General features: G+C 43.1%; 9 protein-coding genes and 3 pseudogenes across 21 annotated transcripts; 6 read left to right on the forward strand and 6 right to left on the reverse strand.

Annotated features, from left to right (window-relative positions):
- Window positions 1–574: 574 nt before the first annotated feature.
- On the reverse strand, window positions 575–19,876 carry LOC115102147 (glutaminase kidney isoform, mitochondrial-like). 4 transcript variants are annotated; one of them, XM_065005339.1, is made up of 18 exons: window positions 19,511–19,876; window positions 17,984–18,068; window positions 13,301–13,422; window positions 10,731–10,860; window positions 9,451–9,530; window positions 9,041–9,204; window positions 8,191–8,249; window positions 6,396–6,428; window positions 6,245–6,303; window positions 4,952–5,018; window positions 4,784–4,834; window positions 3,989–4,165; window positions 3,581–3,712; window positions 3,245–3,337; window positions 1,586–1,647; window positions 1,186–1,310; window positions 971–1,035; window positions 575–680 (listed from the first exon to the last, which is right to left on the reverse strand). In XM_065005339.1, exons 1-18 carry the CDS (start codon window positions 19,717–19,719, stop codon window positions 657–659), a joined length of 1,737 nt encoding a protein of 578 aa, XP_064861411.1. In that variant the 5' UTR covers window positions 19,720–19,876; the 3' UTR covers window positions 575–656. The 4 variants fall into 4 exon arrangements, 3 of the variants coding, with proteins under 3 accessions (XP_064861411.1, XP_064861413.1, XP_064861412.1); XM_065005340.1 differs by lacking the exons at window positions 575–680; window positions 971–1,035 and having other exon boundaries at window positions 1,222–1,310; window positions 1,568–1,647; XR_010460147.1 differs by lacking the exons at window positions 575–680; window positions 971–1,035 and having other exon boundaries at window positions 1,285–1,310; window positions 1,867–3,337; window positions 19,511–19,875.
- Window positions 19,877–37,956: 18,080 nt separating this feature from the next.
- LOC115102149 (collagen alpha-1(II) chain-like) lies at window positions 37,957–66,665 on the forward strand. The gene is made up of 53 exons (XM_029621767.2): window positions 37,957–38,244; window positions 42,673–42,692; window positions 42,953–42,985; window positions 43,823–43,855; window positions 44,057–44,110; window positions 44,586–44,687; window positions 45,531–45,608; window positions 46,056–46,100; window positions 46,432–46,485; window positions 47,218–47,271; window positions 48,281–48,334; window positions 48,567–48,620; window positions 48,805–48,858; window positions 48,985–49,029; window positions 49,149–49,202; window positions 49,980–50,024; window positions 50,481–50,534; window positions 50,871–50,969; window positions 51,089–51,133; window positions 51,281–51,379; window positions 51,565–51,618; window positions 51,741–51,848; window positions 51,979–52,032; window positions 52,328–52,426; window positions 52,554–52,607; window positions 53,250–53,348; window positions 53,519–53,572; window positions 53,765–53,818; window positions 54,125–54,178; window positions 54,299–54,352; window positions 54,585–54,629; window positions 54,793–54,891; window positions 55,069–55,176; window positions 55,303–55,356; window positions 55,507–55,560; window positions 55,684–55,737; window positions 56,223–56,276; window positions 56,377–56,484; window positions 56,680–56,733; window positions 56,853–56,906; window positions 57,025–57,186; window positions 58,565–58,672; window positions 60,856–60,963; window positions 61,500–61,553; window positions 62,239–62,346; window positions 62,461–62,514; window positions 62,636–62,743; window positions 62,868–62,921; window positions 63,546–63,653; window positions 63,753–64,041; window positions 64,227–64,414; window positions 64,697–64,933; window positions 65,180–66,665. Exons 1-53 carry the CDS (start codon window positions 38,151–38,153, stop codon window positions 65,324–65,326), a joined length of 4,263 nt encoding a protein of 1,420 aa, XP_029477627.2. The 5' UTR covers window positions 37,957–38,150; the 3' UTR covers window positions 65,327–66,665.
- Window positions 66,666–67,552: 887 nt separating this feature from the next.
- On the reverse strand, window positions 67,553–84,218 carry LOC115102151 (aladin-like; annotated as a pseudogene).
- A 481-nt stretch (window positions 84,219–84,699) lies between these two features.
- LOC115102152 (mitogen-activated protein kinase kinase kinase 12-like) lies at window positions 84,700–95,932 on the forward strand. Its single transcript, XM_029621768.2, has 14 exons — window positions 84,700–84,917; window positions 86,361–86,923; window positions 87,802–87,985; window positions 88,212–88,403; window positions 88,550–88,708; window positions 88,809–88,967; window positions 89,182–89,290; window positions 89,477–89,586; window positions 89,931–90,047; window positions 90,325–90,459; window positions 90,635–91,346; window positions 91,452–91,519; window positions 91,800–92,097; window positions 94,807–95,932. The coding sequence occupies exons 2-14, from the start codon at window positions 86,422–86,424 to the stop codon at window positions 94,972–94,974; spliced, it is 2,913 nt and encodes a 970-aa protein (XP_029477628.1). The 5' UTR covers window positions 84,700–84,917; window positions 86,361–86,421; the 3' UTR covers window positions 94,975–95,932.
- A 236-nt stretch (window positions 95,933–96,168) lies between these two features.
- LOC115102153 (poly(rC)-binding protein 2-like) lies at window positions 96,169–121,186 on the reverse strand. 4 transcript variants are annotated; one of them, XM_029621773.2, is made up of 13 exons: window positions 121,015–121,186; window positions 119,956–120,089; window positions 119,654–119,677; window positions 119,010–119,042; window positions 118,628–118,744; window positions 118,040–118,171; window positions 117,542–117,673; window positions 117,294–117,368; window positions 114,063–114,104; window positions 99,441–99,513; window positions 99,269–99,324; window positions 97,438–97,607; window positions 96,169–97,297 (listed from the first exon to the last, which is right to left on the reverse strand). In XM_029621773.2, the coding sequence occupies exons 2-13, from the start codon at window positions 120,022–120,024 to the stop codon at window positions 97,261–97,263; spliced, it is 960 nt and encodes a 319-aa protein (XP_029477633.1). In that variant the 5' UTR covers window positions 120,025–120,089; window positions 121,015–121,186; the 3' UTR covers window positions 96,169–97,260. The 4 variants fall into 4 exon arrangements, with proteins under 4 accessions (XP_029477633.1, XP_029477631.1, XP_029477634.1 ...); XM_029621771.2 differs by having other exon boundaries at window positions 114,045–114,104; XM_029621774.2 differs by having other exon boundaries at window positions 117,545–117,673; window positions 121,015–121,184.
- Window positions 121,187–124,871: 3,685 nt separating this feature from the next.
- On the forward strand, window positions 124,872–131,098 carry LOC115101872 (uncharacterized). The gene is made up of 5 exons (XM_065006044.1): window positions 124,872–125,097; window positions 125,318–127,340; window positions 127,476–127,668; window positions 128,182–128,378; window positions 129,194–131,098. Exons 1-5 carry the CDS (start codon window positions 124,872–124,874, stop codon window positions 129,369–129,371), a joined length of 2,817 nt encoding a protein of 938 aa, XP_064862116.1. The 3' UTR covers window positions 129,372–131,098.
- A 7,907-nt stretch (window positions 131,099–139,005) lies between these two features.
- LOC135563153 (5S ribosomal RNA) lies at window positions 139,006–139,114 on the reverse strand (annotated as a pseudogene).
- Window positions 139,115–140,333: 1,219 nt separating this feature from the next.
- On the reverse strand, window positions 140,334–167,729 carry LOC115102154 (kinesin heavy chain-like). 3 transcript variants are annotated; one of them, XM_029621777.2, is made up of 29 exons: window positions 167,151–167,729; window positions 165,432–165,519; window positions 165,099–165,172; window positions 164,712–164,816; window positions 164,520–164,568; window positions 164,351–164,406; window positions 164,100–164,187; window positions 163,375–163,499; window positions 162,520–162,624; window positions 162,073–162,221; window positions 161,490–161,638; window positions 160,554–160,738; window positions 160,268–160,336; window positions 157,585–157,791; window positions 157,176–157,322; window positions 156,542–156,730; window positions 156,113–156,230; window positions 154,857–154,918; window positions 154,646–154,755; window positions 154,379–154,480; window positions 154,166–154,226; window positions 153,915–153,986; window positions 153,697–153,801; window positions 150,695–150,911; window positions 148,635–148,800; window positions 148,421–148,506; window positions 142,578–142,605; window positions 142,335–142,420; window positions 140,334–142,167 (listed from the first exon to the last, which is right to left on the reverse strand). In XM_029621777.2, exons 1-28 carry the CDS (start codon window positions 167,277–167,279, stop codon window positions 142,342–142,344), a joined length of 3,120 nt encoding a protein of 1,039 aa, XP_029477637.2. In that variant the 5' UTR covers window positions 167,280–167,729; the 3' UTR covers window positions 140,334–142,167; window positions 142,335–142,341. The 3 variants fall into 3 exon arrangements, with proteins under 3 accessions (XP_029477637.2, XP_029477636.2, XP_029477635.2); XM_029621776.2 differs by having other exon boundaries at window positions 148,421–148,503; window positions 154,646–154,758; XM_029621775.2 differs by having other exon boundaries at window positions 154,646–154,758.
- Window positions 167,730–168,174: 445 nt separating this feature from the next.
- On the reverse strand, window positions 168,175–180,207 carry LOC115102155 (methyl-CpG-binding domain protein 5-like). Its single transcript, XM_029621778.2, is given in 16 exon segments — window positions 168,175–169,330; window positions 169,448–169,514; window positions 169,688–169,740; window positions 169,953–170,633; window positions 170,917–171,062; window positions 171,294–171,411; window positions 171,525–171,922; window positions 171,925–172,428; window positions 172,778–173,773; window positions 173,776–174,912; window positions 177,443–177,611; window positions 177,695–177,797; window positions 177,983–178,122; window positions 178,475–178,583; window positions 178,923–179,129; window positions 179,998–180,207. Coding segments are annotated over 14 exon segments (4,623 nt in total). The 5' UTR covers window positions 178,514–178,583; window positions 178,923–179,129; window positions 179,998–180,207; the 3' UTR covers window positions 168,175–169,258.
- Window positions 180,208–180,890: 683 nt separating this feature from the next.
- LOC115102156 (SH3 and cysteine-rich domain-containing protein 3-like) lies at window positions 180,891–195,483 on the forward strand. 5 transcript variants are annotated; one of them, XM_029621784.1, is made up of 14 exons: window positions 180,891–181,133; window positions 181,595–181,656; window positions 181,911–181,989; window positions 185,726–185,879; window positions 185,988–186,085; window positions 186,212–186,272; window positions 186,352–186,449; window positions 186,581–186,644; window positions 188,308–188,360; window positions 188,484–188,578; window positions 188,705–188,756; window positions 192,244–192,381; window positions 194,447–194,568; window positions 194,680–195,483. In XM_029621784.1, exons 2-13 carry the CDS (start codon window positions 181,640–181,642, stop codon window positions 194,543–194,545), a joined length of 1,008 nt encoding a protein of 335 aa, XP_029477644.1. In that variant the 5' UTR covers window positions 180,891–181,133; window positions 181,595–181,639; the 3' UTR covers window positions 194,546–194,568; window positions 194,680–195,483. The 5 variants fall into 5 exon arrangements, with proteins under 5 accessions (XP_029477644.1, XP_029477642.1, XP_029477643.1 ...); XM_029621782.1 differs by having other exon boundaries at window positions 194,447–195,483; XM_029621783.1 differs by having other exon boundaries at window positions 180,891–181,123; window positions 194,447–195,483.
- A 20,237-nt stretch (window positions 195,484–215,720) lies between these two features.
- On the forward strand, window positions 215,721–217,053 carry LOC115101633 (neurexophilin-4-like). The gene has a single exon (XM_029621092.2). It carries the CDS (start codon window positions 215,775–215,777, stop codon window positions 216,420–216,422), a length of 648 nt encoding a protein of 215 aa, XP_029476952.2. The 5' UTR covers window positions 215,721–215,774; the 3' UTR covers window positions 216,423–217,053.
- Window positions 217,054–263,048: 45,995 nt separating this feature from the next.
- On the forward strand, window positions 263,049–266,046 carry LOC135562883 (NADH dehydrogenase [ubiquinone] 1 alpha subcomplex subunit 4-like 2; annotated as a pseudogene).
- The last annotated feature ends 10,616 nt before the right edge of the window (window positions 266,047–276,662 follow it).

Genomic DNA, 276,662 nt, shown 5'->3' on the forward strand with positions numbered 1-276,662 from the left:
TAAGTTTAGGTTTCTTAATGAACCAGAAAACCAATAGTTATTTCTGGTTGTTAATCAAAGTTAGCTGGCTAATGCATTGATCCTGCTTTTCAGTATACCCCTCTGACTAGCAACTGATCACTTGTTGGTGTCATATCAGCTTTATACAGTGCTACAGTGATTCTGTCCACTCCTGAAGACTCCTAAAGCTTTTATGTGCAGCAACCTGGACAAAGAAAGTGTGCATGGGACCTTTATACGTAGTGTCGTGTGACCATATCAACTATACTCAATTAGCTACAACTCTTCATGACTCTTGGCACAAAATGGCTGCATTTTATTACGAAACGTTGTCACCTATCTACCTGAGAAGAGGTAAGTTCATCTGCTTTCCGCCATATTGCTTTAACCAACCCAGTCTTATCAGATCTGTTATGGGGAGTGCTAGTGAACAAGGATATTGGGGAAGGGCACAACTATCTGGAATGAAACTGCCAGTGCCTCTTGTATTAAATACAATATGGTTAGACATCTCTCCTGTCTAGCTCAAACCACAACCTTCACTGTCTAATTTTCTCTGGTCTTCGGTTTTTGACTGGGACCCATTACTGCATAGGTACATCTGGTGGTACTCCGTCAAGACCGACACCACCCCGTCCCGACCAAACTGCCTGGCGTCATCCAGGGGTGTGTTTCCCCACCTGATAGAGAGCGCGATATAAGCAGTAATGAAAACACTTTGAAATACTGCTGCAGAGGCAAAGGAAACAAGGGATAGTGTGCTAAGTAATGTTCTGACTGAGTCTCAGAACAAATCAGGTCATAATAGCCCTCGACTAGTCTGGTGTAGTTGGGTGATTTTAAAGGCCTGGACACTTTTAAAACCACCAGTCTCCATTATGCATGCCTGAAGGACCTTTACAATGGAACATCTCTCAAAGATGTGTTAATTATTAAAAGTGACATGCAGATGATGAGGTGGTGTCCCTACCTGTCCTTTATATGGGGGGTTCACTTTACACATCTCTGTTAGGAAGATCACCGCTTCCACATGACCTGAACAAACAGGAAGGAAGAATTCAATCTCAATATGCGGCAACCAACTATGCATTCACATATCTATAGTTATCCCAGCGAAGCCATCCACTCCAATTAAACCAAAGCAGACACACTTGAATTACAACTCTGAACAATAAGGTGAAGTACATGCTATGTGAGAGAACAGTTTTATCCCTGAAAAATATGTAGGTGCATCTTCGGCTGATGCCACGTGGAGACCTGTACGAGAATCATAGTCTTTCTCTTCCATGTCCACAGCCGAGAGAGCAAACCTAAAGGAGAGGACATGAGCGAGAGAAGGAAGAAAAAAAAGAGCATAGCGAAAGGTTAATTGAAATGACAGATGGTGTAATTATGAAGTTAACTGAAATTGATTTGATACCAGGGGTGGTCTGTTCCATGCTGCACATAAATTAATTATTGAAGCCATATTCTTCTTGCCTATCTGGCGCCAGCGCTTGCTTATGAAAAGGCAAACTACATTTCTGGTAAACCAGAAAGACCAACTATAATGGTTTATATAACTAACCCAAGGTTCTGGCTTTACCTCCTCAGGGCAGAGACATCACCACTGTAAGCTGCAAACATCAGGTTAACCACTGACTTGTTCTGAAGGGTCAGAAGAAAACAGCACAATTATGGGTTATCAACATAGAAGGATATTGAAGCACAGCGATGTTTCAGATATTGTGGCGGAAGCATAAACACTAAACATGAATGTTCCCAAGAGGTATATTTGAGAAACATTTAGTATACTTAGGGCCCGATTCTGAATTAGGAAATTATGCCTTTATTATGCACTTCTCAGTAGTTGGTATTCAGACTTACCGTATGAAGGTGTGTAATGGGCATTGCAGGCGTGGCTCCCTTGCGCGCTCTGAATAAATGTAATTCAACCGCTGAAAACCCTTCCACTTGCTGGCCAACAGATTTTCTATTAAATACGGTTTTCAGTAGATTTATCTTAAGCCATCCATTTCAATACGATGTACCCACAATTAGAATTTGTCGAGAGACTAGAATACATCAAGAGAAAAAAAAACATAAAATTCAGAAATAAGGAAAATAAGGATTAATGACATAATACCATCTATGCATCTTGGTCTTAGTTTCAGCACCAACTGGTAGATTAAAAAATACTCAGACCTTGTAGATTATTTAGGCAAATTTCAGGGTTAGGAAAGTATGTATGAAACTTAAAATAAAAACTGGTTTGGAGAGCCTTTATGCACACAATGTATAGTTGAATAAAAAATACAGTGGTTTGATTCATCCTGAAAGCTGTTATACTCAAGTTCAATCCATGAAATCTTGTAAAATGAAAAAACCAAGTTAACAATGGGAGCTGAACAAGTCCTATAAATAAATCTAAGCCAAGGTTCAGGCCTACCGAAGCCAAGGTTCAGGCCTACAGAAGCCAAGGTTCAGGCCTACAGAAGCCAAGGTTCAGGCCTACAGAAACCAAGGTTCAGCCCTAAAGAAGCCAAGGTTCAGCCCTACAGAAGCCAAGGTTCAGCCCTACAGAAGCCAAGGTTCAGCCCTACAGAAGCCAAGGTTCAGCCCTACAGAAGCCAAGGTTCAGCCCTACAGAAGCCAAAGTTCAGGCCTACAGAAGCCAAAGTTCAGGCCTACAGAAGCCAAGGTTCAGCCCTACAGAAGCCAAGGTTCAGCCCTACAGAAGCCCATCGTTTGAGTGTCCAAATTATTTAATATAAATTCCGGCTGCAACATTGATAATCAATTAAAAAGGGATTTAATATTCCCTGCTATTTTGTTTTAATTATCATTTTGGAGGGTGAGGGTTACATGCTTGTTTTTTTTACGCTTGGGGAGGGCCAAGTAAAAATATATTTTCCTCAGGGGGAGGTATAACTTTCACTCCCCTAGCTCTTATCCGTGTATAAATGACAGTGCATGGACAATGCTGTTATTTCTATCAGAAAAAAAGAAAGAAGATGCTTTTTCCACTTGGAACCAGCAGGTTCGTGCAACCTTACTCATGGTTTCCTCGCACGTAAAGGCTTATCTGTAGACACACCTTTGCCACACCTTCATTTCTTAGCTCTCCAACCCGAACGAATAGTGGTTGACTTCAAGGTCAGAATACGCATTGAGAGAAAGGTGCATAAAAAGGGAATTAACGTTCAATTTTCACACTCTTAACCCGGGTCGGATGCAGGACCTTAGTGCCTGTTCTATCCCTTACCCTATCATCAAGTGAGAGTCTGCGAGGGTCCAGCTTCCTTGCAAAGTGTCTCAGGTTGTCATAATTGTGGAAGTTGAAGAGAGAAACCAGCTCCTGATCAATCAGCAGACAGAATGGGAAAATGAGACAGATTAATCTATTATTCAATGTTCTATTCTTTTTTAATCTTCCAAATTTACAATGTATAATACAGAAAAAAAGATATACACTCAGGTATGACATTGACATTACTTTTGATATATCAAAAAACAAGGTAATCAACAAGAATAAATATCTACTGCTGGGTATGGTAAAAACTTATGTCATAGGGGATTGAAATTCTTCTTGTCTGCATACCTGACAGAAGTGAATGCCTCGGACACTATTTCCGACACGGTCTAAGGGAGGAGACCAACACATTATTCCCATGATATTAGGGACCACCAGCAGCACGGCACCCGACACGCCAGATTTAGCAGGCAAGCCCACCTGGGAAAAAAGAAGGGACAAAAAGCAAGAATGAAGTTAAGTGTGACACTTACCTTGTCTCATCTCTTTTAACTGCATTGATCTGACAACACAGGATAGGTGAGAGCAACATGGCACCTCTGAGATAAAGGGGAACGTTCTATTTTACCACATACAGTATGATAAACAAAGATATTAGATAAATGATGATGAGATGGGGATGTCTCACTTTCTCTTCCGTCGCTGTGATAAGGCCACCTCAGGTCATTGACCTCTGTCTGTTTCTCAGTGACTCACATGGAAGGCGAACTGGCCAGAGAAGTCGTACATTCCGCAGGAGTGCATGAGGCTTAGGGTGTTCCGCACAGCCTCCGCACTTAGCACCCGCTCGCCTGTGATTGGACAGATGCCCCCGTTGGCCAGTGTGGCGGCCATGACACAGCCTGATTCACAGGTCACCTCAATGGAGCACAGCTGAGAGGAAAACAGAACAGTTGAGACCTCTGGTTTATTGTACAGTCAGGTTTGAGAAGTAACTGATTACATGTAATCTGTTATTGCAACATGAAAAAAACAGTAAATGTAATCTGTTACCAGCAAAATGATTGTAATCAGATTACAGATACTTTTGAAAAACTAGATGATTACTTACATCAGAAAGAATGTTTGTAAAAAAAAAAACATTATTACACCTTTTTGTTTTCTCAATGACATTCAATTCAGCATTGAATGTCATGGGAAAGGGTTACGTTTATTCCATCTGAGTGAGTCTGACCATAAGTCAGAGACCACTATAATGATGCACCAAATGCATTTGATGGATCCTTTAAGTATTTTTCTAATGCCTCTTAAGGGGAAAGTAATCCAATAGTAACTGAAAGTAATCAGAATATGTTACAGAGTTTGGACAATCCATAAATTATGTTTCTGATTCCATTTTGGACAGGTAGCTAGTAACTGTAATGGAATACATTTAGAAAGTAACCTTCCCAACCCTGTGTACAGGTTAGTACTTTACTCACATACAGAGTGTTTCCACCAGAGACATCAACTATGAATACAACAGCAAATCTCTTTAAACATGAGTCTCACCTGGAAGTAGAAATCAAGGGCTGCAATCATATCTGCATTCTCAGGAAAGCACTACCAGGCAAAATGAGAGAGAGGCCACAGTTTCAGGACAGGTAGTATAACTTATAGTTTTAGAGTTTAGAAATTGGTTTAACTATTGGGAAGACTCTGTGAAGCTCAAACACTCACTTTTTTCTCCTTCAGGTAGTAACCAATAGCAACATTCCTATCCCCGGTCTCCTTCTCTGATTGAAAACTTTGAAGGCAAATACATAGTGGGCTTCAAAATTACTGGCACCCCTGACTGGCAATGCACAAACAATAGTTAAAATACATTTTGCCCTCCAGGATAGGGAGGAGGATGGTGAGAGAAGCAACAAAATCGCCAACAATCACTGTGAAAGAATTGCAGGCCTTGGTGGCATCTCAGGGTCACCAGGTTTCAAAAAGCACCGTCAGACACCACCTCCACATCCACAGGCTCTTTGGAAGGGTTGCCTGAAGAAAGCCCTTTCTTACCCCAAGACACAGACGCAAGCGCTTGGAGTTTGCCAAACGTCATTTAAATTATGACTAGAAGACGGTGCTCTGGTCAGATGAGACCAAAATTAAATGTTTTGGTCAGATACAGCATCGGCATGTTTGGCATCGAGATGCATGCAAGGAGAGGCACCTCATACCCACGGTGAAATATGGTGGCGGGTCAATGATTTTTTGGGGCTGTTTTAATTCCAGAGTTCCAGAGGCACTGGTTAAGATTGATGGCATAATGAATTCCACCAAGTATCAGGCAATTTTGTCTGACAATCTGGTTGCCTCTGCCAGAATGCTGGGACTTGGCCGTATGTGGACTTTCCAACAAGACAATGACCCAAAAGATACCTCAAGATCCACACAGCAATGGTTCTGTGACAACAAAATCAATGATCTGCCATGGCCATCTCAGTCGCCGGACCTCAATCCAATCGTACACCTGTGGCTGAGTGGAAGAGGGCAGTTGATAAGCGCAAACCCAAGAATGTGAAGGATCTTGAAAGGATCTGCATAGAGGAATGGTCCAAAATCCCTCCAAATGTGTTCCTTAACCTTGTCAAACATTACAGGAAAAGACCATGCTGTTATCCTTGCCAGAGGTGGTTGCACTAAGTACTAAATGAGGAGTGCCAATAATTATGAATCCTTGATTTTGGTGAAATGTATTTTGTATTAAATTATTGTATGATTTTGGTGAAATGTATTTTGTATTAAATTATTGTATGATTTTGGTTGGTTCCATTGATGTTGGTAATTTGAGTTTCTCTCTATAATTATATTGTTTATATTTTTAAAAGTATTGTTTGTGCATTTCCAGTCAGGGATGCCAGTAATTTTGGAGCCCACTGAATTAAAAGCTGTTTATCACACCACAAATTACACTTACTGTATGGTCTGAAATCTTTAATAATTTTATTTTCATACTATAATGTTCAATTTGACACTCACGTAGCGTTGCTGAAGCCCACATACTCTGTGCCTGCCATCTTCTTCAAGTATTCCATTACCTACGATAAAAGATGTCAGTTTTTCCATTACATTTGACTAATAAGAAGCAATTGTAGACACGTCAGAAGTGTGAAACTTAAAGGATACTCACATAATCAAACCTCTCGGCCTTATTCGAGTGAGGCTGTAAAGAAGAAGAAGGAAATCCCTTTAGTAACAGTGTTCTTGTGCTGAAGTCATTTTGTATTGACACTATGCAGAGAGCTGTTCTGTCCCTAGGTGGCAGTGTTTGTGTATTTTGGCATCAATGGTACAGTGTACTGGTGAGTCAGACAGATTCTGGGTGGGTGTGCAGGGTAGGATTAGTTACGGTATCCGTCTGTCCGTCCGTCTGTCTGTCTGTCTGTTGTGAAGACCATGGTGCTTGCCTACGGAGCTGTGAGGGGAACGGCACCTCAGTACCTCCAGGCTCTGATCAGGCCCTACACCCAAACAAGGGCACTGCGTTCATCCACCTCTGGCCTGCTCGCCTCCCTACCACTGAGGAAGTACAGTTCCCGCTCAGCCCAGTCAAAACTGTTCGCTGCTCTGGCCCCCAATGGTGGAACAAACTCCCTCACGGCCAGGTCAGCGGAGTCAATCACCACCTTCCGGAGACACCTGAAACCCCACCTCTTTAAGGAATACCTAGGATAGGATAAAGTTATCCCTCTCACCCCCTCCCCTGAAAAGATTTAGATGCACTACTGTTCCACTGGAGGTCATTGAATGCACCAATTTGTAAGTCGCTCTGGATAAGAGCGTCTGCTAAATGACTTAAATGTAAATGTAAATGTGATGTGTATAACATGGGCTAGCAGCTCGGGGGTAGATTATTGCCCTGCTTAAGTTTCAGGGTCCAGTGAAAGATCACCAGCAAGTCGTTAAGTCACCAAAACGGGCAGGGACTGGTACTTCCCCGTTGAGTGGTCCTCAAGGAATAGGTTTCTTCAAATGTGGTGCGACCCTGGGCTTATTGGTCAGTGATACTCTGATGAAGTGCTCCTGAGTGATGACACATCTTTCCACTCATAACTTCAGAGAGTTCTGTGCTCTCTGAAAGATCAAGTGAACTTTGCGCAATATTTATGAATGAATTGCATAAACTCCAAATAAAACGTGCTAGGAGTGCTACACTTAATTGGAAGAGTACAAGTCCTTCCCTCAACTTGCCCAGTGCAGTATGGGCTATCGACTATTAGCCAATGAAATGACTCATCCATCTCGATCTGTTCTCTCTTCCTGTACTTAAAGTTGTCAAAGACATAAATTATAATACTTATGATTGTCAGACATAAACACCCACCCACCCACACAATCACACATACAGTCTCTCACCCACAGACGAACACGCCTTTTCTTCCCAGCTGTCTCATTGGCCTGTCTAACACATACACACATCCTGTCAGTCCCACCCTCACCCACTAATGTATGTGACCTGAATGGCCTAAGAGGCAGCTGGTGAAGACAGGCAGCTAGGCAGGGAGAGGAAAACACAGCAGAATAGAGGTCCATGTCTATATAGAGGACTGCATTCTTTCCCCACTCCTGTATCTGTTAGAATGAGGGCAGTGCTGACTGATAGGGAGGGTTGGCGAGTCAGCTGGAGATAGTTTGCTGACCTCTGTCCACACTGTATTGGGCCATAGGGTGAATTGGTCAATGATTGAGGGTGGTCTGACTGTGACACTTGGCTGTACTAGTTACGACAGATTTCCTGATTTCCTGTATATTTGATATTATTTGGTGTACAACAGTTTGCACTCATTGGCAATGCTTAATCTGTGTGCATGTAATATACTCCTGATACTATTTAAGTTAGCTAGCAAAGATTTGATCTATCCTCTCATTCTAAAACCTCATGAAAGGTTATGGGAGATTATAACATCACCCAGGAATCCCCTTACCTTGAGCAGAGAACTGATGACGATAGCCCCCGCGTTCACCATAGGGTTGTGTGGTTTATCTGTCCAAAGAGAGAGAGGACAATGTTATCACTGTAGTGCACTCCACCACCATATAACCTAAAGATATGGGCGCTTTACAAAGTGAACACGTATGTGCGTGCCAGAGGTGAACATGTGTAAAGACACCTAGTCAGCCGTAGCCAGCTTAGAGGGAACCTGCAGATAAGCTGTCTTGACTGGTTAATGATCAGATGTCCTGTTCTTGCTTGTTCCTGCTCTATCGACTGTATCTCACCAGTCAAGACCTACAGCATATTGTAATCATTGATCAAGTCGATTGGTAATTTCCCTGTTTCTCAATCACCTCCCACTGGGCAAAGACTAGTTGAATCAATGTGGTATCCACGTCATTGCAGCCAAAAATAATAATTGTGATGATGCTGAATGAGTTTTTTTTTGTTGATTTCATGTTGAATTCACGTTAGTTGACAGAAAACTAATTTCAATCAAAACTAGACGTTGAACTGACATCTGTGCCCAGTGGGCTGTAGTTGCAGAGAGGTTGGTTGTCTTCTCTTTACACAATTGTTCACTGAAATGTGTAATTGTTTGCTTCCAGTGTAATGAACTATTCACTACCCTACGATTGAGTTATCTTAGATCAGGAGATAGGGTCAGAGATATCATTGAGTGTTCAATGTAAGACAGTTTTTTCCTCAGTACTCAGAGTGTGGGTGAGTGTGCATTCAAGTGTGGGGCATCTATACAGAAGTCCACACAGAGACATGTAGTAGGTATGTGAGCCCAGCCATAGGCAGACAGGGATAGGGTTAGGGTTAATCTCTCTCACCCTCATCATTCAGTGACAGCTGGTTGAACTTGAGTCCGCTAGGCTCTTTGCCCACGTAACGGTGCACATGCTCAGTGCCGATCTCGTGCACAGCGATGGCGTACTCCAGAGGCTTCACACATGATTGAAGACAGAATGGAACCTTGGTGTCACCTGCAGAATGTCTGCATCACACCAGCAGGGGAGAGATCATGGGACAGTGAGGGCTGAGGTGACAACAGACACAGTGGAGGATTCTGCATAAACAAGGTGGGCAGAGACTGACAGGGCAAGATGAGGGGATGACATGTGGACTGCCTGTTCAAAGCTCTTAATTTCAGTAACATGGGTTATGTGTCATGATGGAGGGCAGTGGTGATATACTGTAAAAAGAGACTATGTACATAGATCAGATGATGCTGTAATCTTACCTCTGCCCATCCACTGTGCATAGAGACACTCCCCACAGATTAGGGCTGAATTTAGCCAGTTGAGGAATGTAATCTGCTACCTAAGGAAAGACACACAAAGGAATGGATTGGATGAGTGTAATGTGTGTCAAAGGCAGGTACAGTGCATTTGAAAAGTATTCAGACCCCTTCACTTTTTCCACATTTTGTTACGTTACAGCCTTATTCTAGAATGAATTAAATTAATAGTTTTACTCATCAATCTACACACAATACCCCATAATGACAAAGCGAAAACAGGTTTTTAGATATTTTTTGCAAATGTATTGAAAATAAAAAACAGAAATACCTTATTCACATAAGTATTCAGACTTCCACCAATCAGGACTTTATGGTAGAGTGGGCAGGCGGAAGCTACTCCTCATGCAAAGGCACATGACAGCCCGCTTGGATTTTGCCAAAAGGCCCCTCAAGGACTCTCAGACCATGAGAAACAAGATTCTCTGGTCTGTTGAATCCAAGATTGAACTATTTGGCCTGAATGCCAAGTGGCACATCTGGAGGAAACCAGGCACCGCTCATCACTTGGCCAATACCACCGCTATGGTGAAGCATGGTGGTGGCAGCATCATGCTGTGGGGGTGTTTTTCAGTGGCAGGGACTGGGAGACTAATCAGGATCGAGGGAAAGATGAAAGGAGCAAAGTACAGAGAGATCCTTGATGAGAACCAGCTCCAGAGCGCTCAGGACCTGAGACTGAGGCGAAGGTTCACCTTCCAACAGGACAGCGACCCTAAGCACACAGCCAAGACAATGCAGGAATGGCTCTGGACAAGTCTCTGAATGTCCTTGAGTGGCCGAGCCACTCATACCCAAGAAGACTCAATGCTGTAATCACTGCCAACGGTGCTTCAACAGGGTCTGAATATTTATGTAAATGTAATATTTCCATTTTCCAAAAAAACAAAACTGTTTTTTGCTTTGTCATTATGGGGTATTGTGTGTAGATTGATGATGATTTTAATGTTTTTTTTTTTTTTAATAAAGCTGTCATGTAACAAAATGTGGAAAGAGTGAAGAGTCTGAATACTTTCCGAATGCACTGTATGTATAGTACATGTGTATGTACATGTATGTACAAATGTAGTGTGTGCATGGCTTCATTCAGTACGCGCGTGTGAGTGAGATTATTTTAGCATATCCTCATGTGGATGTGTAGGTGTGTAAGTGTACAGTATGTGAGAATGCTTTTAGCGGGTGAATTCCAATGTACATAGTGCAGGCATCCTAACAGGACTCACGTGTCCCCCCTCCTGCCTTTGGGTACTGTAGTACAGCTGGTCCATGTTGGATGCAAACACCTCAAAGTCTGGGATGATGAACTTCCTCCTGAACGCCTGTGTCAGCAACAGGATGTTAGCACCCACACACCTGAAACACATCACAAATACAGAAATATCACATGTATACTTTGTTTATTACATAGGTAATGGCTCAGTGTGGCTCAGTTGGTAGAGTGTGGCACTTGGAACAATAGAGTTGTTGGTTCCATTCCTGTTGGGGCCAACCGTGGGAAGATGTTTTGCATTGGGGGTGTTGGACAAAGAGGGGATGGGGGGTTGCTGAGGAGAATTTTTGTCCGCGCATACAGGAGTAATAAAGGCCTAGTTCACACAGGATTAATATAATTGCGTATAATTGTATTTTTATTATAATTTAATTTCTTTATTATATATATATATTATATATTATTTCCATTTATCATGGGGTGCACCCCTACTTCCCGTTGCTGTGTCTAGCGATAACCACTGCTGAGTCCGCAACAACCAGCTGTTCTGGTTTTTAGGGGAAATGGAAAGAGAGCCTGTGATGCGACTTCCACTTTTGGACGTTAACAAGGTGACTCTCCATCTTAACTCCTCCTCCACATTTACTGGGTTGTTTGAACAGCGCAGAAGAAAACCTCCCCCAACAGTTGATTTTCTTCTTGTCAAAACCAGTATGTAGGGGATCTAGTTTCAGGTGTTTCTTTTACGCCTGCTACGTTAGATTAGCCTAGCGGTTTGAGTGTTGAGCCAGTAACTGAAAGGTCTCTAGTTCGTAATCCCCGAGCCGACAAGTTGAAAAACCTGTCTAAGTGCCATTGAGAAAGTCACTTAACTCTTACAACCCTAATCTCCAAAGGTGTCTCAGGGAGTGTTATGGATATGTAAAAAACATGGTTTTCCAATTCACACGTGTTTTAATATACACTTGTACAAATATAAGCACCCACCAAATTATTATAAATTACCATACAAAAAATATAGTTAGTTTAGATTATTTACAGTATATAGTATTACTACTGTATTAATACACACAGTGACCTTTAGCCCTGATACACGGCTGCTGACTCCTATGCGGCGTCTAGGAGTCAGCCATGTATCAGGGCTAAGTGACTTATAACAATGGAACAGACACACTACTGATTCTATGATGAAATCCTTAATGACATCAACAACATAAAACTGGACCTCAACTGGGACAAAATGAAATGCTGACAAGAGACAGCCTTTCATACTGTAGATACGCACCTGTACCATTATATATTAACAAAGCACTAAGTTTAGTAAGCACTGAGGTGATCTCAGCTGGGTTGAGCTGAAAGATCCGCCCCCCGTTGCTTGTTAGAGTTTGGGGCACTGGGGAGGCTAATATAGGGATTGCAGAATTTATACATTCACCAGAAATGGGAGATTTTTATTTCTAGTGGTCTTTTTCCAGTGACCACCTCAGAATGTTCCTCATAATGGGAAGACAATATCTAATCACAACACAATATTGTCTCTTCTCCATGACTTTATTTGTGTATTTGGGCCTAGTTTCTAAATAATACCAAGTACAACATCAAGTCTCAATCTAAGTTGAGCAAAAGGACAGTAGATATGCAGTGTTCAATCACTGAAACATAGTTATTAAATGTAAGAAGTCCACCACACAGGACTCAGTGACCCACTACAGTAGCATGCCAGAGTCCGAATCATCACTGCATTCATTAAGTTAGGTTTGCCAGTTAGGAATGAATACTGTTTGGACAGCAGTCTAGACTCCCTCGGAGCTTGCTGATAAACTGAGCTCCTAATACAACTGGCACCGTCTGCAGTTCACCCACTATGATGGACTTTCATTAGCTCCCGTCCAGACTTAAGCCCTGCACAGATGTCATACTCCAGAGCTCTCTCTCTCTCTGCATGTCACAGAGTGTGTGTGTGTGTGTGTGTGTGTGTGTGTGTGTATGTGTGTGTGTGTGTGTGTGTGTGTGTGTGTGTGTGTGTGTGTGTGTGTGTGTGTGTGTGTGTGTGTGTGTGTGCATGCATGTGTATGCGTGCATGAGTAAGGTTCAGAGGCAGCTGTCGGCCATAAAACGACAGATGCTGTCACTCTGTCTTTCTCTTACATTAACCCCAACCCAAACACTACAATACAACCACAATCAAACATCCTTGATGCTTAATCTTTCCCAACAAATATCCACCTGTCCACTGTAGAGGCATGCAGAGCGGACACAAATACACTCAGAGATAGTGAAAAACAAAGTCTTGGAAGCTTCTAGTAAACACTGGGGGCAAAGATAGTTCCTTCGCACAGTGAAATACCATAGAAATGTCACTTTCATAACATTGCCATGTAAAAATGGGATAGTGTGTGTGGTGTTTTGCCAATCAGCCAGAAGAATGAGAATATGGTATGTGTGATAGAGAAAGTCATAATACATTATGTTAACTGTCTGAATTAAAGAATCATAGTGTTTGTCAATATTCTCTCTATACCATCCTACTAACGTTAGAGGATGTATATGGTAAGATGAAAGTGAAAATGGAGCATAGCTCACTTCCTGAAGAGTTTCTGGTCCACCATGACTGTTCCGGCAGATTCCCGCATGGCCAGGCGCAGATGACGCATACAGTCCCTCAGCCTGGGATCAGATGTCCACAAACCTGTGCTCTTCAACGCCTGGAGGAAGGAGAGAGGAACATTTAGAAAACAAGAGTGAGAGATTTGTTTTAGAGGAAATGAAAAAGAAGGGAGAGGAAGGGAAGAGGGAAAATGGGCATGGAGTCATGGAGAGCTGATCCAGAACTGGGATAGCATCTCTAGGGAAGGGTGATAGATATTTGAGCTCTAAGAAAGTTGGTCCCGATGCTGGTCCTAATAGAGTACTAAGGGCTGTCAAATGATTAAAGCATTTAAATCGAGTTAATCGCAGGATTGAGCTGTAATTTAAGATTTTTTTTAATAAGCATAACAAGAACGTCTTGATTTTGTCCAAAGCAAAAAAACAAGTAATTTGATCAAATACACTTTCTTTAACCTTAATGTGAACTTGTTTTGAAATTGCATTGTTGTTTTTAGCACTATAGATTATGTACAGTATTTTGATCACTTTGGGTGACTTTTCTTTAGCTATAGAAGAACTGAAAATATACAGGACTACAATAATTGTTTAAGTGTGTCATATTCAATACCTGAATTGGAACAAATTATGATTTTATCTGACTACAGGCACAAACCCTGTTTTGCCATTATGTGAGCAGCAACAAGGGTTCTAGCAGTCCTGTAAACAGCCCTGAAGGAGGAAGGTACATGTCTAGTGTTTGAAATCCCTCCCCTAAGCCAACTTCAAGTCATGCCGACAGCTATGTGCAACGTGTGTCTATTTCTGGGGTATCATGTACATTGACAGCAGACTTGCCTCATAGGAGGGTTCAGACAGTTATTTTCAAGCCTGTGTGTCTGAGCACTGCTTTAATGAGCAACACACATTGCTTGACTGGACTGTTGTGTTCAGTTATTTTATGTCCTTGGTCACATAGGATAGTGGCTTTCATGAGAGCCTGAAGTGATATTCAGACATACTGTATTGGACAGCAGCATTCAAAGCTATGTTTGCTGGGGGCAGTACTGGGTGTTTTTCCATTCCTGACAGAAACAAAGATGACAGAATTTTAGAGCTTTTGAGAAATTGAGTTATCAGATGAGAGAAGTACTTCAATAACACTAGTTAAGTAACAGAATTGCTCTATGAGAACTAAATATAACCTCGATACACAAAGAATGGATCCTGTTTCCACGTAGGTCAGGGAAAGGTGTAAGCCCTAATTAGCCTAATCTCTAATCTATTGTGACAGTATTCTGTAGCCACAGCTACTGTTCAGTCAGTCCTTCCAATGTGTTTTAGTCAAACTCCTTTGTGTCACTGTACCCTGTCATGCCAAACACATACAGCATAACATGACAATAAATGACAGATCTCCCTCCTCAAAATGAGATCAATCAAAGGTCAAAGCAGATGGCATCCGTGTAGTCACTAGCCACTTAATATAATGTTTACATACCCTACATTACTCATCTCATATGTATATACTGTACTCTATATCATCTACTGCATCTTGCCATCTTTATGTAATACATGTATCACTAGCCACTTTAAACTATGCCACTTTATGTTTATATACCCTACATTACTCATCTCATATGTATATACTGTACTCTATACCATGTACTGCATCTTGCCTATGCCGTTCTGTACCATCACTCATTCATATATCTTTATGTACATAATCTTTATCCCTTTACACTTGCGTGTATAAGGTAGTAGTTGTGGAATTGTTAAGTTAGATGACTCGTTGGTTATTACTGCATTGTCGGAACTAGAAGCACAAGCATTTCGCAACACTCACATTAACATCTGCTAACCATGTGTATGTGACAAATACAATTTGATTAGATTTTTAGTAGCACCTGTACAGTTCTTTAAAAGGTACAAATGATGTAAGAATATCAAGCATTGCATCCTTCTGAAATAAAACTGGGCATAAACGCTGTACTCTGAATGCTCTGGTTGAGGTACAACTTTGTGTTGTTCAACTGCTTGAGAACGCAGTGCCCAGATACAGTAGTTCTTTTTCATATCATATGCTCCCTTACCTCTGACTAACCACTAGAAATGCCAGTGCATCTACCCAACCCCAGTCTATCCTCAGTGGTGGAGCGATTGGCAGACCTGGGGTTTGAACCCCCGTTTCCAGGGGCAAGGTGTAGTCCACTGGACAAAACTCCATCACCCCAATTATGGTGAATTATGGTGTAAAAGCACGGGGAGTGGTCGTGGACACTGGACACAGAGTTTCTTCACACATCATAAAATGCTATGTTCAGCGTGTGTGGGCCTATGGACAAATGTGCTTGTATGATATTTTCACCAACTGAGCTGAGACTTCTGTACATGTTCTAAATGATGGTGTAAAAAGCACGGAGAGGGAACACAAAGTCTCTTCACGCATCGTAAAATGACTGGAGGTCATGTGCTTCTATGACATTCTCACCAACTGAGCTACAACTTCTGTGATGTTCTTCTCGACTCATGTACCCAACATTCCAGAGGCGACTGTTGCTTGGGAATGGCTGGTGGTCATTGGTGAGGTAAATACGTTTGTTAACACCTAGCTTGAACTTGGTTTCATTGGTGAGGTGATGTCAGAGCAGTTCAACCACCGCCTATTATACTGAGTTATCATTGATTAAGACGCCAATCTTTTGGGGTTTAAGAGGATTCACGTCTAGCCTCAACGACGAGGCCACACCTGTCTATTAGTCATAAAGTTACACAAGGCGTTTCCTCAACACTTTTAAACCTGAGCCTGAACTGGGCTGGTGACATGGTGTGATGGTGTGATGGATTCCTGCCTGGCTCGTCTTACACTCTCTGGGGTTCGATCGGTATGCATTTAGCTCAAGTGAAAACAGCAAGCCCAAAGGTCTCTTCAGGAACGAGAATGTGTTGTTGTACAGGCAGTACTGTGTCAACTTTAAAAGGATGTCGAGGAATGTCAAGGCAACTGTCAATACAATCAGAAAAAAGGGCATTCCAGATTTATTTTAAATAGGTTAAATAACCTGTACTGTATATGCAGTTGAAGTAAGATGTTTACATACACCTTAGCCAAATACCTTTAAACTCAGTTTTTCACAATTACTGACATTTAATCAGAGTATATAAATCCCTGTTTTAGGTCAGTTAGGATCACCACTTTATTTTAAGTATGTGAAATGTCAGAATAATAGTAGAGAGAATGATTTATTTCAGCTTTTCTTTCTTCCATCACATTCCCAGTGGGTCAGAAGTTTACATACATCAATTAGTATTTGGTAAGTAAGTTGGGTGAATTTTGGCCCATTCCTCCTGACAGAGCTGGTGTAACTGAGTCAGGTTTGCAGGCCTCCTTGCTCGCACACGATTTTTCAGTTCTGCCCACACATTTTCTATGGGATTGAGGTCAGGGCTTTGTGATGGCCGCTCCAATACCTTCACTTTGTTGTCCTTAATCCATTTTGCCACAACTTTGGAGGTATGCTTGGGGTCTTTGTCCATTTGGAAGACCCATTTGCAACCAAGCTTTAACTGATGACTTGAGATGTTGCTTCAATATATCCACATAATTTTCCTTCCTCATGATGCCAACTATTTTGTGAAGTGCACCAGTCCCTTCTGCAGCAAAGAACCCCCACAACATGATGCTGCCAGCCCTGTGCTTCACGGTTGGGATGGTGTTCTTCGGCTTGCAAGCCTCCCCCTTTTTCCTCCAAACATAACGATGATCATTATGGCCAAACAGTTCTATTTTTGTTTCATGAGACCAGAGGACATTTCTCCAAAAAGAACAATCTTTGGCCCCATGTGCAGTTGCAAACCATAGACTGGCTTTTTATGGAGGTTTTGGAGCAGTTGCTTCTTCCTTGATGAGTTATGTCGATATGGGATTCATTTTACTGTGGATATAAATACTTTTGTACCCATTTCCTCCAGCATCTTCACACGGTCCTTTGCTGTTGTTCTGGGATGGATTTGCACTTTTCGCACCAAAGCATGTTCATCTCTAGGAGACCAAACGTGTCTCCTTCCTGAGCGGTATGACAGCTGCGTGGTCCCATGACGTTTATACTTGCGTACTATTGTTTGTACAGATGAACATGGTACCTTCAGGCATTTGGAAATTGCTCCCAAGGATGAACCAGACTTGTGGAGGTCTACAATTTTTTTCTGGGGTCTTGGCTGATGTCTTTTGATTTTCATATAATGTCAAGCAAAGAGGCACTGAGTTTGAAGGTAGGCCTTGAAATACATCCACAGGTACACATCCAATTGACTCAAATGATGTCAATTAGCCTATCAGAAGATTCTAAAGCCAGGACATCATTTTCTGGAATTTTCCAAGCTGTTTAAAGGCAGTCAACTTAGTGTATGTAAACGTCTGACCCACTGGAATTGTGATACAGTGAATTATAAGTTAAATAATCTGTCTGTAAACAATTGTTGGAAAAATTACCTGTGTCGTGCACAAAGTAGATGTCCTAACCGACTTGCCAAAACTATAGTTTGTTAACAAGAAATTTGTGGAGTGGTTGAAAAACGAGTTAATGACTCCAAGTGTATGTAAACTTCCGACTTCAACTGTAGGTTAGGTTCTACATGGTGTTACACAGTGAGAGAGGATGTGATGAGATGGAGACTCACAGAGACGAACTGAGAGACTGAGATCATCTCTTTACCCTCTGTGATGGTGTAGAAAAGAAGGTCCATCCCAGAGATCAAGCTGTTCCTGTGAAGCCCAGACAACACAGTGCACCATGTCACAACACTAGTGTAGGTCTTACAGGGAGGGACATTGTTGAAGATCACCACTGCATACACGTTTTACACTGTGTTTTGATTGTGTTGACTCATCCGTAGAACTTTCCTTAAGACATACTGTACATGTGCAAAGGATCATTTAATCATTGACAGCTGTGTATAAACAAATGTTCTGTTTTTCTTTTCACCCCAGCACCAAAAGGAGAGTGTAGTAGGGTATGTAGGGTAGTGTAGTGTAGGCCTAGTGTAGTGTAGCGTGCTGTAGTGTAGGCCTAGTATAGTGTCGGCCTAGTGTAGTGTAGCGTGCTGTAGTGTAGTGTCGGCCTAGTGTAGTGTAGCAGGCTGTAGTGTAGTGTAGTGTCGGCCTAGTGTAGTGTAGCGTGCTGTAGTGTAGTGTAGTGTCGGCCTAGTGTAGTGTAGCAGGCTGTAGTGTAGTGTAGTGTCGGCCTAGTGTGGTGTAGCAGGCTGTAGTGTAGTGTAGTGTCGGCCTAGTGTAGTGTAGCGTGCTGTAGTGTAGTGTAGTGTCGGCCTAGTGTAGTGTAGCAGGCTGTAGTGTAGTGTAGTGTCGGCCTAGTGTGGTGTAGCAGGCTGTAGTGTAGTGTAGTGTCGGCCTAGTGTAGTGTAGCAGGCTGTAGTGTAGTGTAGTGTTGGCCTAGTGTAGTGTAGAAGGCTGTAGTGTAGTGTAGTGTCGGCCTAGTGTAGTGTAGCGTGCTGTAGTGTAGTGTAGTGTCGGCCTAGTGTAGTGTAGCGTGCTGTAGTGTAGTGTAGTGTCGGCCTAGTGTAGTGTAGCGTGCTGTAGTGTAGTGTAATGTCGGCCTAGTGTAGTGTAGCGTGCTGTAGTGTAGTGTAGTGTCGGCCTAGTGTAGTGTAGCCTATAGTAATGCAGTTCATGTTAATATCAGCTTTCAAACCAATTCCACTGACTACTCAGCTCCAAGTTCTTAAATGGTGTCGTAGACTACCATTCTTCCACGACAAATTCCATAATTCTGTTTTTTGTTGAGGGTGGTGGAAAATGCTGTCTCAGGCGCCACTCCAGAATCTCCCATAAGTGTTCATTTGGGTTGAGATCTGGTGACTGAGATGGCCATGGCATATGGTTTAAATCATTTTCATGCTCCTCAAACCATTTAGTGACCACTCTGCCCTGTGGATAGGGGAATTGTCATTATATGTGGGCATAGCCATCGTAGCCAAAATAATGGCCTGCCCAGCCTTTTTATACATGACCCTGAGGACTATGGGATGTTAATTGCTTATTTAACTCAGGAACCACATCTTTGTGTAAGCACTAGCTTTCAATACTTTGTATCCCTCATTTACTCAAGTATTTCCATTATTTTGGCAGTTACCTGTATATACTGTACATATTCCCTTATTGGTAGATAATGTGACTGAGTAAGTATGTACCTGCACTCTGTTTGGTCCAAATCATTGACAGCTTGATGATGTTGCTGCCTGTTGTGGTGCAGTGCTGCGCTCGTGCAGAACAGCTGAAAGGGTTGCTGGCTCCTGGAAAATACATTGCTGTCACTCCCAACTAGTGCGGAGTTGACAGCATGTTTGAGCAGTTGTAAAACTCCCGCATTAGTAATCCGCAGACGTTTCAGACAATGCATTATTAAAGGGTGGATCGCAACCAAAATAAATATAGCGCTGGGTTAGGTTAACAAAGTTCAAATAGGATAAAAACTGTAGAGACATCAGATCTGTGTCCAGTGCGTCGTTCCTCGGAGGCTTTATATCATTTGTTATGCATGCTAGCACAAGGACATGATACTGTCGCGTGGGGGGTAGCGTAGTGTTGGTTGACAGATGAAAGAGGCCAGTGACCAATGACAGCTGAGGCCAGACCGGGAAGAGAGTGAGACATTTACTATCCATGGCACAGGTATGATTTCAATGACGTGATTGAGTGGTACATTACAAATCTAATTTTAGGCTACATTTCTGAGATGCATCTATGGAAACAAAACCTTTAAAAGTCTTGCCGTGTAGGATGTATTATGTCATCTTGTTTGTTGTTCACAACTGTTGAACAAGGTAATATCTGTGAACCTGTAAATAAATGTGAATATATAAATAATACTATTATCCAAAATTATTTGAATTTAACTGCTTACAATTTGATAGCCACATTGGCTTTAGGGAAATGAAGGCTACCAATAAGGCGCAGAGATGGCATTGGGAATTTTCTATTTTCTGGTACCGTGCCCGCCGCTCCCACAAAATGTCATACAGTAACCTGCCGCATTCCTGATTTTTTGCCGGTATCCCACATGCTCCTGCCAGATCTCATCCAGCTCCTTTCCCAGTCCCGCAACGTTAAAATTACACATTTTCAAAACCACCATTTTATGCATTATAATATGCAATGAATGCATGGTTTCGTAAGATATTTGCTGGTTGGAATAAAGTAATTGTATTAAAATAAACTGTGTAAAACAACTAATTTGAAGCAGACAAAAAAGCCCCTGCAAGACATAATATATATATGTTTAATTGGAACGAGTTCACATTGTAAACTTTCCGATTCCAAAATCAACTGTCAGTAAGATAAAGGAAAAGCAACAAGTATGCTATTGATAGGCTGACTAGTGACCAATCATAATAGCCATTATTTCATTACCTTTAGTGAATGATTAACAACATACTTTCCAATGAGAACTGCAAGCTGACAATTGCTTTTATAATTCATCACAAGTGACCACATGAACTCAATCACATCAGATAATTGTTTTTGCCACCAGTACTGTTTGAAGCAGGCCCACGAGCCGGCTCTGTAACGTGAGTCCCATTAGAGGAGGGGAGAGACACAAGCAGACATAATGACAGAGAGTGCTTCATGTGATATACAGTACCAGTCAAAAGTTTGGACACACCTACTCATTCAAGGGGTTTTCTTTATTTTGTACTATTTTCTACATTGTATTATAATAGTGAAGACATCAAAACAATGAAATAACACATATGGAATCATGTAGTAACCAAAAAAGTGTTAAACAAATCCAAATATATTTGAGATTCTACATTAGCTTGTAGCCTACTATGCCATAGTATATGCCCTATGAACCTATCATCTGTGTAGTGATGAAGGCCTGATTCACACAGTTTCCTCTGAACAGTTGATGTTGAGATGTGTCTGTTACTTGAACTCTGTAAAGCATTTATTTGGGCTGCGACTTGAGGCTGGTAACTCTAATGAACTTATCCTCTGCATCAGAGATAACTCTGGGTCTTCCTTTCCTGTGGCGGTCCTCACGAGAGCCAGTTTCATCATAGCTCTTGATGTTTTTTTGCGATTGCACTTGAAGGAACTTTTAAAGTTCTTGAAATTTTCCAGATTGACTGACCTTAATTTCTTAAAGTAATGATGGACTGTCGTTTGTCTTTGCTTATTGGAGCTGATCTTGCCATAATTTGGACTTGGTATTTTACCAAATAGGGCTATCTTCTGTATACCACTCCTACCTTGTCACAACACAACTGATTGGGTCAAATGAATTAAGAAGGAAAGAAATTCCACAAATTAACAAGGCACACCTGTTAATTGAAATGCATTCCAGTTGACTACCTCATGAAGCTGGTTGAGAGAATGCCAAGAGTGTGCAAAGCTGTCATCAAGGTAAAGGGTGGCTACTTCCGCTACAAGACCATGGTGCTTGCCTACGGAGCTGTGAGGGGAACGGCACCTCAGTACCTCCAGGCTCTGATCAGGCCCTACACCCAAACAAGGGCACTGCGTTCATCCACCTCTGGCCTGCTCGCCTCCCTACCACTGAGGAAGTACAGTTCCCGCGCAGCCCAGTCAAAACTGTTCGCTGCTCTGGCCCCCCAATGGTGGAACAAACTCCCTCACGACGCCAGGACAGCGGAGTCAATCACCACCTTCCGGAGACACCTGAAACCCCACCTCTTTCAGGAATACCTAGGATAGGATAAAGTAATCCTTCTCACCCCCCTTAAAAGATTTAGATGCACTATTGTAAAGTGGCTGTTCCACTGGATGTCTTAAGGTGAACGCACCAATTTGTAAGTCGCTCTGGATAAGAGCGTCTGCTAAATGACTTAAATGTAAATGTAAATGTACTTCGAAGAATCTCAAATATAGAATATATTTTGATTTGTTTAACAATTGTTTGGTTACTACATGATTCCATGTGTTATTTCATGTCTTCACTATTACTACAATGTAGAAAATAGTCCAAATAAAGGAATGAGTAGGCATGTCCAAAGTTGTGACTGGTACTGTATAAGTGATTTTCTAACAACACATGGCAATACGACCAGTATGAAATCATTTGCGAGACTAAAATAATATTTGAATACCGAATTTGTGGTTCTGGTCGCCCGCTGCAGCATGAACCATTCCGTCCGCACCGCACACTTCTCTGTTGGGGTCCTGCGGTAATGCAGGGCTCTTCACTGAAACTACCGCTGTAGCTACCATGTAAATATGGGTTTCGGTACACGTGATGAAGTGGGACCAAATTATCAAATGATTCCCTTATATTTCCTGTTCAATTAAATCTAGGCCTACATCAACCTTGTAGTCCCCAGTTTGTCAAATTTGTGTTTGTTTACTATTCTTGTGGACACACAACAGGATGTGGACACACAACAGGACTGAGTAGTCAGTCAGTTCTACCAGACTTCCACTAGAGGGAGTTTCTTGACCAAGACATCTTCACACCAGAGCTGTGCACTGACATCCAAGTATTCCAGAGTTTCTCCTCAGCAGAAGTTAGAGTTCCTCCAGTTGAACGCAGTGCAATTGACTGGGTAAGACATTACAGGCTACTACAGCAAACATAAGATAATAGGAACCTACACAGGTGCATTTATACACTTTTTCTCTAAACATTTAGTGTTCACCTTATTGGATATCTATGTCTATTGCAATATGAAAACCCTAGTTAAGGAGAGGATCATCATAAATTGGTGGATTACATTTACCAAGATTCTAACAAGAGGAGCTCATTTCCAGGCAATTTGCATCATTTTAGGAGACATGATTGTTGTCATGCAGACAGTCAAGGCCCCCAATGGTCCCTAGACTCTCCACCAACCGTCCTCGTAGTTGAAAAGTTTCTGCATACATCCATATTATATTACATGGGTTTTAAACTGTATAGGCTGTACTGCCATTAACCATTCAGACTCTGCCACTCTCCTCCTAGTGGTTAGAATGCTATGGTATCCACTTCCAGTCCAGATTGACTCTAAGAGTCTTTAACCTTTATTGAAGACTCGTCTCTTCAGTAGGTCCTATGATTAAGTGTAGTCTGGCCCAGGAGTGTGAAGGTGAACGGAAAGGCACTGGAGCAACGAACCGCCCTTGCTGTCTCTGCCTGGCCGGTTCCCCTCTCTCCACTGTGATTCTCTGCCTCTAACCCTATTACAAGGGCTGAGTCACTGGCTTACTGGTGCTCTTCCATGCCGTCCCTAGGAGGGGTGCGTCACTTGAGTGGGTTGAGGCTAGAGGTCGACCGATTATAATTTTCCAATGCTGATACCGATTATTGGAGGACCAAAAAAAAAGGCAGATACCGTTTAAATCGGCCGATTATTAAAATGTGTGTATATATACACACATATACACATATTTTTGTAATAATGACAATTGCAACAATACTGAATGAACACTTATTTTAACTTAATATAATACATATTATGGGCTTTTGGATGGGTGTTCTTAAGGTGATTCCACAGGTTGGTGGTATTTTTTGAATTAGCCGTTGCTGACCACATGCTTACATCTTTATCACAAATAAGACACCTTGCTTTCCCTGGTGCCAATTCCATGTAATAGTCCCACACTGGTGCTCTGCTTTTCATTGCCATCTGTAAAACACACACACACACACACAGCTCTGAAGTGACAATGATACTGAAGAGTATGCTTAGGAGACAAATAATCTCAACTGTTTGAATAAAAATTGAGTTTAAGTTACCTGTGATGAATGTTGAAAACAAAAACTGTCATTTCTATATGCAAGAAAATCTATTTTAATAATGGACATGATAAGAATTGACTACCAAAGTGCGAGTCATAATCAAACTTGAAATCGGCCATTCCGATTAATCTGTCGACCTCTAGTTGAGTCACTGACGTGATCTTCTTGTCCGGGTTGGTACCGCCCCCTTGGGTTGTGCCGTGGCGGAGATCTTCGCAGGCTATACTCGACCTTGTCTCAGGATGGTAAATTGGTGGTTGAAGATATCACTCTAGTGGTGTGGGGGCTGTGCTTTGGCAAAGCGGGTGGGGTTATATCCTGCCTGTTTGGCCCTGTCCGGGGTTATCGTCGGACGGGGCCACAGTGTCTCTCGACTCCTCCTGTCTCAGCCTCCAGTATTTATGCTGCAGTAGTTTATGTGTCAGGGGGCTAGGGTCAGTCTGTTATATCTGGAATATTTATCCTGTGTCAATTTAAGTTCTCTCTCTCTCTCTCTCTCTCCCCCCAGTCCACCTGGCCGTACTGCCGCTCCAGTTTCAACTATTCTGCCTGCGGCTATGGAACCCTGACCTGTTCACTGGACGTGCTACCTGTCACAGACATGCTGTTTTCAACTATCTAGAGACAGCAGGAGTGGTAGAGATACTCTGAATGATCGACTATGATCTGTTATAATCTCCACCCGGCACAGCCAGAAGAGGATTGGACACCCCTCAGAGCCTGGTTCCTCTAAGTTTCTTCCTAGGTTCTGGCCTTTCTAGGGAGTTTTTCCTAGCCACTGTGCTTCTACACCTACATTGCTCGCTGTTTGGGGTTTTAGACTGGGTTTCTGTACAGCACTTTGTGACATCAGCTGATGTGAGAAGGGCTTTATAAATACATTTGATTTGATTATGGGTCAAAAAGTATTCAGGTGAGATATAGTAGTTAAAAGATTCACCTCAAACGTCACCATGTTTTTTCTTTATCAGAAAGTGTTATACACAACATGCAGTGGGCCTAAGGCTACAGTGGCCAGCGAAACAGGGTCCTTGATTGAGATGACGAGGAAACAATGTGAAGACCCATACTCATGATATCCTGGATTTAGGAGAAACTGCTATAGATTTCTGTTGGGTCCAAAGCTTGTCTGGGATTCATTTAGCAGTTCAGGGTGTCTCAAATTGTGATATCTACTTGGCTAATAGCATTGGACGATTTCACACAAGCACATTTCAGAGACACGACCCTAAAACACAACTACTTCATGAAGTGCTAAAGAAGAGATCAAAGAGGAGTGTTTTGCCCACAGTCAGTCATACTTCTCCAATTACACTGTCATTCTCTGAGGAAGAGGGGATGTTGTTTGTTTTTCTGACCCTCCCTAAATCCTCTTGGGCAAGAGAGGTATGCTCTTCTTGCTTTGCACTGCAGAAGGTTGGAATGATGTTGAAAAAAAGCCAGTGAAGGAAAAAAAGTGTCTGTGACACCTTTATTTTATGCTTTTCCTTTCTGAAGGGAATTGTTCCTTTCCAATCTCAACATATCCACCGCTTTCAACTTTAGAGTACTTGTAAGGCGTTCATTTGATATTGATCATAGCAAGAGCAAAATTAGAATTGTGAATTGTGAATTGTGAGTGGTAAAACAAAACTCTAATTAGAGAATGTTAAATACTTGTAGAGATTTAATGAATCGTTTAATTCGTAGATCAAATGAAAGAACACGGCCCATTAATCCATCTACCACCCAGCTTGAATGGAATACCCACTCTTTGCCAAATTGACTCTCTCCCACATAGCGAAACACACACACAGACATACAGGCCTAGCAGTGCACACACACACACACTTACATTTTAGTCCTCTAGCAGATGCTCTTATCCAGAGCGACTTACACACGCACACACAAGCCTAGCAGACACCAACAGGATGGCAACTATGTAAATACTGAAGCTTTGTTGTGCCATGCCAGACCATGATGAGTGATTAAATGCCTCATCATAAAACATTCATGCAATATATTCCCAGTAGTGGAACTCAAACTGATACAAATACATGCCAAACCAGCACAGAGTGCTCTTCTAAATGGTGACAGGACCATGGAAGGCAGGAGCTAGAGTAGTCAGTCAGTTCTACCAGACTTCCACTAGAGGGAGTTTCTTGACCAAGACATCTTCACACCAGAGCTGTGCACTGACATCCAAGTATTCCAGAGTTTCTCCTCAGCAGAAGTTAGAGTTCCTCCAGTTGAACGCAGTGCAATTGTACAGCATTGACAAAATATATAGTTTATGCATCTGTATTTGATTATATCGGATCAACTTTCTGGTCCCATGGTCTCTGGTAATCTTATTTGGGTAACCTATCCAACTTTCAAAATGTTACTTCCTAATGATCATAGAAAAGGATACAATAACTAAGATATTTTATAGACAGGGAATGTACTTGCATACAGGCCCTGTCCAGACATCCCTCCCATGCGCTCTGTGTATTCAGTAAACCACAGCCACCCCTCCACCGCGGTCACTGTGCCGTAACCTAGACACCCTCTAGACCCCTGGAGCCTCTGTGCAGCTTGTACAGTCCTGAAAGATCATCCCCCCTCCCTCTCCTTCCGTCACCACCTCCCCTTCCCATACCTCCCCAACCCCAACCCCACCCCCTCCATCCTCCTACCTTCCCCACCCATCCTCACCAGGCAGCTATCCCCACTAGCCTGCATTGCAGCATTCCGTGGGCCCTACACACAGAGGCCTATTGTGTGCTCAGGGAGATGGAGGCAGCGTACAGTTAGAGAAACAGAGAAATAGAATGTCTAGAATGGACAGGCTTTTCGATCACAGGTTTAGTTCTATGGATGGACCTAGGCTACCAGTGTGGTGGCACAGTTGAATTGACCCGTTGTTGTAATCTAAAGGTATAGTATAGTTGACCTACATTGAGAAATGCAGCGGTGTGCATCAGTAAAACTGAACATTCCAAGTAAGTCCACAAAATGGTCGTCTAGTAGGCAAGCAGTTCAATGATGCTTTCAGTGCAGATTGCAGTTCTACATATTCCAGTTCTATGTTAGGTACTTCTGATTCCCCATCACCAGGATCACCTTTAAGATGCAGTGGACAGAAGCAGGAATTCCATATTCCCTTCGATCCCCTCTTCTCTTTCATTCCCCATCTCTCATTTTCTCCTACGATGTTTCTCTTGGAAATCTGCCACAGTCAACTGAGTTCCCACATTTGTAGTCTTTATCAACCTCCTGCTATGGTAATTGTAATCTGAGGATGTGGGTTGGAATCTGAGAGGAAGAAAAATCTATGAATAGCGTTGATGGGATATTAAGTGATCGAGGGATCCCGGAGTAGGTGGACCACCACATACAGTTGAAGTCGGAAGTTTACATTCATTTAGGTTAGTGTCATTAAAACTGGTTTTCAACCACTCCACAAATTTGTTGTTAACAAACTATGGATTTGGCAAGTCAGTTAGGACATCTACTTTGTGCATGACACAAATAATTGTTTACAGACAGTGACTTATAAGTGAAATAATCACAATTCCAGTGGGTCAGAAGTTGACATACACTAAGTTGACTGTGCCTTTAAACAGCTTGGAAAATTCCAGAAAATCATGGCTTTATAAGCTTCTGATAGGCTAATTGACATCATTTGAGTCAATTGGAGGTGTACTTGTAGATGTATTTCAAGGCCTACCTTCAAACTCAGTGCCTCTTTGCTTGACATCATGGGACAATCAAAAGAAATCAGCCAAGACCTCAGAAAAACAATTGTCGACCTCTACAATTCTGGTTCATCCTTGGGAGCAATTTCTAAACGCCTGAAGGTACCACGTTCATCTGTACAAACAATAGAAGCAAGTATACACACCATGAAACTACGTAGCTGTCATACCGCTCAGGAAGGAGGCGCATTCTGTCTCCTAGAGATGAACATGCTTTGGTGCGAAAAGTACAAACCAATCCCAGAACAACAGCAAAGCACCTTGTGAAGATGCTGGAGGAAACAGGTACAAAAGTATCTATATCCACAGTAAAACGAGTCCTATAGCGACATAATCTGAAAGGCCGCTCAGCAAGGAAGAAGCCACTGCTCCAAAACCGCCAAAATAAAACCAGACTACGGTTTGCAACTAGACATGGGAACAAAGATTGTACTTTTTGGAGAAATTTCCTCTGGTCTGATGAAACAAAAATAGAACCGTTTGGCCATAATGACCCTCGTTATGTTTGGTGGGAAAAGGGTGAGGCTTGCAAGCTGAAGACCACCATCCCAACTGTGAAGCACAGGGGTGGCAGCATCATGTTGTGGGGGTGCTTTGCTGTAGGAGGGACTGGTGCACTTCACAAAATAATAGCATCATGAGGCAGGAAAATGATGTGGATATATTGAAGCAACATCAAGTCATCAGCCAGGAAGTTAAAGCTTGGTCGCAAATGGGTCTTCCAAATGGACAAAGACCCCAAGCATATTTCCAAAGTTGTGGCAAAATGGCTTAAGGACAACAAAGTGAAGGTATTGGAGTGGCAGAACTGAAAAGTGTGTGCGAGCAAGGAGGCCTACAAACTTGTGTAACGATCTTCTTCATCTGAGGAACAGGAAGGATCGGACCAAAACGCAGCGTGGTAAGTGTCCATTTTAATTTAATAAACTGAACACCAAATACAAAATAACCAAGTGAAACAACGAAAATCGAAACAGTCCTGAAAGGTGACACAACCCACAAACACCAGGTGGGAACAGGCTACCTAAGTATGGTTCTTAATCAGAGACAACGAAAGACAGCTGCCTCTGATTGGGAACCATACTAGGCCAAACACATAGAAAAACAACAGAATGCCCACCCCAACTCATGCCCGACCAAACCAAAAAGAGACATAAAAAGGAAGTAAGGTCAGGGCGTGACAACCTGATTCAGTTACACCAGCTCTGTTAGGTGGAATGGGCCAAAATTCACCCAACTTATTGTGGGAAGCTTGTGGAAGACTACCCGAAACGTGTGACCCAAGTTAAACAATTTAAAGGCAATGATACCAAATACTAATAGAGTGTATGTAAACTTCTGAGCAACTGGGAATGTGATGAAAGAAATCAAATCTGGCATAAATAATTCTCTCTACTGTTATTCTGACATTTCACATTCTTAAAATAAAGTGGTGATCCTAACTGACCTAAGATAGGGAATTTTTACTAGGATTAAATGTCAGGAATTGTGAAAAACCGAGTTAAAATGTATTTGGCTAAGGTGTATGTAAACGTCCGACTTCAACTGTATGTATGATTGAAAACAGCTGCATTTATCATAAAACCCTGCTATGAAGTAAGAAATGATCACTACCTACCTTATCAGTTTTCCTAACAATTTACTATAATTCATTTACAATTACCAGAGTAATTACTGAATTACAACAAAGGTATAAGAGCAATTGTAATGTATAATTTTGTATACTGAGATATATTGCAAGTTAAGTAGAATAAATTGATTTCCGATCAGCTCTCCGTTCCCTATTCCTAACCTTAACCAATATTCACTAAACAGTAAAGCTGTCCCTGGATCAGTTGTTACAGTAAGAGCAGAAAGTGACCAAGGTGAGATGGGTAGAGGGTTCAGTCTCTTTCTTCCCTGTATGATTAATGAGGGCTATCTCTAATAGGTCATGACCCTGGAAGGACTGCCTTTCCACTCAACAAAGACCCGCATTCAGGCTTTCTCACCTGGCCCGCCCTATCTGCCACAGAGAGGTACATGAAAAAGATCATACATAGACATTTTATCCCCTTTTATCCCCATCCACCACTGCAGGGCTTCACAATGAAGAGAGTCTGACATGTGTTGTCTTGTCTCTATCAGGAATGTTAAGGTTCTGGAGAAGAAGCAAACACTGCCATGGCCCATTCTGTTTGCTTGGAGGGGGCTGTTGGGCATCTGACCACATTGTAGCAGGTTAGCACTACAATATCAGCAACAGTCTCCACATATTAGTGGACATTACTGTCATCAAGGGCAATGTGGTCTCAGGGAAATTCTTATTATTACTCCATTTAGTATGATATATTACGTTACGTTAGGTTACATGATGAATGGAATTGCGGTTGTACAATATCATATGAATTATAGGACGTATAGTCATACATCTTACCCGGTCGTACAATAGCATATGAATTGGATGATGTAATTTAGCAGGCATATTGGAGAACGTATAGTACTACACGTCCTTATCTGAGAACAGGTTGCTTGTTGCACTGTAACAACAAAGGAGAATTACGGGGAGAATTTATGTTGGCGGTTAGGGGAACTTAGGACAAGGTTAGGATAATTTACATAAAAGTTTAGGAGAACTAAAATAGCAAAGGTTAGGGGAATTTATGCAGGTTGTATTTTGTTGTCATGAATATTGCCCTGGAGGAAAAACTGAGCCATTTCTGCCAGCTGAAAAGTACAATTGTACAATTTCATGAAAACTTAAATTTGCTTTTTGGCTTTAATTTAAGGTTAGGGATAGGCATTATGGTTAGTAGTGTGGTTAAGTTTAGGGTTCAAATCTGATTTTATGACTTTGTGGCTGTGCCAGCTATTGACCACTCTGCAGAGCTGCCTCCAGAACAAGATTCATGATAAACAATGCTAATCTGCAGAATTTACGCAGCAGGTTAAGGGATTTGGATTAAGTTTAGAATAAGGTTTAGGGGAAGGGTTAGCTACAATGCTACAGTTGCCCCAACGCAACTCAAACATAGCAATCCAGAGGTTGCATACGGTCACGGATTAACAACCTCCCTACTTTTGTTTCTGTCTAAAGCAGCTAGACCGTTAGTAGCTATCATACAACTTGGGGGTGTTCAGAAATATGTTTCGTATGGCTCTGAGGCCAGGCTGTGAAGGGATACTTTTTTTGGTTTACAATAGACAGTATTTATGGTACTTGGTGAGTAGTGTTGGGGAGTAGTGAACTACATGTAATTCAACTAGAAATGTAAGTACATTTTGCAGTAGCTTGGTGGTCGTTGAAATACATTTAAATCTACATACTACTTTTTTTTGCTAAATTAAAATATGGGTGAAGTAGGCAATCATTTCCTTTTCTCGGCATCAGACCTGCCTAATTATCCCTTGAAACATTGTTTTTTTGTGTTTAATAGGCTACATTACACATTCTGTTTTACATAAGACCCCAAAGTGATATATTCTTGCAATTTATAGTCTATGACATTTCAAATGTACGTATAATAATTTTTCACAAAGTAGTTTGGATGTAGTGAACTATTTTTTCAAAGTAACTTTAGTTAAGTAAACTATTTTTCATTGGGTAGCTTTAGTGTATCTTACCTTCTTCCAATGTGAAGTAATTGGTAGCTTGGTAAACTGTATTTTCAGAGTAGATTCCCCAACACTGTTGATGAGTAGCTCATTACAGTTGGTTTGTATATTTTGTTCACCATTTCATTTTATTCAAGCCAACAATATCACTGGATATTCACAACATTTACTGGAAATGCCGGCAACACGCCTACAGTTTCCAGCCCTTAATATCCATTGCAAACAGTGGTGGCAGACATCTTCTTCTAACTGGTTCTCACAGCCTCATGTTAACTGGTCTTTGCCCAAAGAGGCCTGTTGTCGAAACTCTGACTGACCCTTAGTACACAGTCATTGACTGGAGTGCTCTTCACACCCAGAGGTTGCTTCAGGTCCTGCAATAATTGGATACCCATAAAGCCATAATCCAAGAATCTTTCTAGAATCTGACAGGTTAGATGTAGTTAATCCTCAGAGACACACTGGCCGGTTCTCATGCCCTCAGCGCTCCCTAGTAGTTCACACGGTCCACTTATTCTACACCCAACTCCTATTGTTAGCAAAGCAGATATGCCTCATATATATACACACACACAACCATTCAAACATTTGGGGTCACTTAGAAATGTCCTTGTTTTTTAAAAAGCTCATTTTTTGTCCATTAAAATAGCATCAAATGTATCAAAAATACAGTGTAGACATTGTTAATGTTGTAAATGACCATTGTAGCTGGAAACGGGATATTTTTTATGGAATATCTACGTAGGCATACAGAGGCCCATTATCAGCAACCATCACTCCTGTGTTTCAATGGCACGTTGTTAATCTAAGTTTATCATTTTAAAAGGCTAATTGATCATTAGAAAACTCTTTTGAAATTATGTTAGCACAGTTAAACTGTTCTGATTAAATAAGCAATAAAATTCATTCTTTAGACTAGTTGAGTATCTGGAGCATCAGCATTTGTGGGTTCGATTACAGGCTCAAAATGGCCAGAATTGTATTTCTTCTGAAACTCGTCTCCTCTTCTGAGAAATGAAGGCTATTCCATGCGAGAAATTGCCAAGAAACTGAAGATCTCATACAATGCTGTGTACCATTTCAGATTCTTCAAAGTAGCCACCCTTTGCCTTGACAGCTTTGCACACTCTTGGCATTCTCTCAACCAGCTTCATGAGGTAGTGTGCCTTGTCAAAAGTAAATTTGTGGAATTTCTTTCCTTAATGCGCTTGACCCAATCAGTTGTGTTGTGACATGGTAGGGGAAGATAGCCCTATTTGGTAAAATACCAAGTCCATGTTATGGCAAGAACAGCTCAAATAAGCAAAGAGAAACGACAGTCCTTTGCTGGAAAGCTGTCATCAAGGCAAAGGGTGGCTACTTTGAGGAACCTAAAATATATTTGGATTTGTTTAACACTTTGATTATTACATGATTCCACATGTGTTACTTCATAGTTTTGATGTCTTCACTATTAATTCTACAGTGTAGAAAATAGTAAAAATGTCACGTGGTGCAGAGCAGGTGAACCCAAGAGCAGACTCAGACGAGGAGACTGGGATGACGTAACCAAGGTATTTATTGAAACACAGGGGGAAGATGGGGTGCAGGCCAGGGGAAGCTCGGGCGGGTTGCAGGAAGCCAGGTGCGGAGGCTGAGGCTGGAGTTGGTATTGGGTAAGCAGGTCCAGAGAGGAATCCAAGGACGCTGTGGAGTGGGGGGGTGCATGGGACTGTGGAGTGGGGGGGTACATGGGACTGGAGACAGGGGCCAAAGACAGAGTGGGCAGAACTGCAGCGGAGAGGAAAACAGCGTCAGGCAAGGGAAAACAGGCATAACACGAAAACAGGATCTAAGCAGGAACAAAGGGCTAAAAACACTGACTGAGAAGAGGCTACAATCTGGCAGCGTGGAAGTGGCTTGGTTGAGTATTTGTAGAGGTCTTGATTATGGAACAGGTTGCAGCTGGTGGGGATCTGCTCTGCCTCCAGCACACCTGTCTCAACCCACACACAAACACAGAAAGGAAGGGGGAGTGGCAGCAGGTTAGGGAGAGACAGGATGAGATGTAGAGGGTGTGGCAGGAGCAGATGTAACAGTACCCCCCCCCCCCTAAGGGCACCAAGACAAGGCTTATCTGAGTGTGAGGTATAACATGCACGTAAGAGGGAGGTGTCAAGAATATTACAGCGGGGAACCCAGGAGTGCTCCTCAGGCCCGTATCCCTCCCAGTCCACCAGGTACTACCAGCCGCGGCCCCAACGGCGAATGTCCAGAAGCTGCCGGACGGTGTAGGCAGGATGGTCATTGATGAGCCGAGGGGGTGGAGGAGCTGCGGCAGGAGGAGACAGGGGACTGGAACTGACAGGTTTGATCAGGGATACGTGGAAGGAAGGGTGGGAGTTTCAGGCCACAGCAGAGGGGTTATTAATGATACTAACAATTTCAAATGGACCAATCAATTGGGGGGAAAGTTTCTTAGAAGCCACCTTCAATGGCAGGTCCTTCGATGAGAGCCATACCTTTTGCCCTGGAGTAGAGACTGGATTATGGCAGAGGCACGTAGAAGGGCAGCCTGGGCCTTCCTCCAGGTGCGAAGACAAAGGCGCATATGGTCATGGACTGAGGGTACCGCCACCTCGACCTCTCGGGCGGGGAATAAGGGGGGGTTGATAACCAGAGCACACTCGAAGGGTGACATACCTGACAAGGCGTTGTTGAGGGTGTTGTGGGCATATTCAACCCAGGGTAGCTGAGCACTCCAGGAGGAAGGGTTAGCAGAAGTCACGCAGCGTAGGGCAGTCTCCATCTCCTGGTTGGCCTGTTCGGTCTGGCCGTTGGTCAGGGGGTGATATCCAAATGAAAGACTGACATTGATACCCAGTGCTGAACAGAAGGATCTCCATACCTGGGATGTGAACTGGGGTCCCCTGTCAGAAACGATGTCAGTAGGAATGTCATGTAGACGAAACACATGGGACACCAGCAGGTCAGCAGTCTCCCTGGAGGACGGAAGCTTGGAGGGGACTGAAGTGAGTTTTGGAAAATCTGTCAATTATGGTGAGGATGACAGTTACTGTTGGTTAAGGGAAGGCCAGTGATGAAGTCCAGAGCTATGTGTGACCAGGGGCGACTGGGTATGGGAAGAGGCCGAAGCAGGTCGGACGTGGGTTTAGTGGAGGTCTTATTCCAGGCACAGACCGAGCAGGCTGAGACACTCCCAGACGTATCTCTCCATGGTGGGCCACCAAAAGCGCTGACGGAGGAAGGCGAGGGTCTGGTTCATACCCGGGTGACAAGCGACGTGAGTAGAATGGAACCACTGAAGAACATCAGAGCGGGGTCAGGCTGGCTCTACTGAGCCTGGCGAATGCAGGACTCGATCTCCCAGGAGACGGCGGAACCAATGCAGGTAGATGGCACAATGGCTTCTGGCACGGAACCAGTGTTGTCGATAGTGAACTGGCGGGAGAGCGCGTCAGGCTTGGTATTCCTAGAACCGGGGAGATAAGTGAGTATGAAGTTAAATCTCCCGAAGAAGGGGCCTCCCGGGTGGCGCAGTGGTTAAGGGCGCTGTACTGCAGCGCCAGCTGTGCCATCAGAGTCCCTGGGTTCGCGCCCAGGCGCCCAGGAGGTCCGTGGGGCGACGCACAATTGGCCTAGCGTCGCCCGGGTTAGGGAGGGCTTGGTCGGTAGGGGTGTCCTTGTCTCATCGCGCACTAGCGACTCCTGTGGCGGGCTGGGCGCAGTGTGCCTTCGTCTCTCCCGAGCCCGTACGGGAGTAGCGATGAGACAAGATAGTAGCTACTACAACAATTGGATACCACGAAATTGGGGAAAAAAAGGGGTAAAAATAAATAAAAATATATTTAAAAAAATATATTTAAAAAAATCTCCCGAAGAACAATGCCCACCTGGCTTGCCGAGAATGCAGACGCTTGGCGGTCTGGATGTAGGACAGGTTTTTGTGGTCCGTCCACACTATGAAGGGGAGAATAGAACCCTCCAGCCAGTGACGCCATTTCTCAAGAGCTAGCTTCACTGCCAGGAGTTCCTGGTTACCCATGTCAAAATTTATCTCGGCAGGTGAGAGATTACGGGAAAAGAATGCACATGGATGGAGCTTCTGATCAGAGGGGGAATGTTGGGACAGAACAGCATCTACCCCGGTGTCGGAGGCATCCACATCCACGCTGAACTGGAGTTCTGGCTCTGGCTGAGTAAGGACAGGAGCGGAAGTGAAGCAACGCTTGAGTTCCAGGAATGCTGCCTCTGCCTCAGGGGTCCAGTGGAATGAGGAGGTGGTGAGAGGTGCTTCCGGACAGCTGTGGTTGCGGATGAATCATCTGTAAAAATGTGCAAACCCCAGGAAACGCTGTAGCTGCTTCAGGTTTGAGGGCGCAGGCCAGCCTGTGACTGCCCTGACCTTGGAAGGATCCATGCCTAACCATCCCTGTGCAATAATGTAACCCAGGAAAGATACAGCATGGAAGCATGGAACTCACATTTTTCAGTTTTAACAAAAAGCTTATTCTCCAACAGCCGTTGGAGAACTTGGTGAACGTGTTCCTGGTGAGCCTCAGCGTCCTAAAAAAAAAAAATCTGAACGTCATCCACATAGACAAAAAACGAAGCGTCCAATCACATCCCTCAGTACATCATTGACTAGGCTCTGGAAAACAGCAGGGGTGTTAGTGAGACCAAAAGGCATGACCAAATATTCAAAGTGTCCAAGTGGTGTGTTGAACGCCTTTGTGGGAGATATACTCAACAGTATATCCCCCGCAACTACCGAGCCACCTCCCTTAGCTGGCCGCAGGGAACAAGTGGAGACGAAGTGACCAACCTGGCCACAGTATAGGCAGCTCCTAGTGCTGATTCGCTGCTGCCTCTTCTCAGGTGAGAGACGGGCCGAGCTGCATGGGTTCATGTTCTGGAAGAGACTTAAGGAAGGGAGGCAGTCGGAGGAGGAGGACCAAGCAAAGAAGCAGATGTAGTGATGGGGCATGCAACCCTACCTGCCCTCTCCCTCCGACGCTCACGGAGACGGTAGTCAATGTGGTGGCGAGGGAGATGAGCTCCTCCAGTCCATCCGGCTCATCCCTTGACACCAACTCATCAAATCCAAGGACACTGTGGAGTGGGGGGATCCAGGACAGAGTAGCAGGACCGAGACGTGGGACTGGAGACGGGCCTAAGTCAGAGCGGGCAGAACTGTAGCGGAGAGGAAAACCGTGCCAGGCAAGGGAAATCAGGCATAACACGAAAACAGGATCTAAGCAGGAACAAATGGCTAAAAATTGCAGACTGACTGAGCAGAGGTTATGATCTGGCAGCATGGAAGTGGCAGGGCTGAGTATTTGTAGAGGTCTTGATTATGGAACTGATGCAGCTGCTGGGGATCTGCTCTGCCTCCAGAACACCTGTCTCCACCCACACAATCACACACACACACACAGAGAGGAAGAGGGAGAGAGCACTGGAGGAGTGGCGGCCGGTTAGGGAGAGACAGGATGAGAAGTAGAGGGTGTTGCAGGAGCAGATGTAACAAAAAATAAAGGAAAAAACCCTTGAATGAGTAGGTGTGTCCAAACTTTTGACTGGTACTGTATATCTTTTTTTTTTTTTACAGATTAGGTTAGTTTCAGGGCCAGTGAGAGAATGAACACCATGTTTAGTAAAAAAGGTGTGGAACAAAGAATGAGGTAGTGAGAGCGAGAGAGAGTTCTCTGTTCAAATGTTGACATTTTAGGCCTACAACATTTGCCATGCACAATCAATGCTGAGTGTGAGGGCCTGTATAAGCAGACAGCTCAACAGTTTAATTCACTTTCAGGTGTGATTGACATGATTGACAGTCGACTAGGCAAACCAAGTGAGGAGATCTGATTTGAAGCTTCCCCTTAGGAGAATCCATGGACTTTCAAGCACTATTTCAGAGATGTGTGGGATTTAACCAGGTAACTTCAGTACAGGAGCTGATCTGTATAAACCCTTGTTTCTTACCTGTATGAGTCCTAGGGTGTTGACATAAATTGCAACTGTATGTGACATAATCAGAGCTGCACTACCATTACCACATCAACAGTAAGTTATTCAGATCACATATTATGTTATTGAGTTACAAATGTGTATTAATACACCCATAAGAGAGTTGGCTATTTTGCATGCCAATACAATGAAACCAATGAATGAGTGTAGGCCTACTCCTATTCAGTGAAGGCCTCAATACACCTCGCCACCTGCAAATGGTAAAATCATAATTCTGTTGTTGATGACTTTCTTAATAGGTCTAGGCCTACCTCAAATATTCTAATCTCCATATTGTGAAGTTGTCTATCTATATGAGTTTGGCAGGTGAGTGGCCATACACTATTGTAATGGGGGGGTTGAAAGAGAACCAAAAAGTGTGATTTATAGGTAGCCTAACTCATCTCCACATGTCACGAGAGGAAAGGGAGAGAGAGGTCCCTTCGGAGAATAGACGCTGAAGAAGTGGAGGGGAGGGAGATGTGGGTCGAGTTTCAGCTCCACTGGGGGTCGGGGGTCGGACTTGTATTTTGGAATATACGAAGATTCGTAGAAGGCACAGTGGACATAACCACGGTTCTTGCTCTGACGCGGTGGGTGTAAAGTGCCGGCTGGGGCCCCGCGTTGGATTCCACTTCGATTTTGGAAGGTTGACTGCATGGTTCCCTTGTAGTCTCTGGGAACACACATTACACACCACTGAAAGAGAGCTGCGTCTGCTCTGTCCCATCTTTCTCCTCACCCAAGGTCCTGCATGTCTAATATTTAGACATGTTCAGCTTTGTGGATTCACGGACTGTTCTGCTACTTGTAGCATCCCAAGTTGTTTTACTATCCATTGTCAGATGCCAGGAAGAGGATGACCGTAAGTTGCATCTTTCTGTTGAATTTTCTTTTGGATTCTTCTTATGATAACATTTGATCAACTAATCTTTTTCTTTCTGTATGACTGTGGCACTACTTGGTATTTAGAGTGTGCAGTTTCTGCGCAATTCTCGCCTGCAAAATGAATAGGCTGAGTGTTGAATGTAAAACTGCTGCGAACATGATATGATATACAAGATATATCAACATTGGCATTGATGGAAGGGCACATACTCAGGAAAGTATCGGTCAGTCATTGGAGGAATTGCACAATTATGAATTACAATTCTTGCAGATACAATTCAGAGATTAAATGTGATTTATCTGGACTGTTATATTGTCCATGATGTCAAATTAAGAAATGACTATTTAAATAATGGTATTGAATTGAACAGTATATTAATTGCAACATGTTAATTACATTGTAAGTGTTTGCAGATATACAGGGCCTATGCATTGAAATAGTTTTTTGTTTTGGGGGGGAACATAGGTGAGGCTATCAAGGCACATCTGTGTGGGATGGAGGACCAGGTGAACAAGTGTGTGTTTGTTTCACTACTGGATATTCACTGTGGATTCCGTCGCTACACAAGCACTCTCTCTAGTGCCAGTATTTAACAGCACTAATCTATTTGCATCAGACAGACACAGTGGCTCTCTTGAGATGCTTTGTCAGTTCCGTAGCTTTTTAGGCAATTTAGAGAACTTTTACTGTTGTTCAGAGTGGCATTTTACCCTCCTGAGAAAACAACATTATCAGCTCTGATTTCAAATGAATAGTTATATTGTTTTAGGTGACTCTTTGTTAGAATTGAGCGAATGAAATAGCTTGAGTTTCTGGGTGGTGGCTGAAATACTGTAGATTAAATAGTTCATCATTTAAAGAGACAGGGTCAGACACATCTTGACCCCAGACGAGCAGGCTCAAAGGGTATCAGGAAGTGAATGGCAGTTGGTCACTTGATGAGGGAGGAGTAGGTGTTTTATGAACAAACTTTGGAACAGGATACTCTCTGTATGTCGCTAGAGAGATGGGCTATGCTACATCACTCAACGTGTAATATCATGTGCTGCTTTATAATCAACATATTCATGGACCTGTGCTACATAGGCTTTAATTTTTCATCCATTTAGTACCCGGAATAAGAGAATGTAGGGGCCACATTTTTTTTAAATATTTTTTTTTACCTTTATTTAACCAGGCAAGTCAGTTAAGAACAAATTCTTATTTTCAATGACGGCCTGGGAACAGTGGGTTAACTGCCTGTTCAGGGGCAGAACGACAGATTTGTACCTTGTTAGCTCGGGGGTTTGAACTTGCAACCTTCCGGTTACTAGTCCAACGCTCTAACCACGCTCTAACCCTGCCACACATGCTCAGTGTAGTGGTAGTTTAAGCCTTTAGTAATGAATTAGGGATCGTGTGTCCATATATATCTCACCACAACTCAAAGAAAAGTTGTGGAACAACACGTCACCAACCAACCCCACCTTATGTGGGGAAAGCTTAAATGGACTACTCATGTTAAATAGTATAGTTTGGTAGCAGGTATGTGATAAGAACCACTTTTACACTAATGCAAGAAAAACAAATAGTTCTATTTCGTTATATTTAGCAGGCCAAACCTGAGACCCTATGCATGAAAGCTCCCCATTCTTAATTCTCCAATGTGTCTGAACTGGTGCTTGACACCGCTATGTGATCCAGATGGAGAATTTATGAAGGATTCCCTGTTTACTTAGGGCAGCAGCTTGTCATTGGGCACAGTCTCCCAATGTGAGGGACTCATTCATGCAGGTCCATTCGTCACCAGAGAGTGCAGCAGGCCTACAGGTTAAATATACTCACTCCACTGGGAGAAATACCTACTACTGCCTTTAAATGGCACTGCTAAATGTACAATTTGTTGGTTGCATTGAAGCTGCTTTCTGCATATGATTACTGTAATCTGAATGGATGTTTCTGGTGCTTTGGCTTCCTTCTAAATGAATAGATCTTGCAGTTTGCGTGCAGGATAAATAAACCTGGGTGAGGCTTCCTGAGCTGTGCTGTTTTATGAAAATAAACCACAGGCTGGTGGTTAGAGCTTGTGAGACTGAGGCCCCCAGGTAAAATCAATGTCCCGAATCAGCACCCACCCAGACCAATGCCTTGACAGATCCTGTCTGCTCATGCTGCTAGAGTTTTGAGATGAGTCTATTAGGTCTAATACCTGGATATGATGGATATATTGATGTCATATGTTTTTGATGAATTATGCTGATATGCTTCTGTCTTTAATGTGGTTGATAACTCTCCCAAGCTGTGTGTGCAGTCATGTGAGTGAGAGTTTTGTGATGCTGTGTGTTGTGATGCTGTGGTGTTGTGATGCTGTGTGCTGTGCATGGGGTGTAAATGAGGCCTCATGCTAAGCTTGTCTCTCTTCCTCCCAACTGCCACCACTCACCTCCGCCCCTGTCTCTCTGTGACCTCCACCATCTTGCATGCAATGCCCATCCTGCTTGCCCTCTAACCTATCCTGCCATTTTCTTTTACCCATGCCACCCCCTCATGCTCCCTCCCCTCACCTATCTACTATGATCACTGTCGTGCCCTCTTTGCCAAACCACCACCCTCCACCCCATCTCTGCCCCATGCCCTCTGTATCACCCCCCGGTGGTGGCCACAGAGAAGGCAGGCTCCTGCATCCAGGATGACCATCGTTATAATGATAAGGATGTGTGGAAGCCGGAGCCGTGTCGTATCTGTGTGTGTGACAGCGGGTCAGTGTTGTGTGATGAGATCATCTGCGAGGAGATAAAAGAGTGTGCCAACTCCATCATCCAACCTGGAGATCATCATCCAACCCCATCTGCCCTGCGGACGCCAGCACCCCACTGGTTGTCATTTATTTATTCACACATTCATGAATAAAATACTGCGCCCTTAACATGCCAACATTTTTGAATGGGGAAGTAAATTGCAGTTAAGATGTTAACTGGGGTTAACAGGTCCCCAGTAGCTTATTGTACTGTACATGACTTTGGTGTGCAGATGTGAGTCAGGACAGAGTTTGTGGCTCATAAATTGATACTAAAGGTATTTACAAGTAGTTAGCTGTGATGTTCCCTATTCAAAAGTGTTACCTTTTTCCCTGCTTGTTTTGGGTTGGAGACTAAACCTGGAGATATCCCGCTCTATGGATGTTCACTTTATGAGGAGTTTAATCCCTTAGTCGTGGAATCTGCTTTCCACCAGAAACAACAAGGGTCAATAATGAAAAGGGTCAATAATGAAAATGAGACACTTCTAAGTTTGCTTTCATTTTAGTGTCAGGTGGCTAAGAAGCCTCAGAACCTATGGGAGGCTGTTATCCTGAGCTGCCAATCACCGTCTCATTTTGTCCAATGGAAGCTCCGTTCCCACCACATCAAAGCGATCCTATTGGGTGAAGTAAGACAATGATTGACAACACATGATAGTCCCACCAACTTTGGGGTTCTGAAGTATAATTTATTCCATCACTAGTGTGTATACATATCATTTTGACTGCTTTGCCCTTTTTCTGAAGAAACATTTTCTATAGCATCATCTTTTTACACACCTGTCACATATTACTCCTGTTATGTATGGATATGATCCTATTTCCAGTGACACACATGGGAGGGTCATTACTGTACTTCACTTTACCAGACTTGACCCAACCTCCTCCCAGGCTCAACACACAATATATAGCATTAGCAAAGAGAAGAGATGCAAAGATAGTAAAATATTATAATACTCAATATTATCCTATCAAGATTCTAAGATATGTTCACTTTCAACATAGAAAATACATATTTGCTCATCTAAACCAAAGCTGCTTTCACACCTCAGTCATTTTCTGTGTGTTATGTCTTTCTTTTCTGAAACAATCATTTTCCTGGATTTTGAAAGATTTAGAATTGTCTTTAAAAACTCAATTGTAATTACTTTAAGTACTTGAGGATATTTATCATCAATCTATCATAATAACCATGTTGTGTGCCATTTCATAACAGGATGCTTTCCTCCCTAAGGCCATTTATGCTTTGAACTCCATAGGATGTGTCAATGTTCTCAGTTGTAGGCTCCAAAATACGCTATAGAGACAAATATTTTTGGTATCCACTACACACTGAGGATTTGATCCAAACACCTGTCCCATCCCCTGGTTTTGCTTGCTTCTGCACCATCTCCCTCAACATGGAACTGCAGCTTACCCTCCAACACACTCTGGATGGTTCTCCAGAGTCTAGGGTTTGGACTACTGTCTTTGGTTTCCATTGGTTTCCACAGGTGTGGCTTTTAATCAGGGGTTTTCAACCCCTGGAGGTTTGGCCTCTACACACAGCAATCCGTCAGTCTCAGGTTCACCCTTTTTAATGTTGTTTTCTCTCTCTTCCTCATCCCACCCATCTGCAACATCAGACGTGGCTATTGGTGCTAAGGTGAGACCATGGGCAACGATGATATGATAGCTATACTGAAAGCTGTTCTGGACAAATCACAATTGAAGGATATTTTCTGTTGTTGGATCAGCAATGTGTTATTTTAGACAATGTATCACATTTCACACTATCATATTAAGTGATCATCTAAACACTGCATCCACACACTAAACAACACTTAGACTTACATGATGTGAGTATGTCCTTAATACAGAGTTTAAATTATGACCACTGACTTTCTTGTTAATGTACTCTATTAGGGCCAGAAGGGGGAACCCGGCGAGATTGCAGATGTAAGTATGCACCCTAAGCTTTACCGTTTAGTCTAATTATTTAGCTGCTATTCTTGACACAGGGGATCTCTTGATTTGTATCATCTCACGCTCTGATTTCTTCTCAGTATCGTTCATTCATACGATAGCTTATTGGGCTGCACGATAGCTCATGCTTACTCAGAAAGACATCAGGAGGTTATTTTGACCATCAAATCTAAGTGAAGGCACTGAGGGTTCTGTTTAAGTACCCATGCATCCCATCGCCAAGCATTCGCGAACAACTGCATATAAAGATTTTCAAGACTATGTGACAATGTTACAATAGCCTCACTTAAAACTCACATACATGCAGTAAAGCTATCCAAGTCAGTATCTGGGTTGACTCTCCTCAGCATCTTGGATGAACTGTGGATGGACAGGCAACATTCCATTGAGTGTTACGGATGACCGATTTGCATATTGTTCTTCTTCTTTTGGGGAATAATATGATTCCAAGAAAGCCAAAGCCTCCAGTTGACAAGTGATTAGTTACCCTGCCTACATTCCTCGGAAATAACGGATCCAAACCACCATACATCCATTTAGTAACGTTTTTATTCACTGGTATGCAAGGATTCTTAGAAAACGAACCCTGACAAGCAGAAGATGTTTTCAGCTAAACTAACTTGTCTGTCAACAGACTTCCTGGTGAAGTCTATTTTGTGCTGTTTGTCCATGGCCACAGTGTCCTGGAATGTTCTTTCCCAGCAGCTTAGCTATTCAAATCAGTGTAGCCCAACACCGTATCAAAGACATCAAGCCTTTCACAAGACTACTTTTATCTGAGCAAGCTATCCTTTATGTTCCATTGTCCAGGTTGTAGGAGCAAATGGACCAGCAGGCCCTATGGTAAACATACTCTCATATATTTATTTGCTCATTTGTTTTATGAATTATAATGACGATTGTTTAAATATATTCCATGAAAAATGATTTGTGTTGTATTTTGCCTTGCAGAATATCTTTCATGAGTTGTAAATTTGCATCTTGCCCCAGCACAATATTCTTGATGAAGTACTATTGGTCATCCTAATATGTTTGTTTGCGCAGGGCCCCTCAGGTGAGCAGGGACCTCGTGGATCAGCCGGAGCTAAGGGTGATAAGGTAAGACACAGAATCCCTGTAACTTTTAGGAATCCGTCTGGGGTGTGGACTGAAATCAATGCTAACCATTCAACATCGGTAATTGCTGTGAGAGATCACTGCATAGTTTATTATGTATGAGACTTTGAATTTAGCTCCACGATAGTAAGATATATATGCTGCATTATTTTGGAAAACCTCCCCAATATGGAGAAGATTCTCCTCTATAACGACTAAAATAATACAATAAGATTCAAGCAACATAGTGGCATGTATCCCTAAAGCACTTAAATATGTTCTCTGCAACTATTCACCATTGGCCAGGCTAGTAATGCAGCAAATTGAAAGGTTAATTGATGCATTACAGTTGATTGGTTGATTGATTGACTGATTTGTTGATTGATTCCAAACAGAATAACATCCAGTCATAATACTGAACATGTTTAGGTATTGAACCCGTTGTTGAATGCGTTTGTCCCTCTGTCATTTTCCCTAGGGAAATGTTGGCCCCAGAGGCAGAGATGGCGAGCCTGGCACCCCAGGGAACCCCGGACCCCCTGGCCCACCCGGACCTAACGGACCTGCAGGCCTTGGCGGGGTAAGTGGCATGAGACAAATGACAGGACAGTAGATCAGTGGGGCAGGACGTCACCACCACAAAACTCTGTGTCTTTGTGTGTGTGTGTGTGTGTGTGTGTGTGTGTGTGTGTGTGTGTGTGTGTGTGTGTGATAAGCTATAAGCCTATGTGTTAGTAGAATAAGGATCGAGAAAGAAAGATGGATGGATGATACATTGCTAAGCTACTGTACCACAGTCAATCTCACAGTGTGTGTGTGTGAAAGAGACTAAACTATAAACCTATGTGTTGCTCTATGTGTTGCTCTATGGATGACACATTGCTAAGCTACTGTACCACCGGCAATCTCACAGTGTGTGTGTGTGTAAGAGACTAAGCTATAAGCCTATGTGTTGCTCTATGTGTTGCTCTATGGATGACACATTGCTAAGCTACTGTACCACAGTCAATCTCACAGTGTGTGTGTGTGTAAGAGACTAAGCTATAAGCCTATGTGTTGCTCTATGTGTTAGTAGAATAAGGATCGAGAAACAAAGATGGATGGATGATACATTGCTAAGCTACTGTACCACAGTCAATCTCACAGTGTGTGTGTGTGAAAGAGACTAAACTATAAACCTATGTGTTGCTCTATGTGTTGCTCTATGGATGACACATTGCTAAGCTACTGTACCACCGGCAATCTCACCATTATTATACCTCCTGACAACTACTAAGTAAATGTGCCACCATATTTTTTTGTTGCGCCAGAGCAGTGGCGAGGCAGAAATACAGCCTGTGAAAGCTTTGGTAGACACCAGGGGGCAGTGAATCTACTGTAGACCCTGTCAATTCAGTAACAATGTCCCCTTACCTTTCTGCAGAACTTTGCTGCTCAGATGGCTGGTGGATTCGACGAGAAAGCTGGAGGTGCACAGATGGGAGTGATGCAAGGACCTATGGTAAGGGGACAGGAGACTTTACTGTAAATGAACTTAACAGAATCCAGAGGGGTTAAAAATACTTCAAAATGAATTAATGAAACACCTAAAATCATAGTTTTAAGCTAAATAGATAGGTAGGTATATGGTGAATGTAGGGTGGTAGTAGCATGCTGTATTACAGACTTGAAGCCACACTGCCACCTGGTGGTGAAAATGAACCACTGTATGCTATCCGTCAACCCATTGACATGTACTGTATTTATTTTCCTTCTTTGTTCTCATACCACCATACAACCACAGGCTGAGAACTAACTAATTGTGCAACATCATAAGACACATAGACCATGCTATTTGGCTACAATGGCTTGCCTGACAATTCAAAGGGTTTTGACTAATTATCAAATATCCCAACAGTTTTGAGCTATAAATTGTCGTAAATATGATGTATTTCCTCTCCGTCTGTAGGGCCCTATGGGTCCCCGTGGTCCCCCTGGCCCTTCTGGAGCCCCTGTAAGTATACACACCTTCATTACTGCGGGCCGGACACCTCTCTAAGCCTTAGTAATAACCACAACAGAAGGAGAATGTTGTGTAATTGCTACTGTAATTTAATAGCTAATAGCTACTGACATTGTGTTAGATGTCTATGTACATACGACTCAGTGCTGTAGAATAGTACTTGACCCTTTAGCCTTCAGTATTGGATGGTTAAGATATTATTTTATGGCTTATCTGTATCTTAATATGCGGTATGGATCCGTATTGTGGACACCCTAAGCCAATAGCAATATGCAGACTATCAGGATGTCTTTGACTAAATGTTCCTTCTAATCAATTCCAGGGCCCACAAGGTTTCCAAGGTAACCCTGGAGAGACTGGAGAGCCAGGCCCAGCTGTGAGTATCCAAAACTATCCCAGGGTGCACTGCAAATCTCGGTGTCACGATAACAACATAGAATTAGAATGCATAGCCCTTGGCAGCAACACCGGCACATTCTAGTATTAGCTATCTAGGGAGTAGTTTTCCATTTTACACTATTTGATTGCATACTTACCACATGAAACAGAGAAATTAGGGTTTATAGTGAAAGTGTCTAATAAACCCACTCAGACGGGCAATATAATTAATACATTGTCATCCTCAGCACTGATAGTTGTTTTATGCATTTTGTTTCTATAAAAAGACCTTATGCAACCCAGTTTGACCTATAATCCCTGACCTGTAGAAGTGGATGGAATGTCTGCCTATGTGAGGATCACATGGACCTCCATCCCCCACAGAGTTCAAGTGAAAGTCACCAACATCCTTACCCTTCATTAAAATAAAACCACTAGCAACAGGAAAATGCCACCGTCCTCTACATGCTGTGAATGTTAGATAAACATAGACAGGGTTTCCTTTTTAACAGAACTGCCTGCTACATAACAGTTTCATTAGAGTTGGCAATGAGACTTCGAAGACAAGGTTGAAGGCACTAAAGTTATTATGTAAATGTGGAATGGCGTTGTTTCATTTGAGTTAACTATGGGAAGGTAGCTTCTTATACTAGTTTGTTCTTAGTCACAACAATTAAGCGTACAACCTCCAGCCTAAACAATAACAACCACCTCTCTCTCCTTATAACAGGGCCCACTGGGACCACACGGACCACCCGGACCTTCTGGCAAACCAGGAAGTGATGTAAGTATTGTCATCTTCATCAACAAAACCAGATCCATGGCTCAGGTCTGAGTTCTGCTGTCAAAGCCATGCTCAAGTAGAGCACAAGCACACACCATGTTATTTTCACACTGAGGACAACGAGGACAAAAGGCTTCACTATCACATATAGAGCTCTAAATATGCTGCGTTACTTCAATTGTGTTATGTACATAGAGCGCATTAACAGAGTTCTTACCACCTGCCCAAACTATCATTCACCTATTGACTTGCCAATCTCCAGTAGCCTGAGTGGCAGTCTGTTTCTGCTCTCTTGCCAACTTCTTATGATATTGTCATACTTGACAATGAGAATGGAGTCGGCAAAAGGACCAACAGATCTGGGACCAGGCCATACTCCAACAGATCTGGGACCAGGCCATACTCCAACAGATCTGGGACTAGGCCATACTCCAACAGATCTGGGACCAGGCCATACTCCAACAGATCTGGGACCAGGCCATACTCCAACAGATCTGGGACCAGGCCATACTCCAACAGATCTGGGACCAGGCCATACTCCAACAGATCTGGGACCAGGCCATACTCCAACAGATCTGGGACCAGGCCATACTCCAACAGATCTGGGACCAGGCCATACTCCAGTGCCCCATCATTGTTCCATCATGAAGAGTGGACCTTGTTTTCCCCCCACTGTTTAAAACCACAGGCATGACTCTCTTTGACACAGTATCACGAAGCAGTCCACAAAGCACCACACTTGCCTACCATTGTCCCTCATTGAATATCTATAGTTTAAATAATCTTCAGCTCTATGTCCACAATCTGCAGTCCCATATTTACCCCCCCCCCCACACACACACACACACATCATGTACACAAATATGTCCACTCTCTTCCTGAGCTGAATTCATCTGCTTGAAATATAAAATGTGAAAAGTTCTCTTGGACATATATGATTCAGTTGATACACTCCTGATAATCATACCTATAATCATAATCAGTCATTACTCCCTCTCTTTATTTCTAGGGTGAGGCTGGCAAACCTGGAAAGGCTGGTGAGCGTGGACCTGCAGGACCTCAGGTAAACAGAGAGACATAGTCCCAAAAAGTATACAAAACCATGTCCAAAACATTAGAGCACATTGCCATGGATCATCGCTCTCTAGTTTTATTCATCAATTGCCTTTGTTACATCTTAATATTTCCTGATCAATTAAATTCAATTAAACATTCAATATCTTAAGACAGAAGTTCCTTTAACAGATGAATCCCACACAGAATCCTTTATTATCTAATGTATCTCTTTATTTCAGGGAGCTCGTGGATTCCCCGGAACTCCTGGTCTTCCTGGAATCAAAGGACACAGGGTGGGGTGTTTCAACATGCTTCATTTATAATCACAACTCCATCAGAAAGGATGTTATGATGTTACACGTTCAACATGATTAACAAGACAATAGATGAGCTAATTAGTGTTAATTGTTCAGTCCAATGAGACGGATGTAGATTAAGTGTCTCTCTATGTCTGTCTGTCTGCCTGTCTGTGTGTAGGGTCACCCTGGTCTGGATGGAGCTAAGGGAGAAGGCGGTGCTGCTGGAGCCAAGGTAAGACTGCCAACTAGATCTTCAACTCATCAAATCTTTCCATTTCTATTCCTGTGTCTGCCTATCTGACCGACTGTCTGATTAGCAGTCTGATTGGCTGACAGACTGACTGTGTCGTCTCTATAGGGTGAGGGTGGTGCTCCCGGAGAGAACGGCGCGTCTGGACCAATGGTAAGAGAGCAGTACACCTGTGCATTACCAGAATATTATGAGTAAAAAGCCCTTATCACCTACTGTTTTGCTTAACGTGACCAAGTTAAGTGTTCATCTTGTGTCTCTGTCTCCTGTAGGGACCACGTGGTCTGTCTGGCGAGAGAGGCCGTCCCGGACCTTCTGGATCTGCTGTGAGTTAACACAGACATGTGCCTTTACCTCTCTCTGATATAAATGCACTCTTGAATAATACATGAACTCAACAATTCAGGTAATTACACACCAAATGATCCAAAGCCCGGAATAATATGCCTAATATTTTTGAGGATTCATGTCCCCAATCCCAATCAATCCTAACCAGACCCAGTGATATTCTGTACACTAGCCTACCAGACAATCCTAACCAGACCCAGTGATATTCTGTACACTAGCCTACCAGACAATCCTAACCAGACCCAGTGATATTCTGTACACTAGCCTACCAGACAATCCTAACCAGACCCAGTGATATTCTGTACACTAGCCTACCAGACAATCCTAACCAGACCCAGTGATATTCTGTACACTAGCCTACCAGACAATCCTAACCAGACCCAATGATATTCTGTACACTAGCCTACCAGACAATCCTAACCAGACCCAGTGATATTCTGTACATTAGCCTACCAGACAATCCTAACCAGACCCAGTGATATTCTGTACACTAGCCTACCAGACAATCCTAACCAGACCCAGTGATTTTCTGTACACTAGCCTACCAGACAATCCCAGCCCAGTATTTAGGACTTTCTCTTTGGTTAATGTGGACACCTGGTGAAGACCTACTCAATATGTGCTGTGTAGCAAATCAATTAGTCAAAATTACAATTATGTTTAGGTAAACCTGCTCAATGGTGTAAATGTGTCCATCGATAAACACCCAGAGTACTGTACCATCATAATGTCTCCCATGTCTGCTCTCTCCTCAGGGTGCCCGAGGTAATGATGGCTTGCCTGGCCCTGCTGGTCCTCCCGTACGTATTGCACTCTTCGTGTTGCTTCCTCACTGTCTCAAAGACACATAGCTTTCATTATTATTGTACAAAAGTGGTTTCAAACCAGGGGGACTAGGGCCCCTGGGGGTAGTTGACCTATCCACAGGGGGTACTTAAGAAGACTCATGAGAACGTAGGCCTACTGGTAAAATGCATGAGGAGGTACTTCAGGGGTACTCCGGGCAAAGCTAAATTCAGTTGGTGGTACAGTAGCCGAAAAAGGTTGGGAACCACTGCTGTACAATATACCATCAATGCAATGCAGAAATCAATTATGCACTTTATGTATTACAACACAATCACAATTGTACACATTTTCAAAAACTTTTGAATAGATTTAGAATTGCTTGACTGTTTCTTCAATGTTGTATTTTTGTGCAATAATAGCAAAATCAGGAATTAGTATGTTAGTTAACTGACCTCTGATCCCTACAGGGGCCTGTTGGGCCTGCTGGAGCACCCGGTTTCCCTGGATCCCCAGGAGCCAAGGTTTGTACTAATTGCCATTATGTTTGTATCATGCATCATGTCAGTCATAACCTTATTGAACCCAATGGAAGCCTATTGATGTGACAAACGATGTGTCTGATGAATTCCCAATCATCAGGTGAAACACTTAATTTCACTACAACATTAGTGAACAGCTCTAATAAGATGATCAATAATGATAAGCTGCAATGAGATGAGATTCTCAGTCACTCTACCTCAAGGACACATTGAACAGTCACTGTAGATCTGTCGATCACATCTCTTGGAGACAAAGAGCTCCAATCACCATACCATTTGACTTCATCAATGGTCCTCTGAATCTCCTCCATCCTACAGGGAGAAGCTGGCCCCACTGGTGCACGTGGAACTGAGGGCGCACAGGGACCCCGTGGAGAGGCTGGTACACCCGGATCTCCTGGACCCGCTGGTGCCTCTGTACGTAACATCCAGGCAATCTTTGATAGAGTCTGAAGTGCATTATCTCACACTGATCATCTCTCATCAATTAACTGATGCATTATTTTCATCTCTTCACCTTGTCTCTGCTCCTTTAGGGCAACCCTGGTACTGATGGTATCCCTGGAGCTAAAGGATCTGCTGTAAGCATATTCTTACACTATATGGGTGTAGAATGTACCCTCTACACTCTTTATATACTCAGCATGAAATAAACACTGCTCTTAGTTCATTTTCAGTCTACTGCTCAGTCAGTAATATTAAATTACTTTATCTCTCTCTTTCTGTAGGGCGCTTCTGGAATTGCTGGTGCACCTGGTTTCCCCGGACCCCGTGGCCCCCCCGGACCTCAGGGAGCAACAGGACCTCTTGGACCCAAGGGACAGTCTGTAAGTCCCCTATATTCACCCCAAAACCTGGACACACCAATTATATGTTGGTGGTGCTGTAGGTTGGTTTACATTGGTTAGTCTTGGAGGGTGTACAGGGAGGTGGGGTCATGACAGATAATGTGCTGTGAATAACATTGCTCCTATTTCAGATGTTTTTGACTTTGCACCTGTTTATGTTGTAGGGAGACCCCGGTATTCCTGGCTTCAAAGGAGAGGCTGGTCCCAAGGGAGAGCTTGTGAGTTCTGTTTTGATGTAACACATATCATTCATATCAAATCTGCACTTTTTCATTCTACTGAGATGGACCTGGAAGTATGTTTGAAATGAATCTGCTATCTTCTTGGTCACACCCTGTAGGGCCCTATAGGTCCCCATGGCGCCCCTGGCCCCGCTGGCGAGGAGGGCAAGAGAGGAGCAAGAGGAGAGCCCGGTGCTGCTGGACCACTTGGACCTCCTGGCGAGAGAGTAAGGATTTGAACCATCACAGATCTCACCACAGATTTTTTTCTTCTGAGTCATTGGGTCATATCAGTTCTTCCCATATCCTATTCCTCATCAATTAAATATTCCCTCTTCTCTCTGTCCTTGTTTCTAGGGAGCTCCCGGTAACCGTGGTTTCCCAGGTCAGGATGGTCTTGCAGGTTCTAAGGTTGGTCTTGACACTTTTACAGTTCTCAATGCCCCATCTCAACTGATATCCAGGAATGGACAGAAGTAGTTGCAAAATCACAAGTCTACTTAATGAGTCCCTAACTGTAAGATGTTGTAGACGGCTGAGTAGTTTCAAAACAACCAAACCTGTAATATTGTACTGCTGGTATCCTGTTGTAGCAGCTGTGATTAATACAATGGCCAGTCACAGTTTATAAACAATGTTGTTTAAGCTTGAGTGATACATGCATAAAACACTAATACCTCTCTTTCTCTCCACTCTTCCTAAACAGGGAGCCCCTGGTGACCGTGGTGTTCCCGGCGTGGGTGGGCCTAAGGGAGGCACTGGTGACCCCGGCCGCACAGGAGAGCCTGGTCTTCCTGGAGCCAGAGTGAGTAGTAGTACCCCAGGTCCCCACCACCTCCATCATCACAACCAGCCAGAACAAGAGCTGTGGCTCAGCCTGTCAGCCTTCATGTATTGGGTTGACACTCTCTCATTGTGTGTGATGCTCACAGGGTCTCACTGGTCGCCCTGGAGATGCTGGTCCTCAAGGCAAAGTTGGTCCTGGTGTAAGTATGCCTCTTTTCCCGTCTAGACCACATACTGTATTCCACTCAAACATTTTGCCATACAATTAACCAAGATTTGGTGCAGTAATACAGTTTTCCTTTCTAAACCCGTGAGATGTATAAGATGTACAAGATCTCAATGGAGGGGCCACCCGAGTGGCGCAGTGGTCTAAGGCACTGTATCGCAGTGGTAGAGGCGTCACTACAGACCCGGATTCGATCCCGGGCTGTATCACAACCGTCTGTGATTGGGAGTCCCATAGGCGGCACACAATTGGCCCAGCATCGACCGGGTTAGGGGAGGGTTTGGCTGGGTGGGCTTTACTTGGCTCATCGCGCTCTACCAACTCCTTGTGGCGGGCCAGGTGCCTGCAGGCTGACCTCGATCGTCAGGTGAACGGTGGTTCCTCCAACAGATTGGTGCTGCCGGCTTTCGGGTTAAGCGGGCGGTGTTAAGAAGCGCGGTTAGGAGGGTCATGTTTCGGAGGATGCATCACTCGACCTTCGCCTCCTGAGCCGGTTGGGGAGGTGCACCGATGAGACAAAATCGAAATTGGGGAGGAAAAGGGGGTAAAATACAAAACAAACGAGATCTCGAGTGATGTTGACTTGCTCCTCTTTTCTCGGTGTGTGGTACTGTAGGGTGCTGCTGGTGAGGATGGTCGCCCCGGCCCACCTGGTCCTCTGGGAGCCCGTGGCCAGCCTGGTGTGATGGGATTCCCCGGACCAAAGGGAGCCAATGTAAGTGTCACAGGGGGAAGAAATTGCCTGTAGATTTGCCTCCAGCACCAGATCCAGACAGTATCTGACAGTACAAGCAAATAACTATGTAAACGTCCCCATTAATTCCCCTTGCACTTGATGTCCATGCTTCTTCTCTGTGACTGACCAGTGTATTTTTCGTTCAACAGGGTGAGCCTGGAAAGGCAGGAGAGAAGGGTCTTGTGGGTCGTCAAGGTCTGATCGTAAGTAGATGAACCTTTTAGATGACTTTCCTGTATCCCTCGGTCTTAGCGAAGTTGAGTTAACATCTGTGCAATTTTGGTGTTTAACCGCCACAAAGTTTCAAGAAGTAAAACAGTGGAGGATCTGACACTGATCCTTTCCTTTGCTGTGGTGGTTCATGAAGAACTGATACATTTTCTCTCTCTGAACAGGGTCTGTCTGGTAAAGATGGTGAGACAGGTGCTGCTGGACCTCTTGGCCCTCCTGTAAGTGTTCAACCACTGACAGACATATTGTAAAATACAACAAAGCAATATAAAATATTTTAGACAGTTCTTAAGGAGACATCTATTTTAGACATGACAACTGCACCCCATAGTGATATAATCAATGTATTTGGTGCACTCATAACACTCATAACATGTAGCCATAGTATCTGTAATAGCTAGCATCTCTCTTTGAGCATGAGAATGCAATGGCATTCCCAAACTGACACACAGCTCCACAGGGTGCTAATGTGGTGTCAATCACTTGATCACCTTTTTTGATCATCTGAGGTGCTTCCATCCTAGGGACCTGCTGGAGAGAGAGGAGAGCAAGGAGCTGCTGGACCTTCAGGCTTCCAGGTGAGTTCACCTTACTTTTCTGGATCGGCTAGAACAGAAATGATTCCATTCAGAATAACTTGATGTCCATTTTTTTATGATGTCATAGGAAGTCACTGACGGTCTTGTGTTGTTGTGCAGGGTCTGCCCGGACCTGCTGGCCCCCCAGGAGAGGGAGGCAAGCCTGGTGATGCGGTGAGTGTCCACACTGCCACAGCAACACACCAGGCCTGTCCAGGTCCCTGATTGATTGAACACATTAGGAACATCTAACCATGTTACTCATGTCACATTTGTTATCACACACCTCAGCACTTTATCCTGATCAAGTTATACTAGCAAACACAAGCACATGCTGTATTCTAAAACATATTATTTATCTACTGTAAAAATATGCAGCTACAATGTCTCTCTCCTCTCTCTGTAGGGTGTTCCTGGAGAGGCTGGTGCTGCTGGTGCTACTGGACCTAGAGTGAGTTTTCATTTCTACAATAAGTCTGATATAGATATTTTTCTATATTTTCTCTCACTGCCATAATCATCTACATAGCCACCGCCATCTACTTGTCAAACCTTTACATCTGTAGTCCTTCCTGTTTCTGCCTCTCATTTCCTGTCTCTCTGTTCCCTTATAGGGCGAGCGTGGTTTCCCTGGTGAGAGAGGCGGTGCTGGACCTCAGGGTCTGCAGGGACCTCGTGGACTTCCTGGAACTCCCGGAAGTGATGGACCGAAGGTTAAGAGCCACTCCCTTCGGCCAACCTCATCTTCAATAAGAGTTTCTGCTTTTATTGGGCACTTGGAGAACCTCTGAGTCCCTATAGTCTGGCAATCACAAAACCACTACTGAAGAGAGAAACATCAGAAAGTGTGATCAGCCAACTTCCAAATCCATGTTCCCCCTCTCTGACAGGGAGCCATTGGGCCATCTGGTGGTGCTGGAGCTCAGGGACCCCCAGGTCTGCAGGGTATGCCAGGAGAGAGGGGAGCTGGTGGAATCTCCGGCGCCAAGGGTGACAGAGTGAGTAACAACCCTAAAAAATATACTCTAATCATAGTCGTAGAAAACTAGACAGTGGATTGCAAGGTTATATCATGATGCCTGCTAGATACATACTAAGATGCCATGGTTTTCTGTGTCTTACAGGGTGACAATGGAGAGAAAGGACCTGAGGGCGCTTCTGGAAAAGATGGTTCTAGAGTGAGTACTCAGCAGAAACAGAGAACATAGGCACACTCTCCTGTGCCAACTCTGTCAGCATATTAAAATACAATGATCCAATGACCCCAAGTGAGGTCGATAATAACTCCATCTCTCTCCTCTCCATCTGTCTTCTCTCCTCCCCCTCAGGGTTTGACTGGTCCCATTGGTCCTCCTGGCCCAGCTGGTCCCAATGGCATAAAGGTGAGAATTACCATAAGAATTACAAAATTCACCTGTTATTAGGTGTATGGTCTAATGTTTATTTGACAGATGTACTGTATATGTACAGTATGGGTTTGTCATTCCTCTCTCCTTCCCTCTCAGGGTGAGGGTGGACCTTCTGGCCCAACTGGTGCTGCTGGTGCCCGTGGTGCTCCTGTAAGTTGTATCTCTCTGCCTCCAGTTTCATATAGTCTGTTTTTAGATTTGTATTAAATCAATCATGTTGTCAACATGCCCAGGTTTGAAATGTACAAAGTGCAAACTACCTTCACTACAGTACAGAGAGCAGGAAGAAACTAGAGAACCAGACCCTGCCATGAAACAATGTAGAGCTCTACAGATCCAAATATTTAGTTAGTCGCCAGACATTTGGATCTGAAGATACTGTTCATATTGATTCAAAGACCACTCACTATCCAAGTTTCCCAGCATATACAGTTATGAATAGTAAAATAATTTCCAAGTACACCATCTTGATTCCCTCAGAATGAATTTCATCCCAAAATGGTTAACTTCTTGAGTATACTGTAGCTTCCTTCACATTAACTCACTGCACCTGCAACTTGATGGACAGGGACACATACATGTACAGAATGTCTTCCTCTGTGGCACCTGTTTTGAGCCCTTCTCTCTTCTTGTAGGGTGACCGTGGTGAGGGTGGTCCCCCCGGGCCTGCTGGCTTCGCTGGGCCACCTGTGAGTAGAAACACATTAAGTACATCAGTTTCAATGCAAACAATAATCTAATCCATATAAAACACTGGATCTTTATTGACCTGCATCTTCCATCCTCCAGGGTGCAGATGGTCAGCCTGGAGCCAAGGGAGAGTTAGGCGAGGCTGGACAGAAGGGAGATGGTGGTGCCCATGGACCTCAAGGACCCTCTGGGGCCCCTGGACCTGTGGTAGGTACCCCTCAAAATTTACTTTGAGATATAAAATAGCTGTATGTCCCAGAGACAGATGTCTTATTGCCCAAGACATTACCATTCTATAATCTATAAGAAATTAAGAGTATTTGAGAACACAATTGATGCACTTCTTGTTTCTTTGTTCTTGTTTCTTTGTCTAATTGTGTTTCTGGTTGCTTTTTATTCCAGGGTCCCACTGGTGTTTCTGGACCTAAAGGAGCTCGTGGTGCCCAGGGGGCTTCTGTAAGTCAACAGTTCCAATGATAAGAGATTATTACCCAATAGTAAGTGACAATATAAAATGCTATGTTCTGTAATTGCTTTTACTGAAATATTGTGTTGTCCCTCTCTCATGTTGGTAGGGTGCTACTGGTTTCCCTGGTGCTGCTGGAAGAGTTGGTTCTCCCGGGCCTAACGTGAGTATCACATCATCACAAGTATCCATAGACAATAGAAAGTCACCTTTTCATTGAGATTACCTGTGTATATCTGTGTGATTGAAATATGCTGCATCTCTCTGTTTCCCTCTCTCAGGGTAACCCTGGTGCTGCTGGCCCCGCTGGTCCTGCTGGTAAAGACGGTCCTAAGGGAGTTCGTGGTGACTCTGGAACCCCAGGAAGACAGGGAGACGCTGGGCTGCGTGGAGCTGCTGGAGCCCCTGGCGAGAAGGGAGATGCTGGAGGGGATGGTCTCCCTGTGAGTCTTCCCCTCCACTCTTATATGATATCTCATGGAGGAAACACCACCCAGCCTTTTACCCCTTGTAGGCTTAGTAACACCAACTCAGCCACCTTGATTGTATATCACTTAATTTCAATGTGCTAGAGCTGGAGTTATGAAGTCAATGTGCTAGAGCTGGAGTTATGAAGTCAATGAGCTAGAGCTGGAGTTATGAAGTCAATGAGCTAGAGCTGGAGTTATGAAGTCAATGAGCTAGAGCTGGAGTTATGAAGTCAATGAGCTAGAGCTGGAGTTATGAAGTCAATGAGCTAGAGCTGGAGTTATGAAGTCAATGAGCTAGAGCTGGAGTTGTGAAGTCAATGAGCTGGAGTTGTGAAGTCAATGAGCTGGAGTTGTGAAGTCAATGAGCTGGAGTTGTGAAGTCAATGAGCTAGAGCTGGAGTTGTGAAGTCCATGAGCTGGAGTTGTGAAGTCAATGAGCTAGAGCTGGAGTTATGAAGTCAATGAGCTAGAGCTGGAGTTGTGAAGTCAATGAGCTGGAGTTGTGAAGTCAATGAGCTGGAGTTGTGAAGTCAATGAGCTAGAGCTGGAGTTGTGAAGTCAATGAGCTAGAGCTGGATTTGGGAAGTCAATGAGCTAGAGCTGGAGTTGGGAATTCAATGAGCTAGAACTGGAGTTGGGAAGTCAATGAGCTAGAACTGGAGTTGGGAAGTCAATGAGCTAGAGCTGGATTTGGGAAGTCAATGAGCTAGAGCTGGATTTGGGAAGTCAATGAGCTAGAGCTGGATTTGGGAAGTCAATGAGCTAGAGCTGGATTTGGGAAGTCAATGAGCTAGAACTGGAGTTGGGAAGTCAATGAGCTAGAACTGGAGTTGTGAAGTCAATAAGCTATAACTGGAGTTGTGAAGTCAATGAGCTAGAGCTGGAGTTGTGAAGTCAATGACCTAGAGCTGGATTTGGGAAGTCAATGAGCTAGAGCTGGAGTTGGGAATTCAATGAGCTAGAACTGGAGTTGGGAAGTCAATGAGCTAGAACTGGAGTTGGGAAGTCAATGAGCTAGAGCTGGATTTGGGAAGTCAATGAGCTAGAGCTGGATTTGGGAAGTCAATGAGCTAGAGCTGGATTTGGGAAGTCAATGAGCTAGAGCTGGATTTGGGAAGTCAATGAGCTAGAACTGGAGTTGGGAAGTCAATGAGCTAGAACTGGAGTTGTGAAGTCAATAAGCTAGAACTGGAGTTGTGAAGTCAATGAGCTAGAGCTGGAGTTGTGAAGTCAATGAGCTAGAACTGAAGTTGTGAAGTCAATGAGCTAGAACTGGATTTGTGAAGTCAATGAGCTAGACCTGGAGTTGTGAAGTCAATGTATTAAACTGACCTATTGTCTTTATCTCTAGGGTCCCGATGGTCCTTCAGGTCCCCAGGGTCTGGCTGGGTCACGTGGTATTGTTGGTCTGCCTGGGCAGCGTGGAGAGAGGGGCTTCCCTGGCCTTCCTGGTCCTTCTGTGAGTATCTCACCCCTGATAGTACTACCACACTTGCAGTGGGTTATGAACTTGAAAGCCAGGTCATTGTTATGGAACCATTGCTCTTACTGGTCCAGTTGTATGTTAAGCTCTCTTTAAATCCAGGTTCATATACAGTGGGACAAAAAAGTATTTAGTCAGCAACCAATTGTGCATGTTCTCCCACTTAAAAAGATGAGAGAGGCCTGTAATTTTCATCATAGGTACACTTCAACTATGACAGACAGAATGAGAGAAAAAAATCCAGAAAATCACATTGTAGGATTTTTTAATGAATTTATTTGCAAATGATGGTGGAAAATAAATATTTGGTCACCTACAAACAAGCAAGATTTCTGGCTCTCACAGACCTGTAACTTCTTCTTTAAGAGGCTCCTCTGTCCTCCACTCGTTACCTGTATTAATGGCACCTGTTTGAACTTGTTATCAGTATAAAAGACACCTGTCCACAACCTCAAACAGTCACACTCCAAACTCCACTATGGCCAAGACCAAAGAGCTGTCAAAGGACACCAGAAACAAAATTGTAGACCTGTACCAGGCTGGAAAGACTGAATCTGCAATAGGTAAGCAGCTTGGTTTGAAGAAATCAACTGTGGGAGCAATTATTAGGAAATGGAAGACATACAAGACCACTGATAATCTCCCTCGATCTGGGGCTCCACGCAAGATCTCAACCGGTGGGGTCAAAATGATCACAAGAACGGTGAGCAGAAATCCCAGAACCACACGGGGGGACCTAGTGAATGACCTGCAGAGAGCTGGGACCAAAGTAACAAAGCCTACCATCAGTAACACACTATGCCGCCAGGGACTCAAATCCTGCAGTGCCAGACATGTCCCCCTGCTTAAGCCAGTATATGTCCAGGCCCGTCTGAAGTTTGCTAGAGAGCATTTGGATGATCCAGAAGAAGATTGGGAGAATGTCAGATGAAACCAAAATATAACTTTTTGGTAAAATCTCAACTCGTCGTGTTTGGAGGACAAAGAATGCTGAGTTGCATCCAAAGAACACCATACCTACTGTGAAGCATGGGGGTGGAAACATCATGCTTTGGGGCTGTTTTTCTGCAAAGGGAGAAGGACGACTGATCCGTGTAAAGGAAAGAATGAATGGGGCCATGTATCGTGAGATTTTGAGTGAAAACCTCCTTCCATCAGCAAGGGCATTGAAGATGAAACGTGGCTGGGTCTTTCAGCATGACAATGATCCCAAACACACCGCCCGGGCAACGAAGGAGTGGCTTCGTAAGAAGCATTTCAAGGTCCTGGAGTGGCCTAGCCAGTCTCCAGATCTCAACCCCATAGAAAATCTTTGGAGGGAGTTGAAAGTCCGTGTTGACCAGCAACAGCCCCAAAACATCACTGCTCTAGAGGAGATCTGCCTGGAGGAATGGGCCAAAATACCAGCAACAGTGTGTGAAAACCTTGTGAAGACTTAGTGAAAACATTTGACCTCTGTCATTGCTAACAAAGGGTATATAACAAAGTATTGAGATACACTTTTGTTATTGACCAAATACTTATTTTCCACCATAATTTGCAAATAAATTCATTAAAAATCCTACAATGTGATTTTCTGGAATTTTTCTTCTCACTTTGTCTGTCATAGTTGAAATGTACCTATGATGAAAATTGCAGGCCTCTCTCATCTTTTTAAGTGGGAGAACTTGCACAATTGGTGGCTGACTAAATACTTTTTGCCCCACTGTAACTCCCACTAGTCCTGCACCATTGAGTGGTAACTAAGCAACATATTTACCAGAATATCATATCTGGGATGTCTGGAGTGATCGACTGTTATACCATGGAGTCCTGATATCCACATACGTTCAATATGACAGATCTACATCCAGAATTCTTTCTCCTTAAAACTGTCACAAAGAAGTCAATCACTCAGTGACTAATTGGCTGTAACGGAGATGCATTCAGAACTTTCATTTCCATCATACTACGACCTACAACAGACTTTCTTTTGGGGTTTTGCTGCTTTTCTTTTGCTGCCTTTTCCCACATAGGGGCTTTTAGCCAGTTGCTCAAGTCCTACTTTGCATGCAAATCAATAGCTAAGTCCATTAACCCATTGACTAGTCAAATGTTACATCCTTGTGGTTATAGTGATGACGTCTGACACTTATTCGCTGATGTTCTGTGTGTCCCAGGGAGAGCCCGGTAAGCAGGGATCTCCTGGTGCTGGTGGTGACCGTGGACCCCCTGGGCCTGTGGGGCCTCCTGGACTGTCTGGACCTTCTGGCGAGCCCGGAAGAGAGGTCAGAACTAAACCATGACAACACAGGCCACAACAACAATATAAACCACAACAATAACAAATGTAGGCCACTGTAGCTGCACGCCGCAATTACCGGGATAAAGGCCATAGCTGCACTATAGTGCTACCAGCTGGCCAATATAATTACACCTCTGGGTTGAGCTACTGCAAGAACCATAGGAACGACAACAGCAACATAAACAACAACAAAACCCACATAAAAATACATCAATAATCACCAGAACAACAACAGCGACTTTCCAAAACAAGAACACCCCTCCCTCCACACACACAATAACCATAAAGCAAAAATGTAAATAATCACCACAACTGTAACAATAACAACCAAAACAAACAATGACACAACAGAAAACAAAAAAACACAACCATAGTCAATCGCAAACAACAACCACAGCCATCTGTATTTCTACAGCACCATTAACCCATGGACCCCAAGCGTGTTGCTTTGGCAGCTACTTCAGGACTGGAAGCCAATACATTTCATGTATTGATTAAATCTCTGTCTCTACCTCACAGGGCAACGCTGGATCTGATGGGCCCCCTGGTAGAGATGGATCCACCGGAGTCAAGGTGAGACCCTCCAAATCAAATGATATTTTATTCTATCAAATGTTATTTGTCACATGCACCGAATACAACAGGTATAGACTACAACTGCTGTTTTCGGTGCATGTGACAAATAACACGCTGTGTAGTAGACCTTGGAGTGAAATCCAGCAAAGTGCGAACATTCCCAGAACATTAGCTAAGATCCCCATTAAGTTCTAGTTAGGGTTTATCTAACATTAGGATGGTAATCACAAAAACGTAGAAATAATGTTCTTGATAACAAAATGTTTTTTTTTTTATGTTTTAAATTAAATATTCTAACATTCACAAAAATGTTGTGCATAACATCTGTAACAACCACCACAGAACATTCTCCAAATGTTCTAATTAGGTTTCCAGGTAATGTAACAACACAATGTACCAGTGAAGAATGAAGTATGTTCTGGGAACGTTTTTGCAACATCAGGCAAATGTTTTATACAAACATCGTATAATCATCAGCACAACTGGACCATTTTCGTGTTATGAGAATATTTGCCACATCCTAACAAATGTTTCAGGCACTTTCACAGAACCAATTTGGGTTTGCTGAGATGCTTACTTACCTGCATTATACACCAATCAAACCAATCAGTCCAATTGATGGATAAGATATCAAATGTTCTTGAAATGTCCTTATATCCTATGATCTTCTCTCCACCTGTAGGGTGAGCGTGGTAACACTGGTCCTGCAGGTGCACCTGGCGCCCCCGGCGCTCCCGGTGCCCCCGGCCCTGTTGGCCCCCTGGGCAAGCAGGGAGACAGAGGAGAGGGAGTGAGTACCCCTACAAAACTACACACAATATGAATGAGAGAAATGTTGGTGTTTTGTAATTGATGGTACTTGTTGTTAGCCTGTCTAATGGAAGAACCTCACTCTTGTTTTTAGGGTGCTCAAGGACCTGCCGGACCCGCTGGACCAGCTGGCGCTAGAGGAATGGCTGTGAGTGTCAATGTTCCTCATTGTGAAACACACACACCATTCTCTAATAAACTATCCCTACTGTAGCTGTACCTGCATTGGCACACTGAGTTGATTGACACCCTCTGCCTCTCCACATCAGGGACCCCAAGGACCCCGTGGAGACAAGGGAGAGGCTGGCGAGACAGGAGAGAGGGGACAGAAGGGACACCGTGGCTTCACCGGTCTGCAGGGTCTTCCTGGACCTCCAGTAAGTCACCCAAATCCTCTGGCCACGCTGCACCAGTTATTATACCTCTATCTGCATAGAATGCCTGACTTTCAATGTGGAATAAGTTCTGTTCCCTGACTTCCTGTCGTCATTATTTTAACAGGGCTCCGCGGGAGACCAGGGAGCTGCTGGACCTGCCGGACCTAGTGGTGCTAAGGTGAGTTCAGATGAAAGAGAAGAAGAGGTGGAGAAAAGAACAGAACACTTCTCTAATCCCTCCATACTCTGATGAGACAAATATAGACTACTCATATACAGTAGTTATCCCATGCTATGATAATGAGAGGCACAGGCTAGTCATAATCCACCAACACCAATTATAATCTAGTTATAATCCTCCAACACCATGATAAAGTGGAGGACGGAAATAGACTGTGTTTTTAATTAGCCTATTCTATGATAACAAGGAAGGCTAATGCTTTTATGATTACAACATGCTATGGAAGAATGGAAGACAGACGGGAGAGGTTACTACTTTTAAAATAATCCATTAAAACACATTGTATGATAAAGAGAGGGAAAGGGCTGGCCACTACAACGTGAATCATTTTTGACCCAAAGTGAGATAAATGCTACATTTGTAATGTCCAATAAGCAGGTTGTTATTGAATTAAAGCGAGAGTACTCTCACACATAATCAACAACAATTGGACAATAACATATCAGGTCAAAGTTTAAAACAATGTGAAACCAAACACTAAAGGGGGGTTTACATGTATTCATGCTATGCTAGCATCCATATGTATGAGCCATGACTGACCCACCCTATCCATCTCTTCAGGGACCCCCTGGCCCAGTCGGCCCCGCTGGTAAGGATGGATCTAACGGTCAGCCTGGACCCCTCGGACCCCCTGGACCTCGTGGTCGTTCTGGAGAAACTGGCCCTGCTGTGAGTAACGCTTGTCAACATTAGACTTACCTGAATATACTATATATGTAGCAGCAAAAGTCTTAAAGTCTTCATATTTGATCTCCTCTCCTCCTTCAGGGTCCACCTGGTAACCCCGGGCCCCCTGGTCCTCCTGGTCCTCCCGGCCCTGGCATCGACATGTCTTCCTTTGCTGGCCTGTCTCAGCCTGAGAAGTCTCCGGATCCCCTGAGGTACATGAGAGCTGACGAGGCGTCCAGCTCCCTGAGGCAGCACGACGTGGAGGTGGACTCCACACTCAAGTCCCTCAACAACCAGATCGAGAACCTGCGCAGCCCTGATGGTAGCCAGAAGAACCCTTCCCGCACCTGCAGAGACCTCAAACTGTGCCACCCAGAGTGGAAGAGCGGTGAGTGGGGGAACGGACAGAGGAGAGGGAAAAGAGAGTGAATGGAAAGAAAAGAGAGAAATGGATTTATGGAATTTTGTTTTTTATTCATCAAGGAAGATTCCCCCAAAATATACAGTGTAGAAAGGAAAGAACACATGTATAACATGATCAGTCCAAACAGTGCTGCTCCTCTCGTTCTTCAGGTGACTACTGGGTGGATCCTAACATTGGTAGCACAGCTGATGCCATCAAGGTCTTCTGCAACATGGAGACTGGCGAGACCTGTGTGTACCCCAGCATAGCCAACGTGCCTCAAAAGAACTGGTGGACGAGCAAGAGCAACGACCGCAAACATGTCTGGTTCGGAGAGACCATGAATGGAGGATTCCACGTGAGTCTCTTCTCGCTATCAATAATAATGTCACTGGCACCTTTGAGTGAAACATAGCTACTCCTTTAGTAGAACTTCATTTCAAGGGTTATCCTGATCATCAGTCAAACCCTTCCTCAGCGTTTCCTTTTATGAATTAAGCCTATATTTCAGCCTCGCAGATAATTGATAGACATCACAAAATCCTACCATCCATAAACCTATGACCTCCATATGACCTCCATTTTTGCGACTGCACTCATCCTTACCATGTCACACTTAACCCTCCCTCTCCCTGTATAGTTCAGCTACGCTGAGGACGGTACCAACGCTGCCAGTATCCAGCTGACCTTCCTGAGGCTGCTGTCCACGGAAGCGTCTCAGAGCCTCACCTACCACTGCAAGAACAGCGTGGCCTATATGGACGCATCCACGGGCAACCTGAAGAAGGCGCTGCTGCTCCAGGGCTCCAACGACGTGGAGATCAGAGCTGAGGGAAACAGCCGCTTCACCTACAGCGTTATGGAGGATGGCTGCAAGGTGAGAGGGATAGGCACTGTCAAGTTAGGTCAGGGAAAGGATGGACATAGTTAAGTAGGACCATGGGGGAAGGCACTGTCACGTTAGGTCAGGGAAAGGATGGACATAGTTAAGTAGGACCATGGGGGAAGGCACAGTGCAGTCACAGTAAAAAAAGGGAAAAAAAACAATTTTTCTGTTATTGTAGTCTATGGGAATATATAGAGGGTTAGTGTGCTTCAACATGTCTCTGTTGTCTTCCCACAGAAACACACAGGCCAGTGGGGAAAGACTGTCTTCGAGTACAAAACACAGAAGACCTCCCGTCTGCCCATCGTGGACATTGCTCCCATGGACATTGGAGGAGCGGACCAGGAGTTCGGTGTGGATGTGGGAACAGTCTGCTTCTTGTAAAGTGAAATAAACACAACGGCAAAAAAACTCAAATATGAAAGAAATAACTCAACTATGAAACAATACACACTCTACAAAAAAGAAGACTGACTTTAAAAAAAAGGACACTTTTTCTCTGGCAAAGTGCTCTCCAAGTTGTACTCCATGGATGTTAGCGCTGAAGGGCACCGGCGTTCCAGCATTCCCTGTCAACCCACTTCCTGAGATCCAGTCATGTTTCCCATGGCCCACAGTTGACGGGAATGAGCCAGGAGGAAGAGGGACCAAGCCAAGAGACGAGTGATGAAGAAACAGAAACATGACTCGATGTAACTTATTTATTGTCTAAACCTTACATGGGCAGAGGTTAGGTACAGTAGGACTGGGGAGCTTCACCATAAGAGCAACACAAGCCCATCCTACCACAGAAGACCTAGAACCTCCCACTTCTACTCCACCTCCCTCCCCCGTCTCCTCCCCAACCTAGCTACAAATATGCCATTTTGAATCAATGTGGACCAAAACATATTTTCAGTTATTATAAACAAGTCCAAGTGCTCCAAATGTTTTTTACCATCAAGACGAGGAGAGAAACTTTTACTGTGCATTATAAATCTTTGGTTCTGTGTTGTAAAAGTGTGTTTATAAAACAGCCAGATGGTTTTATATATATTTCCACATTGTGTGTGTACATGTGTCTAGATATATGCACACAAACACTTTTTGGAAAATGAGGATTCATTTGGGATGTATTTTTCCATGGTCTTTTACCCCTTCACTGTCCATTAGAGGAAAATATCTTACTCAGTTCACAAACAACTTACATTTTCTAATAAAATTGGGGAAAGTTGTAGTCATCCTGATTGTTTAAAGCTACCTCACGCTGAAAAACACAGTGAAAACATTCACCTTAAATCTTGAGCTGACCAACATGTGCTTTTGGGTGGAACTGGGGCTGAACGGCCATCTTTGCTTTGGGGTGCTCCATCTTCAGAAGGTGCTATGAGTTCTAGAATTCAGTCTCTGCCATTCCCCCCCCCCCCCCAATTCCCACTAGCCTCACACCACACACACACACCCCACCCTGGAGGACAGGTGCAGCCAGGCAAAGCAGAGAACCAAGGGACTTTGGGTAGTACCCTATGGAGTCCATGCCCCACACATAGAATCACGGGACTCCAAGGAGAGCCGCCCAAACAACCGGGGTGGGTTGTCTCTGTGTGTGTGAGGGTGTGTATATTGTTTTTGTTATAATTACATTTTATTATGATCATGATCATTTTTTTTTGTTTTGTTTATTTTGTTACACTTTTAATTGATGTAAATTGGAAATAAAAAGAAAATACCAAGTAACAATTAAGTTGACTTTTAACTGAGTTTCTTTTAAATAAGTACAGAAAAGGCATGAGGGTGGGATAGCTTTTTCTGTTAAATGAACCCAAGGCCTGTGTACTTTGTTTTTGTTGTTGAGAGGTCAGTTACCCTTTTTAAATGTGTGAGTGCATGGCATGTGTGTAAGTATGCATGTGTGAGTGTGTGAGTGTGTTTTCCTATGAGAGAATGTCATAACACAGGAATGAAAGTACTGTATTCATTCACCGGTTTCAGGGTGGCGTCAGGCATGGTTGGCTTCTTTTTGTTAGAAGGCATAAATACAGTAGAGAAAATGATGTGCTGAATGGAATTGTTTTGTACATTAACAGTAATGTTTTAAAGATGCTTCAAGACATGGCCACATAGGTGTTTGTCAGCGTTTGGTGATCCGCTTGTCTGTTTCCCTTATCCTCTCCACTTCCCTTATCCTCTCTGTACCTCTCCATTTCTTTCTTCTGAGCAATAAAAATTAGACTGAAAAGACTAAACAGTGATATTCTTCTTTAAAGGGAAATTATTCTTGTTATTACAAACCTACATTGACATTATCACAAATGTCACATTTTAGTTTACTTAAATCTTTTAGAGTTATTCTTGACTGAAAGTGAAGGGCAAATCAGGAAGGTAAAACATCAAACTATCATATTAACGTCAGATTGTATACTTATTCTATACTTGACAATACAGTATACTCCTTTACCTAGAACATGGAGATGATTTAAGAAACATCATTAAAGACACACTGAAGCCTCTTGATCAACTCATTCACCTCTTTTGCAAGAACAAAGTGGCGATGGCTTGACCTGAACCTCCTCCCACCAACCCCCGTCTTGGACTAGGCATAAAAAAAAGAGACACAAATAACCATTTGCATAACACTTTGTACACGTTTATTTAACAAGTGTTCCAAAAATGATAAATTGTACTTACAAACATGACTTGAAATATGGTTTCTGTGTTAGTTTGCGTGTGTGTGGTTAGGATGAGTTCTGTGTAGTGTCTGGTTGGCGTAGTCTGCTGGCCTGCCCTGGGACAGGGGGGGAGAGGGGCTGCCTCCAAGGCCGGGCTGGGGATTCCCAGCACTCATAAAGCAAAAAGGCACATGAGTAATCTTTCCATTAGACCAACACTGTGGAGAGACATCACTAGTGTCACTGAGATGAGTTTAGCGCCACCTAGCTAGACCTCGTGCTCTATTCACTGCAGCACATCAATAGCCATGTCAAATGGAATGATCAGTGTGTAGACCATGTACAATTTCTAGTTGAAGTCTCATTGCCCATCTTTCCCATTCAAATGACATTAATGCATAAACTACTTTTGAGTAAAACAAAAAACAAACAAATAACTTTAAAATTGAAAGTAAACTATAGCGTTAAGATCAGTTTAAGCAGCACTGTGGGGAAACATCTAAATGCCTGGTGGTCCCCTAAATGTAAAGAACAGCGTTTGTAGGCTGACCACAGTGAGCTGGGTTGAATTGCATCAGTCTGGGTTCTGTCCCGGCCTCCCCCTGAACAAAACCACTGACATAGACAGACAGTTATTACCACTGACATACAGAGATACACAACACTGAGACACCCTCCTGGATATGTAACATACTATGATTTGAGTCTTGAACACTGCAATCATGGCAGCGCGGCCTGCTTCAGCATCTCCTGATGGAACAGGTAAGAGGGAGGAGGAGAGAAGATGACAAAACATACTTTCCAACTTGGAGAAAGAGGAGAGGAGGGAAGGAGCCTGACCTTTGAGAAGCACGGCTAGTCTCTCTCCTGTCGGGTCCCACGCTAGCGACTGGATCTCTCCTCCGACCCTGAAAAACACACATACACAATAGGCTAATCTGTAAGGTTAATCAATAACTAGTTTAGTGAATGACTAGTTAACCCAGGCCTTTCCTTACGCCATATCTCCATCTGGTGTATTTAAGGTTGTCTCAGACAGGTCGGCCACCACTGTTGCTGCCTTCGGCCCCCCTGACATCCCTAAGGGCATCCCTAGTGGAGAAAGAGGAGGACTTACATCAAAACAAACAACGCAAGCACACAGCACACAGTGTAAAACAACTGTAAGAGGTTGGTGTGCTTCATATCATACATGGTCTTGTGTTTGTGTGTGTACCTGGGGTGTCAGTGAAAGTTAGGGCATAGATGACAGTCTCTCCTTGCACACTGAAGAGCAGCCGACTCCCATCAGGACTCCAACTGCCAGACTAGACAGTTACAGAGAGACAGTTAGCCAAACACACAAACACTCACACAGACCAGGTGTCTCACCTGACAGCGTCCCTTCAGACAAGGCCACCGCTCGCAAATCCACATCCTGGTTTCCCAAACCCTGCAGCAACACACATAAGACATACACTACTTTTGAAAAGTTTGGGTTCACATAGAAATGTCCTTGTTTTTGAAAGAAAAGCACATATTTTGTCCATTAATATAACATCAAATTAATCAGAAATACAGTGTAGAAATTGTTAATGTTGTAAATGACTATTGTAGCTGGAAACTGATGATTTTGAAGGGAATATCTACATAGGTCCATTATCAGCAACCATCACTCATGTGTTCCTTTGGAAGACCCGTTTTATTGCTTCTTTAATCAGTACAACAGTTTTTAGCTGTACTAACATACGTGCCAAAGGGTTTTCTAATGATCAATTAGCCTTTTAAAATGATAAACTTGGATTAGCTAACACAACGTGCCATTGGAACACAGGAGTAGGTTGGTTGCTGATAATGGGCCTTAACGACATAAAGCTCTCCTGCACTACTGTCTCTGACCTGAAGAAGTAGGAGGGTGTAGCTGCCAGCACGCGACTGCCATCAGGGGACCAGGATAGGTACGTGACTCCTCCCCCTCCCACACGGTAGAGAGGCACACAGCTCTCAACAGCTACATCCCACACCTGACAGAGATAGAAACAGAGACAGAGAGAAAGAGAGTCACAAGGATGTTCCAGCATCACAGTAAAATACTTTCACAGTTGAGTAGCAGTAGAGGTTGAGACTGCTGGTTCCTACCAGCATGACAGTGTCCCTGGGAGAGGCCGACACCAGGAGAGATCCGTTAGGTGACCATGCCATGGAAGTGACAGGGGAGTGGCCTGGGTGGGACAGGACCTGGGCACAGCCAGGTCTGTGAGAGGGAAGAAGAGATAGAAAGAGATTGAATGAGAAATAGGGAGGACGGAGAAAAAGAAAGTTGAAGAGTATAATAATGAGCATGTATACCTGGTAGAGAACGAGGTGGGGTCCACGTGCCAGACCAGCAGGCAGTTGTGACAGGCCACAGCCAGGGTAGACGCACACAGAGGCTTCCACTGCAGGGCTGCCACACTGTGCTGCAGACGGTGCTTTAGGGTGGAAGTATTAGCACTGAGGGAGAAAGAGACAGAGTGTTTGAGAGAGAGACGGAGAAAGAGACAGAACAAGTTTAACACCGCACTAGGTTGGTCTGACTGAATATGATTTTGAGGACATAGGTTTTATCTGAATCCAGGAAACCGGCCCATACGAAGATTCTCAATTGGTTTTGCTCGGCTCCTCACGTCCTCTCCTCGCCTTTTGAAAAAGGTAAAAAATAACCAAGAAGAGGCGGCGAGGAGAGGAAACAATTCCGCTTATATGAAATGACTCTCCTTCTCCACTTGCGCGTCATCATGTAAATCACATTTAGGAATCCCAAAATAAATATGTTTAGTAAAAATGTAATTAGATAGTTGTGCTAGACATTTTATAGATAAAAGTTAAGGTAAGTTTTGTTTTCAAATATGTGCATTCTTTTCTCCTCAGAGAACACAACAGCTGTTTCAAAGGTGGTGTGACTGGTTTCAAAACTCTTCCGCGAGAGCCGACCGCAGGATACTCTTGTGAACCCTCTGTCGAAGGATGTAATCGAGGAGGTGAGCATATTCCTCTGTTCACCTACTAACGAATTGGCATTCTCCTCAACCACTTGTCAATTTTCCGGCCCCGGAGAAGAGGACGGAGGAGTTGAGAAACTCCCATAGAGTTTAATAGTCAACGACACAGCACCATTGCAACAGGCCGGCAGTGTGGGGCCATGAGTCTGCTTTACTTACCTCTTGGGGTTGTAGATGTTGATGGAGTCGTCTAAAAGGGAAACACTTCTGGGTGTGTGGGTGCCAGGCGAAGCTCCGCACTGCACAGTCCGACCTGAAACACAGGGAGCAACAACAGGGTCTGGTTGCACCAGTAGGGCTTAAAAAACATTGATCTTTAATAGGGCTGTTGCGGTGACCGTATTACTGCCACACCAGCAGTCACGAGTCGTGACCGCAGTCATATTCCACGTGAAAATTAAGCCACGGAAATCTCCTCCTATGCACTCTGGACGTGCGTTGGTTGTACCCAACTCCCTAACGACCGTCAGGTCATTAATGGCCTGGTACTGAGGGCTCTATTATCTCTCTAACCACTCTGACATCAATGAAGATGCAATTGAAAATCACATCAAACACTTACCATAAAAACCGTATCATGCTTTTAAAACGTACTTCACTGTAATCGATCAATTTGAAGAAAGTTCAACAAAAGGTTGAAACTGAGTGGAAAACATGGTCGTTGTGGATGTTGTTTCAAAGTCAAACACAGACATGGACAGCGCTTTCTAAGGTGATGATTCATTCAAAACACCCATATGCATATTATAGCTTATGCATACATATAGGCCTATATATGAGCCCAAACCTAAAGAAAAAAAGTTAGTGTACACTCAGTGTACAAAACATTAGGAACACCTGCTCTTTCCATGACAGACTGACCAGGTGAAAGCTATGATACCTTATTGACGTCACCTGTTAAATACACTTCAATCAGTGCAGATGAAGGGGAGGAGACCAGTTAAAGGATTTTTAAGCCTCGAGACAATTGGTAGTAGGTGCCAAGCGCACCGGTTTGAGTGTGTCAAGAACTGCATGCTGCTGGGTTTTTCACCCTCAACAGTTTCCAGTGTGTATCAAGAACGGTCCAAAGGACATCCAGCCAACTTGACACAACTGTGGGAAGCATTGTAGTCAACATGGACCAGCATTCCTGTGGAACACTTTCGACAATTGAGGCTGTTTGGAGGGCAAAAGGGGGTGCAACTCAATGTTAGGAAGGTGTTGGTAATGTTTTGTACACTAAGTGTACAATACATAGCCTAATAGCCTACTGCATAGGCCTACACGTAGCAGAAAAACATATATAAAATAAATAATAAACATTTAAGATGTCTTTGGAACATAATTGATCAAGCCTATAGTCCAAAAATTAAAACAATTCTAGTAATCACCAGTGAATGTGGACTGTATTATTAGGCATACTCTATTCATGAGTCAGAGAAAACGTACAGGCCTAGGCACAATGCTATTGGTTCATTGATTGTGCAAGGTGGCATAAAGCATTTGCCTACAATTAGAGTGAATTTGTAATTGATGCATCCAAACAGATGATCTACCTGCGAGAAATTTTAATGGACGGCAACTTTAAGCCAAGTATGATCGGTAATACATTTAACAGATGGGCTTAAAATGGACTGACCAAGTATTATCAGATGTTTACAGACAAGGGGACAGATACACTTGAGAATCTATCAATAAAGTACAACCTCCAGAACTCTGTTATACAATTATTTACAAGCAAGAAGCCATCTTACTAAAGCAGTGGGACCTAATAAAACGCTTAGTGATATACATTTAATTAATTACACTGAACAAAAATAAAAACACGTCTTTACATTGTGTTGGTCCCATGTTTCATGAGCTGAAAAATATACATTTTCCGTACGCACAAAAGGCTTATTTCTCTCAAATGTTGTGAACTAATGTGTTTACATCTGTTAGTGAGCATTTCTCCTTTGCCAAGATAATCCAATCACCTGACAGGTGTGGCATATCAAGAAGCTGATTAAAAGGCATGATCACTACACAGATGCACTTTGTGCTTGGAACAATAAAAGGCCACTCTAAAATGTGCAGTTTTGTCACCCAACACAATGCCACAGATGTCTCAAGTTGAGGGAGCGTGCAATTGGCATGTTGACTGCAGGAATGTCCACAAGAGCTGTTGCCAGAGAATTGAATGTTAATTTCTTTACCATAAGCCACCTCCAACATCGTTTTACAGAATGTGTCAGTACGTTCAACCAGCCTCACAACTGCGGACCACGCATATGGGCAAGCAGTTTGCAGATGTCAACGTTGTGAACAGAGTGCCCCATAGTGGCGCTGGGGTTATGGTATGGGAAGGAATAAGCTACGGTCAACGAACACAATTGCATTTTATCGATGGCAATTTGAATGCAGAGATACCAGGACGAGATCTTGAGGCCTATTGTCGTGCCATTCATCTGCCGCCATCACCTCATGTTTCAGCATGATAATGCACAGCCCATGTCGCAAGGACCCGTAGACAATTTCTGGAAGCTGAAAATGTCCCAGTTCTTCCACGGCCTGCATACTCACCAGACATGTCACTGATTGAGCATGTTTGGGAGGCTCTGGATCGACATGTACGACAGTGTGTTCCAGTTCCCGACAATATCCAGCAACTTCGCACAGCCATTAAAGAGTGGGACAACATTTCACAAGCCACAATAAACAGTCTGATCAACTCTATGCGAAGGAGATCTGTTGCACTGCATGAGGGCAAATGGTGGTCACACCAGATTGTGACTGGTTTTCTGATCCACGCCCCTACTTTTTTTTAAGGTACAGTATTTGTGACCAACAGTCACTTGAAATACATAGAATAGGGCCTAATGGATTTATTTCAATTGACTGATTTCCTTATATGAACTGTAACTCAGTAAAATCTTCGAAAATGTAGCATGTTGTGTTTATATTTTTTATCAGTATAGTATCAAATCAAATCAAATGTATTTATATAGCCCTTCGTACATCAGCTGATATCTCAATGTGCTGTACAAAAACCCAGCCTAAAACCCCAAACAGCAAGCAATGCAGGTGTAGAAGCACGGTGGCTAGGAAAAACTCCCTAGAAAGGCCAAAACCTAGGAAGAAACCTAGAGAGGAACCAGGCTATGTGGGGTGGCCAGTCCTCTTCTGGCTGTGCCGGGTGGAGATTATAACAGAACATGGCCAAGATGTTCAAATGTTCATAAATGACCAGCATGGTCAAATAATAATAAGGCAGAACAGTTGAAACTGGAGCAGCAGCAGTCAGGTGGAAGTTGAAACTGGAGCAGCAGCATGGCCAGGTGGACTGGGGACAGCAAGGAGTCATCATGTCAGGTAGTCCTGGGGCATGGTCCTAGGGCTCAGGTCAGTTGAAACTGGAACAGCAGCATGGCCAGGTGGACTGGGGACAGCAAGGAGTCATCATGTCAGGTAGTCCTGGGGCATGGTCCTAGGGCTCAGGTCCTCCGAGAGAGAGAAAGAAAGAGAGAAGGAGAGAATTAGAGAATGCACACTTAGATTCACACAGGACACCGAATAGGACAGGAGAAGTACTCCAGATATAACAAACTGACCCTAGCCCCCCGACACATAAACTACTGCAGCATAAATACTGGAGGCTGAGACAGGAGGGGTCAGGAGACACTGTGGCCCCATCCGAGGACACCCCCGGACAGGGCCAAACAGGAAGGATATAACCCCACCCACTTTGCCAAAGCACAGCCCCCACACCACTAGAGGGATATCTTCAACCACCAACTTACCATCCTGAGACAAGGCTGAGTATAGCCCACAAAGATCTCCGCCACGGCACAACCCAAGGGGGGGGCGCCAACCCAGACAGGATGACCACAACAGTGAATCAACCCACTCAGGTGACGCACCCCCTCCAGGGACGGCATGAGAGAGCCCCAGTAAGCCAGTGACTCAGCCCCTGTAATAGGGTTAGAGGCAGAGAATCCCAGTGGAAAGAGGGGAACCGGCCAGGCAGAGACAGCAAGGGCGGTTCGTTGCTCCAGAGCCTTTCCGTTCACCTTCCCACTCCTGGGCCAGACTACACTCAATCATATGACCCACTGAAGAGATGAGTCTTCAGTAAAGACTTAAAGGTTGAGACCGAGTTTGCGTCTCTGACATGGGTAGGCAGACCGTTCCATAAAAATGGAGCTCTATAGGAGAAAGCCCTGCCTCCAGCTGTTTGCTTAGAAATTCTAGGGACAATTAGGAGGCCTGCGTCTTGTGACCGTAGCGTACGTGTAGGTATGTACGGCAGGACCAAATCAGAGAGATAGGTAGGAGCAAGCCCATGTAATGCTTTGTAGGTTAGCAGTAAAACCTTGAAATCAGCCCTTGCTTTGACAGGAAGCCAGTGTAAAGAGGCTAGCACTGGAGTAATATGATCACATTTTTTGGTTCTAGTCAGGATTCTAGCAGCCGAATTTAGCACTAACTGAAGTTTATTTAGTGCTTTATCCGGGTAGCCGGAAAATAGAGCATTGCAGTAGTCTAACCTAGAAGTGACAAAAGCATGGATTAATTTTTCTGCATCATTTTTTGGACAGAAAGTTTCTGATTTTTGCAATGTTACGTAGATGGAAAAAAGCTGTCCTCGAAATGGTCTTGATATGTTCTTCAAAAGAGAGATCAGGGTCCAGAGTAACGCCGAGGTCCTTCACAGTTTTATTTGAGACGACTGTACAACCATTAAGATTAATTGTCAGATTCAACAGAAGATCTCTTTGTTTCTTGGGACCTAGAACAAGCATCTCTGTTTTGTCCGAGTTTAATAGTAGAAAGTTTGCAGCCATCCACTTCCTTATACATTTACATTTAAGTCATTTAGCAGACGCTCTTATCCAGAGCGACTTACAAATTATGTCTGAAACACATGCTTCTAGCGAGGGCAATTTTGGGGCTTCACCATGTTTCATTGAAATGTACAGCTGTGTGTCATCCGCATAGCAGTGAAAGTTTACATTATGTTTTCGAATAACATCCCCAAGAGGTAAAATATATAGTGAAAACAATAGTGGTCCTAAAACGGAACCTTGAGGAACACCGAAATTTACGGTTGATTTGTCAGAGGACAAACCATTCACAGAGACAAACTGATATCTTTCCGACAGATAAGATCTAAACCAGGCCAGAACATGTCCGTGTAGACCAATTTGGGTTTCCAATCTCTCCAAAAGAATGTGGTGATCGATGGTATCAAAAGCAGCACTAAGGTCTAGGAGCACGAGGACAGATGCAGAGCCTCGGTCCGATGCCATTAAAATGTCATTTACCACCTTCACAAGTGCCGTCTCAGTGCTATGATGGGGTCTAAAACCAGACTGAAGCATTTCGTATACATTGTTTGTCTTCAGGAAGGCAGTGAGTTGCTGCGCAACAGCCTTCTCTAAAATTTTTGAGAGGAATGGAAGATTCGATATAGGCCGATAGTTTTTTATATTTTCTGGGTCAAGGTTTGGCTTTTTCAAGAGAGGCTTTATTACTGCCACTTTTAGTGAGTTTGGTACACATCCAGTGGATAGAGAGCCGTTTATTATGTTCAACATAGGAGGGCCAAGCACAGGAAGCAGCTCTTTCAGTAGTTTAGTTGGAATAGGGTCCAGTATGCAGCTTGAAGGTTTAGAGGCCATGATTATTTTCATCATTGTGTCAAGAGATATAGTACTAAAACACTTGAGCGTCTCTCTTGATCCTAGGTCCTGGCAGAGTTGTGCAGACTCAGGACAACTGAGGTTTGGAGGAATACACAGGTTTAAAGAGGAGTCCGTAATTTGCTTTCTAATAATCATAATCTTTTCCTCAAAGAAGTTCATGAATTTATTTACATTTAAGTCATTTAGCAGACGCTCTTATCCAGAGCGACTTACATCACTGCTAAAGTGAAAGTCATCCTCTCTTGGGGAATGCTGCTTTTTAGTTAGCTTTGCGACAGTATCAAAAAGGAATTTCGGATTGTTCTTATTTTCCTCAATTAAGTTAGAAAAATAGGATGATCGAGCAGCAGTAAGGGCTCTTCGGTAATAGTAATACCCCAAGAGGACTGGAAGGACATATCTTGTAACACTTCCAAGACAAACACCTCTCTACTCTGTAGGGAATACTCTTGAAAATTCAGTCAAGATTTTTTTACAACTCCTTTAATAAAATCAAAATACAACCTAGACATCACACCAACTTACTGGCGTATCTGTGCTTAGTTCTGCTCTCCAATACTCAAATATTATATTCCTGCCCAGTTCTCAATCATTTCTGGATCGAAGTTATAAAAAGTATTGAATGATATGTTTGAATGTTCACAACCCATCATGCACTGCTCCTCAACTCTAATAAGTACCTTTTCAGAATTCTGAGAATAACAGCATTTAAACAGATAACTAGAAATTGGCTTAAACCGCTGGCACCACAAATGAGCAATTGGAAAGAAAATTTTTATTTAATATATAGTATGGAAATGACAACTTATAGAATAAGAAACCAAATTACTACTTGAGATACGATGGGAAAAAAATATAAAATACAAACATTATAGTATGAAATATTTAGTCTGTATCAGGAGGTAAAATGTACATGTTTTAAATGGACGGGTTTGTGTGCTTGTGTGCTTGTGTGTGTGTGTGTGTGTGAATGGGTGCATGTAAGCGAGTGTAGAAGCGCAAGTGTGTGAACCCAAATCAGAAACCGTGAATAGATGGCAGCATTCGCGCTAAACTGAAAGCGCGAACCACCGCATTAAACCATGGCAAGGTGATTGGCAATATGGCCGAATACAAACAGTGTAGTTATTCCCTTCGTAAGGCAATCAAACAGACAAAACTTCAGTACAGAGACAAAGTGGAGTCGCAATTCAACGGGTCAGACACGAGACGTATGTGGCAGGGTCTACAGACAATCACGGACTACAAAGGGGAAACCAGACACGTCACGGACACCGACGTCTTGCTTCCAGACAAGCTCAACACCTTCGCCCGCTTTGATGATAACACAGTGCCACCGACACAGCCCGCTACCAAGGACTGTGGGCTCTGCTTCTCTGTGGCTGAAGTGAGTAAGATATTTAAGCGCGTTAACCACCGCAAGGCTGCCAGCCAAGATGGCATCCCTAGCCGCGTCCTCAGAGCATGCGCAGACCAGCTGGCTGGAGTATTTACAGACATATTCAATCTCTCCCTATCCCAGTCTGCTGTCCTCACTTGCTTCAAGATTGTTAATGTACCCAAGAAGGCAAAGGTAACTGAACTAAAAGACTATCGCCCTGTAGCACTCACTTCTGTCATCATGAAGTGCATTGAGAGGCTAGTTAAGGATCATATCACCTCCACCTTACCTGACACCCTAGAGCCACTTCAATTTACTTACCACCCCAATAGATCCACAGACAATGCCATCGCACTGCATACAGCCCTATCCCATCTGGACAAGATGAATACCTATGTATCCATTGACTATAGCTCAGCATTCAACCCCATAGTACACTCAAAGCTCATCATTAAGTTTGGGGCCCTGGGTCTGAACCCCGCCCCATGCAACTGGGTCCTGAACTGATGGGCCGCCCCCAGGTGGTGAAGGTAGGAAACAACACCTCCACTTCGCTGATCCTCAACACAGGGACCCCACAAGGGTGCGTGCTCAGTCCCCTCCTGTACTCCCTGTTCATCTATGACTGGGTGGCCACGCAAGCCTCCAACTCAATCATCAAGTTTGCAGACGACACAACAGTAGTAGGCCTGATTACTAACAATGATGAGATAGCCTACAGAGAGGAGGTGAGGGCCCTGGGAGAGTAGTGCCAGGAAAATAACCTCTCACTCAACATCAACAAAACAAAGGAGCTGATTGTGGACTTCAGGAAACAGCAGAGGGAGCACGCCCCTATCCACATCAACGGGACCGCAGCGGAGAAGGTGGAAAGCTTCAAGTTCCTTGGCGTACACATCACTTACGATCTGAAATGGTCCACCCACACAGATAGTGTGGTGAAGAAGAAGGCGCATCCGTGCCAATTTGGCTTGGCCCCTAAGACCCTCATACTTCTACAGATGCACAATTGAGAGCATCCTGTCAGGCTGTATCACAGCCTGGTACGGAACTGCACCACCCGCATCTGCAGGGCTCTCCAGAGGGTGGTGCGATCTGCCCAACACATCACCGGGGGCAAACTACCTGCCCTTCAGGACATCTACAGCACCCAATGTCACAGGGAGGCCAAAAAGATCATCAAGGACATCAACCACCCTAGCCACGGCCTGTTCATCCCGCTATCATCCAGAAGGTGTGTTCATAACAGGTGCATAAAAGCTGGGACCAGTTTATGCTGTTCTGTGAAGGGAGTAGTATACAGCGTTGTACGAGATCTTCAGTTTCTTGGCAATTTCTCGCATGAAATAGCCTTCATTTCACAGAACAAGAATAGACTGACGAATTTCCGAAGAAAGTTATTTGTTTCTTGCCATTTTGAGCCTGTAATCGAACCCACAAATGCTGTCTCAACAAGGCCAGTTTTATCGCTTCTTTAATCAGAACAACAGTTTTCAGCTGTGCTAACAATTGCAAAGGGTTTTCTAATGATCAATTAGCCTTTTAAAATGGCTAACACAACGTGCCATTGGAACACAGGAATGATGGTTGCTGATAATGGGCCACTGTACGCCTATGTAACCGGTGTGAAATGGCTAGCTAGTTAGCGGGATGCGAGCTAATAGCGTTTCAATCGGTGACGTCACTCGTTTCAATCGGTGACGTCACATCAGAATTTACACCTGTTTCAGACTAGTTGTAACTAAGTCCGGTGTAAGCAATGCGCGTTCCTAAGATTTGGCGCTTCATAATGGCGGTTGCTAGGCAGCGCCCGTTCTATGCTTTGCAAGGCACTTCACTTCGCAAAACTCACCACTATGCATTTTCTTAACCACAACTGGTTGATCAATAAATAATTACTGTGGGAATGAATAACACTGAAGGACGAAAACATTAGAATAAAGTAGGCTAATGTCACTGAAGGCATGTATTAATTTGTTGCCTACTGAAACTTCCAAAGTTAAGTTTTAAATCATTTAAAACAATAGCCGAGTGTGGTCAACGATCATTTAGTTTTGACAGGCGTGGGTGGGGACTCGTCTTGATAAATTCATCTGTCAGATCTTTGTTTTAACTGAATCTCCATTTGGATATTTGGTAACAATTAGGCTGGGGAAATGTTAGCTAAATTGAGGTGAGTGCTCATGATAGTAATCTTTAGTCTTTGCTCATCTGGCACTGATCAGACATTTTTGCTAGCATGTTATGTAGCCTAGTATAACAAGTGAATGATTTTGCACTTTACTCGCATAGTAGCCTATATCCCGACCAAATGTCCTTGATTTATCTGATAATTAATCAACGCGATTTTTTTTGTCACTGAATCTCTGTCAATATATTTGGTTATTTAACCTCTGGCTGGGGAAATGAGTGGAGGTGGTAGCTCATCTATTAATTTGCTAATCTATCACTGATCAGACACATTTAGCATGCTATAATGTAGCATAGCCTAAATCACGGGTAGTTATTTTCTATTGGCTCGCGCGCATAGGCAACTTGAAAAGCCCACAACGGTTGTGAAATATGAACACGAGACTCACATCCTTTTGAAAATATAGATTGCTATTATGTTCTATGTGTATCATGCTGAAGACAGTCCCAATTTAACACTAAAAAAGCACACTATATGCCTGCTCCCTAGTAGGTGTAGAATCTACACCCACACACAAGTATGCTTTTTTGGCCTGGCGTAGAGCCCATTTTACGTCGGACGTCCCACTTACGACCAACTGGTGCAACTGGTCCCAGAACACCATATATACCATAAAGCAGTGGTCACCAACCTTTTCTGAATCAAGATCACTTTCGAAGTAAAAAAAAAAGATCTACCGTTCAGATTTTTTTTTTTACATGATAAAAAAAAAAAAAAAAGCATGAACCTAATAAAAATGTGATTTGTGCAGTAGGCCTAAAACATCATTGTCTAATAGGCCTGCCAATACTGTCCTTCTCAGACCATATTATATTTCAAAAGTCAAGCTTTGATAACAAAATAGATCAGTTGGGGCAGCACTTGCAAGGCACAACTGAGCATAATTTGAAATAATTTGTTTTCTTATTTTACTGGACTGCACCTGATAGTCACGGTGATTTCAAGACAACTGGGAACTGGAAAAAACGTGGTCAAATCATGACATCAGCGATCTTCTGGTCGAAAAATGTGAGCTCTAGAAAGATAAAGTTTTGACTTGGAATACAGAGTTATTTGACCGTTCAAAACTATTTTTCCCAGTCGGATCTCATTTTGTTTTAAAGTTCCCAGTTGTCTTGGAACACACTGAAGTTGGAAATTTCAGAGTTCCCAGTTGTTTTGAACACAACATTAGTCTCAGCGGAGGGAGGGATAGAGCAGCAGAGGGTCCGCCTCTCACGGTCCCTGCTCTCTCCTCCGGTGAGACTGACCAGAGAGAGGGGACTTCAGGAAACAGCAGAGGGAACACCCCCCTGTCCACATCGATGGAACAGTAGTGGAGAGGGTAGTAAGTTTTAAGTTCCTCGACGTACACATCACAGACAAACTGAATTGGTCCACCCACACAGACAGCATCGTGAAGAAGGCGCAGCAGCGCCTCTTCAACCTCAGGAGGCTGAAGAAATTCGGCTTATCACCAAAAGCACTCACTAACTTCTACAGATCCTGTCGGGCTGTATCACCGCCTGGTACGGAAACTGCTCCGCCCACAACCGTAAGGCTCTCCAGAGGGTAGTGAGGTCTGCACAACGTATCACCGGGGGCAAACTAACTGCCCTCCAGGACACCTACACCACCCGATGTCACAGGAAGGCCATAAAGATCATCAAGGACAGCAACCACCGAGCCACTGCCTGTTCACCCCGCTATCATCCAGAAGGCGAGGTCAGTACAGGTGCATCAAAGCTGGGACTGAGAGACTGAAAAACAGCTTCTATCTCAAGGCCATCAGACTGTTAAACAGCCACCACTAACATTGAGTGGCTGCTGCCAACACACTGACACTGACTCAACTCCAGCCACTTTAATAATGGGAATTGATGGGAAATGATGTAAAATATATCACTAGCCACTTTAAACAATGCTACCTAATATAATGTTCCCTACATTATTCATCTCATATGTATACGTATATACTGTACTCTATATCATCTACTGCATCCTTATGTAATAAAGTGGCTAGTGATACATGTAACTATGCCACTTTGTTTACATACTCATCTCATATGTATATACTGTACTCGATACCATCTACTGTATCTTGCCTATGCTGCTCTGTACCATCACTCATTCATATAGCTTTATGTACATATTCTTTATCCCCTTACACTTGTGTCTATAAGGTAGTAGTTTTGGAATTGTTAGCTAGATTACTTGTTGGTTATTACTGCATTGTCGGAACTAGAAGCACAAGCATTTCGCTACACTCGCACTAACATCTGCTAACCATGTGTATGTGACAAATAAAATTTGATTTGATTTGACTTGATGGCGATACTCTACTTGCACCACATCTGCCTCATGCACATATTCATGTTGTTCCTATGAACAGAGAATGTTAAATATTCCTCATTATTAAAATAGACACGATGACCTGCAAATAATAATATAAACGCAGGGCTATTGATTCACTTGTCTACTCATTCAGTATAGTGTGGATTTTGGTATTTTGGTATTTTATTAGGATCCCCATTAGCTGTTGTAAAAGCAGCAGCTACTCTTCCTGGGGTCCACACAAAACATGAAACATAATACAGAATGACATAATACAGAACATCAATAGACAAGAACAGCTCAAGAACAGAACTACATACATTTTTAAAAGGCACACGTAGCCTACATATCAATGCATACACACAAACTATAAAATAATAAAACAGTGTAGACAGTGCTGAATATAAACAGACAAACTCACTCAAAAAACAGCAGCTCTTTGCTGTATTCTTTGATTCTCTCTCTCTCTCTCTCTCTGGTCAAGGTTTTATGAATCTCAGGTAGGCTAGTATAACATTTTTTGTGGAAACTGTAAGCAAGGTGATTTGAGCGATCCAAGACAAATACAATTTAAAAAGGAGCGCAAGCAAGTGATCGACTCGGAATGCCTTGAAGATTGACCTGACCAGTCGGTCGTAATCGGCCAGTTGGTGACCATTGTCCTAAAGTGAATAAATAACTCATATTTGACAAGGACATAAGAGAGGGTATATTTAAGGATCTAATTGGGGACAAACTAAAAAGGTGGTCTTACCAGTTGAGCACCTGGGAAAACTCAGCGGTCATGTCCTCGCTGCTTAACTGAAGACAAAGGGCATACAACAACAGTCAAAACACCCTGGCAAGTTTAGTATTGTCTGATTGTTACTGATGGAAAATGTGCCATGTGAATTGACTGTGAGACTGGGCCACTTACTGTGAGATGAAGAAACAGAGAGCCGTAGAAGGAGGAGACCCACCGTAGCAAAGCCAGGACACAGCTAGAGCTAACCTCTAGCCACTTGGGCACTGGGAACACACACACATTAAAGAGTTACACACTCTTGCATGATAGAACACTTTCTTATCTGAAGCGCAGTCTGCATGTAATATTTTCAAGACCGTAAAATAATGAAGATAACATGGCACTCACCCTCTGCACTGGAGTTGGCTATTTCATTTAGGAGCCCAGAGAGGCCTGCATCACGTCTAGCAGACAGACACAGAGGTAGGAATTAGTGAACAGGGCCTTAGAATTGACTGTGTGCGTCTCTGTCTGTGTATATGTGTCACATACACCAAGCCCCTGCACTCCTTGTGTACAGTGTCTCACAGTGGTCCCGAAAGGCTGCCTTGCTGCTGCTCTCTTGGCGGCTGCGAGGTTTCAGTGACTCTCCCGGGAAGTACAGATTCAGAGGATGTGAATCCTACAGCAAATGGAAATACATTAGACATTATATATATATATATATATATATATATATATATATATACACACACACACACACACACACACACACACACACACACAATAAGAATAAACATCTAAACATTACAGTGACAAACCGTTTTTGGTAACTGAAGTTTGTGGTGACTAGTACAAGGATTGGCATTGATATGATAGCCCACCCACCCCAAACCAGACTGCTGGATCTGTGTTGGACTCGTCGTATTGAGAAGTCTCTCCATAGCCGGGCAGCGGAGGGGGGAACAGAGCCAAGGAACACATCATAACCACATTACTCCTGAAAAAGACATCACATTTAATAGCTCAACATTCAGCCATCACATGCAGATGCTAGCTTAATTAGCTAGCTAGTCACTAACGTTAACTATCTCGCAAGCTTGGCTGGCTAGATTGGATTGACACTTTAGACTTGCTAGCTACTTAGCAGGCTAGCTAGACCGACAATTACTAAATACAACTACACAGTTATCCATGTAGTGGTACATTGTCCATGTACTGTTGTTACCTTTATTTTTCCTGTAAAATGTAGCTAGGTTTACAGCAGCTTCAAACAGATCGGCCAGTTAACAAATCCCGCCGTGCTGGATTCATAAACTACGGAGGCCTGTAAGAAGGCATACAAAACGGCGAATTTCCACAACGCGGACATACTTTTCCCAGAGGTGAATACTCTGCTGTCATCTATCGGATAAATAGTGGCATTACATCCTACTTCTGTTCGCAGTTCACATTGGTGCTGTTTCATCCATTTGTGACATGGATGAAATAAGCAAACTGTAAAAACGTGCTGGTTGTTTGCAATTCAAATGCCGTTTTGATGAGTGAATGCATGGTGTGTAGACCTTGGTGGACAAATTATTAGCTATACCACATTTGAACCGTTAATTGTGTGTGTAATTTAGAGATTTCCGAAGACAGAACTAAGTAGTCAGTGGAACAGACATGACACGAAGACAGTTGATTAAACTTTGCTGAAAAGATGGAAACCATTATACAGTTTTGTGGGGGCGATATCCACGCCCCCTTGTGGGTTTGCAACTCCGTGACGTCAATTCAGCACTAGGAAGGAGACAGCTCCCGCCCTCCCCCAACCCTGCGCGCCTCACGTTCCATGGGTCCCCGGTTATTGATAACACAATTTGCCCGCTGGGATTCTTTCTGATAACGTGAACTCGTGGGAAGGGTCTTTCATGCAATACAACGACAGACAGCCCGGAGAGAAAAAAAAACGACGATTGCTCTTCATTATTACATGTAGGAAGCTGAACCCACCCCTTACTTGAGAACGCGACAGCAACCAGACAGAAAGGTAATGGAATGTCATTCAATTAATTATATTATATAAAATATTATGATGAGATATTCAGGTGCGTTGCCTCATGCAATGTACTCTGTTCAAAGTAGCATAGGCTACCACCAGGTCAATCTGGCAAAAAATGCATACTCGTCGATTAATACGAAAAATCATATTTCTGCATCAGCATCATAGTCTAACGAAATATTTTATGTTGGTGCCAAAATTCAGTAAATCTACAGACGCTGCGGCAGTTAGACTTGGCATGGACTTGTACGGTTCGGGCATTAATTGACGTACGTCGACTGTGATGCTAGTGAGTGTCATCATCACATCCGTGGTTATTTAAAGATGGATCTTCCTGCGCTTGTGTGAGAAAGAGCTCCTTCACACAGGCCCAGTGTTTTTCCCATTTCACGCTCTCTATTCGCTCGAGAGTCGCGGTTCCCATACTGGGCTACCTTGTAATATGAATTGGGTACATGTGGCAATTCTCTCTCCCTCCCTCTTACACACACACACACACACACACACACACACACACACACACACACACACACACACACACACACACACACACACACACACACACACACACACACACACACACACACCTCAGTGGTTAGGGTTGCAATTTCGTCATATTCTGCAGAACTAAAATGTCAGGACTGAAACACATACAGTATTGTATATGTATAGTTTGCAACATTAAAATATCAAGCCAAGCATGTATCAGGACCATAAGTGTCATTCAATGCATACAGTACCAGGAGTGGCATAGTACTCATCCTTATTGATTCCAGCAGTGCACCATCCATATCCATCACAGTGTAAAACAAGATATAGGCTATCCTGACCTATGGTGACCCTCCTAAAGGAATCACCCTGGGGATAAAGGTCAGGTCTATTTTGTAGTCAGTGCTATGTCCTTGGTTCATTCATAAAACTATTCCCCATTGGCTAGCCTTGTAATTACCAGACTGATTACCACTGTCGCGAACATTCATGTAAGCGTGCAAGATCAGGCGGCTTGAGATGCTACTGTTTGACTGCCTCAATCCCATTCATAAATATTAAGATGTGGTCTGCTGAATAATTGAGGCTTTTGTCTTTATTGAGGAGAAACTGGATGTAATGTTTGACTTGCTCTCACAGGAGTTTTTTTAAAGAAAGAGTAAGATTTCTTTTTTTCTCTCCCTCTCCTCTCCTGTCTGATGGTTCATCTGTTACAGACAGTCATTCTGCATAGTACTTGATTACAATAATCTATAATTTACTTCAACTATGTACCATACTGACAAGGCCAATCACATATCACACACTGTTTTAAAATGAGAAGTCTAGATACAGGTCTATTTCATCAATGGACAGCTTTGAAACAGCCAAATGAATTACACTGATTTATAGTGACTCATTGCATTTTTCCTCTCCTATTCATCTTTGTGTCACTCCATCCAGGCCTCCCCTTCTCCCTCTCTACTCCCATACATCCTTGTTTACTGTGTTGTGGGACCCCCTGATGAGTGGGACCTGCCTCCATGAGCCCCACGCCCCCTCCCCCTCCCTCTCAGGCTTCAGCACCCCCATCTCAGAACCTACCTTCCGCAGGCTGGATGCAGACCCCCCCGCCTGCACCCCAGAGACCGACCTGACCCCCACCCAGTGTGTCCTCCGCAACGTGCTATGCATCGACACAGGTGGGGCACCAGTTGTGTCAGGCGGAGGTGAGGGGTGCCCCCACACCTGTGGCAGCAGCCCGACCCCCAGCGACGGGCCCCTGGCCCACTTTGACAACAGCGTGCTGAAGTTGCACGAGCATGAAGCCTGCCAGTGTGGGGGCGGGGAGGAGGCAGGGCTTAGCTCAGAGGCTGGGGCCGTCCACAGCCAATCAGACAACATCCGGCTGCAGCAAGGAAGTGGAGGGTTCCTGGAGGGGCTGTTTGGCTGCCTGAAACCCGTCTGGACCATGATCGGGAAAGCCTACTCCACCGAACACAAGCATAACCAGGAAGGTGCGTGGAGTGAGTATAACAGCCAATTCTATGTCACTTCACTATTTGCACAAGGTCTCCTGTGTTTAACAAAGACGTTTGTATACTTTTAGGATACTGAATACCTAACCAATACATGAGAGACACTTCAGAATATTTCACTCTGCGTAGGATATGTACGACACTGAATCTTTTGTCACTTGAAATGTTAGATAGTCAAGATGTTGAGGTAAATCTGCACACCATGGTGATGCATTATATACTGTATAAAGGTTCAACTTGACTTAATTTCATTATGGAGGCACATCACTAAAATGACTTCCATTTTCCTCACTGTTTATCACTCGCTCCTGCCACCATGCCCCACTTTCTCTTTACACGCCCCCTACAATGCTGCTGACGTTACCTGTGCACTAGACTTATTCACAGTTAGCTACAGATGACACCAGCAGCTGCCTCCACAGCAGCAGGTCCCTGGAGACCACAACTCTTCTCATGAAGAATTCTCCTGCTTGTCTCTCTTATCCCGCCTACTGGCTTCTTTTTCCTCACAGTGATGAAATTCTCAGTCATTCATCTATCTAATGTACTCTCATGACAGATGATGGAGGAAGGAGAGATTAGATTTGGGGAGATGTGCAGCTGTTTGCCTCTACATCTCTCCCCAACTGCCATCGTACTGTACACTGAGCATATTGATCAAATCGTAGCTATGATGGTACCATGGGTAAAACACCTACTAATTTGCCGATGTAAAGTACTTTTTTTCACAGGAAAGCTTCCTATAAACAGATGATGAGGTTTATATGATACTTCTCAGCTGGTCTGCTTACTGGCCTGGAGTCCTCTCCATCTGCCGCTCATGGCCTGTGACAGACTGTTTCCTTGTGTTGATATTGTGTTTTTAGAATCCTGGGAAGTTCCGTTTGAGGAGATCTCAGACCTGCAGTGGGTGGGCAGTGGGGCCCAGGGTGCCGTCTTCTTGGGGAAGTTCCATGGAGAGGACGTGGCTGTCAAGAAAGTCCGGGACATCAAGGAGACGGAGATCAAGCACCTACGCAAACTCAAGCACCCCAACATAATCACCTTCAAGTGAGGAAAACTCCCTGACCCAGACCCCAAGAAAGCAGTAGAGATTTCTATGAACATATCAACTGTTCGTCCGAGCTATTGTAGCCTTGACCAGCAGTAACTAGCACTCCATCAAGACTGACATCATCAGACACTGACTTTTTCAAATGTTCTCTTCTTTATACTTGTCTCACTGCCTCCTCCCTCCCTCTCCCCATTCCTCCTACCTCCTCTCTCACTCCCCCAGGGGTATCTGCACCCAGGCTCCCTGCTATTGTATCCTGATGGAGTACTGTGCGCAGGGCCAGCTGTACGAGGTGCTAAGGGCGGGCAGGAACATCACCCCCTCCCTACTCATCGACTGGGCCATGGGCATTGCCGGGGGCATGAACTACTTACACCTCCACAAGATCATCCACAGAGACCTCAAGTCCCCCAAGTGAGTCACTGTGCTGGGTATTATCAAAACCATCTGCCTATAGACCAGAAGGCCCCAAAGTAAATCAATTAGCTCTTTCATTAAAAAATGTATTTTCTGGCTTAAGAACATCTAAAAAAAAAAGTTTTTTGCTCTATCCATGGCAGTATGCTGATTACACATGATGACTTGGTGAAGATCTCTGACTTTGGCACCTCCAAGGAGCTCATTGATAAGAGCATGAAGATGTCTTTTGCTGGTACGGTGGCCTGGATGGCCCCAGAGGTCATTCGGAATGAACCCGTATCAGAGAAGGTGGACATCTGGTAAGTAAAGGAATTCAACTTATTGACCATAGAAAAGAGGACCAATGCAATTCCATCTCTGATCAGTGATCACTAATATAAAGAGTGTTGTGAACTGCAGGTCGTTTGGGGTGGTGTTGTGGGAAATGCTGACCGGGGAGGTCCCCTATAAGGATGTGGACTCCTCCGCCATCATCTGGGGGGTGGGCAACAACAGCCTGAACCTCCCTATCCCCAAGAGCTGCCCCGATGGCTTCAAAATCCTCCTGAGGCAGTGCTGGTGAGTGTAGATGGTGGGAGGGAGGGAGGGAGGGAAGGAGGGGGAGAAAGAGAGGGATGGTGGAAAAGAGGAGAGAGGAGAGAGGAGGTAGTGGAAATAGATAGAGGGAAATTATTTCCTTTGAAATCTTTCCTAGGTAGACTTGGCCCATGTAGATCCATAATGATTATATAGGAGATATACCAAACTTGTCTCTCACTCCTCGGTTTTGCAGGAACTGTAAACCCAGAAATAGACCCTCTTTCCGTCAGATCCTCCTCCATCTGGATATAGCCTCAGCTGATGTCCTCTCCACCCCACAGGAGACATACTTCAAGTCTCAGGTAGCCTACTGGACACTATGCCACACACACACAACATAATGAATGTATACACAAACAAACACATTTACAGAAACGCACACGCACACACACACATAAACACACACACACACACACACACACACACACACACACACACACACACACACACACACACAGAGTGCCTAAGTCTGTGTGTGTGTTGAGCAGGCTGAGTGGCGGGAGGAGGTGAAGCAGCACTTTGAGAAGATTAAGTCTGATGGGACCTGTCTGCACCGACTGGACGAGGAACTGATCAACCGACGCAGAGAGGAGCTCAGGTCTGTACCACAACACTCTGACAGACAGAGTTACTCTTCTCTTTTACCTGCTGGAAGTGATGCAATGCCAGTATTGTATAAGAGAAAGCCACCAGTGCCTTGTTATGAGCTGTGTAAATACAGTACAGCAGTCCAGGTTCATGTAGACAGGCAGTTTCACTAACATCAAATGGCTCCAGTTCCTTTACTCTTCCTTTATCTACCTTTGGAGATATAAAAAAGAAAGAAAGAGATGGAGGGAAAAAATCAAATAAATAGGCTCAGGGCGCATTTCTGTTACACAGCATTTGGATTCTTTCATGCGTAAACATGATGTCACTTCTTGTGCACTGTTTTCTATTCAGGCACGCTCTGGACATCCGTGAGCACTATGAGAGGAAACTGGAGAGGGCCAACAACCTCTACATGGAGCTCAATGCTGTCATGCTGCAGCTGGAGCTCAAAGAGAAAGAGCTACAGAAGTAGGTGGATCCATCAGGCAAAGCACTTCAATGCATGTGGAGTTGTTCAGCAAATTCTCAGATCATTTAGAAAGAAAATTCTAATTTAGCACATCAATCATATCAGCTAAGATGGTATATAGACATACTGAACAGGCAGTGTTTGAAAATAAGTGGATAATAAGTATTTGGTAATTAAGGTTATAGAAGATACAAGTCATAGAAATAGAATATGTAGAACAGAGTAGTTACTGGATTTCGCATGCAATCAACTTTAATCGTGTTGATGTGTACCTAGGAGAGAGCAGTCTTTAGATAAGAAGTTTCCAGGACTGTTCAAGCACCACAGCTCCAGACAGACTAGCTCCTCCAACTCCATGGACAAACTCATCAAGAAGAGAAACGTCCCACAGAAACTGCCCTCTGGAAAGAGGTGAGCGTTAATTCCGAGAGCCAAAAGCATAGGAGGCAAGGGTAGTTCTAATGTGAACCCAATGCAGAATTAACTTACTCATGTAACCCAATTGAAAGCACTTTAAATAAATGTATAATCAGATTATATCACAATGTATCTGACCATTGTTTTCTATTCTATCCTGTTATCACAGGCCAGACATCCTCAAGTCAGAGGTGATCATTCCCAAGATGGATTCCTCCGTGATGCAGGTCACCATCCCCTCCTGCACCAACAGGGGCTCCACGTCTCCTAGCCGCTCACGGAGGATCAAGACCCGCCACCGCAAGCCTGGCAAGGGCAGCAGTGGGGACCTAGCTGGCCTGAAGGCCACTCAACCCTCCCCTGGCGGGGACAACCCTGCCCAGGCCAACAGCTTCAGCACGGAACCCTCTAAGCAGCTCCTGGACCCCAGCGCAGTCTTGCGGGCCCTGGGCCACGAGCAGCAGCAGAGGCAGCTGTCCTCCTCCAGCCCAGACCTCATATGCATCACGCTGGCAGCTGAGGGCCAGGGGAAAGGAGAGACCACCATGGGGGGGCTGGAGAAGGGTGGCAGCCTGAGTGCCTCCGCGGGCCTGGGGGGGTCCGAGCGGGGAGCGGCAGGTCTGGATGACCTCACAGAGACGCCCCCGCATAGCAACACTCCCAGTGAGGACGCAGCATCATTCCCCTTCTCTAGCAGCCCAGACTCGCCATGTGGGAGGGGGGTGGCCGCCGGGAGGGGGTCTGTGCTGGGTGCCCCACGCCTGCCCCACGATGGGGACTATAAGGAGGAGGGAGTGAGTGGTGTGAGGTTACCCCGGGTGGCGTCAGGGCACCTCACCCCCTCAGCTATCCTGTACAGGGCAGCCATCACACGCAAACAGGTACAGTCCCAATGAAAAGCTAGTCATGTTCAGTATGTACTCTCTCCTTTCATCTCTGTGAATGTGTTTAGCTAACTCCCTCTGTTCTATGGGCTGTGTCCACAGAGGCGTGGCGTGTCTTCGGAGGAGGAGGAGGGGGAGGTTGACAGCGAAGTGGAGTTGCCACGGAGACGGTGAGAATGTTGCTGTAGTCCAGTACCCCAAAAACTGCCCGTAATTTACCTTTGTCTCATCATTGATCTGTGATATGATTTTAGGAATCACAGGGTTTGACACCATTATGAAAATGACATCTGTAATTCCAATCAGAGATGTTTTGTGTTGCTAGTATAAGTGAATCTGCAAGTGACATACAGTATGATGACTATTAATTATGGAATTAATCAAAACTGAAACAAAAGTGGATTCTTCCTTTCTTTTATCTCCCTCTTCTCTCTTGTTCGTTCTCCCCAGACGTCCAACCAGCATCAACCAGTGCCAGTCGGGGTCCACCTTCAGTTCAGAGAACCTCTCTGTGTCAGACGGCGAGGAAGGTCACACCACCGACCACTCCCACAGTGGCACCCCGGACGTGGTCAGCACCAACACGGACGACCGTCTGTACGACCGCAGCGATGACCTCCTGTCGCAGGGGTCAGAGTTCCCGGCAGACAAAACGGACCTGGCGCAGGGCTCTGACGGGCTGTCTGAGAGGAAAATTGCTCTGGGCCAGGTCAAAGCCCTGCTAGATGCTGCACAGAATCCTAATGAGGTAACACAATCTGATACTGGCACTTTTGTAGCGCACATCCCCGCAGCCCCTGCAAGATGGGGGGGAGGGGGGGGGTCCACGAGCTTTGACCTAGCTTTAAAAATCCCTATTTTTTTAATAGTTAAATGTTTTTTATTCAGTTCCATTATTTGAGCTTAAAATGTACATTTACGGGAATTTTATAAGGGAAAAGTTTTTGTTTTTGAAATACTTTCAGTACTATAAATGTCCATGTCAGTTCTATGCTTGGAAATGTCGTTGTCTGGAGCAAAGCATCCCAATATTTGTGCAATAATGGATATTAGCTGAAAAATTATCTTATGTAGTTTCTTGCAATAGCCCTCTGTGACTTTAAAGAATATTTTTCTCAAAACTGTAATTCTTCAAAGATGTTTCTTCAAGATATTTCTTCAAGTGCATACCACTTGAAGAAATAGTCAGAAAAACACAAAATTCTTCAGATTTTTGTCTATTGTCAACTCAACTCCATCAGAATACTGAAAGATCTGATAGAAAGGTTATGTTTTTATTTGGGATTTTCAAATTAATAATTTTCCATATTTTACAAATGTTTGTACTGAATTTTTGAGGCAAAAAATATGTCTGTTTTGAGTATCTATTGTCAAATCCGTCAGTGGCTTGTCACCCCTTCTCTGATGGCTAACCCCCTTAAAATATATATTTTTGTCAATATTCTGAATTATGTTTTTTATTACTAGCTAGGTTTACATCTAATTGGTGACAGATTTTCATGCGAATACTCCAGAATCCGCAAAAATAAAATATGCGCATTTTCCCACCAGTTGTATGTTTCCACTAAATGGACTTGTTGAGAAAAAAATCAGTGCGTGATGACGAAGTGCATACAAAATGTACTTTTTCGTGATAGTTTTGTCTCAAAAACTTTTGCGTTAAATAGCAAATGTGCCTCCATCGGTCTTGGCGCCTGCGCTCTAGCCAACAGCTTGCAGATGCAGTGCGGGTTGTCTAGTCTACATGATGAGATTCTTATGGATAAGAGCAAGAATATTTGTATTTGTTAAACGGTAGTCAAGCATCGACCATCATATCACCAGAATAAGACCCTCGATATTTATTGGAAAGCAGCATCAAGCTCATAACCGTGTACTTTCCACACTGTGTAGTTCATCGTAATTTATTTCATATGTAGCCTATATATAAACTGCATGGTTTCCTGAGTCGTAGTGGGAGAACCACACACCATATCATCACGTGACTCCAAATTTACTTCGAAATGATGGTTATTTTATCAATATTTGCGCATAACGGCGTTTCCATCAACGTTTCCAACATAATACATTTTAGCCACACAGAAAGATTCCGTAGAGGTTAAACAATTGAAGTATTTGCTGTGCAAGACCTAAGGGATAATGTTTGTTTTAGAAATGTTGTTTTATGTTTTAAATCTAGAAATGCATGCATGCTTTTTATGGTGTCCAGTTAATTGCATTTCTTTTTTTTTTTAAGAAAAGGAGGTTGTTCTTTTACCTGGTGTGATATCACTTTGGTCTATCAAAATATATATTAAACATTTTGTAAATATTAAGACAAATATTTGTGGGAAAAAAGAATCCCTGTGCTCTAAAACAGCTAAATATTATGTCAGCCTTATAGCAAATTGTGTAAAATAGCATGAGATTAGCTATAAAACTGCCATTTTTTTCTCTCTGCCCCATGGCAAAAATAGTATTTACTCAGACATCGCGGGGGCCCTGCGACCTTTTCCACATTTTGTGTTAGCCTGAATTTAAAATGTATTAAATTGCGATTTTGTGTCACTGGCCTACAAATAATACCGCATAATGTCAAGTGGAATTATGTTTTTTGAAATTTGTACTAATTAAGTAGCATGTTCGAACATGAGTAAATAGAGCCGAATATATTTATGAAATTCACCTTGTCTGAGAGAGATTTACATGGTTATCAAAATGTCAAGCCACACGAAACACAGCCCTTAATTTAATCGTTTCTAAAATCCCCTATGGGAAAAATGAATGGTGGGAAAACGATTGGAACCATTTCGCTGTTTGACCGCTAGGTTTTATGGGTATTATGACACCTCCACTGTGGGGCTGCATAGCAGCTGTTCGTCTGCTATTGCACAAGTCGGCTTGATTGGTTGCGGTCTCTCCCTCGCTGCTTCTCATGTCACTCGCTCACACAGTACGTCCCCTACCCCGCTTGCTAGAGCGGCACCGCTCTCTCCCTCTCATGTTTTACCAGCTCTGGTTCATCAAACATGATTTTCTGCTGCTTCCCTCACTCGGCTCGGCCCTGGTTTGGATCCATGTCTATACGGAACGGGTCTAGTTGTCCTCGGGTCCGTTTGGAACGGGTCTCTGTATTTAAATTGTTTTATTTATGCATATCGGGTCCAGGTGGGAAAGCCCCAGGTCCATTTTGGAATGGGTCCAACTTCACAGCTGTATTTAATTCAGGCTGTAACACTACAAAATATGAAATAAGTCAAGGAGTATGAATACTTTCTGAAGGCACTGTACTTGTACCTATAATTTATCTATTCATTTACCACCAGTTTCTAATCTACAACTTCTAGTGTGAAGTTTTTTTTATTATACCACAATCTCTTCTTCGATAGTGATTAACGGTTCCCATAACTCTGAGGTTTCAGTTGATTCTGTAATCTACCTCTAGCATAATGTTTCTCTCTCCATCTTTACCCCTCAGAGTCAGGCCCTGTGCGACGACTCAGACTGCGACAGCGCTGAGCTTGACCAGTCAGGAAGTGGGGAGCCCAGTCGTCCACCCAGTGCTGGGGCCTATGCACCTCCATCAGGGTCCCATTTTGGGCACCAACGAGGGTCTCCACAGGGGCCCCAGACAGGGCCTCCATAGAGCCAACACACTGGACACTATAGAACTACAGCTACCTTACAGTAAACAACCATCACAAGAGCCTACATACGCCAGTCTCTAAAGCAGGAGTTGACTGAATGTGATGAGGGGGCACATCCACTTAGCCTGAGCTATGACAAGTTATCTACCAGTGTCTTATAAAGCAATATGGGTTTGTTAGTTAGCAAGCCTTCATAAGACAATGCAGGTGATTTGTTATAAACTGATAGCAGTTATGACAGTTTGTAATATCTGACTTGTTTAGATTTTATTTTATAGACTTTAGATAAAAGTGTTAATACAAGTACTTATAGCCACTGCTCCAGTTCAGGAAAAAAATATACTCAGAAATACAAACTGTCCCCTTTGGTAACTTGCTATCTGGTACTTTACCATCACTGCTCTTGGAGGAGCCTAATTTCCAATTCACTTTTTTCTCTCATGCAAATTAATAATAATGTAGATATCACATGGCAAATCTAAATGTATTTTACGTGTAAGACAAGAACTGATGTAAGAAAAAGCCGTATGCAGCCCAATGAACAAATGCATGACTACACATGCTTATATTTTAAGTTTTGGATGTATCCATTTTATATTTTGTGAGAAGGTTTACACTTTTTTACCCTGTATTATTTCCATATATTTTTATTATTATTGATGTCGGCACTTAAATAGTTATGTCAAAGGGGAATGAAAATCTCACCGAAATGTTCCCTTTCATGGATAGGTCCCTCAGTTGGTAATGTTAAAGGAGTAACTCTCCTACCACTGAGTTTTGAATACACATCCCTTTAAGATCACACAGGAATTAGCCAGAACAGAGAATACTCTGGTAGAAGTAGTGGAATTAGTAAGCATCCTTTGAATTTCAAGAGGTTTACACATGAACTGTAAAATAGGAATGATATCAAAATATTATGAGGAACAATAAAATAAACTGTTGGTAAATCGTCAAGGTGTGACAGGTGTGTTATATTTGGGAATATGTAGCCTTGAAGACCCTATGACTAGGTGATACCCCTGTATGACAAAGTCAAATCCAATAAAAAATACAACCAAAACGCGCAACAACTACATTGTACCATTTCTATTCATTGAGTTCAGGCAGTTTATTTTTACATTAGTAGTAGGAAAGTTACTCATGTTTACCCCAGGAAATGTTCAAATAAATAGACTGCTTACAGCCAGAGGTAGTTTAAGCGTTTCACATATTTTTATTTCTGTATTTAAGTTCAACAATTCAGTTGCACCCAAATCTACAATAGTTTGAAAACGTGCACAAAAACATGTTTCTTCATCCTGCAAAGAATAATACAAAATAAAAATCTGACCCAGGCAAAGGAGGAAACTAGTGTTAGTTATATAATCTCCCTTCTAGTTATTTTAAATTAATACCTCAAGTCTGATCATATAAAGACCCACAAGTCTTTTTGGGGAGTTTTGCCCCTAGCCCCCAGCAGTTAAAAAAAATATTTTCTCTATTTAAAACAAATATTCCAATGTTATTATCATTATTATTTTAGTAATTTCTGAGAAAATAAATCCATCCCTCCAGCCCATTGTCTCTGGGTTACCATGCCCCACCCACCCAACCCTATCAGAATCCAGTACACAACACTCAAATGTCCAGATAAAAAATAAAAAAAAGAGGATGGAAACAGGAATGACAAAATAATTATACAGTAAGAGGTGACACAGAATTCAGTTAAATTCTACTCATAGTCCCACTTTAGAGATGTTTCAATTATTTTCTGACATTGTCTTTCATTACATTTTTTTTTTTAAAGAGTACATCATTTACACCCCACGTATACCCATTGCCCACAATGCCTCGTTCTGGAAGTTCAGCTTTAAAGAATGTCAAATATCAGTGAATTCTAACACGAGGACTGGTGTGTATTAAATAAAAAATAAATACAGATAAAAATTAATTGCAGGGGGAAAAAAACAGTCCATCTAGTATGTTATTATTGGGTATTCTTTTTAAAAACATTTTGTAAGAAAAATCTGACAAAATATTATGCTTTTTCAGATTTCTCCCATTTCAAAACAGAAATTACCAAAGACAAAATATCTTTCAAAATAACTATTTGCAAAGGGAATTTAAAAACATAAATAAATAAAATACATTGATGTAATTACAACTGAGTATGTAGGTGTTTAACCAAGGAAAAGAGAAAACAGTAAGTTGAAAATACTTGGTTTTTGCATTAACTTCAGTGAGGGACTCTGTAAAAAAGCAGGGGGGGGGGTTACGTCAGGTGCTGATGAAGATCCTCCGTGTCAGTTGGCTGCCAGTCCAGTAGCTTCAGAGGACAGCCTACAGCAACACAACAAACGAGGTGAATCAAAACAAAAAACTAACATTTGTATACAAGCTGCTTTGATTTCCCAGTCATACATCTAGTCCTCTTATTTTGAACCATGACATATCAGTAGTTCCAGTGTGTTGTCCCTTACCTGGCATTGATCAGGTACTCAGCCAGGCTGATGCCGGCAGGGGAGCCGGTGATGGTAACCTGCCTGTCAGTGGAGCCCTCCACTTGGTTGGCGATCTTGATCTGAGCCCCAGACATCTGACGGATCTCATTGATCTTAGCCCCCTGACGGCCAATGATGCAGCCAATCAACTGAGGCAAGGAAGGGAAGAGGGAGCGAGTCAGAGAATACAAGACATTTCAACGACTTCAAGAGATGCAGTGCATTCGGAAAGTATTCAGACCCCTTGACGTTTTCCACATTTTGTTATGTTAAAACCTTAATCTATTTTCTCATTGATCCACACACACACCAGGTTTTTAGAAATTCTTGCAAATGTATAAAAAAAAAAAAATGAAACACGGAAATATCACATGTACATAAGTATTCAGACCCTTTACTCAGTAATTTGTTGAAGCACCTTTGGCAGCAATTACCGCCTCAAGTCTTCTTGGGTATAACGCTTCAAGCTTGGCACACCTGTATTTTGAGAGTTTATCCCATTCTCTGCAGATCCTCTCAAGCTCTGTCAGGCTGGATGGGGAGCGTCACTGCACACCCATTTCTGGCCTCTCCAGAGATGTTAGATCGGGTTCAAGTCCGGGCCACTTAACGACATTCAGAGACTTGTCCCAAAGCCACTCCTGTGTTGTCTTGGCTGTGTGCTCAGGGTCATTGTCCGAGGTCCTGAGCAGATTTTCATCGAGGCTCTCTGTACTTTGCGTCATTCATCTTTGCTTCGATCCTGACTAGTCTCCCAGTCCATGCCGGTGAAAAACATCCCCACAGCATGATGCTGCCACCACCGTGCTTCACCATAGGGATGGTGCCAGGTTTCCTCCAGATGTGACGCTTGGCAGTCAGGCCAAAGAGTTCAATCTTGGTTTCATCAGACCAGATAATCTTGTTTCTCATGGTCAGTCCTTCGGTGCCTTTTGGCAAACTCCAAGCAGGCTGTGATGTGCCTTTTACTAAAGTGTGGCTTCCGTCTGGCCACTCAAACATAAAAGGCCTGATTGGTGGAGTGCTGCAGAGATTGGGCTCTTCTGGAAGGTTCTCCCATCTCCACAGAGAAACTCTGGAGCTCTGTCAGAGTGACCATCGGGTTCTTGGTGGTTCCAAACTTCTTCCATTTAAGAATGATGGAGGCCATTGTGTTCTTGGGGACATTCAATGCTGCAGACATTTTTTGGTACCTTTTCCCCGGACCTGTGCTTCGACACAATCCTGTCTCGGAGCTCTACGGACAATTCCTTAGACCTCATGGCTTGGTCTTTGCTCTGACATACACTGTCAACTGTAGGACATTATATAGACAGGTGTGTACCTTTCCAAATCATGTCCAATCAATTTAATTTACCACAGGTGGACTCCAATCAAGTCGTAGAAACATCAAGGATGATCAATGGAAACAGGATGCACCGGAGCTCAATTTCAAGTCTCATAGCAAAGGGTCCAAATAGTTATGTAAATAAGTAATGTTTTCTTTTTAATGAATTTGCCAACATTTCTAAAAACCTGGTTCTCTCCATCATTATGGGGTATTGTGTGGAGATTGAGGGGAACAAATGATTTAATCAATTTTAGAATAAGGCTGTAATGTAACAAAATATGGAAAAAGTCAAAGGGGTCTGACTACTTCCCGAACACACTGTAAATGGAAGTTCGATTTAAATATGTTTCTGCTAAGAACACAGATCAGACAAGTATATTAGACAAATAGACTAACCAAATGGCTGAATTATTTACATTAAACTTCAGCTGAAGTAACGAGAACAGGTGAGATAATTCAAGGGTGGCTTGGGACACTTACATCATTTGGAATGGTCAGCTCATGGGAACTAGTTTGTGCAGAAGAATCCATCCCAGCTAAAGAGAGAAAAACACTCAGTACCTACAAAGCAAACTTTGCACACAATGCAACGTATAAACAAATAACATGTCAATCAAATGCTTCCTGTCTCCATTCTTCCTCTGTGACCTACCTTGGAAACCCTGGTTGTTGGGAGCGATGGGGAAAGGGCTCTGCTGCATGGCCAGCTGGTGGAGTTTGGTAAGCTTTGGAGAGAGAGATGGAAAGGAAGAGCGAAAGATGGAAAGAGATGAAGAGAGGGGGGTAAATGAAAGGAGACAGACAGACATCATAAGTCAGGAGACACAGGGCTATGATCAGCACAATTATATATATATATATATATATATATATGCAGTACCAGTCAAAAGATTGTAGAAAATAGTACAAATAAAAATGTACATTGTAGAATAATAGTGAATACATCAAAACTATGAAATAACATATGGAATCATGTAGTAACCAAGTGTTAAATCAAAATATGTTTTAGAGATTCTTCAAAGTATCCACCCTTTGCATTGATGACTGCTTTTTAAATTAAAAAAAAAAAAAAACTTTATTTAACTAGGCAAGTCAGTTAAGAACAAATTCTTATTTTCAATGACGGCTTAGGAACAGTGGGTTAACTGCATGTTCAGGGGCAGAACGACAGATTTGTACCTTTTCAAATGCCCGAGCTGACCTTGTAACCTTGAAGTTACGAGTCCAATGCTCTAACCACTAGGCTACCCTGCCGCCCCTTTGCACACTCTTGGCATTTCCTCACCCAGCTTCATAAGGTGGTCACCTGGAATGCATTTCAATTAACAGCTGTGCCTTGTTAAAACCTAATTTGTGGAATTTCATTCCTTTTTTTTTGAGCCAATCAGTTGTTATGATAAGGTAGGGGTGGTATACAGAAGATGGTCTTTTATCAAGTAGGGCTAAGTCCATATTATGGCAAGAACAGATCAAAATAAGCAAAGAGAAACAACAGTCCATCATTACATTAAGACATGAAGGCCAGTCACTGGAACATTTCAGGAACATTGAAAGTTTCTTCAAGTGCAGCCGCAAAAACCATCAAGCGCTATGATGAAACTGGCCCTCATGAGGACCGCCACAGGAAAGGAAGACCCAGTGACCTCTGCTGCAGAGGAAGTTCATTTGAGTTATCTACACCTCAGATTGTAGCCCAAATAAATCTCGCAGTTCAATTAACAGACATCTCAAAATTTAACTACCTTAATTTTGCTGGACCCCAGGAAGAGTAACTGCTGCCTTAGTTAATGGGGATCCATAATAAATACATCAACTGTTCAGAGGAGACTGCGTGAACCAGGACATGGTCGAATTACTGCAAAGCAACCACTACTAAAAGGACACCAATAACAATAAGAGACTTGCTTGGGTCAAGAAACGCAAGCAATGGACATTAGACCGGTGGAAATCTGTCCTTTGGTTGGAGTCCAAATTTGAGATTATTGGTTCCAACCTCCGTGTCTTTGTGAGACGCAGAGTAGGTGAACGGATGATCTCTGCATGTGTGGTTCCCACCATGAAGCATGGAGGTGGTGTGATGGTGCTTTGCTGGTGACACGGTCTGTGATTTATTTAGAATTCAAGGCACACTTAACCAGCATGGCTACCTCAGCATTCTGCAACGATATGCCATCACATCTGGTTTGCGCTTTCATTTGTTTTTCAACAGGACAATGACCCAACACACCTCCAGGCTGTGTGAGGGCTATTTGACCAAGGAGAGTGATGGCGTGCTGCATCCGATGACCTGGCCTCCACAATCACCCGACCTCAACCCAATTGAGATGGTTTGGGATGAGTTGGACCGCAGAGTGAAGGGAAAGCAGCCAATAAGTGCTCAGCATATGTGGGAACTCCTTAAAGACTGTTGGAAAAGCATTCCAGGTAAAGCTGTTTGAGAGAATGCCAAGCGTGTGCAAAGCTTTCATCAATGCAAAGGGTGGCTACTTCGAAGAATCTAAAATATATTTTGATTTGCTTAACACTGTTTTTGGTTACTACATGGTTCCAGCTGTTATTTAATCATTTTGATGACTTCACAATTATTCTACATTGTAGAAAATAGTATAAAGAAAACCGTTGAATGAGTAGGCATTTCCAAACTTGACTGGTACAAACACGTTCATTAGATACACAACCCAGTTCACGAAAATGTATCGTATCCTACAGACAGTGAATGAATCACGACTCTTTTCACACACGACAGTGTCTAGGGTTTACCGAGAATGGTGTGACAAACATCCTGTCCGCATCAGTCCCCCGAGCGAAAACAACTTGTTGATGAGACAGGTTGAAGGAGAATGGCAAGAACTCTGCAAGCTAACAGGCGGCTCACAAACGACAAATAACGGTGCAGTACAAGTGGTGTGCAGAACGGCATCTCGGAATGGATAACTACTCTATCCATGTCACGGACGGGCTGTTGCAGCAGACGATCACACCGGGTTCCACTCCTATCAGTTAAAAACAAGAAGAAACGGCTCCAGTGGGCACGCAACCACCAACAACGGACACTGAGGAGTGGAAAAACTTTGCCTAGATTATGAAAGTGAGTTCAGTTTACTTAAGTGGCCTGCGCAGTCCCCCAGACCTCAATCCAATGGAGCATCTTGGAACATACAAAATCCCTGTGGAACGTGTCTGACACCTTTTGGAATGCCCCAAAGAATTCAGGCTGTTCTGAGGGCAAAGGGGGGGTCCAACCCGGTACTAGATGTGTGTGCCTAATAGACTGGCCGGTGAGTGAGTACACACGCACAGGGATGCACACAGTGCAGTCGGAAAGTATTCAGACTCCACATTTTCTTACGTTACAGCCTTATTCTTAAATGACAAAGTGAAAACAGGTTTAGAAATATTTGCAAAATTACACATTTTAAAACAGTCTTTGCTATGCGACTTGAAATTGTGCTCAGGTGCATCCTGTTTCCATTGATCATTCTTGAGATGTTGTTTCTACAACTTGGGAGTCCACCTGTGGTAATTTAAAATGATTTGACATGATTTGAAAAGACACACCTGTCTATATAAGGTCCCACAGTTGACAGTGCATGTCAGAGCAAAAAACAAGCCATGAGGTCAAAGGAACGTAGAGTTCCGAGACAGGATTGTGTCGAGGCACAGATCTGGGGAAAGGTACCAAAATAAGTCTGCAGCATTTGTGTCCAAGAACACGGCAGACTCCATTTTTAAATGGAATACGTTTGGAACTGCCAAGACTCTTCCTAGAGCGGGCCACCCGGCAAAACTGAGAAATCGGTGGTCACTGACAGAGCTCCAGAGTTCCTCTGTGGAGATGGGCGAACCTTCCAGAAGGACAACCATCCCCGCAGCACTCCACCAAAGCAGTCCTTTATGGTAGAGTGGCCAGACAGAAGGAGTCTCTGATCATGAGAAACAAGATTCTCTGGTCTGATGAAACCAAGATTGAACTGAATGCCAAGTGTCACATCTGGAGGAAACTTGGCACCATCCCTATGGTGAAGCATGGTGGTGGCAGCATCATGCTGTGGGGATGTTTTTCCAGCAGCAGAGACTGGGAGATCAGTCAAGATCGAGGGAAAGATGAACAGAGCAAAGTACAGAGCGATCCTTGATGAAAATCTGGTCCAGACTGCTCAGGACATCAGACTGGGGAAAAGGTTCCCCTTCCAACAGGACAAACAACCCAACCCTAGCAGTGGCTTCGGGATAAGTCTCAATGTCCTCGAGTGGCCCAGCCAGAGCACGGACTTGAACGCGACATAATATCTATGAAGAGACCTGAAAAAAGTTGTGCAGTGATGCTCCCCATCCAACCTGAGAGCTTTAGAGGATCTGCAGAGAAGAATGGGAGAAACTCCCCAAATACAGGTGTGCCAAGCTTGTGTAGCATCATACCCAAGAAGACTCAAGGCAGTAATCACTGCCAAAAGGTGCTTCAACAAAGTACTGAGTAAAGGGTCTGAATACTTATGTAAATGTAATATTTCATTTATTTTATACATGGCGTAGTGTGTAGATTGATGAGGGGAAAGAACTATTTAATCCATTTTGGAATAAGGCTGTAACATAAAATGTGGAAAAGGTGAAGGTCTGAATACTTTCTGAATGCACTGTATATAGCCCGCATATTGACGTCACTTCCGGTTGAACGCGGAACGAGGGAGAGCTTGTTTGTTTGTTTTGAAAGTGTATCGAGTTTCTTAGTAGCTAGCTAACTTTTGAATTTGGATCCTGCGAAGCAGTTGGCATCAGTTACTGGGACTGCGCTCTGTCCAATGATCCTGCCGATCAAAGCCGTGTCTGAGGAGCTATTTGGCGTAGCAGCTAGCCCAGCTGCCTATCAAGCTAGCGGGGGTTTTCTAAGCGCTTGAACATAGCCTGCGACATGGTTAACCATTGTAGCTGGGACTGCAGATTTTCCCAGGTTTGTGGCCGTATCCCTGCTGTTTGTTGTTGTTTTCAATCTTCCCTGCGACCTGCCCGGTCTAGCACTACTAGAAGTAACAGCATAACCTACATTGCTAGCTAGTATGACAAAAACCAAAGCCGGCGGGAGTACTGTTGAGGACAGTGGTGTCTATCACAGGTGAAGGACCTTAAAAAATATATATAAAAACACAAAATAAATTAAATAGGAGTTCTACAAGCATTTGTTACAACAAGAGATAGCTTCAAATGTTTTGTCCAAATACTGGTGGAGTCAACTAATACAAAATAATAGATGACCTGACCAGAGGTCCAGGACCCGAAGAACAGTTTGCAGTTCTTCCGGGGTCAGCTCGATGAGTTGAAACAGGAGAACGGCAAGATGACAGCAATCTGTAGGTCACTGAGAGACAGGACATGAGTTCTGTGTGTGAAACCATGATAACAATAATGGAGAAATCAGATTGAGAGACAACCAAGGCAGAACATAGTTGTGGACGGAATTGCAGAACCTCTACATGAGACCTGGACGGAATCTGAGGACAAAGTGAGGGAAATTATCTTGGAGAAATTGAAGATGGACCACAGGAAGATTGAGGTGAAGCTGGAAAACCCACCACCTACCCAGGTGACAGGACCAGGACAGTGGTCAAGTTCCTAAGGTTCAAGGACAAGGTAGCGGTTCTGGAAAGAGCCAATAACTCAAGGAACGTACATCTTCCTCAACAAGGACTATCCTGAAGCTGTATGCCAGAAGAGGAAAGAACTGATCCCAACCATGAAAGCTGCCAGAGCACGTGGGGACATTGGTTACATCCACTATGACAGGCTCATTATCTACCCTCCCAAAAGCCTGGAAGGCATGAGAGCCAAGCATATGGGTTTGTAGCATCAACCCCACAGCACACACACCAATTGATTAATGGACTGCTGAATGTATATTGTTTATCTTTCTTTGTTTGCTATTTTCCATATTATGTCTCTCTGATAAGCTACCCAGGGAAGGGCTGAAAATAGCGCAGATTGATATATATAGCCTCAGAAATTTGGTTCCTGAAATCAATAACTTGCTAAAGTCAGATAAGAGCCATATATTAGCCATTACTGACTTACTTAGATAATTCATTTGATGATACAGCAGTAGCAATACAAGGATATAACATCTATAGAATAGACAGGAATGCTTATGGGAGAGATGGCTCTGAATATATCCAGCAACACATCTCTGTAATGCTTAGAGAAGATCTTATCTTGTGTTATTGAAGTTGTGGTTGCAGGTTCACTTGGCACATCTAAAGCCTTTTCTTTGGGGGTGTTTCTATAGGCCACCAAGTGCTAACAGTCAGTATCTAAATAATATATATGAAATGGTTGATAGTGTATGTGATGTAAACAGAGTTCTACTTTCTTGGGGACCTGAATATTGACTGGTTTTCATCAAGCTGTCAAACCAGAGCCTGTAATCTGGCTCATGTTATTAAATCAACCTACCAGGGTGTTTAAACACTACAGGAACAAGCTCATCCACATGTATCGATCACATTTTTGCTAATACTGCGCTATTCGTACCCATTGGATGCAGAGATCACAATATAGTGGCTATATCCAGGAAAGCCAAAGTTCCAACAGCTGGGCCTAAAATAGAGTATAAGAGATCTTACAAAAGATTTTGCTGTGACTCATGTGGATGTTATATTTGTTGGTCTGATGTGATTAATAAGGAGCATCCATACACTGCACTTGATGAATTTCTGAAATTGCTTCTTTCAATTATTGATAAACATGCACCTGTTAAGAAATGGACCGTTAGAACTGTTAAGGCGCCATGGAATGATGAGGAATTTAAAAACCGTATGGTTGAAAGAGATGGGGCAAAAGGAGTGGCTAATAAGTCTGGCTGCACATCTGACTGGCAAACTTAAATCAAATTGAGAAATCACATGACTAAACTCAACAAAAAAAATTTAAAAATGTATTATGGATCCAATATCAATGATATAAAGGATGGAAAAAAACTTGAGTACTTCAAAATTAAATTATGTGCAGAAACATCTTTCATAGAATCAGATGGCTTATTCAACACAAAACCATTTGATGTTTACCAATTATTTGAATAATTATTTAATTGGCAAAGTGGGCAAACTTATGCAGGAAATGCCAACAATGAACAGTGAGCCATCGTACTCATGCATAAAAAAAGAAGAAAAACATTGCAAGTTTGAATTTTATCAAGTTAATGTGGGAGAGGTGATTTTTGTGTGTTATCATCAATCAATAACGACAATAATCGATCAATCCTGGCATTGACAACTCCGGGGGAAAGCTACGGATGATATTAGCGGACTCTATAGCCACTCCCATCTGTCATATTTTTAATCTGAGCCTAGAGGAATGTCTTTGTCCTCAGGCCTGGAGGGAAGCCAAAGTAATTCTGCTACCCAAGATTGGTAAAGGGCCTTCACTGGTTCTAACAGCAGACCTATCAGCATGCTGCCAGCTCTTGGATTTATTTTGTTGTTGACCAAATACAATGATATTTCTCTAAACAAATTAACAAACGTTTAGCATGCTTATAGAGAAGGGCACTTAAGATGTACTGCACTGACACAAATGACTCATGATTGGTTGAAAGAAACTGATACTAAGATTGTTGGAGCTGTACTGTTAGATTTCAGTGCAGCTTTGATATTATTGACCATAACCTGTTGAGAAAACTTGTGTTATGGCTTTTCAACCTCCGCGCTAAATCCACGATATGGCAATCTAATAGATCTCAAAGGGTTTTCTTTAATGGAAGCTTCTCTAATGTCAAACATGTAAAGTGTGGCGTACTGCAGGGCAGCTCTTTAGGCCCTCTACTATTTTATATTTTTGGCTAAGAGGAGGAGAGAGACTGACTGCATCACTTATGTTTATAAGAAACTATATAAAAAAAAGAGACTGCTGACGTTATTTCCTGTCACAACTTGTGGACTTGTTTACGTGCTGCTGTGCGTTTTGTTGCTAGTGTTACTTTGCTACCTGCCAACTTTACTTTTTATTACCGTTTTATATCTCCCCCTCAACTTTTTCTTTTTACCTGGATGCTTTATCTTGGCATGGTTCTACAGGACCTCCACCAGCCGAAACTAAGTACAGATAGTAGTATAAATCCCCTCGCACAGTCCCCGCAGCCGGGCAATTTTCTCATGGCTTCTGGAAGGAAAAGGCTAAAACTGGCGAGTGTAGAGAGTATAGGAATATTGTTATCCACACCAACGAAGTTAGGATGAAACAGTCTAAAGGTCACCAAGGGCAACATAGCCTCAGTGTGTAAATCAGCTAGAAAGATGTCAACATCGAGTAATTGTCTCTGGCCCCCTCCCAGTTTGTGGGGAGTGATGAGCTCTCCAGCAGTCTCAACTCAATCGCTGGTTGAAAACAGTTTTCTGCCCCTCTCAAAAGATCCAATCATCTACAAATTCTCCCTCTTTCTAGAACTCAGGACCAAGCCTGGCCTGCTGAGGAGTGACGGACTCCATCCTAGCTGGATGTGTGCTCTCATCTTATCTATGAACCTAGACAGGGCTCTAACTTCACAATGAGACAGCCAGCCTGCCAGCTTAGTGGAGTCTACCACTAGCAGTCAGTGTAGTCAGCTCAGCTATCCCCATTGAGACAGTGTCAGTACCTCGATCTAGGTTGGGCAAAACTAAACATGGCAGTGTTCGTTTTAGCAATCTCACTGGGATAAAGACCTCCATTCCTGTCTTTATTGAAAGAAATTGTGATATCTCACATCTCAAAATAGGGGTACTTAATGTTAGATCCCTCACTTCCAAGGCAGTTATAGTCAATTAACTACTAACAATTAACTGATCATAATCTTGATGTGATTGGCCTGACTGAAACATGGCTTAAGCCTGATGAATTTACTGTGTTAAATGAGGCCTCTTCTCCTGGTTACAATAGTGACCATATCTCCCACCTATCCGCAAAGGCAGAGGTGTTGCTAACATTTACGATTCCAAATTTCAATTAACACATAAAAAAAGGGGGGGGGGGGAAACGTCTTTGAGCTTCTAGTCATGAAATCTATGCAGCCTACTCAATCACTTTTTTTATAGCTACTGTTTACAGGCCTCCTGGGCCGTATACAGCGTTCCTCACTGAGATCCTAATCGGACCTTGTAGTCATGGCAGATAATATTCAAATTTTTTATGACTTTAATATTCACATGGAAAAGTCCACAGACCCACTCCAAAAGGCTTTCGGAGCCATCATCGACTAAGTGAGTTTTGTCCAACATGTCTCCGGACCTACTCCATGCCAGTCATACTGTGGACCTAGTTTTGTCCCGTGGAATAAATGTTGTGGATCTAAATGTTTTTCCTCATAATCCTAGACTAGCGGACCACCAATTTATTACTTATGCAATCACAACAAATAATCTGCTCAGACGCCAACCAAGGATCATCAAAAGCCGTGCTATAAAATCTTAGACAACTCAAAGATTCCTAGATGTCCTTCCAGACTCCCTCCACCTACCCAAGGACATCAGAGTACAACAATCGGTTAACCATCTGAGGAACTTAATTTAACCTTCCATAATACTCTAGATGCAGTCGCACCCATAAAACATTTGTCATAAGAAACTAGCTCCCTGGTATACAGAAAATACTGAAGCATGATTCAAGAAAATTGGAACGGAAATGGCGCTACACCAAACTAAGTCTTCTGATTAGATTGGAAAGACAGTACCGTGCAGTATTGAAGAGCCCTCACTGCTGCTCGATCATTATTTTTCCAACTTAATTTAGGAGAATAAGAACAATCATACATTTATTTTTGATACTGTTGCAAAGCTCACTAAAAAGCAGCATTCCCCAAGAGAGGATTGCTTTCACTTCAGCAGTGATAAATTCATAAAGTTCTTTGACGAAAAGATCATGCTCATTAGAAAGCAAATTACGGACTCCTCTTTAAATCTGCATATTTTTCCAAAGCTCAGTTGTCCAGAGTCTGCACAACACTGCCAGGACCTAGGCTCAAGGGAGACACTCAAGTTTCTTAATAGAGTAGTATATATCTTGACACATTGATGAAAATAGTCATGGCCTCTAAACCGTCAAGCTGTATACTGGACCCTACTCGAACTAAACTAACTAAAGAGCTGCTTCCTGTTCTTGGCCCTCATATGTTGAACATAAAACAGCTCCCTATCCACCGGATGTGTACCAAACTCACTAAAAAGTGGCAGTAATAAAGCCTCTTGAAAAAGCCAAACCTTGAACCAGAAAATATATATTTTTAAAAACTTAAGACAAAAAAAAAGAAAATGTACAACATTTTTAATTTATATCAAATCTCCCATTGCGCAGCAACTCACTGCCTTCCTGAAGACTAACAATGTATACAAAATGCTTCAGTCTGGTTTTAGACCCCATCATAGCACTGAGACTGTACTTGTTTTTGATACTATAGAGCACCACATTCTTTTGGAGAGATTGGAAACCCAAATTGGTCTACACGGACAAGTTCTGCCATGGTTTAGATTTTATCTGTCGGAAAGATATCAGTTTGTCTCTGGATGGTTTGTCCTCTGACAAATCAACTATAAAATTTTGGCGTTCCTCAAGGTTTCCGTTTTAGGACCTCTTGTTTTCACTATATACATATATATATATTTTACCTCTTGGTGATGCCATTCGGAAACAATGTTAACTTTCACTGCTATGAGGACGATACACAGGTGTACATTTCGATGAAACATGGTGAAGTCCCAAAATTGCCCTCCCTGGAAGCCTGCGTTTCAGACATAAGGAAGTGGATGGCGACAAATGTTTGACTTTTAAACTCTGACAAAACAGAGATGCTAGTTCTAGGTCCCAAGAAACTAAAGAGATCTTTTGTTGGATCTGACAATCTTGATGGTTGTACAGTCGTCTCAAATAAAACTGTAAAGGACCTCGGCGTGTCGGAACCCTGATCTCGCTTTTGACGAACATATCAAGGACAGCTTTTTTCCATCTATGTAACATTGCAAAAATCAGAAACTTTGTCCAAAAATTATGCAGAAAAATTTATCCATGCTTTTGTCACTTCTAGATTATACTACTGCAATGCTCTACTTTCCAGCTACCCGGATAAAGCACTAAATAAACTTGACTAGAAGCAAAAAATGTGATCATATTACTCCAGTGCTAGCCTCTCTACACCTAGTTTCCCTAGCGCTGATTTCAAGGTTTTACTGCTAACCTACAAAGCATTACATGGGCTTGCTCCTATCCATGTTTCCGATTTGGTCTTGCCGTACATACCTACCCCTAAGCTACGGACACAAGATGCAGGCCTCCTTATTGTCCCTAGAATTTCTAAGCAAACAGCTGGAGGCAGGGCTTTCTCCTATAGAGCTCTTTATTGAAGACTCATCTCTTCAGGGTCCTATGATTGAGTGTAGTCTGAGCCAGGGGTATGAAAGTGAACAGAAAGACACTGGAGCAACGAACCACCCTTGCTATCTCTGCCTGGCCAATTCCTCTCTCTCCACTGGGATTCTCTGCCTATAACCCTATTACGGGGGCTGAGTCACTGACTTACTGGTGTTCACCCATGCCGTCCCCAGCAGAGGTGCGTCACTTGAGTGGGTTGAGTCTCTGACGTGATCTTCCCGTCAGGGTTGGCGCCCCCCTCAGGTTCGTGCCGTGGGGGAGATCTTCGTGGTCTATACTCTGCCTTGTCTCAGGGTAGTAAGTTGGTGGTTGAAGATATCCCTCTAGTGGTGTGGGGGCTGTGTTTCGGCAAAGCGGGCGGGGTTATATCCTGCCTGGTTGGCCCTGTCCGGGGGTATAGTCAGACGGGGCCACAGTGCCTCCCGACCCCTCCGGTCTCAGCCTCCAGTAATTATGCTGCAAGAGTTTGTGTCGGGAGGCTAGGGTCAGTCTGTTATATCTGGAGTATTTCTCCTGTCTTATCCGGTGTCATATGTAAATTTAGTATGTTTCCTCTAATTCTCGCTCTTCTCTCAGAGGACCTGAGCCCTAGGACCATGCCTCAGGACCACCTTGCCTGATGACTCCTTGCTGTCCCCAGTCCACCTGGTCGTACTGCTGCTCCAGTGTCAACTGTTCTGCCTGCGGCTATGGAACCCTGACCTGTTCACCGGACGTGCTACCTTATCCCGGACCTGCTGTTTTCGACTCTCTCTTTATCGCACCTGCTGTCTCTAACTCAATGATCGGATATGAAAATCCAACTGACATTTACTCCGGAGTTGCTGATATGTTGCACCCTCTACAACCACTGTGATGATTATTATTTGACCCTGCTGGTCATCTATGAATGTTTGAACACCGTGGCCATGTACTGTTCTAATCTCCACCCGGCACAGCCAGAAGAAGACTGCCCCACCCCTCAGAGCCTGGTTCCTCTAGGTTTCTTCCTAGGTTCCTGCCTTTCTAGGGAGTTTCCTAGCCACCATGCTTCTACATCTGATTGTTTGGGGTTTTAGGCTGGGTTTCTGTTAGTGATGCACTGATATGACATTTTTTGGCCAATATCCGATATTTTCCTTGACAAAAAAGCCCTGATATCGATAACCGATATTTCAAATTTTAGCAGCCTTTTAAGCATTCTAGTACAGGTAAATAGTTACATACAGACACAGCGGTCTAAGGCACTGTATCTCAGGGTAAGAGGCATCACTAGTCTAGACTGTAATAATAACAACATCCGGCCGTGATTGGGAGTCCCATAGGGCGGCGCACAATTGGCCCAGCATTGTCCGGGTCGTCATTGTAAATAAGAATTTGTTCTTAACTGACTTACCTAGTTAAAAAAAAAAGGTTACACAAAAAAAAGTTATTTTGTTGGCATTTACCTATGTCCCCGTTACCAATAAAACTTAATCAAAACGTATTTATTTCACTTACTTGCTGTGCTGTTTTGTTCATTTGTCCAGTCGTTTCATTCTCAACCAGGATTTCTATGGAACGCCGTTTGGGTCTTTGCGTGTCAAAAATGATACACGTCAAATAACCTGTTTCAGTAGCTATAATTAGCTAGGTGTCATCTAAAATAACCCTAATTTATAAGAGAGTTCTTATTTGATTAATGGTGGTCAGACCCATCAATGTGAAGCTAGCCACAATAGTGGACTTTGCGGTTAGCCTTCAAAATAAAAGTATAGCATAATTCTACTATTTGTATTAAATTTGCATCACTCAATGACATACTTTAAATTTGAAGGCAAACCGTAAATTCCACGATTGTGCCTAATCCTTATTGTGGCTAGCTTCACAACACATAACCCGCTCCGGTTGAGCCTCACTAGCCAGATGAAGCTAGCTGGCTGCTTATAAAGTTAGCTTTGGGCAACAGGGTTAAGTAGCTGGCTACCGTTCCAGAGTATGTATGTCATGAATCTAATAGCAGTGACACTATTACTGTGTAACATCGGAAAAATAGCACACTTGGTAGTGTTAACCGGTGCTCGACCAGTCGGCGAAAGCCAACATCAGCCACAACAGAGAACGGTTGATTGTCAAGGGCAATGAATTCCATTATCTTGGCTTTAATGGATTACCTTTGAGTTGTCTCGCTAAAATTTTGACTTGTTGACTGCTTGATCCACACAGCAGACATTGTGGGCTAGGTTAGGCATGCTGTGTTGCACGTGTAGCGCAAAATTTTACGTGGCGTCATTACATCATGTATCTTCGTTATATAGGTTTGCACGTCAGCTTTGACATCGTTTTGCACATCGGTCGTTAAACTAGACATCTGCAGATACCGATATTGGCATTTTTAGCTAATGTCGGCTGATTACGATATGTTCACCGATATATCGTGCATCCCTAGTTTCTGTATAGCACTTTGAGTCATCTGCTGATGTAAAAAAGGGCTTTAAATAAGTTTAATTTATTGATTAAATCCCAAATTGATTGCATAGTCAACATACACAAAGCTCTGACATACGGTACACACGTATCCCTGGTGGCATGTCTGGTGGGGTATTTTCACAGTCCCCAAATCCATAACAAATTCAAGAAAGTGTACAGTATTATATAGATCCATTATTGCATGGAACTCTGTTCTATTTCATAATGTTAAAATGAACAGCAAACCTGGATTTTAAAAAACAAACATAATGCAACACCTCTCCCCTATTTGACCTAGATCGTTTGTGTGTATGTATTGATATGTGGGCTACGAGTCCCTTTTTTAAAATTGATGCTGTTCTGTCCTTGAGCTGTTCTTGTCCATTAATGTTCTGTATTATGACATGTTTTGTGTGGACACCAGGAAGAGTAGCTGATGCTTTTGCAACAGCTAATGAGGATCCTAATAAAATACATTTCAAAAATGTATCGGTGTCGACAGAATTTATTGGCGAAGATTTAACACTACGAAATATCTGCAGAAAACATTGGCTATGAAATTATCGTCTGATACTGGAACGATTTTAGGCCATTGTCAGCCGATACCATAGGCTGAAATATCATGCATCCTACATATCAGAGAATGTGGGCCTCTTTAATTTAATTCGCTCTCCAATTGTGATCCAATTATCGAAGGTAGAGTCATGCGTCCTCAAACTTGACCCGCCAAACCGCGCTCCTTAACACCCACCCGCTTAACCTGGAAACCAGCTGTACCAATGTGTCAGAGGAAACATCGTTCAACTACGATCGGAAGTCAGCTTGCAGGCGCCCGGCCGCCTCAAGGAGTCGCTAGATCGCGACAAACCAATTAAAGTCCCCCTGGTCAAACTCTCCCCTAACTCCGGCGACGCTGGGCCAATTGTGCACCGCCCTATTGGACTCCTGGTCATGGCCAGTGAACGAACCCGGTTCTGTAGTGAGACCTCAAGCACTGCGAAGCAGTGCCTTAAACCACTGCGCCACTCAGGAGACCGGAATGCGGGGCTTCTGAGCAATTACTTTACAGTACTATGTGCTGTCAATTTTTTATAATTACCATACATGCAGCAACTCAACACAATGGATTGATTGACAGTAGAAGACTAGCATAGGATCACAATCAAGCCAATGAGTCAAAGCCTACATTCAGAATTCCTATCAAACATAAATGGTGTGCAGAGAAACTAAACAATACACACGGCAACAAAGTCATTGAAACAACCAACTGTGTTTAGAACTACAATTAGGCCTTAGCATTGCATCATTGCAGTGCATGAATTGAAACACAAAATGGAACTTGGGTGCTCAGGGGGGGAGGGACAAAAAGTACAGCATGTAATAGAGGGTGGATGCCATGGCTACCGAGGAGGGTTGACTGTATGTGTAGATATATGGGCTCACTTACAGAATGACCTTCACTTACGTCAGGCTGTGGAATGGCGTGCTGTCCTTGGACAGCATATGCCTGCAATGAGAGAATAGCACTTAGGAGGGCGCAAGGGAAACAGAAACAAAGTGCATGCACATGCATACACACCAAGTGAATGTACAGACAAACACGCAAATATATAGGCTGTAGTACACTGGGGACCTATGACCTTGGATGTCTGGAATGAGAAAAATGTTATGAGGTAATTCATACATCAACACACATCATAAGTAGTCACTCCCCCATGGATTTATTTTCTTAAAAATGCTTTATTGTAATTGGTCATTTATCTGCATAAAGTATTCCATAATGTTAAAGTGAAGAGAAATCTTTAACAATAAAAATGTAATAACTAAAATAGTAATTTAGGCATTTCTAAATATAGTGAACTAAAATATCAGCGAAACATGAAGTGTTGGTCCAATGTTTCATAAGAATGAAAGATCCCAGAAACTTTCCATTCACACAAAAATATTTATTGCAAATAGTGCTCACAAATTTTACACCCTTGTTAGTGAGCATTTCTCCATTGCCAAGACTATCCATCAACCTGACAGGTGTGGCAAATCAAGAAGCTGATTAAACAGCATAATTACACAGGTGCACCTTGTGCTGGGTTCAATAAAAGGCCACTAAAATTTGTAGTTGTCACACAACGCCACAGATGTCTCAAGTTCTGAGGGACCGTGCAATTGGCATGCTAACTGCATGAATGTCCACCAGAGCTGCTGCCAATGGAACTTGGCAACTACCGCCTCCGTCGATTTAGAGAATTTGGCAGCACGTCCAACCAGCCTCATAACCGCAGACCAGGTCTATGCCGTCTTGTGGGTGAGCGGTTTGCTGATGTCAACGCTGTGAACAGAGTGCCCCATGGTGGCAGTGGGGTTATGGTATGGGCAGGCATAAGCTACGGACAATCAAGAATTGTATTATATTGATGGCACACAGATACCGTGCCTAGATCCTGAGGCGCATTGTCATGACATTCATCCGCAACCATCACCTCATGTTTCAACATTATAATGCACGGCCCCATGTCGTAAGTATCAACTTTATGCGAAGGAGATGTGTTGAGCTGCATAAGGCAAATGGTCACAAGATACTGACTGGTTTCTGATCCACACCCTACCTTTTTATTAAGACATATGTGACTAACAGATGCATATCTGTATTCCCAGTCATGAGAAATCCATAGATTAGGGCCTAATTCATTCATTTCAATTGACTGATTTCCTTAAATGAACTGTAAAACTGTAAAAAATACAATTGTTGCATTTATGTTTTTGTTCAGTATAGTTTAAGAGTAAAAATTTGACTTAACAAATCACGTAAGTTACATGGACTCACCCTGTATGAAATAGGGGTTGAATAACTACCCCTTCCATATGGAAAGTATTCAGACCCCTTGACCTTTTCCACATTGTTACGTTACAGCTTTATTTTAAAATGGACTAAATAATATTTTTCCCCCTCAGCAATCTACATACAATAACCCATAATGAAAAAGCAAAAACAGGGTTTTAGAATTTACATATATTTTTTTTATATACCTTACATACATTAGCATACAGACCCTTTGCTATAAGACTTGAAATTGAGCTCAGGTGCATCCGGTTTCCATTAATCATTCTTGAGATGTTTCTACAACTATTGGTGTCCACCCGTGGTAAATTAAATGTATTGGACATGTTTATATAAGGTTCCACAGTTGACAGTGCATGTCAGAGCAAAAACCAAGTCGAATGAACTGTCCATGGAGCTCCGGGACAGGATTGTGTCAAGGCACAGATTTGGTGAAGGGCACCAAAACATTTCTGCAGTATTGATGGTCCTCAAGAACAGTGGCCTCCATCATTCTTAAATGGAAGAAGTTTGGAACCACCAATACTCTTCCTAGAGCTGGCCACCTGGCAAAAATTAGAAATCAGGGGATAAGGGCATTGGGTCAGGGAGGTGACCAAGAACCCGATGGTCACTCTGACAGAGCTCCACTGTGGAGACGGGGGAACCTTCCAGAAAGAGAACCATCTCTGCAGCACTCCACCAATCAGGCCTTTATGGTAGAGTGGCCAGACGGAAGCCACTCCTCAGTAAAAGGCACATGACAGCCCGCTTGGAGTGTGGCATATCAAGAAGCTGATTAAACAGCATGATCATTACACATCAAATAGGCTTAAGTGCCTTGCTCAATAGCACACATTTTTGTCGGCGACCTTTCAGTTACTGGTCTAACACTAACCCGCTAGCCTACCTTCCACCCAAATCCAACACGTCACTGCAGTGTTGTGGGTATGCTTGACATCAGCAAAGGCTGGGGAGTTTCAGGATAAAAAGAACCGGGAATGAGCTAAGCACAGCCAAAATCCTAGAGGAAAACATGCTTCAGTCTGCTTTACACCAGACACTGGGAAAATAACTCCCCTGTCAGCAGGACAATAACCTACAACACAAGGTCAAATCTACACTAGAGTTGCTTATCAAGAAGTCAGCAAATGTTCTTGAGTGGCCAAGTTACAGTTCTGACTTAAATCTACTTGAAAATATATGACTAGACTTGAAAATTCCTGTCCAGCCATGATCCCCAACAATGACAGCTTTTGAAAAGAATAACAGGCAAATATTGCTAAATCCAGGTGTGCAAAGTATTTACTCAAGAAGAGTCAGCTGTAATCGCTGCCAAAGGTATTTCTAACATGCATTGTTGACTCAGGGGGGCGAATACTTATCTAAATCATGGTTTATTAGGGTCTTATTTTTCATTCATCAAAAAATATATACATTTTTCTTATTTTGTGTAGATCGTTGACAAAACATGACAATGAAATCAATTTTAATCCCACTTTGTAACAAAATGTGAATGAATCCAAAAGGGGGTGAATACTTATGACAGGCACTGTATACACACAAAACAATGATATGGTCATGTGGGTAATGCATATGCACCCTCCAGCTGGCATTCAACCCATCTGTCAGCTCAACTACGCTACAATTACTGGAGGGGATTTCGAACATAGAAACGCTGGCCAATCGGCAATGGTGCTGACATCTGCACAGTGCAGAATTATACTACTTAAATGTAGTAACACAGACCTAAAGATGCAGTGGTATTCAACTTCCCTAAAACCAATGACAATGCTATCATTTTAGAAGGGAAACTTAATTAACAAACAACTGACATTAATTACAGACTAATTAGTTGATTAATTAGGTTGGTTTATTTACCTGACCACCTGCAAAGATAACGGGAGAGCCTGAGGGTTTGGGCCTGTAAGGGATGGTTACACCCTTAGGCGGAGACTGAGGAGAGAGAGAAACAAATACTATTAGGAACTGGAAACTATACATACACAGTAGTTGTTTTGCAGGCACTGTAAATGTAGAAAAACAATGGTTATCAAATCAGGAAGCTAAGTAACATTCCTGACAATCCAAGACAAATAAGGGGTAGTGCGCCATTGTTCCCATACTACTACCTCAAGCATGACGACACAGATCTGCTTGACACACTCGATGATGGGCTGGGGGGTCCCTGCAATGGTGATGGCCCGCTCCGTGGAGTTCGGTAGCATGTCTCCTGCCACCTGCACCTGAGCTCCTGTCGACTACAGAGATACAGTTCTCTTTAAAATATCTTCAGACAATTATACTACTACTAATAATAATAAAGCTAGTTCTTTGAATAAACATATTATTAAAATTTCATGTGGTGACCCAGTGACAAAGATGCATTATTCTTAGGCGAAAATAACCCTGGTGTCAGTAAAGGATGGATCATACCATTCAACGACAGGTGTTTGGCAAGAATCTTCCATTCATAACTTGACTGGCCAAATGGTTAAAAAAGGTTTTTGGATGAATTTCCTAAGTGTTCATTCAAATTCCATTGCCTATACTTCTCTTTAGAATATATCTCATGAAACCCCCAGCTGTAATGATGACTGCCTCATGTGTGGCTGTACTGTACTTACCTCTCTGATTTCCTTGATCTTGCAGCCGCCCTTGCCGATGAGCGAGCCACACTGGCTGGCAGGCACAACGATGCGCAGGGTAACTGGCGGTTTACTGGTGGCCGTGCTGTTAGTCATTGAGCTGCTGATGTCCTGTGGGGAATACAACAGGAGACACTGGTCAGGATGACGTCAGTTCAAAGACCTAGAATCTAGGTCGTAGAGGTTTTAGGATCTTCACTATGAAAAATCAGAAATTGCTACTAGTATTTTTACTCCAAAATTGTGTGGTTATGGGTGCATAAAAACTATTTTCTTTACAATTTCATTTTAATACAGTTCCAGTCAGATTTAAACATTTTTTATTTAACTAGGCAAGCCAGTTAAGAACAAATTCTTATTTACAATGACGGCCTACCCCGGACGACGCTGGGCCAATTGTGCGCAGCCCTATAGGACTCCCAAACACTACCGGATGTGATACAGCCTGGATTCAAACCAGGGACTGTAGTGACACCTCTTGCACTGAGATGCAGTGCCTTGGACTGCTGCGCCACTCGGGAGTTATACATGGCCTGTTTGAAATCTGTAGTTAGGATTCATTCGAACCTCCTCCAGCTTCTCGATGATCATGGAGAAGGCTTTAAAGATGGCGGTGGTGGGGCCTGCCAGGGTGATGATCCTCTCTGGGCAGTTCCCTTCTGAGATGTTGATACGAGCACCACTCTACACAAGACAAACAGTCGCTTGTTTCTTTATTACAATGCTAAAATATTACACCAAAATATTAAGACTCCATATATTTAATTTAGGAATTCAGTCATTAATTAAAGCTCTGTCAGTGCCAGCCTGATTTTGGTTCTAAAATTGCAATCTGTCAACCCTGAAGCATGAGTCAGAATCAGACATGGAAAATGTATAGAATTGTCTACTTCTCTCAAACTCCTTTCAACACTTCTATACAGCCTCAATGCAATGACAGACAACTCACCTCCTCTCTCATCTTCTTCACAGACTCTCCTTTCTGCAGAAAAATTACAGGAACCACAATATTTACATACACTACTGTTGCTCCCGATTGAATCGGGTTGCACAAAAACAGTCAAATTTACTGGGCCGGTGGGCAGGACGGTTGGTGATTATGACGGGGTGAATGAGAAAATATCTAAAAGAATGCATTACTAAACTGACTTTCTAAACTTGGGTCGGTTGTAGACCCAATTCCGCTCTGCTTACCTCGTCAAAATAAAAGTCCCCCGCAAGTTATTACTTTTTTGTCCACATATGGCGCATGTGAAGTGAATATATATGGCGCATAGGAAGTGAGTCTACAACAGACCCACGTTTGGAAAGTGTTTTTAATAATACATCACTTTCAATATTTTGTCTGAAATCCCCCCTCTCATAATGACCAACTGTCCTGCCCACCGGCACAGTAAGTTGAAATGGATTTTGTTTAACTTCTAGCTTCACCATGGAGTGTTTTTGTGCAACCCATACAATGGGGAGCAACACTAGTGTATGTAAATATACCTACGCTGCTAAACGCAGCTAGATGTTTACACAACAGTCACAGCCATGATTGAACAGCGCAAAGCCGAACACAGTGAGAAACATCAGGAAAAAGACACTCACCTTGCCAATAATGCTTCCAACCTCCTGCAGACAAGAAAAGCAATATCACTAATCCATCCGTTTTTCATATTCACTTAATAGCTTTACTCAAGATTGAAAGAAACCTGTCTGTATTAGTTTTACCCATTATATCCAAGTTATCCAATGTAGTGTGCAAGGTTTATGCTAGTCTCTGGTGCCTAAAGACAGTGGCAAGAGATTAGGTTTATGCTGACTATTCACAGTAATGAATGAGTTTTGTGAATGGAACAACCATGGTTTAATGGTCATAACTCTATCACCCATCTCCTGTTCATACCCACCTTTCCGTGCATAAGTAGCCTAATAGTAAGGGTGACATTGAGCCCTCCTTCAACCACACTGGTGTCCATAGCTGTTGTAGTGTCTTTAGTCTAGACTGGCCAAGAAGTCGAGTCTCTGGTCAAAAGTATCAGGTCTGCAAGACAAGAGGGACCAGAGAGATAAACGGCCAAGTTTTAAGTTACAGAGGGCAACCAACAACCAGAACTAGTTACTGTTCTATATAGAGTGTTAAGCTGAAAAAGAGTATAACTAGCTGCTGAATGTGTTGACCAGATGAGATGGATATAGTACCAGTCTGATGATGCCATCTCGTAAGTGAATCACGTCGATTAACTTGATTCCTTAACTACACCAAAGATTCACTGACTCCGTTCACATTGCAGTGTACCGGTTCAGATAATAATAGTAGCTAGCTAACGTAAAACAACTCGAAGAAACAGCCCTGTGTAGCGACGCTAACTAGACTTAGTTGCTAACATTAGCTAACAGTTACCTAGCTAACTACCTTTATTTACACCTTGTAAAAATACAAAACACTTTAAAACAAAGTTACTGTAGTAGCTAGCTAGTAGTAACGTTTGCTAGCTAGCATTTTTTATGGATATAAACCAGAATGCTTGCTATAGTGGAAATAAAATGTCAAAGCTTCAAGTGCCTACTTGAAATGACAACGAGTTAGCTAGCTAGCAGTATGGCTAGCAGTGACATTGGCTAGCTAGCTAAACTAGTTAAGAGTTGAAATACCTAAATTAATCAATTAATAAGAAACTATCCATACATTGGGTACAGTAGTGTGGATACATCAATATTGTGAAAGCTGCATGTTCTCGTTAGGTTGTTTTTAAAACCATTAACTAACTAGTTAAAAAAGGAAGATATCGAACGTTAACTGGCTAACTAACGTTAATCAAATCAGAATGAGCACAATGTTAGCAAACTAGCATGTGCAACGATAATCCGCAATTTTGAATGTTGCGGCCTAGGTCCTGAGACTCGTTCAGGCGCCGTTAACCCTGTCCTTCATTCCAAAGAAAATGCAGTAGTTAGGGCAGCCTTACCTGAACCGTACTGTGAGATGTGTTCAGGGGGAGGGTAGGGTATTAAGGGAAGAGGTTCGGGAGGGAATTTTAAAAGGATTCGGGGAAAAGGGAAGAGACGCTGCTGCTCGATCGGGTTCCACTCTTCTGCTCAACACAAAAGACAACAAAAGGAAAATTGTTCAACTTTCAACTCTAACCCGATCCTCCCCAACGAGTTAACCCCACCCATTAAAAACACTGGATGTCGTCACCATTTTATCCCCATTTACAAACCACACATATTGATGATGGTAAATACATCTATTTTTATTTGAGAAAAATATAAAAACGTTTATTTTGGCGGTGCTTACCCCAAGGCGGCCATATGAACAATAAGACAAACGCATGTAGCTAGCTAAGCAATCTGTTTTATTTTTCTTGAATAACGTGGTATTTGTTATTCCTTTTCTGTACATTGACAGTATAATGGTCTTGTATCTGTGTTAAACGATAGCAGGGAGTATAATAGAGGCAAAGCCACTGATGTGAGAGTAATTTGACCAGATGGCCATGCAGTGTTAGCTCATTCCTGGGAAAATAGCAGAGTATGTCTGGGCAAAAGCTATTATTCAGAATGGTGATGGAGAAATCCACTTAGGCCTACAATAATTCTAGGTTTCACTTGTAAAATCGAATTTCCTCCCCAAAACTGAAAGGAGTCTATGATGTAATAAAGTATATGACGTAATTTATTATTATTATTATGTTGGTGTGTTTCAAAGTTCTCAGTTCTGAAAGAATGAGACTTTGCCTCGGCTTCATCAAAAATGTTTATTTTTTGGTACTTAATGTGTATTTATTTAAAGAGCCCATGAGATAAATAGGAGATTATATCATATCTATTTTTCTTTCAAAAGTATATCTATTTGTATTTATATTTTCAGATAAATAGTTATTTATCATAGGGGGAAATGGAGGAGAAACCAACTATGAGTGATATCGATTTGGACAAGATCCTTTCTACACCTCAAGAAGTACCACATTCCGTTGAGGTGGTACTGAGGAAATTGGAAATTGCTGAAATGGGTCGAGCTAAACGAGTGAGTCACATTCCAAAAATGGTTCCACTTGTAACTCCCATGCCCATATGAAATTATTGTTGTGAAGAATTGTCATAAAAATATGTATTTAAGAAGAGCATGTGAGCCAGCGAGCATATTTGGTTCATTGGAAGTTGTGGGAACATGTGTTTTTGGTTTTTACATTGGTTGTTGGAACGAAGCCATAAGTTTCCTGACCGATAAAACTGAAGAACAGAACAGAAGTCAAAATTTCACCTGTGCTGGGAAAGCTTATTTTTAGGTTGCAGGGAGATTCTGAGAACATTTCACTCTGGCTCCTTGAAAGTTTTCCTGGGAGATTTTATTAATGCTCTGAGAACAGAAATTACAGTGGGGCAAAAAAGTATTTAGTCAGCCACCAATTGTGCAAGTTCTCCCACTTAAAAAGATGAGAGGCCTGTAATTTTCATCATAGGTACACTTCAACTATGACAGACAAAATGAGATTTTTTTCTCCAAAAAATCACATTGTAGGATTTTTAATGAATTTATTTGCAAATTATGGTGGAAAATAAGTATTTGGTCAATAACAAAAGTGTATCTCAATACTTTGTTATATACCCTTTGTTGGCAATGACAGAGGTCAAATGTTTTCTGTAAGTCTTCACAAGGTTTTCACACACTGTTGCTGGTATTTTGGCCCATTCCTCCATGCAGATCTCCTCTAGAGCAGTGATGTTTTGGGGCTGTTGCTGGGCAACACTGACTTTCAACTCCCTCCAAAGATTTTCTATGGGGTTGAGATCTGGAGACTGGCTAGGCCACTACAGGACCTTGAAATGCTTCTTACGAAGCCACTCCTTCGTTGCCCAGGTGGTGTGTTTGGGATCATTGTCATGCTGAAAGACCCAGCCACATTTCATCTTCAATGCCCTTGCTGATTGAAGGAGGTTTTCACTCAAAATCTCACGATACATGGCCCCATTCATTCTTTCCTTTACAGGGATCAGTCGTCCTGGTCCCTTTGCAGAAAAACAGCCCCAAAGCATGATGTTTCCACCTCCATGCTTCACAGTAGGTATGGTGTTCTTTGGATGCAACTCAGTATTCTTTGTCCTCCAAACACGACGAGTTGAGTTTTTACCAAAAAGTTCTATTTTGGTTTCATCTGACCATATGACATTCTCCCAATCTTCTTCTGGATCATCCAATTGCTCTCTAGCAAACTTCAGACGGGCCTGGACATGTACTGGCTTAAGCAGGGGGACACGTCTGGCACTGCAGGATTTGAGTCCCTGGCGGCGTAGTGTGTTACTGATGGTAGGCTTTGTTACTTTGGTCCCAGCTCTCTGCAGGTCATTCACTAGGTCCCACCGTGTGGTTCTGGGATTTTTGCTCACCGTTCTTGTGATCATTTTGACCCCACGGGGTGAGATCTTGCGTGGAGCCCCATATCGAGGGAGATTATCAGTGGTCTTGTATGTCTTCCATTTCCTAATAGTTGCTCCCACAGTTGATTTCTTCAAACCAAGCTGCTTACCTATTGCAGATTCAGTCTTCTTGGCCTGGTGCAGGTCTACAATTTTGTTTCTGGTGTCCTTTGACAGCTCTTTGGTCTTGGCCATAGTGGAGTTTGGAGTGTGACTGTTTGAGGTTGTGGACAGGTGTCTTTTATACTGATAACAAGTTCAAACAGGTGCCATTAATACAGGTAACGAGTGGAGGACAGATGAGCCTCTTAAAGAAGAAGTTACAGGTCTGTGAGAGCCAGAAATCTTGCTTGTTTGTAGGTGACCAAATACTTATTTTCCACCATAATTTGCAAATAAATTCATTAAAAATCCTACAATGTGATTTTCTGTATTATTTTTTTTCATTTTGTCTGTCATAGTTGAAGTGTACCTATGATGAAAATTACAGGCCTCTCTCATCTTTTTAAGTGGGTGAACTTGCACAATTGTATGTTATTTGAAGGTTTTTTAATAACTTTGTTAAAACTTCCTGAATGTGTCATTAACAATTTTAATAACTGTTAGCTTATTTTGGCGTAACTTTTTGTTAAACTCCAAGCACATACGTAAAGTATGTTTTTTTGTTGTCAAATTCCTTAAATGTGCTAAGAATGTTCCAAAGTCAAGCAACTATCCTGCAACATTCCCAGGAAGTTGTGTGAAGGTTGTATGCAAAATAACCGTAGGACAACCACGATCTCACCAATCTCTAAGAAACATATGTGCTAGCTGGAATGAGATATGAGCATAGTTACCAATATCCCCTCACTACCTGTAGGTCATATGGCAGAGAAGCACTTTTTCATGATGCCTCGTGTTCTACTTCTTCATTTAAATCACTTCATAGTAGTGTGGCATCCCTGTTTTTACGGCACAGGTGGTAGTGCACTCGCCCCACTGTAACCTCAGAGTCAGGTTCAAGTCTCTCTACTGCTGTTCCCCTTCCATCGTTACACAATATTATTTGTAGTAGTATTCCATGTAGGCCTATCCAGTATCTTCTAGCCTCATACAAACCATCCTGATGCGAGATCAGGACAATTGCCTGTGTGTGTGAAGAAACACACACACAGGCACAGACACACGTTTACACATGCAGATGATAAGACACGCACTATACACACACATGGATTTTGTATTGTAGATATGTGGTAGTAGAGTAGTGGCCTGAGGGAACACACTTAATGTGTTGTGAAAAGTGTTAATGTAATGTCGTGTAATATTTTAAATGGTATATAACTGCCTTAATGTTGCTGGACCTCAAGAAGAGTAGCTGCAGCCAAGGCTGCTAGGAATCCTTAACAAATACAAATACCTACAGGACATGGCAGGGAGACTACACGTGATCCTGAAAAGTGTAAACAAGGCGCTGTGCCGCATGCGCTTGGCCTCGGCTGTAGAGGAGGAGGATGACCTGATAACACAATCACAGCATCTGGAGGAGAAGCGCAGGCGTGGCCAGCAGCTCGTCACTATCCAAGCATTCCTACAGTCCAGCCAGGACAAGGAAAATGAGCTCAGCGTGGTCCTCCAGTGGCTCAGAAACATGAGTGAGTGGCACAGTGCCATTAGCTGTTCAAAGTGCTTTAGAATTGGACCAAAGTGCTTCAGTAATTAATGCTCATACCATGGTTGTGATATCTGTTCTGTACAATCTATTTTTATACACTGCTTGCTCTTCAGGGGTTTAAGTCAGGATACTGTAAATAACATTGTGACATTTGTTAGGGCTTTATTAATACAATTTTATTAATTGGTTGATTGCTGTAGACCAGGAGCTGGTGGAGGTGGAGGAGGACGAGGACTTCCGGGAGGTGGATGGTATCACTGAGGAATGGGTTGAGGAGATGCAAGACAAGATCCAGAGTTTCATGTCGGACATCCAAGCTTGCATTGTACGTCTTCACGAGCTTTGTGGATTCCTCTTTGAACTCGACACCAGGAAAACCAAAAAGAAAGAAGCAGAACATAAGAAGGGAGGTGTGTGGCACTGGTGGCTGGAGTCAAAAGTCGATGCCAGGACGATACTGAAGATCCAGGAGCTGCAGCCGCCCACAGTGGACCGCATGATGGCGGAGCCCAGCCTGGCCACCAAGTCTTCCACAGATCTGTCCTTCATGCTGGGTGACATCTCCAAGTCCATGTCCTGCAACAAGGCCATGAGCATGGCCTTTAAGTTCATTCAGACGGGGCTCCACAACCTAAACGAGGCTCTGCAGGAGCGCACATGCGAGGCCCACAAAACCCAAGCCCAACTGGATGAGATGAAGGCTAATGACTGCCGTGCTAACCTGGCCCGTGCCAAAGCAGAGCTGGAAGGGGACAAGACAAGGATCACCAAACTGGAGGGAGATAACTATAACCTTCAGGAGGAGATCGCAGCGCACAAGTTCCAGATCCACAAGCTGGAGGGAATGGTTAGGTCAGGTCAACAGGGTTCTGTGATTAAAGTGATTGAGCCGGTGATGGAATTCCCCATGACTCAGAGCCAAACCCAGCCAGAGAGCACCTCAGTCCCATTCAATCCGAAATATCCCAGACGGCCCCCTCCGTCTAAGAAGGAGCAGAAGCCAAAGATAGCGCCATCAGTGGTAGAATCACAGCTACCCAAGAGCCCACCCAAGACTGCGGCTGGGACGGAGCCAGAGTCCATTGAGGAGGAGTATGTCGAAGAGGAGATACCTCCCACACCTTCCCCTGTGTCTGAAGAGGAGATCAAGCCCGAGACATCGCCTGATGAATTGGACCTCTTTGAGGCAATGGAGAAGAACAGCACCAGCCTCTTGGATGGCTTCCAGTCATCTGTGTTCAACATAATTGAAAAGTCCCTCAGTGTTAAGGGTATAGGCCTAGAGGCAGACAAGGCCAACGACGCCATCAAACTCTACATCATCCTTCAGAAAACCATCCGAAACTCCTTCAACAACATCACCTCCAAACTCCATGGGAAATTTACAGACAGCATCCTGGGCATGCCGTTTGAGGAGGACAAAGTGGCTTGGGATGGGTTCTGGGACGACACCACCAAGTCACCAGGGGACATGCTCAAAGAGATCAACTCTATGTTCGTCAGCCATGACCATAACATTGAGAATTTGGGCGCCAATGTGCACATGCTCATGAAAGAAGAAGACAAGAACGCCAAGTCTGCTTCCAAGAAAGGACCCCACCAAGAATGCCGTCACTCTGTGTCTGAGGTCCTGATCCAGTTGAAGAACATCAACAACATGAGCAAGCAGCAGACCTGTAAGATGCGCCTGGCCCTGGAGAACCTCATAGACATGAACAACAAGTTGGATAATGAGCCCAAGACTGAGGAGGAACAGCCATTCACCAGCCATTTCTCCATCTCGTCCTCTGACAGCTTTGTAGAGGAAGAGGAGATCAGAGTGGAGTTGAAACGCCACCACCACATCGAGAAAACTGTCAAAGTACCGGTAGAGAAGCGAATCAAGAGGAGACATACTCCACATCAGACAACGAGGCAAGTACTGAAACCCAGACTTATAGAAACAGCCAACCAGGGGGACATGGAGCGGTATAAGATGGAGATTGAGGAGGAGGGGAGGAAGATAGAGAAAACGGTGATGGTGGGGGCGACCTACCAGGTGAACGTGGTGTCTCAGAGGACCAACCTGAATCTCCTGAGGCAGGCGGCGATCAGCGGGGAGATCTCCACTGAGCTGTACAGCATGGCCAAGGACCTCATCACACACATTCTGGGCATGGATGAGATGAGACTGGCCTGCCTGCTCCGCAAGTTCATGGCCTACAGATCAGTGCAGCAAGTCCGGTATGATAAGAATTTATGCTCATACTCTTTTTTGGTAGAATTGTTTTGTTTATATGATTCACGGGACCATTTATTGATCAGAACTTGTATTTTTGGAATACAATTTATTTTTTAACCTCTATTTTTTCTTGTCAGTTACAATCTGAATATGCAGTTGGTTGCTGCTCGGGAGCTAAAGGATGGACAGTCGGTAAAAGAAATATACTCCTTCCTGACGAAACTGGATGTGTACCAGAAACGGACGTTGCGTCGGTGGAGTGCTAAACAAGCTGCTATTGAACACAGCCGCAAGACCTGCCTTGCTCGCATGCTATATCTTTTCAGTGAGGTGAGGAAGAATAGTAGACACAAGCCTTAATTTGGTTGCTACATTCACTTTCATCCTATAGACATATGGCTTTTCATGGGGCTTTTATCGTTGGTTATCTTTAATAATGTTGTGGTCATTTAAAATGTTAAAGCTGTTCAATGGAACATTTGAAACCCAATGGGTTCAGAGCCTTTCCTCAAACACATACATTTTAGAATGGTAATATCCATGGAAAGCAAACTCTGTTGATCTATATCCGTTCTATGTGAAGCGATCCTGCTTCTGGCAGTAGGCGGTACAGTTTTTCTACTTTTGATTTCTCCGTCTGGTACTTGTTGGGTATTTCAACAGAAAATATGCAAGAGTAATGGCTGTTTAGAAGGTATTTTACAGCGTATTGTTTGGACTATACAACCATACTTCATATTATACTTTGAAATGTAGAAGGTTAGATTAGTAAACGATGGTACAAAAGACTTACCGCACAGCACCTTTAAAATAAATCAACCACAATTCCTACAATTTCCTCAGATAAGACAAGACTACAACGTGCACCTGCTCACCCCGTTCCCGTGCTCCAGCCACTCCCGTCAACATCTGGCCATCAAGTCCCACAAGCTGACGTGGTCCCTGAACCCTGGTTGCCAGCGTCACCACCTGCCCACTCCAGCCCAGACCCCCCACCTGGTGATGCCCGCCTCAGAGGCCGGACCCCTGAGCGGAGTCAGGTATGGGCAAGGCCATTAAGGTTAAGGGCATCATTACATGTTCCACAAAAAAATGTGATATAGCTGATCAAGTGTATTTGTGGTCTATGCTATGTGGGAAAAACAAAACAAGCTCTGAAAACAAGGATAGCAGAACACAGGAGTAATATCAGGACTCGTCAGAACATTAGCTCTGAGACACATTGGCATCGAACATGTTAAGACACCTAGGAGGGGAGGAGATACTGATAATCTATTACTGAGAAGAGAATTGGATTGGATTTACCGTTTGCGTACAATCTCCTAGATGTCTGAACCAAGAGTTTGATATCAGACCATTTGTTACCTGAATATGTCACTTTACTTTGATTTGTCTTGCCTTCCAGGTTACCCACTTGGTCATTTTGTAAACATATATTATGTTCTGGAACCATTACATGTACCCATCTCATTGTTATTTCATTATTAGAGATATACAAATGTGTTTTGCACCCACCGTGCGTCACATGGTCATGTGAGGTGAAATGTGTATATTTGGGGATGTGAACACTCAGTGTGTTTGACCTGACGAAGATCCGTTTTGGATGGAAACGTTGTCAATAAAGCGGTGAATTGGGAGCTTTAACAGTGTGCGGGCCTTCTTGTTCTATATAGGTACAGGGACCCCCACTGTCAACCCCCAGTATTGTGAACTCATTAAATGGACTTTATGTTGCTGCAGTAAATTATTATTACGATAATGCAGTCATGTAACCATACTGCAATGTTCAGCCTCAGCTCTCCCTCCCCTTCCTAATTGGTACAGATACAGTAACTCAGTGCTTTGTCTCTCTCAGGGAGCTGTTGAGGGGTCAGCTACCCACACTGTGGCATTGTAATCTGACCATGAACAACATGCAGCTGGCCAGGAAGATGGCCTCTCCCCCCTGCAACCTCTCCTCCATTCCCCTGCTGATGCAGATGGACGTCAACCATAGCCGAGCCACTGCACTGCGCTCTGCACAGGGCAGGTAAGGCCTCACACACTGCAACCTCTCCTCCATCCCCCTGCTGATGCAGATGGATGTCAACCATAGCCGAGCCACTGCACTGCACTCTGCACAGGGCAGGTAAGGCCTCACACACTGCAACCTCTCCTCCATCCCCCTGCTGATGCAGATGGACGTCAACCATAGCCGAGCCACTGCACTGCGCTCTGCACAGGGCAGGTAAGGCCTCACACACTGCAACCTCTCCTCCATCCCCCTGCTGATGCAGATGGACATCAACCATAGCCGAGCCACTGCACAGCGCTCTGCACAGGGCAGGTAAGGCCTCACACACTGCAACCTCTCCTCCATCCCCCTGCTGATGCAGATGGACATCAACCATAGCCGAGCCACTGCACAGCGCTCTGCACAGGGCAGGTAAGGCCTCACACACTGCAACCTCTCCTCCATCCCCCTGCTGATGCAGATGGATGTCAACCATAGCCGAGCCACTGCACTGCGCTCTGCACAGGGCAGGTAAGGCCTCACACACTGCAACCTCTCCTCCATCCCCCTGCTGATGCAGATGGATGTCAACCATAGCCGAGCCACTGCACTGCGCTCTGCACAGGGCAGGTAAGGCCTCACACACTGCATCAACTGGTATCAATGGATAGGAGCTTAGAGAGCAGCAATGTTTGGACAATTCAAGGCAAGATCTTAGTATTTTCGGATTATGTCCTTCCCCTGGTGAAAGGTATAGACTGCTTGTGATATTGAGTTTCAGTTCTAAATTCTCATTGGTTTGTGATGCGTGAACTGCAGTGGTGTAAAGTAATTAAGTAAAAATACTTTAAAGTACTACGTACTTAAAGTAGTTTTTCGGGGTATCTGTACTTTACTCTATTTTTGACAACTTTTACTTCGCTACATTCCTAAAGAAAATAATGTACTTTTTACTCCATACATTTTCCCTAACACCCAAGAGTACTCGTTGCATTTTGAATGCTTAGCAGCACAGGAAATGGTCTAATTCCCCCACTTATCAAGAGAACATACCTGGTCTTCCTACTGCCTCTGATCTGGCAGACTCAGTAAACACACATGCTTTGTTTGTAAATGATGTCTGAGTGTTGGAGTGTGCCACTGGCTATCTGTACATTAAAATAACAAGAAAATGGTGCTGTTTGCTTAATATAAGGAATTCGAAAAATATTTATACTTTTACTTTTGATACTTAAGTTTTATTTTAGCAATTACATTTACTTTTGATACTTAAGTATATTTAAAACCCAATACTTTTAGACTTTTACTCAAGTAGTATTTTTCTGGAGGAATTTCGCTTTTATTTGAGTCATTTTTCTATTAAGGTATTTTTACTTTTCCTCAAGTATGACAATTGGGTACTTTTTTCCATCACTGGTGAACGGGATAACGGGATAATGGGATAAGCCACTGCACTTATTGAGTCCCAGAGAGGCAAATCGACCTCTGGGTTTTATTACAGGGATATTGGATGTTAAGAGAGCAGGGCACAGGAAACTGACTTCTGTCATCTGTGTGTAGTGTACCCAGCACAAATGTCTAAAGACAAGCTAAACTAAAGTCTGAGTTATTGAGTGTGTTATCATCTCTTCTCTGTCTCAGGATAAGTGGGCGATAGCTGCATGCTTTCTAGAGGAGATGTGTTGATGCATAGGGAGATGATCTACTGAAGGGATCCAGTCTGTCACTAATCTCAAACGCCAGCCAATAAAGAATACGTTCACTCCAGCCCCATGCTCCATGCCTCATTTACTCCCACACTGTAGTTTTCAGTGGCGTCACAGGACAGCTGAACAAGCACGTGTGCAAAAGGTACAATTGTTGAGCTGTCGGGAAGAGGCATCCAGTGAATCCATTCACATAGCCACATCATTTTAAAAACCTTGTTGAGAGGGGTTTCCTCTCCCCTTCCATAAGACTTTCCCTCATTGTTTGCCTTGGTATCAGGACTGGACATGGGTTGATTCCTACAGTATGTTAATGCATGCAGAAGTATATTAGGGGTCTTTAACTGCTTCCTGAAAACCCTATTTGTTAGGTGCCTCCTAAGAAGAGGTAGGTGCAGGAGTCAGGAGCAGGAGAGCAAGGAATTCCAGTTTGCACAGTCGTTTATTATAAGTCCTAACCCACCAACAACAGGCGGGGAAAATCACGAAACACACGGAGGAGAAACCTCTACTCCTAACACAGTACCAACGGTACCACGACTGCGAGGGAAAAAAAACATATGGCGCAAACACGCACCCCTAACAGAGCTAACACAGCAAAATAATCCCGCACAAAGACTAGCAGGCAGTGGAGGTTAATAAACCCACCGAAATTAACTAATCAGACACAGGTGATAACAACAACAACAGACAGACACAAACAAAAAGGAAAAATGGATCGGTGGCAGCTAGTAGGCCGGCGACGACGACCGCCAAGCACCGCCCGAACAGGGAGAGGAGCCACCTTCGGTGGAAGTCGTGACACTATTAGAAGTGTATCCGGCTTTCCAGAGCAGTTCTGAGAATGAACTTTTTTTCTGTTTGCGCACCAGCAGGTGAAGACCGCTTGTAGAGCAATTGTTGCAGCAGTAGCACAGTGACTACAAATAATAATTCACTCACAGTCGCACACAATATCCACCATATACCTTTGCACAACAAAAGGTGTATGTACACTCACACTATATATTTACATTTAAGTCATTTAGCAAGACGCTCTTATCCAGAGCAATTTACAGTTAGTGCATTCATCTTAAGATAGCTAGGTGGGTCAACCATATATCACAGGCATAGAAAGTACTCTTTTCCTCAATAACATAGCTATCAGTAGAGTCAGTAGAGTCAGACTCTGTTGTCCTAGCTTCATGGGGAAGCTGGTTCCACCATTGCGGTGCCAGGACAGAGAAAAGCTTGGGCTGGGCTGAGTGGGAGCTGGCCTCCCGTAGGGGTGGGAGGGCCAAGAGACCTGAGGTGGCAGAACAGAGTGCTTGGGTTGGAGTGTAGGGTTTGAGCACAGCCTGAAGGTAGGGAGGGGTAGTTCCTCTTGCTGCTCCGTAGGTAAGCACCATGGTCTTGCAGTGGATGCAAGCTTCGAATGGAAGCCAGAGGAGTGTGCGGTGGAGTGGGGTGACATGAGCGAACTTGGGAAGGTTGAAAACCAGGTGGGCTGCAGCATTCTGGATAAGTTGCAGGGGTTTAAGTGTCACACATGGTGACCCCTGCCAACAGCGAGTTGCAGTAGTCCAGACAGGAGAGGACAAGTGCCTGGATTAGGACCTGCGCCGCTTCCTGTGTGAGGTAGGGTCATGTGTGGAGTACAGAGGAGCCTCTTAAAGAAGAAGTTACAGGTCTGTGAGAGCCAGAAATCTTGTTTGTTTGTAGGTGGCCAAATACTTATTGTCCACCATAATTTGCAAATAAATTCATTAAAAATCCTGCAATGGGATTTTCTGGATTTTTTTTCTCATTTTGTCTGTCATAGCTGAAGTGTACCTATGATGAAAATTACAGGCCTCTCTCATCTTTTTAAGTTGGAGAACTTGCACAATTGGTGGCTGACTAAATACTTTTTTGCCCCACTGTATGTGTGAGTGAGACCAGTTTACTCAATAGGCTAAGTGAATGAGTAGCGGATGTTGTCAACCTTTTTTCAAAGTGGTTGACAAAGTCGTTCATAGAGAGGGAGGAGGGAGGGGGCGGGGTGGAGGATTAGGAATGGAGGAGAAGGTATAAAATAGTTTCCTAGGGTTAGAGGCAGCTTGAAATGTATAGTGGTAGAAAGTGGCTTTAGCAGCAGATACAGAGGAAGAGAAGGTAGAGAGTAGGGAGTGAAAGGATGATAGGTCCTCCGGATGTTTAGTTTTCCTTCATTTTTGCTCAGCTGCCCACTTCAATTCAGCTTATAAAGGCTTCATAAAACCTTCATAATACCTTCATAAGCACTAAATGTGTTACAAAGCATCTATAACCATATGCCATGCTTTATAAAGGGTTGATAAATGTGGCATAACTGTGTGACATAATCACCAATGTCAAATGTGACCTGAGCCACTATGTCGAATACGATATAAACGTGTGCTTTATAAAGGGCGGCATATTGTGCTGAAGGAAGGATACACTCTAACGTGATGTCATGTTAGTCACATTACACCTAGTCTCATTCCCAGATACTTCTGCCCAAATGCGCGGTATTTCTGGTGGACCAATGCATAAAACTTGGCCTTCATTAGTTAGGGCTAGGCTTCAAATACAATTTTAAGAAGATCAGTTGTAGAAATGGGCAGGGTTTAGCAATAATTATGACTTTTTGACTGTGTTACGTAGTGACGATGACAAACATTCTACTCAGTAAGAATCCTATAGAATTCTATGGCACACCCACTAAGGCCGACTTTTAATGGTTGATATCCCAGGCTTATACTGTATGTTATGTGTGTGCAATAGCCTGGAGACAACATTACACCAAGAAATACTTATCTTGATGAAAGCCCCCAACCTAAAGAAATTGAAAAGGTCTTTCATCTGGAACTAAGTTACATGTTCCTCAGTACACAAACACACATGCAACAAAAACTATCCAGACCGCGTGGTACTGGGCCCAGTCAGGTCTTTGACACATTCACCTACTAACCCCTGCTGAAAGATCAGCCACAAAATGTTGGCACCATTGTAACAGGTTGTAATCAAGCCCTGGTCTCCAGCATGGGAACAGAAGAGAAATACCTGGTGCAGTAGTCTCAGCTTGGACTACTCCAAATCATCTTGGTTCTGGCACACAGACACTAACACAAATGCAAGCTTTGCAGGTCCATTAACCCATTTAAATACCTATCACACCCTACAGTAAACTGTGGATCATGAGAAAACCTTCATAAATCATCAGAACTTTAATAACCTATTTATTGAAACTTTATGTAGTGTCCTGTAATACTTACTCTGAAGTGAGACACATTCAGTCATTCATAACACATCCATAAAGACTGTACTGCATGACACTGTGCTTAATTTAAAGTCAGACCCCTTTGGTCATTCATAACACATCCATAAAGACTGTACTGCATGACACTGTGCTTAATTTAAAGTCAGACCCCTTTGGTCATTCATAACACATCCATAAAGACTGTACTGCATGACACTGTGCTTAATTTAAAGTCAGACCCCTTTGGTCATATATGACGCTGTACTTACTATAAGGCCAGACACCTTTGGTCATTCATAGCACATACATAAAGGATTATGTAAACACTAATATATTAACACTTAGGGAATTATCACTAACAGCTAAAACAAGTCGACATTAAAGACATGTTTAAACCATACAACAACCCTTTTATCTGTACATTTTTTAAACAAATACATGATGTTTCAAAAAGTCCAGCAATGAAATTGGTTCTTGCCTCTCTTCCTGCTGCAGGTACTGAATGTTGGTTCCACCCTTAAAAGTAACATCAAAGAAAGTTAGCAGATTGTTAGGAAATGCCTTTGTTACACCATCTGGATAAGGGCATTTCTGTACTGCACCAGAAACTCTAAATGGAAAGATGGAAAACTCCATTCAATTCATAATATTATATTCCTCTTTCATTTACAAATCTCATGATGTGACTATGAGACATGGTTGTATCTAGGGGATATGTATTTAGCTGAACCTGCTAGCTAGCGACATTTCATCTTCACACAATTGCTGTGAAGTCACCAAAATGATTTGAAATAATGATTGAGGTAACTACATTGTGTAATCTAACTCAACACTTACAGTTGAAGTCAGACGTTTACATACACTTAGTTTGGAGTCATTAAAACTCGTTTTTCAACCACTGCACAAATTTCTTGTTAACAAACTATAGTTTTGGCAGGTCGGTTTGTGAATGACACATGTAATTTTTCCAACAAATGTTTACAGACAGATTATTTCACTTGTGATTCACTGTATCACAATTCCAGTGGGTCAGAAGTTTACATACACTAAGTTGACTGTGCCTTTAAACAGCTTGGAAAATTCCAGAAAATGATGGCATGGCTTTAGAAGCTTCTGATAGTCTATTGAAGGTTTACCTGTGGATGTATTTCAAGGCCTACCTTCAAACTCAGTGCCTCTTTGCTTGACATCATGGGAAAATCAAAAGAAATCAGCCAAGACCTCAGAAAAACAATTGTAGGCCTCCACAAGTCTGGTTCATCCTTGGGAGCAATTTCCAAACGTCTGAAGGTACCATGGTCATCTGTACAAACAATAGTACGCAAGTATAAACACCATGGGACCACGCAGCCGTCATACCGCTCAGGAAGGAGACACATTCTGTCTCCTTGAGAGTAACCTACTTTGGTGCGAAAAGTGCAAATCAATCCCAGAACAACAGCAAAGGACCTTGTGAAGATGCTGGAGGAAACAGGTACAAAAGTATCTATATCCACAGTAAAACGAGTCCTATAATCGACATAACCTGAAAGGCCGCTCAGCAAGGAAGAAGCCACTGCTCCAAAACCATAATAAAAGCCAGACAGTTTGCAACTGCACATGGGGACAAAGATTGTACTTTTTGGAGAAATGTCCTCTGGTCTGATGAAACAAAAATAGAACTGTTTGGCCATAATGACCATCGTTATGTTTGTAGGAAAAATGGGGAGGATTGCAAGCTGAAGAAACCATCCAACCGTGAAGCACGGGGTTGCAACATCATGTTGTGGGGGTGCTTTGCTGCAGGAGGGACTAGTGCACTTCACAAAATAGATGGCGTCATGAGAAGGAAAATTATGTGGATATATTGAAGCAACATCTCAAGACATAGAACATTTGTGGGCCGAACTGAAAAAGCATGTGCGAGCAAGGAGATCTACAAATCTGACTCATTTACACCAGCTCTGTCAAAAGGAATGGGCCAAAATTCACCCAAATTATTGTGGAAGGCTACCTGAAACATTTGACCCAAGTTAAACAATTTAAAGGCAATGCTACCAAATACTAATTGAGGGTTTGTAAACTTCTGACCCACTGGGAATGTGATGAAAGAAATAAAAGCTTAAATAAATCATTCTCTCTACTATTATTCTGACATTTCACATTCTTAAAATAAAGTGGTGATCCTAACTGACCTAAAACAGGGGATTTTTAGTAGGATTAAATGTCAGGAATTGTGAAAAACTTAGTTTAAATGTATTTGGCTAAGGTGTATGTAAACATCCGACTTGAACTGTACCTACTACAAACTAATTTAAATTACAATAAATAAAGCTTAACTTACTTGTTTCGCTGCCCAGTGGCAGCACAAGTGGGGCATTTGATTGGCGAACTCATCACATGATCAGTATCTCGTCAGAAACACACAAAAATGTACTTCTGGGTCACGGAATGACAGACATGTTCTAAATAGAAGACCTCCACACAATAGTAGAAAAGTGTCAATAACCGTGATAATATGAAAAAAGAATTGTCTAAACATGAATGATTCCTATTTGTTCATATTTAAGTGACATTTGCATTTGTTGCTGTTGCTGGCCTTTTACTCCACCCATTCCATTGGTTGCCGAATCACATCACGTGCGCTTACCACACTACAGAAAATACGCTAACCAAACAACAGTGCAGCTCACTGAAACTACACTCAAAAATCTCAAATTAAACAGAAGGAAGCATTTTTTGCTGTACTATAAAGTGTGTGTCATCCTTCAGCACAGCATTTTGGGGGAAGTTGAGGTTAGGTCAAATATTAGTTATGCACCCAAGAGGGAAATAGGTTGGGCCATCCTAGAAGTGTTTTAATGAAATATAATATATACAATTTTGCAGACACTTATCTAACGCGACTTACAGTCATGCGTGAATACATTTTTACGTATGGGTGGTCCAGGGAATTAAACCCAATATCCTGGCCTTGCAATGCTCTACCAACATACATGACAGGGTTCTAAATGCTTTGTGAAGCCTCAATTTAATATGATTTATAAGGCCTTTATTAAGGGGAGCTTATGCCACCCTTTATAAAGCACAGGTTTATGTCATATTTGACATAGTGGGTTATGAAACATTTGACATTGGTGGTTATGTCACACAAGTATGCCACATTTATGAACCCTTTATAAAGCATGATATAAGATTATAGATGCTTTGAAACACATTTATGTAGTGTTTATGAAGGCTTTATAAGCTGAACGTCATTTAAAGAGGGACCGTATTTTTAAGCTTTGAGACAATTGAGACATTGATTGTGCATGTGTGCCATTCAGAGGGTGAATGGGCAAGACAAAAGATTTAAATGCCTTTGAACTGGGTATGGTAGTAGGTGCCAGGTGCACCGTCAAGAACTGCAGCGCGTGTATCAAGTGTGTATCAAGAATGGTCCACCAACCAAAGGACATCCAGCCAACTTGACACAACTGAGTCAATATGGGCCAACATCCCCGTGGAACACTTTTGACATCTTATAGAGTCCATGCCCTGACGAATTGAGGCTGTTCTGAGGGCAAAAGGTGCACCTAAATATTAGGAAGGTGTCTTTCATGTTTTGTACACTCAGTGTATATTCCCAGCATATACAATGCATTCAGAAAGTATTCAGACCCCTTGACTTATTCCACATTTTGTTACGTTACAGCCTTATTCTAAAATGTATTAAATAAATAAAAATCCCAATCTACACACTTACCCCATAATGACAAAGCGAAATAGGTTACAAATAAAAAACAGAAATACCTTATTTACTCAGGAGCTCAGACTGGAGTGAAGTTTCACCTTCCTACAGGACAACGACCCTAAGCACACAGCCAAGACAACACTGGAGTGGCTTCGGGATAAGTCTCTGAATATCCGTGTGTGGCCCAGCCAGAGCCCAGACTTAAACCCGATCAAACATCTCTGGAGAGACCTGAAAATAGCTGTGCAATGACACTCCCCATCCAACCTGACAGAGCTTGAGAGGATCTGCAGAGAAGAATGGGAGAAACTCCCCAAATACAGGTGTGTCAAGCTTGTAGCGTCATACCCAAGAAGACTCGAGGCTGTAATCACTGTGTCGTGTCTTTACTTTCATTAAATGAAGACTTTAAGTTTTTATCAAAGATTCTCTGTAATTAGTATTACTCGATTAAACGGATTCATCATGTAACTGTAATTAACTAGGAAGTCAGGGCACAGAAATGCATAAACAAACAAACAAGGTAAATATGGTTACAAGAAATGATAGGGGAATATGCCCTAGTGGGCTAAACCGGCATCGCGGCTTGGTGGACAAAAGGGGGAGTCAGTTGAGAAGTCACTACAGAGTGATAATTATAACAATTGAAATGCTAATCCTTTGCACATGATTGCCCACTCATTCGGGAACAAATGCAATCAATCAATATATTTACGCTCAGTGTGTCGTCTTGATCGCTGTTGAAAAGTTTGTTTCTGTTGGAGAGTTTCGTCCTCTCTCTCTCTGTGTCTTGGTGAGAGGGGATAGTTCAGAGTGACATTTTCACCATTTAGATAAGCATCTTTGTGTCACTCAAAAAGTGGAAGAAATTGCATATACTGTAGCCATAATTTGTAGCACAGATTGTTGGATGAAATACAAACTAACCTTGCTTACTTATTTCAAAGCGAGGGCACATATTTCAGCCTTGTGGGAAAAAACGGACAAAGAGTTGAAATTCCACAAGGCAGTGACAAAAAGCTTACAGCACCTGGTATTCCCAGGCGGTCTCCCATCCAAGTACTAACCAGGCCCGACCCTACTTAGCTTCCGAGATCAGATGAGATCAGGCCGGTATGGTCGTAGTCTTATTCTGTCGGTAGTCTTATTCTGTCAGTATCGGTAGTCTAAGAGTTTAACCACGTGGTATGGTTAAAAGATTCAGCAATGGTCTGCAACCTTCGTCCCCTCCTAATGGAGAAAAACATGGTCTGGTGATAATTTCTCAAAGTTGGGTTTTATTCGAATTGCAGAAAAAGGCTGTCCCAGGATGCCTGACACTAACTGGGCTCAGGGGCGGGCCTCTGATTTAGTTAAACTCAAAAGGGAATTGGAGTTTCCTTCATTAAACAGTCCAAAATCACATCACACAATTTCACAAATAGTATCATACTTACTCATTCATCTTATACAACAATTAGATGTAAACCTCATACAGTATCTGAGACTATTATATAAACAGCGTTACGGCAACAACAACAAAACAATTCCTTTATTTAACTAGGCTAGTCAGTTAAGAACAAATTCTTATTTTCAATGACTGCCTAGGAACAGTGAGTTAACTGCCTGTTCAGGGGCAGAACGACAGATTTGTTCCTTGTCAGCTCAGGGATATGAACTTGCAACCTTTCAGTTACTAGTCCAACGCTCTAACTACTAGGCTACCCTGCCGCCCCAGGTAAATATGGCAATGTGGCCACACCGTCTCCCATGAGCTTCCCCAAAATGTAACAAATGGACCAGTTCGTAGCTGGATTCTTCCCCGATCTTTTATACCTTGTCCGGAACATGAAATTTGTTTGGACCTCAAGTTCTGTGAGGTGGAAGAAATTCCTTTGCTCTCTATGAAAATTCACTCTGTCTCTTACACTGTGTGGCCATGAGGCCGGGTCTTCTCAGGAATTTACGACCTCTCTCTGACCACAGCAGCCTAGTTGAAGGAGGCAGGGAGAGGGGGATGGGCTTGCTGTACCCAAAGAGGGCAACGTCATGACAACTGCCAAAGGTGCTTTAACAAAGTAATGAGTAAAGGGTCTGAATACTTATGTAAATGTCATATTTAATTGATTTAATTTTTATACATTTGCTACATTTTATAATATTGTGTGTAGATTGATGAGGAAGAAAAACAGTTTAATCCATTTTAGAATAAGGCTGAAACATAACAAAATATGGAAAAAGTCAAGGGGTCTGAATACTTTCCTAATGCACTGTATTGTGCACTCACTCAGTAACCATTCGGACAGTCTTCACTCACACAATACACAGTCCAAAAGTTTTCACAACACAATGATTCTTTGGACATGATTTTCTTCTATGAACTTATTTCTGTAAGGGTTTATTTCTGCCAACTACAACATAATGATTCACATATTTTAATGAGTATATACAAAAATATGCATGTCGCACAATGAATCACACAATGAGCATATAGGCCTACAGAAATATATAAATACATACAGTACACATTATGGTTCCCTAACAAAGTAATATTATGTGTCATTTTTTTCATTTTACTACATAATGATATGCTTACAAGTTTAACAATATTATCACATATTTTAGATATGCTAAAGTCAGACAGTCGAATATCTGGTACAATTTCTCAAACTTGTTACATCCAATAAATGACCTCAAATGGGAATCTAAATAATCGTTGGGGGCAGGTCTGGTTTGAAATAATTCAGTCTTTAATTTATCCAAGTGGAGGGGATAATGAGTTTTTCAAACTGTTACTTTATCTCATCACTTTCTTCAGTAATTAGCAATTATGCAGCCAAAAGGATTTGAAAGATATAAGTGGCCCTGGCCCCACAACACACTGTTATCAATCAGAGATCCTGAGGTGCTGTAGGTGTCAGTCATTAGTAGGCCAAATTCTAGGTCATAGTGTCTGTTAGAGAGACCTGAAGTAAACACTGTACAGTCCGGCTAGTTAGTGAACCAACTCTACTGTACAGTACTTGTCAAAAGACCTTGGTCTCCCAATCACAGCTCCAGCAGCTGCTAGTTTTCTCTGTCCCGATTGGTTGATCAGGATTCTGACTGAGAAAACACAGCAGAGCACAGGACCATGTAAAGTTCACATTGGTAAGCTGCCATTACTAACATGCCACTGTTACAATCAAATAAAAGGCTTTCAAACCCCATACTGGTGGCAGCTCGGTTGGGAGCAGTTTAAAAACACATCCAGGAGGTGTTTTGTGGTATATTGAATAATGTTTTTTTTATAGGGGTTGGGAAATGTTGGCAGGATGTTGTGCCCTATAACAGAATACACAGAGCAGGTAGAAGGGGTACCATTTTAAAATAGAGATGTGACTATCTCATCAATAACATCATACCTTACTTCATGATGTTAAGGAGGAGGAATCTTTGTACAAACAAATCAGTTGACAGGACATAACAGCTCCCTTCACTGCCTTTACAATCCACTAATATAACAACATGTTGGAATAATGATTTAAGTTGATAAGTTGTATCAGTAGATCTAGAGGTAGTAAATACACAGATACTGTACTTCTATATATGTACACACATGACTGCATGTTATGATCATGTGAAATCAGCTGTCATTATTATTAAGGCTGGGTTAGACTCTAAAGGGCATAGGGCATGGCTGAGTTCCACATGCCTCAGTACTGACTGGACAATGACATCATACAACTAATACAACAGCATCATAAACTCTACATGACATCTGTCAATACCACCGTAGTGGTTCATGACAGTTTAAAGCAAATTGAGTAACACTGTCATGAAACATGCACAGATTTAGTTGGCTACTCAGCTAGCTGGGCAACATGCAGAGTGAGATCCTTTGTTGTAGGCTGGCATAACGTCTTATAGGAGAGGCGCCAGGGCATGGTTATGACGGTGCTATAGGTCAGCATTATGATGCCACTGTCGAGTAAAGTGGAACTGTACATACACAGAGACAGTGCTGGTCAATACCTCTACAGGAGTATACATTACGATGTGTTCTAATCACAGGAGTGTGAGGGTGGTCGCCATTGGGAGCATGGGGCTGAGCTTGGGACTACAGGGGAGAATCCGTGGCCAGGTATGGGTGCAGGGGGAGGGAAGCTAGATGGCTGCATGCAAATATATGGGAGCGGTCCTGAATACAGTATTTGGTCATCTGTGGAAAGAAAAGGAAATAGGTCGTTAGGAGATGCATTTCAAACAAGGAGTAGGAATTCATCCTTCAACATGTATATTGAATTCATCATTTGTTGTGAATGTAAACAATGCGTCTGATGAGAGAGTTAATGTGTGTGTGCGCCTGTGTGCGTGCGCGTTAGTTACCATGGCATTAACTTGCAGCAGTCTCCTGCTGAATGATGTACAGTCTGCCTGGGTCCTCCACCTCACTGCCACAGTGCCCATCACTCCTGCAGACACACACTACACTGTTCAGTACTGTAGAGTGGGAGAAGTAGCACTGGTAGTAGTAGTAGTAATAATAGAGTAACAGAGGTAGAAGTGGGAGTAATATTAGTCTCTTTGTAATGCTTTTACAATATACAATTGAGACGCTGATATGCTTACCTGTTGTCATTGATGTCTACGGTGTTTCCTGTTCATGAATATAACAGGGAATAGTTAGGATTAGTGTGTATATACTGTACAGTGCCTTCGGAAAGTATTCAGACCCCTTGACGTTTTCCACATTTTGTTACGGTACAGCCTTTTTCTAAAATGTATTAAATAAAAAAATCCTCAGCAATCTACCCACAATACCTCATAATGACAAAGGGAAAACAGTTTTTTTGAAATTCTAGCAAATGTATTAAATATCAATATCAGCAACAATTTACATAAGTATTCTGACCCTTTGCTATGAGACTCCAAATTGAGCTTTGGTGCATCCTGTTTCCATTGATCATCCTTAATACGTTTCTACAACTTGGAGTCCACCTGTGGTAAATTGAATTGATTGGACATGATTTGGAAAGATACATGCCTGTCTATATAAAGTCCCACAGTTGATAGTGCATGTCAGAGCAAAAACCAAGCCACGAGGTCAAAGGAATTGTCCGTAGAGCTCAGATACAGGATTGTGTCGTGACACAGACCTGGGGAAGGGTACCAAAACATGTCTGCAGCATTGAAGGTACCCAAGAACACAGTGTACTCCATCATTATTAAATGGAAGAAGTTAATAACCACCAAGACTCTTCCTAGAGCTGGCCCCCCAGCCAAACTGAGCAATCGGGGGAGAAGGGCCTTGGTCAGGGAGGTTACCAAGAACCCGATGGTCACTCTGACAGAGCTCCAGAGTTCCTCTGTGGAGATTGGAGAACCTTCCAGAAGGATAACCATCTCTGCAGTACTCCACCAATCATGGTAGATTGGCCAGACGGAAAACGCTCCTCAGTAGAAGGCACATGACAGGCTGCTTGGAGTTTTCCAAACGACAAGCATAAAGGTTGCAGCATCATACTGTGAGGATGTTTTTCAGCGGCAGGGACTGGGGGACTAGTTAGGATCGAGGGAAAGATTAATAGAGTAAAGTACAGAGCGACCCTTGATAAAAACCTGCTCCAGAGCGCTCAGGACCTCAGACTGGGGCGAAGGTTCACCTTCCAACAGGACAACGACCCTAAGCACACAGCCAAGACAACACATGAGTGGCTTTGGGATAAGTCTCTGAATATCCTTGTGTAGCCCAGCCAGAGCCCAGACTTGAACCCAATTGAGCATCTCTGGAGAGACCTGAAAATAGCTGTGCAGCGAACGTTCCCCATCCAACCTGACAGAGCTTGTGAGGATCTGCAGAGAAGAATGGGAGAAACTCCCCAAGTACAGGTGTGCCAAGCTTGTAGCGTCACACCCAAGAAGAATTTAGGCTGTAATCGCTGCCAAAGGTGCTTCAACAAAGTACTGAATAAAGGGTCTGAATACTTATGTAAATGTAATTATTTTTTATACATTTGCAAAAATTTTCAAAACCTGTTTTTGCTTTGTCATTATGGGATATTGTATGTAGGTTCATGAGGGTATAAGGCTGTAAAGTAACAAAACATAGAAAAAAGTCAAGGAGTCTGAATACTTTTTGAATACACTGTATATACTGTACCAGTCAAAAGTTTGGACACCTACTCATTCAAGAGATTTTCTTTATTTTTTACATTGTAGAATAATAGCAAAGATATCAAAACTATGAAATAACACATATGGAATCATGTAGTAACCAAAAAAAAGTGTGAAACAAAGTACTTCAAAGTTGCCACCCTTTGCCTTAATGAAAGCTTTGCAGACTCTTGGCATTCTCTCAACCAGCTTCACCTGGAATGCTTTTCCAACCGTCTTGATGGAGTTCCCACATATGCTGAGCACTTGTTTGCTGCTTTTCCTTCATTCTGCGGTCCAACTCATCCCAAACCATCTCAATTGCTAAAGATGGTTAGGAATTGCGGCAGCAGGTAGCCTAGTGGTTAGAGCATTGGACCAGTAAACGAAAGGTTTCTAGATCGAATCCCGTAGCTGACAAGGTAAAAAGGCAGTTAACCCACGGTTCCTAGGCCATCATTGTAAATAAGGATTTGTTCTTAACTGACTTGCCTAGTTAAATAAAGGTAAAATTTAAAAAACAAATTGTGTCGAGGTCAGGTGATTGTGGAGGCCAGGTCATCTGATGCAGCACTCCATCACTCCCTTTCTTTGTCAAATATCCCTTACACAGACTGGAAGTGTGTTGGGTCATTGTTCTGTTGAAAAACAAATGATAGTCCCACTAAGCGCAAATCAGATAGGATGGTGTATCGCTGTGGTAGCCATGCTGGTTAAGTGTGCCTTGAATTCTAAATAGATCACTGACAGTGTCACCAGAAAAGCACCATCACACCTCCTCATCCATGCTTCACGGTGGGAACCACACATGTGGAGACCATCCATTCACCTACTCAGCATCTCAAATAGACACGTCGGTTGGACTCAGATTTGGACTCATCAGGCCAAAGGACAGATTTCCACCGTTCTAATGTCCATTGCTCGTGTATCTTGGCCCAAGCATGTCTCTTCTTATTATTGGTGTCCTCTAGTAGTGGTTTCTTTGTAGCAATTGGACCATGAAGGCCTGATTCACGTCTCCTCTGAACAAATAGATTTGTCACATGCGCCGAATACAACAGTGAAATGCTTACTTACAAGCCCTTAACCAACAATGCAGTTTTAAGAAAAAGAAGTGTTAAGTAAAAAAAAAAAAGATAATAATAGAAAATAAAAGTAACAAATAATTAAACAGCAGCAGTAAAATAACAATAGCGAGGCTTTGTACAGGGGGTACCGGAACAGAGTCAATGTGGAGGCTATATACAGGGGGTACCGGAACAGAGTCAATGTGGAGGCTATATACAGGGGGTACCAGTACAGAGTCAATGTGGAGGCTATATACAGGGGGTACCGGAACAGAGTCAATGTGGAGGCTATATACAGGGGTACCGGAACAGAGTCAATGTGGAGGCTATATACAGGGGGTACCGGTACAGAGTCAATGTGGAGGCTATACAGGGGGTACCGGAACAGAGTCAATGTGGAGGCTATATACAGGGGGTACCGGAACAGAGTCAATGTGGAGGATATATACAGGGGTACCGGAACAGAGTCAATGTGGAGGCTATATACAGGGGTACCGGAACAGAGTCAATGTGGAGGCTATATACAGGGGTACCGGAACAGAGTCAATGTGGAGGCTATATACAGGGGGTACCGACAGAGTCAATGTGGAGGCTATATACAGGGGTACCGGAACAGAGTCAATGTGGAGGCTATATACAGGGGGTACCGGAACAGAGTCAATGTGGAGGCTATCAATGTGGAGGTATATACAGGGGGTACCGGAACAGAGTCAATGTGGAGGATATATACAGGGGGTACAGAGTCAATGTGGAGGCTTTGTGGAGACTATATACAGGGGGTAACAGAGTCAATGTGGAGGTTATATACAGGGGATACCGGAACAGAGTCAATGTGGAGGCTTTGTAGAGGCTCAGGGGGTACCGGTGAGTCAATGTGGAGGCTATATACAGGGGGTACCGGACAGAGTCAATGTGGAACAGGGGGTAGAGTCAATGTGGAGGCTATATACAGGGGTACTGGTACAGAGTCAATGTGGAGGCTATATACAGGGGGTACCGGTACAGAGTCAATGTGGAGGCTATATACAGGGGGTACCGGAACAGAGTCAATGTGGAGGCTATATACAGGGGGTACTGGTACAGAGTCAATGTGGAGGCTATATACAGGGGGTACCGGAACAGAGTCAATGTGGAGGCTATATACAGGGGGTACCGGAACAGAGTCAATGTGCGGGGGCACTGGTTAGTCGAGGTAGTTGAGGTAATATGTACATGTAGGTAGAGTTAAAGTGACTATACATAGATAATAAACAGAGACTAGCAGCAGCGTAAAAGATGGGTCTGGTAGACCTTAGCTGTTCAGGAGTCTCATGGCTTGGGGGTAGAAGCTGTTAAGAAGCCTTTTGGACCTAGATTTGGTACTCCGGTACCGCTTGCCGTGCGGTAGCAGAGAGAACAGTCTATGACTAGGGTGGCTGGAGTCTTCAACAATTTTTAGGGCCTTCCTCTGACACTGCCTAGTATAGAGGTCCTGGATGGTAGGAAGCTTGGCCCCAGTGATGTACTGGGCCGTACGCACTACTACTGTAGTGCCTTGCGGTCGGAGGCCGAGCAGTTGCCATACCAGGCAATGATGCAACCAGTCAGGATGCTCTCGATGGTGCAGGTATAGAAACCTTGGAGGATCTGAGGACCAATGTCAAATCTTTTCAGTCTCCTGGGGGGGAATAGGCTTTGTTGTGCCCTCTTCACGACTGTCTTAGTGTGTTTGGACCATGATAGTTTGTTGGGTATGTGGACACCAAGGAACTTGAAGCCCACAACCTGCTCCACTACAGCCCCATCGATGAGAATGGGCGCGTGCTCGGTCATCCTTTTCATGTAGTCCACAATCATCTCCTTTGTCTTCATCACGTTGAGGGAGAGGTTGTTGTCCTGGCACAACAAGACCAGGTCTCTGACCTCCTCCCAATAGGCTGTCTCATCGTTGTCAGTGATCAGGCCTACCACTGTTGTGTCATCGGCAAACTTGATGATTAAAACAGCAGTGTTGGAGTCGTGCCTGGCCATGCAGTCATGAGTGTTCAGGGAGTAAAGGACACACCCCTGAGGGGCCCCCGTGTTTAGGATCAGCGTGGCGGATGTGTTTAGTCCCAGGGTCCTTAGCTTAGTGATGAGCTTTGAGGGCACTATGGTGTTGAATGCTGAGCTGTAGTCAATGAATAGCATTCTCACATAGGTGTTCCTTTGGTGGGAAAGGGCAGTGTCCAGGTGGGAAATGGCAGTGTTGAGGGCAATAGACATTGCCTCATCTGTGGATCTGTTGGGTGGTATGCAAATTGGATTGCGTCTAGGGTTTTGGGATAATGGTGTTGATGTGAGCCATGACCAGCCTTTCAAAGCACTTCATGGCTACAGACGTGAGTGCTACAGGTCGGTAGTCATTTAGGTGGGTTACCTTAGTGTTCTTGGGCACATGCTTTAAAACATGTTGGTATTACAGACTCAGTCAGGGACAGATTGAAAATGTAAGTGAAGACTCTTGCCAGTTGGTCAGCGCATGCTCGAAGTACACATCCTGGTAATCCATCTGGCCCTGCGGCCTTGTGAATGTTGACCTGTTTAAAAGGTCTTACTCACAGTCCTCCGGAACAGCTGATGCTCTCATGCATGTTTCAGTGTTACTTGCCTCAAAGCGAGCATAGATGTAATTTAGCTCATCAGTTGATGTTGAGATGCGTCTGCAATCTCTGAGGCTGATAACTCTAATGAAATGATGCTCTGCAGCAGAGGTCACTGGGTCTTCCTTTCCTGTGGCGGTCCTCATGAGAGCCAGTTTCATCATAGCACTTAGGGTTTGTGTGACTGCACTTGAAACTTTCAAAGTTCTTAGCATTTTCCTGATTGACTGACTTTCATGTCTTAAAGTAATAATGGACTGTCATTTCTCTTTGCTTATTTGAGCTGTTCTTGCCATAATATGGACTTGGTCTTTTAACAAATAGGGCTATCTTCTGATTATCACCCCTACCTTGTCACAACACAACTGATTGGCTCAAACACATGGGTTATTGTAGAGTTTTAATGTCTTCACTATTATTCTACAATGTAGAAAATAGTAAAAAATAAAGAAAAACTTTAAAAGGTGTGTCTAAACTTTTTACTATATTTTTTTCTGACATTCAATGACTTAATTACAAGCTTTTAACCACGGTAAAATGTAATATACAGTAAAAACCAGAACTGTTGGTGTGGGTGATGGGTGAACTGTATGTGTGGGTGATGGGTGAACTGTATGGCTCTGGTACTCACCGTTATCCCTGTCTATGTTGAGTGGGTAAGACTCGAGCATGTCTGTGGGGTTGACTGCTCTGTTGGCCAGTCCTGTGGACACTCTGCTTAACATAGACATTAGAAAACAGTCACTCCTGAGTCCAATAACACACCAATACAAGTAAACTATTCAAAGCTAAATTTACTTAAAGGATTGATCTATATAAATATGAGTGTGTGAGATGGGACTCACATGTTTGTCTGGACGGAGCTGATCTGAGAGTTAGGTACGGTGGTCTGTTCTGTGATGGCACTCTGGAACAGGGCATTACAGTAGGTGTTGGCCGGCTCACTGACATGTGTGTAGAACGGGTTGGTAGGAGAGCACACTGGCAGCTGCTTCGGGCGCACTGGTTTGGCTGCAGGGTAACACAGAGGCCAATCAATCAGTATTACAATACAGAGGTAAATTATGTTTTTTTTTTAAACAGATATATATACAGTGCCTTGCGAAAGTATTCGGCCCCCTTGAACTTTGCGACCTTTTGCCACATTTCAGGATTCAAACATAAAGATATAAAACTGTATTTTTTGTGAAGAATCAACAACAAGTGGGAAACAATCATGAAGTGGAACGACATTTATTGGATATTTCAAACTTTTTTAATAAATCAAAAACTGAAAAATTGGGCGTGCAAAATTATTCAGCCCCCTTAAGTTAATATTTTGTAGCGCCACCTTTTGCTGCGATTACAGCTGTAATCACTTGGGGTATGTCTCTATCAGTTTTGCACATCGAGAGACTGACATTTTTTCCCATTCCTCCTTGCAAAACAGCTCGAGCTCAGTGAGGTTGGATGGAGAGCATTTGTGAACAGCAGTTTTCAGTTCTTTCCACAGATTCTCGATTGGATTCAGGTCTGGACTTTGACTTGGCCATTCTAACACCTGGATATGTTTATTTTTGAACCATTCCATTGTAGATTTTGCTTTATGTTTTGGATCATTGTCTTGTTGGAAGACAAATCTCCATCCCAGTCTCAGGTCTTTTGCAGACTCCATCAGGTTTTCTTCCAGAATGGTCCTGTATCTGGCTCCATCCATCTTCCCATCAATTTTAACCATCTTCCCTGTCCCTGCTGAAGAAAAGCAGGCCCAAACCATGATGCTGCCACCACCATGTTTGACAGTGGGGATGGTGTGTTCAGGGTGATGAGCTGTGTTGCTTTTACGCCAAACATAACATTTTGCATTGTTGCCAAAAAGTTCAATTTTGGTTTCATCTGACCAGAGCACCTTCTTCCACATGTTTGGTGTGTCTCCCAGGTGGCTTGTGGTAAACTTTAAACGACACTTTTTATGGATATCTTTAAGAAATTGCTTTCTTCTTGCCACTCTTCCATAAAGGCCAGATTTGTGCAATATACGACTGATTGTTGTCCTATGGACAGAGTGTCCCACCTCAGCTGTAGATCTCTGCAGTTCATCCAGAGTGATCATGGGCCTCTTGGCTGCATCTCTGATCAGTCTTCTCCTTGTATGAGCTGAAAGTTTAGAGGGACGGCCAGGTCTTGGAAGATTTGCAGTGGTCTGATACTCCTTCCATTTCAATATTATCGCTTGCACAGTGCTCCTTGGGATGTTTAAAGCTTGGGAAATCTTTTTGTATCCAAATCCGTCTTTAAACTTCTTCACAACAGTATCTCGGACCTGCCTGGTGTGTTCCTTGTTCTTCATGATGCTCTCTGCGCTTTTAACGGACCTCTGAGACTATCACAGTGCAGGTGCATTTATACGGAGACTTGATTACACACAGGTGGATTGTATTTATCATCATTAGTCATTTAGGTCAACATTGGATCATTCAGAGATCCTCACTGAACTTCTGGAGAGAGTTTGCTGCACTGAAAGTAAAGGGGCTGAATAATTTTGCACGCCCAATTTTTCAGTTTTTGATTTGTTAAAAAAGTTTGAAATATCCAATAAATGCCGTTCCACTTCATGATTGTGTCCCACTTGTTGTTGATTCTTCACAAAAAAATACAGTTTTATATCTTTATGTTTGAAGCCTGAAATGTGGCAAAAGGTCGCAAAGTTCAGGGGGGCCGAATACTTTCGCAAGGCACTGTACCACCTGTTACTTAAAATAGCTATATTTGACCCATGTCTAAGCGCCTATTTTATTTTCAAAATGTTCTGTGTCATTCCGATCATGTATTCTATTTATCAGTGACTGCCTATGAAGCTCTCCATCCATAAACAGAGGACACGTCAGCACAGTCAGTAGAACTGTATTTGGGGTGGGTGCGCTACCGATCTGTGCTGCATGGGGGCGTCTCAGAGTGTTCTTGGTTCTCATGGCGTCTTTGATGCGGTCCACTTCCTGCTGGTAGCGACGCCTGTCGATCATGGCTCCCTCCTTGGCGTCCCTCAGTGCCGTCTCCAGGGCCTTAACTCTCTCAGCAGTAGACCGAAGACGTTTCTCCAACTTTGGAAGCTCACAGCGCAGATCTGCATTGTCACGAACCAGCTACAGAGAAATGCAGAAAGAAAGAGAGAGAGAGGGAAGAGAGGAAGTGAGAAGAAATAAGAGTGACACAAGGGAAGAGAGATTTGTTGCCTGAATATTTATTGATCAGGGATGGATAAGGTAAGAGAGGGGTGGGATGAGACTGGGTAATAAGGGGAAAAGGAAATTGTATTAACAACAGGGAAGGAGAGGAGACTGGATACTTTTCTTTCAATATTTGTGTCCTCTGAATATCTTGTATCACATAAGTATTTTGAATTTAAATGTTTCTTCTCTCATATCCCTTAGCATAAAATCATGATATCATTCAAAGGTAAATATTAGAGGTTGACCGATTAATCTATGGCCAATTAATTTGGGCCGATTTCAAGTTTTCATAACAACCGGTATTCGGCAGTTTTGGACACCGATTATGGCCGATTACATTGCACTCCACGAGGAGACTGCGTGGCAGGCTGACTACCTGTTACGTGAGTGCAGCAAGAAGCCACTGTAAGTTGCTAGCTAGCATTAAACTTGTCTTATAAAAAACAATCAATCTTAACATAATCACTAGTTAACTACAGGTGGTTGATGATATTACTAGTTTATCTAGCTTGTCCTGTGTTGCATATAATCGATGCGGTGCCTGTTAATTTATCATCGAATCACAGCCTACTTCGCCAAACGGGTGATGATTTAACAAGCGCATTCGCGAAAAAAGCACTGTCGTTGCACCAATGTACCTAACCATAAACATCAATGCCTTTCTTTAAAATCAATACACAAGTATATATTTTTAAACCTGCATATTTAGTTAATATTGCCTGCTAACATGAATTTATTTTAACTAGGGAAATTGTGTCACTTCTCTTGCGTTCCGTGCAAGCAGAGTCAGAGTATATGCAGTAGTTTGGGCCGCCTGGCTCGTTGCGAACTATGTGAAGACCATTTCTTCCTAATAAAGACTGTAATTCATTTGCCAGAATTGTACATAATTATGACATAACATTGAAGGTTGTGCAATGTAAAAGTAATATTTAGACTTAGGGATGTCACCCGTTAGATAAAATACAGAACGGTTCCGTATTTCACTGAAAGAATAAACATGATAGTTTCCGGATTTGACCATATTAATGACCTAAGGCTCGTATTTCTGTGTGATATTATGTTGTAATTAAGTCTATGATTTGATATTTGATGGAGCAGTCTGACTGAGCAGTGGTAGGCAGCAGCAGGTTCGTACGCATTCATTCAAACAGCACTTCCGTGCATTTGCCGGAAGCTCTTCGCTGTGCTTCAAGCATTGAGCTGTTTATGACTTCAAGCCTATCAACTTCTGAGATTAGGCTGGTGTAACCGATGTGAAATGACTAGCTAGTTAGCAGGGTGACGTCACTCGCTCTGAGACCTTGAAGTGGTTGTTCCCCTTGCTCTGCAAGGGCCGCGGCTTTTGTGGAGCGATGGTTAACGATGCTTCGAGGATGGCTGTGGTCGATGTGTCCCTGGGGCGAGGAGAGGGACGGAAGCTATACTGTTACACTAGCAATATTATAGTGTCTATAAGAACATTCAATAGTCAAAGGTATATGAAATACAAATGTTATAGAGAGAAATAGTCCTATAATTACTATAATAACTACAGCCTAAAACTTCTTACCTGGGAATATTGAAGACCCATGTTAAAAGGAACCACCAGCTTTCATATGTTCTCATGTTCTGAGCAAGGAACTTAAACGTTAGCTTTTTTACATGCCACATATTGCACTTTTACTTTCTTCTCCAACACTTTGTTTTTGCATTATTTAAACCAAATTGAATATGCTTCATTATTTATTTGAGGCTAAATTGATTTTATTGATGTATTATATTAAGTTAAAATAAAAGTGTTCATTCAGTATTGTTGTAATTGTCATTATTGCAAATAAAATAAAATAAAAATGTAATTGTCCGATGAATCAGTATCGGCTTTTTTGGGTCCTCCAATAATCGGTATCGGCGTTGAAAAATCATAATCGGTCGACCTCTAGTAAATATACTGTGAAACCTTTCCTCTTCTTTTGGTTCATGCCAGACTAAAACAGCTAAAAACCAGTCAGATAACACGTGACAACATCTTTGTGAGTATTGTATCACACGAGCACTCACATTCACATACAACTCACTCTTTTTCTCTTTCAAACATCTCTCAGATTCATCAAAAATATTGCATGCAAAGAAAGAGTGTTAAGGAAGCATCGAGCCGTTTGTGTCCCTTTAGAAGCCTAATGGATCGTGCCCAAAGCAGAGGGAAGTTTTAGGTTGAAAATATAAAGACGAAAAAGGGATGCATGGAGGCGAAGGAGAAGCGAGGGCCTGTACCTGTCCGTAACACTCCATCATCTGCAGGGTGTGCTCTCAATGCACACAACAACAACAACAAAAGAAACCCATGAAACAAACACACAAAGACACACACATACACACAAACACACATCCATGCCCACACACACAAAACAGCACAAGGACAAGAGGTGAAAAAAGAGTGAGTGGAACAGAGCCAAGAGGAGCCAACCCACTGTGCACAAACTGGTTGAATCAACGTTGTTTCCTCTTCATTTCAACTAAATTACATTGAACCAATGTGGAACAGGCGTTGAATTCACATCTGTGCCCAGTGGGAAGGGTAGAGAGTTGACTGTGCAGGGGGGAAAGGGACGATGCTAGGTTGTGAGGTGCTCGCACTTAGAGCTGGAGAGAGGTTTCTAGTTAGGTTTTACTTTATCAAAACCAGTCAGACAACACAACTATCCTGTGAGGCTCTCACCTGTTTGTGAACCTTTGTAAGCTGGTCCAGGTTATTCTCAAGAAAGGAAATCTTCTGTTTCTGGGTGCAAGACCCCCCACTATCATCAGGTTCCATTTCGGTACTCTGTGTAAGAATGAAGGGAGGAACAGAGAGAGAGAGAGGAAAGAGGGGTTTCGTACCCTTCATAGTTATTAATAGGGTTATATTCTGTCTTTCTTTCTCCATCTCTCACTCACTTTTTTAACCCGCGACGTGAGGTCTTGAACGAACAGCTTGCGCAGGTTGTGGAGGGTCTGGAGCTCCCGGGCCTGAAAAACAAAGATGTAGAAGAAAATAAGTCAAATAAGGAAAAAGAGGGAGAAGGTGCAGAAAATAAGAGCTAAAGCAGGGAGAGAAGAAAGAGGGAGATGAGACAAGAAAAGGGATATAGGGGGAATGAGGGAGAGAAAGAGGAAGAAAGGAGGGTAAGAGAGAGAGGGCCACTCACGACAGTCTCCTCCAGCCCTTTGAGATCCTGCTTGGTCTGCTCATGGCGCTCATGTAGAAATCTGACAGGAAGAGGAAACATCCTCATCAGCAACATCAAAATCAGAACACATTTCTTAACTTTGTTCAACTGTGAAGTGAGTTCACATTGTGTCAGTGTGTGTGTGTGTGTGTGTGTGTGTGTTTGTGTTTGTTCGTGTGTGTTCAGACTTACGACAGCTCCTCCAGCCGCTCGCTCTTGCTGCTGTCCACGCTCTTCAGACGGTCAAAGTCGGCAAGCACCTGAGCCAACTCAATCTGCAGCTTCTGGTTATGACTGAGAGAGAGAAAGACCGATAATAATATAATGTTTAATAAGAGAGAGAAAAAGTTGAATGTTGAAAGTTTTTAAAAGTGAAGTGAATGTTTTCATCATTGTTTTGTTTTATCTCATCAATGGCACATAAATGAAGAGGCTTCCAGTAGTTCTGATGACACTGACTCAGTGAGGTCATCGATGATCCTCTGCTTCTCGTTGATCTCATCCCGGAGACGGGCCATCTGCATGTGGTGCAGACCACGGTGAGACTCCTCCCCCTGCTGCCGAGGAACCTTCTGAACCACCGAACAATGAGGAAAATCACACTGCCGGTTTCATTTTATTTCAGTCATTACTGGGTGACATGATTAGCATGATTGGAATCCTTGTTTACCTTGACGTTACCCTCCTCGGTCTCACCCTTCTCTCCATCCTTCTCTTCAAGCAGAGAGTTATCTGTAACATAGAAAGAGATCTATAAGATATGTTTTCCCACCTGGGTCCATAAGCCTGGCTGATGTGAGGGTGGATGATGTGCACAGGTGTGTTACCTGAGTCCTGTAGCCTGGCTGATGTGAGGGTGAAGGGTGTGTACAGGTGTGTTACCTGAGTCCTGTAGCCTAGCTGATGTGAGGGTGAAGGGTGTGTACAGGTGTGTTACCTGGGGGGTGAAGGGTGTGTACAGGTGTGTTACCTGAGTCCTGTAGCCTGGCTGAAGTGAGGGTGGAGGGTGTGTACAGGTGTGTTACCTGGGTCCTGTAGCCTGGCTGAAGTGAGGGTGGAGGGTGTGTACAGGTGTGTTACCTGAGTCTTGTAGCCTGGCTGAAGTGAGGGTGGAGGGTGTGTACAGGTGTGTTACCTGAGTCCTGTAGCCTGGCTGATGTGAGGGTGGAGGGTGTGTACAGGTGTGTTACCTGGGTCCTGTAGCCTGGCTGAAGTGAGGGTGGAGGGTGTGTACAGGTGTGTTACCTGGGTCCTGTAGCCTGGCTGAAGTGAGGGTGGAGGGTGTGTACAGGTGTGTTACCTGGGTCCTGTAGCCTGGCTGAAGTGAGGGTGGAGGGTGTGTACAGGTGTGTTACCTGGGTCCTGTAGCCTGGCTGAAGTGAGGGTGGAGGGTGTGTACAGGTGTGTTACCTGGGTCCTGTAGCCTGGCTGAAGTGAGGGTGGAGGGTGTGTACAGGTGTGTTACCTGAGTCCTGTAGCCTGGCTGAAGTGAGGGTGGAGGGTGTGTACAGGTGTGTTACCTGGGTCCTGTAGCCTGGCTGAAGTGAGGGTGGAGGGTGTGTACAGGTGTGTTACCTGGGTCCTGTAGCCTGGCTGAAGTGAGGGTGGAGGGTGTGTACAGGTGTGTTACCTGAGTCCTGTAGCCTGGCTGAAGTGAGGGTGGAGGGTGTGTACAGGTGTGTTGCCTGGGTCCTGTAGCCTGGCTGAAGTGAGGGTGGAGGGTGTGTACAGGTGTGTTACCTGGGTCCTGTAGCCTGGCTGAAGTGAGGGTGGAGGGTGTGTACAGGTGTGTTACCTGAGTCCTGTAGCCTGGCTGAAGTGAGGGTGGAGGGTGTGTACAGGTGTGTTGCCTGGGTCCTGTAGCCTGGCTGAAGTGAGGGTGGAGGGTGTGTACAGGTGTGTTACAGGTATATAGCGATGTGTTACCTTGGTCCTGCAGCTTGGCCAGCTCCTCGCTGAGGGAGTCGTGGCTCTCCTCCAGCATCCTCTTCTTTAGCTCTACACTCTGCATGTACTCCGTCAAAGACCGGATCTTGGCTTCATGCTGCGAACACATTTACATTTACATTTAAGTCATTTAGCAGACGCTCTTATCCAGAGGACTTACAAATTGGACACCCAAACAGAGTCACTCAGCTGACGTGGCACACTACACTCCCATCTATACAGTTTAGAAAATGTACAAAGTCTCTAAAGTTTGTCAATGACATGAAGGAAGAATGTTTTCATAGTGAATCTACTGTATGTATACACAGTATCAACATACCCTATGTATTTCTACACATATGCTGTGTATAGTCATTCTAGCAAGTTGTGATGTTGATACTGAGGTGCCCAGTAGAGCTGGAGGCTGACCTGTGAGATGAGGAGCTGGCAGGAGGAGAGCTCGCGGCCCGTCTCCTCCATCTTGCGATGACACTCCAGCTGCAGGTTCTCCAGCTGGCGACAGCGCTTCACCATGGACTTGACCTCCGACTTGATCTTACTGATGTAGAGACGGGCCACCGTGAACTCCTCCTCGATCGCCCCGCTGATCTCCACCGGCTACAGCAGAGAGAGAGAAAGAGAGAGAGAGAATGACAGATTAGAGAAAATGAGGGAGAGGGATTAAAAGAAAGGTACACAGAGAGAGAGAGATGCAGGCATGAGAAAGGGGGCGGACAGGGTGGATTTTAATGATGGGGCGGTGGCTCCTAAGCTGAAGAGTATACTGTATACAAAAACCTCTCTATCTGCCCGTCAGTGGTGGCTGGTGGCACTATAAATTGGGAGGTAGGGCTCATTGTAATGGCTGGAACATAATGCATGGAATGGTCTCAAACACATCAAACACCTGGTTTTCGATGTGTTTCATACCATTCCATTCACTCCATTCCATCATTATTATGAGCTGTCCTTCCCTCACCAACCTCCTCTGCTACTAATCTACCTAATTGTTCTACCACTCAGCAGTTCCAAAGGAGAGCAGTATGAGATGTAATTAACTCACCAGCTTGATCTCCCCGTTGCCCACGATGGTGCTGAACTCACTTAGGTCCCTCATCAGGCCGTTGAGGACGTCAGCGATGCGCTTCCTCTGCTGACCACTCACTTCCTGCATGTGAGATAGCTCCGCCTCCAGCTCCATCAGACTGGCCTGCACAGCAGACAGGATGGAAGGAGGGAGGGAGGGATGAGTGGAATAAACGAGAGACATAGGCTACAGATTTACTTATGCAAAAATGTCAGCTAAGTAATGCCACCACGTTGGCAGACCTCTGGTCATTTCAAGTAGAGCAAAGAATCCATACAAGACTTTATAGAAGTTCATAGTAGACTTTCGGTACACTCTATGGCATGTATTTCTATGCCCTTTCTGTACACTCTATGGCATGTATTTCTATGCCCTGTGGACCCACCATCTTCTGGGCCAACTGGTCGGCCAGCAGCTGGTTCTGCAGGCCCTTCTCCTCCACCTCCTGGCTCTTCTGGTCATAGTTGATGGCCAGCTCCTCCAGGGCCTGCAGCACCTCCTTCACCTCTGTCTTGGCACAGCTGCTCTCCACCTGCAGACGACCCAGCTCTGCCTGCACCTTGTCCCCATCCCCACGAGAAGATGCCAGCAGCTGGAGAGACCGAGAGAGTGATAACGATCACATAAACACAGCCTCACAAACATGATCATATGTAGGAACACAGTATACAGACAACACACAATATAAGTCATATTCACACACAGTACACATACAGTACACAACCACACACAAGGCACACACAGATGGCCTAGATTTAAAACTGGCGCAGAGTCATCCCTGCTGCTATGACAACTGATCTATTGAAAGAGATTTGTTGGCTAACTGAAAGGGTAGGAAATGGTTTATACAGTCAAATGTATCAGATTATCACATCTATTGGGTATTATATGTAGAGGATCCCAGGCTATTTGTTTGCTTGGTTATAATTCTACTACTTTCTGTATAGACCTAGTGCACATGCACTGACATTGAATCCCCATTAGATGTCACCTCTACCACTACTCCCCCTAGTGTCCATAACACAAAGCGCACTAAATACTACCTATATTACCAACATGTTTAGATTCAGGATAATCAAGATTTGAATCACAATACATTTGTGAAGAAGACCTTTGCGTGGCCAAGAGATGCCTGGACAGAGATACAGACAGAGAGGGGAACAGAGATACAGACAGAGAGGGGAACAGAGATACAGACAGAGAGGGGAACAGAGATACAGACAGAGAGGGGAGCAGAGATACAGACAGAGAGGGGAGCAGAGATACAGACAGAGAGGGGAGCAGAGCTACAGACAGAGATACTGACAGAGATACAGACAGAGAGGGGAACAGAGATACAGACAGAGAGGGGAACAGAGATACAGACAGAGAGGGGAACAGAGATACAGACAGAGAGGGGAGCAGAGCTACAGACAGAGATACTGACAGAGATACAGACAGAGAGGGGAACAGAGATACAGACAGAGAGGGGAGCAGAGCTACAGACAGAGATACTGACAGAGATACAGACAGAGAGGGGAACAGAGATACAGACAGAGAGGGGAACAGAGATACAGACAGAGAGGGGAACAGAGAGGGGAACAGAGATACTGACAGAGAGGGGAACAGAGATACTGGCAGAGAGGGGAACAGAGATACTGACAGAGAGGGGAACAGAGATACAGACAGAGAGGGGAACAGAGATACAGACAGAGAGGGGAACAGAGATACTGACAGAGAGGGGAACAGAGATACAGACAGAGAGGGGAACAGAGATACTGACAGAGAGGGGAACAGAGATACAGACAGAGAGGGGAACAGAGATACAGACAGAGAGAGGAGCAGAAATACTGACAGAGAGGGGAACAGAGATACTGACAGAGAGGGGAACAGAGATACAGACAGAGAGGGGAACAGAGATACAGACAGAGAGGGGAACAGAGATACTGACAGAGAGGGGAACAGAGATACAGACAGAGAGGGGAACAGAGATACAGACAGAGAGGGGAACAGAGATACAGACAGTGAGGGGAACAGAGATACAGACAGAGAGGGGAACAGAGATACAGACAGAGAGGGGAACAGAGATACAGACAGAGAGGGGAACAGAGATACAGACAGAGAGGGGAACAGAGATACAGACAGAGAGGGGAACAGAGATACAGACAGAGAGGGGAGCAGAGATACAGACAGAGAGGGGAACAGAGATACAGACAGAGATGGGAACAGAGATACAGACAGAGAGGGGAACAGAGATACAGACAGCGAGGGGAACAGAGATACAGACAGAGAGGGGAACAGAGATACAGACAGAGAGGAGAACAGAGATACAGGCAGAGAGGGGAATAGAGATACAGACAGTGAGGGGAACAGAGATACAGACAGTGAGGGGAACAGAGATACAGACAGAGATACAGACAGAGAGGGGAACAGAGATACAGACAGAGAGGGGAACAGAGATACAGACAGAGAAAGGGAACAGAGATACAGACAGAGAGGGGAACAGAGATACAGACAGAGAGGGGAACAGAGATACAGACAGTGAGGGGAACAGAGATACAGACAGAGAGGGGAGCAGAGATACAGACAGAGAGGGGAGCAGAGATACAGACAGAGAGGGGAACAGAGATACAGACAGAGATGGGAACAGAGATACAGACAGAGAGGGGAGCAGAGATACAGACAGAGAGGGGAACAGAGATACAGACAGAGAGGGGAACAGAGATACAGACAGAGAGGGGAACAGAGATACAGGCAGAGAGGGGAATAGAGATACAGACAGTGAGGGAACAGAGATAAAGACAGAGATACAGACAGAGAGGGGAACAGAGATACAGACAGAGAGGGGAACAGAGATACAGACAGAGAGGGGAACAGAGATACAGACAGAGAGGGGAACAGAGATACAGACAGAGAGGGGAACAGAGATACAGACAGAGAGGGGAACAGAGATACAGACAGTGAGGGGAACAGAGATACAGACAGTGAGGGGAACCGAGATACAGACAGAGAGGGGAACAGAGATACAGACAGAGAGGGGAACAGAGATACAGACAGAGAGAGGAACAGTGTGTCCCGAGTGAGTTCACCTCATCCTGATCCAGCATCTGCTCCTTCAGTTTCTCAACCAACTGACACTGCAGATTGATCTCATCATCCTGTGGAGACACGCACACACACTATGGTCACTCGGTTTACTGGTGGAAATGAATTGAGGACATTGTACTGTTTGTTTTAAAGGATACTGGTTTACTTTGTTTTTTTTTGTATACAGTGTGTGCATGTGTAGATCTCCATACCCTCCAATGAGTATATATGTGTGTGTGTGTGTGTGTGTGTGTGTGTGTGTGTGTGTGTGTTTGAACAGGCACTAACCTTGTCATCCAACTGCTTGTAGAGCTTGCGGATCTCCTCCTCGTATTTCTGACGCTCCTCCTCTGAGATACGCACCACGATGGAGGAGGTGTCGTTGTCCAGGATCAACACGGGGCTCCGCTCCTCCACCGACTCCAGACGCACCACGTCAGCAGTGGTCCTCTCCGTCTCAGGAACGTTCTCCCCTGGAGGAGCATGAAGAGTGGAGAGGATGGAGAAAGGAGATGATGGGTCAGCAGCCTATGTCAGCTCTTAAGAGAATGGACTTCCTATTCATCTGTCTAGAGAAGCTAAGACAAGCTTTTTCCTGGAACATAAGTGTGCTGACACGATGTGCCTTGTTCCCCATCCTTAGGTAAACAGAGTTATAGGCGTATCAAGAATATGCAAGGCAAGCATTTTGCAAGGCAAAGTATATTAAGACTGTTGTCACGACTTCCGCCGAAGTCAGTTCCCTCTCCTTGTTTGGGCGGCGTTCGGCAGTCGACGTCGCCGGTCTTCTAGCCATCGCCGATCCACTTTTCATTTTCCATTTGTTTTGTCTTGTTTTCCCGCACACCTGGTTTACATTCCCTCATTATTTGATGTGTATTTAACCCTCTGTTTCCCCCCTGTCTGTGTGTGGAATTGTTTGTTGTTACGTGTATGTGCACATCAGACTGGTTTGCGCCGGGTTATGTCAACCCGTATGTGTTTATTGTTGTTAGTGCCGGGTGTCTGTTCGCCGTAATAAAGGCCTCCGTTTGCTACCCAATTCTGCTCTCCTGCGCCTGACTTCCGTGTGGCCAGTTACGCATACCTTTACAACTGTAAATTAATCAACATTGTGAAAAATACTGTAATTAACAAGAATCAAATGTAATAAACTAGGAATGTAATTATGACCTATAGAATGTTTCAATCCAGTAAACTCTTTTATCTCTCAGTAAGTCTAACCGTTCCTCCAGCGGTTGAGCTCAGCCTCCAGCCTCTGGGTGGCCTCCTTCATGGTCTTGTTCTTCTCCTTCTCCTTCTCGTACTTCCTCTTCCACTGATCGGCCGTCAGCTCCAGGTTGACGGACGCCGTGTTCCTGATGGTCTTAGCACTGCGAAAGTAGAGCGAATGGGGGTTAATGCCATGATGATGCAGTCACAGATTGGGATGGCAGTGTAGCCTAGTGGTTAGAGCATTGGACTAGTAACCGAAAGGTTGCAAGTTCATATCCCCGAGCTGACAAGGTACAAATCTGACGTTCTGCCCCTGAACAGGCAGTTAACCCACAGTTCCTAGGCTGTCATTGAAAATAAGAATTTGTTCTTAACTGACTTGCCTAGTAAAATAAAAATACATTATAGTGGGGATAATATAATACAGGTATATTTATTCTGGACCAATAGATTATGAATACGGGTTTAGGAAATACTGATTCAAAATCCTTTGACTAGGGACATGATAACACATTGGCTGTTTGTGAGCAGAGTGTAGAACCTGCTAAATGATTACATTATCAGTGTAGGGAGAAGACAGAGTGTTTGTTACCGTTGTCCGAACATCAGGGTGGATTTGGTTTCGGCATCGTTGTAGCTGGAGGGGGAGCAGCAGATGAACATGGTGGTCCTACAGTTTCCCCCCAGAGAGTCCTGCAGGATACGGGTCATCTTGCTGTCACGGTACGGCACGTGAGTTTTCTGAGGAAGAAGAGATAAAGGGAGTAAGAGACGGGGAAGTAGGAGTACAAATGCAGCATTCAGTTAACCTTGCTGGCAGATTAAGGCCAGGAGAAGGTTGGCATTGGTGTGTGTGGTGAGTTGGCATTGACTAGGCTTCAGATGGGTTGGCACTGAGTTGTGAACCTTCATTAGCAGGTCCAGGGGTTGGGTTGGGTTGGTGGCTTGGAGATGAATGTGCAGTAAGTTGATACGGATGGATGTGTGGAGGTGCTGGGATGAATGATAAGTAAGGTGGACGGCTGTGTACTGGACTCACCGTCCCTTCAGCCAGAGCAGATATCACGTTGCCCAGAGCGGACAGAGACTTATTGATGTTTTTGGCCTCATCAAGGACGGCGCCCGCAGCACCGGTTTTGCTGACCTGAGAGAGAGAGAGAGAGCCAGAGAGAAACAAAGAGAGAAACAGAGAGAGAGAGTGAAACAGAGATAGGGAGAGATGGAGAAACTCAATTACCGACTGTGACTTAATGACCCATGGAAAGGTCACTAAAAGGTCACTAAAATCTGTCCTTGTGGACATAGCTCCATACATCATCTCTTGGTTCTGAGAAATGCTGCTGCCGATGCTGCTACAATGGAGTATACAGAGGAGAAATGCTGCTGCTGCTACAATGGAGTATACAGAGGAGAAATGCTGTTGCTGCTACAATGGAGTATACAGAGGAGAAATGCTGCTGCTGCTACAATGGAGTATACAGAGGAGAAATGCTGCTGCTGCTACAATGGAGTATACAGAGGAGAAATGCTGTTGCTGCTACAATGGAGTATACAGAGGAGAAATGCTGTTGCTGCTACAATGGAGTATACAGAGGAGAAATGCTGCTGCTACAATGGAGTATACAGAGGAGAAATGCTGTTGCTGCTACAATGGAGTATACAGAGGAGAAATGCTGCTGCTGCTACAATGGAGTATACAGAAGAGAAATGCTGCTGCTGCTACAATGGAGTATACAGAGGAGAAATGCTGTTGCTGCTACAATGGAGTATACAGAGGAGAAATGCTGCTGCTGCTACAATGGAGTATACAGAGGAGAAATGGCTTTAGCGGTCCATGGTCTCTCTCACCTTAACCCAGCCAGGTAAACCAGACAGGCAGACAGACAGGTCTTACCTTCTCACTACCAGCCAAGTCCACCAGATAGAGTTTCCCACACAGCTTCTGCTCTGTCTCTGTATGCTCTTGCTTGATGTTGATCAGGAAGATGCTGTGACTGCGAGAGCTGTGCTCATTCATGTCTATGGGGAGAGAGAACAACATGGAGTCGAATGAGCATCTTTGCACAAAATAAGCCTATAGTGTATTAAGGGATTTACGTGCGTTTTGTTTATTTTGATGGGCAGAATCAATGTTTTTCTGGATCAATAATGCAAGTTTCTCACTGATATATGATGCAAATGAGAGTACGCAATGTACTCTATAAAAACCATTTCAGGATAGGACCAGTATCGGAGTCATTCTCCTGATGCGACCTACAGTGCCCAGAATAAAGGCTCATGTTAGTAAGCTGCTCCTATCTTATAGTACCAACTCATTATCAGCAGACCTGAGCCCATTACAGTGTTATGACTATGCTACAGTGAGTCAGCATTACATTAGCCAGCAGACACCCAGTTGGACCCTTGTAATTGACAAGGTCCTCCATATACGTAGAGATAGTGCTTGTAAGTAGAATACAAGTGGGAAGAAGTGATACTATATAAGCCATAATGAGTCACATGGCTGAACTGTCACCAGACACTTCACTAACCATGCAACTCTCCTGCTAGCAGAAAAACATGGCACTGGATTATCTTCTTAGATGGATAGTGGTGGAATGAAACATTCTGGAGGCTTACTGGTCACGGCAACATGGCGGTTGTTTTTCCCCTCGTCAATGACATCCATGACCTCATCAGGGCTGGACACAAAGCGCTCAGTGCAACCCTACATCACAGGGAGTGGGGAAGGGGGAGACAGGGATGGTAGAGGAGTGAGATAATAAAGGGTTAATAATGAATATGCATGCTCCTTTTTTATTGGAAAATCTAATGCACAGTTATAAACAGATGTTGGGGTAGTTGGGTATGGTTGACCTTGGTAAACCCACCTTTACATATGGGATCTTGTTCTTATCCTCATGAACAGCCAGGTTAGTCTTGGTCACTACAAGATAAATAAATAACCTTTAGAGCAGACAGTCTTTGAAGAAGATTTGGCTCAGTAATGGCATTGGATGTGGACTTGGTATATAACATTTCGGTAAACTGTGTACAAACCATCCAGGAGATCACGAATTTTGTCCATATAGACTTCAAAATATGAAACCTTAGAAGAGGAAAGAGAAAAGATAAGATATCACAATCAAAAGTCAAACATGCTGTGGCTTCATGTAAGAGCAATACTTATTGCCACTGAGTCATTGTGGTATCATCCTAAAGTTGGTTGAGGAGATGGAGATGAATCCAAACCTTGATGTGGAACTCCAGGTTCTCATCCATGCCAAAGATATGGTTGAAGATGTCCTCTGCAATCCTGGGGATGATGCCCATCTGATTGGGGTCATGCAGTTTTCCCTATAAAGACATAATGTGCAGTCAGTCTCTGGTGTTTAAAACCCTCGTATCATTACAAGCAGCGTTTTTCCAAAAAGATTTACCAGAGGGGGTACAAATGCCCCCAAAGCAAGATCTGGGGTATTACATTTTGACTGAAACCAAACTGAAGCCATATTTATGCTGATTTATGGAGTTATTTCATAATGCGAGATCATCACTTTCTAAGAAGATAAAAAGTATTTTAAAATAGTGGATTATGTATATTGGTTTCCATCCTCATTGTAATGACTCCCACTGTACCTCCATGGTGTGAGTCTTCCCAGAAGCAGTCTGTCCATATGCGAAAATAGTGCCATTGTATCCGCCCAGCACATCTATATAAACAGAGGGAAACCAAGATCATTTGAGGAAATTATACAAATGAAAGAATTTCTTCAGGCCTTCAAGTCTGAAAATAAGAAAGACACCAACAACATTTAGTATGAACACAGTTATGGGAAACAACGGCAGCAAGTAATACTGTGTGATGTCACCGACTGAGTCAGAACCCCATGTCGATTTCTCTTTTCTCTCTCTACACCTCCACTGCATGTGGATGTTGTTCTGCCATTGTTGACCGTATCTGGTCCTTACCCTTGACAATTTGCTTAGCACAGGCATTGTAGACCTGCTCCTGAGTGGTGTTGGTGGGGAAAACCCGGTCGAACACATAGGACCTCCCCTGGGAGACACAAAGACATTAGGTCATTTTGTAAAGCAAAAATGGTAGCTGTAACTACACAGACCAGGATGAAGCAAGATATAGCCTAGACATAACGAGGGACATTTTCTTGTCTCCAATTGTCTTTCCAATTAGCATCGTTATTTCATGTATACTGTATATGCCAAACAAACAAACAATGGAAATGCAATCAAGTTTGTTCTTGGTTCCTTATTTATGGATAGTGATAGGCAATATATGTTTGTCAATCACTGAATCAATTAAAGGGACAGATGAAAAAAGGTCAGAGACAATAAGTACCAAAACCGTAGAGAAATAATCCCGTTTCCAAAACGTCCTAGGATAGAGTTTGGAGGGCATAGTGTTTCATCTGCGTGCCTACCAAAAAGGTTTAGAATCATCTCACAACGATGTGATCTTGAATGGAACCCTGCTTGTCTCTTCACCACATGCTAGTCATGTAAGCCTTTGGGAAATGATGTCATATAGGTTATCATTGACTGAAGCATAACCAAGAGCTTGACTCAGACTGGATTTTAACACAGCAGGTCTTCAAATATGGAAATCATTCAGAATGCATGTAGGATCCTTCAAACTTGCATTGTAGGCCTATAATATATTGAATCTCAATCCTTTTAGAAAACAGAAGAGTATCTGATCACTAGCACTACAGACGCATCCCCATGACAAAATCATTGTCCACAGAGTCAGTCTGGCACAGAGGAGAGTGGATCCGTTCTAAACAGTAGAATGATATTGATCCTCTCCTCCATGTGCAATAAGAGAACAGGTTCTTGGCCCATTGTTAAGAATTATGACTGAAGAGGTCAGTCTAAGGTTTCCATGAACATCCTTAGCTAAGCTCTAAATGAATCCACCATCTCTTTCCACTCTGTCCTGGCCCTGATCGACCCATAAAGACTAGTAGGCCTGTCTGAAGAGGGACTGATTAAGCGGCACTGTGTTTTATGTATTGGCATTGATCTTGGGCCTACAGTATCTACATTCCTTCTACATACATCTAATGTACCATTGTCATTACCTACGAACCAACTCATTACAACAGGAATAACAGCAGCCTGAATGTTTTATCCTGAACATCTCCCCGATAATCAAAGCAATCGTGTAACGAACCTGGGAGCGCGGAAATCGACTCTGCCGCACGAGAATGCTTTTGCGGCACAGTCGATAGCGCACCGGACCTCGGGCTAGAAGGTCGAGGGTTCGAGACCTGCTCCCTGCCTGTTTCATTACACTGGTGTTATAGACAGGCTAGGTTGATCACCCAAATAGGCGTGTAGTATCTTCAGCCCGTTTTCATGTATGTTATTCATAGCCTAAGCAGGGAAAAGGTTCATGTAAGTTGGTGTCGATTTTATGGGGGCCGATGTAACTGCAGAAAATAAAACGTGACCAGGAAATGGGCCTACACTGAGCCGACTGCACTGAATAGAATCACATTTGCCTTTACAGGCTAGGCTACACAGTAATAACGATTGTAAATAATCAGGTAGGGCCTAATTTCAATCACAAATCATTGTTATTATTGGCAGTCCAAACTAAAACATAACAGGTTAATTATAACAGGTTAATTATTTATTAATGAGCATATGAGAAACAAAGCGCCTTACCCCAACGTTGACACTGTCATCTCCTTGAAATGTAGGGATAAATTGATCCCCACGCAGAATCTCCGATTGATTCAGGGGGCGAAAGCGACACAAAACTTTGATATTACATTCTGAGGTTACATCGGCCATTGCGCAAATTCAATGGATGGGTTTAGAATAAACTAATCGAGAATCAGATTAAAGCAATTTGCAACCCGTCGATCGTAAAATAATGAATGAACGATCTGCTAAGATGCAACCAGAAACGTCCTTAAACGTATGTCTTAAAGGTAGAACAATATTTCAACTCAGAGGTAACGCTTGACAGTTGACAACAGATCAACTACAATTTAGAGGCCAAAAATTATGCTTCGAGCATGTCGCAGCAAAAATAGGCCATGTAAATTCTAATTAAAATAGCAATGCGTTACATCCTTGTAAGAATATATAGATTTTTTTGCTAAATTCCTCCTCTGGCTAAATCTTGAAAGATGGACGTAGTCAAGGATGTTTTTCTCAGATGTGTCGTTGTCAGATAGATGGCGGCACAGGCGGTCAGGCTGGTTGAAGGTGAGACTGCTTTACTGTGTGGAGCGTAGGGCGTGGTCTGCCTCTTCCCTTTAAAGTGGTACCCGCCTCAGCATCCATATCAGCATCCAGGCACCGGATGTAGCCTATCAGCAGCATCACCACGTCATTTACGTAGGCCTATTCCGTTTTATGGAATCAACTGCTTGATTCAACTATGTATAAATGAAATGTTTCATATGCAACCAAGACTTTAAGTAAATTATGTTGCTTTTAAAATTGTGAACGTTTTTGTCGTTTGGATTGTTTCTTCTCTCTGCTAGGAAGACATTCTTCCCGGAATGTAAAGCTAACCCACATTCACGATGGGAAGGAATTACATTTATTGATCAAAAGCGGAGTTTGGGCTCGTGGTCCTTTCTACTGATGCAACACGTATAATTTTGCAAATAAGAGGCTGGTTACTTGCTAGACAATTCAGTAGATTTAAGCTGCCAACATCAAACAAGGAGGCACATTTTCTGTAAATAGTTTAATATTAAATAAAAAAAAGACTCCCATATAAAAAGAAAGCTACAGTCAACAATTGAATATTCTTTTAACATAAGTATTGAAAGCAAGGGTAGAATGAGAAAATACTTAATTACAATTCCCCGAAAATTCACAATTCATTGTCTCTAACAATATAAAATAAAACACATTAACTGTACATATTTACAAATCTCCATGTGTAGAAATTGCATAATCTGCTTCTTTTCATTTAAATAAGATATGCCAGCATTACTGGACTGTAATAGTGTATAGCACAGCGATCCGAAGGACAATGAGAGAAAGTACAACTACATCCCACCCAAAATTACATTGAGTTAAAAACCCACACATAGCTCACACTTTTTCATCAGCCATTCCCCTGTGAAAGGACCTAATTGAAATGTGCATCGTTTACTAAACACACCACAGAGAACATACAAAGGGGTGTATCACAAAGCACGACCACTTTATAGAGCAGGTTCTATAAGAAAGCTTATCTTGAATGTGGGTTGTTGGAAGTGTCGAGTCTTGCCAATTTCACATCTATCTTTATGAATTTGAAAATGTGACTTCAGATTATTTAGGCAGTACACTTAGCTGGCTAACTCATCTGCTTGGTGATACACAACCCCCCCCCCAGGTAATCTGATTCTAGATCTGTGGTCAGGGGCAACTTCTACCTTGAGCATCTTGAACACTCAAATGTGCACAATCCACACGCATCATACAATCTCAAACAGAGCGCAAATGTAGGTCATTCAAGTAGATACTCTTATCCTGACTCACAGTAAACACACTGAGAAACAGTGCAGTTTTTTGTAGACATAATTCTAACACTTACATCATAACGGATCTCAATCAATCACAATGTCAAGCAACCACACAGACTTAAGAGAGGACCTAAGTGAAAGCATCCACATAACTATTTTTCATTTTTTCATCTAGATCACTCCCATTCAAAAGGTAAGAGGTTGGCATGACAATATATTAGTGCAGTGTAAAAACAGAGTGGGGGAGCTTGGACAATATAAAGCAGTGATAGGGGCGGGGTTGGGGTGAACCTGCTCCCGTCACTGTCTCTGGGACCTGGCTCCCCGCCGCCTCCTGCCCCGGACCGACCTCTCAGGCTTCAGCAGCACCACCTACAACACAGACACACATCACATCATCATTAGCAGTCTGGACGGCAGACACTAAGGGACAAACTGATATAATAGGTCCAATGAAGTTAAGGGTTGTGGGGTGGTCTAGTGTTTTACCCTGGGTTTAGGTTCCTCTAGGGCTGGAGAATCCAGTTCTCTGAAGTCCTCTAGCACATTCTGTAGCCTGATTTGTTTTTTTTAAACACACAATAATATCAGTATATTTACACTGGTATTACATTTCCTTGTTCTTTGGAAAAGTGGCAGTGTTATAAGTGCCATCGAGAAGATGGGCAGAATAGTAAATCAGTGCTCATCGTTATCAAATATTCAAGTACAGAATCAAAATGAGCTCACGTTTGTTTCCTTTTCCTGCCTCTTCTGGCTCCCCCCATTTGTGCAGTTTGGTTCTGAAAGGGAGAAGGGACACTGTAATCAATAAGGCACAAATTACATCAATCTTTCACTGCTTGTAATGCAATATTGTGTCTAAATGGCATTTTTAGCCATGCAGTGGTAAAACAAAATGACCTCCGTTGGGCTTGGAGGATGGATTTAGGGATCCTTTTTGACTGTGTTTAAATCAGGACAATAAACTAAAGGAAACAGCAGCCAGACTCACCCTGCCCTGCTCCGTGTGCTGTAGACCCCCAGTCTCCTCCTTGGGGCAGCTGCTCCCGTCTCTGGGACTCTGGTACCGTCCTGCCTGGGGTCTGTCCCCCTGCCGATTTGACACAGCCTGGCTGTACGAGTCTGTCTTGGCTTCCTCCAGGTAGATGGGAAGCAGAGGAGGGTTAGTGTGACACTCTGGGAATTCCAACTTGTTCTGCGGGGGCGTGTTGGAGCCATCGTTGATGGGTTTAGGGGTGCCCTGAGCCGGGGAGTGAGCTGCCTCCATATTGAGCCGGGACAGGTCCAGGTTCCTCAGGGTGCAGGCCTGCCGAGGGCTCAGGGAGAGGGGGGCACTGACCTGAGGGAGGAGAGCGGAGGGGGAACGGCGCTCCCCAGGGTAGGAGGGCGGTAAGGCACCGAAGGCATCCGTCCCAGACTGAACTGCTTCCTGCTCTTTAGCACTGACCTGGAGGAAGGAGGTGTAGATAGTGTCCATGAAGGAAGCGTAGGGGTCCAGGACGCTCACCACGGAGCCCTCTCCACGCTGGGACACGGGGGCCAGGGCGGGACAGGGGCTGGGCGCAGTCTCTGGGGTAAGCCGATTGGCTGGAATATCCTCCTGAAGGGAGGAGCTGTCTGTTTCCTGTAAGGAGATTGGTTTTTCTCCCTCTGAGGGTGGTGCCATGTTGAGCTGAAGAAGGAAGATACAGATATTTCAAAAATCACAGGACAAGGCTTGTGTCAGGAGTTGAAAACAATGGCCTGTGTGGTCCAGTGGTTACAGCCGTTGATCCTGGCACACATGTATGCCAGAGTCGGCATTGGGTTCGAATCCGTCACACTGGCATTTTACTCCCCCTCCTTGCCTTGGCCTTTCTAACACTTTACTACTATCTCTTCAATAAATCAAAAAATTGTACAAAAGGAGTGGGACTGCGCCACTCCTAAAAAAATAAGTGGAACACAACAAGTACCTGGATGTTGTTGAGGAGGTTCATGGCCCCATCAGGGCCCTGGAGCAGAGGCATGCCCAAGGCAGAGGCCTGTACGGGAGGCAGGAAGAGAGGGCCTGCACCTAGCCCCAGAAGACTGTGAAGGCTGGTCAGAGCAGACAGGTCTCCTACAAATACACATGGTTCATCATTAAAACGGTTTGTGAATGGGACATTCTAAGCAATATGTGGGTAATGTACAAGATATCGTTTTGTTGTAGCTGTTCCCCAAGTTTGTAAATAATTCACTATTCATAAAGTGAAATGTAATAGAAAAGACTAACTATGATTCCGCATTTGTAATTGACAACAAAACCTTGATATTTATAGCAGTGTAAATGAATGTTGCTGTGACTAACCTAGAACCCCTGGGTTGAGGAGAGTAGGCAGTAACTGGTGGAGGACAGGGTTGTCCTTTCCCTGGACAGACAGGGGGATTAGAGTTTCCATCCCCCCATCATGGCCTGAAGCTGAGACCTGGATGGAGACAGGATCAAAACATCAAACTGACATCTAATAGAGATACAGTGTTAACTATTTGACAAGGGAAAACTACAGGGTAGAGGACCAGGCTAAGGGAGAGAACCTACCTGAGGTGGGGGTTGCTGAGTTAGGGGGAGATGAGGGGCAGGCGGGAGGCCAGTAGAGCCCAGGGCAGCATTTAGCAGATCAGGGCTGAGGGAAAGGAAGGCCGGGGGAGGCAGGGGGGTGGAGAGCAGGAGCGACTGCAGGGCCTGGAGGTGCCCATCAGCTGGGGGAAGCAGGCCCTGGAGGGCCTCAAGGAGCCCAGGGCCGGGGAGGGATGACGGGTCCAGGAGTCCAGACCCTTTATCCAGAGACAAACCGTCCAACAGGGCTGGGATGTGCTGCCGGAAGGGGAGGTCCAGGCTCAGCTGGCCAAGCCCAGACAGGGGCAACATGGCAGTCTGCTGCTGGCCTAGTAGCAGGGAGGCCATGAGGAGAGCCTGGAGGCCCAGTTTCTCCCCATCCCCAGATCACACTCCTGGCCTGGGGTAGGGGCAGCAGAAGGGGGTAGCAATGGGTTCAACAGACCCAGGAGATTCAGAGGCAGCTCTCCCTGACCTCCCATTAGACAGGGGAATAAGCTAAATGGAAAGTTGTGGTTCAGATGGGCAATCTGGTGTTGTTTCTGCTGTTGCTCATGCTGTAACAATAGTTGTTGTTCTGATTGTTGTAGTAGTTGTTGATCGGGCAGTTGGTGTTGCTGAGGTGTGTTGGAGATGGGGAGGTGACCCTGCTGACCGCCAATCCACAGGCCCAGGGGCAGAGAGCCCAGGATGGTGGGGTCCAGGAGGGAGGGCAGGCCGGCCGTGGCAGATAGAAGCTGGAGAAGCTGCTCCTGACTCATGAAGGGGAAGGCTTCAGCCAGGGGTAAGGAGCAAGTGGAATCCCCCAGGGCCTGGGGGCTGCAGCCTCCCGGGGGTTTGGTCACTGTGGAACCCTGAAGATCAACACTCTGAGGCTCTTGCACCCCTAGAGAGGATTGGAGAGAACCAGGATTAACGGCATGAGGAAGGTTATTTTTCAAAACAGACAGTACTCAACAAATCTTAACACGTCTAATGAAAAATGTGTGTATTTTCCTAGGCCTCAGATAGCCTAGCGGTTAGAGCGTTGGGCCAGTAACTGAAAGGTCGCTGGTTTGAATACCTGAGACAACAATGTAAAAAAATCTGTTGATGTGCCCTTGAGCAAGGTACTTAACCCTCATTTTCTCCAGTAGAGCCGTACTACTATGGCTGACCCTGTAAAACAACACATTTCACTGCACCTATCCGGTCGGTGTAAGTGACAATACAACATTTTCAAGGTTCATCCTCACCTGTAGTGTTGTTGCCGGTGGTTCTGTCCAGGCACCCCTCCCCAAGAGGTGTGGTGGAAGAGGCTGCCAGCAGTGCCAGCATGTGGTTACTGAGATCCAGGGGTCTGGGGGAGGTGGTGCTGCTGTAGCTGGTGACGCTGCTGCTATGGTTGGAGGTGGAGGTGCTGTTGAGACCAGGGCCTAGTGTTGACATGCTCTCCATCTCCATTGATTCACTGACTTCAGGAAAGGCCTGGCCAATGGGTGACTGGATGGTGGTGGCATCCATAGGTTGGTTTTGGGCCTGCCACAGCCTATTAGGGGTGTGTGGGGTGGGCGAGGGGCTACTGCAATATTGTGCTGACTGAGCGTTGGACAGGGCCATGGAAGGAGACCGTCTCTGTTTGGGACTAGTCCTCGTATGTGGTCGAGACGGAGACTGTGCATTACCTCGCCTGGACTTTGACTGAGAGGGAGAGAGGGGCTGTGATGGGCCTTGTGTGGTACTGTGATTAGTGGGGGACTGCACGGGGAATGGTCTGATGTTTAAATGGGAGGGCGAGGGAGACTGCCTGGGGCTCTGCCTCATGCCTCCTGTGCAGTGTCCAGAGCCGGGCTGGGCTCCAGTGGCTTGAGCGTTCTGCACACTGAGCAGGTGAAGCAGAGCAGAGAGAGGCTGGGTGGGGGGATCCGGTTGACCTGCCATGATTGTTGTGAAATCCAGGGCGCCGTCAGGCTGCTTCTGGGGCCCTGCGAGTGTGCCAGAGTGCCGGACTGAGAGCCTTAAGGCCTGGATGTGGTTCTCTAACATGGCGGGGTAGGGCGAGGCTGAGGTAGAGGAGGGTTGAGAGTGCGAGGAGAGGTTGAGAACGTCGCCGGGGGTTCTGGGACCGGTCATCTGGGACTCCTTCAGCATGCTGAGCACTGTGGGCGAACGCCGCTGCCGCTTCCTGTGGGATGTCCGGTCCGTACGGGAGAGGTGAAGGGGACTGGAGGCTAGGGGCTGGGAGAGGGAAAGCAGGGGGAGGCTGCAGACAGGGGCCTAGCGATTGAGGGAAGGCTGTTGTGTAAAGTGCTGTTTGTTACCTTCAATTGCTTAGACTCCCTCGAGACCTCCAAAGAGAGGGCTGAGTTGAGGATGCTGCGCGAATTGGAGCTCTGGTTGTGAATCATCTGGCTGGCCAGCTGGGCCTTGGCTGCTGCCGAGAGGAGACTGCTGGCAGGAAAAGAAGCTGGGTGGGGTTGCTTCTGGTGGTTCAAGAACTTTCCAAGAGGCAAACCAGAAGGACCAGCACTGATCTCCATGCCTGAGGCAGAAGCAGGTGCCTTTGTGGGCATCCCAACCTTTTCAAGAGCTAGAGAGAGGATATGAGGATTGTTTTGGTTGCTCAGTGAGTTTGGGTGAAGGATGTGGTTATTAGTGCTACTGTTGCCAGAGTTCTTAAACTGCTCTAAGATGTCCTCAAGCTTGTATTTTGAGAAATGGAGGATAGGGGACCCCCCTGGTATAGGAGAGTGTGAGGAGGAAGAGGATATCCTTCTGGGGGGGTAGCCACCAAGCACCACCCCCTGCTCAGAGTGAGCAGAAGAGGCGGAGGGGTGGCGTGAGCGCTGGCGGGGAGAGGGGCAGTTCATACTCACAGAGGGAGAGGGGGAACATGAGGGGGACAGGGGAGACCCAACGATGATACCATGTTGATGACTCTGCCCTCCCCTGCCCAGTGTCCCAGGGGAGGAGGGAGGAGGGGGAGAGAGGGGCCCCATATGAGGAGATCTGAGGGCTTCTGGAGTCTGTGGTGCCCTCTGACCCTGACTGAGATTCTGAGGCGTTGGTGTGCGTGGGGACCTCTGAGGTGCCCCATAGCTGGAGAATGGAGAGGTGTTGGGGGGGAGATTGAGAGGAGGTGGCAGTCTCCTCAAAATATCAGGCGTGTGATAAGAGTTAGTGCTATTGTGTGAGAGGGGTGAGGAGCCATTGTAAGAATACACAAGTTGGGGAGAATTTTTAGGACTGCCACAAGAGTTGGGGTGGAGGTTATTGTTGGGCCTGGACTGGACTAGATGGTGTTTGGAGGTGTAAGTGCCACGTTCTTTTTCTTCCCTGTCCACTCTCATCCTCTTAGGATCTCTGTTCTCCATAATGCCACTGGTGACCTCTGCAACAACAAAAAAATCTACATTAGAGCTTGCACAATAATTGTATAATAGTGTAAACGACAATTATGGGCAATAACCATGAACTCACATTTTCCTTCATAATTCTTAATACATTAGTAGGGGGTGAGATTCAACTTCCTTTTCAAGTAGATATAGTTTACCCACTAGCAGTTTTTAATAATTTTTACATGAAGTGGGTAAAGTTGGTAGCCTAATCATTTTACGAGAAAAAAGGCATGGTCAGGAGTAGAAGCTTCGTTTCCAAAAGTTAAAAGTGGTCATAACCATTTGTTTTGAGACGGGTGTCACCAAAGCTGTGTTGTATCATAGTTATGTCGTAGCTCATTTTCAAAGATGCAGAATTATAATACATTACAAGCTCAAAACATTTTTCACAAAAAATGGCAATTACAACAATAACCATGGCAATTAATTGTTACTCAAAATCCCATATTGTCACAGCCCTAACCAACATGATTAATGACATTTCTGAGAGCACTATTTGAAGAGCACAATGTAAAAATGCTTTGGTACCTGACCATCAATAGCCGTTTAATGATCCCGAAAGCACTTCATTTCTGTTACATTAGATCTATTCATTTTGTAGGCGTTGACACAGTGCCTTCATTAAGTACTCACACCCCTTGACATTTTCCACATTCTGTGTTACAGCCCAAATTTAAAATTTATTAAATGATGTCTTTCGAAATGTTCGAAATGTTTAAATAAGCCAAAAAGTATTCAACCCCTTTGTTATGGCAAGCCTAAATCAGTTCAGGAGTAAACATTTGCTTAACATGTCGCATAATAAACGCATGAACTTGGGGCAACAATGGAGTTTAAAAGGATTTCTGAATAACTACCTCATCTCTGTACCCCACACATACAATTATATGTACGGTCCCTCAGTCGAGTTGTGAATTTCAAATACAGCTTCAACCACAAAGACCAGGGAGGATTTCTAATAACTTCCAAAGGGCACCGATTGGTAAATTGGTAAAAATACAAATAAAGCAGACATTGAATATCCCTTTGAGCATGGTGGTTATTAATTACACTTGGATGCTGTATCAATACACCCAGTCACTACAAAGATACAGGTGTCCTTCCTAACTCACTTGCCGGAGAGGAAGGAAACCGCTCAGGGATTTCACCATGAGGCCAATAGTGACTTTAAAGCAGTTAGAGTTTAATGGCAGTGATAGGAAAAAAACTGAGGATGGAACAACAACATTGTAGCTGCTCCACAATACTAACCTAATTGACAGAATGAAAAGAAGGGAGCCTGTACAGAATGCAAATATTCCAGAGCATGCATCCTGTTTGCAATAAAAAATAAACGTAAGAGAGCTAAGCATAGGTCAAATCCTAGAGGAAAACCTGGTTCAGTCTGCTTTCCAACAGACACTGGGAGACAAATTCACCTTTCAGCAGGACAATAACATAAAACACAAGGCCAAGTGTACACTGGCGTTGCTTACCAAGACTAAATTAAATGTTCCTAAGTGGCCCAGCTACAGTTGACTTAAAATCATCTTAAAAATCTACAGCAAGACTTGAAAATGGCTGTCTAGCAATGATCAACAATCATCTTGACAGAGGTTGAAGAATCCAGGTGTGCAAATCTCAGAGACTTACAGAGAAAGTGATTACAGATGCCAAATGTGATTCTAACATGTATTGACTCACGGTGTTGAATACTTATCTAATCAAGATAGTGTTTTATTGTTATTTTTTTATTCAAATGTTAGTATTTTTCTTCCACTTTGACAGAGTATTTTGTGATCGCTGACAAAAAAAAATGGCAATTAAGTCCATTTGAATACATTTGAATACCATTTGAACAATTAAGTCCATTTGAATACCATTTGGAACAATTAAGTCCATTTGAATACCATTTGGAACAATTAAGGCTATTTGAATACCATTTGAACAATTAAGTCCATTTGAATACCATTTGAATACCATTTGAATACCATTTGAACAATTAAGTCCATTTGAATACCATTTGGAACAATTAAGTCCATTTGGATACCATTTGAACAATTAAGTCCATTTGAATACCATTTGAATACCATTTGAACAATTAAGTCCATTTGAATACCATTTGAACAATTAAGTCCATTTGAATACCATTTGAATACCATTTGAACAATTAAGTCCATTTGAATACCATTTGAATACCATTTGAACAATTAAGTCCATTTGAATACCATTTGAACAATTAAGTCCATTTGAATACCATTTGGAACAATTAAGTCCATTTGAATACCATTTGAACAATTAAGTCCATTTGAATACCATTTGAATACCATTTGAACAATTAAGTCCATTTGAATAATTAAGTCCATTTGAATACCATTTGAACAATTAAGGCCATTTGAATACCATTTGAACAATTAAGTCCATTTGAATACCATTTGAACAATTAAGCCCATTTGAATACCATTTGGAAAAACTCAAGGGGTGTGAATACTTTCTGAAGGCACTATATATATCTGTGTGACTTTCTGAAGGCACTGTATTTACCTGTGTGACGGGCAACATAGGGCAGTTGTGAAGCCTGCATACTGCGACAGAGCGCTGCCATGGCAACCACTTTCCTCCGATGGTTACAGAGCTTTGTCATGTCCTGCTCTGCCTTCCCCACCGGCTGGCTGTGCTGTTGAATTTGGACCCCTAGGCTAAAGTTAAACACCTGCAGAGACAAAGGAACATACATTCAGCAAACCCCAGTCAAAACCGGTTGTGAGACGATAAGTGTGATGTAGAGGGAGTCACCTTGTGGATGACCAGCGGACACTCGAGGCCACACTTGCATGTGCCATCGGTCAACAGATATGACTTAACCTCTTCCAGTGAGGACAGGACTGTGCCACTTGGACTGTAGGAATGGACAGGGATGCAGGAGATGAGTGATGAAATAAAGGGAAGGGGAAGTCAAATATATTTTACAATTCCCTGCTCCAGACCAGCTTTTGGGAAATGAAAACATTATAATGGCTCATATATGCTTATAACACAAGTATAAAAAGTATTATACCCGCCTGTGTTACTGAACTTGCTTACCTGACATACACCACAAGCCCGTCCTTCGCTCTCCTCTGCCAGCCAATGGGGACTTGTATTGCCACAGTGTGAACTCCATCCTTGTCTCCACTGCCACTCTCACTGCCTCCCATCATTTTGTAAAAACTGCTTTGCAGCACCTTTGGGATAGAAGAAGCAGGAACAAATGTAGAATGAATACATGCTTTGATGAACAACTATTACGACCACTATACTGAGATTCTGACACCAATGTTTTCCCACAAAAAAAGACAACCAGAGTTCCAACTCGTAGAAACCAATATAAAGTCTGGAACATAAAGCATGCCTGATGATAGCCCATTCATCAATGCTAACTACCTTTAGCACCTATTGTGGATAGTGTCTTCTGGCCAGGGGAGTTTTGTTCAGCTTGTGCTAAACGTTTACACACATCACTTACGGTACGGTTTTGAAAACATAACTTATCTTTCATATCTGTTAGGAAAAAAAGAAGGTTAAATTACTACACACCTTTATAGGGTTGGGGTTCCCACACGGCCATATTTCCATGTTACAGCGTCTGTTTACGGAAAACAGAGTCGACCAATTGTGCTAATTAGCTATCTGCGTCTCCGAACACCTGTGTAAACGGAAGACGGACGCCACAAACTTGTCACTGAAAAATACTGCTGGCTGCAACTGTGTTAAAACCAGTTAAAACAGTGTACAGTAAGTATATATTTTGCATTTGTGAAATTATTTTGATGTGATATGAAAGTAGAGGGCATTATGTTTCTAGAAACGTACCGCAACTGAGAATCCATTCACATTGAGATGGGAGTATTTAGCTGTTTTGGATGCCAGGGGCATTTCGCCTCTAAACAGAACATGTAAGGTCCTTGGACTAACGTTAGGCTCTTTTAGCCTGTTATTGGGCTAGCCTGATGAGTGAGGAAGGATATCATGTTCTCAAGCCTACCTTGTCATCTTTGAAATGCCAAATATATTATTGGCTATGGTATCCACCGTGTGAAGGCCATTGTGTCAGGGGAGAAGCACACACACTCTGCCAACCACCCTCCAACACCTTGCAGAACTCTCCAAGAACTAACGTTAAGTCTTCTGGCCCAGCTTCAGAGGTCAACTCCTCCAAAACTCTGCAGCTGACACTAAGGCCACAGTTTGACTGCAAAGAAGATAGACCTCACGTTAGATAGCCCTAAAAAATAATACGTGAAAATTATGAACAAAAAATAATCTCTCGATTCTGAAACACAGCCACATAGCATTCGAGGAAGGGGATGCATATATTAGGATAGGCCTAGTAGTGGTATTTCAATTGAGTGACGTATTATCAAATAGCTACCTAGATAGTTAGCGAGCTAAATGAGACTGGTGGTGTGTACAGCTGGATGTTGAAATTGAAAGGGAAAACAGCATTTGTAACTTGATAATAGTTATCTAGCCCACATGCACACTATACTTTATAATATAGCCATTACAGAAACGGCACATAAAGTTAAATCACAGTCACAGCAATGATTGTCCTACATAGCTAGCTAGGCTGCCTTTATCCAACTAACGTTAGTTAGCTAATGTTGCAGTCTAAAGTGTCGTAACAGCTTGACAGACACACCTTGCAAAATAGTAACCTTTCAATAATGGGAACTTGGGAGGAATTTGTTTATATATTGTCATGCATGCTAGCTAGCTAACGAGCAATTGTGCGAAATGTATTCTACCATTCTGTTCTCAAACAAGGTCGCGAAGTTTTTGGAGTCTTCTCCAGTAAGCTCGCGGGAGAACCCCGGACAGAGTTAGCTAGCTGGCTTACTAACGCTAAATTGTTTTGGATGTTAACATTATCTAGACAGACAATGTGGTGATCAACCCTCCAGTGCAAATGATTTGCGCCATCAATCAACTATCCGTCTGTCTAGCTGCATCTGCCCGTCTCGTTAAAAACAAAGGACAATAATGCTTCATTTTACTGCGCCTATGATCTCGGGGCTAGGCTAACGTTAGATGGCTAGCTAGCGTTGACAGAAATTTACTTGATTCTGGAGTGTCCCAAGACCCAAGGATGCCTGATCGTGTCGCCAAATTATTCAGTCGTTATCTCCAGACACTGTTCGATCAAGCTGGTGTATGTTTAGCAAAAATGGAGCTCATCCGATGCACCTTTTAATCTCTATTTCACAGTTATTATTTTTTCTTGCAGATTCCGTGCAAAAAAAAATAATGGAGTTTTCTATGGAGCATGCGCACTGGGGCGGCAAGGGACTATTGTACCCACAATGCAACCGGACCTTTGTAGTGGTAGCCGACGCGACCCCCCAAATGAAGAATAAACTGGCCATGGTTCTCTGTTCTTCAATTGGGCTAGGGAAAAATAGGCTTTTGTAGAATGTCATGTTTTCTTCCATGGATTAGTTACCTCTACTACCATCAGTCTTTCACAATACAGTACTGTACTTTTTCTTAATATATTATGTGGATCCTCTCCTTATATATAAACTACAAGTTTTTCTTTATGTTTAAAATGTTCTTTAACCTGGCAGTACAATAAAGATAAACAGCCTATTTCCATTCCATTCCTTTGTCAGTATTTTCCATAGAAATATAATTATTGTTGTCATAACGATGTTGACAACAATGAGAGCAACTAAAACAATACTGATTATGCCTGCAGTTTGTACAGTAAGCCAACAGTTGGCTGTGTGTGTCTTGGCCTGTCCTCTCAGGCTGTGACAGGGGTCTGCGGGGTCATGGCTAGAAGGGAAACAGCTTGTGTCAAATTAACATCAAAAGTAATTTTTCCCCCATTTTAGTGAGACAAAGCTGGATCCCATCTAGCCATGACCGATCTACAGGGCCAAGGAATGGGTGTGAGTATCGGATTTCCCCTCGTCACCGGTACCCAGCTGTCTCACTCACTCAAACTGATGCCTGCCTTTACAGTCCCTCACTCACTCACCCCTCTGCTCTAACCACTAACCATTGGATCGCTTTTTGGAATTTACCTGCATAAACCTGAAAAGGGAAATATCAAGAGTTGGAATGGTTCGGAGGCCTCCGGTGTGACAGGTTGCTCATCACACATGAAAGCAAACTGGTGAAGAAAGGCTTTACCATACATCCACATACCAGATTTAATTTCATTGACTGGACTAGCAACCAGTAGGAACAAGTAACTATATTGCATGCCCCTTTTTTTGTGTATATGTGTGATCTGTTCAGCTTAGTCCTTTTCTAAATAGATATATATTTTATCATTTAGATATATAGCAAATTCTTTAAGTTTCATTATTAAGAGGGGACTGCATTGTCAAATTCTCACTAAGACTGATTCTGGTTTTATATCATTGTCATTTTTCAGAATCTCTCAGCTCATGCCCAGTCTGACAAGGCACCCAAATTTAGCCTAGCCATGATGAGATTGAGTTACCCTGCCCCAAAATAGTAGAGTGGACGAGTGTATTTTGGAGAGTGTGTGTGTGTGTGTAGGCTTGTGTGAGTAAATCATCTCCCCCTCCCCCCATTACTACATGCGAGAGGAGAGGACATGATTGGGTCACGTGTCTCATTAAAATGGTCCCATTCAAATTGAGAGCCAGTGTTTCTGTTCCCCTAAACTGTATTCTGTCTTAGGTGGGTAGCACTGCAGGACGAGAGTGAGAGCTCACACACTACACCATGGCCCAATATGACCAGTGAGTCTGCTCTCCTGTTGCTGAACTGAATACATAGGATATTCCTTTTTAATAGATTTACCTGGTTCTAAACAAAACAACGAGGGAAAGATTTAAGTATTAGATTATTCATTGCAATAGACATGTAAAACTTGGTAAAAATGTAAAGCTCAGCCACCGTAACAATACTACTGCAATATCCGCCCTTAAATATATGTCAGATATCCTTGTTTGTTGATGTTGCTTAATGGTCTCTGTTTGTTTCTGTGAGTTAGACTTGAAGATAAACATTCTGTGGATATCCACGATAACCCCACAGCCCCTGACAATATTGTGAAAGAAGAAGACAATACTGTGAGTAGCATGACAATCTGCCACTGTTGGTAACACCATCCCTCAAACAGTTTAAAATAGCAGCCAACTAGGATGGTCAGAATACAGTAACCTCATTAGTTTAATATGTGAGGCTTTCTGCTCCCCTATTTATATTCTGCAGTAAGGTGACACTGTGGGCTAAATCCACAGAGCCTTTTTCATTTACCACTTACTCTCCAGAAGTAAAATAATGGTTTCAATGGAAATTTTTCTACAGTGCAGTCGGGAAAGTATTCAGACCCCTTTACTTTCCCCACATTTTATTACATTACAGCCTTATTCTAAAATGGATTAAATAGTTTTTTTCCCTCATCAAGCTACACACAATACCCCATAATGACAAAGCAAAAACTACTCTTTAGAAATGTTTGGAAAAATGTATCAAAAATTAAACACTAAAAGCATCTTTGGCAGCGATTACAGCCTCAAGTTTTCTTAGGTATGACGCTACAAGCTTGGCATATCTGTATTTGGGCTGTCATGAGCCTTTTACTGAGGAGTGGCCACTCTACCATAAATGCCGGATTGGTGGAGTGCTGCAGATGGTTGCCCTTCTGTAAGGTTCTCCCACCTCTACAGAGGAACTCTGGGGCTCTGGCAGAGTGATCGGGTTCTTGATCACCTCCCTGACCAAGGCCCTTCTCCCTTGATTGCCTAGTTTGGCCGTGCGGGCCGACTCTAGGAAGAGTCTTAGTGGTTTCAAACTTCTCCCATTTAAGAATGATGGAGGCCACTGTGTTATTGACAGTGGTGTAAAGTACTTAAGTAAAAATACTTTAAGGTACTACTTAAGTAGATTTTTGGTGTATCTGTACTTTAACACATTCCTAAAGAAAATAACGTACTCTTTACTCCATACATTTTCCCTGACACCCAAAAGTACTCGTTACATTTTGAATGCTTAGCAGGAGAGGAAAATGGTCCAATTCACACACTTATCAAGAGAACATCCCTGGTCATCCCTACTGCCTCTGATCTGACGGACTCACTAAACACAGATGCTTTGTTTGTACATGATGTCTGAGTGTTGGAGTGTGCCCCTGGCTATCCATACATGTTTAAAACAAGAAAATTGTGCCGTCTGGTTTGCATAATATAAGGAATGTGAAAGGATATATACATTTACTTTTGATACTTAAGTACATTTAAAACCAAATTCTTTTAGACTTTTACTCAAGTAGTATTTTACTGGGTGACTTTCACTTTTACTTGAGTAATATTCTATTAAGGTATCTTTACTTTTCCTTAGGTATGACAATTAGGTACTTTTAATGCTGCAGACATTTTTTGGTACCCTTCCCCAGATCTGTGCCTCGACACAATCCTGTCTCGGAGCTCTACGGACAATTACTTTGACCTCCTGGCTTGGTTTTTGCTCTGACATGCACTGTCAACTGTGGGACCTTATATAGACAGGTGTGCACCCTTCCAAATCAAGTCCAATCAATTGAATTTATCACAGGTGGACTCAAGTCTTAGAAACATCTCAATGATGATCAATGGGAACAGTATGCACCTGAGCTCAATTTTGAGTCTCATATCAAAGGGTCTGAATACTTATGTAAATAAGGTAGTTCTGTTTATCTTTAGTATATTTGTTAACATTTCTAAAAACCTGTTTTCTCTGTCATTATTGGGTATTGTGTGTAAATTGATGAGGAAAAACTAATATAATACATTTTAGAATAAGGTTGTAACATAACAAAATGTGGAAAAAGGAAAGGGGTCTGAATAGTTTCCGGATGCACTGTATGATATAAATAACAATCATGATAGGAAATCATTGTTTTGATGAGACTGATTCTTTGGATTTCAATAAAAATGTTCTACCTCCAGCTGAATCAAATCAAATGACATATTAAGCAGATGTTATTGCGGGTGTAGTGAAATGCTTGTGTTCCTAGCTCCAGCAGTGCAGTAATATTGAACCATTTTTAGACAATACACAGATTTAAAAGTAAAACAATGCAAATAAGAAATATATAATATACAGTGCCTTGCGAAAGTATTCGGCCCCCTTGAACTTTGCGATCTTTTGCCACATTTCAGGCTTCAAACATAAAGATATAAAACTGTATTTTTTTGTGAAGAATCAACAACAAGTGGGACACAATCATGAAGTGGAACGACATTTATTGGATATTTCAAACTTTTTTAACAAATCAAAAACTGAAAAATTGGACGTGCAAAATTATTCAGCCCCTTTACTTTCAGTGCAGCAAACTCTCTCCAGAAATTCAGTGAGGATCTCTGAATGATCCAATGTTGACCTAAATGACTAATGATGATAAATACAATCCACCTGTGTGTAATCAAGTCTCCGTATAAATGCACCTGCACTGTGATAGTCTCAGAGGTCCGTTAAAAGCGCAGAGAGCATCATGAAGAACAAGGAACACACCAGGCAGGTCCGAGATACTGTTGTGAAGAAGTTTAAAGCCGGATTTGGATACAAAAAGATTTCCCAAGCTTTAAACATCCCAAGGAGCACTGTGCAAGCGATAATATTGAAATGGAAGGAGTATCAGACCACTGCAAATCTACCAAGACCTGGCCGTCCCTCTAAACTTTCAGCTCATACAAGGAGAAGACTGATCAGAGATGCAGCCAAGAGGCCCATGATCACTCTGGATGAACTGCAGAGATCTACAGCTGAGGTGGGACACTCTGTCCATAGGACAACAATCAGTCGTATATTGCACAAATCTGGCCTTTATGGAAGAGTGGCAAGAAGAAAGCCATTTCTTAAAGATATCCATAAAAAGTGTTGTTTAAAGTTTGCCACAAGCCACCTGGGAGACACACCAAACATGTGGAAGAAGGTGCTCTGGTCAGATGAAACCAAAATTGAACTTTTTGGCAAAAATGCTAAATGTTATGTTTGGCATAAAAGCAACACAGCTCATCACCCTGAACACACCATCCCCACTGTCAAACATGGTGGTGGCAGCATCATGGTTTGGGCCTGCTTTTCAGGGACAGGGAAGATGGTTAAAATTGATGGGAAGATGGATGGAGCCAAATACAGGACCATTCTGGAAGAAAACCTGATGGAGTCTGCAAAAGACCTGAGACTGGGACGGAGATTTGTCTTCCAACAAGACAATGATCCAAAACATAAAGCAAAATCTACAATGGAATGGTTCAAAAATAAACATATCCAGGTGTTAGAATGGCCAAGTCAAAGTCCAGACCTGAATCCAATCGAGAATCTGTGGAAAGAACTGAAAACTGCTGTTCACAAATGCTCTCCATCCAACCTCACTGAGCTCGAGCTGTTTTGCAAGGAGGAATGGGAAAAAATTTCAGTTTTCTCGATGTGCAAAACTGATAGAGACATACCCCAAGCGACTTACAACTGTAATCGCAGCAAAAGGTGGCGCTACAAAGTATTAACTTAAGGGGGCTGAATAATTTTGCACGCCCAATTTTTCAGTTTTTGATTGTTAAAAAAGTTTGAAATATCCAATAAATGTCGTTCCACTTCATGATTGTGTCCCACTTGTTGTTGATTCTTCACAAAAAAATACAGTTTTATATCTTTATGTTTGAAGCCTGAAATGTGGCAAAAGGTCGCAAAGTTCAAGGGGGCCGAATACTTTCGCAAGGCACTGTATATACCAATCCAATATATACCAATCCAATCAGCGGTCACTAGGCAGGGGAAAGGAAGGAAATCTGTAAAAGTATTGAGACATAAGCACCCTCTCTGCAGGTATACTTTATTTATGAGGAGGAGGTGGAAGTGGAGGAGAAGGAGCCCGAGCCTGAGCCCGTTGTTATATTGGTGAATGACAAACCACACAAGTTCAAGGACCACTACTGCAAGACGCCCAAGTTCTGTGACGTCTGTGCTCGTATGATAGTCCGTAAGTTATAACATTGGCACAGTGGCTCTTGTATTTATTAATTTGACTGTAAAGCTGAAGCTTAATAATACTGACTAGCTTCTTATAGTTGACTTTTCAACCTTTCAGTCAACAACAAGTTTGCTCTACGGTGCAAAAACTGCAAGACCAACATCCATCACTCATGCCAGTCCTACGTCGAGTATCAGAAGTGCTTTGGCAAAATTGTAAGACATTTTCAATTCATAATTTAGATGTTCTGACATTATAATGACTATGATCAAGTTGCCATTGCATGCAGTTGCCAAAAACAACAATTATTCTACATATTAATTTTGCTGTCTCTCCTATAGCCCCCAGGTTTCAGACGGGCCTACAGCTCCCCTCTATACAGTAGTGACCAGACAGATGCAGGTAAGACACTAACCATCTCAACAAGTGTTCAAATTATTTTTTTACTATGTGCTCTCTCTGCTGCTTCCCTTCTGTCTAGCCCACTCCAACCGTAACGACCCTGTGTTTGACACCCTGCGGGTTGGGGTCGTCATGGCAAACAAGGAGCGCAAGAAGGGGTCTGAGGACAAGAAGAATGTGAGTGTGGACCTCGTGTCCATATTAGCCAAAAAATTAATTAATGACAATAAGTGGTGTAATTTACTGACAACCATTTGCATAGAGATAGATCATAAATGGCATGTTAACCATCTTTTTTTCCCTCCAAGATGATGATGATGATGATGGAGGAAGAGGAATCCCAACAACCCAAAGAAGACGAACAGGCAGAAGGTATTGAAAAAGGATGAGCATGTCCATATTGAAGAATGTGACAATTCAAGGTGATGCCATCTATGGTTCCACTGCATCAACTATACAAAAATACACTTTATGTATTTAAAACAACGTATTTTATTTAAACATATTGTGCCATATGAAATGATATTGAAGCTCAAAGTGAATGATAAATAAACTGAAGCATAAGGGGTGGTTGGTTGTCAAGCAGTTGCTAAACAATACACAGTACCGGTCAAAAGTTGACACACCTACCCATTCCAGGGTTTTTCTTTATTTTTTACTATTTTCTACATTGTAGAATAATAGTGAAGACATCACAACTATGAAATAACACATATGGAATCAGGTAGTAACCAAAAAAATGTTATACAAATCCAAACATATTTTAGATTTAAGATTCTTCAAAGTAGCCACCCGTTGCCTTGATGACAGCTTTGCACACACTTGGCATTCTCTTTACCAGCTTCATGAGGTATTCACCTGGAATGCATTTCAAATAACAGGTGCGCCTTGTTCATTTGTGGAATTTCCTTCCTTCTCAATGCGTTTTTGGCCAATCAGTTGTGTAACAGACACAGATGTGTAACAGACACATCTTAACATCAACTGTTCAGAGGAGATTGCGTGAATCAGGCCTTCATGGTCGAATTGCTGCAAAGAAACCACTACTAAAGGACACCAATAATAAGAAAAGATTCGCTTGGGCCAAGAAACACGAGCAATGGACATTAGACCAGTGGAAATCTGTCCTTTGTTCTGATGAGTCCAAATTTTAGATTTGTGGTTCCAACCACCGTGTCTTTGTGAGATGCAGAGATGGTGAACGGATGATCTCTGCATGTGTGGTTCCCACCGTGAAGCATGGAGAAGGAGGTGTGATGTGTGGGGGTGCTTTGCTGGTGACACAGTGATTTATTAAGATTTTAAGGCACACTGAACCAGCATGGCTACCATAGCATTCTGTAGCGATACACCATCCCATCTGGTTTGCACTTAGTGGGACTATCATTTGTTTTTCAACAGGACAATGACCCAACACACCTCCAGGCTGTGTAAGGGCTATTTGACCAAGGAGAGTGATGGAGTGTTGCATCAGATGACCTGGCCTCCACAATCACCCGACCTCAACCCAATTGAGGTGGTTTGGGAGGAGTTGGACCGCAGATTGAAGGTAGCAGCCAACAAGTGCTCAGCATATGTGGGAACTCCTTCAAGACTGATGGAAAAGCATTCCAGGTGAAGCTGGTTGAGAGAATGACAAGAGTGTGGAAAGCTATCATCAAGGCAAAGGGTGGCTACTTTGAAGAATCTAAAATATTTAAAATTTTTAATTGTTTAACACTTTTTTGGTTACTACATTATTCCATGTGTTATTTCATAGTTGTGATGTCTTCACTATTATTCTACAATGTAGAAAATAGTACAAATAAAGAAAAACCCTGGAATGAGTAGGTGTGTCCAAAATATTGACTGGTACTGTATGTATGTCAACCTTTTCCCAGATTAACCAGAATGACATCCAGTACAGAACAAAAAATGTATGTTACGCTGAATGTCAAGGAGCAACGTAAAATTAATGTAATACTGACTATAAAGTTGTGGAGTTGACCATTGTTGTATTGAAACTCTACAAAGACCCTGTGTGATGTCCTTATAGGAAAGCCAGAGGGGGATAAGAAAGGAGACAAGGCTGACAAAGCAGATGACAAGGTAAGGGACTGTAAATGCCTGACATCATGTATACACTAACCATGTAAATATCAATAATAACACCCTGTCTGGTACATCAATACAATTAGTAGTTAAATAAACATTGGTGTATGTTTGCTACAGAAAAAGAAGGAGATGGGAAACATGGGAAATCAGTCACATTACTACCTGGCTCTGTATCGCTTCAAGGCTATTGAGAAAGACGACCTTGACTTCCAGTGGGTTTACCAATACATTTCCTTATATTGTATGAATTAGGTTTTATGTCCAACATTTCAGTCTTGTGGTAATCTGAAACATTTGATACAATTTGATAAAAATATACAAACCTTTGTGTTTTTCAGTCCTGGTGATCGAATCACTATAATTGATGATGCAAATGAGGAATGGTGGAGGGTAAGTGTTCCTGAAAATTTTTCATGCAAGCTGACAATGATCAAAACTAGCAATGACTCTGCTAGTAGTCTCTATGGGGGTGCCACAGGGTTCAAATCTCGGGCCGACTCTTTTCTCTGTATTTATCAATGATGTCACTCTTGCTGCTGCTGGTGATTCTCTGATCCACCTCTACGCAGACGACACCATTCTGTATACATCTGGCCCTTCTTTGGACACTGTGTTAATTAACCTCAAAACGAGCTTCAATGCCATACAACACTCCTTCTGTGGCCTCCAACTGTTCTTAAATACAAGTAAAACTAAATGCATGCTCTTCAACCGATCGCTACCTGCACCTACCCGCCTGTCCAACATCACTACTCTGGACGGCTCTGACTTAGATTACGTGGACAACTACAAATACTTAGGTGTCTGGTTAGACTGTAAACACTCCTTCCAGACCCATATTAAACATCTCCAATCCAAAGTTAAATCTAGAATTGGCTTCCTATTTCGCAACAAAGCATCCTTCACTCATGCTGCCAAACATACCCTTGTAAAACTGACCATCCTACCAATCCTCGACTTTGGCGATGTCATTTACAAAATAGCCTCCAATACCCTACTCAACAAATTGGATGCAGTCTATCCCAGTGCAATCCGTTTTGTCACCAAAGCCCCATATACTACCCACCATTGCGACCTGTACGCTCTCGTTGGCTGGCCCTCGCTTCATACTCGTCGCCAAACCCACTGGCTCCATGTCATCTACAAGACCCTGCTAGGTAAAGTCCCCCCTTATCTCAGCTCGCTGGTCACCATAGCATCTCCCACCTGTAGCACACGCTCCAGCAGGTATATCTCTCTAGTCACCCCCAAAACCAATTCTTTGGCCGCCTCTCCTTCCAGTTCTCTGCTGCCAATGACTGGAACGAACTACAAAAATCTCTGAAACTGGAAACACTTATCTCCCTCACTAGCTTTAAGCACCAACTGTCAGAGCAGCTCACAGATTACTGCACCTGTACATAGCCAACCTATAATTTAGCCCAAACAACTACCTCTTTCCCAACTGTATTTTATTTATTTATTTATTTTGCTCCTTTGCACCCCATTATTTTTATTTCTACTTTGCACATTCTTCCATTGCAAAACTACCATTCCAGTGTTTTACTTGCTATATTGTATTTACTTTGCCACCATGGCCTTTTTGCCTTTACCTCCCTTCTCACCTCATTTGCTCACATCGTATATAGACTTGTTTATTCTGTATTATTGACTGTATGTTTGTTTTACTCCATGTGTAACTCTGTCATTGTATCTGTCGAACTGCTTTGCTTTATCTTGGCCAGGTCGCAATTGTAAATGAGAACTTGTTCTCAACTTGCCTACCTGGTTAAATAAAGGTGAAATAAATAAATTAATTAAATGCTAATAAAACTAAGTGCATGCTCTTCAACTGATTGCTGCCCGCACCATCCAGCATCACTACTCTGGACGGTTCTGCCTTAGAATATGTGGACAACTACAAATACCTAGGTATCTGGTTAGACTGTAAACTCTCCTTCCAGACTCACATCAAACATCTCCAATCCAAAATTAAATCTAGAATTGGCTTTCTATTTCGCAAAAAAGCCTCCTTCACTCATGCTGCCAAACTTACCCTCGTAAAACTGACTGACTTCCTTGACTTTGGCGATGTCATTTACAAAATAGCCTCCAACACTCATCAAACTGGATGTAGTCTATCACAGTGCCATCCGTTTTGTCACCAAAGCCCCATATACTACCCACCACTGCGACCTGTATGCTCTCGTTGGCTGGCCCTCACTACATATTCGTTGCCAAACCCACTGGCTCCAGATCATCTATAAGACTTTGCTAGGTAAAGCCCCGCCGTATCTCAGCTCACTAGTCACCATAGCAACACCCACCCGAACACACGCTCCAGCAGGTATATTTCACTGGTCATCCCCAAAGCCAACATTTACTTTGGCCGCCTTTCCTTCCAGTTCTCTGCTGCCAATGATTAGAACAAATTGCAAAAATCACTGAAGCTGGAGTCTTATATCTCCCTCTCTAACTCTAAGCATCAGCTGTCAGAGCAGCTTACCGATCACTGTACCTGTACACAGCCAATCTGTAAATAGCACACCGAACTACCTCATCCCCATATTGCTATTTATCCTCTGAATCTGAAATAGGTAAGCAGCTTGGTTTGAAGAAATCAACTGTGGGAGCAATTATTAGGAAATGGAAGACATACAAGACCACTGATAATCTCCCTCGATCTGGGGCTCCACACAAGATCTCACCCCGCGGGGTCAAAATGATCACAAGAACGGTGAGCAAAAATCCCAGAACCACACGGGGGGACCTAGTGAATGACCTGCAGAGAGCTGGGACCAAAGTAAAAAAGCCTACCATCAGTAACACACTACGCCGCCAGGGACTCAAATCCTGCAGTGCCAGATGTGTCCCCCTGCTTAAGCCAGTACATGTCCAGGCCCGTCTGAAGTTTGCTATAGAACATTTGGATGATCCAGAAGAAGATTGGGAGAATGTCATATGGTCAGATGAAACCAAAATATAACTTTTGGTAAAAACTCAACTCGTCGTGTTTGGAGGACAAAGAATGCTGAGTTGCATCCAAAGAACACCATATCTACTGTGAAGCATGGGGGTGGAAACATCATGCTTTGGGGCTGATCCGTGTAAAGGAAAGAATGAATGGGGCCATGTATCGTGAGATTGAGTGAAAACCTCCTTCCATCAGCAAGGGCATTGAAGATGAAATGTGGCTGGGTCTTTCAGCATGACAATGATCCCAAACACACTGCCCGGGCAACGAAGGAGTGGCTTCGTAAGAAGCATTTCAAGGTCCTGGAGTGGCCTAGCCAGTCTCCAGATCTCAACCCCATAGAAAATCTATGGAGGGAGTTGAAAGTCTGTGTTGCCCAGCAACAGCCCCAAAACATCACTGCTCTAGAGGAGATCTGCATGGAGGAATGGGCCAAAATACTAGCAACAGTGTGTGAAAACCTTGTGAAGACTTACAGAAAACGTTTGACCTCTGTCATTGCCAACAAAGGGTATATAACAAAGTATTGATATAAACTTTTGTTATTGACCAAATACTTATTTACAGGCTTCTCATCTTTTTAAGTGGGAGAACTTGCACAATTGGTGGCTGACTAAATACTTTTTTGCCCCACTGTATTTATTGCCTTACCTCCCTACTTTTCTACATTTGCACACACCATACATAGATTTTTCTATTGTGTTATTGACTCTGTTTATGTGTAACTCTGTGTTGTTGCTTATGTCGCACTGCTTTGCTTTATCTTGGCCAGATCACAGTTGTAAATGAGAACTTGTTCTCAACTGGCCTACCTGGTTAAATTAAGGTGAAATAAAAAAAATTATAATAATAAATCGTGCCACATGAGATCTACTTTCTATTTTATTGTCACCATTGTAAATAAGGGCATTTTTTTATTCTCAGGGGAAGATTGGGGAGAAGACAGGTTACCTCCCCACCAATTACATCATTAGAATAAAAACGGGAGAGAGGGTGTTCAAGGTGACACGCTCCGTTGTGGGAAACAGAGAGATGGGTCAGATAACACTGAAAAAAGACCAGGTAAGAAACGGGTGTCTCTGTATCAGACCCGAGTCAAATACTATCGCATACAGCAGTTGAAAGTAGAGTAACTGAGGTGTGCTTTATTTAGCTACTGCTGGTCACACTGAATCAAGCCCAGCTCAAGTATTTGACCCAGGTCAGCTGTCTGTCTATGAAAATAATGTTTTAGTTTTTCTTTGCACAGGAAACTGATGTCAACTGATTTATGATCATGAGCAGTATGGATGAGTGTGTGCATGTGGAAAGTGACTGTAATGATTGTTGCTACTGTGCGTGTGTGTCTGGTCGTGTGTGGTGGAAAAAGTATCCAATTGTCATACTTGAGTGAAAGTAAAGATACCTTAATAGAAGATGACTCAAGTAAAAGTGAAAGTCACCCAGTAAAATACCATTTGAATAAAAGTATTTGGTTTTAAATATACGCAAGTATCAAAAGTAAACAGAGTAAAATTATTTATAATTCCTTATATTAAGCAAACAAGACTGCACCATTTTCTTGTCATTTGTATTTACGGATAGCAAGGGGCACACTCCAACACTCAGACATAATTTACAAACAAAGAATGTGTGTTTAGTGAGTCCAGCAGATCAGAGGCAGTAGGGATGACCAGGCATGTTCTCTTGATAAGTATGTGAATTATACCATTTTCCTGTCACACAAAGCATTCTAAAGTACTTTTGGGTGTCAGGGAAAATGTAAGGAGTAAAAAGTACATTATTTTCTTTAGGAATGTAGTGATGTAGAATAATAGTGAAGACATCAAAACTATGAAATAACACATATGGAATCATGTAGTAACCAAAAAAGTGTTAAACATATCAAAATATATTTTTTATTTTAGATTCTGCAAAGTAGCCACCATCTGCCTTGATTGCTTTGCACACTCTTGGCATTCTCTCAACCAGCTTTATAAGGAATGCTTTTCCAACAGTCTTGAAGGAGTTCCCACATATGCTGAGCACTTGTTGGCTGCTTTTCCTTCACTCATCCCAAACCATCTCATTTGGGTTGAGTCGGGTGATTGTGGAGGCCAGGTCATCTGATGCAACACTCCATCACTCTCCTTGGTCAAATGGCCCATTCACAGCCTGGAGGTGTGTTTTGGGTCATTGTCCTGTTGAAAAACAAATGATAGTCCCACTAAGTGCAAACCAGATGGCATGGTGTATTCGCTGCAGAATTCTGTGATAGCCATGCTGGTTCAGTGTGCCTTGAATTCTAAATAAATCACTGACAGTGCCACCAGCAAAGCATCCCCACACCATCACACCTCCTCTTCCATGTTTCACTGTGGGCACCACACATGCGGAGATCATCTGTTCACCTACTCTGCGTCTCACAAAGACACGGCGGTTGGAACCACAAATCTCAAATTTGGACTCATCAGACCAAAGGACAGATTTCCACTGGTCTAATGTCCATTCCTCATGTTTCTTGGCCCAAGCTCTCTTATTTTTATTAGTGTCCTTTAGTAGTGGTTTCTTTGCAGCAATTTTACCATGAAGGCCTGATTCACACAGGTTCCTCTGAACAGTTGATGTTGAGATGTGTCTGTTACTTGAACTCTGTGAAGCATTTATTTGGGCTGCAATCTGAGGTGCATTTAACTCTAATGAACTTATCCTCTGCAGCAGAGGTTTGGGTATTCCTTTTCTGTGGCGGTCCTCATGAGAGCTAGTTTCATCATAGCGCTTGATGTTTTTTGTGACTGCACTTGAAGAAACCTTCAAAGTTCTTGAATTTTCCAGATTGACTGACCTTCATGTCTTAAAGTAATTATGGACAGTCATTTCTCTTTGCTTATTTGAGCCGTTGTTACCATAATATGGGCTTGGTCTTTTACCAAATCTTCTGTATACTACCCCTAACTTGTCAGAACACAACTGATTGGCTCAAATGCAAAAAATAAAGAAAAACCCTTGAATGAGTAGGTGTCCAAACCTTTGGCTGGTACTTTAAATAGTAAAATATAGATACCCAAAAAACTTTAGTTGTACTTTAAAGTATTTTTTACTTAAGTACTTTGCCACAACACTGTCCTCCATTCTCTTTGTGTTGCAGATCGTGGTGAAGAAGGGAGAGGAGGTGAATGGCTACTTGAAGGTCAGCACAGGCCGCAAGCTGGGCTTCTTTCCCACTGACCTGCTCCAGGAGATCTGAGCCTGACCGGATCACAACCACAGGTCTAGAGTCACCAGGACCATAACCACAACACCAAACCCAAGACCTAAACACATGATCACAACATTTTCTAACACAACATTTACACTAACACTTGTATTTTCCACTTTTAGGGGCCTATAGAGCTGATCTGGTGAATGTGTAAGCTGTTTGAGCTCTGTAAATTGTGTTGAGTGTAACTTAATACTGCAGCCTACCCACCCTTGTGAACTGGATCAGCTATCCATGCAATCCGAGCTGGACAGAGACGTGTGACGTAGGACCAGGAGTGTGTGGTGGACACCTAAAAAGTGAACATGTTTGTGCCATTTTAATGTGATCAAAACCAGACAACCTGCTTCAGAAACTTGAAGCAAGAAACTTGAAGCAAAAAAAGTTTCTAAACCCAATGGCTGTAACTACTGACTGTGTCTATTGAGTAACTAGGATTTTTACATTGTTTTTGTTATGCAAACCTAATTGTCTTGGAGGCTAATGTATTGCTTACTCTTATTGTAGTAGTTCCTTTTTTATACATAGTCAGCTGAAATTCTAGTGCTTCATTTTCCCCTTGATGCAAATGTTCAAGAGGGCTTGTTAAAGTGCATGTTGTAATTTTATTTTAGCTTGGGCCGGTCTTTTATCATCTTTAACATAACAGTGTGCTGTGTATTCGTTGTATTTTTAGAGCAATAGACAATGTAAGCCTGGCTGACAGAGACCCACAAACTTTTGCCAGACAAATGAAGTTGAAATCATTGATACAATATTGTAACATTACGCAACAGTCATTTGTTATGAATTTACTATTTAAGTACTAACAGCGGAGTGCAGGCTTTTCCCATTTATTGTCTTACTTGATATGCATCCTCTGTGACACCATCATAGTGGTGAAATCAATTCACAATACGAAATAAAGTCCTATTTTTGAATCAGTATTTTGCATTCACTGATTTTTTTTGTCTACCATGATTCATGACTTTTGTGTCCAACCTAAAGAGGGAATCAGTTCAGCTTGTCTACAAAATAGTCAATACAGATACTACTTGTGTCATGTATTGATCCTGTGATGGGAACAATGCAGCCTTCATTATCCTGTGTGAATGCTAGCAGTGTCACATGGAATTATTGTAAATAGTGTCTTACATTTATTCAAAATATAATATTTTAATATATAGATATCTAATACTATTATATATTCACACGCAAGCATGGCTCTAATGGTGACAATTTGAATAGACGGACATACAACAGAACATGGTATGGTTAGAACACATATGTATATATACCTCCTCAACAAACTACCAATCGTTTTCATTTACAAGAGTGAATGTGCAACCATACATCAAAAAATGTGTTGATACTCAATGTTCCTTTCCACGGAAATCGTCCCTCACACTTCAATTTATTATAAAACCCGGTAATGGTTTACATAGCAATATCACACAAACTGTAAGGTCAGAGTATCGCAGTCTTCGCAACTTGAAATTCAATTAATCACACAATTTTAATGGCAAAATTTGGCAGAATTATTATATTTATATATTTAATAGCCTAAATATATGCGCGAAAGGCATGCTGGGAATTACTACACCCGCTTCCTAATTTTCGAATATTTATAGTACAGTGCCCATACTCAACGACTTTTATTCAATCGAATTATGCCCGGAGAATTATTTTATAGCTGTCAATAAAGGTCATTAACTCAAAAAGGGAAAAAAACTCAATTCAAATGCGTTACGTCTACATTTTACTGAGCCACTGCGTTCAACACATTTACATGCTTATATAGTATAGCTAATATCTCTCCCCACTTTAGTGCGTGCATTTCTCAAACAAAACTTACGTTTTCTAAACTCGTCTGTCGTAACCTTAAATAACTTCATTAGATCTGGAAGCCTTTATTATGCATAAGTGTATATTTATAAAGCATCATTCTGTATATGGTAATTTATCAACTTCATGCAAAATCGATATGATCCAAACTGTTTTCACCATACAAATAATTCTAGCGACACGCTTTGGTCAATACTAAGTACTACACACCACCATGACAGAACATAAACGCTGCAGCGCGCACGGTGGCAGTTTGGCTTCAACCATTTTGAGATGGCCCTGTCACTTTTGTGACACTGACACTAATCATAAGTAAATTTGAACTATCAAATTATGTAAATCACTCTTGGGTGTTCTGAAAAGAGGGCCGTGGCCCGTGACGGTGTGAAGGATAATGGATAAATAAAAAATAAATGAAAATGTTACATTGTCACATACTCCAGATTGGTGCAGTGAAATGTGTTGTTTTACAGGGTCAGCCATAGTTGTATGGCACACCTGGTGAAAATTAGGGTTAAGTGCATTGCTCAAGGGCACATCAGACTGTTCACCTTGTCAGTCGGGTATTCAAACCAGCTAGCTTTTGGTTACTGGCCACGCTAACCGCTACCTGCCACCCTAAAAAAATGGGACAATGGGGCTTTCTCTCAATGGTGTAGTAGCAGGTGTCCGTGGGTAAAACACCATTTACCCACTTATTTTTCAGTGGCCATTGTGTATATACTCACTTCTTAATACTCACCCCAAAATGCGTATCAAAGTAGTGTAGTGGTGGTATATGCTGCATCTGTTAATATGGCTGATGGAACTGATCAGAACATTTAGCTTAAAATGTTGATAAACTATTATTTCTTCACATTTTAAGCACAGCAATGTGCACATGGCAGTAGGCCTATGTGCGAATGTTCCAAAATGCAATTGCGGGAAATATCTGAGATGGAAATATCTGTTAGAGATTTTGAAACAGGGAAGATCTAAAGATGCAACAACTATCATGGGTTGTTAATATGACTAGGATAAGGCCGTTGGCTGATAGACAATTAAAGAAAGTTGAAAGAAAACCAATAGAACAGGAGAATGCATATGAGGAAGTCTATAAAATAATTGCCTCAACGTTTCTATGGTGGGATTTAGGCTATAGGCTACTTTGAAGCAAGTTAAAGACATACCTCATAATATGAAGTAAAAGGTTGCACAATATATGTTGAACAAATCTAATAACATAAATGGAATATAATCAAATCTAAATGGTCGTTATGCAAAAGTTGATAAAATCTAATTATACACTTCTATTTTTGCAATTTGAATGACATTTACACAGGGGTAAACCAGCAGGTGTGTAAAAGGGGCTATGCTAAAAGCCTGCATGCTGTATAATTTCAAACTTTTTTTTAAGCTAATACAGAATAAAGAAATCACAAGATGATAGGTTGGCTTTAATCAGAGTGCCAAAATATATATTTTTAAACAATTAGGACTCTGGTATAATGTGGGTGTAAGAACCGACGCTGGAGATGAGAAGCAGCTACGGAGAGTTGAACATTTAATTTAGCACAGACATGGAACGGGACAGGAACAGCGTCAGAACCGGGTAAAACAAAGACGCCACAATTCATGCTGAAGCCGGGATTAGAGCTGGGGAACAGACAGAATTAGGGGAGGAAATAATTGACCTCCAATTTTGTATACTGTGCATTTCAATAACATAAAGAGAGTAGGTTACTTAAGACATAAACAATAGGATTTTTTTATTTTTTTATTTATTTCACCTTTATTTAACCAGGTAAGCAAGTTGAGAACAGGTTCTCATTTACAATTGCGACCTGGCCAAGATAAAGCAAAGCAGTTCGACACATACAACGACACAGAGTTACACATGGAGTAAAACAAACATACAGTCAATGGTTGGATGGTTGGATGGGTGGCCCAAAGGTTGTGTTCAAATCTCATCATTGACAAATTTAGCATCTTTGCAACTACTTACATTCTTAGCTACTTTGCAACTACTTTGTATGTTAGCTAACCCTTCCCCTAACCCTTCCTCTAACCCTTTAACCTAACTCCTAACTGTAACTTTAACTCTTCAACTACTTACCTAGCCTGTTACCTAACCTTAACCCCTAAAGCTAACCCTAACCTTAAACGCTAACCGTAACCCCAAGCTTAACTAATGTTAGCCACCTAGCTACCCTAGCTAACATTAGCCACAACTAATTGGAATTCGTGTAATGTACACAAATATGCTATTAAAAAAAAGAAACACGTTGTGAAGTGTAATACACAAGAAAGTTATTTCTTGTGCCTGTCATGAATTTCCATTAAGTAATTTGTGTCTATTTCACAATCAGCTGTGATAGTGTGTAGATTTGTCAAGTTTGTCAGTTTCACAGAAAAGTGTAGCCTACTTTGAAAAACCTCTTAAGGATCTGACCCTTTTTTTCAATTTTGCCGAAAATGACTTACCCAAATCGAACTGCCTGTAACTCAGGACATGAAGCAATTATATGCATAGTTTTTGGAAATGTGAAATGGATGTAGGAGAATATAACACATTAGATGTGGCAAAAGATAATACAAACCAAAAACATGTGTTTTCATCATATTTGAAATGCAAGAGCAAGGCCATACATTAAAAGATAGGATCCTAGGCATAACTTCAATTTTGTCCACAAGATGGCAGCAGTGTGTGTGCAAAGTTTCAGACTAATCCAGTGAAGAATTTCCTCACTACACAATATTTTGCATCAAGTCTGCCAGGAGTTTGCCCAAATGTATGGTAAATGTATGCATTTTTAAGTACATAACTATAGAGAACACACACAATTGCTATGGTAATAAAAAAATAAGGTTTACACACCCAGGAATGTCATACATGATGGATCATTAGCTTCCCTACAGAAAACACACTAACCGCATATCCACATATCTAGACGGCCGGGCGGGGTAGGTGTGGAGCCAGAGACAGCAGTGGGGTCAAACTGTAGAACCAAGTTCCTACATTTGAACATAAAAATGTATTTTTTAAGACAAACCTACACTACATTTTATCTCTGGGACCTTCAGGATGACAAATCAGAGCAAGATTACTGAATTGCATTATTTACCTTCAGAGGTGAATGTATCAAACCAGTTGCCGTGATAAAAGTTTTGTTGTGTACTATACTCAAACAATAGCACTGTATTTTTCCTTTCTGTAATAGCTACTGTAAACTGGACTATACAGTTGGATTAACAATAATATAAGCTTTCTGCCCATATAAGACATGTCTATGTCCCGGAAAGTTGGCTGTTATACACAACGTTTTCTAGTCACATTATCGCATATTGAGCAACAACTGTTCCGGTTTAGGAACACCGATCACGTAGAGGTTTAAAAAGAAAGTTGACTCCAGATTTGTTGAAATGCCACGAGCTTCCCGAATTCAATTCATTACATCACCCTCCCTGTCCCTGTTGGGCCTTGAAATGAGAGGTCAGGGGCCTCAAAATGAACATGCCTCTTGGTTACTTTGATGCCCTACTGATCACTGTGAAGGTCATGCACACAACTATGGCACAGGTAGTGGCATTTTACACCTACTAAGAGTTAGAAATCTAGTCTGGTAAAAGTAGCACATAGCAGGCCTATACGTAGAAATTGTAACAATACATCTTGTAGAAAATGTTGCATATAAAAAGGCCTACTTACTGGCCTGCTACACCAGACACAAAGTACTCTTAGCAGGTAGGCTACTCAACTGTTTTCTTACCCTGTTTTTTTACATTTTTACATAGGATCTAGCACCTACCATCGGGAGTCTATGTTAGGCTATACTGAACAAAAATATAAACGCAACATGCAACAATTTTAAAGATTACAGTTCATAAGGAAATCAGTCAATTACAATAAATTCATTAGGCCCTAATCTATTGATTTTACATGACTGGGAAAACAGGTATTGTTGGTCACAGATACTGTAAAAAAAAAAAGGTAGAGCCGTGGATCAGAAAACCAGTCAGTATCTGGTGTGACCACCATTCGCCTCAGGTGACACATCCCCTTTGCTTAGAGGTGATCATCAGGCTGTTGTTTGTGGCTTGTGGAATATTGTCCAACTCAAGTTTCAAGTTTTAATGTCACATGCAAATGTTCACATGTATAGTGAAATCGCCCTCCAGGTTCCCTCGGAGAGTTCATCAATGAGCTTGATGCCTTGATAAGCTCCTTTCCTGAGGACGGCTCACCTCTCACAGTTCTGGGCGACTTTAACCTCCCCACGTCTACCTTTGACTCATTCCTCTCTGCCTCCTTCTTTCCACTCCTCTCCTCTTTTGACCTCACCCTCTCACCTTCCCCCCCTACTCACAAGGCAGGCAATACGCTCGACCTCATCTTTACTAGATGCTGTTCTTCCACTAACCTCACTGCAACTCCCCTCCAAGTCTCCGACCACTACCTTGTATCCTTTTCCCTCTCGCTCTCATCCAACACTTCCCACACTGCCCCTACTCGGATGGTATCGCGCCGTCCCAACCTTCGCTCTCTCCCCCGCTACTCTCTCCTCTTCCATCCTATCATCTCTTCCCTCTGCTCAAACCTTCTCCAACCTATCTCCTGATTCTGCCTCCTCAACCCTCCTCTCCTCCCTTTCTGCATCCTTTGACTCTCTATGTCCCCTATCCTCCAGGCCGGCTCGGTCCTCCCCTCCCGCTCCGTGGCTCGACGACTCATTGCGAGCTCACAGAACAGGGCTCCGGGCAGCCGAGCGGAAATGGAGGAAAACTCGCCTCCCTGCGGACCTGGCATCCTTTCACTCCCTCCTCTCTACATTTTCCTCCTCTGTCTCTGCTGCTAAAGCCACTTTCTACCACTCTAAATTCCAAGCATCTGCCTCTAACCCTAGGAAGCTCTTTGCCACCTTCTCCTCCCTCTTGAATTCTCCTCCCCTCCCCCTCCTCCCTCTCTGCAGATGACTTCGTCAACCATTTTGAAAAGAAGGTCGACGACATCCGATCCTCGTTTGCTAAGTCAAACGACACCGCTGGTTCTGCTCACACTGCCCTACCCTGTGCTCTGACCTCTTTCTCCCCTCTCTCTCCAGATGACATCTCGCGTCTTGTGACGGCCGGCCGCCCAACAACCTGCCCGCTTGACCCTATCCCCTCCTCTCTTCTCCAGACCATCTCCGGTGACCTTCTCCCTTACCTCACCTCGCTCATCAACTCATCCCTGACCGCTGGCTACGTCCCTCCCGTCTTCAAGAGAGCGAGAGTTGCACCCCTTCTGAAAAAACCTACACTCGATCCCTCCGATGTCAACAACTACAGACCAGTATCCCTTCTTTCTTTCTCTCCAAAACTCTTGAACGTGCCGTCCTTGGCCAGCTCTCCCGCTATCTCTCTCAGAATGACCTTCTTGATCCAAATCAGTCAGGTTTCAAGACTAGTCATTCAACTGAGACTGCTCTTCTCTGTATCACGGAGGCGCTCCGCACTGCTAAAGCTAACTCTCTCTCCTCTGCTCTCATCCTTCTAGACCTATCGGCTGCCTTCGATACTGTGAACCATCAGATCCTCCTCTCCACCCTCTCCGAGTTGGGCATCTCCGGCGCGGCCCACGCTTGGATTGCGTCCTACCTGACAGGTCGCTCCTACCAGGTGGCGTGGCGAGAATCCGTCTCCTCACCACATGCTCTCACCACTGGTGTCCCCCAGGGCTCTGTTCTAGGCCCTCTCCTATTCTCGCTATACACCAAGTCACTTGGCTCTGTCATAACCTCACATGGTCTCTCCTATCATTGCTATGCAGACGACACACAATTAATCTTCTCCTTTCCCCCTTCTGACGACCAGGTGGCGAATCGCATCTCTGCATGTCTGGCAGACATATCAGTGTGGATGACGGATCATCACCTCAAGCTGAACCTCGGCAAGACGGAGCTGCTCTTCCTCCCGGGAAGGACTGCCCGTTCCATGATCTCGCCATCACGGTTGACAACTCCATTGTGTCCTCGTCCCAGAGCGCTAAGAACCTTGGCGTGATCCTGGACAACACCCTGTCGTTCTCAAATAACATCAAGGCGGTGGCCCGTTCCTGTAGGTTCATGCTCTACAACATCCGCAGAGTACGACCCTGCCTCACACAGGAAGCGGCGCAGGTCCTAATCCAGGCACTTGTCATCTCCCGTCTGGATTACTGCAACTCGCTGTTGGCTGGGCTCCCTGCCTGTGCCATTAAACCCCTACAACTCATCCAGAACGCCGCAGCCCGTCTGGTGTTCAACCTTCCCAAGTTCTCTCACGTCACCCCGCTCCTCCGCTCTCTCCACTGGCTTCCAGTTGAAGCTCGCATCCGCTACAAGACCATGGTGCTTGCCTACGGAGCTGTGAGGGGAACGGCACCTCAGTACCTCCAGGCTCTGATCAGGCCCTACACCCAAACAAGGGCACTGCGTTCATCCACCTCTGGCCTGCTCGCCTCCCTACCACTGAGGAAGTACAGTTCCCGCTCAGCCCAGTCAAAACTGTTCGCTGCTCTGGCCCCCCAATGGTGGAACAAACTCCCTCACGACGCCAGGACAGCGGAGTCAATCACCACCTTCCGGAGACACCTGAAACCCCACCTCTTTAAGGAATACCTAGGATAGGATAAAGTAATCCTTCTCACCCCCCCCCCTTAAAAGACCTAGATGCACTATTGTAAAGTGGCTGTTCCACTGGATGTCATAAGGTGAAAGCACCAATTTGTAAGTCGCTCTGGATAAGAGCGTCTGCTAAATGACTTAAATGTAATGTAAATGTTGTTGGATTTTGAGTTTGCAATCAATGCAAGAATCAGGAACATTGTAATCCTAGAGAAAAAAACATGGGAAATAAGAAAAAATATGAACACAATAAGTAAGTAAGCATACTATATACAGAGTCAGTTCCAATACCATATTTACAATGTGCAGGAATACTGGAGTGATGGAGGTAGATATGTATAAGGATAAGGTGACTAGGCATCAGGATATAAGATAGAGTAGCAGCAGCTTGTATGTGAATGGGTGTGCGTGTGTGTGTAGAGTCAATATAAATGTATGTGAATATTATGTGTGAGTGAGCAGAAGATGGAGTGAGTGTGTGAGTGTGTAGGGCCCGGTGAGTGTGCAGATGGAGTGAGTGTGTAGGGCCCGGTGAGTGTGCATAGAGAGAAAAACATAAAAAGGTCAATGAGGATACAGTGAGGGAAAAAAGTATTTGATCCCCTGCTGATTTTGTACGTTTGCCCACTGACAAAGAAATGATCAGTCTATAATTTTAATGGTAGGTTTATTTGAACCGTGAGAGACAGAATAACAATTTTAAAAATCCAGAAAAATGCATGTAAAAAAAAGTTAGAAATTGAGTTGCATTTTAATGAGGGAAATAAGTATTTGACCCCATCTCAATCAAAATTTCTGGCTCCCAGGTGTCTTTTATACAGGTAACGAGCTGATCTTAGGAGCACACTCATAAAGGGAGTGCTCCTAATCTCATTTTGTTACCTGTATAAAAGACACCTGTCCACAGAAGCAATCAATCAGATTCCAAACTCTCCTCCATGGCCAAGACCAAAGAGCTCTCCAAGGATGTCTGGGACAAGATTGTAGACCTACACAAGGCTGGAATGGGCTACAAGACCATCGCCAAGCAGCTTGGTGAGGAGGTGACAACAGTTGGTGCGATTATTCTCAAACGGAAGAAACACAAAATAACTGTCAATCTCCCTCTGCCTGGGGCTCCATGCAATATCTCACCTCGTGGAGTTGCAATGATCATGAGAATGGTGAGGAATCAGCCCAGAACTACACGGGAGGATCTTGTCAATGATCTCAAGACAGCTGGGACCATAGTCACCAAGAAAACAATTGGTAACACACTACGCCGTGAAGGATTGAAATCCTGCAGCGCCCACAAGGTCCCCCTGCTCAAGAAAGCACATATACATGCCCGTCTGAAGTTTGTCAATGAACATCTGAATGATTCATAGGACAACTGGGTTAAAGTGTTGTAGTCAGATGAGACCAAAATGGAGCTCTTTGGCATCAACTCAACTCGCCATGTTTGGAGGAGGAGGATTGCTGCCTATGACCCCAAGAATACCATCCCCACCGTCAAACATGGAGGTGGAAACATTATGCTTTGGGGGTGTTTCTGCTAAGGGGACAGGACAACTTCACCACATCAAAGGGACGATGGACAGGGTCATGTACCGTCAAATCTTGGGTGAGAACCTCCTTCCCTCAGCCAGGGCATTGAAAATGGGTCGTGGATGGGTATTCCAGCATGACAATGACCCAAAACACACGGCCAAGGCAACAAAGGAGTGGTTCAAGAAGAAGCACATTAAGGTCCTGGAGGGGCCTAGCCAGTCTCCAGACCTTAATCCCATAGAAAATCTGTGGAGGGAGCTGAAGGTTCGAGTTGCCAAACGTCAGCATCGAAACCTTAATGACTTGGAGAAGATCTGCAAAGAGGAGTGGGACAAAATCCCTCCTGAGATGTGTGCAAACCTGGTGGCCAACTACAAGAAACATCTGACCTCTGATTGCCAACAAGGGTTTTGCCACCAAGTACCAAGTCATGTTTTGCAGAGGGGTCAAATACTTATTTCCCTCATTAAAATGCAAATCAATTTATAACATTTGACATGCGTTTTTCTGGATTTTTTTGTTGTTATTCTGTCTCTCACTGTTCAAATAAACCTACCATTAAAATGATAGACTGACAATTGCTTTGTCCGTGGGCAAACGTACAAAATCAGCAGGGGATCAAATACTTTTTTCCCCTCACTGTACAAGGTTAACTCAGATAGTCAGTGTAGCTATATTGTTAGCTATTTATCAGGCGTATTACTTGGGGATAGAAGCTGTTCAAGAGCCTTTTGTTGCCAGACTTGATGCACCGGTACCGCTGGCTATGCAGAAGCAGAGAGAATAGTCTATGGCATAGGTGGTTGGAGTCTTTAACGATTTTCCGGGCCTTCCTACTACACCGCCTGATATAAATGTCCTAAATGGCAGGGAGCTCGGCTTCAGTGATGTACTGGGCTGTCCGCACCACCCTCTGTAGTGACATGCGATGGTGCTATTGCCTTCCCAGGCATTGATGCAGCCAGGCAAAATCCTCTCAATGGTACAGCTGTAGAACTTTGGCATGTTCCCTCAAATCCTCAAACTTTTTCAATCTCTTGAGGTGGAAGAGGCACTGTCGTGCCTTCTTCACGACGGAACTTGAAGTTGTCTACCTGCTCCACTGCGAGAAATTAACATAAAATTATCTGGCAACAGCTGTGGTGAATATTCCTGCAGTCAGCATGCCAATTGCACTCTCCCTCAAAACTTGAGACATCTGTGGCATTATGTTGTGTGTCAAAACTACACATTTTTGAGTGGCATTTTATTGTCCCCAGCATAACATGTACCTGTGTTATGATCATGCTATTTAAACATCTTGATAAGCCACACCTGTCAGGTGGATGGACTATCTTTGCAAAGGAGAAATGCGCACTAGGGAAATAAACAAATTTGTACACAAAATTTGAGCAAAATTAGCATTTTGTGCAAATGGAGTATTTCTGGGATCTTTTATTTCAGCGCTTAGATTTTGGTTCAGTGCATGTTGAAAGGAATTTGGACCACGTGGTAAAAAAAAAAGAAAAGACAAGGGCAATTGAGAAACGATAATTTCCCTGCCTTATCAGGCTGTTTCCACACACACACATACCAAGACTGTACGTAAGATAATCAGCAGCAACCACCAATAGTCTACAGAAACTATCCACATTCTGCACACATACTGACACTATGCTGGTACTGTCTTTATATTCCCCACTCCCCAGGGAGAGATTTCCTGTCATTGTGTCAGCCTCCCAGTGGCAGAACCAGGGACATAGGGGTAGGCTGTCAAATTGTGCTGCTTAAGAAGTCACATCTCTGGGTAAGAGTCGTAACGAGCCAGGATGTTTGGTGACAGATAGACAGTAGCAGAGTGGTAACAAGCCTCCATACCACCATCCTGTAAGATTTTCTACGGAATTTATTACCAGATTCATGAGAGGGTCTTTATGATTTTAATGCTCTCACATGCTGCCCACAGTTGATAGCGTACATATTAGGGATTAATTATATACTCCAATAGCTTCACAATTGTAATTTTTGGACCATGATCTATATTTACCATGGTCAATTTCAAAAGAATGCCAGCTACAAAGTGTAGGTGGTTTGTGAAATTATGCTCTTTTACATGAGTTCTAATTTGCTCTCATTATACAATGATGAGAAGAAAACTGACATGTGCATGTATGGCACAGACAGAAAGGGAGAGAGAGTGTGCGGGGGAGAGCGTGAGAGCGCAAATGAAAATACAGGGGCTGTTTAATAATATAAGCAGGGTGGCTCTCTCAAACAATTTCCTGATGTTCTCTTTCCTCCCAGTTCATCCTGTTTTCACAGAGCCATGGACCTCACGATACAATGTTATTGAAGCCACTAACAAAATGTGATTTGACTTTGTTAGTCTAAAGGGTTCTACGTTTTCTTCCAAGTGGATTGCTGTCAGACTTTGATTGATTGCCCCGGTGTCCAGATTTGTACGTCAACATAAGACATTCAGAGAAGAAATGAGAGTACTATTAATCAACTTTGCCACCTTCAGTCTGTGGCTTCTACCAACGGTAAGCTATTTCACATATTTCACGTGACAAGTGCAGGCAATCATTTTCAGATAAACAGGTGTTATTCCGAGAGTTAAAGTAAAAATGTGTATTTTTTCCATGTGTCTTTTATAAAATAACAATAGTACTTGGCTCTTTGTGCCCATTCATGCTTAGGTGCCGTCCATATGTCTGTGGCGTTGCCCAATTGCTTTTGGTTCTTATTTGAGAAGAGGAGTGAGTAAACTGTGAACCTGACCAGTGACCACTTTGATGCACCAAACCTTTCTGAACAGAAATATAATGGCAACATGTCAAGTGTTGGTCCCGTGTTTCATGCACTGAAATAAAATATCTCAGAAATGTTCCATAAAAAGCAGATTTCTTTCTAATTGTGTGCACAAATTTGTTCACATCCCTGTTAGTAAGTATTTCTCCTTTGCCAAGATAATCCATCCAGCTGACAGGTGTGGCATACCAGGAAGCTGATTAAACAGCACAGATGGATGTTGTGCTGGAAACAATAAAAGGCCACTCTAAAATGTGCAGTTTTGACACACAACAAAATGCCACAGATATCTCAAGTTGAGGGACCATGCAATTGCCATTATGACTGCAGGAATTTCCACCAGAACTCTTGCCAGAGAATGTTAATTTCTCTACCATAAGCCGCATCAAACGTTGTTTTAAAGAATTTGTCAGTATGTCCAACCGGCCTCACAACCGCAGACCACGTGTATGGCGTTGTGTGGGCAAGCGGACTGCTGATGTCAACGTTGTGAACAGAGTACCCCATGGTGGCGGTGGGGTTACGTTATGGGCAGGCATGACTACGGACAATGAACACAATTACATTTTATTGATGGCAATTTGAATGCACAGAAATACCATGACAAGTTTCTGAGTCCCGTGTATTTTGAAGTACCTGTGACCAACAGATGCATATCTTTATTCCCAGTCATGTGAAATCCATAAATAAGGGCCTAATTGAATTTATTTAATTTGACTGATTTCCTCATATGAAATGTAAGTCAGTAAAATCTTTGAAATTGTTGCATGTTGCATTTATATTTTTGTTCAGTATAATAAAGCATAAATATGTCCTAGATTAAATTCCCATTATATCGCCCATCTATCCCTGGGGCAAGAAAACAACTGGATCATATAAATGATCTGAATAATTATTCCGCTGAACATAGAGGGAGTACTACTTCAGTGCACCTCACACTACCACAAAGCCATAGGTTTCATATGGAAATCAATGGTAAGACATTCTTTATATCTATTGTAGAGGTTGATAGTTATGATGTTGTAGGCTATGAAGAGATATGTTGATCGTGATAACATAGGATAATGGCTTTGGGTAGAACTTCCTCAAAGTTAATTTCTCTTTATCTACGTTATCTTATTTTCAACATACCCCAGAGGACTCTGGTTCCCTAAAAACGACTCATGGTGATGAATAATTCCAACTGATAGTTGAGTCTATGCATTTGTAAGGTCTCAAGATGTTCTTACTTAATGGCATTAATTACCCACTGGGCACAGATGTCTAGTTTTGATTTACATTTGGTTGAGTTGTCAACTGATGTGAATTCAATGTGAAATCAACAGAAAATGTCACCATGTCATGTGATTTAGGTTAAAAATATGAAATTCCCTTACTTTGATAGCTTTTCTCAAATCCAATCAGTTTTCCACGTTGATTCAACGTCATCACATTGAATTTCTGAATTTCCGAATTTCTGAATTTCTGAAATAAAGTGGAAACAACGATTGAACCAGCTTTTGCCCAGTAATGACACTGTTTTCACATTTAGAAAAATTCATTACCTGTTATGAATGCACTGAAAAAAATCAGGAATTAATTCAAATAATTCCCACTAAGGTTGAAGAACACCCATTCTTATTGAACTGGGATTATTTTCTAGACAGACTGAATTCATGCAATCAACCTATAGGCTATAATGCATTTTTGCTTAGAGTCAACACCTTTCTATTCATGCACTAATAATCACTGGAAATATATGAGTCGCAAATTAGCATTTGATGGAACTCTATATGGTTTGCCTGTAAACATCATCCTAAGGGTTGACAGCTGTGTCTGGTTAAACTGATCATTTGCTCAGCATACACAATCTGGAGAATCATACGGTTCATTTATTGCTCAGTGTAGTTTGTCTAACACATTTATCATAGTGCGGCAACTCAGGTAGGGCGCTTCACTCAGGCGCACATCACAATACCTAAGCTTAAACAGCAGCACCATTTTGGTTAGATATTCCTTTCACAGAAGCTGATGGCCATAAGCAGTGTCTCCAACAACTTTTTTCTTCACTTCAGAGTTCCCCCAACATCATTCTCATGTATGATGATCATGTGAGTACAGTAATGATTATTTCCCATGCTAGACAATAAAGCAGTGAGAACCATGTTGTCATCTTTCACGTCATCCCCATTGCCATGAGCTGAGATTCCCCATGTAAGGTTGTCTTCTAACCCAGCCATGGCCTGGCATACAGACACCCTGACAGAGCCACGGGCATGGTTGACACATCACCCTGCTAGTGGAGGAGATTAATGCAGTGGCTCAGAGTTCATTAGCCTGCTGAGGGTTCTGTAACATGACTTTATTTAGACAGTGGATTACAGCCAGGAGAGTAGTTATAAGGCATGCAGGGAGGGGAAATGTTATAAGTATACTATACATTGATTACATTTAACATTTAAGTCATTTAGCAGACGCTCTTATCCAGAGCGACTTACAAATTGGTGCATTCACCTTATGACATCCAGTGGAACAGTAGTGCATCTAAATCTTTTAAGGGGGAGGGGGGGTGAGAGGGATTACTTTATCCTATCCTAGGTATTCCTTAAAGAGGTGGGGTTTCAGGTGTCTCCGGAAGGTGGTGATTGACTCCGCTGTCCTGGCGTCATGAGGGAGTTTGTTCCACCATTGGGGGGCCAGAGCAGCGAACAGTTTTGACTGGGCTGAGCGGGAACTGTACTTCCTCAGTGGTAGGGAGGCGAGCAGGCCAGAGGTGGATGAACGCAGTGCCCTTGTTTGGGTGTAGGGCCTGATCAGAGCCTGGAGGTACTGAGGTGCCGTTCCCCTCACAGCTCCGTAGGCAAGCACCATGGTCTTGTAGCGGATGCGAGCTTCAACTGGAAGCCAGTGGAGGGAGCGGAGGAGCGGGGTGACGTGAGAGAACTTGGGAAGGTTGAACACCAGACGGGCTGCGGCGTTCTGGATGAGTTGTAGGGGTTTAATGGCACAGGCAGGGAGCCCAGCCAACAGCGAGTTGCAGTAATCCAGACGGGAGATGACAAGTGCCTGGATTAGGACCTGCGCCACTTCCTGTGTGAGGCAGGGTCGTACTCTGCGGATGTTGTAGAGCATGAACCTACAGGAACGGGCCACCGCCTTGATGTTATTTGAGAACGACAGGGTGTTGTCCAGGATCACGCCAAGGTTCTTAGCGCTCTGGGAGGAGGACACAATGGAGTTGTCAACCGTGATGGCGAGATCATGGAACGGGCAGTCCTTCCCGGGAGGAAGAGCAGCTCCGTCTTGCCGAGGTTCAGCTTGAGGTGGTGATCCGTCATCCACACTGATATGTCTGCCAGACATGCAGAGATGCGATTCGCCACCTGGTCATCAGAAGGGGGAAAGGAGAAGATTAATTGTGTGTCGTCTGCATAGCAATGATAGGAGAGACCATGTGAGGTTATGATAGAGCCAAGTGACTTGGTGTATAGCGAGAATAGGAGAGGGCCTAGAACAGAGCCCTGGGGGACACCAGTGGTGAGAGCACGTGGTGTGGAGACGGATTCTCGCCACGCCACCTGGTAGGAGCGACCTGTCAGGTAGGACGCAATCAAGCGTGGGCCGCGCCGGAGATGCCCAACTCGGAGAGGGTGGAGAGGAGGATCTGATGGTTCACAGTATCGAAGGCAGCCGATAGGTCTAGAAGGATGAGAGCAGAGGAGAGAGAGTTAGCTTTAGCAGTGCGGAGCGCCTCCGTGATACAGAGAAGAGCAGTCTCAGTTGAATGACTAGTCTTGAAACCTGACTGATTTGGATCAATAAGGTCATTCTGAGAGAGATAGCGGGAGAGCTGGCCAAGGACGGCACGTTCAAGAGTTTTGGAGAGAAAAGAAAGAAGGGATACTGGTCTGTAGTTGTTGACATCGGAGGGATCGAGTGTAGGTTTTTTCAGAAGGGGTGCAACTCTCGCTCTCTTGAAGACGGAAGGGACGTAGCCAGCGGTCAGGGATGAGTTGATGAGCGAGGTGAGGTAAGGGAGAAGGTCTCCGGAAATGGTCTGGAGAAGAGAGGAGGGGATAGGGTCAAGCGGGCAGGTTGTTGGGCGGCCGGCCGTCACAAGACGCGAGATTTCATCTGGAGAGAGAGGGGAGAAAGAGGTCAGAGCACAGGGTAGGGCAGTGTGAGCAGAACCAGCGGTGTCGTTTGACTTAGCAAACGAGGATCGGATGTCGTCGACCTTCTTTTCAAAATGGTTGACGAAGTCATCTGCAGAGAGGGAGGAGGGGGAGGGGGAGGAGGATTCAGGAGGGAGGAGAAGGTTGCAAAGAGCTTCCTAGGGTTAGAGGCAGATGCTTGGAATTTAGAGTGGTAGAAAGTGGCTTTAGCAGCAGAGAGAGAAGAGGAAAATGTAGAGAGGAGGGAGTGAAAGGATGTCAGGTCCGCAGGGAGGCGAGTTTTCCTCCATTTCCGCTCGGCTGCCCGGAGCCCTGTTCTGTGAGCTCGCAATGAGTCGTCGAGCCACGGAGCGGGAGGGGAGGACCGAGCCGGCCTGGAGGATAGGGGACATAGAGAGTCAAAGGATGCAGAAAGGGAGGAGAGGAGGGTTGAGGAGGCAGAATCAGGAGATAGGTTGGAGAAGGTTTGAGCAGAGGGAAGAGATGATAGGATGGAAGAGGAGAGAGTAGCGGGGGAGAGAGAGCGAAGGTTGGGACGGCGCGATACCATCCGAGTAGGGGCAGTGTGAGAAGTGTTGGATGAGAGCGAGAGGGAAAATGATACAAGGTAGTGGTCGGAGACTTGGAGGGGAGTTGCAACGAGGTTAGTGGAAGAACAGCATCTAGTAAAGATGAGGTCGAGCGTATTTCCTGCCTTGTGAGTAGGGGGGGAAGGTGAGAGGGTGAGGTCAAAAGAGGAGAGGAGTGGAAAGAAGGAGGCAGAGAGGAATGAGTCAAAGGTAGACGTGGGGAGGTTAAAGTCGCCCAGAACTGTGAGAGGTGAGCCGTCCTCAGGAAAGGAGCTTATCAAGGCATCAAGCTCATTGATGAACTCTCCGAGGAACCTGGAGGGCGATAAATGATAAGGATGTTAAGCTTGAAAGGGCTGGTAACTGTGACAGCATGGAATTCAAAGGAGGCGATAGACAGATGGGTAAGGGAGAAAGAGAGAATGACCACTTGGGAGAGATGAGGATCCCGGTGCCACCACCCCGCTGACCAGAAGCTCTCGGGGTGTGCGAGAACACGTGGGCAGACGAAGAGAGAGCAGTAGGAGTAGCAGTGTTGTCTGTGGTGATCCATGTTTCCGTCAGTGCCAAGAAGTCGAGGGACTGGAGGGAGGCATAGGCTGAGATGAACTCTGCCTTGTTGGCCGCAGATCGGCAGTTCCAGAGGCTACCGGAGACCTGGAACTCCACGTGGGTCGTGCGCGCTGGGACCACCAGATTAGGGTGGCCGCGGCCACGCGGTGTGGAGCGTTTGTATGGTCTGTGCAGAGAGGAGAGAACAGGGATAGACATACACATAGTTGACAGGCTACACAAGAGGCTACGCTAATGCAAAGGAGATTGGAATGACAAGTGGACTACACGTCTCGAGTGTTCAGAAAGTTAAGCTTACGTAGCAAGAATCTTATTGACTAAAATGATTAAAATGATACAGTACTGCTGAAGTAGGCTAGCTGGCAGAGGCTGCGTTGTTGACTATGTAGGCTAGCTGGCATTGGCTGCGTTGTTGACACTACACTAATCAAGTCGTTCCGTTGAGTGTAATAGTTTCTACTGTGCTGCTATTCGGGGCTAGCTGGCTAGCTAGCAGTGTTGATTACGTTACGTTGCGTTAAAAGAACGACAATAGCTGGCTAGCTAACCTAGGAAATCGCTCTAGACTACAGAATTATCTTTGATACAAAGACGGCTATGTAGCTAGCTATGTAGCTAGCTACGATCAAACAAATCAAGCCGTTGTACTGTAATGAAATGAAATGAAAAATGTGATACTACATGTGGAGCGAAGCGAAATGCGACCGGATTGTTGAGTGCAGAAGTTCTGTTCGGTAGACGTTGGCTAGCTGTTGGCTAGCTAGCAGAGTCTCCTACGTTAAGGACGACATAAAACTACACACTCTAAACTACACAATTATCTTGGATACGAAGACAGCAAAGACAACTATGTAGCTAGCTAACACTACACTAATCAAGTCGTTCAGTTGAGTGTAATAGTTGTGCTGCTAATCGGTAGACGGTGGACTAGCTAACGGTGGACGTTAGCTAGCTGGCTAGCTGCAGGGCAGTGTAGACTGCGTTAGGACGACGAAATACGATAATTACGCAATTATCTATGATACAAAGACGGCTATGTAGCTAGCTAAGAAGAAATTGCTAAGATTAGACAAATCAAACCGTTGTACTATAATGAAATGTAATGAAATGTAATACTACCTGCGGACCGAGTGCAGATGCGACCGCTCGCTCCAACAAGAAGGTGTTGAGCTTGATGATGTTTAGGCTAACATACAGTGAGATGGGTCAGGGTATATAGCAAGAATATATCAAAATAGCAATGAATGGGTAGGATTGGGAATATGCTATACTGTATGGTATAATCCCGTGGGCTTGGTATACAGTACAATGTAGTAAACTTTACAACCCACCGTTGTGCATACAAACAATTCACTGCAGATGCAATAACATCTGCAAATCTGTGTACATGGCCAACTCTGATTTGATTTGAAATATTGGATTGATAAAAATCAAAAAATACTTATGGGTTTATCAATATTTCTGTCTGTTTATGGAACACGTTGACAAGTGGTAGGCTTTCTAGGACAGTGAGAATCCTTATAAAGTTCCATCCAGGGATAATTGAGGAAGAACACTATTCGCTTTCCATTTTTAAATATTTATAAAAAAATTTACCCCTTCTTCATGGTATCCAATTGGTAGTTACAGTCTTGTCCCATCGCTGCTACTCCCGTATGAACTCAGGAGAGGCGAAAGTCTCAGGAGAGGCGAAAGTCGAGGCGAAAGTCGAGAACCGAAACACAACCCAACCAAGCCGCATTGCTTCTTGATGTAACAGTATAGCTTCCGTCCCTCTCCTCGCCCCAGCCTGGGCTCGAACCAGGGACCCTCTGCACACATCAACCACAGTCACTCACGAAGCATCATTACCCATCGTGCCACAAAAGCCATGGCCCTTGCAGAGCAAGGGGAACAACTAATTTTAGGTTTCAGAGCGAGTGACGTCACCGACTGAAACACTATTAGCGCGCACCACCGCTAACTAGCTAGCCATTTCACATTGGCCACAATGCCCACTTAACCCGGAAGCCAGCCACGCCAATGTGTCGGAGGAAACACCGTACACCTGGCGACTGTCAGCGTGCACTGTGCACGGCCCACCACAGGGGTCACTAGTGCACACTAGTGAGTTACTAGTGAGTCACTGCTGCGCCGGCCAAACCCCCCCTAACCCGAACGATGCTGGGCCAATTGTGCTCCGCCCCATGAATCTCTTGGTCGCGGCTGGCTGCGACAGAGTCTGGACTTGAACCCAGTGTCTCTAGTGGAACAGCTAGCACTTAGACCACCGTGCCACTCGGGAGGCCCTTCCCTTTCTATTTTAGCCTGAAAATGAACGAGGTCAACCTTTGCCAGTTCCAGTTTGAAGAAAATGGACAGATTATGCCATGGCCATGGGTTTCTATGTTTCTTATTATAAATTCACTGTAATGTCCAGAGCTGACATGGAAATGTCATGTAGATTTTGTCTATTTATAATCTACATATTATTCCAAGACTTTGGATGATTCATATCCACTGTATAACTAGAAATATACCATATCACCAAAATCTTCCAAAACTGAGATATATGGTTATTCGGTTGAATGGTTCAAGACAGATGGTTACAGCAGAGGACATGGAGCCAAGCTGACTTCACACTCAGCTGTGTCTGACAGTCACCGTTAACGAGTCTATAATCTAATGTTATACACAACCAACCAATGAAACACTCCTGGACTACAATGGCTCAGGCCATGAACAAAGAGACTGCATCCAATGTTTTTTTGAGTGGATAATGGACCGATGAGATGAACCATCTTTTCATACATTTTCATGAGCTCATGACATCATCCCATCATTTTTAGCATGTCTTTGTCAATTCTCCATTAACGCTCATGTCCTCTTAATTGTATTTTTAGGATTACGTCCACACTGATCAGTAGATTTCTACCTACTGTACTTGATCAAGGTTATATCCATATAAAGCCTCCAGGCACGTGACGATTGACAACAATTCATTAGATAGAGAGAGAGACAGACACAGAGAAATAAAAATTCATCATTCATGTGTTCACAGGTGCAAAAGGAGGATGCTGTGAAGACCTTGGACTATCTGAACCTCAGCCCATTTGACTCCCTCTCACAGCATGACATAAGAAGGTTAGGGGTAGATGGAAACATTGGAGCTGCAATGAAAGTCAAACACCTTTCCAAAGACTTCCAGATCGTATCCACCAAAACTAAACCCCCAAACTATAGCTCTGCGGGCCCACATGGCTGGTCACAGAACCTCTCCCTACCCTTGGATCAGTCACAGTTACACTCCAAACCCAAGCCCCCCATGAGAGCACCTATCAAAGCTAAGAAGACCTTTGGCTGGGGAAACTTCTACCTCAACATCAAAACCACCAAGTTCAGCCTGCTGGTGACAAGTAAGATAGTGGACCACATCAACGGCACCTTCAGTGTGTACTTCCATCACAATTCGTCCCATCTGGGGAATATCTCAATGAGCATTGTTCCTCCCTCCAAACCCGTGGAATGGGATGATGTGGGAAGCCCGGAGCACCAGTTCCAGAATCAGCCACAGTCTACCATCAATGAGCACCTGCAAGAGATGAAGGCCCTCAACTGCAGGGTGGAGTACCAGAGGACCAACCGGGCCAAGAAGACCAAACCCTGCCTCTATGACCCCTCCCAGACCTGCTACTCAGAACACACTCAGTCTCACGCCGCCTGGATCTGTGCCAAGCCCTTCAAGGTCTTCTGTGTATTCATCTCTTTTCTCAGCACCGACTACAAACTGGTGCAGAAGGTCTGTCCAGACTACAACTTCTAGGCAGATCTCCAGCAATTTGGTGGACGAGGATAGTCGATGAACTAGAAAGGTTGATAAGGCATGTTTTTCTACATCTCCTATCCCAGTGGAGAAAGGGGCTTGCGCTGAACGGCAAGGATGGATGGTCCCACACCAACATTCAGGCCTCACACAGACATTCAGATGGAGAGCTTTGTGTTTAGTAGAATGGAAGTCAGCAACATATGGACAATAACCTAAAACAAATATATTCACCACTGAAGGGTAGAAGACAGAAGATCAAGTAGGATAATAGTAAGATTATTTTGTAAACTATTTGTGGTAAAATATTGACTTGGGGGGAGTGATGCCCTATGTGCATGCCAATTCCAGCACAACTCTAATCCCTGCTTTTGTTACTTGTGGTTATGTTTGGGGAAGTGTTCTGCTTATTTGTCACACGTTGCCCCTTACATGAACATTCACTGTTAGTTTGGGGGTATCCTAACGCAACCAAGGCAAGGTACCTGGATGTTGATTGAGTTTGGTCATACTGTATGATTCACATACGGAATCTACATTTGATTTAATTTTACAAGCAGATATGAAATGATGTATGATGGAAAGCAAAATGTAGATTTGAAATGCATATTAAAATGAGTAGTTTTTTTGCTTGATGTGTTATTGAGTTCATACATCACACACTAAGTTTCCTAATGAGTTGGGACAACAACATTAGTAAGGAAAACTAACTGTACTGTACAGAAATTAAGCACCTGTTCTGGACAGAAACAAAGATCTGGAATTTAATTTGTGTGAATTAGTACTCAATTCGCATGCGTCCCGTCAATATTTCACTCTCTCATTATCGGCTCTTCAAGACATGCTCTCTCTATCACTGCCACAAATAGTGTTGGTGAGTGAGTATGTCCTGTGTATACTTACCTGTATACTTACCTGCTATTGCAACGTGTGAAGTGTTTTTTAACCAGCCGACAATGTGCAAGTTTATAGGTACTACTAGGATAATACACGTAGCTGTCTTTCACAGTTTTTTAATAGGCATATTGCACCTATAAGTTCGTCATATCTTTTGGCAGATGATTGGTTATGACTTTTCTTGATTTGTAAATGATATGTTAAAAATAGGTCAGTATGTTGCCTTGAGTGATTAATCTGAGGTTTAAACCCTAAATGATTCATCTCAGATTTGATTGTTGGACTATAGAAATGGTCATTATGGCGTGTATCACCATTAGTATATTGACTGCTATTTAGACAGGTTTATTCTACCATTTTAAACCAAACATTATTTAGCAAAATGCTAATTGAACATCCCTCTGGCCAAGGTAAGAGATGTTGCATCATATCATGCAGCAAGGGTTTGGCCTTCAGTAAACAAACAAACCTTGACTACTTTGTATCTCTCCTGCATGTGCACAGTAATCTATTATTTTTTACTTAGCAGTGGGGTGAGAGGGGCAGCCTCCCCTGCAGGTGTCCCAGTGTGCTTTAGCCAGCGTGGAGCTATGGACAGGCCAGGACAGCCTAGCCAGAGATGTGGACCCTAACCCTGCCTCTGAGGCAAGAGTTTAAACTACAAAACCATCCAGAGAGATGGAGATAGAGAGAAACAGAAACATACCCAGAGAAAGGAAGGTCGGAGAAAATGTGACTGACAGAATTAATGACTGATTGGTTTTAACAGACCAGCATTGGTCACCCAACCAATGTTGATGTTTTATTGAGAAGTTATACATGATCAGATTATTTATTAATTGCTCATCCTAAATTAAAGGAGTTCCCTCTTCTTTACTTGAAAGTCATTCACATTGAAGTAGGAGAGGAAATGGGAGAAATTCAAATGTGCAGATGCTGTTACTCATTCAACATCACAGCCCAACAGAGACTTTGAAAATAGTCAAAACTGTCAAAAGCTTCCATTGGATTGCATGATTGATCCCATCATATATCCATTCTCTCAGGTTCTCTAAGGGAGTGGAGGAGGAATGAGTTGCATGGGAGAATGATATACCCTCAAGTAGCAAAGACTCCTCAGTCACAGTGAAGTGTCATTGAAATACCACTGATGTGTGACTGAAAGTTCCCTACACTGACAGTTTTAGGGTAACACTAGAGATACACCGGGATGGAGAGAAAGATGCTATTCTCTATTCTCCCTCCCAGAGCAGCAGTTGTTTCTCTCTCGGATGTCTGTGTAAGTGACGTCAGATACACTGATATGATGCATCACATGGGAAGTCAACCCCAGAATGATTTTGCCAATGCAACATGCATCTTCATGTGTTTGTTGTCCTGGGTTTTTCTATCAATGTGATTCTACATGTATATTATTTGTCTCCTCTGTTATAACATTATAATAAAAACACCATTTAGCAGATGCTTTTATCCAAAGTGGCTTACAGTCATGGGTGCATACATTTGATGGCAAGTGAGGGTTTTCAATCAATGGAAGTTGAATGCTAGCCTGAGATCCAGAACCTGTTTCGCTAACTCCGTGTCAGGCCAATCTCAATTTGGGTAGTAATTATCTTTCCATAATTAGTCAAATAAATAATTTGACCATGTCTGTTTGACTTGTTAGAACTTCTGCTGTCAAGCTGCTCTGGAGGCTTAAGGCTCTTGTCCGAACAACAAGAATGCAGAGAAATACACTGAACAACGGTAACTGGGCTTGTTAATCTTGAATGGATAGTAACTGAGTATGATCATTAAATATGCACTGGTCTGCCATGAAGGTCACTACAGTGAATTTCACTATTGTCTTTTAACATTCCACAAAAGCCAGAAAAAGTATTCTACCTCTGAGTTACAATTTTGCTACACTGTCAGTACATGTAATGGTCATAGTGCATGTACCCTGATCTTAACCTGTCAGAATGGACGGCACCTGTCTGGTTCCTCTTCAGATTTCATCCTACCTTTGATCGTTACAGTAGATAAACTTTGATGGATTAATTGATTTATACAGCCTTATATCATTACTGAAACGTTTCCCTGTGCTGTCTTAGGTCCTATGGTCGTGCAGAGGTGGAAGTCCAGATTGAGGTGCTCTGTCAGAAGCGGGCGCTGCCTGCCTTCGACCTGGACCCAGCCCTGTGAGGGGTGAAAGTCCAGCCCTACTGTTAAGGGATTTTTAAAAATCAATAATTATGTATACATTTCAATCAGGACTGACTAATCAGAATACTATTATGTTACTGTATATGTATGAATTTTCTTTTTATCCTAGTACTGAATATAATGTGTGTAATTATAATCAAGAAGTAGAACAATGACTGTCTGTTCCTTGGTAGAAATGAATGAACTTATCGCCAGACTGGCTAGAATGCTTATCTACACAGGCAGACCTTGGCTCGGGTCATAAATCATCTAAATTAGGAGAGACAATGTGGGAAGGCTTGAGACCTATACAGCCTTTGTACCAGGGTGAAGAAGAGACGGAACAGTTCGAAAACTAATGACGTCATTTTCTGTTTATAACCTGGGGTAAACTGTATCATGTTCAGTACTCTCGAGAATATACGCTGCTGGTTGATTTTGAGACTGGTCTCTGTCCATTTTATGCAAATAAAAGAGTCTTGCAAATTCTTAGGAATTGACAGAGTGTTTAATTTGAATTGGGTATTAAAACATATAGGAATTTAATTCCTGTAACACCTACTCAGGCTCGCCCGCTAACTTTGCTGCCTGATGGATAGACCTGCCCGATGGACTTGCCCGATGGAGGACAGTCAGTCCCCTTTTACTGATTTTAGATTGGTTCAATGAAAGCAATTTTCTTTATCCAGGTGGGTCTCATGTTTTATTTTACCTTTACTTAACTAGGTAGGCCAGTTAAGAACAAGTTCTCATTTACAACCTCGACCTGACCAAGATAAAGCAAAGCAGTGCAACAAAAACAACAGAGTTACAAACAAACGTACAGTCAATAACACAATAGAACAATCTATGTAGTGTGTGCAAATGTAGAAGAGTAGGCAATAAAGTATGGCAATAAATAGGACATAGAGGTGAAATAATTACAATTTAGCATTAACACTGGAGTGATAGATGCGTAGATGATGTGCAAGTAGAGATACTGGGGTGCAAAAGAACCAAAAATAAATAAATAACAATATGGGGATGAGGTAGTTGGGTCTGCTATTTTACGATTTCCCTGAAATGTTGCATATCGGGGGGCTATTCAATGCTAATGCAGAACGCCACGTTTTTGTGCTGGTCGAGGGCAGTCAAGTCTGGGGTGAACCACAGGCTATATCTGTTCTTAGTTCAACATTTTTTGAACGGGGCATGCTTATTTAAGATGGTGAGGAAAGCACTTTTAAAGAGCAACCAGGCATGTACTCTACTCTACCACAGGATGAGGTCAATATCCTTCCAGGATACCCAGGCCAGGTTGATTAGAAAGGCCTGCTCGCAGAAGTGTTTTAGGGAGCGTTTGACAGTGATGAGGGGTGGTCGTTTGACCGCAGACCCATTACGAACGCAGGCAATGAGGCAGTGATCGCTGAGATCCTGGTTGAAGACACCAGAGGTGTAATTTAGAGGACAGATTTTGACTGACTTAAATGTAATCTTGAACTCATCTTTATCCTTGATTAAGGCAAGCCCAGAGTAATATCTTCATGTTTGAAAAACTACTGTGATTTTGCTGTCTCAACTACGATGTGTTTTACCTCCCATGTTACAGCTTAAGTCATGGCGACATGTCTGATACAAAGAGGATCTCAGCCACCTCCGTCTACTTTGAATCAATGACCGACAAACTAGATGTGATTACTAAACTTGAACCAAATGTGTGACATGGCTTCTGGTACATGTGAAACATGTCATTGTTCCTAACTCTTTGAAGATCACTCCCCTCCCTCATGTACTGTAGCCTCAGACAGGCCAGACTAACCAACTGACCACCTGTCTCTTCTGCCCCATCGACTAATCTCATATTAATTACTGTATATTAGACACACTGTTTTCTGTAATTCTGCTTGTGGCACAGTTGTGCCAAGCTTTATTTTTTATCTATAGTAGCATGCATCATTTTTCTAATCTGCACATTTTCATAATTTAGCATTTTCTTAAAAATACCATTCTTTATTCCCTACCTCTCCTTTCAAAAGCCATGTGTTCATGAATGTCAGTTTATACGTTACAAGTAGGCCATCATTGTAAATAATAATTTGTTCTTAACTGACATACCTAGTTAAATAAAGGTTAAATAAATAAATATAATAAAATATACTGCTTCAAAAATGTAAGAGATCCCAATGGTATTGTTATGTATATCTACCATGCTCCTCCCAGGGAGTACAGACAACCACCTTGTCCTAGTTGACCTTTGACCCCAGAGTATGGACAGACTGGCTCAAAACCGTCATGCTCATGACTTCATTGTTGTAGCCCCATTACTACTGCTGTCTCAGCTCTATCTGGTGAGGACATTGACAGCGGTACTATTCTCACTGTAGGTTACATCTCCGCTACTAATACTATCACTACTACAGCTACTAGAACATCTACTATCTGTAGTACTAACAGAAATGGAGCCTCCCTGTATGTAAGAATACTACAGCACCTGCCAAGCAGTCTGAACCTAATGGCACAGAAAGTAGTGCCCTTGCCCTGAAACTGCAGGGTTGCTGGTTCAAGTCCCATTTCAGCTTTCCCCTCTAAATTGTGGGACAGCTTGTAACGATGTTCGTCTGAGGAAGAAGTAGTAGACCAAAGCGCAGAGTGGTACGTGTTCATATTTCCTTTAATTAACGGAACACTAAATACAAAAGAACAAGAGAATAAATGAAACCCAAAAAAGTCCCGTATGGTGCAAACACTGAAACGGAAAACTACCCACAAACACCAGGTGGGAACAGGCTACCTAAGTATGGTTCTCAATCAGAGACAATGATTGACAGCTGCCTCTGATTGGGAACCATACCAGGCCAAACACATAGAACTATAACACACAGAACAAACATAGAATGCCCACCCCAACTCACTCCCTGACCAAACTAAAATAGAGACATAAAAAAGGAACTAAGGTCAGGACGTGACACAGCTTGCAAGGGAGGTCTTCACTAAATCATGAACTAATTGCTTGCACCTGTGACTGCTTGTAAGACTCTGCCCAAGACTCTAGAAACTGATATAAGGCTCAGGCAGGTCTTGGCGGGGGAGCTGTGCTTTGATGAACATTGGTCTTATAGCCCTTGCAAGTCTCTGCATTGCATTCACCTTAACGGGGGGAGGTTCTTGTTTGCTGCGGAGTAGGGCAGCCGGCAACAAAGACTGGTAGTGAGAAGGAATTTGCAGAACCAGATAGAATAGTGTGTTTTCTAGGAATGCAAACCATCTTCCCTGCTTTTGAAGCAGTATCACGTGTGGTTCTCTGGACCATGTGTAGGGTATTATGCTCCTGTGTGCAATGAATTTGCATGCTTGTATTTTATTGACCTAGGCTCCGTTTCTATTACTACTTGCGGTGAAGTAGTAGTAGTAGAACCTTAGATGTTCAGTTCTCCTTAACTGTATATCTCACTAGTGTGTAATGTTACTTTTTAGCGTATTATCTGTTACACCTAACAGCCTGTGTGCCTTACAACTTCGGGTCATTGGAGAACTCCTGATTGGGTTACAGAAACTGTAGGAATTTAGTAGGTCTGAGCATTTCATGCAGGTTGTCTTATGCAAATGTGTAGTTAATGAAGAGCATTGTTTGCTATATCTGTGTTGAGTTTGTGTACCATCCTTTGACGCTGGACTGTACAGGTCAAAGAAATGTGGTGGCAGCTTCAAGCTACTCTGCTCCAGTACTTTCCCCACCTCTCATGTGGTCTAGTGAGCTTTATTACAATACTCATTTACTACAAATGTTGTTTTGTGAACAGTTGTTTTACTTTAAGGCATGGCTGAGTCAAATAGGAATCCTGACTTAATGAAGTGGTGAAATGGGGACAATGATGTAGGCTGTGTGTAGCAGTTATGATATATGATTTGGCTTGGAAAGTTTTTGCCTGGTCACATACAGCTGATGTGTTGTGCATTGAAGTTCACAAAGGATGGAGGAGAGTGCATAGAGGCGAGAAGGAATACAACGTGGTGTTTATGCGTGATCAGTGGCGTATTCATTCCGCCGATTCTGTTGAAAAACCTTTCTTAAACGGAAGCAAACGAAACAGGGATAAAAATGCCTGAATTTGCCCAAAATAAACTTGTTTGCAACTGTTGGACTAATGATTACAAGGCAGTATTGAATGTGTCACTGTCTGTCCACGTGTCACTGTTTCTCGACCTGTATGCACCTACATTGTAAACTTTCATTCATAGGCTAGGCTAAGTTGTAGCAACCTCATAATGGGCATAGGGAAAATTTTGAGTATCATGTAGTAGCCTAAACCTATCGATGTCACATTGAACTGGATGAATGATAGTAATCCAATATGCTGTAATAGAAATAAGGCCACGTTCATGATTTTTTGATGTTGTTGTCCTCCCTCATAATAAACAGCACTGAACGCCACTGATGCTTTTACTTTTTATTGTCCTAGGCTACCTGGCTAAAATGCTTGCCCACTAGCGTAACTTCCTTTCATGAGCAACGATGAGCCAACTAGCTAACATTAGCCTTAAGTAAAACCACAAGTCCAAATCCCTATCTCCATCCATGGCTAATTTAGATAAGGGACCATTATAGCTAGCTATCTATCCACCGGAAGACAACAACACAACAAGATTCAACAATTCAAGTTCTGTCAATGATTTTTAGTATTTTAATGCGAAGACAAATCCCTACTGGCTTCCCTTGGTGCACTAGGACCATTCACAGCTGAGCTAGCTCAGTTTAGCTCAACGTTGATTGGCTATTATTGTATACTTTTTTAATCAAGGGAGGCCAATTGCTCGCTGGCTTCCCTTGCATTCAATGCTACGGGTGGCAACAATGTCATACTCTTTTTGACCAGACAGCATCAGATAGATGGGCTACACATACAGAGACAAAGGGGCGTTGTTTCGCTCGCTTGGATGCTTTCTCCGGTGAGATACATTCAGCCTCTTGTGAATTGAAGGAAAATGATCAAACGCAGAGAGATGAAAAATATAAAATAATGTATGCTATTTTATTTTTTTCTTGGTACATTTTTGGAGGAAGCCTGGCTTCCCTTGGCACCCATGAACACACACCATTGCATATTACATGGAGTAGAAAAACCATTTTCCTTCAAACATTTCCTCAAACCCCCTACCCATCACAAACTCACAAGAACTGAGGTTGATTTTACAGTCTTACTGAGATGCATTTTACAAAGGCTTTACACAAATGTCACCAAGCTAAACACCTGTGTTATGTGTCACCTCTCAAACCATGTCACCTTTTTCACTTCAGTGTGGAGTAGAATTGTTGCTGTATTGTCTTGTACGGTGATATGGTCACAGCAGGCTCTTTCCAATCAAGAATTCTGATGCACATACTCATAGAGGTGGAGAGGTACTCAATGTACTTACTGGTAGTGCAATGAAGCAGCAGGGGAAACAGTAAGCATGTTGTCTGTGGTTAACACCAATTAAAAATAGATTAAACTACGGCGCTTCCTTTTTAGTATTATGTATCATTTATATAATATTTTCTACACATTTTCTTAAATGAGCATTTTCTTGAAAATACAATTTTTTCCCTCTCCTTTCAAAAACCCTGCCAAATCTTAAAAGATCACAATAGGTCACAGAGGTCCTTATTGCTTGTATCGCTAATCTGCTCCTCTAGGAGGTACATACAACCACCTCTTCCTGGTTGACCTTTGACCCAAGAGTATGGATGGACGGTGCCACAAAACAGTCATGCTCATGACTTTCTTCATTGTTGTAACCTACTTTTTACTGCTGTCTCAGCTCTATCTGGGGAGGACATTGATCGCAGTACTATTACCACTGTAGGTTACATCTCCACTACTAATACTATCACTACTACAGCTACTAAAACATCTACTATCTGTAGTAGTGACAGAGATGGAGCTTCCCTGTATGTAGCAATTGCTACAATACTACTACAAATGGTTAGCGATAATAATTCAAACATTTCCTAAACCCCTCTACCTCTCACAAACTGAGTTGTTGGGGAGTGTGTGATTCTTAAGAAGTGGGCTGGCTAGTCCTCTCCAGTGGCGACAGAGCCCCACCTGTTTGGAGCTCCAACTGTTTAGCAAAAAATGTAACACAATAAAAATGTTTTTCATGTTATTTTGGCATTCATTTGTGTAAGAGCGTCTGCTAAATGACTTAAATGTAAATGTAAATGTGTCACATATCAGTTTGCAGACACTGTAAAAAAAAATAATTCTTGAGTTAATAAAGCCTCACACTAACATGGTCTCTTTCTTGAGTAGGGCAGCTCCAAAATGCAGGTGTTTCAGCCTAGCTCAGTGCTTCCTGTGGTGGCGGGGCAGCCACTGAGAATACAGAGCAAATGCGTTGGTAATCTTCTCTAGTTGCTCCATAATTGGCTCAGTGTTCTGTTGCTCATGGGGACACTATAGTAAGGCAATTCAAATCCCCCTTGGGGGCTGCCATAGATTTACATTATAATTGCCCTTCCAAGAAGGCTCAAGGTCATTGGCCACAGATAAAATGATGTCAAATCATATTATATCTACCATTTGATTGGACTGTTCATGTCAACCTCATACAAGCAGTCATCATGAATCACATAGAATAATCTACTGGCAAATCCTTTTCAATCCTTGTCATATGAAGGGAAATTATAGATAAACATTTTCGGTGCTCATCGACCATTGGACATAAACATTATAGAAGTCGTCGACAATGAGTGGTTTGGAAGGAACCAATAGCATCACAAAGCAATCACTATTTTGCTTCCCCTGCCTGCTCTTCGGTGGAGGGTTTTGAACGGTCATCACACTCGGAATTCCAACTCTGGAACTCAGGCCTCTTTCTAGAGCTCAGACCTGAATATCACTGACGTCATGATTCAACCTTGTTTTTTTCCAATCAAGTTCCCAGTGGTCTTGAAAATGCCATAAATCCAGAGAATGTCAGACTTTGATGACAAAATATGTCTTGTATACTGCGGAATAAATTATGTAATATGCCAACCAGGGAGATATGTATACAGCGGCTAAGAAAGTAATACTAAGTGTGTGTTGTGTAGTAAGCCGTTAATAGCCCACGTGTTTCATCTTAAGAATTTGGTCCCTCTCCCCCTCAGAACTTAGCTTACTGTTCTGACTCAGTGGTGCACATGTAGCCTATTGCCTGTTTTAGAGAGATGTCATCAAATATTGTAAGAGCTTTCTGTGACTGCTTATATGCTCCCGTTATTTATCTTATGGTTCTGACTTGGTGTACAGGGAGAATACTGCAAGAAAAGCCCATGTTCTGAATTCTGTCACTGTACATTTCAAAAGTGCTGAACAAATAGTTATATCGACTACTTGCTCGTTAATGTCTTAATCAAAATTACGGTTTGCCTCTTATCCATTCATCATTCCCTTATGCCATAGTTTTTACATCTCAATTGTTATATTGCTTATCATTAGTATCTTATTCATAATTTTAGGCAATGTTGGAATGATTTCATTGTTTTGCCTACTTTGTCCACTATAATTAGCTAATGTGCTTTTCTTCACGATGAGGGGATACTATATAATGTTATTGGGTCTGTAACAATATTTTCCAGTGACTGAATCTTCCCATTCAAATATTTTTTAAACAAAAAGTTCAGTGATAACCATGTAATTCCAGTTAATATTGCGAGGGTTGTTTTGTTTGTGCAATGCGCTATAAAAGTGGATCCTCATGATTGTAATATCCTTCCTTTTTAGACCACATAGGCCTAATAAAAAAATACATTGATGTGTAGTGGCTTTTGCTGGCATGCATCAAAAAATAAATTGGTTGAGTTTGCCCCACCAAGATTTACATGTTAAAATCTCCACTGGTCCTCTCACACCTATGCACACAGACAGATAGATATCTGTATAGGTACAGTTGAAGTCGGAAGTTTACATACACTTAGGTTGCAGTCATTAAAACTAGTTTTTCAACACTCCACAAATTTCTTGTGAACAAACTGTAGTTTTGACAAGTCGATTAGGACATCAACTTTGTGCATGACACAAGTAATTTTTTTACAGACAGATTATTTCACTTAAAATGCACTGCATCACAATTCAGTGGGTGAGAAGTTAACATACACTAAGTTGACTGTGCCTTCAAACAGCTTGGAAAATTCCTGAAAATTATGTCATGGCTTTAGAAGCTTCTGATAGGCTAATTGACATCATTTGCGTCAATTGGAGGTGTACCTGTGGATGTATTTCAAGGCCTACCTTCAAAATCAGTGCCTCTTTGCTTGACATCATGGGAAAAATCAAAAGAAATCAGCCAAGACCTCAGAAAAACTTTTTTTGACCTCCACAAATCTGGTTCATCCTTGGGAGCAATTTCCAAATGCCTGAAGGTACCACGTTCATATGTACAAACAATAGTACGCAAGTATAAACACCATGGGACCACGCAGCCGTTATACCGCTTAGGAAGGAGACACGTTCTGTCTCCTAGAGATGAACGTACTTCGGTGAGAAAAGTGCAAATCAATCCCAGAACAACAGCAACGGACCCTGTGAAGATGCTGGAGGAAAGTATCTATATCCACAGTAAACCGAGTCCTCTATCGACACAACCTGAAAGGCCTCTCAACAAGGAAGAAGCCACTGCTCCAAAATCGCCATAATAAAGCCAGACTACGGTTTGCAACTGCACATGGGGACAAAGGTTGTACTTTTTGGAGAAATGCCCTCTGGTCTGATGAAATAAAAATAAAACTGTTTGGCCATAATGGCCATCGTTATGTTTGGAGGAAAAAGGGGGGGGCTTGCAAGCCGAAAAACACCATCCCAACCGTGAAGCAGTGGCAGAATCATGTTGTGGGGGTGCTTTGCTGCAGTTGCGACTGGTGCACTTCACAAAACAGATGGCATCAAGAGGGAGGAAAATTATGTGGGTATATTGAAGCAACATCTCAAGACATCAGTCAGGAAGTTAAAGCTTGGTTGCAAATGGGTCTTCCAAATGGACAATGACACCAAGCATACTTCCAAAGCTGTGGCAAAATGGCTTAAGGACAACAAAGTCAAGGTATTGGAGTGGCCATCACAAAGCCCTGACCTTAATCATATAGAAAATTTGTGGGCAGAACTGAAAAAGCGTGTGCGAGCAAGGAGGCCTACAAACCTGACTCAGTTACACCAGCTCTGTCAGGCGGAATGGGCCAAAATTCCCCCAAACTTATTGTGGGAAGATTGTGGAAGGCTACCCGAAACGTTTGATCCAAGTTAAACAATTTAAAGGCAATGCTACCAAATACTAATTGAGTGTATGTAAACTTCTGACCCACTGGGAATGTGATGAAAGAAATAAAAGCTGAAATAAATCACTCTACTATTATTCTGACTTTTCACATTCTTAAAATAAAGTGGTGATCCTAACTGACCTAAGACAAGGAATTTTTACTAGGATTAAATGTCAGGAATTGTGAAAAACTGAGTTAAAATGTATTTGGCTAAGGTGAATGTAAACTTCTGACTTCAACTGTATTCTTCCTAACATAGTAGGTCCTTGTCTCAATCTGACATTGAAGCAGTGACCTTCTGCACAAAAGGGAGGGCACTATTTCAGTGAAAGATATAATGGACTTTCCTCTGTGATATAATACCCTCTTGAGGTTGGATTGGTTATTACATGCATTAGATCGATGAAAACAAGGCATTTTCATTTCAACACTCACAGTTTCACGTCAGAATTAGACATTCATCCATTTTTCTCCAACTTCAAATTTCAAAGTTGTTCCATATGTCAAATATTTAAGTGTTTATGGTTAGGTTTAGGCATTAACAGTGCATTTTTAAAGTTAGGGTTAAGTTGAAGCATTAACTCTGAAATCTTAAGATTAGGCATTAACTCAAAATGGTTAACATAAGGTTGTGTTTGGGATAGACTTAAAAAAATCAAAAATGTTTCTATTGCTGGATTTGAACATGTAACCATCCACCAACCATCCTATTGCTCCAGCAAACCCTAAACCTACTTGAAGGTAACATCGCTCACTCTTGCCTCTAGGGGCCGGTTTCCACATCATCTCCCAACGTCCTCAGCCGTGGATGGACGTTGAATACTGATTTGTATCACGGGTGACCTGGCTGTTGTGTAGTTCACCTGTCAAAGTTGTAATTGCAGTAGACTGGTCTACTCTTCCAACTCACTTTGCCTTTGCCAGCACGACAGCTGTAATAGGCTTGGCATCAATCTTCTTGCCTCGACTTATGCCACTGTTGTGGCAGACTTGTAGTGGACATTTTATCTTGGGCTTTCCAAAGATCCAGGGTGTGGATCAGCCTGACAACATGAGAGCAGTAACCTGTGGAGTTAGCATAGAACTGTGTTGGAGTGAGGGTGTTGGTTGTTTACGTTAGCATACAGCTAGCTACAGCTGATATTGTATACAATATAGTATGCGTTTGATTTAAAGAAAACAAATTGTGAGACATACCCTGCAGTGCAGACACAATGTTGCTCCTTTTTTTCCATCTGCCTCTGCCTTGATAGTCAGCTGGTGGGGTTTATCTCTCTTACACGGGGGCAGGAAGGCTTTTGCCTCTATCCTAGACCTCCTGCTTGTTGTGTTACACTTCTCCGTTATTTTTATTTTTTGAATATAGCCTTCAAAGGCATATTGAAGGCCCTTTTGTCTGCTCCTATCTGATATACAGTACCAGTGTGCAAAGCTGTCACGAAAGGCAAAGGGTGGCTACTAGAATCTCAAATATATTTTGATTTGTTTAACACTTTTTTGGTTACTACATGATTCCATGTGTTATTTCATAGTTTTGATGTCTTCACCATTATTCTACAATGTAGAAAATATTACAAATAAAGAAAACCCCTTGAATGAGCAGGTGTCCAAACTTTTGACTGGTACTGAAAGTGATGGTTGTCTCCAAAACTTTTGAGAGTTCCCTTAGTGTTTTTACTATGCTCTTCTCCATGTTCGTGGGAAGGCAAAGCTTGTTTGAGTTAGCAACACTAACTAAAGGGGCGTGGTTTAGCAAAGGGTTAATTGGACCAGACTCATTAGATGGTTTATATCAAGAACCACAGTCCTGTAAAGCTTAGAGAGAATCTCTTGTTAAATACCGTTGAAGTATTATGGCTACAGGTTCACCTGCTTCACCTAAAGCCAATTCTTGTGGGAAGCTGCTATTGACCACCAGGTGCTAATATGTGTGAAATGCTTGATAATGTATGTGAATCAACAGAGAGATATATTCTATGGGGGATTTCAGTATTGACTGGCTTTCATCAAGCTGCCCGCTCAAGAAAAAGTAACCAGTGCCTGCAACCTGGTTCAGGTCATCAGTCAACCTACCAAGGTAGTTGCAAACAGCACAGTAATGAAATCATCAACATGTATTGATCACATCTTTACTAATGCTGCAGATATTTGCTTTAAAGCAGTTTCCAAATCCAAAGGATGTATTGATCACAATATATCTAGGAAAACCGCATTTCCAAAGGTTGGGCCTATTATAGTGTATGAGAGGTCATGCAATAAGTTTTGTAGTGATTCTTATGTTGATGATGTAAAGAATAGTTTCTGGTCTGTGGTGTGTAATGATGAGCAACCAGACGCTGCACTTGACACATGAAATTGCTTATTCCAGTTACTGATAAGCATGCACCCATTAAGAAAATGACTGAAAACAGTTAAATCATCTTGGATTGATGAGGCATTGAAAAATGTTATGGTTGAGGGGGATGAGACAAAAAGGTATGGCAAATAAGTATGTCAGCACAACCGATTGGCAAATGTACTGCAAATTGAAAAAATCATGTTACTAAACTGAATAAAAATAAGAAACTATACTATGAAACAAATATAAATTATATTAAGAATGATAGTAAAAAGCTTTAGAGCACCTTAAATTACATTTTTGGGCAAAAAGGCAAACTCTGCTCCATCATTCATTTAATCCACATATGTCAGAGTCAAGGCCCGCGGGCCACATCCGGCCCGCAAGAAGGTTTTTTACGGCCCCTGGGATGATCTTGATTTATTATTAGAACCGGCCCGCAGCAAGCCGGCAGCCCGCAGATCTTTTACACGCACCAATACTACATTTCCCACAATGCAAAGGTGACGCACCGAGCAGTAGGCTGCTTCATTTCAATATTTATTGGCACAGCAGTCGTCAGCATCACAGTAAAATTAACTTTCAGATACCCATCAAAAATGGCAAAACGGAAGGTGGATACTGAGAACCGGGGTTTCAAACAAGGTGGGAGTCGGAGTATATGTTCACGAAGTCTAGCTGGAAAACCTGTGTGTCTTCTGTGTGGAGAAAGTGTGGCGGTACTGAAAGAGTATAATCTGAGACGACATTATGAAACGAAACACGCGGACAAAAACAAGAATATGGACATGGAACAAAGGCTACAAAAGGCAGAGGAATTAAAACGAGGCCTCAAATCTCGACAGGCTCTGTTCAAAAGCCAAATCACAAGGCCAGGCTGCTGTCAAGGCCAGTTTTATTTTGGCAGAAGAGATCGCTAAATCAGCCCGGCCATTTACGGAGGGGGATTTCATCAAAACTGCATGATTAAAGTTTGTGACGAAGTTTGCCCAGAAAAAAGGCAACTCTTTTAAATGTGAGTCTGAGCAGAAACACCATTGCCGAAGAGTAGACCAGTTGTCCATCAATCTAAAAGAGCAGCTTGTGAAAAAGGGAAAAGATTTTATTGCATATTCCTTGGCTGTGGATGAGAGCACCGACATTTCTGACATTGCCCAGTTGTCAATTTTCATCCGCGGAGTGGACTCCAACCTAAGCGTGACAGAGGAGTTTTTGGCTTTACGTCCTATGCATGGCACAACTACGGGGCATGATTTGTATGAAGAGGTGTCAAGATGTGTAAATGAGATGGAGCTGCCTTGGGAAAAACTCGTGGGTTTGACAACCGACGGAGCACCTGCGATGTGGACACAGGAGCGGACTGGTGGCGAAGATACGGGAAAAGATGCAAGAGGAAAACGCGACAGGTGAGCTGACAGCTTATCATTGTATCATACACCAGGAAGCGTTGTGCGGTAAAGCCTTGAAAATGGAGCATGTAATGAGCATCATCACGCGCACAGTTAACTTTATCAGAGCCAAAGGTTTGAATCACCGCCAGTTCAAGGCATTTCTGACGGAGTTAGAAACGGAGCATGGTGATTTGCCTTATCACACAGGAGGTGCGATGGCTAAGCCAGGGAAAGGTGCTTCAAAGATGTTTCGAGCTTCATGGAGGAGATTTGTCTGTTCTTGGACAGCAAAGGGAAAGACACAACACAACTCCGAGACGAAATGTTTCTGTGTGAAATGGCTTTTCTGTGTGACATTACGAGTCATCTGAATGCAATAAACTTGCAGCTGCAGGGTCGGGATCGTGTCATCTCTGATATGTACAGTACAGTGAAGGCATTTAAAACCAAACTGACTCTGTGGGAGACGAGATGCGGAAAGAAAATTTGAGCCACTTTCCCAGCTGCCAGACCATGAAAGAGAAGCTCTCTACCAGTGCGTTCCCGAGCACACAGTTGGCTGATAAAATAGGTATGCTTGCCGCTGACTTTCGACGCCGATTTGCTGACTTTGAAGCACAAAAAAGCAGGTTGGAACTGCTCGGTAACCCATTTGCTGTTGACGTGGAAAGCTCACCACCAAACCTCCAAATGGAGTTGATTGACCTCCAATGCAATGATGCACTGAGGGCAAAATATGCGGCAGTGGGTGCTGCGGAGTTCGCCCGTTTCCTCCCGGCACAATGCCCCAGCTGCGCATCCAGGCTGCTCAAACGTTGTCTATGTTTGAGCACATACCTGTGTGAACAACTGTTTTCTTTGATGAACCTGAACAAAACATCACACAGAAGTCGACTTACTGCTGAACACCTCCACTCAATTCTGAGGATTTCTTCAGCTCAGAGCCTTACCCGAACATTGATGAACTTGTGGAAAAGATGGGACACCACCAAGTATCACCCTCAACCTCAAACAAGTGAACATTACTGTGCAATCACATATTTAGAGTTTTTACTCAGTTCAAGTTTAAAAGTTAAAATTTAATATTTGTTTTCACTGCATGTTACTTCTCCTTAAACAAAGTGTTGTTTTTGATTAATAGATTTTTGCACTTTATTTTTTGTATTTCAATCCAATTATATTTTAAAATATTTCAGTTGAGTGGATGATAGAAAATTGCTATTATTGTTTTTTCTTTGAAGTAAATTTAGCCCACTTTTGCTAAAATAGAAAATATAGTCTACTGATGGTGCCTTGAATACCGGTTTCTTTCATTTAATGTTCATGTTATGGGGATATTTATATAAAGGAAATTTGTCTTTTGTGTCTGTTGAAAATTAAAGATTACTGACAGAGCCATAAGAAAATATTGCTTTATTTATCTGATCATATTGTAATATATTTGTTAGGTTTTCAGTAGGTTCAATTAGGTTCACTAGACTATATGCGTCATTTAAAAATTTTTCAATGAACATTCGAACAGTCCGGCCCTCGTCTTGTAGCTGATTTTTTTATTTGGCCCTCCGTCCATTTGACTTTGACACCCCTGATTTAATCAGATGGCTCATTCATCACAAAACAAACTGATATTGCAAACTACTTTAATGATTATTTCATTGGCAAGATAAGCAAACTTGGGGATGACATGCCAGCAACAAACGCTGCCACTACACATCCAAGTATATTCGACCAAATTATGAAAAACAAGCATTGTCATTTTGAATTCCATTAAGTGAGTGTGGAAGAGGTGAAAAAAGTATTGTTGCATCAACAATGACAAGCCACTGGGGTCTGACAACTTGTATGGAAAATGACTGAGGAGAATAGCGGGACAATATTGCTACTCCTATTTGCCATATCTTCAATTTAAGCCTACTAGAAAGCGTGTGCCCTCAAGCATGGAGGGAAGCAACATTAATTCAAGTAAAGCTTCCTTTACAGCCGACCAATCAGCCTATTACCAACCCTTAGTAAAAAAAAAAGTGTTTGACCAGATACAATGCTATTTTACAGTAAACAAAACATTCAGCACCCTTGTAGGGAAGGACAGTCAACAAGCACGTACACAAATGACTGATGATTGTTTGAGAGAAATTGATGATAAAAAGACTGTGGGGTTGTTTTGTTAGACTTCAGTGCGGCTTTTGACATAATCGATCATAGTCTGCTGCTGGAAAAACTTGTTATGGCTTTACATCCCCTGCTATAAAGAGTTACCTGTCTAACAGAACACAGAGGGTGTTCTTTAATGGAAGCCTCTCCAACATAATCCAGGTAGAATCAGGAATTCCTCAGAGCAGCTGTCTAGGCCTCTAAACTACTAGCACACAGCTCGGACACCCATGCATACCCCACAAGACATGCCACCGGAGGTGGATGTACCTGTACTTTCGTACCTGTTTCCTCCAGCATCTTCACAAGGTCCTTTGCTGTTGTTCTGGGATTTATTTGCACTTTTCATCTCTAGGAGACAGAACGCGTCTCCTTCCTGAGCAGTATGACAGCTGCGTGGTCCCATGGTGTTTATACTTGCATACAATTGTTTGTACAGATGAACGTGGTACCTTCAGGCATTTGGAAATTGCTCCCAAGGACTATCCAGACTTGTGGAGGTCAACAATTTTTTTTCTGAGGTCTTGGCTGATTTCTTTTGATTTTCCCATGATGTCAAGCAAAGAGGCACTGAGTTTGAAGGTAGGCCTTGAAATACATATACAGGTACACCTCCAATTGACTCAAATTATGTTAATTAGCCTATCAGAAGCTTCTAAAGTCATGACATAATTTTCTGGAATTTTCCAAGCTGTTTAAAGGCACAGTCAACTTAGTGTATGTAAACTTCTGACCCACTGGAATTGTGAAATAATCTGTTTGTAAACCATTTCTTGTACATTTCAAATCATTTCTTGTAAACAATTTGTAAACAATTATTGGAAAAATTACTTGTGTCATGCACAAAGTAGATGTCCTAACCGACTTGTCAAAACTATAGTTTGTTAACAAGAAATTTGTGGAGTGGTTGAAAAACGAGTTTTAATGACTCCAACCTAAGTGTATGTAAACCTCCGACTGTACTAAAATACAGCAGGTTCTTTTTCCCTAAAGGTACTTTCTTTCTCTCAAGTTACTTACTTTCGCTAACTTATCAGTTACCAGTTCTTCTTAGAGAGAGGGGAGCAGGGGTTCTCTAGTTCTGTGAGGTCAAATGGTATCATACATAGGATATTACCCTTTGTCTTAGAGAGAGAGAGAGAGTCCTTGGAGGAACTCAATTTAGTTTCTGTCAAATCAGCAAAATGTCCAACATTGTTCATAAATCGCTCCGCCATTTCCCGGTTGCAAAAATTTGAATAATTTGACTAATTTCTGTATATGTGACAAATCAAGCAGAGAATCATTGCATCATCTAAACTACTGAGAAATATATTTTCAATAACCAAAACTATTGTATTTTCAGCTGTTTGAAGCTGGTGTACAAAACTGAAGGTAAAATTAGATGCAAAAGCTCAACTTAAAGGGAAATTTATATTCCATTTTCAACATCTCCAGCACCACCCCAAAATCAACATATGTGAAAATGGTGCATTTCTGTTTTGTAGTTTAAAAAAAGAATCCCTTTAAGAACAGGAAGCATAAAAATGGTTCACATAGAACATATCTATCGCTTCTTACACTTGCTTTCACTGACAATGACAAATCTATAACTCACATTTCTTTGTGAATTTGGTTAGGTTGCCCAAAATGTTACATATTGCAGCTTTAACAATGTTCATAAACAAAACTATTATGCCACATCTTACACTTCACAATACTATAAATTGTTGCTGTATTGTCTTGGACACTAATATGGTTACTGCAGGTTCCTTTAAATCTATACTTTATACATCAAAATATTGTGTGAATCAACAAATCAACAAGACAATGTTTTTAAATTCAGCTCACTAGGATTATAGCGACCCAGTAAGAGGCCTGGGAAACACTGTATGAGAGCATAAGAATGTACCTTCTTGTGCCCAGGTTCTGGGTTTGTTGACTGTGCTGTAGATTGCAGATGTATCCTCAGCTCCATGTGCTGCAGGTTGGGGGGCAACAACTAGGTGCTTGAATTTTACCACAGTGTATTGGATTTCCTTGTTAGGCAGCTGGACAGTGGAGTACATAGGCACTTCCTGGTTTCTGAAGGGAGAGAAGTGGACACTGTCATAGTGGATGTTATCCTCCTCGTCTGTGTCCACTGTCTGTACTGCAGGAGGGGTCATGGCCATGCCTGAGATGGTGTCATACAGGTGACTAGAGCCTCCCTGTCCATCCTCTGCTGTGTCCCGTGTGTCAGTTGATTTGGGAGCCCTCTTTCTGAACCACAGAAAGCTAAATAGGAGAATGAGAACCAGAGCAACAACTGTGATTCCTACAGCTATGTTAATACTAGATGTTTGTTTTCCTGATACAATGATCAATCTAACTGTAGAGTTACTAGCTCCTTTCTCATTCTGTGCCTCACAGTAATATTCTCCACTGTCCTCAGAGTTGATGTTGGTGATGCTATAGATCTGACCGAATGCTTTTGGTCTTTTTAAACCAGGTGTATTTCTGCACTGCTGGGTTGGCTTCACTGTTGCAGGTCAAATTCACTGAACTGCGCTCCACTATTTCACCAGAGGGACTGACTGACACTGAGGTGTTCTTTGGTCTATACTGAACATTTACAAACACGGAGGAAGAGTTGATAAGTCCATACTTGTTGCCTGCCTCACAGTAGTACTCTCCACTGTGCTCCAACCTGATGTAGGAGATGTTATATATCTGTCCTGGTGCTTTAGGTGTCGCAATGTTCCTCTTGTACCAGGTGTATTTCTGAACTGGTGGGTTGGCATCACTGCTGCAGGTCAGAGTCACTGAACTGCCCTCCACTATTTCACCAGAGGGACTCACTGACACTGAGATGCTCTTTGGTTTGTATATGACAGTTAGAGTCACTTCAGGAGAGTGGAGATCCTCATGACCTTTAACAGCACAGGAGTAGCTGCCTGCATCCTCACTGCTGACTGAGTATATGTACCAAGGGGAAGAGTTGTACTGTAGATATTGTTTGTTCTTGTACCAGACGTAGGCGAGGTTGTCACTCAGAGGGGAGATGGTTCTGCAGGTCAGTGTCACCGGTGATCCCTCTGTCACCATGGTAGATGTCAACCACACCTTCAGGTCTGTCACAGACAGACTGACTCCACCTGAGGCAGGTCTCCAAATATAGCTCCATGTGTAGTGGTTGATGGTTTCATATCTGAAGTGATACTCTCCTGAGTCACTCTCTCTCAGGTTTCTGATTCTCAGTGTGCAGTCATTGATCTTATTCCCATGGTACTCAACACGACCTGAATACTCTGATCGGTGCTTTAATTCATTATTATACTGCCTATACTTCCAATTATGCCATTGTGTTGTTGTGACTGTATACCCACTGGGGTATGTGTAAGAGCAGGGGAGGTCCACTGATGACCCCTTCAAGGCAAAGATACTGGCTTTGTTGTAAGTCACAATGAACTGACCCAGTCCTCCTGAAACACACGCACACACACACAATTTTAAAAATGCAGCATAAATATGCACAAAAGTCAACCAGGGCTGTTGAGGTGACTGTATTACCACCACACCGGCAGTCACGAGTCAGTCAAATTCCCTGTGACCGTTGGTCATGGTAATCTCATCCAAAACTGCGCAAATGAATGCTACTGATGGGTAGTCTACCAACTTGCTAACGGCCCTCGCTAATAGCCTGGTACTCAGTGCTCTAGTTAAGCAATAATGCCTGAGAGGGAGTCGTATATTTACATTTAAGTCATTTAGCAGACGCTCTTATCCAGAGCGACTTACAAATTGGTGCGTTCACCTTAAGACATCCAGTGGAACTGCCACTTTACAATAGTGCATCTAAATCTTTTAAGGGGGGTGAGAAGGATTACTTTATCCTATCCTAGGTATTCCTGAAAGAGGTGGGGTTTCAGGTGTCTCCGGAAGGTGGTGATTGACTCCGCTGTCCTGGCGTCGTGAGGGAGTTTGTTCCACCATTGGGGGGCCAGAGCAGCGAACAGTTTTGACTGGGCTGCGCGGGAACTGTACTTCCTCAGTGGTAGGGAGGCGAGCAGGCCAGAGGTGGATGAACGCAGTGCCCTTGTTTGGGTGTAGGGCCTGATCAGAGCCTGGAGGTACTGAGGTGCCGTTCCCCTCACAGCTCCGTAGGCAAGCACCATGGTCTTGTAGCGGATGCGAGCTTCAACTGGAAGCCAGTGGAGAGAGCGGAGGAGCGGGGTGACGTGAGAGAACTTGGGAAGGTTGAACACCAGACGGGCTGCGGCGTTCTGGATGAGTTGTAGGGGTTTAATGGCACAGGCAGGGAGCCCAGCCAACAGCGAGTTGCAGTAATCCAGACGGGAGATGACAAGTGCCTGGATTAGGACCTGCGCTGCTTCCTGTGTGAGGCAGGGTCGTACTCTGCGGATGTTGTAGAGCATGAACCTACAAGAACGGGCCACCGCCTTGATGTTAGTTGAGAACGACAGGGTGTTGTCCAGGATCACGCCAAGGTTCTTAGCGCTCTGGGAGGAGGACACAATGGAGTTGTCAACCGTGATGGGGAGATCATGGAATGGGCAGTCCTTCCCGGGAGGAAGAGCAGCTCCGTCTTGCCGAGGTTCAGCTTGAGGTGGTGATCCGTCATCCACACTGATATGTCTGCCAGACATGCAGAGATGCGATTCGCCACCTGGTCATCAGAAGGGGGAAAGGAGAAGATTAATTGTGTGTCGTCTGCATAGCAATGATAGGAGAGACCATGTGAGGTTATGACAGAGCCAAGTGACTTGGTGTATAGCGAGAATAGGAGAGGGCCTAGAACAGAGCCCTGGGGGACGCCAGTGGTGAGAGCGCGTGGTGAGGAGACAGATTCTCGCCACGCCACCTGGTAGGAGCGACCTGTCAGGTAGGACGCAATCCAAGCGTGGGCCGCGCCGGAGATGCCCAACTCGGAGAGTTGGGTACAATGTGATTTCTCCATTTTGTCTGTCATAGTTGAAGTGTACCTATGATGAAAATTACAGGCCTCTCTCATCTTTTTAAGTCGGAGAACTTGCACAATTGGTGGCTGACTAAATACTTTTTTGCCCCACTGTATGTATATATATATTTTTTTTGTATATATATATATATATATATATATATTTATATATTTATATGTTTATATATTTTTTTTTACTCAGAACCTAAACAATTGCAATTAGGCCTTGGGCAACAAAATGTATTGTCTTGTACAGTAATAGGGTCACAGAAGTCTTGTTCAAATCTACAGTATACTTTTTATATCAAAATGATTTAAGATCAAATTAACAAGGCAAAGTTCTGAAATTCAGTGCAGTATGATTAGTGACCCAGTAGGAGGCCTAGTAAACCAGAGTACAGTACCAGACAAGAGTTTGGACACATTGTCACAACTGATTGGTTTAAAAACATTAATAAGGAAAGAAATTCCACAAATGAAATTTCGACAAGGCACGCCTGTTAATTGAAATGCATTCCAATTGACTACCTCATGAAGCTGGTTGAGAGAATGCCAAGAGTGGGCAAAGCTGTCATCAAGGCAAAGGGTGGCTACTTTCAGGAATCTCAAATATGAAATATATTTTGTTTAACACTTTTTTGGTTACTACATGATCTCATATGTGTTATTTCATAGTTTTGATGTCTTCACTTTTATTCTACAATGTAGAAAATAGTAAAAATAAAGAAAAGCCCTGGAATGAGTAGGTGTGTCCAAACTTTTGACTGGTACTGTTTGTCTTTCAATCAGATACCTAAACATACTGAGAAAACATCAATTGAAAAGAATACATCACATCAAATAGTGTTACTGTGTCCTGAAGAATATTGTTCATAACCAATAACATATTAAATGTGATCATTAGGGGTGCAAAAATGTTTGCGATATAACCAAGCATACTTACAGAGGTGGAGAAGTTTGGCAATGTAGAGCTCTTGCTGGTAGTGCAAGGAATGAAACAGTAGAGGAAACAGTAGGCGTGTGGTCTATGGTTAACACCAATCAGAAGTAGACAAAATGAATGTGCAGAAGTGACTTACTTTTAATCAATTCAAATCAAATGTATTTATAAAGCCCTTCTTACATCAGTTGATATCTCAAAGTGCTGTGCAGAAACCCAGCCTAAAACCCCAAACAGCAAGCAATGCAGGTGTAGAATCACTTTACCCACCAACAACTCTCATTGGATGACACCTTTATTTAAAGCTTTAAGGTCAAGTATAGTAGCATGCATCATTATTTATAATCTACACATTTTCATAATTTAGCATTTTCTTGAAAATACCATTCTAAATTCCCTACCTCTCCTTTCAAAAGCCATTTGTTCATAAATGTTTATGCTTTACAAGTAGGCCATCATCAGTTTATACTTTACAAGTAGGCCATCATTGTAAATAAGAATTTGTTCTTAACTGACTAGTTAAATAGTTAAACTAGTTCAACCTAGTTAAAAAAAAGGTTAAATAAATAAATATAATAAAATATACTGCTACAAAAATGTAGAAGATGATAGTAAGAGATCCCAATGGTCTTGTTATGTATATCTACCATGCTCCTCCCAGGGAGTACAGACAATCACCTTGTCCTAGTTGACCTTTGACCCCAGGGTATGGACAGACTGGCTCAAAACCGTCATGCTCATGACTTTCTTCATTGTTGTAGCCCCATTACTACTGCTGTCTCAGCTCTATCTGGTGAGGACATTGACAGCGGTACTATTCTCACTGTAGGTTACATCTCCGCTACTAATACTATCACTACTACAGCTACTAAAACATCTACTATCTGTAGTACTTACAGAGATGGAGCCTCCCTGTATGTAAGAATACTACAGCACCTGCCAAGCAGTCTGAACCTAATGGCACAGAAAGTAGTGCCCTTGCCCTGAAACTGCAGAGTTGACATTTCAGTTTTTCCCTCTCAGTTGCTACAATACTAACCACAAATGTTTTTTGTTTTGTTTACTGATTTCTGGTAACACTTCATTTTAAGGGGTCATATTACAGTGTAATTACATGTGTAATTACACTAACAGGTATTGTAGTTAATTGTAGTAACTCAATGTTATGCTAATAACATGTAACTTGGTGGTAATTACAGTCTGTATTGACAGAAGTGTAACAACAGATGCTTGTTTACCATGCTTGTTACAAATGGACAAGTTTTCACTGAATTCACAAATGTAGGGATTATTTTCTTCTCAGCTGCATCCAATTCAGTAATAACTGTCGCTTGGTTGTAATCTCTTGTGGACAGATGTGCTGGGTGTCAGAGATTACAAAGGTTGTAGCCTCAATAGGCTTTAATTACCTACCCGTGAATGCGCACTTCCAAATCTTCACTCAATGTTGTTGCGAGCACTTGCCTCCCAAAAGTATACTATCTGGATTAACTTGGTTGAGTTTACAAAAACAGATCAGATATACTGTAGGTCAACCTCACTGACTATACAGCTGTCGTCCCAGATTATAATAAAAACATATTGTGTAACGTTACTCATTATGACAACCTGAACCTCCCTGCCATCCAAGTGAGAGGACACACACACAAAGTACACCAAAGTACATGTAATATCTGCATAAGTAGAATTGAATCACTAGGTGTTACAAAGGATTTAGATACTTAAAATAAAGTCTATCTTGAGGTGTACTTAATTGTAATTATTGTGTACGTCCAAAGTAGGTTACCCATTCTGACAATCTAATCGTCATCTTCTGAAAGCGCCATCCAAGTGAGAAAATCAACACAGTAATACACCACAGAGTACATACTGTATCTGCATGAGTACAAGGTTGTCGCTACTTATTACACCGGATTTAACTATTTAAAGTGAACCCCTATGTTTGGGTAGCCACAAAACTAGCTCCATAATTCCATTCATTTTTTAAAACTGGTCTGTTTACCTTCAGATGAGTCTTGTTATCTTTCTGGGGGTCATATAGCAAAACGGAGAACACCATTGTGTTTGTGAGAATCTCCCCTTTGTAGCCTACATAGCTAATTTATAAAAATGGGATTGTGTTTTTCTTCCATTTTTAACATGACAGGTAACAATGGAAATCGACAACTCTGTCTCTGACTCTGTCTTCATCTGTTTTTTTCTTGTAAGCATTTTATCAAGGCACAAGTTGAGACTCAAATGCAGACACGGGAGGCAGATGGTTGGAGTCTTACAATGTTTATTAATCCAAAGGGGTAGGCAAGAGAATGGTCATAGACAGTCAAAAAGGTCAAAACCAGATCAGAGTCCAGGAGGTACAGAGTGGCAGACAGGCACGTGGTCAAGGCAGGCAGATTGGTCAGGCAGGCAGGTACAAAGTCCAGAAACAGACAAGGGTCAAAACCAGGAGGACTAGAAAAAGGAGAATGCAAAAAGCAGGAAATGGGAAAAACGCTGGTTGACTTGGAAACATACAAGATGAACTGGTACAGAGAGACAGAAAACACAGGGATAAATACATTGGGGAAAATAAGCGACACCTGGAGGGGTGGAGACAATCACAAGGACAGGTGAAACAGATCAGGGCATGACACATTTTCTCATCCTGGAGTCTGAGACCTGTGGTAGAGAAAAATAATGTATGACAATTAGCATAGACACTACATTACCCCTAGTTATCATCATCATGATTTTTATAGTTAATAACGAATAACTAGCTAGCCCTAGCTAGCTACCTAGCTAGTTGTTGTGTTATTCAGCTGGCAATAATAGTGCTTGCTAACACTAATAAGTTAGCTAGTGTTTAGCTACATTGAAAATGAACTAACGTTACTCATTGTGTGTTGACACAAGTGGCTAGCTAATTGGCTAGCTAATATTAACATGCTGGGTATTTTAGGTATTTTATTAGGATCCCCATTAGCTGTTGCAAAATCAGCAGCTACTCTTCCTGGGGTCCACACAGAACATTAAACATGACATAATACAGAACATTAATAGACAAGAACAGCTCAAGGACAGAACTACATACATGTTTTAAAAAGGCACACATAGCCTATATATAAATGCATACACTCAAATATCTAGGTCAAATAGGGGAGAGGTGTTGCTTTATCTGTTTTTTAAAACCAGGGTTTGCTGTTTATTTCAGCAATATGGGATGGAACAGAGTTCCATGCAATAAATGCTCTATATAATACTGTATGCTTGAATTTGTTCTGGATTTGGGGACTGTGAAAAGACCCCTGGTGGCATGTCTGGTGGGAAGTGTGTGTGTCAGAGCTGTGTGGAAGTTGACTATGCAAATAATTTGTGATTTTCAACACATTAATGTTTATCATAAAAATAAGAAGAGATGCAGTCAGTCTCCCCTCAACTCTTTGCCAAGAGAGACTGGCATGCATGGTATTTATATCAGCCCTCTGATTACAATGAAGAGCAAGACGTGCCACTCTGTTCTGGGCCAGCTGTATCATAACTAGGTCTTTCCTTGCAGCACTGGACCACACGACTGGACAATAATCAAAATTAGATGAAACAAACTAAAAAGCAGAACTTGCTTTTTTGGAGTGTGGTGTCTCTTTATTACAGACAGACCTATTCTCTTCTTTACAACCATTGAATCTATATGTTTTGGCCTTGACAGTTTACAATCTATGGTAACGCCAAGTCATTTATTCTCCTCAATTTGTTCAACAGCCACACCATTCATTACCAGATTAAGCTGACGCCCTGAATTTGGGGAGTGATTTAAACCAAATACAATGCTCTTAGTTTTAGAGATGTTCAGTACCAGTTTTTTACTGGCCACCCATTCCAAAACAGACTGCAACTCTTTGTTAAGGGTTTCAGACTTCATTAGCTGTGGTTGCTGATGGGTATATGGTTGAATCATCAGCATACATGGATACACATGCTTTGTTTAAATGCCAGTGGCAGCTAATTGGTAAAAAAAAAAAAAAAAAGAGTACAGGGCCTAGAGAGTTGCCCTGCGGTACACCACACTAACATGTTTGACATTAGAGAATTTTCCATTAACGTAAACCCTTTGTGTTCTATTAGATAGATAGCTCTGAATCCACAGTATGGCAGAGGTTGAAAAGCCATAACACATGCATTTTTTCAACAACAGGTTATGGTCAATAATATCAAAGGCCGCACTGAAATCTAACAGTACAGTTACTACAATGTTCTAGTTATCAGTTTATTTCAACCAATCATCAGTCATTTGTGTCAGTTCAGTACGTGTTGAGTGCCCTTCTCTATAAGCATGCCAAAAGTCTGTTGTTAATTTGTTTACAGAGAAATAGCATTGTATTTCGGGAAACACTATTTTTTCCAACAGTTTGAAGAGCTGGCAGCAAGCTTATAGATCTGCTTATAGAACCAGTAAAGGCTGGTTTACCACTCTTGGGTACCAGAATTACTTTGGCTTCCCTCCAGGCCCGAGCACAAAGTCTTTCCTCAGGCTCATATTAAAGATATGACAGATAGGAGTGGCTATAGAGTCAGCTACCATCTAAGTTGTCAATGCCAGGAGGCTTGTCATTATTGATCGATAACTACAATTTTTCCACCTCTCCCACACTTTGCAGAATTCAAACTTGCAACACTTTTCTTTCATTATTTGTTTTTTTATTCATGAATGCAATTGCTCACTGTTCATTGATGGCATTTCCTGCCTAAGTTTGCCCACATTGCCAATGAAGTAATCATTAAAATAATTGGCAACATCAAATGGTTTTGTGATGAATAAGCCATCTGATTCAATGAAAGAATGTCTTACTGCCAATAATAAAATTTTAAGTACTCCAAAGTTTTCCCATCAGTCTTTATATCATTGATATTGGATTCATAATACAGTTTCTTCTTCTTTTTGTTGAGTTTAGTCACATAATTTCTCATTTTGCAGTAAGTCAGCCAGTCACATGTGCAGACAGATTTATTAGCCACTCCTTGCCCCATCTCTTTCAACCATACAGTTTTTACATTCCTCATCAATCCATGGAGAGCCTTAACAGCTCTAACAGTCAGTTTCTTAACAGGTGCATGTTTATCAATATTTGGAAGAAGTAATTTCCTAAATTAATCAAGTGCAGCGTCTGGATGCTCCTCATTAATGACATCAGACCAAATATATTTTTAACATCATCCACATAAGAGTCAAAGCAAATCTTTTGTATGATCTCTTATACACTATTTTAGGCTCAGCTGTTGGAACTATTATTGTAACGGTGTTCGTCTGTTGAATGAAGAGAGTCGGACCGAAATGCAGCGTGTAGGTTACTCATGACTTTAATGAAAGAATACGTACATGAAATAACTGTGAGAATACAAAACAACAAACGGAACGTGAAACTAATTACAGCCTATCTGGTGACTATAACAGAGAGACAGGACAAACACCCACGAAATACAAAGCGAAACTGAGGCTGTCTAAATACGGTTCTCAATCAGAGACAACGACAAGCACCTGACTCTGATTGAGAACCGCCTCAGGCAGCCAAGCAAAACTAGACACACCCCTAAACAGCCGCGATCCCAACTATACAAACCCCAATACGAAAAACAACATATAAACCCATGTCACACCCTGGCCTGACCAACTATATAACGAAAACACAAAACACTATGACCAAGGCGTGACAGAACCCCCCCCCCCCTAAGGTGCGGACTCCCGGACGCACCTCAAGAGCATAGGGAGGGTCCGGGTGGGCGTCTGTCCATGGTGGCGGTTCTGGCTCGGGACGTGGACCCCACTCCATGAATGTCCTAGTTCCTCCCCTTCGCGTCCTGGGATCATCCACCTTCTCCGCCGACCATGGCCTAATAGTCCTCACCCAGATCCCCACATAACTGAGGAGCATCTCGGGACAGAGGGGCAGCCCGGGACAGAGGGGCAGCCCGGGACAGAGGGGCAGCCCGGGACAGAGGGGCAGCCCGGGACAGAGGCTCAGCCCGGGACGACTGAGGGGCAGCCCGGGACTGAGAGGACGCCCAGCACTGAGAGGACGCCCAGCACTGAGAGGACGCCCAGCACTGAGAGGACGCCCAGCACTGAGAGGACGCCCAGTACATAGATGAAGCTCAGGCAGGTAGTAGGCTCCAGTAAATCCTGGCTGGCTGGCAGATCTGGAAGAGACTGGTTGTCTGGCAGATCTGGAAGAGACTGGTTGTCTGGCAGATCTGGAAGAGACTGGTTGTCGGGCAGATCTGGAAGAGACTGGTTGTCGGGCAGATCTGGAAGAGACTGGTTGTCTGGCAGATCTGGAAGAGACTGGTTGTCTGGCACTTCTGGCGGATCCTGGCGGCGCTGGGCAGACTGGGAGCACTGGCGGCGCTGGGCAGACTGGGAGCACTGGCGGCGCTGGGCAGACTGGGAGCACTGGCGGCGCTGGGCAGACTTGGAGCACTGGCGGCGCTGGGCAGACTGGGAGCACTGGCGGCGCTGGGCAGACTGGGAGCACTGGCGGCGCTGGGCAGACTGGGAGCACTGGTGGCGCTGGGCAGACTGACAGCTCTGGCTGCTTCATGCAGACTGACATCTCTGGCTGCTTCATGCAGACTGACAGCTCTGGCTGCTTCATGCAGACTGACAGCTCTGGCTGCTTCATGCAGACTGACAGCTCTCTGCAGACTGGCAGCTCAGGCTGCTCCGAACAGGCACGAGGCTCCGGCAGCGCAGGAGAGGAGACAGGCTCTGGCTGCGCTGAACAGGCGGGAGACTCCAACAGCGCAGGAGAGGAGACAGGCTCTGGCTGCGCTGGACAAGCGGGAGACTCCAACAGCGCAGGAGAGGAGACAGGCTCTGGCTGCGCTGAACAGGCGGGAGACTCCGACAGCGTAGAAGGGAAGGAAGGCTCTGGCTGTGTAGAACAGGCGAGGCGCACTGAAGGCCTGGTGCGTGGTGCTGGAACTGGTGGTATAGGATCGAGGACACGCACAGGAAACCTGGTGCGGGGAGCTGCTACCGGAGGACTGGTGTGTGGAGGTGGCTCTGGATAGACCGGACCGTGCAGGCGCACTGGAGCTCTTGAGCACCGAGCCTGCCCAAGCTTACCTGGCTCGATGCCCACTCTAGCCCGGCCAATAGGAAGAGCTGGTATGTGTCGCAGCTGGCTCTGCACCCGCACTGGAAACACCGTGCTCTCCATAGCATAACACGGTGCCTGCCCGGTCTCTCTAGCCCAACGGTGAGCACAGGGAGTATGCACAGGTTTCCTACCTGGCATAACTATTCTCCCTTCTAGCCCCCTCCCCAATAAATTTTTTGGGGTGACTTTCCGGTTTCCAACCGCGTCACCGTGCTGCTTCCTCATACCTGCGCCTCTCCGCTTTAGCTGCTTCTATTTCCTCCTTGGGATGGCGATATTCTCCCGGCTGCGCCCAGGGTCCTTTACCGTCTAATTCCTCCTTCCATGTCCAAATCTCCAAATGGTGCAGTCTCTCCCACTGCAACTGTTCTTCATGATTAACAGGGAGAGTAGGCTCAGGTCTGACTCCTGACTCAGCCACTCTCTCTCTGCACTTTCCCCCGTTACTTTCCGTTTTCGCTCTGTATAGCTGTGCTTTCATTTTCGACTCCATTCGTCTATAGCCCTCTTCGCATTGCTGTAGGGAATCCCAGGCGGGCTCCTGCACTCGCTCTGGATCGGCCGCCCACCTGTCGATTTCTTCCCACGTAGTATACTCCTCCATACTTCTGCAGTCCATAACGTCGTCCTTTAGCTCCTGCCAGTTCACACGCTGCTCGGTCCGTGAGTGGTGGGTGTTTCTGTAACGGTGTTCGTCTGTTGAATGAAGAGAGTCGGACCGAAATGCAGCGTGTAGGTTACTCATGACTTTAATGAAAGAATACGTACATGAAATAACTGTGAGAATACAAAACAACAAACGGAACGTGAAACTAATTACAGCCTTTTTTTTTTTTAATAAAAATAGTTTATTATCTTCAATACCATTCATTCTTTACAACTCATAATTTACATACATACACAAATAATGGTATTTTAAATAAACGAATTAAACTAAAACATAAACCACAAACAAAACCTCAGGGGAGCATCTTCCCTCCCCGTTACCCTACAAAATACCTCTCCCTATCTCCCCCGTCCCTAATCTATCCTCTTACAAATCTAAATGACACCCAGCCCTAAACCCCTTCCACCTCTCCCGAGCAGCATGCTGCCCCCACTTCCTCTCCTCCTCTTCATCCTCCCCCCTCAAATCTCCTTCCACCCTCCTCACTATCCCTTCCACCCCCCAATCTTTCCCTGTCTTCACCATGTTCTGCCTTGCTTCCCACAGCCCCCCGTTTAAAGAGACTCATGAGAAGCCAGAGCAGAAACCTGTCCCTATCCGTCCCTCTCGCTCTCCCTACACCCCCTAACCTGGCCCACGTCAATACAAAATCCCCTTTTACCAAACCTAACAACACCCGTGCCCCTAGCCCATACTACTCCGGCAAAGGCACAGTCCCAAAAGACATGGCGCACAGTCTCCTCCCTGCCACAAGAGGATCTTAGACAGGTGGGGATTGCACCAAATTATACCGGTACAAGATGGAACGTGCCGGCAAACACTTATGAAGGCTCAACCAATTCAGGTCCTTGAGCCTGTTATCCAGACCCCGCGCCTGCACTCCCTCCCAGACCACTTCCGAGATGCCCACTACAGGCGCCGGACTCCCTGCCTTTCTGACCTCCTCGTACAGGTGCCTGTGATCTAAACCTACTCGGGCAACTTCAACCTCAGGGTGCGCACGCAGCCACTTGGCCGCATGACCAAAGTGCCACGGCAGCTGTTCCGCCGAGGACCCGTGTTAGACCACACCATTATGCTTCTGCCTGATACGAGAAAAACACCCGCAGGAGGTAACGGACGGGTGTATCACTGGCTGAGCAAGCTCCGTTAACAAGAAGGAAACAAAAATTGAGTCCAGCTTGAGGGGAAATGTGGTACCCCCTACCTCCCTCCCCGATGGGACAGATCATGCGTGCCCTGGCGACCCACTCGCACCTGCCACTCCACATAAACTGAAAAACAAGCCTCACTAGAGGCCTCCTCAGACAAGCTGGCAATGGGTATATGTATGCCAAATACAAAAGAGACGGCAACACATCCACCTTTAGGACCAGGACTTTGCCCATAAAAGACAAATACCTAGCTTTCCACATTGCTAGCTTCCTCTGTACCACTGCGATCGCATGTTCCAGTTTAGCGTCGCTGAGCCGGAGGTCTCAAAATGGACCCCGAGAATCCTCAGGGCCCCCTCACAGAGAGATAACCCCAGGCACATCCGTTCTACCCGCGCCATCTTCCCGAAAAACTTGACAGAAGACTTTGCATGGTTCAGAACTGCTCCGGCGCCGGGTGAAATCCCCAAAGATGGCAAGGGACCTTGTCAGGCACGAGTCCTTGCACAACAGCAAGGAAGTGTCGTCGGCGTACTGCGTCATCTTAACACGCAGCCCACCACTTCCAGGGATCAGCAAACCTTCCACCCCTGTGTCTGCCCTAATGGCAGCCCCCAGAGGCTCCATGTACAGAACGAAGAGGAGAGCGAGAGTGGGCACCTGCCTGACCCCAGACGAGAGGTCAAAACATCACCCAAGTGACTATTTACACTAACTCGGCACCCGCTCCGACATATAATGTACGAATCCATCCTATAAACTTCTCCCCAAATCCTAATCGACCTAACACTCTGAATAAAAAGGATCTATTCACGCGATCGAAGGCTTTCGCCTGATCTAGCGCTGCTACCATTAAAGGCAGACCTCTATCTTCAACCCAAGCGATGGAGTCCCTGATTAACTGTAGGTTCCATCTAATAGAGCGGCCCTCTACCCCGCACGTCTGATCCTCATGAACGATGTAGGGAAGGGCTGTGCGCAACCGGTCTGCTAAAACCTTTGCAAGTAGCTTGTAATCTACACACAGCATGGTCAACGGCCGCCAGTTGCCAAGGTCTGTTACTTCCCTTCTTATATAAAAGTGACAGCACACCAACAGCCATTGATCCCCGGGACCCCCGTCTCAAGGATGGCCTTCAAGACTTCGAGGACCACTGGTCCAAGTATACCCCAAAACTTGAGATAAAACTCAGCCGGCAGCCCATCTATCCCAGGCACCTTCCCTTTTCCCATCCTCCTAAGAGCGCTCAACCTCTTCTAGTGAGATCTGGGCCTCCATCACTTCTCTAATGTCCTCCGGCAACCGCCTGGACAAGTGTTCTAAAAACACATTTCCCTGATCTACATCTATTTCCCTTTCCTTAAATAAACCTTGGAAATGATCAGTTGTCACCCTGACCATATCCTCTGGTTCTCTAACTATACTACCATTTTCTTCCCTAACACCATGCATTACCTTCCTACTCTGTCTTGCCCTAACCAACTTAAAGAACATAGCAGAACAAGTCTCATTATGTTCTAGAAAGCCACTATGCGCTCGCTCAAGGAAAGCTCGAGCCTTCCGCTCCTGCAACTCCCTGAGCTGCGCCTTTAGGGTTGCGGATCTCTCCCAGTCAAACGACCCGCCGAGGTTGCCTGCCTCGTATTCGAGTTCAATTAACCTCTGGATACGATCCACCTCCCTCCTCTCCTCCCTTTTTTCCTCTTGCAATACCCTATTATAAAGCCCTAATCCTCACCTTAACTAATTCCCACCACTCTAACACCCTCGCACATGGACCGGAGGCCCTCAAGCCTCCAAAAGAAACCATAAAACCCGTCAACAAAAGCCTGCTCCTCCAGCACATCCCGATCTAGCTTCCAGTACCTCTACCAAAGAGGCAGACTGGCGACCCCACCTGCAGGAGCACCCCGTCGTGATCCGAAAAAGAAAACAGGCAACAGCCGCCCAGACAACTTACCCAAAGACCTGGGTACAAAAATATAGTCGAGCCTCCGCTCCAACCTCTTGAGTTACGCCATGTAGGACCGTCCATTTTCGGAGTAGTGTGCATACACCATCTACTAGACCATGGCAAGCCATTAGCCTGGCAATGGCGCCCGCACTGCTATCCCCCTCTTCCTAAATCTGTATTAAAATCCCCCCTATCACTAATTTCCTATTTGTGACACACAGGGGCGTCAGACAGTCCACCATCTCCCTCTGTCTGCCACCACCTGTGGCCCATACACCACCACTAATCTAAATTTACAATCCCTTATCGTGACATCCACCCCTATAACCCTCCCCTGCATTACCACGAAAGAATCCTCCACTTTTACCTCCCTGTGCCCACACAAAATCCCTACCCCCATGAGTGCACCCCAACACCCCAAACCGACTCCCCTTGTCCCACTCCCTCTTAAACCTAATAACATCCTCCATCCCTCAGGTGAACCTCCTGTAAAAACAAAATCAAACCCCACACCCTCCAAAATAACTAAAACCGCCCTCCTCTTAACAAAATCCCTTTAAACCCCTTACATTTAAACTAACAAAAGTAAAATTAGACTCCATGAAAAATAAATACATGTAATACACTCAAATTCTAAACCCAGACAAAAACATAAACAGGAGACTCACCCGATGCTCCCCTGCTCCATATCTACCGGTGAGAACACCATCCGTAATCCCGACCTCCCCCCTCTTCCTCCATCACACCTCCCAGGATGCAGGAATAGTGTTTGGCTCAGTGCCCTGCACCCTGGGTCTACCACCACAATCCTCCCCTCTCCCAGTGTTGCAGCTGGTTTGGAAAAAATTGGGGAGGCTGAGTCCCCAAACAAAACTCCCCACCTCCTCTTGTACCCAGTCCTGAGTCTTGTTATGTGTGTCCCCACCCAACAGAAGTTGAGGGCCTGGGGAAACCAGCAGCAACCCAGAGGTTTCTCCCGCCCCCATCACTCTCTTGGCCATCCCTTCCCCACTGTCGGCCAATCGCCCCTCCTCTTCATACTCTTCTTTGGTGATGGCGGCAGTGAAGAGATACCACCCTCCCCCCTCCAGCTCCTCCACCATACCCCTCATCTCTTCCACCATGGCACTTTCCCCCAGTCCACTTTCTCTTCCACCGTCTCCTTCTCCACCACTCCTCCCTCGCTTTCTTCTCTCTCATGCTCCTCCACTCGGTTGCCTTCTTCCGCCGCTTCTGGTTCTCCTACTCCCCGTGCCTTCCGTTTCCTTCTCTCTTCCATCCGCTTCTGGCTCCTCCTCCTTCCTTGTGGCCTTCCCCCTCTGGACCTGAACTCTGGTCATGAGGCGTGCTTCCTTCCTCCTCTTCTTCCCATCCCCGCTCCTGCTCCCCCCAGCCGCAGACGCATATGACCTCTGACGGGCCGGGCACCCCTCCACAGGTGTGCTGACGAGCCACACCCATGGCACGCCTTAGGCTTGTCCACAATCCTCGCCTCGTGATCCTCAGATGCACAAAATCTGCATTTTCTTGCACTGCATGAGGCGAATATGTGACCATAGGCCATACAGCGTCTGCAAAATGGGGGCTGACGTGCATAATACAACGCCCCCTGTCAGCCCCTAGGAGAACATAGCAGGAGGATGGAGGTAGCCACCATGTCCCCTTGGGTCCTCTCTGAGGAGGGCCTGGAAGCCTCTCTCCCATTCCAAAACCTAAGGAGTCTTTGAGGTGCCTAGCTGAGGAGACGTTATCCATGTATCTCCCCAGAAAGCCCCTCACCTCTTCGTCCTTAACGTAAGGGTTGTAAATGTTCACAGTTACAACCCTAAAGTTATTCTTCGCCAGGCTTGTTATTTCGTAGTGGCACATCGACCTCTCACCTCCCACTGCTCTTGCGGATATCATCGTGTTTTTCCTCTGTATATAGTGCAACGCCGTATGCTCCCTCCAACGAGTTGCCTTGAAACAAAACACGTCCTTCACCGTCAGCTTTAGAATCCCCATCAATATTATCCTTCCAAAGGATTCCGTCCCTAAAGGCTCAAACTCCTTTCCTTCCAAGCAAACCGGTCGTGTTGGCCAGCCCAATCCAGGGACCGACCGTGTTGATGCATTTAGCACCATCTCCGCAAGGAGAATGGCGCTCGTTTTCTTCTCTTCCAAAACAATTGAAAAGAAAAAAACAAGTGACTGAGCCTATCTGGTGACTATAACACAGAGACAGGACAAACACCCACGAAATACAAAGCGAAACTGAGGCTGTCTAAATACGGTTCTCAATCAGAGACAACGACAAGCACCTGACTCTGATTGAGAACCGCCTCAGGCAGCCAAGCAAAACTAGACACACCCCTAAACAGCCGCGATCCCAACTATACAAACCCCAATACGAAAAACAACATATAAACCCATGTCACACCCTGGCCTGACCAACTATATAACGAAAACACAAAACACTATGACCAAGGCGTGACAATTATAACTAATATTGTGATCACTACATCCATTGGGTACGGAAACAGCTTCAGATCAAAGTTCTACAGTATTAGTAAAAATGTGATCCATACATGTGGATGATATTGTTCCTGTAGTGTTTGTAAACATCCTGGTAGGTTGATGAATAACCTGAACCAGATTGCAGGCACTACAGTAAGAAGCATCCTCTTGAGCGGACAGCTAGATGAAAACCAGTCAATATTCAGGTCCCCAAGAAAGTAGACCTCACTGTTTACATCATATACACTATCAAGGATTTCACACATATTATTTAGATATTGACTGTTCGCAATTATGGGCCTATAGCAACACCCCAAAATAAAAGGTTTTAGATGTGCCAAGTGAACCTGTAACCACAACACTTCAATAACACTTGACATAAGATCTTCTCGAACATTAAACGGATATGGCTCTGAATATATACAGCAAAACCTCCCCCATAAGCATTTCTGTCTCTTCTATAGAAGTTATATCCTTGTATTGCTACTGCTCTATCACCAAATTAATTATCTAAGTGAGTCTCGGAAATGGCTAATATTTGAATGTTATCTGATGTTAGCAAGTTATTGATTACATTAATCTTATTTCTAAGGCTACATATATTGATATGGGCTATTTTCAGCCCTTTCCTGGGTAGCTTATTAGAGACAGACATAATATGGAAAAGAGCAAACAAAGCAAGATCAAACAATATACAGTTGAAGTCAGAAGTCTACATACACCTTAGCCAAATACATTTAAACTCAGTTTTTCACAATTCCTGACATTTAATCAGAGTAAAAATTCCCTGTTTTAGGTCAGTTAGGATCACCACTTTATTTTAAGAATGTGAAATGTCAGAATAATAGTTCAGTGAATGATTTATTTCAGCTTTGTCACATTCTGACCTTAGTTCCTTTTTTTATGTCTCTATTTTTGGTTTGGTCAGGGCGTGAGATGGGATGGGCATTCTATGTTTTTGTTCTATGTTTTGTATTTCTGTGTTTGGCCTGGTATGGTTCCCAATCAGAGGCAGCTGTCAATCGTTGTCTCTGATTGAGAACCATACTTAGGTAGCCTGTTCCCACCTGTGTTTGTGGGTAGTTGTCTCCTGTTTTGTGATTTGTCACCTGATAGGACTGTTTCGTTTTTTCATTGTTTCACCTTTGTTATTTTGTGTTCTGATTAATAAAGTTAACAAGGACATGTACCACGCTCCATTTTGGTACGATCCTTCATATTCCTCATCAGAAAGGACGAGAATTGTTACAAGCTTTTATTTCTTTCATCACATTCCCAGAGGGTCAGAAGTTTACATACACTCAATTAGTATTTGGTAGCTTTTCCTTTAAATTGTTTAACTTGGGTCAAACGTTTCGTGTAGCCTTCCACAAGCTTCCCACAATAAGTTGGGTGAATTTTGGCCCATTCCTCCTGACAGAACTGGTGTAACTGAGTAAGGTTTGTAGGCCTCCTTGCTCGCACACGCTTTTTCAGTTCTGCCTACAAATTTTCTATAGGATTGAGGTCAGGGCTTTGTGATGGCCACTCCAATACCTTCACTTTGTTGTCCTTAAGCCATTTTGCCACAACTTTGGAAGTATGTTAAGGGGTCATTGTCCATTTGGAAGACCCATTTGTGACCAAGCTTTAACTGATGTCTTGAGATGTTGCTTCAATATATCCACATAATTTTCCTCCCTCATGATGCCATCTATTTTGTGAAGTGCACCAGTCCTGCAGCAAAGCACCCCCACAACATGATGCTGCTTCACGGTTGGGATGGTGTTCTTCGGCTTGCAAGCCTCCCCCTTTTTCCTACAAACATAATGATGGTCATTATGGCCAAACAGTTCTATTTTCCAATGGGCATTTCTCCAAAAAGTACGATCTTTGTCCCCAAGTGCAGTTGCAAACTGGCGGTTTTGGAGCAGTGGCTTCTTCCTTGCTGAGCGGCCTTTCAGGTTATGTCGATATAGGACTCGTTTTACTGTGGATATAGATACTTTTGTACCTGTTTCCTCTAGCATCTTCACAAGGTCCTTTGCTGTTGTTCTGGGATTGATTTGCACTTTTCGCACCGAAGTACTTTCATTTCTAGCACACAGAATGCATCTCTTTCCTGATCGGTATGACAGCTGCACGGTCCCATGGTGTTTATACTTGCGTACTACTGTTTGTACAGATGAACGTGGACTTTTTTTTCTGAGGTCTTAGCTAATTTCTTTTGATTTTCCCATGAGGTCAAGCAATGAGGCACTGAGTTTGAAGGTAGGCCTTGAAATACATCCACAAGTACACCTCCAATTAGCCTGACCCACTGGAATTGTGATACAGTGAATTATAAGTGAAATAATCTGTCAGTTAGCAATTGTTGGAAAAATTACTTGTGTCATACATGTCCTAACCAACTTGCCAAAACGATAGTTTGTTAAGAAGAAATGTATGTAGTGGTAGAAAAACGACATTTAATGACACCAACCTAAGTGTGTGTAAACTTACGACTTCACCTGTACAGTCCGATGGTCAGGTCGTCCATTCTTTTATTAGTAGAATCCACAAGTATTTGGACAAAACACTTGAAGCTATTTTCTTGTTGTTGTAACAACTGTAAACTCTTTATGTTTGTTTAAAAGATCCTTCACGTGTGATAGAGACACCACTGTCCTCAACGGTACACCTGACGGCTTTTGTCTTTGTCATGGTAGCTAACAGTGTCATTTACGATGTTGCTCCTCGCTGTTCCAGACAGGGCAGGTCACAGGGAAGATTGAAAACAACAAAGAGCAGGGATCTAGACAGCCACAAACCTGGGACAAATACGTGAGGCCTGCCACAATGGCTAACCACGTTGTGGGCTGCATTCAAGCCCTCAAGAAAGCCATGCTGCAACCCCAAATAGCTCCTCAGAACTGTACTTGGTCGGCAGGATCACTGGACAGAGACTAGCAGTCTCAGCAACTGATGCCAACTGTGTCGCGGGATCCAAACTAAAAAGTTAGCTAGCTACTATAAACTTTCCGATCCACTTTCAAAACAGCAAACAACAAACTTTTTCAAAACAGCAAAGCGGAGCTCTTCCTCGTTTCTGCGTGTGTCTCACTGAATACCCATGGGTAACAGATACACTAAGAATAAGGTTCAGAGAAGATAAGACCATCGAGCCCAGCTAACGATAGCTTGCTAGCTAGTTCGCTAGTGAGTAGCGAACATAGCCTATTTACTAGCTAGCCAAGGTTAGAAATAAATAGCTAGCTACCGTGCAAGCTAATCAAAAACAAATCAACAGATCACATTGGAAAGTCTATTCTGTAGGTGGTAACTATAGTGTCAGTCAGTGCCATTTAAGATGAGCCAGCAAACGCTAGCTAACTACCCATGTTAAAAAATCCATCAGAATTCATCTCCAAACAAGCTAAACAAATTGCATGGAAAATGTACTTTCTCACTCCTGTGTTGACCTACAACTCCTTGTTTAATTCATGGCGATCTTTCATGTCTGGATTTTGCACACTCGACCCTGTTTACATGATGTCAGTGTCAACACATGTGGGTACGTTCGAAGTCTGCATTATTTCGATCATGCAGTGCAGATCTTGACATGATGCCTTAATTTCTGGGTTAAATAAATAATTGCACCAATGAATCCCATCCAAACGTGAGAATGTTCCTAAACAATGAAACCCTTGCAATGTTGCATCCCGGAATAAGAGTTTGTCTTATAACCATTTGAAGTGCATTTATAAATTATTCAGCCAAGCTTAATAGATTTAGGCTTATAATTTGACAAGCATGAATGACTCTCACAATTTTAACTATAGCTTTTTATGAATGTGTCAAAAAATGTTTTATTAATGGTTGAAGTAAGTGACCTATTGTTAAATGCACTGTTAAATGATTTAACAATTTAAAGTATTTTTTGTTGTGAACCGTTTTTGCGATTGGGCATGGGCATCAGACTCCAGAGCCCTTAATTGAAGCATTGTATCAATGAGGTGATCGGTTTTCAATTGGCTAACACTTTCACATGCTATGTGCAGGCTGAAATATGGTGCATTGGGATGCTATTGAAAACTTAAACATTTGCAGGGTAACAAGCATTCATTGTTACACTCCTGTAATTACAGACTAATTACCACCAAGTTACATGTTGTTATTACAATGTAATTATGAATTACTACAATTACTTACAATACTTCGTAAAGTGTAATTGCTCATGTAAATACACTTTAATAAGGACCCCTTAAAATGAGGTGCTATCCAATTTCCCTTTAATAAGGACCCCTTAAAATGAGGTGCTACCCAATTTCCCTTTAATAAGGACCCCTTAAAATGAGATGCTACCCAATTTCCCTTTAATAAGGACCCCTTAAAATGAGGTGCTACCCAATTTCCTTTTAATAAGGACCCCTTAAAATGAGGTGCTACTTTCCCTTTAATAAGGACCCCTTAAAATGAGGTGCTACCCAATTTCCTTTAATAAGGACCCCTTAAAATGAAGTGCTAATTCCTTAAAATTTCTCAATTTCCCTTTAATTTAATTTCCCTTTAAGGGACCCCTTAAAATGAGGTGCTATCCAATTTCTATCCCTTTAATAAGGACCCCTTAAAATGAGGTGCTATCCAATTTCCCTTTAATAAGGACCCCTTAAAATGAGGTGCTATCCAATTTCCCTTTAATAAGGACCCCTTAAAATGAGGTGCTACCCAATTTCCCTTTAATAAAAAAATGAGGTGCTACCCCCTTTAATTTCCCTTTAATAAGGACCCCTTAAAATGAGGTGCTACCAAAATGAGGTGCTACCAATTTCCTTTAATTTCCCTTTAATAAGGACCCCTTAAAATGAGGTGCTAATAAGGACCCCCTTAATTTCCCTTTCCTTTAATAATAAGGACCCCTTAAAATGAGTGCTATTTCCCTTAAAAAATGGACCCCTTTCCCTTTAATAAGGACCCCTTAAAATGGACCCCTTAAAAGGACCCCTGAGGTGCTATCCAATTTCCCTTTAATAAGGACCCCTTAAAATGAGGTGCTACCAAATTTCCCTTTAATAAGGACCCCTTAAAATGAGGTGCTATCCAATTTCCCTTTAATAAGGACCCCTTAAAATGAGGTGCTATCAATTTCCCCCATTAAAATAGTGCTAGGACCCCTTAAAATGAGGTGCTACCCAATTTCCCTTTAATAAGGACCCCTTAAAATGAGGTGCTATCCAATTCCCTTTTTAATAAGGAATTTCCCTTTAATAAGGACCCCTTAAAATGAGGTGCTACCCAATTTCCCTTTAATAAGGACCCCTTAAAATGAGAGTGCTACCCAATTTCTACCAATTTTAATAAGGACCCCTTAAAATTTAAAATGAGGTGCTATCCAATTTCCCTTTAATAAGGACCCTTAAAATGAGGTGCTAATTTCCAATAAGGACCCAATTTCCCTTTAATAAGGACCCCTTAAAATGAGGTGCTATCCAATTTCCCTTTAATAAGGACCCCTTAAAATGAGGTGCTACCAATTTCCCTTTAATAAGGACCCTTAAAATTAAAAGTGCCTTTCCCTTTAATAAGGATGAGGTGCCCCTTTAATTTCCCAAATAAGGACTCCCTAATGAGGTGCTATCCAATTTCCCATGAGGTGCTACCCAATTTCCCTCCCGAGGTGCTTAATAAGGACCCTTAAAATGAGGTGCTACCCAATTTCCCTTTAATAAGGACCCCTTAAAATGAGGTGCTATCAATTTCCCTTTAATAAGGACCCCTTAAAATGAGGTGAGGTGCTATCAATTTCCCTTTAATAAGGACCCCTTAAAATGAGGTGCTACCAATTTCCCTTTAATAAGGACCCCTTAAAATGAGGTGCTATCCAATTTCCTTTAATAAGGACCCTAAAATGAGGTGCTATCCAATTTCCATTTAATAAGGACCCCTTAAAATGCTAGGTGAGGTGCTATCCAATTTCCCTTTAATAAGGACCCCTTAAAATGAGGTGCTACCAATTTCCCTTTAATAAGGACCCCCCAATTAAAAGGACCCCTTAAAATGAGGTGCTACCCAATTTCCAATTTCCCTTTAATAAGGACCCCTTAAAATGAGGTGCTATCCCTTTAATTTCCTTTAATAAGGACCCCTTAAAAATGAGGTGCTCTTTAATAAGGACCCTACCCCCAATAAGGACCCTTTTAAAATGAGGTGCTAAATGAGGTGCTACAATTTCCCTTTAATAAGGACCCCTTAAAATGAGGTGCTACCCTTAAATGAGGTGCTATCAATTTCCTTTAAAAATGTCTTCACACCCCCACCCTTCACACACCCGAGGTTACAAGTCTGAGATGCATTTTAGTAAAGCTTTAAAAAATTGACTGAAACTTAACAATGTTAACCAGCAAAAATATGATGTCACATCTTACACCTCACTACACTGGAATTGTTGCTGTATTGTCTTGTACAGTGATAAGGTCACTGTAGGTTCTTTGAAATCTATGCTTTACACATCAAAATATTGTGTGACCCTCCAAATAAACAAGACAATGTTTTTAAACTCAGCTCAGTAGGATTACAGCGACCCAGTAGGAGGTCTGGGAAACATTGGATAAGAGTATCAGAATGTACCTTACTGTGTTCGGGTTCTGGGTTTGTTGACTGTGCTGTAGATTGGGGGGGAAACACCAGAGCGATTGAATTTCACCACATCAGGGCCTCCCTCTGTCTATCCTCTGCTATGTCCCTTGTGACAGAAGTGGATTTGGAAGCCCTCTTTCTGAACCACAGAAGGCAGAGGAGGAGAATGAGAACCAGAGCAACAGCTGTGATTCTTACAGCTTCATTCTTAACAGGTGTTTGTTTTCCTGACACAAGTAATCAATTTACAGGAGTAGCTGTCTGCATCCTCACAGTTGACTGAATATATGTACCAAGTGGAAGAGTTTATTTGTAGATATTGTTTGTTCTTGTACCATATGTAGGTGGGGGTTGTCACTCAAAGGGGAGATGGTTCTGCAGGTCAGTTTCATCTGTGATTCCTTGATCACCGTGATAGTTGTCAACCACAGACAGAGTGACTCCACCTGAGGCAGGTCTCCAACAGTATCAAATGTTGTCACATGCGCCGAATACAACAGACCTTACAGTGAAATGCTTACTTACAAGCCCTTAACCAACAATGCATCATTTATTTTAAAGTAAGAAAATATTTGCTAAAAATAAATACGTAAATAAAAGTATCACAATAAAATAACAATTATGAGGCTATATACCGGGTACCAGTACCGAGTCCATGTGCGAGGGTACAGGTTAGTCAAGGTAATTAACACCATGCAGCCTGCCATTCTCGCCAGAAAACTTGACTCACAGTTCAATTGACCACTGCCTTATCCCCTGGATTATGGATTTTTAACTGACAGGCCACAGAGTGTCGATGCTAATGGTGCCATGCCAGGCACCCTACTCAATTGCACAGGTTCACCACAAGGTTGCATACTGTCACCCATCCTTTTATTCTCTACACCCCTCAAACTCAACTCTGGACCTCAAAGCCAGTCCACTGCATTTTGTTCTTCATTTCCCCCCTCTAATCAGGGACTGATTTAGACCTGGGACACCAGGTGGGTGCAATTATCAGGTTGAACAGATAATTGTTCCGGACCTCGTAGGGTAAGAGTTTAATACCCTTGCTTTACACCATGCCAACTGCCATCTTTTTAAGTTTGCTGATGGCACAGTCCTCCTCTCACTCCTCTCAGGGTCTGAGCAGGACCACGGCCTAGCCCTCCAGTACTTCATTTACTGGTGTGACAGTGCACTGCTGGAGTTGAATGTCTCCTAGATTAAGGAAATGGTTGACAACATCAGAAGGAGTCCGCCAGGATGGACCTGGTGATCATCCATGGTGAGGAGGTGGACAGTGTTGGCCAGTTTAAATATCTTGGTACCGTCTTTGATTCCATCCTGAAGTTTGAGCAAAACACAGATACCATCATCAAAAAAGCCCACCAGAGACAATACTTCCTCAGGTGTCCACAAATCAATATTGCAAACCTTTTACAGTTTCTTTAATCAATAGTGTTCTGTTTCTCCTTCATAATGCTAGTTCACATCTCTCTCTTTCCAAGCACAGGAGGCTACTGAGGGGAGGCTCATAATAATTACCGGAACGGAGCAAATGGAATGACATCAAACACCTGGAAACCATGGAAGCCATGTGTTTGATGTATTTTTTACTGTTCCACCCAATCCACTCCAGTCATTACCAGAGCCCATTCTCCCAAGATGCCACCAACCTCCTGTGCCTCCAAGCCATTGTGAACACCTAATCTAAAATCCCCAGGGTTGATCTCAGAAGTCTGGGCTCATTCTTTGAGCAGCAGGCCAGGAGGACGGATTTTTAACTGTTTATTTTGTATTATACTGTCTGTGTGTGTTTGTCCTGTCTGAAGCACCCTGTCAGCCCTGAAGTGAATTGCCCTTCTGGATTAATACTTTTGTATTGTATTTAATTAACACATTTTCTGCCTGGTGATTTCACCAGGCAAGCCAAAATGTAATGAAATTTCAGGTGGTCTTTTCAACCAGCTCTTACACTAAAAGTGTATTATCATTATTTTCACAATTTCACAGTATTTTTGCCAACCTCATAGTGTGGAAATATATATTAAGTAGGAGAAATCACGTTTTTGACTGCACTGGGCCTTTAAGAACAAGTTGCTTGACAAAGTCATTAAAAAAATGGGAAGAATTTAATAAACCACCTTTAGGCTATAATAAAACAAAAAAATGGTTGGTGGTAATTGACTTTGTTTATGATGCCCAGACCTTTCTCTGACTCCTTAAAACTTTTCACCCAAACCAGTACAAACCTGAACAAACTGTATGTATAAAATAATTTTAAATCCCTTTGTCTTCTCTGAATATTTTATGCCTCATCTATAAACTCTATACTATACTCAACGTAATGACAGATGTGGATGCTATGTGATGTCTGTGCCCAGTGAAAGTTCCATAAGCAGAATAACAAATGTTAGGGGAACTACAGTAGTTAGTGTAATGAGCTTTACGAGGACAAATATTTGTATCTCTTTTCTTTCCATTTCCTCCAGTCTTGTCCCAAGGGGATGGGGTCCAAAGGAAATCAGCCAAGTGGGTTTCTGAGAATGCTAGAGAAGTCGTAACAACTTTGTAAAAAATGTTTTTGCAAGTAACTTAAAGTTTTTTTTAAATGTATATTTTGTTGGCAACATCAATCATTCTATGCACACAGAACATTGTTCAATTGGATGTTTTTGCTCTAAATCCCGGTTGATGGGCTAGTACGTGCACAAAAGTCCCAAGAGGCCAGATGTAATTGTGAGGAACAGATAGCATCTTCACCTTCCTCCTCTCCTCTCCTCCATCCTGCGAGCAGCCGCCCGGACAGAGAACGCAACAGGTCTAATCTTGGATAGTCTCAAACAAGCTTTTTTGACATAGAATTCAAATTACTGTTGCTGAAATTAATTTATTCATCTTTAAATTATTATTTTGACAAAAAGTAGAGCAACTGTAAGAAAAGATGATTAGAACAGCAATGGAACACGTAAAGAGGCATCCAGGGGTAAGTACTTATTTTTGTTTTATGGTTTATTACCTCAAGGGAGTTAGTAGTCTATAATATTTCATGAAAGATTCATAATTTCTGTTGTCGGTGTGTAATATGCTACCAGTTGTTGCTCAATGGAATCAAGTGAGTAATCAAAATGACTTGAGATGGCAGTTCCAAACATCAGTTAGGAAAGGGTAAGGGGATACCTTGTCAGTTGAACAACTGAATGCCTCAACTGAAATGTGTCTTCCGCATTTAACCCAACCCCTCTGAATTAAACCCATATGATGAGTGTCATTAGGCAAATTAAAATGAAATAAAAGTTTAAACTCTAAATAGGCTTCACTTCTGCATTTTGACACGTTAAAAATGTTTTTCTGAAACAGTATCAGGCAGACATTCCACTCACAGACAGACAGAGGCATATACAGTCACAGACAGACACAGAGACACAGACAGGACAGTTTCAAGAATGTAAAAATGTGACCAATATCCTGTTCAGAATTCATTCTAACAAGGCTCTTACTAGTTTTTTTTTGCAAGACCATTGTATCCAATGGAGGTAAAAATGCTTTTGGGTTGATTGACTTTTAAATCATTATGGGTTTCGTGGAAGGATGGTTAGCTAGCTTAGTGGAGTCCATGTGTGCGTCATGGTTATGTTAGGGCTGTAGGTAATGTTTTTCTATGGAAGAAAGGCCTTGTTTTCACTGTAAATAGTTAATTTCACATGGTGAACATCTGCTGAACATCTATCCTCAACCGTTCTGCTGACGTCACTCACAACCCTAACCATTTATTGACAAAGGCTATGTAGAAATGCTCAGATTTCTATGCCTCAAAGTGAATGAAATGGTCATGCTATCTCCCTCTTTCTTCTTACTCTCTCATAGCTCATCCCCCAGTTATTCTTCATCTTGTTGGGAATGGGAGGAGCCTCCTTGTATTTGGTCCGTCTTGCAAGGGGCCCCATGTCACGTAAGACTCTTTACCATTTTCCTTATTGTCCATTTTATTTTTAAATGAATATGGTTTAATCAATTTCTTAATACTATCCAATTAAAACATATAGTAGTGGATGCCAATTCCCTTTAACATCATAAGGCACAAGAGGTAATCCCACCTCTTGTGCCGTTCTGGGGCATCAATTCCCATATCACTACTAACGGTTTTTGGAAACTATACCTGGCCCATGAATAGTTGATCGTAGGCAGACTAACACAGTTCCCTCTAATCCCATTTGTGTTTGTCCTACTTCGGCCTGCTTTGACTGCTGTGTCACTGTACAGCTGGAACAAGAAGAACAACCCTGAGCCCTGGAATCAGCTTGACCCTACCTACCAGTACAAGGTACAGTACTGCCAACACTGTCAGCAATAAACACACTTTAACTCCAAAAAGTGTGTGTTTACTGCATCTTATTCCATTCTTGTTTGACTTGACAACAATGTAATAGTAATGTAGCCTATCAATAGCATGAGTTAAGCCAATCATATATTTTGCATCAATATAAGTAGCCAAGAGAATTATGTAAATCCTGCCATATTGTCTTCTTCCCCAGTTTGTGGCCATCGATACTGACTACAAGAACCTGAAGAAGGAGGGACCTCAATTTTGAGTATCTTCCCTCTATCCTAACGGCACCAAGTCCAGCCCGAAGAACGTCACTGAAGAATTAAAATCTGAGAAGAATTTGTCTCTCAACACTTCTAATGTATATAAATATTGGGAGATTGATCCATAATGTTAATGTCTATAAATTTGTCTGTTTGTTTTATCATAAACACTTCATTGTTAGTTTGACAGCCACTAAATTTAGCAATGAATGTGCGCATTATGAAAAGAGGCAAATTACAGTGAACAAAAATATACAAATGCAACATGCAACAATTTCAAAAATGTTACTGAGTTACAGATCATATAAGGAAATCAGTCATTTGAAACAAACTAACCTGGCCTTTTGGATTCTAGCTTGAAATATACTTATTCATGTTACCATACCAGAACTTAGTGATTACTTTACATGATGGGTTGGGAAGGTTACTTTCTAAATGTAATCCGTTACAGTTACTAGTTACTTGTCCAAAATTGTAATCAGTAACATAACTTTTGGATTACTATTAGATTACTTTCCCCTTAAGAGGCATTAGAAGAAGACAAAATGTATGTTACCAATTGAACAACATCTTATTGCAGGATAAATCCATGTTGAAGTTTACATAGCTGGCCATATATGGATGTTAAATTTTACTTTATGGGGTGGTTATGTAGGCTTCTTCTAAACCATCGCTTTCTACTACATATAATAATACAATTAAATGATATCTTTACATTTAAAAATCAAAGTCTATCAGAATTCCAGACATTCCAATAAATGTTATACCCCTTGATCTTCAAGAATAGGACTTGGAAATATGGAAGAATAGATTAGCTAAATAGTTTTACCTGAGTGTAACCCCAAAACTAAGGACTTATTAGCCAGCCCTACACTGTTGTTTATGATTTTGTTGTCATGGAGGACTGATAGGGCTCATTAATAAATGCTGCTCTCATGGAATGGCATGCTTTGAGCACCACTGAAAAGTGCTATTTACATGTGAAAAATGAATGTCATATGCTGTATTTGCTATAGGCCTGTTGTTAAACTTTTTTTGTTGGTGACACTTTGATAACTTGATAATATGCAGCTGTTTAAAGGGCAAATCCACAGAAGAAACAATAACAAAACGGTGCCCCGCCTCTGTTTTGGTAAAAAGCTGAGGGATGGGCCTGGATAAATGTAACCACTCTCAGATTAATAGACAGAGCTATGGATGCAAGGACTGACCATCCATGATAACAACATTATTGTTGTAACTATGTTATGTGGCTATATAGTGTTTGTTTACATTTGCAATGTTTACAAACACTGGAGAAAAACAAGGTCATATTTTGGGTTCTCATGGAGTGTGACAGTTGAACTAAGCTCATGAGGCATTCATAAGTTATTTTCTTCAAGAATCAATGGGCATATATGGATGGATGTAGAAATGGATATAGCAACTACAGATTGCCCCTTTAAGTCTATTTGCTTGAGCATTTGTTCATTAGGCCTATGGATGTATTTATTTTTAATCAGCATGAATTAGATTGAGCAATAAAAGGCCCACTTTTATTCCATAGGCTGGGATCAGCACTCTGCAACTGTTGCAAGAGTGCATTTTCACAATGATTGATAGGCAGCTTAAACTTCTTGAATTCAACCATTATTGGGTTCAAATACACATTTAGATTTCTGAACTGTCATCCACTACAACCAAAATCCGTAAGGAGCAAATAGCTAAATGAGAGAGCAGCAGTGTGATTCACATCAATGCGCTATGAAGATATCAATAATAAGTGATATCCATATCGCCGTAGACTACACCACTGCTGTCATCCTTACCTCCAAGCGTTTATTCAAGTTGGATAATCTTTAAATGCCGACAGCAGTCGTACCATTGGAAGACATAGCTTGGACTGTAGCCTACGAATGCCTATTCCTGCTCTTTTCCCGCGATCCATCAAACACATTTAGTGTGTCATCATAGTGGTCTCTGACTTGTGGTCAGACTTGCTCAGGTGGAACAAACTTAAACTTGTGCCTTTTTTCAATGCTGAGTTGAATGTCATTGAGAAAGTGTCAAAGTTTTTTTTTCTCAACATCCTTTCTGAATTTAAAAGTAATCCTCAAAGTAATCATCTAGTTTTTCAAAAGTATCTGTAATCTGACCACAATATTTTTGCTGGTAACGTAACGGATTACAGTTACCGGGTTTTTGTAAACCCCTACATGTAACGGATTACAGTTACCGGGTTTTTGTAATCCCCTACATGTAACGGATTACAGTTACCGGGTTTTTGTAATCCCCTACATGTAACGGATTACAGTTACCGGGTTTTTGTAATCCCCTACATGTAACGGATTACAGTTACCGGGTTTTTGTAATCCCCTACATGTAACGGATTACAGTTAACGGGTTTTTTCAATCCCCTACATGTAACGGATTACATGTAATCCGTTACTCCCCAACCCTGTTTTCATCTATAAGAAATGTGTATGTTGGGGGTCAAGGAAGGGTAAAGAGGAACTTGGTGTGTGGAAAGTGACTGAGAAAAGGGAATGTGCAGAAATTTCATAATTTGTTCAAATGTATTATTGTAGAATATGAATGTTCCTAAGGAGGGAGACAAAAGCCAGGAGTCTAGTTTCAGTCCTTGATAAGGCAGACCAGTTGCTGAGGAACTAGGACCATGAGGGATGTGGAACTCTACTCAAGATAATGTCAACAGTTGAAGAGAGAAGACACTGCTGGGAGGGGGGCCACAGGAGCCCACCCCGAAGACCATCTGATTATAGTCCTATCTCTCACACACACACACACACATTTCCACGCCCATGAGGGTCATAGACTTAGGCAGGGCCATGACCATACCAGTAAGAGGAACCTCCTGTGTTTCTGCATAATATTCAGAACCTAACAGGCCCTAATCTATGGATTTCACATGACTGGAAATACAGATGTGCATCTGTTGGTCACAGATATCTTTTTTAAAAAGGTAGGGCGTGGATCAGAAAACCAGTCAATATCTGTTGTGACCACCATTTTCCTCATGCAGCGCCACACATCTCCTTCGCATAGAGTTAATCAGGCTGTTGATTGTGGGCTGTGGAATGTTGTCCCACTCCTCTTCAATGGCTGTGCGAAGTTGCTGGATGTTGGCAGGAACTGGAACACGCTGTCGTACACGTCGATCCAGATCACCCCAAACATGTTCAATGGGTGACAGTTTGTGCAGAAATTCTTTGTTTGTTCAAACCCACAGTTTCATCAGCTGTCTGGGTGGCTGGTCTCAGACGATGCCGCAGGTGAAGAAGCCGGATGTGGAGGACCTGGACTGGCGAGGTAACACGTGGTCTGCGGTAGTGAGGCCTGTTGGACATACTGCCAAATTCTCTAAAATGACGTATGCTAGAGAAATTAACATTCAATGAACTGATAGCAGCTCTGGTGGACATTGCTGCAATCAGCATGCCGACTGCACGCTCCCTCAAAACTTGAATTGTGGAATTGTGTTGTGTGACAAAACTGCACAATTTAGAATGGCCTTTTGTTGTCCCCAGTGCAAGGTGCACCTATGTAATGATTATGCTGTTTAATTAGCTTATTGATATGCCACACCTGTCTTGTGGATGGATTATCTTGGCAAAGGAGAAATGCTCACTAACAGGGATATTAACAAATGTGTGCACAAAAGTTGAGAGAAATAAGCTTTTTTTATGTAAGGAAAATGTCTAGGATTTTTTATTTCAGCTCATGAAACATGAAACCAACTTTTTACATGTTGTGTTTATATTTTTGTTAAGTCTAAATAAAAAGTATGGTCAATTTCTGAATGGAAATTGTCTACCTATGACTACCTATGGCTCTAAGCAAAATAGTTAATACTACACGAAGCAAACACTTTCAATCAGTTGGTCAGCACAAAGGAAAAGAGTGGAGGTCGTACGTTCACCAGTGATAGTGTTTAGCCTGAGAACAGTTAAGCAGGAAGACAAGGCTCATGTCAGGCTGAAGACAAGGCTCATGTCGGGCTGAAGACAGGACTCATGTCAGGCTGAAGACAGGACTCATGTCAGGCTGAAGACAGGACTCATGTCGGGCTGAAGACAGGACTCATGTCAGGCTGAAGACAGGACTCATGTCAGGCTGAAGACAGGACTCATGTCGGGCTGAAGACAGGACTCATGAAGACAGGACTCATGTTGGGCTGAAGACAGGACTCATGTTGGGCTGAAGACAGGACTCATGTCAGGCTGAAGATAGGACTCATGTCAGGCTGAAGACAGGACTCATGTTGGGCTGAAGACAGGACTCATGTTGGGCTGAAGACAGGGCTCATGTTGGGCTGAAGACAGGACTCATGTCAGGCTGAAGACAGGACTCATGTTGGGCTGAAGACAGGACTCATGTTGGGCTGAAGACAGGGCTCATGTTGGGCTGAAGACAGGACTCATGTCGGGCTGAAGACAGGGCTCATGTAGGGCTGAAGACAGGACTCATGTTGGACTGAAGACAGGACTCATGTTGGGCTGAAGACAGGACTCATGTCAGGCTGAAGACAGGACTCATGTCGGGCTGAAGACAGGACTCATGTTGGGCTGAAGACAGGACTCATGTTGGGCTGAAGACAGGGCTCATGTTGGGCTGAAGACAGGACTCATATCAGGCTGAAGACAGGACTCATGTTGGGCTGAAGACAGGACTCATGTTGAGCTGAAGACAGGACTCATGTCAGGCTGAAGACAGGACTCATGTTGGGCTGAAGACAGGACTCATGTTGGGCTGAAGACAGGACTCATGTTGGGCTGAAGACAGGACTCATGTCAGGCTGAAGACAGGACTCATGTCGGGCTGAAGACAGGACTCATGTAGGGCTGAAGACAGGACTCATGTTGGGCTGAAGACAGGACTCATGTTGGGCTGAAGACAGGACTCATGTTGGGCTGAAGACAGGACTCATGTCAGGCTGAAGACAGGACTCATGTCGGGCTGAAGATAGGACTCATGTTGGGCTGAAGACAGGACTCATGTCGGGCTGAAGACAGGGCTCATGTTGGGCTGAAGACAGGACTCATGTTGGGCTGAAGACAGGACTCATGTCGGGCTGAAGACAGGACTCATGTTGGGCTGAAGACAGGACTCATGTTGGGCTGAAGACAGGACTCATGTCAGACTGAAGACCAGGCTCATGTAGGGCTGAGGACAGCTTCAAAGGAGTAGTGTTCTTCGCAAGGAAGAGAAGTGAAAATGACCAAAGGACGGGCGAGTATTGTGAGTGACGCTATAAAGAGGTATGTGCTCACCTCTTTCACCACTCTACCTGTCTTTCTCCGACAGACGCTGTGTGATTGGTCTTCTCTGAGTAGTGATTCCAAGAGCGAATCCCAATGTGTTACATTGAAACGAGTATTGAAAGTCCTCAGGTTGTTTCGGAACAAGGCCATCCTCTTGAGCGCCCGATCCGACAAAATCTAGGCTAACACTTGTTGAAGCGATGATGGCGAGCTATATACTCTAGTCCACATCGATGCAATCAATCACAATATATATAAATAATTAGGGGGACAGCACACTAAAGAACTCAACCAAACGTGATTCTTAAATTATTGACAGGTCATCTTTTTGAAGTTTTCACATGAAAGTAACACGTTTGTTTGATGCAATGCAAATCAACATCGGCTCAACAGCAAAGGCTGTACGACAACGTAGTGTTTCTAATACATGATTTTAACAGGGTATTACATACAGTATTGCAGTAAAAAGTAATAGAGCTGAAAAACATTATCTTCCCTGATGAACAACAGAAGAATCTGGGAAAGGGAGAAAGACAATTTTCTAAATAAACAGACAAGTCACGAGACAAGACACATTGAGAAAATCAAGTTATGTCATTCTCACAACCACCACAAGATTCCATAAATAAGATGGTTGGCACGTTTTGGTCAACAAAATAATATTTATGTTTACTTTGTGTTCATGTGTGTGGTGTTATCTAACAGGGGCTCTAAGAGATCCTCTGTTTGCTCTAATTCTAGCAACCCCTTGTCCATTACTACAGTACTAGTCTACAGCAAGAGGAAATGCCAGAGGAAATGCTTCTCTGTTTAAGAACTCTGAAGGCCACATCCTCCATCTACACAAAATCACAGTTACAAAACCAATAACTAACCTACTGACTGTGCTGCACTCCTTAGATCTAGACCTAGCTAATAAATAAGGTGACGTAACCAGATTTGATATGTGCATAACAAGGTTATTATAGTTTTGTAATGTATTATTTGTTTTTATTTCTATTCTAGAGTTTTATTTGAAATTCAGTTTAGTTTCAGCTTGTTTTCAGACTTGATTTACAAGTTTTATTTAGTTTCAGTTTGATAAAAACATGTATATTTTGCACAGGAAATAGGTTTGGTAATGATTCAATTATAAAACAATCCTAATGTGAATTTGATTTAAAGGATAAGCTCCTAGACTGGTGCAAAAAATATGGTGGAAGGAAATTGTTTTTGCCCATGTTACACCAATCTATAATGCTTTTTAACTTTAGTAGTAGATGTAAGAACAATCCAGTACCTTGCACATTAAAGAGGAAAAACAACACATTAAGTCATGGCACATTTGACATGTTATGTTTATGTAATATTAAACATGTGTCACTGACCAACCCCTTCAAATAGCGTTAATAAAAACAGCTGCAACAACAGCAAAAACATAACATTTTCTGTCAAGTTAGAACTGCCAAAGGGGGATGAGTTGAAATCTACTGCAGAGATAGCCTGCAAAGTTCTGTCATACTTTCCAGGTCGATGCCCAAACAGTTTGAGCTTCTAATTTTAAAAATTAATCTCTCCAGAAATAAGTCTCTCACTGTTGCCACCTGTTATAGACCCCAATCAGCTCCCAGCTGCGCCCTTGACAACATATATGAATTGATTGCCCCCCATATATCTTCAGAGTTCGTTCTGTTAGGTGACCTAAACTGGGATATGCTTAACGCCCCGGCCGTCATACAATCTAAACTAGATGCCCTTAATCTCACACAAATTATCAAGGAACCCACCAGGTACAACACTAAATCCGTAAACATGGTCACCCTCATAGATATTACCCTGACCAACTTGCCCTCCAAATACACCTCTAATGTTTTCAATCAAGATCTCAGCGATCACTGCCTCATTGCCTGCATCTGCTATGGGTCCGGGGTCAAACGACCACCCCTCATCACTGTCAAACGCTCCCAAAAACATGTGACTTAGAATATGTGGACAACTAAAAATACCTAGGTGTCTGGCTAGACAGTAAACTATCCTTCCAGACTCACATTAAGCATCTCCAATCCAAAATTAAATCTAGAATAGGCCTCCAACACTCTACTCAGTAAACTGGATGCAGTCTATCACAGTGCCATCCGTTTTGTCACCAAAGGTCCATATACCACCCACCACTGCGATCTGTATTCTCTCGTCGGCTGGCCCTCGCTACATATTCGTCGCCAGACCCACTGGCTCCAGGTCATCTATAAGTCTTTGCTAGGTAAAGCTCCGCCTTATCTCAGCTCACTGGTCACCATAGCAACACCCACCCGTAGCACGCGCTCCTTTGACCGCCTTTCCTTACAGTTCTCTGCTGCCAATGACTGGAACGAAATTTCAAAAATCGCTGAAGTTAGAGACTTATATCTCCCTCACTAACTTTAAGCATCAGCTATCTGAGCAGCTTACCGATCGCTGCAGCTGTACACAGCCCATCTGTAAATAGCCTTTCAGTTACTAGTCCAATGCTCCAACCACTAGGCTACCTGCCGCCCCTAAATGACATCGCCAATGTCAAGGATCGGTAGGATAGTCAGCTTTACGAGGGTATGTTTGGCAGCATAAGTGAAGGATGCTTTGTTGTGAAATAGGAAGCTGATTCTAAATGTAATTTTGGATTGAAGATGCTTAATGTGAGTCTGGAAGGAGAGTTTACAGTCTAACCAGACACCTAGTTATTTGTAGTTGTCCACATATTCTAAGTCAGAACCGTCCAGAGTAGTGATTTTTATTTACCTTTATTTAACTAGGCAAGTCAGTTAAGAACAAATTCTTATTTTCAATGACGGCCTAGGAACAGTGAGTTAACTGCCTGTTCAGGGGCAGAATGACAGATTTGTACCTTGTCAGCTCAGGGATTTGAACTTGCAACCTTCTGATTGCTAGTCCAACACTCTAACCACTAGGCTACCCTGCCACCCAATGCTAGTTGGGTGGGCAGCGATCGGTTGAAGAGTATGCATTTAGTTTTACGAGCATTTAAAAGTAGTTGGAGACCACGGAAGGAGTGTTGTATGGCATTGAAGCTTGTTTGGAGGTTTGTTAACACAGTGTCAGAAGAAGGGCCAGATGTATACAGAATGGTGTCATCTGCGTAGCGTGGATCAGAGAATCACCAGCAGCAATCACTGATGTTGCTCTCTTGGTTGGCCAGTCCAAGCAGATTACTTATATGTTCATGGTGGCAAAATAAATATGTACAAAAACCAAACTACAAAAAGGCATGCCCAACAAATAGGTCAACTAACACAAAGAAACAAATATAGGCCGGCTGAGAGGCTTCTAGCATCCTCTTCTCCCGGACTGCCAATCATCCTTATGGCCCACACCTGAGTAATTATCAATGTTTCCCGGCAGAGCACATCACTTAAACCGGTTTCTGCTGCCCCTAGGGATGAGGTGTGGAAGTGTAGTATGTTGTCTATCTATGTGCCTCATGCTACCCCCCCCATATCATAACAATATCACACAGAGAGAAGGAGGAAATAACAATAAGCTATAACAATTATCTCCCATTTAGGGCAATTACATTATGACATAGGTTAAAGGGGAAATCAGCAGTAGAAACAATAACAGTGTCCTCCCTGTCTCTACTTCAGTGAAATTCATATACAAAGCTATGGATGGAAGGACAGACCATTTTAGGACCACTATTGTTTTCACTATATATTTTACCTCTTGGGGATGTCATTCGAAAACATAATGTTAACTTTCACTACTATGCGGATGACACACAGCTGTTCATTTCAATGAAACATGGTGAAGCCCCAAAATTGCACTCACTAGAAGCCTGTGTTTCAGACATAAGGAAGTGGATGGCTGCAAACTCTCTACTTTTAAACTCGGACAAAACAGAGATGCTTGTTCTAGGTCCCAAGAAACAAAGAGATCTGCTGTTGAATCTGACAATTAATCTTAATGGTTGTACAGTCGTCTCAAATAAAACTGTGAAGGACCTAGGCGTTACTCTGGACCCTGATCTCTCGTTTGACGAACATATCAAGACTGTTTCAAGGACAGCTTTTTTCCATCTACTTAATGTTGTAACGACCCATCCCGGATCCGGGAGCGTAATCATCATCTGACAATTAATTAGCATAACGCAACGGACATAAATATTACTAGAAAATATTCCGATTCATTAAATCACAAGTGAAATATATTGAAACACAGCTTAGCCTTTTGTTAATCATCCTGTCATCTCAGATTTTGAAAATATGCTTTACAGACAAAGCAAGACAAGCATTTGTGTAAGTTTATCGATAGCCTAGCATAGCATTTTGCCTAGCTAGCAGCAGGCAACCTGGTCACGAAAATCAGAAAAGCAATCAAATTAAATAGTTAACCTTTGATGAGCTTTGGATGTTTTCACTCACAAGACTGCCAGTTAGATAGCAAATGTTCCTTTTTTCCCTAAATATTATTTTTGTAGGCGAAATAGCTCCGTTTGATCTTCACGTTTGGCTGAGAAATCAACCGGAAATTAAGGTCACTAAAACGCTGAAAAATATTCAAAATTAGCTCCATAATATCGACAGAAACATGGCAAATGTTGTTTATAATCAATCCTTAAGGTGTTTTTCAAATATCTATTTGATAATATATCCACCGGGACAGCTGTATTTTCAGTAGGACCGAGAGGGAAAATGGCTACCTCTGTATTTTACGCAAGAATCACTCTGAGAGCCATCAGGTGACCACTTACGCAATATAGTCGCTTACGCTCATTCTTCAACATAAATGCGTGAAACTATGTCAAAATGCTGTAGACAACTTGGGGAATACGTAGAAAAGGGAATCTGGTTGATAGCCCATTCACTGCTCAATAGGGACACATCGGAATGCAGAGCTTTCAAAACATGAGTCACTTCCGGATTGGATTTTTCTCAGGCTTTCGCCTGCAATATGAGTTCTGTTATACTCACAGACAAAAAATGTACGGTTTTGGAAACTTTAGAGTGTTTTCTATCCTAAGCTGTCAATTATATGCATATTCTAGCATCTTGTCCTGACAAAATAGCCCGTTTACATTGGGAACGTTATTTTTCCAAAAATGAAAATACTGCCCCCTAGTTATTAACATTGCAAAAATCAGAAACTTTCTGTCCAAAAATTATGCAGAAAAATGTATCCATGCTTTTGTTACTTTTAGGTTAGACTACTGCAATGCTCTACTTTCCGGCTACCCGGATAAAGCACTAAATAAACTTCAGTTAGTGCTAAATACGGCTGCTAGAATCCTGACTAGAACCAAAACATTTGATCATATTACTCCAGTGCTAGCCTCCCTACACTGGCTTCCTGTCAAGGCAAGGGCTGATTAAAAGGTTTTACTGCTAACCTACAAAGCATTACATGGGCTTGCTCCTACCTATCTCTCTGATTTGGTCCCACAAGAATTGTCCCTAGAATTTCTAAGCAAACAGCTGGAGGCAGGGCTTTCTCCTATAGAGCTCCATTTTTATGGAATGGTCTGCCTGCCCATGGGAGAGACGCAACTCGGTCTCAACCTTTAAGTCTTTACTGAAGACTCATCTCTTCAGTGGGTCATATGCTTGAGTGTAGTCTGGCCCAGGAGTGTGAAGGTGAATGGAAAGGCCCTGGAGCAACTAACCGCCCTTGGGAGCAACTAACCGCCCTTGCTGTCTCTGCCTGGCCGGTTCCCCTTTCCACTGGGATTCTACACCTGCATTGCTTGCTGTTTGGGGTTTTAGGCTGGGTTTCTGTACAGCACTTTGAGATATCAGCTGATGTACGAAGGGCTATTTAAATAAATTTGATTTGATCCATTGTATCAAAATGATAGATTTAACCATGTTTTGAGGCTATATAGTGTTTGTTTACATTTACTTTGTTTACAGACATTGGAGTAAAACAAGCTTATGTTTTGGATTCTGATGGGGTACGGCAGTTGAACTAGGCTCATGGGGCATTTGTAAACTAATGTGCAGTCTTCAAGAATCAATGGGTACATATACAAATCATTTATAAGTCCAAAAATGGATGTTGCAACCTCTGATATCCCCTTTAATAGGAATATGATCACAATTGTACTAACAAGATCGTATTGTGCAACATTGGAATAAAACATCTAATTATGAACCCTAGTGCACCTATCAAAGTCTGCAGAATTAGAGTTCAAAAGCTCATTCCTCCATCCTTTTTAGGACAGAGGAAGAGGATGAGTAACTATTTTTCAAACAGATAATTGTATTTGTCAATTGTTCATCTATACAACTACTGCGCAGAAAACAATTGAGGAGTGAAGTTATGAGTTGCCCGGCACAGTCC

Source organism: Oncorhynchus nerka, linkage group LG20 (genome assembly GCF_034236695.1).
Source record: "Oncorhynchus nerka isolate Pitt River linkage group LG20, Oner_Uvic_2.0, whole genome shotgun sequence".
NCBI classification, from domain to species: Eukaryota; Metazoa; Chordata; class Actinopteri; order Salmoniformes; family Salmonidae; genus Oncorhynchus; species Oncorhynchus nerka.

Bases quoted from the DNA above. Each gene is read 5' to 3' on its own strand.
- LOC115102149 (XM_029621767.2), top strand. From the start codon at position 38,151: ATGTTCAGCTTTGTGGATTCACGGACTGTTCTGCTACTTGTAGCATCC. The intron at 46,486-47,217 runs GTGAGTATCCAA...TCCTTATAACAG, and splicing joins CTGGAGAGCCAGGCCCAGCT to GGCCCACTGGGACCACACGG. The intron at 55,357-55,506 runs GTGAGTACTCAG...CCTCCCCCTCAG, and splicing joins CTGGAAAAGATGGTTCTAGA to GGTTTGACTGGTCCCATTGG.
- LOC115102147 (XM_065005339.1), bottom strand. From the start codon at position 19,719: ATGCATTGTCTGAAACGTCTGCGGATTACTAATGCGGGAGTTTTACAA. The intron at 18,069-19,510 runs GTACATACTTAC...TGGGCTTCACAG, and splicing joins TTGGACCAAACAGAGTGCAG to GAACAGCTTGATCTCTGGGA. The intron at 6,429-8,190 runs GTAAGGGGATTC...TCTTCTTTACAG, and splicing joins TCATCAGTTCTCTGCTCAAG to CCTCACTCGAATAAGGCCGA.
- LOC115102153 (XM_029621771.2), bottom strand. From the start codon at position 120,024: ATGGACACCAGTGTGGTTGAAGGAGGGCTCAATGTCACCCTTACTATT. The intron at 119,043-119,653 runs GTGAGTGTCTTT...ATTTTTCTGCAG, and splicing joins TTGGAAGCATTATTGGCAAG to AAAGGAGAGTCTGTGAAGAA. The intron at 118,745-119,009 runs GTGAGTTGTCTG...TGTCTTGTGTAG, and splicing joins TGAAGAAGATGAGAGAGGAG to AGTGGTGCTCGTATCAACAT.
- LOC115102152 (XM_029621768.2), top strand. From the start codon at position 86,422: ATGAGTGGGACCTGCCTCCATGAGCCCCACGCCCCCTCCCCCTCCCTC. The intron at 89,587-89,930 runs GTCTGTACCACA...TTTTCTATTCAG, and splicing joins CGACGCAGAGAGGAGCTCAG to GCACGCTCTGGACATCCGTG. The intron at 92,098-94,806 runs GTAACACAATCT...TTTACCCCTCAG, and splicing joins CTGCACAGAATCCTAATGAG to AGTCAGGCCCTGTGCGACGA.
- LOC115101633 (XM_029621092.2), top strand. From the start codon at position 215,775: ATGAAAGTCAAACACCTTTCCAAAGACTTCCAGATCGTATCCACCAAA.
- LOC115102154 (XM_029621775.2), bottom strand. From the start codon at position 167,279: ATGGCCGATGTAACCTCAGAATGTAATATCAAAGTTTTGTGTCGCTTT. The intron at 163,500-164,099 runs GTAAGCCTCCAG...CTCTCCCCATAG, and splicing joins CCGCCATGTTGCCGTGACCA to ACATGAATGAGCACAGCTCT. The intron at 154,759-154,856 runs GTAAACAAGGAT...TCGGTGGTTCAG, and splicing joins CCGAGGAGGGTAACGTCAAG to AAGGTTCCTCGGCAGCAGGG.
- LOC115102156 (XM_029621782.1), top strand. The intron at 185,880-185,987 runs GTAAGTTATAAC...TCAACCTTTCAG, and splicing joins CTGTGCTCGTATGATAGTCC to TCAACAACAAGTTTGCTCTA. The intron at 188,579-188,704 runs GTGGGTTTACCA...TGTGTTTTTCAG, and splicing joins AAAGACGACCTTGACTTCCA to TCCTGGTGATCGAATCACTA.
- LOC115101872 (XM_065006044.1), top strand. From the start codon at position 124,872: ATGGCAGGGAGACTACACGTGATCCTGAAAAGTGTAAACAAGGCGCTG. The intron at 127,341-127,475 runs GTATGATAAGAA...TTTTCTTGTCAG, and splicing joins AGATCAGTGCAGCAAGTCCG to TTACAATCTGAATATGCAGT. The intron at 127,669-128,181 runs GTGAGGAAGAAT...CAATTTCCTCAG, and splicing joins TGCTATATCTTTTCAGTGAG to ATAAGACAAGACTACAACGT.